The 280,415-nt window shown below is 39.0% G+C and overlaps 8 protein-coding genes across 14 annotated transcripts; 6 read left to right on the forward strand and 2 right to left on the reverse strand.

The window, feature by feature from the left end:
• Window positions 1–22,157: 22,157 nt before the first annotated feature.
• Window positions 22,158–36,823, forward strand: LOC121647154 (1-phosphatidylinositol 4,5-bisphosphate phosphodiesterase zeta-1-like). 2 transcript variants are annotated; one of them, XM_041996342.1, is made up of 12 exons: window positions 22,158–22,245; window positions 23,111–23,306; window positions 26,114–26,315; window positions 28,355–28,499; window positions 28,793–28,942; window positions 30,527–30,721; window positions 30,856–31,018; window positions 31,653–31,769; window positions 32,874–33,046; window positions 35,016–35,142; window positions 36,305–36,454; window positions 36,689–36,823. In XM_041996342.1, the coding sequence occupies exons 2-12, from the start codon at window positions 23,117–23,119 to the stop codon at window positions 36,769–36,771; spliced, it is 1,695 nt and encodes a 564-aa protein (XP_041852276.1). In that variant the 5' UTR covers window positions 22,158–22,245; window positions 23,111–23,116; the 3' UTR covers window positions 36,772–36,823. The 2 variants fall into 2 exon arrangements, with proteins under 2 accessions (XP_041852276.1, XP_041852277.1); XM_041996343.1 differs by having other exon boundaries at window positions 30,859–31,018.
• Window positions 36,300–51,317, reverse strand: pik3c2g (phosphatidylinositol-4-phosphate 3-kinase catalytic subunit type 2 gamma). 3 transcript variants are annotated; one of them, XM_041996341.1, is made up of 34 exons: window positions 51,207–51,315; window positions 50,878–50,934; window positions 50,245–50,732; window positions 50,041–50,120; window positions 49,712–49,869; window positions 49,063–49,177; window positions 48,840–48,951; window positions 48,398–48,468; window positions 47,443–47,506; window positions 47,148–47,273; window positions 46,926–46,956; window positions 46,338–46,521; window positions 46,077–46,199; window positions 45,679–45,807; window positions 45,317–45,431; window positions 45,097–45,230; window positions 44,825–45,013; window positions 43,425–43,518; window positions 43,204–43,298; window positions 42,628–42,808; window positions 42,425–42,532; window positions 42,229–42,321; window positions 41,951–42,080; window positions 41,747–41,883; window positions 41,502–41,671; window positions 41,248–41,404; window positions 41,060–41,169; window positions 40,796–40,964; window positions 40,150–40,268; window positions 39,925–40,021; window positions 39,768–39,831; window positions 39,619–39,698; window positions 39,364–39,489; window positions 36,300–38,453 (listed from the first exon to the last, which is right to left on the reverse strand). In XM_041996341.1, exons 3-34 carry the CDS (start codon window positions 50,653–50,655, stop codon window positions 38,292–38,294), a joined length of 4,134 nt encoding a protein of 1,377 aa, XP_041852275.1. In that variant the 5' UTR covers window positions 50,656–50,732; window positions 50,878–50,934; window positions 51,207–51,315; the 3' UTR covers window positions 36,300–38,291. The 3 variants fall into 3 exon arrangements, 2 of the variants coding, with proteins under 2 accessions (XP_041852275.1, XP_041852274.1); XM_041996340.1 differs by lacking the exon at window positions 50,878–50,934; XR_006011795.1 differs by lacking the exons at window positions 36,300–38,453; window positions 39,364–39,489; window positions 50,878–50,934 and having other exon boundaries at window positions 39,634–39,698; window positions 39,921–40,021; window positions 51,207–51,317.
• A 345-nt stretch (window positions 51,318–51,662) lies between these two features.
• Window positions 51,663–52,946, forward strand: LOC121647158 (small integral membrane protein 29-like). The gene is made up of 5 exons (XM_041996346.1): window positions 51,663–51,796; window positions 51,954–52,212; window positions 52,298–52,323; window positions 52,412–52,520; window positions 52,657–52,946. Exons 2-5 carry the CDS (start codon window positions 52,087–52,089, stop codon window positions 52,708–52,710), a joined length of 315 nt encoding a protein of 104 aa, XP_041852280.1. The 5' UTR covers window positions 51,663–51,796; window positions 51,954–52,086; the 3' UTR covers window positions 52,711–52,946.
• Window positions 52,947–52,989: 43 nt separating this feature from the next.
• On the forward strand, window positions 52,990–53,965 carry LOC121647155 (protein Bouncer-like). The gene is made up of 2 exons (XM_041996344.1): window positions 52,990–53,118; window positions 53,208–53,965. The coding sequence occupies exons 1-2, from the start codon at window positions 53,096–53,098 to the stop codon at window positions 53,683–53,685; spliced, it is 501 nt and encodes a 166-aa protein (XP_041852278.1). The 5' UTR covers window positions 52,990–53,095; the 3' UTR covers window positions 53,686–53,965.
• Window positions 53,966–54,022: 57 nt separating this feature from the next.
• Window positions 54,023–55,590, forward strand: bncr (bouncer). The gene is made up of 2 exons (XM_041996345.1): window positions 54,023–54,124; window positions 55,066–55,590. Exons 1-2 carry the CDS (start codon window positions 54,117–54,119, stop codon window positions 55,439–55,441), a joined length of 384 nt encoding a protein of 127 aa, XP_041852279.1. The 5' UTR covers window positions 54,023–54,116; the 3' UTR covers window positions 55,442–55,590.
• A 331-nt stretch (window positions 55,591–55,921) lies between these two features.
• On the reverse strand, window positions 55,922–170,651 carry reln (reelin). Of its 4 annotated transcripts, none has more exons than XM_041996335.1 (65): window positions 170,170–170,651; window positions 138,526–138,633; window positions 117,039–117,177; window positions 101,616–101,686; window positions 94,231–94,263; window positions 94,024–94,102; window positions 93,811–93,907; window positions 92,041–92,092; window positions 90,811–90,919; window positions 90,120–90,360; window positions 88,774–88,919; window positions 87,014–87,165; window positions 86,753–86,868; window positions 86,420–86,628; window positions 85,954–86,082; window positions 85,765–85,874; window positions 85,325–85,391; window positions 84,884–85,117; window positions 82,919–83,080; window positions 81,683–81,919; window positions 81,314–81,506; window positions 80,502–80,614; window positions 77,728–77,865; window positions 77,440–77,626; window positions 76,629–76,834; window positions 76,337–76,508; window positions 75,896–76,102; window positions 75,528–75,763; window positions 75,210–75,367; window positions 74,916–75,123; window positions 74,758–74,834; window positions 74,171–74,329; window positions 73,888–74,082; window positions 71,873–72,146; window positions 71,628–71,768; window positions 71,337–71,514; window positions 71,170–71,254; window positions 70,891–71,073; window positions 70,548–70,716; window positions 70,318–70,423; window positions 69,981–70,207; window positions 69,649–69,872; window positions 69,329–69,479; window positions 68,963–69,221; window positions 68,538–68,787; window positions 68,142–68,310; window positions 67,785–67,925; window positions 67,222–67,399; window positions 66,361–66,554; window positions 65,993–66,243; window positions 65,756–65,910; window positions 65,432–65,646; window positions 65,046–65,223; window positions 64,771–64,946; window positions 64,584–64,690; window positions 64,251–64,493; window positions 63,965–64,140; window positions 63,804–63,877; window positions 63,510–63,671; window positions 63,269–63,426; window positions 62,876–63,101; window positions 62,470–62,667; window positions 61,864–61,962; window positions 59,066–59,071; window positions 55,922–57,365 (listed from the first exon to the last, which is right to left on the reverse strand). In XM_041996335.1, exons 1-65 carry the CDS (start codon window positions 170,420–170,422, stop codon window positions 57,269–57,271), a joined length of 10,443 nt encoding a protein of 3,480 aa, XP_041852269.1. In that variant the 5' UTR covers window positions 170,423–170,651; the 3' UTR covers window positions 55,922–57,268. The 4 variants fall into 4 exon arrangements, with proteins under 4 accessions (XP_041852269.1, XP_041852270.1, XP_041852272.1 ...); XM_041996336.1 differs by having other exon boundaries at window positions 62,882–63,101; window positions 170,170–170,650; XM_041996338.1 differs by lacking the exon at window positions 59,066–59,071.
• Window positions 170,652–220,281: 49,630 nt separating this feature from the next.
• LOC121648213 (LHFPL tetraspan subfamily member 3 protein-like) lies at window positions 220,282–249,389 on the forward strand. Its single transcript, XM_041998217.1, has 4 exons — window positions 220,282–221,358; window positions 245,520–245,756; window positions 247,403–247,431; window positions 248,038–249,389. The coding sequence occupies exons 1-3, from the start codon at window positions 220,932–220,934 to the stop codon at window positions 247,417–247,419; spliced, it is 681 nt and encodes a 226-aa protein (XP_041854151.1). The 5' UTR covers window positions 220,282–220,931; the 3' UTR covers window positions 247,420–247,431; window positions 248,038–249,389.
• A 2,426-nt stretch (window positions 249,390–251,815) lies between these two features.
• On the forward strand, window positions 251,816–257,472 carry si:dkey-29p10.4 (tripartite motif-containing protein 14). Its single transcript, XM_041997364.1, has 7 exons — window positions 251,816–252,088; window positions 253,321–254,270; window positions 254,693–254,788; window positions 255,506–255,754; window positions 255,896–255,918; window positions 256,363–256,517; window positions 256,646–257,472. Exons 1-7 carry the CDS (start codon window positions 251,839–251,841, stop codon window positions 257,188–257,190), a joined length of 2,268 nt encoding a protein of 755 aa, XP_041853298.1. The 5' UTR covers window positions 251,816–251,838; the 3' UTR covers window positions 257,191–257,472.
• The last annotated feature ends 22,943 nt before the right edge of the window (window positions 257,473–280,415 follow it).

Below are 280,415 nucleotides of genomic sequence, written 5' to 3' on the forward strand. Positions count from 1 at the left end.
ACTGCAGTGGTAAAAGAAAAAAAGACTCCAGCAAATGAATTTTTACCCAGACGGACTGCATAAAGTAAAAACAGAGCTGGGCTTGTGTTCAGTATGTCAGTGTATTCATGCTTTAAGTACTGAAAAGGTTGACTGTGCTACTTTCTGCGAAGTCCCAGATTGAGGTTAACAGCCCCAAGCAGTAAAACGAACAGCAGAACCAGACAAAGATAAAATATCTTACATTTTTAAGCAACAGAAAGAGCTCCCCTTCTACATTCATGTCTTTCAAGTATTTTAAACCAATATAATGATCATATTATTACCTACATGTAGTCTTCGGGAATTATTGGTTCAGACAAGGACCTCTGTGTTTAGATATTGAAATTAATCTGCCTCCTTCCAACTCTCTTCATTCCATAAACTGCTATATTAATTGCTATCTGCATGTAGTATGCCGTACAAAAGTGTACTATAGATGACACTTAATCATCTGCACATAACAAGAGTGGAATCTGTGTTGATTGCAGATGGTGTCATTGCTTAAAAGATCCTGCTATGTCGTTTAAGTAATGGAGCATAATTTTAGTTAAGATAAAGGGCTACTTATTATTGATCAGGGGCCTAAGCTCCACTTAACTGTAATGCATAAATAACCTGATGTGTGTGATTCCCCCAACATGTAGTGGTCATTAAAGCCCATCACATGTGCTGACATCCCAACTTTTGATGTGCAGCATCTCCTGGTTTCATCTTTATGAGTGCACGCTTGTGCTTTCAAGCTGCAGTATATTTATGCTTAAGTAGCAGATTATAGATCAGATCATGAAGGGCTACTTCAGGCCAAGCACTGGTATAAATTGGTGTTTTAAGGACCTTATTATATATATGGTGCTGCGGAAATGAAGGAGGGAACATCTTAGACGTCTGAGGGGATGTAGTGTAATTCAGGATAGGACCAATCAAGACACTTGATTTTTAATTCTTTTAAAGTTATTTCTTTTAAACAGAGAGGCTAATGGGATATGTTCTGTATAAAATTGTAGCCACATTTGTTTGACTTTGCAGTATTCAGCTTGTGGTCTTCCCCTGTTGACATGCATATCCTGTGTCTGATGGGAAAGCAGAGCAGTGTGACAAACAGGTCATGAGCATCTTCTTGGGGCAGTGAGGGTCATGTGAGCGACATTGCAAAAGGCTGCAAGCCTGGAATAATTATTTAAGGCGGATGGCAAGAACTCCTTTAGGACTATTCTTACATTCCCAAATGACTTTAGACTTTTAGACAAAGAGTTGTTTTAACTAATGACTGAAAAAGTCTCATTTTTAATTGGGAAACTTCAGCATAAAATCTCTAAAACTAAAAAACCCAAAGATCTGTTTCATGCTGATCAGTAAAATCTCAGTTCCTTTTCTATTCCAGAAAAAGGAACTGAGATCTGTGGTTTAAAGAATCCATACTGTTTTCTTAATAGGTGGCCTTGAAATAAAAAGTAAACAAAATACAATATATACAGCACTCTTCACTTAAGATGGGATAACCTCCAAAGTACTTGATTATGTAAAAACAAAAAAAAGTCCAAATTAGATATTCCAGGAAAGGATGGAAACATATGATCTTGTCTTTGACATCACAGTACACAGCTATTTATGCATGAACATCTGCTCTACTTCAGGCTATTTTGGGCTTGAAGTTTTTAAAATTCAAGGTCATAAAAAATCTTTAACAACCACACAACTATTCTCATGATCAAAGTGTCATTGCTGCTTCAGTAACTTCCTTAATTGCTTTATATGAAAGGTTATTTAGTGGATGCACGCCTTTGCCCTTTGAATTTCTTCATCAGATTTGTGTTTGAGCAGGATCTGGAACAGGAAGCTGTTGTGAAATCCTGTATTTCTCCATAGAATTAGTCACTTCTATTAGTATGCTTAAATAGCTCCTTATTGTTGATTTTTGAGTGTGTGTGATTAATCATGCTCCTCAGTGTAGCAACACTATTAACAGTTAACTTACAGAGGAGCTTTTTTTAGGTGTTACATTAAAAACACTATGGCAAGTTGCATGTTTTCTGGTCCATCTGCTGTTTAAACAGCATAATATTATAACATAAAGTTTAAAACAATAAAATAAAATACAAAATGACCACAATTTATCCAGTAGTCTGAAGCATTCACTCAAAAAATTATTATTTTTTTTCTTTGTCTCCTGACAATTACAGAGTGGGACTGTACAGCTATGTAGCATGTGCTTTGAGGTTGAGATGAAATGAGAAGCTAGCACAAATTATGAGAAGTTATCTGGGGGACAACAGTGGCTAGCAGCTACTCCTCAGGTAAAATGAGGAAGCACTTGTCACCTCCAGGACTAGGTCTAGCTGACTGAGTGACTATTTGCTATTGCATGCTTGTACAGCTGGGGAAGTGGTTACTAGCCACCATTAGCCCATGCTAACTTCTCCTTATAGCTTGCACTAGCTTTTTATTTCATTATGCTGAGCTATTTAGATAGTATACCAATGCTGACCCTCTTGTCTTTGCTACCAATCAGACTAATCTTAGTTTTATCTTCATTTAATTGTAGAAAATTGTCCCTCATCCAGGTGTTTATTTGCTCCAGACACTGACACAGTCGGTCTATTGAGTGTCTAATGACAGAGACACATAAAGTTGTGTATCATCTGCATAACTGTGATAATACTAAAGTTCTATAATAACTGTGATCTAGAGTATCAAACACAGCCCTGAGATCCAACAGGACCAGTACTGATACTGACCAGAATCAGTATTTAACCTAATGTAATTTAACACTTTGACCAGAGCTGTTTCAGTGCTGTGATGAGGTCGGAAGCCAGATTGAAATTTATCAAGATTTCCACTTTCTTTTAAAAAGTCATTAAGCTGGTGAAATGCAACTTTCTCAGTATTCTTGGAAATAAAAGAGAGGTTAGAGACAGGTCTATAGTTGTTCATTATAGAGGCATCTAGAGTCCTTTTCTTTAGGAGTGGCTTAATTGCAGCAGTCTTTAGTGTCTTGGGAAAAAAATGCCTGATGCCTGTGAGCTGTTAACTTTATGTAGGAAATCACTTTCTACTGAGGTAAAAACTGCTTTTAAAAAGTCACTTGGTAAAATATCCATAGTGCATGTTTTTGATTTCAAATGCCAAACTATTTTTGTAGGATTTTTAAATCAACCATATTCTGATAAACATCAGAATTATTTCCAGGTTTTAGACACAGTGTAGTTTTCTTGTTTGACTGTGTGGTATTAATATTTTGTCTAATTGTTTGAATTTTTTTGGCTAAAATAGTTGTCAAATTGGTTGCATTTCTTAGTGGAGAGGAGTTCTGGGCTTATCTGTATAGGAGGATTTGTGAGTGTTTCAATCGTAGCGTGATTGTGAGAATTGTGTGAGAGTGTGGGAATTGTTGACGTTCTTGTTAGTCATTTCTGATAAATGCAGCTCTCTGGCCTTGCACAGCTCTTTGTGTACAAACAGAAGCCATTTGCAACTTAACCCAACAATGTGGAATGTGTAAGCATAATTTCTTTTCTTGATATTTGCAACTGGGTGTTTTCTGCCCCAGTTGGCATTTTACCACACTTCCAACACCTCCACCTATTAACACATGGGTTACAGAAGTGGTGGGGAACTGAAACACAATCCATAATGCTGTACAACTACAGGAACTGAGAATATTTACCAAACAGAGACTCCTGTAATCTTTGTTGTGGCAGTTCGTTGTGCTGCTCACCTTCATATTCAGGATCTGTTTCTGACATATACATATCACACTTGTTTGTTAAAAGTATTCCCATTTACAGGACTGGAGTAGTGCCTGTTGTCACCATCAATCCTTTGCTCAACCACATGACACATCTCTAGGAATGTGATGTTTAACCCAAACTGGGATTTTTTTTATTAGGATATTTCCCCTAGGAGAAAGTTCTTTCATTTCTGAAGTAAATACAACATATTTTGAGTTATAATGGATGCAAAGCTAATCTAAAAATAACCAAGATTAAGAGTTAAATGAGTGGAAATGATTGTGCCGGTTCACTTTAAATGTTATGCTCCCATATTCATCAGCTCTTAGTAGCATAAAGTTTGAGTGGGATTTGCACTCTTGTTTATGTGGTTACAATACCATCATCTGTAGTTACTTAATAAAAGAAAAAAGTGTCTTTGAAGATTTGCTGTAGCCTAATTGTTTCATCTTATGTTGGAAAGTACAATTAAAAAGGTCAGATTTCAACTGCAGATTTTATGACTGCAACCATGAACACTTTCTCTTTCCAACTGTGGCTTCACTGCTGCACATTGTACATCAACCCTGCTCATCAGACAGACCTGCAGCCCATCCAAATAACATCAAGGAGGGATTTATTTCATACATCTGTGAACTTATCATGTAATTGTCTAATGTTCGTGTGACTACAGAAGTCAGTGGAAATGACTGTGGTTCAAAGGAAGCCTTTAGTTTCTTAGAAAACAGCCCCTGGGATTGAAAGTACTAGTTACCAAAGGAAGAAACTATTGAAATTTGTGCAAGCCATCATCGTGTGTTGAAAGGCAGCACAAAAGGTTTATGTCCAATAAATGATCTGTCCTGAGAGATGTTATTAAACCAATAGTTTATAGTAAGTTCATAAAACAGCTCAAATTAGAAACTTTAAATCACGCTGCATCTGACGTCACGTGAAACTTCAACACAGAGTGTTGATTTAGTCTAATACAGAAGTAACATAAATAAATGGCTAAAATGTATGTAATATATAATGTTAGGTGTTATTTTCCAGCATCGGTTGTATTTAAATAATTTGGTATGTAAATTTTCCAACAAAACTGCAAGAATATTTCATGTCATGGTGTTCACGATTTGTTTCACTGTAATATTATCAGTGAAGCAAATATAAACTTACTTCTATTTCAGATCTTCTATTTCATTACATCAGCTATGGGTTAATATCTTTTATTTCTTCCTGGTTCATTGATTCTGCTTATGTGGTTGACTCTTGAAAATTGTTGAGTCAGCCTCCTCATCTACACCTGTTGAGATGTAGTGACATCTGTGTATTCCCCCTTTTGTGCTTAAAAAGAAACATAACTGCATATAGTTGAGGTATATGGTAAGATGACCAGTGTCAGCAACAGTAAAAGAGCTGGGACAGTAAACTGACCCACAATCAATGAGCGGGAGTGTTGTTAGGGGTGGGGAAGATCTGAGCTCATTTCCTCCCTGGTTAAGGTCCAGAAAGCTTAAGGATAGTCCATCAACATTAAGACATTTACTGCACATCACACAGAGATGGGAAGAATGGTTTACACTCACTCACTTTAATGAGAAAAGTGACAGTAGTAAAACGGTATTCTCTGATTAACCAGAATATCACAATATTATTTAAACTCATCACATTTTATTATTCTTTGGCATCACTTTCCATGACAGTGCCACAGTATGTGTGTGTGTGTGTGTGTGTGTCTGCATGAGAATCTAAATTTGTCAGTCTGTTGGAGAGGCAGCAGAACACAGCTGAGTCTTGCTGAGAGGTTGTGTCTGGGCCACTAAACACATCTAGTGTACTGGGCACCATTGAGTAAGGACCATCTGCCTCCTATAGCAAAGTGCTCAGGCAAAGCCAGAGGGAAAAGGAAGAAATTCTTGTGTCAGCTCCCCCAATCAATAAATATTGATCTTCACTTATCTCAAATACAGGCAAGCTGATGAGATGTCACACATCTGACCTCCTGTAGAGAGCGCAGAGCCAGAGACATCAGCTTGGAAAGAGCTGTGCTGTTTAGCAAGCACTGCATTTACAGGCACACATTCAAAACACCTGCATACCTGTACTTTTTTGGAGGCAAACACAGAGGCATACAGATATACACAGAACAGGTATGCATGTATGTAGATTAACTCAAATGTTTATATATTTACAGTGGGAGGCATTCAATTATCATGTAGCCACTCTTTTCAATTGGACTTGTTCAAAGCATGCATAGAGAGTTAGTCTGTCCATCTCTAAGCCTCCTCCCCCTGCACCTCTCACGCTCTCATTGCAGGCAGACAATTAATCAGCACTTTGTCTGCTGGATGGTTCACAATCACTGCAGCTGCTGTGCTCAGCAGAAAGCTAAAATAAATAAAGAGCAAGCATACCATCTGAAGTGACAGTCACATAGATGGATAGATGGATGACAGTGGTGACCTCTAACTATATTCTTTATGTCAGAGCACTCTTAAGTCCCACACAGAAAGAAGCAGTCTTGTCGGCATAAATACTGTAGTAGAATAGTAATAACGGTGGAAGCATAATATATTTTCTGACAGTGGCAGTAAAGTAGCAGAAATTTCACATGAAGCATGCAGAAACATTCAAATGCTCTTTGGCTTACAGATCAAAGAGCTCAGTCAGGAGATTTTATAATGCATTTTCAAAGGTTGTGTAGTACGACCATAGAAAACTCAAGAATGTGGCACAAATTTTTACATATTTACACATTTTTGACCTGTTTTATTTCCTGCCTTACCTAAATTCTCTGTGCTCCATCTATCCTTGTATTATATCATGATGTAAGAGTTCTTTTGTGGTTTGTATAATCACCTCTACAGAGTTAAATAGGAAAAAAACTTAAAGAAAATCCATCCATCTATCCACCCACTCAGTGCAAGGTCATGAGGAGGCTGCAGCCTATTCCAGTGGGTATCACACTGTTTTATGAAATGATGGGCATATGATCTTCAGTTTGTCATCAAATTAAAGAAGAAACCTATCAAAATGTTTAAAAATAATGTTCCTAAAAGGAATGCGACAGGGATTAGCATATTTCGTTCTCTGTATTGCATAATATCAATTAAATTTTTCATGGAATTTGAAGGAATTTTTGTGCTCAAAGAGCAAAATCACCAGCAGAAGTTGAACAACTATAATCTCCAATGTCTCAGCTGTGCATCAAGTCTTTCATCAATATTTGATATAATCACATGAGCATAAGGAAATTTTTGTAAAGCAACACATTATGGATTCACATTTAGAAATGCATCTTATAGCTTTACTGAGGAAAAAGGAAGCCTTTTATTAACCTTGTCCAGAAGTGGTGTTGACTTCTCTGGACTTGGAGGCATCTGGGATGGAGCATCACAAAGGGGAAATGTGTATTAGGTCAGACCAATCAGTATTGTATATCAGATGGGTTTGAATTTTTAGTTTAACTACATCCAAAGGGAGGCTGTTGGTGAAACTGAGAGTACTGATTGGACCAGTCTCAGTCCAGAAAGCCCATGCAAATCCTCTCAAATTTTCTGAAGCATGTTACTCAGCCGCTAAAATATATAATAATAATGTATGTATGTGTGGTGAAATCTATTTAATTATCAGTTATACTGTCTAATGCTGACAGACGACCATGGTTATCTTGTGTCTGGACATGTTAGGAATAATGCTGAGAGGTTCTTCGTTTCAGCTTTATTCATTTTTTGTTTCAAATAGAGATTATTAAATGGCTATGATTAATCCTAACCATGTCTCAGGTCTTGGACCTCTCTTGAACAATGAGCCACTGTCCTCACACCGAAAGACATAAATTTCTCATACATTTTCCTGCCTTTGCATGTGGAGAACTGAGCACATTGTTTTTAGAAACTGTTAATATTACATGTCAGACCAGCTGTATTAACCCCTGACAAATATGTATCTTCATTCTCAGCCTAATTTCCAGTCCCTGTTGATCCAGAGCAACTAAAGAACAAGAAGAGGGGCGCGTTTCCTCACAACTAACCAGACGTTCACTCACTGAGTAAAACTTCCTTTACACTGTGACTCTTGAGTTTGATGGTGAGAAAAAACAGAATCTGAATGCAGTTCTGTTAAATTATTAAATTTAAAGATACAGTTTTTCTCAACTTCCTCTGGCCTTCTTTGAACCTCAAGCACTTCATGGTTATTTGTGAATTTATGAACATAAAAAAAAACTTTTTGCATGATAGAATATAAAGAAGAAGACAGAAGAAGCATAAACTAGCAAAGAATCAGAACAGAGAGGGTTGTAATAATCGAATTTGTGGTTCAAGTACCATGCAGATACTTGTACAGCAAAATGAGCTCCCTGATTCCTAATTTGCAGATCATGACTGCTGTGAAATCTAATTAATGGATTCCTGATTTATTTAGTGAGCTATGACAAGTGAGTTCCTGGGACTGCGGTGTACACTGCATCTGAGGTAAACATCAAGTCCCCTGTCAGGATGTGAGGATGCTATGTTGTTGAGGATGTAAAAAGAGACAAAACAAGAGAAAAGCACAGTCAAAGAAATGTTAATGTAGATGTAGCTCCAATAAATTAAAAGATAAAATGCTCTAGATTCATTATTTAGGTATACCAGAACACAGAATATGGAATAAATACAAAACAAAGCCAGGGGTCACCTGATAGTACCAACACTGTGGCATCCTGATGTCTCCATTAGGTGAAAAAGCAACCTATAAGGAATCTGATGTTTAGAATAAGTCAAGCAGTGTGTCATGTAGAGGGCACACACTATATCTTTTTTTTTTCTTTTCTTTTGAAGAGGCTGATGCTAGATGAAAACTCTGAAACATGTAAGACAACAAAGCTAGACAACAATATTCCCTGATTGATTGCCATAGCCCTGCAGGTACACACAAGCTACTTGAGGATGTAGGGGGACAAGATGCAGCTTGGTAATAATTGGAGATGCCCTCTGAAAATCTCTTCTTTGTAGTTTGAATATGGTGCTTGTAATGAGGGGAAACTCCACAAATCCACAAAGCAATAGCCCATCTCTCCTGTATTAACAATTTTCCACATGCATTTGCTACATCTAGTGAGAAGCATGTTATTTAGTAAATAGAACTACAGTAGAAGCCTTCTCTCTGCGACTGAGTTCATTTAGTCGTTTGCTGAAATCTAGAGCAAGCCAAGCCTCTGTAAGTAGAAGCCCCAGTTAAATTAGCTGCCAGATATTTACACTGTGTGAGCGTTCTCAACTTCCACCCATTCCTGTCTCAGTGTAACAAGTGTTTAAACTGCTGTAAATCATGTCCTAGCCAGATGTTGCCAAGCAACTGATTAATTAGCAAACCTCCAGAGAGTGCATGAGTGGAGCCAGAATGGAAGAGCTCACTTAAGTCTCTCAGTGATCTAAGGAGTCTATCAGCTTTCTCACAAACGTAATGTAAAGAGCTGTCCACATCTCTCTGCAGAAATCTTTGAATAGAAAGTACAAATTCTCTTGGGAAAAACATAACAAAACACATCTTTTAGCTTTTTTTAACTGTATACATCTGTAGACCCAGAAGTGGTTAGCTTAGCTTAGCTTATTAACTTAGCTTAGCTTGGCTTAGCTTAGCTTAGCTTAGCTTAGCTTAGCTTATTAACTTAGCTTAGCTTAGCTTAGCTTAGTTTAGCTTAGCTTAGCTTAGCTTAGCTTAGAGATAAAACTGGAAGCGGAGAAGGCAGCTGCACATCTCAATTATAACTGTTTAACAAAAAAGTAGAAATATTGATATTTAAAAAAAAATAACAAAAAAGGACAAGGATGACTAATCAGGTTTAGCTGTGTCTTTAGACAGGTCAGTTCAGCGGTTTTAACTTGAGCATAAGCATCATTAGTGTGCTTGTATTGCTGAATTTACTTAATTGAACTGATATAAGTCAAATCTTTTCTACTAATTTAGCTCTGTCTTAGCCCCCTTTAGACTTTTAAGTATTCTTATTTAAAGTTACTCATTTTTTATACTATTGAGAGAAGCTGGATGTAAATTCCACACAGAAAAGCCCCAGCCACAGTTTGAACCAGGAGCCTTCTTGCTATGAGGTGATGGTGCTTAACACCCCTTCTCTATGCAATATATGGTACCAGTCAAAAGTTAAAGATAGATAGATAGATAGATAGATAGATAGATAGATAGATAGATAGATAGATAGATAGATAGATAGATAGATAGATAGATAGATAGATAGATAGATAGATAGATAGATAGATAGAATTTGTTAATTAGTCTTATTTGGAAGTACATGTTAATGATTTTAATGTTGTTCATTCCCATATCCGCACAGCATAGATGTTAAGATTTACAATTATCCCTGCTCACATTTTTATACTGTATTTGAAAGACACCGGAGGTTGGTGTTGATCTTTTAAAAAATGCTTCAAACCCTTTCCTAGAATTACTAAAACTACTTTAGACATCAGGGCAGATATTGCCTGTCATCATTTATGGTCTGTGGGTTGGTCACTGAGGTAAATTAACTACTGTACCTGTGTTGGACATCAGTTTCTTCCTTTAGGAAGCCAGTAAAACTGAACATCAGGCTCATTTCTGCAAACACAGGAGAAGATGAGTATTTTGCTTACAAATACACCTTTATGATTTGGTGTAGCAATGACATTATGAGAGAAGGAGATTACACATAGAAAAAATTCCCAACACATTAAAAAGAGGCGCAGTATAAAATTGCTCTCAGGACTGAACACACTGTACATCATTACTGATGAGAACGCTGCCTGTTGTCTTCCCTCTATATAATCTTTAAAGGAACTGCTCCCTAGATGATGAAATTGATCACTGTTATAAGTCTATTGAGATATTTCCACATAAACCACAGCTCCCATATTCTCTGTCAATAACTTTAGTGCAACAGTGCGACCACAACAGTGGAGCTATAATGAGTTTTATGCATTGTTGCTTTGGTTTGATGATTAACTTTTAAATTTGAATAAGATCCCATATTTGAATGATTTTTTTTCTTAGCTCTTATCAAGGGCAAACATGTAAGGTTTGGTTCTGCTTGTAGACTTTCTGAGAGGCTGTCAGGGTGCATAAATGCAAAGTCTCGTTTTTGTGACACCTTTTTGTTCTGTTGTCAACACTTTTTTCTGATTAGTGAAAGAAAGGGCATGACATCTATGGGCAGAAATGACATGATGACTGATTTAGGTGTGTAGTTTTGTCTTTTTGAAGATTTTCATTTGTATTGAAGGAGAGTCATAAAAATTTGGCAGCAAGAGCAACGTGAATATTTTAATTTAATTGCACTAACGATTTAGCTAATATTACTGGTATCATTTGAAGATATTAAAAGGTATTCTCATGTGTGTATTGGCCTGAGCATGGGAATCTGAATGTTTAGCATGGCCAACAGCTCATGAGAGGCTTTGAAATATTTTCGGGTTTTGGGCCAGATTAATTTATGGCAAAAGACTTATGGCATTTAGTTTCAACCTTCTGTGATGATTCTTGACATAGTTTTCATGTTGAGGCTCTCATTTAATAGTTGCAACCTAAATAAATAGAGCACAGATGCAAACCTTGTTCATCGCGGCGCTGACTTTGTGAAAACTGTGGACTGTGGAAGATACAAATCTTGTTAATGGATAAAGCAATAATGTTTGGTCCTGTCATTTTGGAAAGTAATGATTCACCAAAAAATAAAAAAAATGCAGCATGAGAAATATACATTACTCTGTCTCGTCATTTGATCTCTTTTTAAACCAGAACACAATGTGCTTGCACTACAATAGGGCCCACGACCGTAAAAAAAAACCTATTAAAGCCCCAGAGTCTTTGAAGAGGCTTCTATTTTATCCACACCAAAGCAGCATCTTAGAGTGTTTATTCCCAACAACAGGCTTTAGAAATTAAATTGGACTTAACATGTCATTGCATTTAGACTTGATGCAGTACGTAGGCGGGTTTTGCCACAGTCTAGCCTCAGTGAGTGGTTACTAAAGATCTCAATCTTTTAATAACATGATTATGTTAACTCAACTATGTAGTCCTTGTCAAAATCATACTAGTTTCTTTGCCAAAAATGACATTGCACACACACAACCACATGCAGAAAAATACAATGACTTACTTAAAATGGTCAGTTTTTTTCATGCTATAGTCATAATAGACAAATAATATTGCCTTACTCTACTGAGGCTCTACTGGGACTAATAAGGGATCAGTAAGATGTGGGGATGAAGAGGCCATATGAACCATGATAGAGGGCTAAATGGTCCAATTATCAGTGTCACGTGAACACCTTCCTCCAACATCACTCTTGGCAGCCAGTGAGGCTAACAGACACCAATTAATCTTCCCCAGCCATTATGGGGCAAGCTGGCACAGAAAGTGGAAGAGAGAGGACACAGCAAGCATGAGGGAGGGTGTGTAATTTGCTTGGGATCACTGTTCATTGACTGTTATTAAGCAGTCAACCAAAGTTTGACAGTTATTATATAATTTGTAATAGATGTAATTAATTAAAACTCATGGTGTAGTATTTTCTGCTGCTCTCTACAACAACCATAATGCAGCTCTGGCCAGTTATGTGCAGCTCTGTTTAAGTGGTTTTAAAGTTAGTTAGTTATGTTAGCTTTTAAATGTTTATCTCTGTCCTATGTTAGGGTTTTAATCTTATACAAGCATACAAAGGAGCCATATGGTTATATGGGAACTGTATAGCAACATCCCACAAAAATATTCATGTTAGACTGACACTGATCAGTATGAGCATGAGCATGGTGTGGCCGACTTGTCGCGACATGCAGGTTTGCATACAGTAACGTGTTTCATCAGGATTATACATTCCTGAGAATGGATTCAGATCAGTATCATTGTCTTCATTCTGAGCTGAATAACAGACTAACATCTCTGCTGCTCTGACTCACTGATCTCCCTTGTCTGGAGTGTTTCCTAATAACCAACTGCCAGCCTCACCCAGCACTGTCAGAGAACACAGACTCCGACATCTCAGCAACATTCAGGCTGCTGGATGTGCTTCTCTGCAACAGATGGCCATTTGCTCAGGGCCACAGTAAAATCTCTGGAGTGAAATAGAAGGAATACTAAGCAGCTTTGAATCTTGCGTTTTTTTTTTTTTTTGTTTTTTTTTTTGGTAACACTTTATTCCACTGCCTCTTATGGGGCGAGTGGAAGCAACACATTTCATTCTTGGTTCACAAATTATGAGCTCCTCTTTTGTGAAATAAAGAGATTTTAAATCATCCCATGCTTTTGTTTTCTGAATCATTTTCTGTTTATATTACAGTTAAGTGGAATATTGTTGACTGACTACTACTTAAAGTCTCCATGATATTACAGTCAGTGTCTCAGTTTTGGTTTTTGTTTTATTAGTATGTTGTATGTCCAATGCTGTACAGCACATATACAACAGTATCCAACCATAACACACAAACAAACAAACAAACAAAAAAAGAAATGTAAACTCAATATACATCCAAAGAGAGAATTTTTATTTCATGGTGGGCGGTACCTGCTCAGGCCAGTTCTGTGGTGGTTTACAGCACTGTCGTACTGCCCACAATTGAATGTCAACACACTGGCCTTTTTGACCTCCCACAAGACAGCATTCAGCAAATAAACACAAGAGGACTTTCTTGGAGAAAGTAAGGTAAAGAAAGGAAAAGTGATAGATCAAAAGTCAACATCAGACAGACTTTTACTGGTTGGTGAGAGCTCAGAAAAGACAGGATGCAATACAGATGCTATATTAGGCTATGTCCAAATAGCACTGAAGCTGGTTCAGGTGTGAAAACATTGTAAAAATGGTGGGGAAAACTAGAGAAAGGCTTCAGCGTCCCCACGACATCAATGTAGTATACTACAGACTGTGGGGGGTGCTAAAGAGTAACACTCCAGAGCTAGATCAAAACGATGCATGCGTAGATAAAGGCTCACTGCGTGTTGCAGGAAGTACACATCAGAAGCAGAGAAGAAAAGATAGCTGAGGATTCAATGCGAGGCAAAAAAAGAAACATATCTTTGGACTAATGAGGAAGTCGACCTTCTTCTTCAAAAAACACTGAACTACAAAGCATAAAAAACCTGAGGAAGGGTGGATTGGAAATTGGTGCGTGTTCGTCTCATTGATGTCATATCCTCTAGTGGTGCGTTTACGCTGTCCACACAGTACCGCAGACGGTAGAGGACTCAAATCTATCCACTTTGGTACCTAGCTTCAGACATGGTCAGTTTCATGGAAGCTAATCCCTGGCTTCGTGGGGATGAAAGGGTGGTTTGTTAAAATACTTTTGCAGTTTAACGGCAGTCCGATGTCGTCGGGATGGCCCCTTAGGTTTTGTTAGGGGGTGACCAAAGTGTGAAAATCTGCCAAAGTTCAGTAGTGCCACTTTAAAGTGTTAGCATTGTATCTACTATACTCATTAATATTACTTCACTTAAACCCCTCACAAAAACACACAGGTCCTTCAGTTTAACCAGTAAAACACAAGTCACATCTGGAACAACAGCAACCAATTCACACATTTCCACTTACATGGAAAGAGACATAGAAATGTCTGGACAAAGTCTTTTAACAATTTAGTGACTTGCAGCCGCACTGTAAACGTAATGTGATGAAAGATTTAGCAATTAATTTTCCATTTATATTCATTGTTAATTATTGCATTAGAAAACTCACACCAGACAGAGCTGCAAAATTTCTTAGGGTGTAAACAAAATGCTAAAAGTGAAATTTGGTTCATTTTTATATCATGGCAGACAAAACAACAGCAGCTGTTTTGTGGATCATCTGTATGGACCCTAAACCAAACACACTATGTCTTGTCTTTAGAACTAGATGCAAAATATGCAAGGCAGTCATGATAAACATAACTAGTGCATGTAATTAGAAAATATATTTTATACCATATCAGATGAGGGTCTAAAGTCATTTTTCAGACATTCTGCGTGGGCACTATAACAAACACTAAAACTTGAAAGACCACAACAGTGAAGGATAATGGCACCTCTGTCGAACACACATCAATATCTTGATGATAACTACTTACAACGTCCGTGGGTTAAATCATCCCATCAAAAGGAAAAAGAAATATACACTCAGTTAAAGAAATTGCTATGCTCAATCACTCTACTGGAGGAAACCCACTTATCTGAAATAGAGCACACAAAATTAAAGAGTGAATGGGTGGATCGAGCATACAGTGCTTCATTTGGGAAAGGAGTAGCAATCCTAAACAACAAACAACAAAGTTACCCAGGAAAATTTTGGGAGATACAATTTCATAGTTGGCACCATAGGAGAGGTGCAGATATCCATTTTAAGTTTTATACTTTAAATGAATATGAACAAACTTTCTTTTTAGAAAAAGGAAATTGATTTACTGACAATGCTGTGATCATAGTTTGGGAAGACGTTAATCGTGTGCAAAATGCGAAATTAGACATAACACCTGCAGAAAGAGGTCCTAAAAGTAAAAAAAACTAAAACGCAGAGTTAGGACTGGTGGACCCTTGGAGAAATAAATAAAAGATAAAGACTTTTGTTGTTTCTCTAATGTACATAACAGCTACTCAGAAATTGATTTCTTTTGCCTCCCCCAACAATATACATATAAAGTGAACAGAGGTAGCCAATTGTTAGCATTCTAGCTCCGTAAAACCCAGACTAATCGTCTAGTTTCTAAGGTTAACCATCCTTAACATTATAAAACTCTTATGTTCAAAATAAATAAATGCTTTAGCATCATTCTATAAAAGCCTGTACACTGAACCAAAGACACAAACCAATCCATGTTTTCTTGCCAGCCTACATCTGCCTTTTACACCTACACCTTAGCCCAAGATGAATCCCTCTAGATGACAGCAGACATTTCAGAAACAGAAGTTAGTGAAGGCATAAAAAATAACAGAATAAAAAAAGAAAAAAAATTTCCAGGACCAGATGGGCTCCCCGGCAAAATGTATAAATGTGCCATAGAAAAACTAATACCAATACTAACCTGGGTTTTGAGTTCTGTTCTAACAGGAACTTGCCAGTTTCGTGGTCAGAGGATGTAATTTCAGTGATCCATAAAGAGGGCAAAGCCCCAACTCTCTGTGAAAGTAACAGGCCAGTTAGTTTACTTTATTACAACTTGAAATTACTATTATTTGGGCAAAAAGGGTGCAAACAGTTATTAAAAAAACAAAAACTAATGAACCCAGATCAGACAGGTTTTATTCCCGGCAGACATGGAGATGTATAAGGATAATGTTTGTTATAACCAGTGCCAAAAGAAAAAACACTATATTAATAAGTTTTAATGCTCAGAAGGCCTTTCAACACAGTAATTGGCATTTTCTACAATATTAAGGGCTTGAAAGATGAATACCAGACAGAACATAAAGTTTCTCTGTATGCTGACGACCTCTGAACATATTGTCAAGGTGCGGCGGCGATGAGGACCCAAATGCAGGACAGAGAGGCAGGAGGCAGACAGAATGCAGGAAAAAGGGATAAATCCATGAACCCAAAAATCTCAGGTAATGACATGACAGGGAAACTCGACAGGGAAACTCAACAGGGAAACGGGACAGATGATGTGACAAAGGAAACCTGAAACCAAGGGGCATAAATACACAGAGGAATTAATAGGGAACAGGTGAAGTGCATTTGCAATTAAACCAGGTGAGCTAACAAAGCACAATACACAAGGGGAATGAACTGCAAAATAAAACAGGAAACCAGATAAGACAATGAGCCCCCAAGGAGTAAAACTAAACCACAAACACACACAGACCATGACACATATATCAGTGACCCACTTCCCTGCATCCTTGCAGTAACAAAAAGCTTAAAAGAAATTGGAGAACTGTCAAGTCATCAAATTAATCAAAGTCTGAGGCTATGATGATAATTGGGCCTGAAAAGCTAACTGAAACATTTAAATTCTGCTTCTCTTCCCATGGCTTCAGATATCTTGGAATTACCAATAAATCTGAAACATAACGGCTGTTCAAACTTAACTACAGTATACTACTGGACAAAATTAAAATGATATCATGAGACGGGAAATTTATCCTCTGTCGTTGATAGAGAGAGTGGAGTTCCAACCAATAGAAGCCTCCATGTCCACCTTTAAAAGAATTAACAAATGGCTCTCCAAATTTATATGAGCCAATAAAAAATTGTTTAAGAATTAAATTTAAAATACTTTTAAATACAAAAGGCCTAGACTCACCTAAGTTGAGAAAATATTATTAAGCAGCTCTGCTTAGATCAATAGTAGCCTTGATAACTGAGGATAATAATTCCTTACTGAGGAATGTCTACCAAAATATGTAGTTAGAGACAGCCCCATGTTTAAGTCAGGATACCTAGAAACAGAACAAAATCAGCAACTTAAGGGTTAAAAACACCTTAAAAATATGGTCACAAGTGAGAAATTACCTCAAACTCTCACTATCATTATCTAGAGCAGTGAGAATTGCACACAATGATTTTCTACCATGTAAACTAGATACAGAGGCAGGTATGAACATTCTTGGACAGTTGTTTAATGGAGAAACCTTAATGTCTTATGAACAGCTTTGACAAACTTCCAGCTTATGACTTGTTCGGGTACCTACAGCTCAGACACTATTTAGCGAATCACAAGGAATGGGATAAATGATGTGCACTACCATCGAAATTAAAATACTTTCTTATGCTGGCAATTAAATGAACTCTCAATTTCATTATCAACTTATTTCACACATATACAAAATCCACAAATATATAATAGCTTAGATATCAAAGCAAAAAGGTAATTAGAGATGAATGTCATTGTTTTAGACAAAGACTAGAATCAGTCATGTAGGAAGGGAAATAAAATAACAAATAGTCGCATATGAAAAGACTATGAATGGAAAGTAAAATTTATATTCTTTAAGACCCCATTTGTGGCCTATAAATTCAGTAACACCTCAGTTCTGTATTTGAGGGGCTGTGGCCCAGTGAGAGATGACACACACATTTGGGAACCTTAGAAATATCTGATTTTATACTTGGAATCTTACCAAAAGATATTTAAAATGTAAAAGTAGCTTTGCTTTAAAATGTCCTCCTTTTGATTGCTGAAAAAATGTCACTTGGCTCAGGACCTACATGATAACGCTATGGATCAAAGAGTTAAAGACATGTGTACTATGGAATTAAACATGGCAAACTAAACTTAAAAACTGAAGCCATTTTGGATTATTGTTCACCAGTAAATTCATACTTTTCTAATTAATATAAAAATATATGAGAGATGTGGATGGATGGATGTACGTAGACATGTATATATGTTGGTATATGCAGTATGTACATGTATGTTTGCAGTTAGTATGTCTTTTATCTATCTAGATGAATAGATGAACATAAATTATTCTACATTTAGTACTCTGTAAGTAGTCATACTCCATGAGCTCAATAATTAGGACAACATGTCTTTTCAGTGTGCTGGAATGTTATATGGACACTATGTGGATGATGAGGTCTATCAAGGCCCAAAACAAAATAAAAATAAAACAAATTTTTAAAAAAAGTTATATATTCTCACTTTTAATCTTTCATACCGAACCTTTGATCGTATTTTCCTGACACCTCCTAACGCGCTGCGTTCAGGTCTGTAAGGTGAAGAGGTAAAGTCACCAGTTGACAACAGACATGACTGCTATGGCTGAGCTGCAATTTTTAAAGATAAAACATAAAAAACACCATGTGATTTTCTAAGTATTCCTGAACTACATTGAACCACGAATAGTACAGCCAGTGGTTGTTTAGCCTTGCTGTACGTTTAGTTTCTTACCTGCTGCTTCAGCTTTGGATGTCTTGGTTGGACACATTTATGGACATTATCAGATTTTCCTCAGTGCATTAAACTCCGTATATATTGAGCTCCCACAGTGAAACTACATAAAACATAAGCTATTTTGCTTTTAGCTAACAATTTCAGTGAGGGATGAGTGTTTTAGCTGCTAATGAAATAAAATAATTTTTGCTGATGCGTTTTTTTCACCTATACTGGCTATGGGCTTAATTCTCCACAAGGACATAACTGAACTGTGTATCTATGAAAATACACTTAAGAGCAGTCAGTCTCTTATTGATTTGAGCATGTTAAATCTGCTTTTAGGCTGTTAAAATGGTTCAATTTTTCCTGCTTCAGCCAGCTTTCACTTTGTTCACCATCCCTGATACATGCACATACTGTATGCCAGAGCTCTGCTTGTTTCACACACTGGCAGCTCCTCACCTCTTTAGTTATCCCTTGACGAGAGGCATTACCGCTGACATTCTGCTGCCTGACTCAAAGCTTCAATGGGCCAATAAATACCAAATGAGCCAGAGGAATTGAACAGTGTCAAAAGGAAACATAGTACACCCTCCTCACCTGCCCCACCTTGTAATCAACTACACTTCATGAAGGTGCACAGGCCTCAGCTGCTTTCTTGTGCTGATCTGTCTACCCTGTCACATTATTTAACTTGAGCTCTGGGTTAAGATAAAACCATGATTGATGCGCATCATAATATATGAAGCAAAGTGCTCAGATTTTCTCAAAATGGGTGCACACGGAGTTCAGCAGTCTCCTGCTGCATCTGATCTCTACATGTGTAGTACTCCATTGCCACACATACATACAGTCTCAAGCACACATACCTACAGCTGATCCATTATTCACCATTCAATATGCACAGATGCACACAAGCGCAGAAACGAAAACTGACAGCTGCATAAGCACACTCTGCCTCTAAATGAACCCCAGCTGACTGACTGGGGAGAAGGAGGGGCAGCGATGCAGAGACAGACGCCATGCACAAGGCTTCATGCTCACTACCCAGGAATTATCACATCAAACTTGCACACCCAATGGTTCTGACACACCCTAGACCTAACCACTAAAGCCCAGTGTGGACAGAAATGACTGTGATGGCTTTGACGAAGCAGTGACTATTGTTGTGCACCAGTGACTCACACCACACCATTAGCATTGAGATTTATTCAGACAACCAGAGAGGAAGCTCTTAGCACACGTGGTAAAACAACAGAATTAGTGAATATGTTCTTCAAGCTACATTGTCATACATAGATCAGTTGTTATGTGTTCACTCTTTCATGCACTGCGACTTTTACAGTCTTGAGAATATTCCATGACATGAATATTGCTGAAATCAGTCTCTTGTACTCTACAGACTATGAGCAGTCATTTGCATTATGTATTCATACAGCAGCTAAGGGAACCCTGTAGCACCTGTAGCAACCACTGGAGAAATTGTAAGCAAGAAGCAATTTAGCCCCAGTTAGACCTTGAAAAAAGAACATATCATCCAAGGTCACGCAGTCACACCTTTATCATATTCCCCCAGATTTCTGCAGGATCACTGAGTGCATGTGTACTGTTATCAAGGTGTTTAGTTTATTTCTGGCAAGCCACACTAATCAGGAAAGTTATTCTTTAGTTTATTTAAAACCTTCTATGAAGAAGTAAATGTAGGTTGATTTCCAAATGTGCTCAAATTAAAGTTGACTTATTTATTAAATATTTGAGACAAGATTAGGATAATTCTCTAACATACATATTTGAAATAATGATTATAAAGTGCCTCAATACCTTTAAACCCCTTTTTCGGCTCTTGTTTGGAGGATTGTTGCTGAATTTTAAGGCTTCGCCTTTTGGTGGATAGTATGGTGAGATGGTTAAGCCGTCTTTCTAGTGGTGCTCGTTGAGGTCTGTGCACAGATTCTAGATTATGTTTTGGTAGGGCATTATAATGACCATGGGAAAATTTATAGTCACACAACTTTATCCCCCCACTTTCAGTTGCAATTATTTTCCTTTGATGTTTTTACATAGTTTTTTTGGTTTACTTTCTACTTGATTAAGATGACTGAATTTAGCAGATTCTTTAATTTGGCAGATTTGGCCCTTTTAAAGATGGCTAATTCAACCTCAATCTTACTTCCCATCTCTTCTCTGAGCTTTTATTACCCAGGAAAAGTATCTGATTTTGACTTTTGCCATCACTTTCTCTCTTTTTTTTCTCACTTTCTCCACTGTTCTCTTGTGTTTTATTAATGATTCGGCCCCAGTGCACTTGCAAAATGGCCAGTGTGTGTTGATATCCAATTGACATGGTGGCATAAAGTGAAATGCAGCTGTAAAACAATGCAGTGTCCTAAAGAAAAAAAAGACTCTGCTATGGCAAAATGTATGAGTGATATAAAGGATATAAAACTAATCCTGCCAACAACGCCAAAATATGGCAAGAGGGAATGGGTGAGAGTCTAAACTAACAACTGACAATGGCAACCGGAGGGAGTTTCACCCCCACTAAATTTAAGGAAGGCCAGAGGTTCAAACAATGCACCTGGAAAACAGATGGACTTTCTTAAAAAATAGATATTTATTGACCAAAGCCTTAAAATACAATACAAAACCCAGAACACCCCACTGTGGCACTGCTGGAACGAGCCCAGCCATGCACAAGGTTGCCACAGAGACGAAAGCCTCACCAACCCTCCTCAATCTTATTAAAAACCTTCCCAGATGCTGTAGAAGTCAGACACGGGTTATAATTTGCCTTTCTAGAGATCCAGTGAACAGTTCTCTGGAAAGTTATTTCGGTCTTACATCACTAACTTTATCTCCATTGTTTTAGTAACAGCTGTTGTTAATGGCATTACACTGTGTGGAAACAGCTTCCTGAAGGTGTTTTGCTTTACTTTCTCTTGCCTTGTAGGCAGTTATTTGATTTTAAGAGCCAGGCAACCCATCACTACTGGTTGTAGGGACAAAGTGTGAGGAGTTCATCAAGCTTGGATATTTATATCTCTTGTAATGATGACAAAAAACAAATAGGTGAATTCTAGTAAAGTTGACCAGTGAGTCTAAATTTTATGGGCTGTCCAAACTTATGCAGGATTAAACACAAACATAATACCTTAATCTTGTTTGAAACAAAAGGTTTCTTTGCAATTCCATGCATTCTGGAGATCAGTAAAAAATAAAACTAAAGCATTCACAGTAACACATATATTGACCAGAGGTGCCCAAATCTTTGCACGCAACTGCTTGTTGAAAAGTGTAACACAAATAAAATCTCATGGCAGACAATTTTCTAGAGATGGACACTTCAAATCCAGTGAAATTAAAGGCATTTCACTCCCCACTGTCAGTTTTCCTCATTAACTGTATCCCGTCTGTTTTACCACCATTGCTGCTCATGGGTGAAAAAACTTATATACAAACACAGAGGGGGGTTTCAATCTCTTCCTGTGACACTTCAGAGTGCATTTATGATATTCAGATTTCTTTTTTTTCCCCACACATCATGTTTTTGAAATTGGAATGTTTTGTTACCATGACAACAAGTTTGTGTACCTGCCAAGAAACTTGCTAAATAAAAAAAAAAATTTCTTTTTAAAAAGCTAGCGAGTTTCCATTTATATCATCACTTGGGGCCAGAGACATCCATATCTGAGGTAGGCTGTTGTTTTTATGAGATTTCATTGTGTTTTCAGGAAAAAAACTTCAGAATGAAACATTTCAGTCCCACTAGATTTGTGCACAAGCCAGTGTTGTTGTGACAGAGACTTACTGGCTGTAAAATGTTTGTGAATGTCTTATGAAAGATTAATGACTGTCCTCAGTCATTTATTAATCACTGAAATCTGTTTAAGTTACTGCAAAAGCATAAAAGGTTAATGAAGGCAGAACTGGTTTCTTTGTAGAGACAGATGAGATGGGAGACAAACCCATTGCAGGGCATCCAAAAACAACATTGGCATACAGGCATATATCTGAACTGTGAAGGGCTGTAGTATAAAGGCATGAAAGTTACAGAGGCAAAGTGACACACACAAAGCCAGAGAACTTGTGTCTCCCTTCCTGAGAGGTATGACAGGGAGCCGATAGGGACTAACATGAGAAAGTTACAGAGATTTAGTCTGTGGAGAGTGAGGGTGAAGGCTTTTTTGAGCGCAAACATCCTGACTACTCTTTTATTCTCACTCATGCAGAGTTTGAAAAAATAGTATTTCAACCATTCACACAGGTAAACACTGAAATAGAGCTCAAGGTTTACATTTTTATTCACTGTTTCCTGAATATTTTTAGCAAACATGCGATGTGTTGTGCCCTTGAAAGAGGAGCAATTCAAATATCATCAAGATGACAGCAAAGAGGAAGTATTGAGCCTCAAATATGCCTAGATTTGACACTATACCTCCCTCAAACACATACCATGATGGAATTCCAGTCTTGTAAAATCATAACTCTTCCTCAGGTGAGGTTTCATAACCTTCATAAATAACAAGGAGGATTAATGACCTATTTTATTGTATGCAGGCCAAGATGAAGAAAAGCAAGGCCCCGTCTTCCAGGAGAGCTGAAGTCCTCCATCTATACCAGAGCTATGCTGCAGGTCTCCCTACTTTGCCTGCCTGTGCCTTCCTCAAGTTCCTCCACAGGGAGCAGATGGAGCTCACAGCAAATAAAGAGACGGCAGAGAGTCTGATTGACAGATATGAGATTGAAGAGACGGGTGAGTGAAGGGAGAGCTGTGTGTGCTGCCAGACTACATGCTGCAAATCACTGGGGCTAAAAAAAAAAAAAAAAAAAAAAAAAGAAAAATCCTGTTTTATAAGGACTGAGGTGTGGTCACCAAATCATAATAATTTAATTTTAACAGGAAAAAAAGGCCAGAACTCCTCTGGTGTGTGGGTCAAGATAACGCTGTAAGCCCAAAAGCTGGAGCTTGAAATGACAAAATTAGAAAATGGCCCACTGGATAAGTAGACCAGATGCTGCCTAAGGCTCAGTGCTCTGTGGATTTATTTTCACCATCACAAAAGTGCAAAATAGACCAAAAAAGAAAAAACTTTATAATCTCAAAATTTCAAATGAGTGGAAAGAAAGTTCATCTTTGTTTATCAGTCCATTGAATAAAACGTGCTATATAAATAAAATCTGATTGAATGATCATTTCCACTTATAAGGTTTGTTAGATAATTTATTTTTAACATGTAATAAGCAACAAATAATCATACATTAATTAAATAATTAATCAGACATAAATAATAATAATAAAATAGATCAAATAAAAAAGCAGACATAACTGAAACTACATATTCTATTTACATATCTGAAAAGGAATGGAAAGTATAAACTTATATTATACCACCCCATTTTTAATATATCAATAATATTAATTATGAGATTATGATATAATGAAATCTGGTTGGTAAAATCAGATAAATTCAAATGAATAACACTACATTACATATCATACTATGTTATGATTTAAACTCATAAACCAGCTTATCAGGACAACAGTTTCATTCCAACTGTCAAGCAAAGTGTTAAAGAGGTGATAATTTAAGTTTGCCTGCTTTATTTTTTATGCAGCCACAGTACCTGCAATGACTGAGTCAGATTTTAACTTTTATACACACACACACACACACACACACACACACACACACACACATATATATACATATATATATGCATGTATATATATATATATATATATAAATAAGAATTTTTTTCAGGTGTAAAAATGCTGGTATGCTGTGTAACCACAGAATGCAATTAAAGTAGTACACTTAAAAAAATATATAGATATGAAATGTTGTAAAGAGAAATATTTATTGCTTTTAAAATGACTGACTTTGACTTTTATGTCAGAGACACATTCATGCAGTTGGAACGGAGTCATGTTTACCACCATGTTACGTCACCTCTGTTAAAAACAGAGTGTTTGGGAACTAAATAAAGCAGTTGTTGTACTTTTGAAAGAGAAATATGTTCCCATTTTTGCCATTTATAGAACTTCAGCATAAAGTGGTTTGACGCTGTCTTGCTGAAATAAGCAAAACCGTTCCTGAGAGTCTGACTGACAAAAATCCTTCCAAAACCTGCATATTGTTCAAGATTAATGAAACCTCTACGGACATTCAAGATGCTAATACTTCATGTAATGAAACCATTACCAATACCAAGTTTTCCAACTCACCTCAGATCATCTAAAAAACAGAAAAGAAGGTTTCTTTTTTATTTTTTCTTTGATAGGAGTAAAATGAGAAGTGTTCCTCAGTCCTTTAGGTAATTTTACTACAGGTTCATGTCTGATTTTAGGCGGCACTTCCTGATCTAAGTGCTGATTCTCAGTGTTATCCACTGTGGGTGTTCATTGATGTTCATTTTATGTTGAGAGAATGGCTTATTTTACTATTGAACTGTTTATTTCCCACAGAGAGGTGAACACCCCCTCATTTGTTTCTCTGAATGACTAAGCTTTATTAAAAAGATTGCCTCATCCCAGCTTTTTTTCTTTTAGACAAACTGCTAGCATAAACTCATGATGAGCTGATGCTTTTTTTTTTCACAAAACAATGAAATGTCTCAATTTCAACATCAGTGTTTCACTAATTGATATTATACGTCTTTGCAGTATTTTGTATTTCATGCAGAGTTTAAAACATTTTAACTTTACTTGTCTTTTTCACGGAGTCTTTTTTGAGAAGTGGGCTTGCACGCAGAGAAGATGATGAATTAAACAACACAGTAGCAGCTAAATTTAAATCAGAGGTAGAATTGATGTAAACTTCTGATTATTAAAGCAAGTTCAAAAGGTATGAACCATTAGCAACGTGGCCATTGAAATTAAACCTTTTTTTTTTTTTTTTTTACGGAAAATGTCTGATTAGTGATGGCATGGAAGTCACTGGTCAGAATTGTTTTTATTCAACTGATGATCCAGGTCCAACATTCCTGTTTTAGACATGACAATGAGCTAGAGAGCATACTACCAATACCTTTGTATCTAGTTTTAAAGCAGTTCTACAGACTAGTAGGAGATAACATTGAATGTTTGGCCCAAACATAGCTAACATCTGTTGTCTGCTCAGGCTACCATTAGACCTTGACTGATGGCACTGATTCAGGGTGCATGCTGGATGCTTCAACTCAGCTGCATATCTGCAAAACACAGCCTACATTTGCAGTTTCTTTGAACCTTTGGGCCAAGCCTGGTCTTAACAGAACTTACTGTTGACTATGTCAAAGCTGGTTCACATGAGCCAGTCAGGTTATGACCCTTGCAAATGACTCTACCGTAAGTGTCAAGATGTTGCCTAAGTGGTTTTGCTATTTGTATTCATGGTTAAATTTCACAGCACTAATGGGATGCATATGAAATTTAAAAATTTCAATCAGGTGTTTATGGTTAAGAGGATGAAATTTAAACATTACACATTGCTACAATAGGAGCAGTATTTCTACTTGAAGTGGCTCAGCTTTCTTGTCTCTCTTTGACAGTTTTCTGTCTGCTGCTTTCTTCTCTTCCAGCTATACAGAGCAGGTCTATGACGTTTGAAGGCTTCCTCAGATACATGGAGTCCAAAGACTGCTGTGTGTTCAACCAGGCTCACACATCAGTATACCAAGACATGGACAAGCCTCTCTCTAGTTACTTAATTTCTTCATCACACAACACCTACCTGACCGGAGATCAATTTGTAGGAAAGAGCAACCTGGATGCCTATGTTAGGTAGGCAGTACATACTGTGCAGCTTGTGTTTTCTCACATTCTTTTTTTTTCAACCAATTTGCTGTGGAGAGGTTGTGAGGCCCTAATGGTAAAGTGAGATGTTTAGTCCTTTCAGACCTGCATGCTTGTTATCTGGATACTGAATGCTCCCCTTCTCATTTCACTGACATGATCATGTGCTGAGGCAGACAGCATATCTGCTGTGGTGCCTTTATGGGACAATGGGAGTGATTATAAAAGAAGCTGATGGCAGCAGAAGTTCAGTATTTATGGCACCAGTGAATGTGCCCTGGTCAGCTGGTAGAGTGTAACCCTCCAACCTAACAGCCTGGAAACTCTGGTTTACTCCATTAATGAAATTGATTTGGAGAAAAAAAAGCAAAACATCAGTGGCTGGTGCATGCACCTTAGAAATTCCAACTCTAACAATAATTTTTTTATATAACTACATCAAACTAATTGTGACACCAAATTGAAAATAACATCATAGGACTTTGAAAAGTTTGGATCAGACTCTTAAACCTTGAACAAATCCTTTACACATTCCTTCAAGGTTTTATTTATTTATTTTTTAAATTGCAAACCTAAATTTTGTGATTTTGATAGCGGATTTCTGATGGGCAAGCTAAGCTAACTGCTACTAGACAGGATGAAAGAGCATTTTTGCCACCTACATCAACTGAAACTTCATGAACTTACATTGGTTCAAGCAAATATAATGCAGAGGGGTAACATGTGCATCACGTTGTTATTTCCTCTGCCACAATATTTTCTCAAAAGTAGAGTTGGTTGTGCACAGACACTGTAAAAGCCATCATTTGGCTCATGTCTTCACCAAAAAAAAAGTAAGGATATGATTACTATTGAGCCTGGGAGTTGCCAGCGATGGAAAATAATTATAAAGAAGCCACATTATACCATAATAAGCACACAGTTTGTTTGGAGAACAGCTCTTCATCTCAATGCCACAGTGGGGCGCTCAAAGAGGCTTCACTTTTCTCTAACATGAGCTTGAGAGAGACAGTTCTGTAGATCATGGACCTATATTCTTATCCTGTTGGCACAAATCAACAAAATAAAATAAATAATTGTGCTTACTGTCATGTGCTAAATTAAATAAATCAGGCCGTCTAAATCAGCATGTGTCAACCTTTTTGAGTAACAACCCCCCTCCTGAATAATCAGGCTGCTGCCCCTCACCTTGACCCCCAAGTTAGGAATGAATGTTTTTTTTTTTAAATATCTGGGCATTTTGAGTCTCTGGGTAGTTTAACCCACTCACTAAACCATCAAAGCATTGAAACATTTTCAAATGTGTGAATCATGTGTGGTCGTCTTTCCTGAAGCATCTTCAGCTTTCACGCTCTTTGATTTCCATGAACTACATATAGCTGCTCATCCAGGGCAGCTGTATTTCCTTAAGTACAGTTTATATGTTACTATTTAATGTCCCACCATGTAGCATTAATGTAAATTCCAGTCTCCGTCTCCTCTAACTCTATCAAAAGAAAGCAAAAGCTGGGATTTTTTTAAAAGTGTTTTCATAACAGATGATACTAACACAACTAACAGAGGACTCATGCAGCAGTTATAAAGCTTGATGTAGAATAAAACAATTATAGTGACATTTTGTGAAAAAGGGAAGAACCAAACTGAGCATCAGAATGCAAAACTATGTGCAAACACACTTGGACTGCAGCTGCCTCACAAACACACAGATGTGTCATTGCTGCTGCTGCAATTTACATATAAAACAGCAAGAAACTGGCAGAGAAGCAGAACCATTCCCTGTGGAGAATCTCTGGAGAAAAAAAAATAACTTTGCATCAGGGTTGCTTGAAAATGCATCACTTACTACTGTATATTCTTTATGCTGCTTAATATGTGTATAACTTTTATGGTGCAGTATAATGTGTGCATGGTAAAAAAATATCTTAGTCTTTGTTTTAACTTTTTCTTTATAATTTATAACAGCATGCTGTGTTTGTCAGAGCCTTTCCATAGTTCAGTGGGTGTGTGTGTGTGTGTTTGCTGCACAGTGCTCTGAGGAAAGGCTGCCGCTGTCTAGAGATCGACTGTTGGGATGGTTCAGATATGGAGCCTGTAGTCTGCCATGGCTACACCTTCACCACCAAGATACGTTTTAAGGACGTCATCTCCACTGTGGCACAACATGCCTTTGAGGTAACAGCTTACAGTTTATAACATGTTCCATGTGATGCATTTCCTCTTGAAGAGTGGCACCCAAAGCATTTAACTCGCTCAAACCTTTGTAGCTGCCAGGAGTCCCCACTGAGATACATTTGAAAACGGTCTTTGATGTAACACTTCTGGTTATTCTCTCAGATGAGCCTGAATTCTTTAGACCCCACAGGGAGAGCAGTCAGGTGCATCCAGGTTAATGTTAATTACTGAAAATGGAGAGTAAATAGTTTGTCTTGTCTTGCTCTTTTTCTGGCGGGATTATTTCCTGACAGGTGTCTGCTTACCCAGTGATCTTGTCTTTGGAAAACCACTGTTGCCAGGAGCAGCAGGAGGTCATGGCCCAGTACCTCATCTCCATCCTGGGGGATATGCTGCTGACAGCACCCTTGCATCATCTAACTGGAGACCTCCCCAGCCCAAATGTAAGACTATAAAACTGTGAGAGTTGTGCGACATATGTAGTAAACAAAGAAAAAAATCTGACTGTGATGCAGAAAAACATAAATATGGGCTGTCATAGCAAAGCACAACAAGGAGAAAATGAGACCTTGTCGTCATGGATGGTCTCATTAGTCTCTGTCGAAGGCTCCCTGTGCTTTTTGCCTTTTCTATCTCACAACTGTTAATGGAGGTCTACATTTGAAGCTTCTTTCAGAAAGTTACAACATCTGATGTGATGTAGCTGTTTGTGAGACATGTGTATCACTTTGAGCATGTTGAGGCGCTAAAGCCAATCACTTAGATACCCTGTTGGGGTTCTGATGTCTCCTCTAGAGGGTTCTGTCTCAACTCATTACGAAGACACAAAAATGTAAGACACTGACAGAGACAATTCAGCTTCTTGAATATGATGAGGAAGATGAAGGTTTTTTTCTATGAGCGTGTACTGTCTGAGCAGAGGCTTTTTGCTGCCTCTGAATTCTGCTGCTATAGAATTTCCTGAAGATAAAATAAGAAGAGTTATGATTTCTCCTCACAGTGCATGTTCCCCTTGTCATTTTTTTATCTTTATGACTTGGGAAATGGGGACTTCCACTGGAGCTTCAGCTTCATTGTTGCAGTGTGACTATTAACCCTTGGAATATGAATCACTGAATCTGTTTCCATATTTTAAAATGATACAGTTTAAAACTGTACTTTCTATAATACAGTGCATATTTTCCATATATATTCTCTTTTACAGTAATTAAAACAGTTAATTATGTGTACATGTTTTAAAATTGCTTACCAAGTTGTCAAAGCTATGGGAAATATTAAAAATCCTGTTGTCTCTTGACTCTATTTTTCAGTTATCTAGCGTCACTGCAGGATTAGAAATGATAAATGTTTCATAATTAGCATGCTTTTACACCACTTTAGTCTAATTTTACTGCCAAAATGAGGCAAAACTTCCCTTTAAGAACCACATGCGATATCCTAAATTGGATAACTATAAGCAAAGCCTCTATTTTAGTGCTGCAGGCTGTATAATTTTGTGTAAGAGAGATAAAATTTGAAAAAGTACAGTGAACCCATGCCAAGTGAAGCTAGGAGGCTTGTAATTGTTATAATATGTGGTGTCTTACATGTTGTTTATGTTGGCATATCTATAATTATTATGCATATTTTGTTTGTGCATGTGGTACACAACACAGGCTTCCTGTTGCATGGTCAGAGCTGCCTCCAGCCCTCAAGGTTTTTCTTTTCCCTTTTTTAAAAACATATATAATGACAAAGAAAGCCTTATAAAAGCACTGACAGCTTTGGACAGATACAGCTGCTTCTTCTTCTCTCTCCTTTTTTCCTTCTTATCGCTCCAAACTGTGTGCACTAATGTTGATGCAACACTTTGAAGAAAAGCATCTTTGTGACTAATCATAGCTGGGATGGTTTGTCCAAGAGGAGTGTTTGTCTTGGGAATTTCTGTGATCCAAATGTGCGATTGTTTTTCAAAGAGTAGCATACAGCAATTAGGGTATGTGTGCATGCTTTCACATGTGACTTCATACTTTGTGTGGGAATGTCAGGACCTGAAGTATAAGATCCTCATCAAGAATAAAACGCTAGCGCCTCAGATTAAGAAGGATGACACAGCAGGTGCAGAAGAGAGTGCAAGTGAGGGCGAGTATGATGATGATGAAAAGGAGGAGAATAAGGAAGATGAGAATCGTCAAACCAAAGGAATGTTCTGGTGTACCAGAAAGGCAGGGACAAAAAAGAAAGTAAGTCAGATAGATTTTTTTTTTTCAGAAGCAGGTTATGTCAAAATAATTGTGAGTGAGGACAAAAGAGTAGAATTTTCAGCCTGGTGTTCTTTGAATTTTGTTTCTTGTTCTTTGACATAAAATATATTGAGCAGAAGAAGGAGAAGGTGGTAGTAGCTAAGACTTTATCTGACCTGGTCATATACACGAGGTCTGTCAAGTTCATCAGCTTCAGTCACTCAAAGGACAATCAGCACTGCTATGAGAACACATCCATTGAAGAGAATAAGGCTCGCAAGCTGGTCAAAAACTCAGGTAAAAAGTTATTTATTGATCTGAATTCATGCACATTTCCCTTGATTCATCCGAATGCATCCTCTTTGCTCTTTGGATGTTGTTACACATTTAATGTTCAGTATGTTCAACGTAACATTTGGAGCACGAGAGAAGTATTTTTTAGGGGCACAAGAGCACAAGGTGAGAAATGTGCCCTGCACTCATACTAACGACAACCCACAGGTTTAAATTAATAAATTATTATTTAACCTGAAAACAGCAGTATACACAACCTGAAGCTTTGCGCCAATGTTTTTGTCCTCAATGCAAGAATAAGTATGCATGCATCGAAAGCTAATCTGGAAAATATTTTCTCTCTTTTTTATGTTAAACTAAAATCACTATTAACAAAAAGTAAAATTTGTAATGCCAAGAACTTTGATCTGTCTGGTATCAAAATGAAAAATCCATTTTTAATTGATTAAGAAGTAAGCATGTCAGTGCAGATAATCCTCAGTGCTTTCACCAGATCGCTGCATCTTATACCCAGCATGACTCAGTCAGACAGATTAAAATGTGCACAGAAATGACATCTGTGAAGTTAACACTGATAAATTAATGTGCATCAGAGGAAAGATTTGGCCTTCACTGCATGGCTTGTCTTGTCTTTCAGGGTCAGATTTTGTTCAGCACAACCAGAGGTTCCTTAGCAGGATTTACCCAGCAGGCACCAGGCCGTTTTCCTCCAACTACAACCCTCAGGAGTTTTGGAACGTTGGCTCGCAGCTTGGTGAGAAGGAAGAGCAGAATCCAATACCTGTCCAGCAGAAAAAAAGACCTCATGATTACACACATGCATACATCTAATACACATACAAAAAAAAAAAAAACATCAAAGTTTAATTAACAATTTAAATAGTTGATCAAATTTCTAATTGGTTGTTATTTCAATAAGGAATAAAATTAATAAGTAAAACATGCTTGTGCTTGAAAAAAGCATTTTTGTTCTTATGTCAGTATTTTCAGTAGAACTCTAAATAACCAATGGAATCCATTTCAAGCTAATAAGGAGAGAAGTGCAATCTGAAACTCAAGTTGTCAAACTTCACAGGGAACAACCTAAAATTATTTCACTTCTGGACACACCCTGAACTCATCATCAGTGTTTTTCCTGGAGCAAATCATACCCTGTCCCCTCTGTTTGATTTGCACTCGCAGGAATATTTATTTATCAACTGTATCATGGTCAGAACAACCATTCAGAATGAATGATTAACCCATGATTTATTCTGTCTCGGCCCACTCACCTGTCACTCTGTCTGTCTTTACACATACTCTTCCTCCATCTTCATCACTCACTCAGTCAGTGTGTGTGAGGAGGCACTGCAGAGCACACGGTGTGCATGCATTTGGGGCAGCTATGCAGCTGGTGATTTGTATTTTTCACAGTTGCAGGACACTGCAGAACAAAGCAGTAGCCTAGATGGATCAATAACAGTTAGATGAGCAGAACATTTTTTGGGAGCTTTTGTGACACACACAACAAAAGATGAGGCATTTTTTTTTTGCAATTTTCATCTGCATAATCCTCTTCTAGGCTCAGTATTGATTTCTGTCCTAACAAACAGATGTGTGGTTTAAATCTGCTGTTAGAAATACATTTGCTTGCCTGTTTTTCCAGCACTCTATTCACAAATATGTAGTCAGAGATGACACTTAGAACATGGTGTATGCAGTGGATATGCTAAAAGAGAGATTTGCAGCACAGAAAACTCCACTATACAGTCACCGCACACCTCACTGATGTATCTCTCTTTCTCTTCTACTCTTTTTAATGTGCTGCTGCTTTGCGGCTCCTCATTTGTTCAAACATTGTCCCATGGTGTTTTTGCAGTGGCTCTCAATTTTCAATCACCGGGCTTGCCAATGGACCTTTATGATGGCCGTTTCCAAGACAACGGGGGTTGTGGATACGTCCTGAAGCCTGCAGTGTTCATGTCCAGGGAGAAGAGCTTTGATCCCAGCTGCAGCCAGCAATGTCTCACACCCACACACCTGCTGCTCAAGGTACAGCTACGGAGCTCTGCACGCTGAATAAGCCCCCCATGGTGGATTTATGGATTAAGGTGTAATGTTGCAGGACTGTCTGCAGCTGTCTGTTCTTACTGTGCATGTATTCATAAGTCTGCGCCTTAGAATCTAGAGCATTGTGTAGCAGAGATCATCCCACTCTTAGCCTCAAGATAAATGCTCTCCTGCCGGATGCAGTGAACTAACAATGATGTAAAACTCCCAGAGTGTCTGCTTAATTAGATTATCTCTCTCTAAAATTCAAAGGAAAAGAAAGAAACTGGTTATCTAATGTAATTAGACCCATAGCCCAATTAATAGATTATCTTATTTTATTATTTCAAGCATCTTGGTGGATGAGAATAGCATCAATTACAATATATAATATCTAACAACTTTGCAGCATTGAATGAAAGAAGCTGAGGAGCTGCTGAAAACAAGGGCATGATTTTGCTGATCCCATAAGGACAACAATCACACAGTAACTCCTCAATGTCAATTTACAGAGACGTGCTTATGTGTAGGTGAAGCTTTGCACTGTTCAGTGTCTGAAGGTTTACATGCATGTATGTGTCAGACACTGAAAACTATTTTGTGTGAAAGCTGCGTACAGGTGGTTGGTCATTATATCCTGCTACTTAGCACTGCTACTCTCCCTTTTTCCATTGTCCATCATTCAGTGTTCTCAACTACTAATTTCTTCTCAGGAATGTCGTCTGGTACTGCCCACACAGCAGTTTTAGTCAAGACTGTTCTCATTCGTGGGTTCCACAATGTTGGAACAAGTTACCAAACATTATTAGAGCAAGGGTGTCCTTCTCTGCCTCTAAGAGTCTCTGAATATTCAGAGACCATCAAACACCCTAAGGCACCTAACTGCACTTATTTATCCAAATTTAGCTGTTTTAGCTGTACTGTTTTCACTGCAAGTCACTTTGGATAAAAGCATCAACGAAATTAGGGAATGTAAATAGGACGTAACTCTGGTTCTCCAGGGAACACCAACACACCTCATTTAAATGATTAACAACAAACTAAATGCAATCCAATGAAATCGCCATCAGTTTCTGCTTTACAGCAGCATCTAAGTGTTAGCATTGTGAGCATGTTAGCATGCTAACTGTAGCATTAAGTTCAGATGAACAAACTCAGAGGACAGTTAGCTTTATGTTGGTTGGTCAGTCAAGTTTTTCTTTTTTAAAGTTTTGCTTATTCTGATTCTTTTTACATGAAATATGTTGCTTTACATTTTACCATTCAGTATTCAGACACAAAAGGAAGTTTAGATCATGATTAAACAAAAGCGCACACACACAAAAGCACAAATCTCCAGCATAAAATATATATGTGGTGTGCTTGAGGAAGAATCTCTACTTTTATTTATTCCCATCATCACTCTGAATTACTTGATAACTTCAGAGAAAATCTTGCATCTTGACTCAGCTCAACCCACTGAATGAGATTCATGAGCAGCACTGAGGGTTGTAATGCAGGTAAGGTGAGGTTAATCTTTCAACATTAAATTATTCATCTGTTCAGGAAAACAATACTTGTCCTTGAGCTTTCTTGAATACATTTGGAGTTAAGCTGTCAACATGCAGCGGTCTGTTTCTCTGTAACAAAGCTTTGTCACAAGTGTGAACCATTGTGGCTGTGAATGAGCAAAATGCGGAGTGTTTTTCAGCCTGACTTTAGAAGAAGAAAAAGGACAATTATTTTAGGTCAGACACCGTAAAGCTCCATCAATACTAAGCGGGACATGTCATGGTAAGTGCATGCAGGTTTGTCTTCATTCAGGGCCAAAAAAGACAGGGGGCTCAGTGTGAGAGGACGGCAGACAAGCCTTATTTTCTCCAGACTAGTGTAATTACAGTCCTTTCTGTTTCTAGATAGCTATTGATTTCTATTCTCACTATTATTTACTGTTTATCCATGGTTTAAACTACTCCTGCTTCTCTGTCAACAGGTGATTAGTGGATCCAACCTACCTAACTCCAGGACTGGTAAAGCTCTGGACCCCTTCGTCAGAGTGGAGATCCATGGGATTCCATCAGATTACTGTCAAAAATACACTCATACTGTCAAAAGCAATTGTAAGTATGTCAAAGCAAACTATACAAAGACTTCCTTGGGACATCTTAGGTCACAAAATAGCTGGTTCAGCTCCACTTTATTTAGTCAGAATTCATTTGCAGCAGTTGCTACTTGGCTGCAACAATTTCTTTAAAGTAAGAATGACAGATTTCTTTCAAATCTGGCTTCTGTGATAGGTTTTTAAATGAAATCCAAGTTCGGGAGTGCAACATCATATTTAAAAATGCTGAAATAGGACAGGAGGAAAAAGCAGCCTAAGAGCCAGTGCTTGGAGCTCTAGACTGTGCTTGGACCAAGAAGATTTTTTTTTTTTTCTTTTATATGTTAACATCAACACACTAACATGATGACAGTGATCAGCCTAACTGATATAATCTTTATCATTTTGACACTAGTGCATTATTAGATGGACTGGACGAAACCATCTGTGAATTTTGACTTCATATCAGTGTTGGAGACACATCTGTAACATTTCATATCTGCATCAGACATAGTGATACTATGCTCTTGATAAAGAGAGACAGAGTTGGTAAATTAATGAAAACTAATTATGTTTGTGTAGTTATTTATTTTTCCTTGTAGATGTTTCCAACCCATCTTGTTTGCTGACAAATGAACAAACACAGAATCCTCCTTGCAGTTGCAGCTGGTACTTCTGGTGTCAGCCTATGTTTACTGCTGTGAATTTTGCAATTTTAGATGTAAAACTGTGAAACATTTGTGCGTTGGGGTAACAAATGACAGTAAAAAAAAAAAAAAAGTCAAATACAATCACAGATTACCATTTGGCAACGTTTCCAGATCTCCTGATAAATGTGAATCCTCATTATTATTGGGTGACCGACCTCCAGCCGACCATAAGTCCACTATTTAAATAAAAGTTGTTGTGTTCTTAAATACAAATCAAAGCCACAGAACCCTCCATCAATATTGTATCAGAATCTGTCTCTCAGTTTAAATGTTTTAAAATTGTAACATGTAAATTTTTAGCCTTTGTGAGAATTTTGTGTGCATTTCATGTAACTATCATTTGTTTGTGTGTGTTGTTGTTTGTTCTTTTGCCATTTGTCAGTTATTCTTAAGAGGGATTTTTACACTCAGACTTTAACGGGTTAAACAGAATAATGACTTGTAATGGTGTCTGTCTTGTTATTGCTACAGCTCTGAGTCCTCATTGGGATGCTGACATGAACTTCAGTATCAGTGTCCCTGAGCTCTGCCTCATCCACTTCTGTGTCCGAGATCAGACCAACCTCCTCAAAAGCGAGTTTGTGGGCCAGTACACGCTGCCCTTCACCAGCCTGAAGAAAGGTGAGCCACAAGCCAGAAAGGGTGACATGAGGTGGAAATGAGGCCAGGGGGGAGATAATATCAGATAACAATGTAGACTGCCACTGTATTTCCTCTACTTTCACAGTGTCAGCATTATTGAAGGTTATTCTCTGCTTTGTGAATGTTTACTTTTTCATGGAAATTATGCTCATGCATTTAACAGCTATACATGCAAATATTGATTTTACATCCCTCTTTCTTCTCCACCTCTAGGCTATCGCTGGGTTCCTCTTAGGGGCCGAGACAAATGCAGCCTGGATCCAGCTTCACTGTTTGTCTTTGTCTCGTATTCCTAAAAACAGCTCTCCATATCACACTCCCTCACACACAGACACAAACACCTTGCCAACATTATACAGAAGCATGGCTGATCCAGGAACAACAGTAACAAAAATAAGAATAAATAAGCCATAACAGTCTCTGTCCTCAGATATAAATACCGGTTTATATATATAAATGTTTATATATGTATATATATATATATATATATATTTACATGCCTGCACTGTTGCTAAAGAGGAAAAGATCCAAAGGTTCATGGGGCTGAAAAGACAAACAAATGAGAATTCTGTCTCTCAAGAAATCTTTCAAGAAATTGAAAAATTCCTTGAGTAACATATTACAGGAGGAATAATTGGTGCAATTATTGACACAGTAATTGAGGTGAAGTTGGTTATTCAAATGCTCTTACACAACTTTCAGAACATTTTTTTTAAAAGTAAAATCCAAAATGATAGACTGGGTTCATATATATTGAGTAAAACTAAAACTGGTGACTGACACAGATTTAAATTAATACTCCAGGAGTACAATTATCAAAGAATAGCAACCAGCATTTTTTCTATTTCCTTGAGGGAGACACATCAGGGAATAATATAAATAGCCTCTAAAGAGGTATACATTATTGAGCCAAATCCAGTTCAGGTAAGTCTATTTCTATCCTCGTTCATCACTAAGTCCTTTGAATGAGTAAAAGGAAAGTACGGGTCAGCAGGCCTGTCAGGACGGGGATGGTATTAAGATAACGTGAAGACCTGCTCAGCCTAGGAAGAGTGGACGTGCATGTGTGGAGGTGTGTTGCAGGGGCATTTGTTTGCCCTGTGACTGCCTTTGCATGTTTGTGCATGTATGTGCCTAACTGTGCTTAAATGCCACTGATGGATAAGGCAGCGGATGGAGTGAGGGAGAGAGTGTTAACTCAGCCCTTCAGGCCAGAGAGGCCGACTTGTTATCCTGCTCACATACTCTCCTCACCCACCTCCTCAATTCCACTGGTCAAGGACATCCACTTAACACAGCCTGAAGGGACAAACACACTCAATCTGGGCAGGTAACAAGCATGCAACTCTAAACATCACCTCCTCCTTAATCTGTCACATCAACAGCCTCAGCAAATTAACATGCAATGTTTTGACATAGAGTAAAAAAAAAAACTAAACTAAAAAACAAATTAAAGTGCAAGTATGGTAAGCAGTACACTCTTCCCTTCATCTATCACCATGGGAGCATTCATGTGATTTACATTTAAATAATAAAACAATATTAATCCAAAAATTCTTTACACAGTAAACAGTTGTGCACAGTTCTAAGAATGGTTGCACCACATCCACTTCCAGAGTATGTAACTCTGGAGTTAAGTTACATGTCACAGTAAGCTGTAAATGACACTTTGTTCAGCATACATTACATTGTTCCTTCTAAGGCAAATTCATCTCTCTTTAGAGATTGAAAACAATGAAAAATCTTTGGATAAATTTAATCTCTCTGTGCTGTTGCACCCCCTGCTGGCAGCAGGCCTAGAGCACAGGTCTCACAGTCAGATTACATAGTTACAGAGAGGAAACCACATCTCCTTGTCAAGTAGCTCGTCCTCCAGTTTAATGTTTGTCGCAGCCACGAAAGTCTTCTTACTCTTCTTGCTCTTCACAGTCACTTCCAGCACCATCCCATACAGTAGGGGGACATGATTATACTCCAGCTGTAAAGATGAGGTAGAACATTCAGAAGCCATATCTGCTGAACTGCACATGACATCTATCACATTTATGTCCAAATTCAGGGTTCATCTAAATAAGGAGTCATATATTTCCCAATCTGTAAGTGTCACTGTACTGCACATATGTTGAAAAAGCATTTCTTCACTGACCTAATTCACTTTTAGTTGAATTAAAATTGTACTGCTGTTTCACTTTACAGAACCTTAATTTGTACAGAACCATGTGCAAATGTGTAAATGGGGAATGCCTGAGGCAGGGAGAGCAGTGGAGAGGACCCGAATGCACTAATGATGATGAAACACTTATTTCTGCTCTATTTTTCAGAGCTTGTGTGCTAGTCGACTAGTCTGACCAAAGCAATGCTCTGCTATTTTACTGTAACCCCAAGTTGAGCAGGGTCTATCTGAACAGGCTTTTTTCATTTGCTACATGGTGTGGAAAGGAGCATCAGTGCTGCCATGAGCATAGAAAGACATTTAATTTAACTCTTGCAGCCAACAATGGATCATTTACTGCATTTTGTTCATGGCTGACACATTACAGAGATAGAGCTAGCTTAACGTTCTTTTTTAAACCAGTAAATAGCTAAATAGAGGCAACTGCTTATTCTTCATTTGAGTGTGTGGAAAAAGCAGCTGCTAGGCAGGCATTTTGTAGACGTATGTTGATGTATATAACTAAAGGTCAAATAACCTGGATAATGAGGCGTTACAGACGATTCAGGGGCAATGTTTCCTGAGGGAGAATAAGTACTTTTGGAGTTGTTACATGCACAAGAATGTTCTTTTAGCACGTCAAAGACAGGGGGGAAAAATCCCCACAAACCATATCAACAATGATGTAATTGTATACCAATGGATGCAGACAGAGGATTTGAAGGTAGGACGTTACCAGCTCATTGAAGGAGGGGCTGTCATTATTGCGGACCACCTTTGTCTTCCTCTTGGAGGTCTGCTGAGGATCTGGTCTCAGACGTGTGACCACATATGCATCAGGATTGGACCCATTTGCATGTTTCTATCAAAGTCAAAGAAAAAAGTACAATCGGAGCTCATTTGTGAGCTCACATTTTGGTTCCACAGAAAAAAAAACAACAACTCTTCTTTCTTCTTGTTAAACACGATAATAAGAATGAGGGAAACTCACAATGTTCTTGATGTGTTTGACCAACACCGAGAGTTTGTGGTCAGAGTGAGAGATGTACAGCTGGATCTGAGGACAGGCTCCTGCAACATGTCACTGCATCAGTACCAGAACATCAGAGAAGAACTATCAACTAATTGTGGCACAATTACCTGTTGCCAAAGTTTCATGTCCTTTCTTGGGGCCATCAAGAAACACGCTGCAAACATATTCATCCTGCACGATACACAACAAGGCATCTCAACATAAGAGTCTGTCATCAGACATCATTATGAGAAATAAACCAGTATGACCAAAGATAATACCTACTCCCTTGCACGGTCCTGCAAAAAGCTCTCTGAGATAATTATTCAGCTGAGACATCCTCTTGCCTGGGGTGAATGACATCTGATACCAGCTAGGAAACCTAAGGAGGGAGCAAAGGTGAGTACGCTATCAAGTCATTGTAATTATTGAAAAAAAATTATGACTACAAAAACCACAATGTGATGTAATCAGCGTGTTTTCTTCTTTTTTTTTTTTCCTTTTACTCACGGAGGCAACTTAGATTCAATAAAATATTTCTGCAGATGTTTATGGATCAGTTCAAACTGCCCAAATGTCTTCTCACTGGTCAGAAAACCATCATCAATAGTTATTTTCAGGTCGTAGAACTGCAGTTCAGACAAAACAAACAACAGATATTAGGATGCAAAATAATAAAAAGGAGAAATAGTTGAAACTGTGACTTGGTGACTGATGAAAGACAGGTCAACAGTATTAATTATCTATGTGTTAGCTGAAAGTTCTGCTCTTATAAAAATCCTTCATGTGAAAACCTGAATCTTTTATACACAATCTAAGTAACAGGGCAAATCTCTGAGCTCCACAGTGCCTCTAAATGTCTAAACCCGACATGAGGAAATCTCCTCTGATCAAAGAGCAGTGAAATGCCAGTGAACACCACTATCACACCACTGACTCTGGGGAGAGAAGCTTACACTTTCTAAATGCAGCACTGCTGCCTGGGAGGCCGTTAAGTGAACCTGCTGTCAGCTCAGGGTCTTTTATCTGCCCCCCTGACACAAAGCTCTGTGGCGCATCAGGCAAAATCTCTCTGTGACATTTTTGTAACTAAAGTGCACAATGAGGTCAATGTTTTCTGAATCATCCCAACACAGAGAGCAACATGCAGCCTCACCACATCTTTTCCCTTGACAGAGTAGCCCTGAATGACAGCTTCCTGGATGTTGGTGCTGGGGGCAGGGATGGTGTTTCGGGGGAGTGTCTCTTGTTTCTTCCCCTGAGCCATGGTATGTGTAAAGAAGTTAAACTTGACTGCAACACAGTCCATGCTCTCCTTGATTTTCCTAAATCAGGGTAAACACAAGCAGCAGATTAATACCAATGCAGAAATAAAATGCCAGTTATTTGTAAGGAGGACAGACTGTGTAATTGTGTGTACTTTGTAAAGTAGGAGGTGGCCTCTAGCTCTGTGTCATGAGGTCTGAGGTTGTTCTGGACATACTGCAGGTCATTATGGTCCTTCAGTTCTGGCATTCCTGCACGAAGCATCTGGAAATTCATGTCAGGAATCATAGATTTTTACATGATATTTCTCACAGTTTAGGGGATATTTGACTAATTTCTTACCAGCTCCAACAGGCTGAGGATCAGTGCAGAGCGCGCTCTGATTATGTTGTAAGCTTCACAGCAGAGCTCCACAAAGCGATGCAAGCGCTGAGGCTTCTTCCCCCCTCCTGTAATGAAGTGCTGCATCTCAGACGTAAAGATGAAGGGCGATCGGTCCCTATTATTAAATGGGAAAAAGTTCTTGTCAATTCAGGCTGTTGTCTCTGACTTTAACTTTCACATCCATCACATATTTAGCTTTCTTCTCAACTTGCCTTTTAAAACTTCCAAACTTCTGTGCATTGCCCATGATTTTCCCAAAGTCGATGTGAAACATGTGTCCACTGTGTTTCAACATGATGTTGTCATTGTGGCGGTCACAGATCCCCAGGATGAAGGTGGCCACACACCACCCTGCACATGAGTGGATGAAATTCATCACCGCCTGCACAGACAACAGAAGGAAGTCACAAAATGCAACGAAAACACAGAGCAGAAAATTGTAGGGTTGTGATTTAACCTTCTCATAATCCTCCTTAGTTTTGTTCAACATGTGGAACCATTTCTCCAGTGTGTCCTCTCGAAGTGTTCCACTCAGACCCCACTCCTGATGAATCTTTCCTAGGGTCACTGCTTCTGGCACCACCTCCACCAAGCCTGACAGCCATGAAGAATTAAGTATTCACAGAAAACATGAAAACATGAACAACTTTTTCACCCTTACCTTGATCTCTGCCTGTAGAGAGACACTTGTAGGTGATCATTTGCAGGTCCAGCCCCTCCTGGAGCCACACTGAGTCCATCACACGGACTATCTGAAGAACCAGCATGTCCTGACGCAGGTTATCTCCTGTCTAAAAAAAAAAAAGAGAGTTTGTGTGCTCAAAGTCGCCTAAACATGTAGATGCAAGTTGTTCTGAAGGTGTTTTTATTTAGATTTTCCTTCAAAACGAAGAAGCAGAAATACAGCACACATCAGTGAAAATTCCCATTATTACTCACCTTACAGATGACACTGATGTTTTTAGCCAAAGGGTCATTACAGATGAATGAGACTCCTAGAGGAGCAGCATTGGAGTTGTAGAACTTACAGGCCTGGAAGTAAATTAATCAGAATGAATAGACTAGTTAGCTCAAAGCGATGATGTGCAGGTTTATACTGTGTGCTCATATAATGTGTTACATATAATGTTCTTACATCCAGGTTTACTGCCTTCACACGGACTGCAGGATCTAGTGGTAGACAACAGCTGATCCCACCTTTGAAGAACTCATCAATCTTATTTTTTTCAGTGTTTAATACATTCTGCAGACACAGAAAGCATGTAAAGACCCAGTCTGTACCGAGTTGCAGGTTAACGAGAATTTCATTTAATGGCTACAGGAGACCTTTTTACTGACCTTACGTCGAGCTTTGTCAGCAGCGTGAACTTTTTCAGCCACCTGTACAAGCACATGCAACAGGCGAGTTTCGTGCTCCAGCTCCTGCCTCAGTGCCCGGCCACAGCAGTGGCGCAGGGCAGCTTGGACTTTATTGAACCAGCTCTGGTAGTAAGGGTCAGTAAGGGAATCCTCCAGCAGCCTGCCAGTGTATTAAATGTACATATATACATATAATGTATTTTAACATAGAGTTCTAAAAAACAGGGTTCTAAAAAAGCCTTCTTCTTATTAGAAAATGTCACAGGGGCATGAGGAAAGCACAGCCGTGCATACTGTTCAGCTTCTTGCAGAAAGGAGTAGTAATCACATATGAGTTGCTTCCAATATCCAGATAACTAGAACCACATGAATGAGTTCAGGAATATTTTTTCAGTTGAAGAAAACAATGTACTAAAGACTAAACTGTTGGGATGCTTGTGTATATGTGTAATAATGGTCAAATAGACAGGAAATAAAAAAGTGGTGGTAGGGTCCAGTGCATAAAACAACGACTTTGACAACAATGTACACTCACCAGTGTGATTTGAGACTCACCAGTAAAGCTGCTGTGCAATTCGTATGCTCTTCAGAGATCTCTCCAGCAGCAGCATCACCAGAGGTCCATCCAGTTTCCGCTCACCCTTCAGAGCCTGCAGAACAGAGGCATCGTTCAAAAACTGCTAAAAGATCCACCTGCTCTTAAACTCAAACTCTGATTACTCTAAAACATCCTTTATCTTATGGGAAGAGTTACAGACGTGTGTTAGTTTACTTACCTGGACCAGCTGTGGAAGAAACACCTCTAGCTCTCCATCAGGAATCTGTTCAAAGTACTGAACTGCAGCCTTTCGAACAGTCTGATCAGGAAAACTGGAAAAGATGTTTTGAGGAAACAAATAAGACGGAGTGAAACTGCAACCACATGTCAAAATACCCATTCTGCAATAAAGACCTGTGTGTATACAGACATAACACACACGCTTAATTTCAACTCAACAAATTGCACTTGAGTGATTAACCAATTCAAACCTGAAACAAAATATGTTTTAACACTTAAGGCTGAATGTGATGTGAGGCATCAGCATTTGCAACATTTAGAAATATTGATAGGGATACGTGCATCAGCAGGTTTCTTGTCTCTCTTTTTCACACACACACACACACTCTATACATCATAGTGTAGGTTTGTCTACTTATCAGTCTTTTTACAGCCCCTCCCTTCCACTCATACAGGTCTTATAGGAGCTCATTATACCAACCAGTTGCACAGCAGCTGCGTCTTTCAGACATTTTCCATCATGGCTGCTCCCATCATTCTTGTCTTAGCCAATAAATACTGTATATCTGAGTGGGCAGTAGCTACTTTGGCTTCCAACAAAATTTCTTCAGAAATATTTTAGTTTCTACTTTCTTCATGCCTCTAATGATAAAATTGCCATCAGAGACATTCTGCTGCCTTCAGGCCAAAGCTGCTATAGGCTGAGCACGGCTGACATCTGCTATACCATTTGCCACTTCTTTATGTTTAGGTTGAGTTTACATGTTGACGTTTGTGGTTTTGCTACCTTTATATTTCCAGCCTGATAGTCAGAATGTGTTGAAATATAGTGTTTTCCATTACCCTGTAACAAAATGTAAATATCTTCTAGTAACTATGACTGTAATTAAATAAAAACACATTAGATAATAACAATAAGAATAATAAAAATTGCATGAGGACTTTGCGTCCCTCAGGCTGGAGATATAGAACCACAATTCTTAAAACTAACAGATTAAAAAAACTCCTCTGCTCCCCGTGCAAAAGCATTTTTAAATAGCTACAGGTGATCTTATTTCTTATTTATTTTTTAGGATTTTCCTTTAGCTAATGTGGTATTTATAATTAGTCAAGGATCATTTTGGGTATGTTTTTTTATTTAATTTTAGTGGCTTTTATTTCTTTAGTGGTTTCCCATGGTGATTTTATCAGATCGTTCTGTTTGGTGGATGTAAGTGGATTTACTGTTGGATGTTGTAAAGTCTTGAGGACCTGTCTGCAGACAAAGCTTCTCTTTGAGGACAATAAAATTACTTGAAGACTAAGAAAACAGGCCTTTCTCCTTGTTTCATATGTTTATATTGATCTATGCAGCTTTACACCATGACTATGTCACCATGTGAACTCAGCTCCACTTACCTGTCGGTGAGGATGAAGAGGGCCTCTTCAGGCAGGTGGATGAGCCAGTTGTCTAGAACAGTATAGATTTCTGTCAGGTCTTCAGGCTGCCACTGGGGGACTCCACCGAGCACCAGGTGGAGGAAAGTGTTCCCTTTGTCACTGAAGTAACGTTTAGTCCACAGGAAAGCCCTCTCATTTTTTGTCAGACTGGTGAAAGAGAGACCTTTTTAAAACTTTTTTAGTAAATAACCATTATTGCAGTTGGTGTTTCATGTAAAAACTTTACTCACAAACAGAGACAATGCTTCTTAGAAACATCTATCATTTTCTTTTGTACGTCCTCACACGGCTGATTGAAGAGCATCGATCCGGGAAGAGCGATGGGCCTCTGATACACCCACTCAAAGTCGTTTGGAAACTCAAGCTAGGGTAAGAGAGGAAGTAGGGTGTATGTTTGTTCACATGTTTATAGCACTTGGTCTATATGTAGCAGAGATGTTTCATACCGACCTGCAGTATAACCCCCATAGCCTGACTGTGGCTGTCAAAGAGGGCAGGGGAGGGAGGAGAGGGCAGCTCAGGTAGAGAGGACATACTGAGCAGGACGGTTCCTTTTACAAGACTCCTAAACAGACAGTATATACAACAAATGTCACTCATTTTTACATGAATAAATATCTGAAACTGTTACTTGAACAACTCTTTAGACAATTAATTATTTATCTTATCCTGATTTGCAGGCATGTTGGAGATCTCTACTCATTTTTTATGTGGAGTCTTAGTGGTTCAAACAGGCACGGAAGTTGTTATAAATACATGTTTTTTTTAAATGAGTCCAAAAGTGTACAAAAACAAAAATGTGTGGAATCTACCTGTCGCTGTATAAAGGAAGTACAGCCCAGCTTAAAAGCTCTAGGGTTTTTCCTCGCTTTGAGCCTTTGAGGTAAAATGTCAGCATGCACTCATACGGCAGCTGGTTTACTGGAACAGGGAACACCATCCTGAAAATTGCAAACACACATAAAGGTCTGAATGTTACTTTGTCTCTGCTGCTTCATACCATATTTTATCACTTAAATTTTTGCTCCAAATGTTTCAAAGTTTGTGGACAAACATGTAGATTTAAAGCAGTGATATCTGCCTGCATCAAATGATTATTTAGAGCAGAGGACACATTTAGTTTCTCTTTAATTCAGTCTCTTATATGAACAAGGAAGGAAGAAGTAGGACGTCAGAAGATATACATTTACTGTAAAGAACACTCTCTTACATGCGGTTACACTGAATCTTGTTTCCATGTGACAAGGCAGTGCTGATATTCTCAGAAATGCCAGTGTCACAGATCTTTGTTTCTCCATATGACAAGTCACAGTGGACCGAAAAACTCTCATAACTACAAGAATGCAGAAAGAGAGAGCAAAACATATATCATTTCTATATGATCAGCATTTGTTTTTGCATGCACAGGTGAGTGTCTATATGTGTGTGCATGAACTCAAAAGAAAGTGTTTCATTTTAAACGTTTACATACATGGTCAACCAGGTGGGCTGTAGCTTGTAGAAAGCTGCAATATTAAATTGCAAGATTTCACGGTTGTCTTCAACCTCCTGGGCTTGAGGGCGCTCGATTATTCTTTGGCTTCTGAAGTCTGTCAGGAAGTTGTCAAAATACATCTGCAGCACTTTCTGCAGCGCTCCATGGAGTATCACCATGGCTGCAATACACACGCAGAACAGACAATCAAAGTGCCTCTCTAATCACTAAATATCTGTAAAAGCAAACCTCTAAAACTCACTGTGACTGCAGGATAACCCAAAAATCTTATAGATTTAGATAGTGAAATTAACATGCTGTGATATTAAAACTGTCAAAAATTGAAAGTGAAAAATGTCTCCTTGATCAGGCCACTGGAGCTGACCAATCAGAGCACACCAAGCTTCCGTGGGCGGGACGAAGCCTCCCTAACTTCTCTAGTTGCAGGAAATGTGTAAATATTTAGGTGAATACAACACTTGGCTTGTCTTTTCTTGGAGACTCCAGGTTATGGTTAGTAATTTCTTTAAAGTGACACAACTTAATCACACAGAAACATGCAGCAGTGTTGTTATACATACTTACCAGCTTCACAATTAAACATTTCATCACAACTCTGTAAAATAAACACAAACATGCTACTTGTATTATTGAGCACATGACAGTATATTTTTTATTCATTCTATTTTTAGTAATTAAACAGATTACTACATAAATATGGTAAACTGCTAGTAAATATAGCTGAATTCAACAGTGATACGGTGACAAAAAAACCCCCAAAAAACAAAGTTGGATGTGTTATGATACCAAAGCTGCAGGGTTGATTCTGTTTAGGCTGCCAATGGCATCGTCTAAGTCTTGACACGAGAGCTCGAACAGAAGATTGCTGATGGTGCGAACCCTGCTCACGATCTCTTTAATATTCATCCCAGACTGCAGACATGAGGACAAATCATAATGGGAGGCATTATAAGTCTAATAAGTGATGGGAAATATCAGAAAACCAGTCTAAAATACTGATGTGGTGAGAAACCAATTTAAAATCTTAAACGTCATGAACCAAGACTATAAATTTATCGCTGATCCTTTTATGTCCACTCACCTTGTTATTCATGAGCACCATTACCTCTCTGTTGTAGCTGTTGAGCACATCTTGCAGGCTCAGCCTGTCAGAGGAGAAGAAGTTAAACACACAGACAACAGCATCAACAGTTTTCTACTAACACTGAAATGTTGTCACTATTCCACAATGATGGATAAAATGCACCTGATGGGAACCACCAGAAAAGGTTTTTGTGTTTGAGGCGTAAAACTGGGCTGGTAGAGGAACACAGGCAGTGTATAAATATAATTTTATTTAAATCAGTATAAAGATATGTACTTACTTCGGGAATATGGAGGAGAATTAGTCATCATAAGCTGATGATTGGTGCTCAACATATAATAATAAAAGCTGAATATTTCTATTGAGATTATTGTTATCACATGATTACTGGTATTGTTCCTCCTCCTCCTACTACTATTAGTATTACTTCTACTACTACTTTACAGCCCTTTTATAATATCACGTGTTGTTTAGGAAGGAATTAAGTGGTATTAGTCTATTGTTACTATTGTTATTGTTAATATTAATACTGCATAACTCCACCATTGCAATTAATTGCTGTAAGCTTATAGATTATGTAAACACCATCCATGTTGTCATTATTACTGGTATTGTTGTTAGAACAATGATTATTACTATATAGCTCCATTACAAACATGTATTCTTCCAGGAGATATTGATTTATATACTGAGTATTGTTATTATCACCCATGTTTTCTTATAAGATGATGTAATGAGTAGTGGTTGTTATCAAAAATGAATGTGACTCTGGTATAATGACTGAAAAAGTTACTGGAGTGGGATTAAATAAATTTATGCCACCCAATCCTTTTGAACTTTGGTGTTTTTTTTTCTCAGGGGGTATTTTCTTTTTGTTTTTATATTTTGTCGTTATGTTCAAATCAACTTTTTCAGTCAATCTTATCAATTGATCAATGACTTGCCAACTTACCTGCAAGTGTTGTAAATGCCAACTGGACGCAGGTATTGATATAGATGACATACAGTTCTGTCGTCCTCGGCCTTAAAACACAGATCAAAATATTGGATGAATTTTAGCTGTTTTCCATTAATACACGAGGATGAACATATAGCAAATATAAAGCATTATAGCAAATGCAAAGCATATCAAACCAACAAATTACAGTGAAATCTGATTTTCTGTTTCGTATTTGGCCACATTAAGTTAGTGTTTAATCTGATTCTTTCTTGCTGTTAATCGCCAGCAGCCATGATGTTGTGTGTAAACAGAGCAAAGTCAAAACCCAGGGGTGGAGGGTTTTACAGCCAGGTGCCAAACACAGGAGCATTTTGACACTGAAGATAAGGCAAACCCTGTCTGGCAAATATTCCGTACTATAAAAGGGATCAGAGAAGGAAGTTGAACTCCGTACCTCTCTGGCCAGATGACGTCTGAGGGTGTTCACGCGGAGCAGACGAAGGTTCATCACCACTTTCAATTTGCTGTAGATTTGAACCGTCTCGTGCACGCCAAGCAGTTCATCGCTGCACAGACACAGAGGAGTGTAAAGGTACACAAATTCAACAGCTTAACACAAACAAAGCCACACTGGATTTCTAGATTAGTGACATGAAAAAAAACGGTGGCAGACTCACTTTCTGAGATATTCTTCTGAGTCACAAAGTTTTAAAACATAATCCCCACTTGTGTCATGAGCGAGGTCGAGCAGCTGGAGGATTTCATCTATCAGACTCTTCACCTTCTTGTTCACTGAACAAAAAAGAGTTCAGAGTCACCACGCTTTTGCCAACAAGAGTTTTGAAACATACTTTAATTTACAATGAAAACAATGGATCAAAGGGTGTATTACTAACAGCAAACTCCACCACTGAACTGTGGAGCAACTTTCTGTTTCCACATTACTAAAGAGTCCATATATTCTTTAAGCCAGTGGTCTGAACAGATGCAATCATTAGTTTGCATGTTCTCGTTAACTAAAACTGTCCATTTCCTTTCCATAAAAATGCATGTAATGAATTACTTTGTTGGAGTTTGGGTCATTGACTCCTCATCTAGCCTCACCAGTTCATGTCATTTAAAAACTAAAAAATAGACACAAATGTTTGATAATGTTCCCTCAGAGTTTCTCTCACCAACCCCTCATTTTTCACAGGACTGGGATAAAATTGGTACTAAACATTAAAAGCAAATTATAAGTTATTATTTTCAAAGAAATCATGAGGTGAGAGGTTTAGGTTAGATGGGATGTGACATGAGGGCTAAGTAAGCACATCTGAATCTTACCTGAGGTGGGGATGGGAAGCTGGTGGTTGTCTGTTTCCGTGGACAGACTGATTTCCACCTCCGCCTGTTGCAGCAGGGCAGGGTGGATTTGTATGACACGTCCCCAGACAATGCCAGGGTTATGAACACTGTCTGCGTGCTTGTACTGTGACATCAGCCTGTCAGAGACAGGAAAGAAAAGCAGGTAGACAATGTCAACAATGTGAAAGAAAGTATGATGAACATGCAACTGTTATTTTAAGTTAAACCCTCATTCATTTACCATATAGGGCATTTTATATATGTTTCATTCATGTGCCAGCAACTTAACTCTTTAATGTTCGTCTCACCTTAATGTTGCAGCTGAAAAAGAAGACAGTGTCTTGGTGCTGCCCTCTGGAGAGTCTATAAGTTGGATGGCCCATGGGTCCTAAAGGTGGGGAAATAAATGATTAATTGGACAGTTTATGGTTTTCCCTTTATAAATAATAATAATAAAAAAAAAAATATATATATATAGTCCTTACTGAGGGAAAATGAGTCAGGATACTCACTTGATTTTCTACCTGCGTCTTGGAACGAGAAAATTTATGAACAGGCTCAACTGGATCGCAGGAAAACTGCTTTTTGCTCATGTTCAGGGGTAGCCCTGTCCTTGGGGGAAGAGGAGGAGGTACACGGTTTGAGTTAGTGGGCAAACTAGGAAGCCTGTATCTGAGTGGAAGTGGTGGAAGACCGCTGGTGCTCTGATGGATAGCATTTCCAGTTTCTTCAACTTTTGGTTGGGGTTCAGTTGGGGATAAGAGCCCAGCCAAGGTTGTTTCATACAAAGCTCCTTCATTTTCAGGAAGGATTTCATAGTAAAGTGGTGGCTCCTGTGAAGTGTCTCTCAGAGGCATTGGGATGTCAGTGACACTTGCATCCTGTCTCTGGATTGGTCCTTTTCTTCTTTCAGGAGGATCCATTAGATTTTAGAGATTTGTACTTTCCTTTCTGGCTGCACTCTGCAGATCCTCACTTCATAGCAGGACAAAATGAAGAGCTGTGAGATGGTAAAATAAGAAGAAATTAAGACAAAAGTTTGATTTAGGCACATATTGCAGGCAAGACAAGAAAGGGCTTTGGTAAGTGGAGTTCAGCTGAACCTGAGGGTTTATGTTGGTCTAATTATTAACAAGTTTTCAAACCTTAACAGGAAGTCTACCGGAGCGCGCCACTGAGTTGAGGTCTTTCACAGATTATTTCTGTGAGATACAACAGACACGTTCAATCTATCATCTACTATCATCTATCAGTAAACATGTAACTTGAATCTCTGCTCTTACCTGTTCTGAAACTGCACAAACTGGAAATATAACTGAGACTAGTCAAAACAATTGTAATAAACTGAGAAGATCTAAAAGTGGATCTCACATTTATATCACAGCTTGAATAGGCGCACTTCTCTATTTAACATCAGTTTTCCTAAAAATCTGTTTTTTTTACACCATAATGAGGATTTGTCTCAAAGGCTTACCATCAAATTTCAGCAAACTTGAGTCCCATCCTGTGTCGAGGTGAATTCTTTACTGAGGCCATGCAGAGCAAGTTAGACCTGTACTGTCAAACTTCTGGAAAGGTTTCCCTCTGTTTCCTCAACCCTCCCACAGTCCCTCCCACTTCTCCCAATCCTGCAGCTGACAACAGCCTTCCCTCTGCTGGAAAAAACTGAACATTACATCCATTTACTAAACCTGCTTCACTCTGGAGACGAACATGTTTGCTTTATATTAAACAAAGAGTTACTACAGCTCACAGAGAATAATGTGAAGCTGCTGCTGAAGATTGTAAAGAAGTATTTTGTTTCTTAACTCAGTTTTTGAAAAAAAAAACAAACAAATAAACAAACAAAACAACTATTTTTAACTTCAGTGCTTTCAGCTTTTACACAGGACTGTGCAGGTGAATTAAATTTCTGGGCAGTTCAACCACAGACAGACAACAGAAATCCACTCCTCACTCAGGAATGCCATGCAGCAGGTTGAGCTATGAGAGTTTTGTTTCTGTTAGTCTGGCTCAAGGGACAGTGAAATGCATGTCCACGCTCTCTGCAGTTTAACACCCAAGGTACGTTTGTATTTCTTTTTATCCGGGGAATGTGAGAGGGCACCCTGTCCGGTCACCTAGATCTTTGTTAGTTCTTTTGCACCACATTAAAGACATCTATGTGGACTCTCAGATTAAACATCTGATGGTAAATTAGGTTCTGCTTGACTCTTTGTAGCTGCACCTATGTCCTGGGGTTAAGAAAACTCTTTCAGCAAGGAGGACAGCGACAGCTCTCCACTGAATGTGTCACACAGGCGTCAGGTTAGGGGCACACACCATATGCTTCAAGTAAAAGAAGACTGAGCACAATGGAAATGAATTTAAACCACACAACTCCATATACATCACCACCAAACAACAAGCCTGGATTTCCAGGTTACTATGCCCTCATCCCGTTTGTTCTCTTGACACTAACTGGTCTGATAGTTGCAGCGGTAAGAATCCACTTTTCATCTTTTGTAAACTTTAACTGCACACTGATTTTGGCATTAAAGGTTTTACATCATTTTTATATTTCAGGTATTTTATATTAGAAGAAGATCAAGGTATGGTGGTCTTTCTCATTTTCTGGTTTAAACGCCATCTTTTATAACTGTCTCAATTTGATTTCCTTTTATTTTCTTCCTTTTTCAGGTTAGATGAGCTGCGTCACCGACTGATTCCTCTTTACAGCTACGACCCTGCAGAGGTTGAGGAAGAGTGGGGGGACACAGACAGGGTGGAAGATGAGGCAGAGCTGACTGTAAGCAAAGCACATAAACTCTAATGACTCAGATAGTGGGGAATATAATGAGCACATCTAATGCAGTCCAATACAACAGAAAAACTAAAAATCTGCTGCACAGAATAATTTATGTATAATTTGATTTTCTTTACAGGAACCTTTGTACAAGAAGACTCAGCTCTCCATTACCTCTGGCAAAAGAAAATGAGCTGGAAATCAAGAATAAAGAGTAATTATGTAATGACATATTATTGCACAGCACAGGTTTAAATTAAGACTGTTTAGTGATGTTTAAAAACACTTTTGTGTGCGTTTCAGACACTAGATGGCACTGCAGTAATGTGTTTGGCCTCAACAAAGAAGTTCTTTATTTACACCCACAGAATGATTTCAAGGAGCTGCCAACATGTAATTTTTAAGCAATAAATGTGAAGATAAAATCTAGTTTTAAAGCTGTTTTTTTTTCTTTTTTTTGTTTTTTTATTTTTGTGCATTTATCTAATTATGCATACAACTGCTTTAAAAACACACCTGTATCTAATTAGTAATCAGTGGGTTTTGTGTGGATACATCCTCACATCTTTGGAGGGAAGATGGCATCACAAAGAGAGACCAGGTGAACAACACACACAGAAAGCCAAAAACCCAAATGATTTTTAAAGTCTATTTCATTCCTCTTTAACTGTCTGTGTGGATTTACATTAGTGTGGACATCCATCTGTCGGGGCCACGCTGGTTCCGCCTGACCTCCATCCTTCTGGTCTCTGCTCTGGTCCTCCCAACTCTATCTCTGCAGAGCTTGCTGTGTTACTTCTGTCCATTGCAGGACAAAAGCGTCTCCTGCTCAAATAGTACCAGCCAGTGTCTACCTAACCAGCACTGCTCCAGCTCCAGAGGCTACTACGGCTCCGTTCACATGCTGTCTGCTCAGGGCTGCGTGGATGCTGACCTCTGTGACTCTCATGAAATTATCTCTTTTCGAGGAGTTGAATACAACGTCAGTCGTGCTTGCTGCTGCAAAGACAAATGTAACACTGCCCCAAAACCTGACAGCATTTGGAAGAAGCTACTAGGAATGATCAAGGCAAAAATGGATAACACCACTAATATTGTAGTAGAGGAGGCTTCAGATTCTTGTGCAAACTACACGTTAACAGCTGCATTTCCTACCATAAAAACATAGGAGTATTTATAGTTGTAAAGATTTGAGGGAGTCCTGTTAACCAGGGGGACTTACTGTTCCTAAATCTCTTAAAGGTGACTAACATTTAGTCAAATGTTTGTACTTAATTTTATTGTTGAATTAATACGTAGCTGTGAGTGAACAAATGCATCATAAAATCATCTGATTATTTATATGTTCCTGAAATAAGAGGGTGAGCTGGTCAATCATCCTCCTGGTATACTGAAGCATTATTTCTGTACAGATGAATGTCAGAATAAAAGCAACACAATTAATCTCACACTTGAAGTTGCTGTGTTTTACGAGCAGGTGTGCTGGAAGGCGTGGCCTGTTTAAAAAAATATCTTGAGTCAATGAGACTAGAGTTCATCAGGAGAAGCTGAAAAGAAACATTTTCAGATTTTGACTGAGTGGATTTTAAAATCTCTAACATGAACAGGTAAGTGCACACAAAAGTGAATTCACTTGTGCTCTCTAATTTCACAAACTTAAACATTTTGATCGGACAATCAGTAAAAATGACCAACACCTGGGCAAGAGATCCAGAAGCAAAGCTTGAAGTTTTCTTAGTTTATGATGAGGAAAAACTTGCCAAAGTGAACATGTTAGCCACAGGAAGAGCTGCAGAGCTAATGAGAACCATTTAAAGTTTAGGATTTTTGAAGATCATCGGCATGTCTGAAACGGGACGTGAGCTTTATTTTGCAAGTATCACAGATATGCAGCAATCCAGGCAGGTTAAATGTGAAAATGAGCTGTATATTGAGAGCAGGAATCTAAATGCAAATGTTATGGGTGTAGGGGTACAGAAGGGCTACTTTACCATGATCTCAGCAGACAACTGCAATAAGAACCCAAACACCAAATGAGCTGTGACGTGTTTGCAGTAGTGAAACTAACACAGGTTAACTTTGCCAAACATGTTGTTTAATGGAAACCATTTTAGCATGATTTTTAAACTAACATCTCAATATCAAAGCTGGTTTGAAAATAATTTAGCCCACCAAAGTGAAATTTGTCACAAGCCACTGTTACTCTCGGATCTTCATCTTCAATATTATGTGGATACCATATTGCAGCTGCAACAAATTGCGGGACAGAACCGTTTTCTTTCTCAGAGGATGACCCTGTGATCCTCATCCTTCAGGAGATAATAAAAGCCCTGAACCTGAACTCTCAAATTGGAAAATTCAATTAGCTTTTTTTTCTTTTTTATCTGGAATCTCCCTTAAACTAAAAATACCCTGAAAGTTTTTTCCTTTAGTTTTTTTTTTTTTTTTTTACTTAAGACATTAACTCAAACTAAGTGATTTTTAAACTAAATCTTCCAACTTCCACTAAGTGACCGTGGTGTATTTTTTAACTTTTTTAATCTTGCAGGCTGAACATGTTGCAGCTCCTGCGTGTTTCTGCGTTGTGCTTCTACCTTCTCCCTTCTCTGCTCTGTGAAAACTTGCTTTGCTACTACAGCCCTATACTGGAAAACAACAGGAAGTTTGAACTTATTGTGACAGAGTGTCCTCCTGATGAGGTGTGCTTCAAGGCAGCAGGTCACTACGGCAACTACACTGCACTGTCCGCCAGGGGCTGCATGACGGAAGAGGGCTGCAGTCGGGTGCACAGCATCCGCATCAAAGGGACGGTCTACACGATGAGCTACAGATGCTGTGACCGGTGGTACTGTAACTCGTGTGTCACGGTGAAGCCTCTGTACGCCGCTTTGACACTTGTTGCTGTGATGGCCTGCAGCTTGTAAATGGAAATGCAGCCTCAGCCTTGATCAAGGCTGAGGGCCTGTGAAGGTGTGAATGTCCAGTCTGAAAATACTGAGATGTACACCAAAATGATGGCTGAGAATGCTTTTTTATATTAATTTATCTTTAGAAATGTATTTATGTTTTTACTCTAAGAGCTGTAAATAAATGTTTAAGTATTTGTATGTTGGTATTTTTTAACACTGATGCATACACACACCAGACAAGCTTAGTCATATCTGCTCTTTTTCTTAGCCAAAATGTTCTCCATCAAAATTCATGTTGCTGGCTAACATGTTTCCACATCATTGTTGGTTTGGAAACAGTTTAAATTAAATCTGCTCCACAATTTGACCTGTATTTGAGGAGTAATTAAATATTTTAATCTTTTATCATGTGAAGCTCTTGGAGTTTATAGCCATATATGTTGGCCAGACTTATCTTTTAAAAACGGAAGAGGAGGTGACACAATGTGTACAGTATGAGGTTTGAACAGTTCTTTATTTCCCTTTTATAAGGCTGCTGGGTCTCCCCATAGTGGATATACATATATATACAGGAGATTGCTATACTGGAGTTACACTGAGGGCAGAGGGTCCATATTACACAGACTTCAAAAAACAACACTAATAGAGCCTCACCTCCAGGTATTGGAAATCAGTAGAGAGAGTGGAAAGAAAGGGGAGGGTGGGGGACAGCACAAGAGAAGAGGGAAGTGAAGGAAGAGGGGGGATGATGCAGTCTGACAGCCTGACTCGACTGTCTAATAACTTAACACTAAAAAATAACATACAGATTTCACGCACAGTGCATCTTTAAATAGGTTACGTGAAGAACCATTTGCCATAAATATCTGTATTTTCGGGAACCAACATATATAAAAAAATTATAAAAAAAAAAAAAATCATTTATGTTTTACTTTTTTTTTTTTTCTTTTTTGTATATTTTCTCCTTTCCCTTGTCGTGCAAATCTCTCTCTTGCTCCTCCTTGCAGTAAAGCCTGGGCTTTTTACACCCTGCCCACACCTGATCCAACAGACGAGGAAAAGGAAACAGAACCCAGCACCCCCACCCCCTTTCCCTCCCCCCTTCAAAGCATATGAATTAGTAGAAAACGAACAAACAAACAGAACACCACAGTCAACTCATCACAAAATGAACCCACAGACACACGGAACACCAAGAACAAAGTACTTTTTTTTTTTTTTTTTATAGTTTTTTCTTTTTGAGCTTCTTCATCACTGTTATTCCTCATGGTCAGTATCATCATTGTGTGTCCTTCTCATGGCGTACTGGTTTGGCGGCAGTGGAGCGGTCCTCCCCATCCCTTGGTGGCTCAGTGGAGCTGGGAGGCTACTCTCCGATCAGCTGGTCAGTTCAGCAGTGATATATTATCTCTCAATTTCACAGTGTGGTAGGAAAAGAAGGGAGAGGGTGAGGGTGGTGGCCTGAAGGAGGGATATCGCAGGTAGGAATAGGAAACAGAGGAACAACAGCAACAATTACAAAACAAGTTGAAACCCCGACCATCCTTTGTGGAAAAAAAAAAACAAAACAAAACAAAATGGCCACTTCAATCCCTCCTTTATTATGAGTTTCATTCCCGCCGATCTGTGTGGTTGGGAAGGCCGTGCTTGGCTGGAGCGAAAAGTGAATGGATGATGTGCGATTCTGACAGGGATGAAAATTAAGCAGAAATGGGGAAAGAAAGTCTAAGACTGATCCATCGGTGGATGGGTCTCAGCGTGGTGATATGTCGTCAGGACAATAAAGATGTGCGAGGCAGGTCGATGTATGATTGGCAGGTCAGAGATCCCTACTTGTTGGGTTCAGGCACGCTGCTGCAGTGCCCGCCTCTTGCGGCTGTAGTAGTGACGCATGCCGGTCTGTCTGGCAAAGTTCATCATGTAGTTTTGTTTACGTGTGCTGTGGGAATACAAAGACAGTAGAACAGGGAGGGGAAGAGGAGTGTAAACATTAGTAACAAAGGAAAGCGCAATAAAAGTTCACACATTCCCATGCACACACTCTAAACTATGCACACAAACACACAAATGGCCGAATGCGACTTCAACAAACTCTCACAACAAAGTTCATGCTTGCATTTTCAATCAACCATAACCTCAAACACTCGACAGCTGCATAGATCTCATGGCTTGGAGAATGGGTGGCACTACTTTACTCACTTGGTTTTGTTTACATTTTGCACAAATGGAAGGCAACTACATGGTGAACATGGAGGTACGTCTAACTACATGTATTTAGTGGTGGACCAAAAGTCACAAGACAAGACAGGACACAGGGAGTCTACAAATGGTCTAACACAAATACTAGACTAAACTCTGACACTGAGTGTTTGAGGTCAGAGTTAACAGAAAAAAAAATAAGGGTCATAAAAGTGCAGGATCCTGAGCAGGGAAGGGTTTTAAACTAAGTCACAGGAAAAAAAAAGCTGCAGAAGATCACTCTTGCTTAGCCTGTTTATTGCCTCTTCCATCCAGCAGAGCGGTGCCAGTGAGCCAGGAGTGCAGCCAGGACAGGCAGGGGTCTCTGTGAAGCGGGTGGTTGGGCAGGAAGAGCGGGGGGAGGGAGGAGATGATGTGTGTCTGTGTGCCTGTGAGCGTGATGGCTGATGTAGAAGGTGGATGGGAGGAATGGCTGGTAAACTGCATGTGTTAAAGAGGATATGCATGTGTGCATCGATGCGACCTTTGGTCAGAAACCAAAGAAAAATGTGAGGAGGAAACTCCTGGCCCAGCGACATGTTGTTGTTGTCCTCAGACAAACAGACAAACATCCATGAGTGAGAAAAGGATGGAGCGCTGTTACAACAGCTGATCCTTAAAGCCATGCAAGGGCGGAGAAAGTTGGAAGTTGAAAAAAAGTCTAATGAAACTCAATGGTCAAATGTGAATTAATTTAGAAATAACGGTGTTGGATGCCCTGCATTGCAACTAAGCTGGCATATGAATGGAAAGGAGATATTCAATAGTTTGGTTTGAGAGAGAGAAATACTGGATGGGCAAACATTATTTAGCTCAAAGTAGAATCACTTCATGGCACTAATTTTAAAACCAGTCTGCAGTTAAAATTCTATCAGGAACAAAACAAACAGATAAAGATATAGTGATGGATTACATCACACATAAACACACACAAACACAGCAGCATTGACATCTGTGCAGGAAAAATATCCCATTAAAAAGGCCTTAATGATTGTGCAAACTGTATATAGTTATATATAGTATGTATCCAAACCATTGATCAAGAAAGTATTTTGATCTCAGCGAATGCATGTCAACCATTTCCAGGCACTGTTCAAGATTCTATTACTCAGTTTATTCCTCCATCCACTGTGTTGTTGTGGATATTGTTCTACTGTGTGCATTGGATCATTATGTCAGCGAGCCTCCACCTGAACACTGTGAGCAGCTGGCCTGCCCTTTGACCTGCCTCAGATGTAAATTTAGGTGGGAGCATGAAAATGACCAATGGTAGCGATGAGGAGGGCTTGATGCGCATGTGAAAATAAAAAAAAAGGGTGTCTGCTGTGTAAGAAGGAGAAGAAAGGTTCTGAAGGGAGGGTGTGGGAGGAGGCTGCATTCAAGAAAAGACGGAGAACTTACCTGACACTACAGCCATGCCAGAGGGAGCAGAATACAGAAGAGAGCAGAGGTTAGAGCGCAAGAGGGGGGAGGCAGGAGGAGGGGACTGCTGTCTCGTAGAAAGGTCTGGGGGGGTAGGAGCCCCAGCCTGGGGAGGCAGTGGGGGAGACGGGAGGAGAGAGGAAGGCAGAGAGATAGTCAGAAGAACAAGGAAGATGTGAAATGTGAGTGGGAAAGACAGAAAGAGTGGGGAAGGGACATATAGGAAGGAGAGTTGGTGGGAAACAAGTGAAGAGATATGTAGCCAAGATGAAAGAGATAAACAAAAGTAAAAAAAAGGAAGAGAAAGAGCAGATATACAGAAGTAATCCATCCATTGTGTGTCAGAATGATAAGAAAAAGAGGCAAGTAAGAAGGAAGGAGTTTGGAGTAAAGAAAGCAGGAAAGAAAGGGCAGGGAGGAGGAGGAGGAGGAAGACGAGGGGATGAAGGAAGGTAGGAAAATATGCCGCACAAGCAGAGGAGCGAGCACGAACATGTGATCAACGGTGACATTAAGCAGCAGGAAGCAAAGGGAGGTGGAGCAACAGAAAAGATTGAGGAGGAAGAGTGAGAGGAAAAATGTGTTAAGGAGTGGTGAACAGAGAGAAATAAACAACAGAGCAAAGTGTGAGGGTCACGGTCATTCTTTTCAGCAGACACTGTTGAAAACTGAGCAAATGCAAGGGAAGGAGTGGGACAGGTCACGGCCACGTAGACCAGGGACAGCTCAGGTTAGGCAGCAAGTGTGTTCCAGCATCTTTGTGTGGAACTTTGCACAATCTGAACTTGACTTGTTTTATGCAGAATTTGAAATGATGTGGTTACACATCTGTATGAGGGCTTATTCCTCTGAAACTCACAGCAACATTTCTAAATATTCTATGATGTTACTGCTAGTAAGACCTGCGTTTTGTACCATCTTAATATTTTCAGTGTCATGTAGAATCTCCATTTCTGTGTAATGCGTTTAAAAATTGTAATTGGCTTCAACTTGGAGAACTTTTCCTGGTACAAGTAATAAAGCGGAATACAACACAAATGTGGAAATGGGGAAAAGGAAAGAAAACATAATCAATGAATAAGAGTTGCAAAATGAGTGTCTGTCTGTTCCACTTGATTAAATTTAAGAAGATTTTAGTCCACAAAGACAGAAATACAGTAATGGCTTTTTAAAATTAAATTAATTCAATATGGAAACAAAAATAGAGAAGTCAGACATCCCTCTTCTCTGCTGTTTACTGCACACAGACATTCACCTAATATCATTTTCAGTGTTTTCATCATTTGTTTGCACCTGTGGTTAGTCCTATATCTATGTACAGACAGCATATGTCACTCTTTCCTTAATCAGCACAAACACACAAATCACACAGAAACTAAAGAGAGACGTTGAGAGAGAACAAAGAATGCTTCAATGCTGCAGAGGTGATAGCTTCATAACAACTCAGAAAATAAAAGGTGTTTAAAGGAATTTCTAAAAACAATAATTCATGGGTATTGCTGTGCAATACACAACAGACTGATTTATCCTACAGACATAAAACAAAATAAATTAAAAGATCTCCACAGATAACAAAACAAAATAACATGATTAAACTTGGCAGAGGTGGTCTAAGTTTTCTCTCGGGTTTTCTGTGGGATCTTCAAATAAAAACTGTCTTCACTGGAGGCTGGTATAATTTGAAGATTTGTAATTAATCAAAGGCGTGTATCAACGAGCCAGTAGCACATTGTTTAAGGTGCATCGGGGAATTTAAGTTTACACTGAATATCTATTGCATGGTATTGTTTGCAGCTGAGGTGTGATAATGAATCAGAGGACGATGTCATAATGTGATAAGTGTGTACATCAATGGTGACTCACCATACCGATGTAAAAGAAGGCCTGGGCTGAGGGGAACAATCCTACTTTTTAGCTTATAAATAGCATTTTAAATCACTGATCATCATCAGATTGTTTGGCTTTTGATTAACAGAATTTGTGTGAATTTAAGTGTGGTATACAACATACCAAATATTATATAAGTACCTAAAGAATAACAACAAATTGTATTGAACACCTATTAAATTATAAAAGTGTTGAATGAAAGAAAGTGCAAACAATTTTATTCTGCAGTTGGAAGTCAGCTGTGAACTAAGTGCAATTTTGAGAATTGATTCTGTTTTTACTGAAAACAAACCCCAAATACCAAAACATTTTTGAGTGTTGGTTATAAGAAGAAATTTCTTTGTAACAATGTTAGTGAATCACCAGGAGAAGATGAGCGACTAAAAATGAGTGAATACTGTAAATCATGACTACAGATGTGAATGCAAGGTTCATATCCAATAAGTAAATTTGTAGAATGCAAATTGGTAAAATGTATAACTTTAACTGTGTCCAACTATTTGTAAGGATTAAGACTTGATAAGGTTTGACAATAAAAATGGATGGACAAAACATTTAAAATACGATGACATGACAGCAAGAGTTGATCTGCTGTGAACAAAGCGGCGATCAACAGCCAGCACCCTTCACAGCAAACCACGGTGGAGTAAATACTTTACTCGGCTGACACCAGAGGCGATGATAAGCATGTAAAAAGAGACATCTCAGAGGTTTGTTGTAGGTGATAAACAGCAAACATGTAAATCTGCTTTTATCTGCATCACTGTGTCAGTGTGGAGTGGAAGGAACGTTTGTACTGAGGTCAGGAAGAGGTAGAGACAGGGGTTTGCTCAGGGCTCTGTTGAGGCCAGTCGGGGGAGCCAGGGGCCAGCTGGAAATTGGGTACTCACAGAACTACTTCAACATGGTCCAACGCCCACTGGTCATGTCCTGCGCCATCGTGTCGTGGCTGCCACCACCGAAGCATCACCCCTTTAACCCTCGCCTCACTGGGGAGATGTTGAAAACATAAGAGAGTTCGTTTTTAAATTGGCTTTGAATTAGACTAATGGTAGACACCACTGGTTTACAGTACAATTTACAACAACCTTATAAGATTGTCTCTTAAAAATTAACAGTTGCCTTTATTTACAAATAATCTGCTTATATTTCAAGGATCAGTTATAAACTAAGAATAAAATAAACTGTAGGTTTCCTAATGGGGGAAAAAAGAACATATCTGAATTATCCAAAAAACAGTTTTTCAGATTGAGGTTCCTTAAAAAATAAAAATCAGAAAATTTCTTTCCCCCCTTTTTTTTTAATGAACATTGTACTTTACATTAGCAATAAATGATATGGATGATCTGTAAAGACTTTAAAACACCAAAAACAATGACCTTTTATTGTTGATTAAAACTTATACTGTGTTAACTACCCAATAAATGCCCTAAATAAAATAATGGTTCATTCAGATTAAGTATGTAGCTGCATGTGTCTGGATATGAAGCACTCACAGTGGGATGTTGTAGGAAACTCTCTGGGCCTTTATGAAATCTTTGGGCTGGTGTTGGGCGATGACATGCCAGCTGACTCCGTTGTTGACGCTGTACTGCAGCAGGACAGCCCGGTCGACTGTGTCCGCCTGATCCAGAGCTATGTTACAGCTATCAGTCTGTGCCACACTGCCAATCTGCAGCACAAACATGATCTTGCTGTAAGGAGACAAAGAATCAAGGAAAAACACATAAGATTAGAGAAAAGAAGTATCAAAGGTAGATGAAAGTAATTGTGATCACAGATGAGTAATCTGCTTTAGCAATAATATAAGGGACCCATTATATCTAATAGGTAAGCGTGTCCAAACTTTTTGGCTCATAGTGTATATAGTTAAATAATTAGTTTATATATGTTTGGTACTACCTGTACCTGGCTCTAGTGAGGTCCAGTGGTTTAGTTACAGCCTGCCTCATCTTACAGTCATTGAAGTATAGTGAGTCTCCATGAGCATGTGGTGACAGCTGCCCACAGCCGCTGCCCACTCCACCACCCTGGATCAGCTGCCAACTCTCCTGAGACACACTGCCAGACTCAAAGTTGTCTTTGATGGAGCTGGGCAGGTCAGTGCTCGAGAGGGAGCAGTCGTCTCCTGTTGATAAGAGTGATAAATGTTAGAAAATAAAGTCTTGTGTAAGGCGTTCCTTCAGCAGAGCTGCTTCATAAGATTTTTTTCAGTTTTGTTGCAAACGTCAAGAAGGAAACACCACCTCAAAATAACAGTACATTGTATTTAATATAAGACTGTTGGCAGCCCACCATGGTGTCCTTCATCACAAATGCAGACTACTCCACTCGTGCAGTATCCATGGCCACTGCAGAGCCCCGGACAGGCCTCGCCAATGTAAACATGGTCCACTCCCCAGCTCTGCCGCTCTCCTGTCCCCTCCTTTTGAATCCAGCGGAACTGGGTAGCCCTGGATATGTGCAGCAAATTACAAAAGGCTTACGCTGCTGCAATATCAAAATGTTGATGTTTCACGATGCATACACTCCTTACCCTGAGGAGACATGGTCTGGCAGCTGAACAGTGACCCTTGTCCATGTTGAGCTGTTAACTGGACTGTAGATGGTGGATTCGTGGAACTGGAAGGGAGAGCAGCCCACGTTGTTTACGGAGGAGGGCAGGCATTCTGACTGCACCAGCTGCCACGAGTCAGACCTGATGGGAGAAATGAAGAGCTGAAAACAACCCATGTAAAGTTTATCTACTACTATAAAATCAAAATGCTTCAATACTGGATTCCTTGTGGCTTGCTGCACCTTATTAGCGCTCTCTTTGGTTTTTTCTTACCTTGCATCCTTCCTGTACTGCAGCAGAACAGAATGATGATCCTCACATGTATCTGCCTCACATCCAACAACAATCTGCAGGGATGAGAGACGTAAGGGTCTGAAGTTGCACTTCACAAGATAAAGGACAGATGCTATTATAACAATGAGTCACTTCTTTACCTTGAACTGTAAAATATATCCAGGCTGAACTATAAGCTCCCGAGTGGCAAGGATGTTGCGTGTCTTATCTTGGTTCTTGTTTGGCCAGTACAAGTGAAATGAGGGGTTTCCACAGAAACCAGCTGTACGCACAGCATTTGGGTAGAAGCTCCAGCTTTCCTCATGGGAAACACCCTCTAATGAAAGACATGTTGCAAGAGAAAAATGAAAAAAATCAAGGTGATTATTCAGGTATTATTTTAATTTATTTGAATGAAGTCAGGTTCTGATTACATAACAAACACACCATCATCAAAGGTGTCAAGCAGGGTGGATGGGTTGATGTCTGACCCGCCCACCAAAATATTGTCTATAGCCCACTGGGCTCTTTCCAAGCTTGGAGTGGCCAGGCCTGAGGAAATAGTAAAAGGCTGCCACCATCTCAAGCGAGTAGCATTGGTTAGAGCTCCCTCTGGCAGAACAATATAGTCTCTCCTCACTGACACATACTTCAGATAGTCCATCTCGTGCAACAGCGTCCAGGAAACACCTGAGTATTTACAGAATGAGAAAATTAAAGGAACAGGAAAAAACGATGGAATACACACAATACAATTTTTCATGCAGGCTTTTAGCCAACCTCCATCAGTAGAGTAGTCGAGCAGCACCCCCTCTCTACGACAAGTTGGACGGTGGCATGAAGTCATATTATCTTCACTACCAATCCTAGCCCAGTATTCTACAAACCTATCAAGAGAAGCATACAGTTAATAAAAGTGGCACACCAAACACAAATCATCTCACTGTCATGGTGTATGAGTACTGACTTTGCCCCGCGCAGATCCAGATCAGCAGTGACAGCCTGTCTGGCATCGGCCCCTCCAAAATACAGGGCTGTTCCCTCGACCAGCACACCGCAGTCTGTACAGGGTTTACCGCCCTCAAGTACCTCCCATTGAGGGCCTGCTGACCCCTCCCAGTCAAAGCGCTCCTTCAGAGAGGCCTAAAAATATAAATATAAACTAAAGACCATCTGAAAGCATAAAGCTCTTCTTTCACTCACTGGAAAGAATAAAATCAATAAAAATTAACTGAAAGCTACCTTAAGAGCAGTACTGGCGTAGCAATTTGGTCCAGTAAAACCTGGGTCACAGAGGCAGCGCTGATCCAAACAGTCACCATGCCCACCGCAGTGGCTGTCACATGCTGGCCCAATGTAAAAGTTCTCCACACCCCACTGGATATCTGAGTGCTGCTGGTAAAACCTGAACCGCACCGAACTGAGGAAAGACAAGACAGATTAGTCAAGTCAACTTTTTCATTTTAGTGATTTGCAATAACAAGGACAATCATCCACTTGGAATGTATTGGCCCACAGCATCACCTTCTGTACCCAATTAATAAAGTACAAGATGGCAGCACAGATAAATATCAAACAGCTGTGTGTGTTTGGTCAAAAGTACAAAAAGTAAATGTAGAACAACTTACGTGTCAGCCAGGCTGTCAGGCAGAGGAAACACAGCTCTCTTCCAGCCATCAGCAGGGAAGAAGACTGATGGCTGGGAGACCTGACCACCACAGCGAGGGTCAGCAGGCAGGCACTGAGGAACCAGGTACTTCCAGGTGACTCCAAAATCTACTGAATACTGTACATGGACCTGTCGGTCTGCGTGACGCTCTGGAACAATGCAACCTACAGCAACCTGTGTGAACCAGGTATGGACATGTTTGGCTTTCTGTGGTGTTTTTTAACATATAAACCAGTACATACTATACATGCAATCTATAAATCAATTTATAATTATTCATTACCTTGAATTGCATGACCCAACCCTTGTCTGGAACAATGTCATGTGTGACAGCATACACCTCTCTTCCATCATTATTTCCACACACCATTACACCATCAGGGGAGTTACAAAAGCGCTGCACCGAGCAGTCCTCTGAGAACAGCCAATGATCACTCACTGAGAAAGCAAGAGAGGTATCAGTGAGGTACCTATAAGACACAAATTTGTATAGTGATAAAAGGGATCAACTATTAGATACCTATGGGTGTTTCTTCCTGCTCATTTAGTTGACTTGTCCTTCCTGAAGTCTCATCTGCAGGAGCTCTCTCATGATTAGGCAATGCGACGCCTCCAAATGTGTCAGAGATCTGTGCTCGTGGATCAGAGCCTGCAATGAGGACGTTATCTAGAGCCCAATCACTGTGGTCAGCACCATCATGCTGTGGCTGCCACCAGCGCACACGGACCCCTTCCTGACGAGCAGCAGGGGGCAGCAACACATTGACAAATCTGAGGAGACAAAATCATAAAAAGAGATTCTCATGTATCCTGCTTCACTCATTGCATCTTAAGTGGTTATGCTCCTGGGTTGCAATGAAAAAAAAAACCCCAAAAAAAACAACTTACCCAGGCTTGGTGTACAGATCATAGAAGATTTCTGTCAGTAAATGCCAGTTGATTCCCCCATTCATGCTGTACTCCAGAAGGACACCTTGGTTGCGATTACTAGGTGGGATCATGCAGCCGTACATGAAATAGAACTGGATGAACTCTGCATTGGTCAGATTCAGGTCCACTGTCACCAGCTGACGGCTACAACTCTGTGCAAAAATATATAGAGACACGCTGTTTGAAAAAATACTTAAAAAACAAATCTAAAAATAATGTTTTGCCTCTATAATTACAAAACATTGCCAGGACATAACTGTAACAATACAAAGAGTTGTTATTTATGTTGATCCAGTGTAATACTAGACAAACAGCTCCAAGGCATATCCTCTGGCAATAAGTAATTTTACATTAAATTTAGCCTATCAAGAGATGTCCACTTACAGCACTGCATTAAATGTCTTGGGAAAACTTAATCTGTACAAACTGTAAAAGCTGAAAGCTACTTTGTGGTCTTTCATTAATCTGACTGATGTATGAAGGAAACTTTTTCAGTGTCTTGATAAACTATCTCTCATCTGTTTGTTCCATTTACTGGCACATTGATTTAGTAGATTTTATTGCATGACTTTGTTGCCAAATCAGAAAATGAGCCAAACTGAAAAAGCATGTGGGGAAAGCTGCACTAAACATTTTAATCTCCAAAAACCAGAAAGAGCTGCTAACAACCCCGGGGATGTGTGAAAATGTCTTAGATGTATACATTTAATACATTAGAAAAAAGAAAAGAACAAGTCAGAAGTAGTCAAAAAGTCAAAAGTCTAAAAAAAAGAACTTACTAAAATACATTTAATGTAAACAAAAAAGTAAAAGACATACCCCACTGAAGTGCAGTGCGGCTCCAGAGGCCACAGCTCCACACACAGTGCTGAGCTTCCCACCGGTGAGTATGTGCCAGTGACTGAGGGAGGGGGCTCGACTGAAGCTGTCTTTCAGCTGGGACGGAAGAGGAACCACAGGCTCGTCACAGTACTCCCCACCCCACTCTGGGTCACACCTGAAAAAGATGGTGCATGCATAAATGATAAGATTAAAAGAAAACATCAAGTTAGAGTAACCTGCTAGTTCAATTCTAAAACACAAACATTAAACACAGCTTGAAGAATGTTCTCACTAAGATGCAAAAAAGACAAAACAAACAAACAAAAACACAACAATAAACAAACCCCCTTGGACAGTCGTACTAAGCATTTCACTGCATTTTGTACTGTGTATAATTTGTGCGTGACGAATAAAATTTGAATTTGAATTTGAATTTGAAATACCAAATAAGGCATGTCTTTAAAGTTTGCACCTCACTGTTTATTATTACTATCAGCCATCAGCCCAGACATATTTAAAGAAAAACATTGATATTCATTTGTGAAACAGTCGTTACTTACACACAGGAGCTCTGCTGGCAGCGTCCATGTCCAGAACACATATCTGGGCAGCCGTCCCCAATGTAGAGGTTATCCAGAGCCCAGGTCTGCTGCTTGTCAAAGGGAGCCTGCTGGAACCATCTGAACCTTGTGGCTGGAGACCTGAATATGTAAATAAAGAAAAAGATTAATGCCACAGACTAAGTGAAAGTAAATTATACAGCAAGGAATGAACTGTAACTCCTGGCGTGATGATCCTGACAAATGACTTGCATCAGATAACATTGTAGTATCAGATACAATACAGTCAGATATGGACTTTTGTTTTTTTTTAATGCTGCTTTCCATGTTTGTAAAAATGGACAGGGCTTCTCTGACCTGGCATATGAGGGGATAGGCAAGGTAACGCGGCCCCACTTGTTGTAGGTGTCAGACACCAGAAGCCGCTGCAGAGTGTAAGAAGAGCAGTCAGGGCTTGTAGGCAGACAGTCTCTGACCACAGGCTGCCACGTCAGACCCAGATCCAGCGAATACTCCAACTCTACAGCTGCAGAGAACCAGCAGAGTGTCTTTAAAACTTCATCCAACATCTTTGTTACATCATGTCTCTACAGAATGCTGCTTTAATTCCAAACATTGTTAAAACATTTTGTTTTCTAGAGAATATTTCTTAATAAACAACTCTTTACTGTTCTGTAGTATAACTTTTCTATTTAAACATTGAAGTTTCATCTTATACCAATAACATCTTCATGAGTGATGTGTATTGCTTACAGTAGCAGGAGTTTGTGACAGAGCAGGATGCAGAAAAGTCAAACTGGATAAATGCATCTTGACCCAAACTGATGTCAGTGGTAACAGCATAACGTGTGTTGGATTTCTCAATGAATGCAAACGCAGGTCCATCAGAACCACAAACAGGCATTCGGGTCCCCCCAGGGTGGAGAAGCCATGAGCGTCCATCGATTGAGGAGAAATCATCCTCTAGTGGTCCCCAGCCACTGGCACTGCCGCCCACCACCACCTGTGGAATAAAGAATAAATGTCTCAGGTCATGCAGAGAAGACAGAGAAAGCAGAATCTAAACTCAAGGAACTGAAAGGAAGAAAAAGTCTGGATGGATAACAGCCAAGATGTTCCAGCTATGACTGAATGAAAATGACTGGACTTATTGGTATATGGATGGTCATGTAATATACCTGATCAATGACCCATGGGCTGTAAAAGTGTCCATTTTCTGAGGGCTGCCACCAGCGGAGGCGAGTAGATGGTGTGCGGGCCCGCAGTGGGATCTCCAGGGCCACCAGACGAGCCTGATTACTGCTGTTGCTAAAGAGAAACTCTTGCAGAAGTCCCCAAGTTAGACCTCCATCCACAGAAAACTGCAGCAAAACAGGCTGAGAACGAGGGTCCGGAGCCGCTTTTCCACATCCCAGACGAAGGAAGAACTGAACAAACCTGCAGAGAGCAGCCACAAACATATAAGTGCAGATTCAAAAGTATCTCAAAGAGTAAGATTTATTTGTTTGTTAAAAGTTTGATTTCTGCTGCTGATGTGGATATACCTGGCATTTGACAGGTCCATGTCATTGGTGACCAACATGCGTAAACCATCCTCACTGAAGAACAGGTGGTTCCCACTTGACATAATGCCACATTTTCTGGATGGTTTACCCCCACTCAAGAGGCTGAAACGCTCAGCATCCACAGCTCCCCCTTTACACACAGAAATGGAGAATGACCACATGGTCAGTTTCAGCTCCTATTAAAAAGGCAGAGTTTCTGCTTTCACCCAAAGAACAAATGCAGTTAAATTAATTAAGCAACAAACAACCACAACAAATGATCCAGTTCCTTGTGGGGTTAACCTGTGTTTCATTTGTACCTTCAAAGTCCTCCTTGAGGAAGTCAGGGTTGGGGGTGTCAGGCACAGAGCAGTCAGGCCCAGAATAGCCAGGGTCACATACGCAGTGGGTGCCACCCACACAAGCCCCATGACCATTACACATGTCCTGACACTGTGGGCCAACGTACACGTTGTCAAGGGCCCAGGTTGGAGGAGCAGAACCAGTCGTGAAGAAACCTTGATACCAGCGGAACCTTATTGACCTGTGTTTCAGTGAGAAATTTCAAGCATTGGTGAGGCAGAGACCCAGACAGCAATGCACATGTTAAATGTTGTAAGGATAACAAAATAAAGATATCCACAGTCCTTACCCACACAGACGAAGTTTGCCAAAGTGAATGACCTCTCTCCTCCAGCCCTGAGTAGTACCAGAGAAATAGATTGTGGCAGGATGAAGTTCTGTGGAGCAAAGTGAGGAGGGCTGAGGTCCACCTGAGCACAGGGGTACCAACAGGTGCCACGTGGCACCAAAGTCTCTTGAAAACTCAAGACGCACAGGGTAAGCAGAAGAGCTTTCAGCTGTGCAGCCCACATTAATCTACAAAAACAAATATACATGAGAAAAGTGGAAATAAGTCCTTCTTTATGAGATTTGTTTAATTTGTTTTTTTTTTTATTTATGTTGTTTTGGAAAAGAAGTTTCTGTACCTCAAACTGGATAATAGTGTTCTCATTTACGTCAATGTCCCTGGTAGTAATGGAGTGTTCACCAAGCTCACTGGAAATAAACACCATAGCTGACTCATCGTCCTCACTGCATCAATCACACACACAAACAGAAAGATTAGTCAAGGGTAAAAAAAACATCTTTTTCTGGTCTTATTATTAATGATTATATGAAGACAGAAACAGCAACAGCATGGCCACTTGTTTCTTACAGGCCGGTCTTCTGGTAGGGGCAGTAGAGACCAGTGTTTCCTCCAGGAAAAAACAGCCAGTTTGACTCATTGGGGCCTTCTTCAAAACTGTCGATCACCACTGGCGGGTTGTGTAAGGAACTGCCATCAATGATGAGATCATCTATCACCCACACCTCCTCCTTTTTACCTAAAGGGCAAAATATTACCAAGGTAATTACACAATAACTCAAGGAATCAAGCCTGAGATGGCTGTGAATGGATGAAAAATATGTGAATTTATTGGTGTTGTGAGAGAAATGGAAAGCAAAATGAAATGGGATAAAACGTGTAAACAGGAAATGTGAAGGGTTTTCTCTCTCACCACTGTTGTAAGGCTGCCACAATCTGAAACGGGTGGCGTTGGTCTGAGCGCTGGCTGGCAGTGGCAGGTGAAGGAACAGAGTATCTGTGGAAGCTGGGAAGTAAAACTCATCCAACAGCAGCCAGCTTATTCCCCCGTTCACCGAGTACTGCAGTAGCACCGAGTGAGAACGCTCTGGCACACCTTGGACAGCCACAGGATAAACTATTTAATTAATATTTGAGAATAAAAGACATTCAAAATGTGGCTAAACCATAAAGATACCAGCGGTGTATTTACCTTTAGTGATGAATTTGAAGGAAAACTGGATGTAGAGAGTGTTTGTGCAGTCCAGGTCCCGTGACACTATCATTCTCAAACCATCCTGCAGAAAAAGAAAAGTATTTGTGTCATTGTGGTTAAACTAACTCTTCTGAATGCTCTCCGCATGTGTTTAAGACCCCTACCCCTTTGAAAATAAGGGCAGTGCCAGATTTGAGAGGCTCTCCGCTCAGAGTTCCCCTCTCCGCTCCGTACACCTCCGGCCAGGTCTCCTGCTGCAAGTTCTCATTAAAGTCCTCCCTCAGCACAGATGGCAGTGGAGCCAAAGGCACACAATGTGCTCCCCCATAACCTTTATCACACCTGTGTAGGTAAGAGAGAAAATGCAAGAGTAGAAAATATTTACAAGAGTAATGAAAATCAGTGTGAAATGACTGAAGTGTAAAATGCAGTGCAGAAAAGACAGTTTTACTTACACACAGCGTCCATTGTCACACAGACCATGTCCAGAGCACATCCATGGACACCCAGGGGCAAGTAACACATTATCCAGGGCCCATCCCTCTGCTCCTGGGGTGAAATGGGTCTGGATCCAACGGAACCGAGTTCTAGGGGAACTGAGGGATTAAACAGCATGTAGTTAAGGATTAGAAATACAAACACTTTAACCTGCATCAAATACAAGAACTCTCATCTTTTATTTTAGCACAAGAACACATACTTAGCAGCACTGGGCAGGTAGACAGTGATCCTCCTCCAGTGTTTGTATTGGGTTGATGTATAGATGGAACTTTGGGTGTAACCAGCACAGCCGATGGCTGGGGGCACACACTCTGGAGTGATGAGAGACCAGTGACGTCCACAGTCTGTGGAGTACTCCAGTCGCACGCCATGCGAGAAGGAAGTAGACTTACTGCAGCCCATACTCAGCTCAAACTGCAGGAACGATGAGCCTGTCACTTCAAAGTCCCAACTTTCTGCATATCTTGGTTTCTCTGTGAACGCAGTAAAATACAATGAGATTTTTCTGCATCCATGGTAACCTGATGCCATAAAAACATTATGCATCATTTTATTCATGTATGCTGTATAAATAAATGTCTAAAAAGTAAAACTGGGGACTATCAGATAAACTTGCAAATCACTACAAGCAACTTCTATTACCTTGTTATTGTATCTTAGTCTATATACATATTTTTTGTATCTTATATATTATTTATTGTTTATCATTATATCTTAAGTATGAAATTAAAATTTCCTCAGAAACTGAAAGGCAATCTCAAATATTCCCTTAAAAATAATAAATGCTGTAGTTATGGCAGTGTGTTTTAGTGCTTACGAGAACCACTGAGTCTAACAATCAGTCTTTCATATGTTACACTGGAGTCCAGTTTTTACAGATGTGCTGCCAAATTGCTCTTGCTGTGCACTTTTAATGAATGGCTCCATTGTGATGTACAATTTGCACAAAGTTAATCCACTCGCAGCTTGATGCAAGCATAAATAACAGGCAGGATGTTCAATAAGGTTTGCTCTCATTAATAATGCAGGAGCCATGACAGCACAGTAAACGGGTGATTTAATTTCAGTCTGTTGTTTACAGTGTAGTGCTGTCATGTCCTGTATAGCCACTTGTTTGGCTTGTTTTGTGCATTTATGAGTGTTGATATGTAGTACACATCCATGGTACTCTATTTGTGCTTAAGTCTTTATACACATGTACTGAAGACAGAATATTATTATTGTTACCTCAGCCAAGGTGGGTATTTGGTACATTTGTGAATGGTAAATTGTACACACCACAAACAATATTAAGTATCACAAGCTGTGTGAAAGTAGCCATGATTTCTTTTAATCTCTCACTCTTCCTCCATGTTTCTTTCCACTAAATTAGGTCTGACTTATTCAGAAATGTTTATATTTCCAGAGGTGGCACATGATCCAAGATGTGGGGGAAAAGCATGAGATGTTCGGGTCTATGTGTTCTCTCTTTATTGTGGCCTTGATCTTCAACTTTCTGTCTTCTCTGTTTATGCTTTACTTCTTCATTAATGCTTTCCTTGTGGGCTGTGTTAAATTTTGCTTCTCTATTTTCTTTGACACCAGGTTTCTGTTTAGTTAAAAGACACACAAGATGTTCATTTGCCTCAGAGTATATACACCACCCAGTTTTCTTAGGTCCTTTCCAAATTACTGTATACTGTATGTATGTCAAATCACTGAGTTCTCATTCAGACACATGTTCCTGTAGTCCACTCTGCCAGGCTGTTTGTTTCTGTTTTCACTTCTGTTGTTTTTGGACTTTGCAGATTTTCTGCTCCAGCAGGGCTCTTGGTTTAAGTCTTTCCTACTAAGTGATTTAAGACTTTTTGTCCATTACCCTGCTTGCAAGTTTCCCTTTGGGTCCTCCAGTAAATTTATAAACTACAAGCTGTAGCAGAAAGGCTTTTTTTCTTTGTCCGTACACATTGTTTATACATGTGTTCCCAAACTGCTTTGTATTTTGCTTCTTTATTTAAACTCACTAACACTGTGCTGCACACTGCATCAGCTTTGTGAATATTACTTAAAAAACTACTTGGAATTCACTCTTAAGAGACCAATGAGTTGCATTTTCTTTTTCTGTACACATTTTTTACACAGTTTGGGAATCACAAATGCCAACCCCATAGCCAGAACTCCAGGTGTACTAGTTATAACGGCATGTGCATCTTAACAGTAACTTCTGTGACTCACTGTCAATGGCCTCAGAGTTGAAGGTAAGTGCTGTGTCTAGAGACAAACAGTCCACTGTCACCTCCCCACCCTGAATTCGATACCAGTTGTGTCTCAGAGGGGTCGTTCCATCAAATTTGTCGTGGAAACCTGTTCTGGAGCTGTCGTTCATACCAATCAGAACATCATCCAGAGCCCACTGGGCAGAATGTTTCCCTAAAAGGACAAAGAGGCAAGATTAAAAAGACGGCCTAATCATGAGGTAGTTTAATTGTAGTGTTTAATGTATTACAGCAGCACTGACCTTGCTGTGGTTGCCACCACCGAAATACTGTGTAGGGGGTTTTCGCTGGAGGTGGCAGCTCAATGGTAACAACCTGTGGCTCCAAGAAGGAACTAAAGTCCAGTTCCCTTAGGAACTGCCACTGGACACCATTGTTGGTAGAAAACTGGACAATGACACCTGAAACCACAATAAAAATGTATATCCTCATCAGATATAGTACATTATATTGAAGTCAACAAACTTTAATATAACTAGAAAAAGGATAAATTATGTCAAAGGATCCTTAAATATGACTTAAAGGTATTTGGGAATATAACACTGCTCTATTTGATGTTGCAGAAACGACTAGGCAAAGCTTTGACCACTGCTACAGGTTAAACATCCACAATGTGCTGACTGGTGAACAGAAATGAGCAGACGATGTGGATCAGACCTTTCACTAAGTCCTAAAAAGCTTGAAGAAACAGTAACATGGAGACAAGTCAGTCGTTAACTGATCAAATGAGACTGAATTTCTCTCTGTGGACTTCACTCTTCAGTAAAAGCCACATGAATCCAGCAGAGGGCTTCCACACACTAGGCTCTGTTTATGGTCCAAACATTACCTTCATTGCGGGAACGTGGCCTGGTACAGGTGGGTCCTAAACTCTTGCTGCCAATCCGGATGTAGAACTGAACCAGCCTGTGTGCAAACAATAATGAAACTGAGATAAATGCTACATATATTTGACTTCAAATACTTCAAAGGAAGAATTTCTCTCACCTTGTGTTGGTAGTATCTAAAGGCACTGTGCGTGCTTCTCTCCGCCCATGGCTGCTGAAGTAAAGAGCTTTGCCCTCACCAATGATGCCACAGCCACCTCCAATTTGTCCCCCACTAATGCTCTGCCACAGCGGACTCAGCTTTCCCTCAAATCCCTCAGTAAGCTCCGTGGGACTGGCTACAGATGGGACACAACTATCTTGCTCCACTATGAAAACAACAGAAAAATCATAGATTGAAATATAAAGACATTTAATTTATTTATTGTTTTTTTTTATTTTGCCATCTCTGTACCTGTGTATCCCATGTCACAGAAGCAGACTCCAGAGATGCAATCACCATGTCCCCCACAGTGGTTTGGACAGGGTTCAGAGATGTAGACCCCATCTAGAGCAAATGCTGGGGCATCGCGGTATACGCTGCTCTCTTGGAACCAGCGGAACCTAGTTTTACTGGGAAAAGACAAGGTAAAATGGTTTTTAAAAATCTTAAAAATCAACAAAAAAGATGCAACAAAGAAGCAATAAAAGATTTTCACAGAATTAAAAAAAAAAAAGCAGAAAAATTAAGACATCTTGGCAGAGGCAGTTGCATGTCTGTTACCATAGCTACCTGGCTGCAACATTTCGAGGTATGACGACAGTGACCCTGGTCCACTGTTCATAGTCTCCAGTATTGTAGATAGTGGGTTCTCTCAGCTCACGGCCACTGCCCTCACAAATCCCTGCCCCCGGGGTTCCTGGGTAACAGCCCTCTCTGACCAGAGCCCAGGTGCGTCCTGCATCATGGGAGTACTGCAGCAGGACCGGGGCGGACGAGCTGAACTCTGATTCACAGCCTATGTTTAACTAAAACAATAAGGGAAGTAGGTAGGTGATGAAGACAGGTCACAAAACTTGGGAATAATGTAATTAAAACAAACAAGCAACAAAAAACAATCATGTGTTGCATGTTTAGCTGTTATTCAAAATTTCACCTACCTTAAACTGCAGGGTGTAACCTGGGCGCAGGGCCAGGTCCCTGGTGACAGCCACCCTGTCCCCATCAGAACGTCCAAACACCATTGCAGAAGGAGTCGGTGCACAGAAGCTGTTGTTGTTATCCCTCTCCATGCCTTCATTACCCAGCATCAGCCAAACACTCATCTGGTTCAGTGGGTAGTCGAAGGCTGGCTTCTCATAAAAGTTCTGTACAGACAACGGAGCAGCAGAGTTATGTTGCTATGTCAACAGTGCATACTTTTCTCATCTTAAGTAGATATTTTTCTAAAGCGTTATTTCAGATTCCCAAACTTTATCTCACTTCCTGTTATTTTTTGTCAACAAATCACCTACTATCTAAAAAGAAAGAGGAAATATATTTCACGAGGTAAAAGCACAAATTATAAGAGACAGGAAATGTTACTCAAACTGATTATTGACCTGTGGTAAGGTAGGATTGGCCATGGGAATGATGTGTTTCTCTCTCTCAGACAAAATTATGACATCATCAATTGCCCACTGGTCATAGCCCTCCCCAGAGTGAAGAGGCTGCCACCACCGAAACCTTGTTGAGGGTGTCTTTGAAGCCAAGGGAAGCTCATAATGGACAAAGCTGCAAAATAGAGGAGGCGTGTCACATACATTTCTCCTTCACAGGACAAAAAAAGCTAAATCAAAACAGCAAAAGCAGATCTTGTACTCCAGTCAAATTTTCTCCTTTTTGGTTTCTCACCGAGGCTTGGTGAAGTCTGTGAAGTACATCTCAGCAATGAGGCCCCAGCTAATGCCTCCATCATTACTGTACTGCAGGAGAACTCCCTCCTCCCTGCTGTCTGCTTGGTTACACTCTGCCCAGTCTCCACCCACCCGCAGGTAGAACTGCACAAACTCCGCCCATTCGGTATCCAGGTCCCAGCTTACAAGCTGCCTCAGCCCAGCCTGCCAAACACATCCACATGCAATCACACTGTTAAATAAGAGCTAATCAAAAGAGCTGAGAAATTGTGCTATGACCATGACCACTGGTATTTTCTGATGCAGTGGAATTGCAGCTGTGAATACTGATTTGAAGGCTGAAACAAATGTGACAACAGATGTGCAGCTGCCTGGAAATTCTGCACATCGTCAATCCAATCAGAATCATGAACTCTAGAGAGCTGTTGTAAGAAACTTTTAGGGTAGAGGTAATTCAGAGTTCAGAGGGTAGCCATTTTTGGCAGCCAACAGTAGACGTAATCAGACAACGCCTGCCTTTGCCAATTTTTCACAATCCTCTAAAGTGTTTATTTTAATAATACAAATTAACCACGTGTTTAATCTGGATAGATAAAAAAAAAAAAAAAAAAAAAAAAAAACAGGGACAGCAGCAACATTTATGCAGTACACTGTTTGCAATATTTAAAATAATAAAAACAAAATTGTTGAAAATGATTATGTATCTCCCACATCCAACCATGATCTCAATTATTTTAACAAAACAAAACAAAGTGAACAAAAAAATGATAAAATATTTGCTGAAGAAGTAATTTCTGTTGTTGTTCTACCTTGCTGAAGTACAATGATGATCCAGATGAAACCACCCCGCAGCCCATGTCAGGTGTAACCACCTCTCCACCAATAACTTCTTGCCATGTGGCTAGAAGAGCATCCTGGGACTCAAAGTCAGACAGAATGCTAGAAGAAAGGGGGGAAGAAGGCTGGCAGTCCGTACCAGAGAAACCATCATCACACCTGTAAGACAAGAGAATGTCTTTTATTTACCTGTGATTTCATACAGTATCACACAGACACCTGCGAATGAGAAGTTAAAGGCTGAAGTGTAAAGGAATGACCTGCAATGTCCATGGTCACACCACCCATGGCCGTGGCACATGTTAGGACACTGCTGACCGATGTAGATGTCATCCAAGGCCCACTCGTCTTGCTCTCCATAGTAGTTCTGGATCCATCTGAACCGCGTAGCACTGGACCTTAACACAGAAGGTACAAAAACACAAGTTAATGCCACTCATTAAGTGAGCTTACATATTAATAAAAACAAACAACTGTGAATTAAACAAGAAAATAGGGAAGTATCACATGAGCAAATTTTAGCTCCAAATTAATTTATTGTTAAAATTCAAAAGATCAAAGCTGATAAACTAAATGACTGATAACAGCTGTTGGTATATCATGAGCATGTTACAGTCATTTACTTTTTATTGGAGATAGATCATTGCAGATTTAATATGCTGGCATATAAAGATTAGCTTTAGCACATATATGTGCAGTGAAAGAATGTCAGATGGAGGAAAATGTCATTGTTACATTATCTATGTTTAAAACAGGAAATGGATGTTAATGTGTGTACAGTACGGACAGATATTGTGTGGGTTCCTCATGTTTATTAGGTGTGCAGAAATGATGATAGCAGCAGAAACTGGTGCAGACAAGTACATTATTTACCACAGAGGTCTCTGGGATAAATACTGGTTTGCTACTTTGGTGACCCATTTTAACGCTGACCACCTCATAATCATCCGACCTGTTCACGGCTGTTTTATTATCATTAACGGTCATGAACCTTTGACCCCTCTCACAATCTGCAGGAGATTGAAACACTTTCATTTAGGAACTGGGGGAGTGGAATGAAATGGAGGTCACAGGGCTCAGTGTATAAGGTTTATGGGATTATTTGAGCTGATATATGTGCTGAGGCTATAACAGTTCATGCATTTAGAATGTAAGGTACAGGTGGACTGGCTTGGTATGTTATTCTGTTCAATCCTTAACCACAATAAATCTAACACTAATAAATCTTTTAAGATAAATGCAATACCTAATGCCACTGCAATACAATGACTTTTTTTGTAAGAAACACAGAAAACAAAAATCTGATAGACCGATGCCTGCTGTATCATTAGATCAGTGTGTATATGCAGAAGCATGATGGCCAGATTAGAACAGATTAAACAGCTGGTAAAACTGATACGGTAAATGGTAAAGACTGACATATAGCCCTGAATATTCATTAGATAACTTGTTTAGGATACTTTTCCAGAATATCATAGCAACAAAAGGGAATAGGTAAAAAGCAGTAAAACAGGTGATGGCTGTAAATGTGTCTGACAATAACAGATGTGCAGACTCTTCTCTGCAAGGTGAGAATTCATGACTGTGGTAGCAGCACTTTAATCAGCTGGAATAAACAATGATCCAGACCGTTAAATTACTTCATGTGTGAAACTGTTTGCAGTGAATGTGGATTAATACAATCACACTAGTTTGTGTTTAGTTTTAGATTGCACTTTAGATGTAAACAGTCCAGCAGCTTAGTTTGGAAACTAGCATTTGTAAGTGTACAAAGCCTCCCGATAAATATACCACTATTTTTATGAAAATACCACAACAAAAAAATGAGACAATACAGGTAATTGTATTGTGAAGGTTGACGTGTTTGCGTTTTTAATTTCTTTTATTGCTGTGTATAAAATAGTATACATATGTAAATATGTAAAATTATATATATATATAATATATATTGGCAACCGTAGTTGTGAACGTAGTTGTGTGGAGTGTTAAACAATTAATTTTTAAAATATAAACTAAATACATTGAGAACTTAATGTAACTTTTAAAGTTAAGTTATATTTTAAAAATAACAGTTTTCTCTGAACAACATTTTTTTTATTAACTGTTAATCCATTAGTCTGACCTTTTCTTTAAATGGACATAGATATAATATTTATAATGGCTACTACTACTGTATATTAAATAAATGATCATTCATTCGACTTTAAAAACTCATCCTCCTAAATTCCAAATATGGATCAATCATGACATGATGTCTCACACCGGATCAGTCTCAGGAGATGGTTGGGGGATGAAGAACTGGGACACTGAGGCTCTAGTCTTCTGTGTTCCTACATACGTCCAGTGTTGCTCTCCTCATGCATGATGTTTGATGTCAGACAGTCCACCGCGCACTACTGAAAACACGCCGACATGTTTTACAATGTGTCTTGTAAACATCTCCAAAGTATTTTTGCTTTTGAGGACGTGGTGGAGTATCAGGTGCAGTGGACATTTTAAAAAGGCGCAGGTGTTGTGAGCAGCGCCGGTGGCGTCTGTCTCTAGGCAACTGTGACCGCAGCACACTGGCAAAGACAATGAGCAACCTTTAGAACAAGGGACAAGAGACATCCCGTATGGGAAAATCCAATTTAGATCAAAATACAGGACATCCCGGCTAATACGGGACAGTTGGCAACCCTATGAACAACACAATACTGAAAGTTAATTGTTATTCAGATCTCATCAGCTATCTTTCCTTCATGTTGGATGTGGAATCGACGGTGCACATGTACATGTACACCTGTAAAAGAATGGGTATGTGTGATAGCTGTGTTTTTATATGTGGCCATGCTACAAATATTAATAATAAGTGCAGAAGCACATTCTCATTTTCTGCTTTATATTCTGGATCTAAATGCTTTTTAAGCACATTTTGTTCTTTAACTGCAAAAATCAGCATAAAACTAAGATCAAAGAACATTTGATCCCACAGGGCCACTTGTGAGCCTTTCTTTTGTATCTGTTGTACACTGTATGTGCATGTGCTACTCACCATGTCTTCTGAGGCAAAGACAGCGTAATACGTCTCCAGTCTTTGAACTCTGATGGGTGGTAGACACTGGGAGCTGTAAACTCAGAGCAGCTAGGCATGCCAGGTAGACAGGCCTAGGTAAAAAATAAATAAATATGGGGTTTCTTTAAAATATAATTTTTTTTTCATTTTTACAATGAATATTTGATTGTTGGCTGTGTTTTGTTGTTAAATGTCGAAAAACCTCATACTGCAGATACAACCTCATCAACTGCACAATTTGTGCATATCAAAGGCTAATGAAGGATTAGAGTATATCTGACCTTGAACAGTGAAAGACCAGCGAGGATTAACACTACAGAACATTTAGTGAGTTTAAATCTGCACTTGCCAGATGACTGTCTTTTTGTGCACTTGTGAGAATAAAAAAAAAAAAAGATCACTGATGGAGGAGTCATTATGGTCTATTTAATTTAAAAAGCAATAAAAAATCTTGGCAGATACTTTGGGGCTTTGTGAAAATTTATGAGGCCAGTTACCATCACATGAAAATCTTTCTTAAAAATTGAGAAGATAATCTGCTTGCAAATTCAAATACAGTCATGTATTTGCTGATTGCCGAGTGATTAAAACCCATTCTGGTAATTTATCATTTTAAACATTTTAAACAAAGAGACAATTATTTACATATTACCACTAAGACTATAATTGGCAAATCAATATTTATGATCATGAATAAATGATACATTTCCTGGTCTCTCTTTATGGGATGACTGTATAATGATCCGATCATAAAAAAATGTGCGTGCATGTTGTTAAAACCATGTCCTTACCTCTTTAACCAGGTGCCAGGTGAGGCCGTGATTAGTGGAGAACTCCAGACGAACCTGAGTGTCGATGTGAGGGGAGGGCTCACGGCCACAGCCCATAACCAGTGAGAACTGCAGACTATAGGATGCTCCGATTTGCATCGACTGAGTTTCCACATAACGAATGCTGGAGCCAGGACTGGGCTCACCAGAGAAACTGTTATATAACAAAAGAAAGGGGGAAAAAGGGAGGATGTCACATGATTTATGGAAAAATCTTAAAGCTGATTCCTAAAATAGGCTAAAATGCAGAAGGCATACTTCGATTAAATTGTTATTTTCAATGTGATTACCAAAGAATAAAAACAGTAATGATGTCAGAACATTTGGTACCTTAGAGTCCAGTCATGTTGGCAGTAGGGCTGAACATGACCAAGATAGAAGCCAAGACTCTGGGTGACATCCAGCACATTGCTGAAATCAAGACTAATGGTGTTGAAGAGCACAGAGGTCATGCTGATTTCATCCAGGGCCCACACATCGTGACCACGTCCCGAGTGGTATGGCTGCCACCAGCGGAATTGCACACCAAACTTACGAGCACCAGAGGGGAGTTCAACTGATACAATCCTGATTATGGGGGGGACATTGATTAGAACAAACCTCATTCAGTACACTAAATGACAATATGAACTACTTAAGGCAAATATTTATAGATATTTAGTTAATCTGACAGAAAGAAAACAGTTGGAACTGACTAAACTGTTTAAGTCTGAGCGAACTCATAGTATAATTATCAGAAAAGGAGATTATATTCAATAAGGAGATGCCTGGGCATTGTTACAAGGCCCAAACATTTTTTTAGAGTTCAACAATCATAGTGACAGGGACAAAATGTAAATAAAAAAATAATGATGGGATTTTTATTCAAAGAAAATAAGGAGACTTTGTTATGGCTATTAGGAATTGATTCACCTCCTTTAATATTGTGATATGGATCAATGTATATATTTGCTTTACTCCTCTTTTGAACTCTTGTTAGACACTTTGTGGCATATTTTACAGTGAAACAAGTGTAAAAACACTAAAGCGTGGCTGGCAGAGCAGTGACTCAGACTATGATTAAAATCCTACACAAACACTTTCTGCTCTTTGTAAGTAATGTACATTTAAACAAGATTTCTTGAAATGATGTAACGCATTACGCAGTACAAGCAGGATTTTTAAATACAGCATTTCATATCAATGCTGTCATAGTCCACTCTTTGGCCCCTATGCCACCATTTGTATGATGGTGTTTTTGTGCAAACATACATGTGTGCACAAAAATAATAACACATGTGTGACGGTAAGACACTGTACTGATAAGTGCCACAACACACTACTCCCTGCTGAATTTTCTAGTGTTAATGAAAAGACCTGAAACATAAACAAGCTGGAACCACATCCACCTTATCTTCATTATACACACAGATGTCACTAACTGGCTCAGTTGCATTCCTGCAGCTTGTTCCTCTAGTAAGCCATTAGAAGCACACATAAGTGATTTTATAGTTATAGTGTCCACACTACATAATAACCATACAACGTTGTGTACACAGACACACATAAACACAGGTATGAAGGTACCTTGGCTCATGAAAGCCTTGGTATGCATAGTGCCGTAGCAGAGTCCAGGTGATCCCATTGTCTGAGGAGTAATGCAGCAGGACGCCCTCTCCTGGCTGATCAGGAGCAGGACATGAACTCAGGATGCTACGACTGCCCAGCCGAAGAGTGAATTGTAGGTACCTGAATACGATCAAAGCAAGAGAATAAAAAATAAATAAAGCAAATAAGTTGTAGGGCCGCTATTACACCTGTTATTGAGTGCTGCAGACAGGAGTTAAGTCTGTGTTAGGCCTGTCAAGTTATGTCTGTCTGAGTTCTGTCTGAATAAAGTCTTTTTTTGAACACGTGTTTTGTCATGGATTAAAACCGTGTGTACCAAAAAGGAAGTGGTACAGACAGACAGACAGAAAAAGGAAAGCTGATAAATAAAATGGTGAAAACTAAGGTAATCAAGTGCATGTTCGAAATGGGAAGCACAGTATAAGAGATGGAGGTTGAAAGGGTAGAAACACCGACAGTCATGCAGAGCAAAGAGATGGATGATGGATGAGACAATTAAAGGAACAAGGACAAAATTAGATGGAAAGAGTAAGATATAAAAAGTAATAGAAACTAATAGTGTCAAGGAAAGTCAAAGTTCTCATCCATGTATTCATGCCTACTTTTTAACATTTCCAACACAATGTTTTAATCTTCTTATGTTCATCCATATTTCTGCAAATAAATCATCATCTATGCAATCTAATATTTGATATCATTTTCATCATCTGCCCTAAGCTCCCAGTCACCCCCACCCCCAGTTCTCTGTCCTTGGTTTGCTGTATTGCCATTAACAGAACAATTTTCATCAATCCGTCAGCTGTTCACTCCGTCAGCCAAGAAACTGGCTTTAAATATGGTCATCAGGTGGCTCACACAGAGTCATAATCAATCTAACCAATCTAACACAGATAACATGTCTAACAACATTGTTTTTACTCTATCTGTCACATTTTTTTAACCCCCATTTTAATGTATTCCTTCATCTGCGGTCTTCACTATGTTAACAATCAAGCTCCAAGCATGGGAGTAGAGTACAAGAGATACAGGAGGACAAAGGGATGGCTGACACATTGGTAATGTGTCGGGTGTACAGACAGGCTTGCTTTAGAAAGAAGCTTTTTTGTTTAAGTTGTCCTGTCCAGCATGGTGGCAGGCAGAATGATGGTCTGGCTGCTGTGTTGTGCCGAACAAATTTGCTTTGCCAAGGGGAGCTTTATGGTTATAAGGCTCCTCTTGATAATTTATATATATATATATATATATATATATATATATATATATACATATATATACACACACAAAAACCTAAACAAAAGTAGCTTTTAGTGTTTAAACCCTCTAGACAACTCAGTGACTGTGTCAGCATGCAGAGTATAAGGAATGAGGAGTGATCAGAGTGTGATTGTACAAATATAACCATGCCTCTAGGGAGGCAAGAGGCAGACTAGGACGACCCAGAGACCTGGGCTATCAGCAGCAACTCTGGAGCACAAACCTAAGCCACCCCATCATGAAGACAACCCCGGACCCGCTCAGAAAGTGGCAGGCAGAGCCCCCTGATGCCACATAGCACAGACCTTGGCGGGACAAAATCTACAACTGCTGTCCACGCCAGGCACTGGCCATCCAGGGCAGCCAGAGTGAAGGGCCCAGGGCCCCAAGAGCCCAAAGATGCCCCTCCCCCACTCAGCATCATGACAGCAGATCGATGGTCTGACTGCCATATTGTGCTGAATAAATTTACTCTGCCAATAGAAGCATTTTGGATATATAAAACAAAGAGTAAAGAACAAACCACAGCAACCGCAATCAAAGCTCAACAGAGAAACTAAACAGCTGCTACAATTGTAAAGAAACAGTAACCATCCCAAAAGTTTGTAAATATGTAAAACAAGTTAGCTTTTGCACTTTTATACCGCTCAATGTTAAAACTAACATTACCTGGCCTGGGAACTGTCTAGTGGAGCAGTGATCAAGTGTCTCCTGCTGTCTCTGTTGAAAACCAGAGCCTTGCCACTGGCAAGCACACCGCAGCCAAAGCTGACTTCAGCCCCACGAAGTGAGGAAAAGCTGTGGTAGGAGGAGAGCCGTGGGCTGGAGAAACCCTCAGACAGGAAAGCTGGGAAGGTCTGGGAGGCAAGCTCACAAGCTGGACCACTGAAACCTGGGTCACATCTGGGTGGTAGAAAGACAGGGCAGAAGAGAGGACAAAAAGACAGAGTGAAAGATATAAATGAGAAAAAATAAGACAGAGATAATGAAAATTCATTAATAAATCATGGAGATATTACAATTTTGATTAACTCTGAATGATGTAAGCCATTAAGTGGAGGAGCAGACTCATTTTGGATTTATTTGGTGTAATAAAAAGTGGATCATTACTTGCAGCCTGTGCGGGAACAATGTCCTCTCCCAGAGCAGAAACGAAGACAAGCTGGCCCAATATACACTGACGAGAAATAAAGATGGAGGTAAGAAGCGATTTGTGTATTAAGAGTATACATGTGAACTAAGTTACAATAACATATTAGTGACTCTGAGAGTATTATGCGTTGACTTGTGAGAATAAGCAATAGGGATTTTGTTGACGACAGAAATTACTGTTTAACACGACACCTAAGGGCAGTTAAATAAGGCATGTCCCATTCAGTTATGTTTACTCATATTATAAATATCCTTGAATCGATTTTACTGGCATTGCTTCGGCTTATTGTGTAATTTATTTGACTTCTGCCAGAAGGCATTTCACTTTCTTTTTGAAACATATAATTAAAGAAATCTGTAGTGTTCCTATAATAAAATTAATCTAAAAAAACCATTACCATTGTCTATGGCCCACATGTTGCCTGTTCCTGTACCAGACTGCTTCCAACGAAACCGGGTAGTCTCTGTCAGAGCGGTGTTGGGCAGAGGAATAGAGATTCTGGTCCAGCTGAAGATACAAAAAACAGTATGTTAGTAGAAACAAGAAGCAAAGCTATGCAAACACAGTGGTGAGCGTGGATATGCACCCGCTGTAGTTGTCAGAGGAGTAGATGGTGCTGTGAGGTAGATGAGGTCCAGCACAGAGTTCTGGCAGACACTCGGTGTGGAGGAGAGACCAGGACCGACCAAGGTTGGTAGAAAACTCCAGACTCACACTAATGGGGAAAAAAAAGTCTGATTAAATGATCAATTGATCAGATTAATTTTAAACACTGCTGTGAACTCAATCCCCTAAGCTTGTATGTATGAAATTTGACTCCACAGTTTAATACATCTGCAGCCATAAATACTCAGAAATAATCTAGCATAATCATAGTCGAGTTCAGCTTTCTCTAGGTTCGGCTCTATAGAGGTGTTGAAGCATTGTCTTTAGGCTTGATGTGTGCAGCATTTTACATGTGTTACATGTGTTGACTTGTATGTAAAGAGCTTCCTTTGTGGCTTCCCAATTTAATTAATCTGACTGAAAAAGCAGTTTAAAAAACATCAGACCTGTTGGCAGGCTGGTAGGAGCCACAACCAAGGTTGATAGAGAACTGAGCAACATGTGTGTGGGTGCCAGGCAGCACAGGGAGCAGCTGCATGAAGTCCACAGCCCACACGTGATGGTTTGCACCACCGTGTGACCGCTGTTCCAGGCAGAACTGGGTGACTGGTGTTTGTAGTTCAGAAGATAATGCTACAGACACCACTGCAGGAGTCTGAGAGGGGAAAACAAAGCAAGATTCAGTCAATACATCAGTCAACAAACTCTTGTTTGTCAGAAAATACTATCAAACATCACTAAAAGATAGATTAATTTACTGATGGAGTGATGCATCTCACCCTGTAAGCAGAGTATGGAAGAGTGTCGAGCACCACACGCTCCCTCCTGCCCTCTGATCTTCCAAACAGAATCACATCATTCTCGTGTGACTCTCCTGGATCACAGTCACCACCACCTGCACAAAAACACACCAAACTATATTTCTACACATGCCAAAAAACTAGCAAAGGCATTAAAAAGAACAAGGCTATCACAGAGTGATGTATGAAATAAAAATACAGTCGCTTTGCACTAAATAAATGGCTAAGTATGATAGATACCCATGGTAAAGTGGAAGCGAAGGTTTCCATATGATGTAGTGTCAAGGTAAGGAGTACACACTCTTCGCCGACCTTCCCTCTCAAACACTAGTGCTGCTCCCGACTCAATTTCTCCACACCTGGTCCCATAGACCGCTCCCTCTATGTCCCAACTGGGTGAAGAAACAGAGACAATGTGGGCTAGATTTATATAAAATTACATTTTTAAGTAAGACTATCAAAATTCAATGTAGAATTTTAAGAAAATCAATGAATTTAAAAACCAAAGCATGGCCTAAACATTTAGAGAACTAACTTTTTTGTTATAGGCACATGGTTAATAACCTTTTAAAGGAAAATTACATGTCCAATATTTACTTATTTTTAACAGATAGTTTAAATAAGAAAAGTATGCCTGGAAATTACAGGATGAATACAAATAGAAATGTAAAAAAAAATGAGGAAACATTTGTATTTTTATTAATCCAAAATTAGACATTAGTGTTCTAATGGCACTTAAATGGATATTAAAACATTTTAGCATGAAAACCTGTGTTATTATAATTTGCCTCTTCATACAACACCTCCCTGTGGAGTCTTACTTAAGTGAGGAAACAGTTGTTATAATTCCTGCCTTGCTGGTAAACAAATATGCACTGCCAGGACTGAAGCATGAATCACCTGGAAGGAAATTTACACTGGACACACGCATGCAGACACATATTTCTGCACAGTCGACAGAGGATTCTCATTAGCCCTGACAGAAGTTAGCTCAGTGTGGCAGCCTCTCCTGAGTTCCTCTATCTCCCCTCCTGGTTTCTGTTTCTCTCCCCTTCTTTTCCTACCGTTATGCTCCATTTTTTGTGTCTCTGTCACAGCCAGTGTTGGGTTAAATGACACGGTGAAGTGTACCGTTACCACAAAAAGTCTCCCTGCCTACTCATATTTGTGTCAGTCCATGATGCCTGATGGGTGATAGCAAGCATGCAGTGTAGCATGTTGGCATGCAACAGGAAGGTGTGAGGGCATGGGGCAGCTGAAGAAACCTGCTTCTGTTTGAGTCCCATCTCATTAATGGAAAAGCATACTGACAGACCTGGTGCATGAAGCCTGTTAATTACTCTCTGGCAGTAACACTATCTATCATCTATCCCCTTTTGTGTGGACACCACCTGCAGTGCATCTCACAGTGCTTCTTTGCTTTCTGCTGTCCAGTGTAGGTTTGAGCATATGAGTGTGTGTATACGCTAACAGATGGGCAGCCATTTCTCTAACAGTTAGAGGTTTGGCGTTCACCTGTGTCAGCCCCACGCTTGACTTATGCAACACTGCATGTTTCATCACATCACATGTGACAAGTGACAGGTGTCACTTTTCTGATTATTTACAACCTAATAAAACCCTGCTTCTCTTAAAACTGTACTACTTCCCAACTAAAATCTTTGATATCCTTAAATCAAATTCACCATCAAAACAGAACACACATTTATTGAGTATAATATTTTACCATGGATAAAATACTTTTGATCTGAGTTTAGAAAGCTTTTAAAACATTTTACAGCCTGTAAGGTGAAGCTATGTTTTATGTTCTCAACTTATAACATCACAAAAGACTGTGGTTTGGCAGCCAAGTTCAGTCTTAATGCCTACCTGCAGAAGATAAGACACATTTTAATAATCTGTATAGAGAAGCATCCTAATAAAAATGACTACAGGGTCTGTTTGTGGTTTTGGTTTATCTGGTTTTATTTAGAAGAAGTCAGAGGTTAACTTTGACTTACTTCAAGGGTGGGCTCTCAAAGTCTTCCTCCCAGTAGCTCCTTCCCTCCTCTCGATGAAGATCGATGTCTCTTGTGGAGGCAAAGCTGTGGCCTGTTTCCTCACCACCGTGAAAATACAGGGCATTGCCCTCAGACTGACAGGCATGCTGACCAAACACAACACATAAGAACATTTCTCTGTTAACTGTACATTTTAAATTATTATTCTTATAATGTGCAAATGGTGATAATTTTAACTGTGGTTTCATTATCATCATTTAAGCTGTATGGTTATATTGTTGAAATAAATTTTTCTCCTTAAACTTGTTTCCAAAAAAAAAACTATGATGTGGTATGAAATAGAAATATGAATCTAGAGAGCAAATATTTGCTTTTCATTTTGTCCCTACAGCATGTCAAATGTTAAACCTGAAAACTTTGTTTAAAAAAAAAAAAAAAAAAACATATGCTGATTATGAATTCCATGCAACCAGCTTGTTTCAGAGAGGTTTGACCAGGAGGAGTTTACCACTATGTTGCATCACTTCTTCTTTTGACAAAAACTTTGTGCTTTTGGGAGCTGAAGCAAAATATTTTCCCATTGTTGGTTGGTATAGATACTCAACAGTTTAAGACTTCATTTGTCATGAACAGTGATGTTCAGAAGAGTCCCACTGACCGTGCAATGATTTCTAGTACAGTACCATTTTTCTTATTAATGCAATGCTGCCTGAGGGCCTGAACATCACATATTCGAACAGGTTGTCAGCCCTGTCTCTGGCGCATATATTTATCTGGATTCTCTGAATATTTTGTTCCTATATTTATGATATTATGTACCGTACATGATGAAATACCAGCATTATTTGCCATTTTCCTTGGCTGAAAAACATCATTGTTGAAAGGCGTTCTCTCAGACTCAGCTTTGCTAAGAAGCTGATTTTATACTTTCTTGTGTTACTGACTTGTTGCCCATTAAGAGTACTAGTTGTAGGATGCTCCACCAGATAATTTTTTAGTTTTTTGTTACTCCCACATTGTTGCATATTAATGCTGAGCTCAAACTTAAAATGAACATTTATTAAACATATATTTTTCTTTAAAAAAAAAAAAAAAAAGATTATTTTTTGTTTCAACACTTGGGCTTTTATCATTTTTTTTTAATTAAAATATAGAGTTTAAATAATTTATTAATGGATTACGGTTGCATTAATATTTACTGAAACATTTCCCCAGTTTTTGGGGGAAATTGGCTTGGAAAATAACTGGACACTGGATTTTCCAATATGAAGTAAACACATTTATAAAAACAATTAAAGCATTAATGTACAAAAATCAAACTAATTTATTCTGGTTTATTGGTGTACCTTTACAGTAGCTCCAGGGAAGAAGAGCCAGTTAGCAGTGTTTGGAGGATCTAAGTTGTCCTCCATCAGGGAGCCTCTGTGGGCAGCATTGACCAGCAGAACGTTGTCCAGCCCCCAGCAAGACTCATAGCCTTCAGAGCCATGAGGAGTCTCCTGAGACCAGCGGAGACGAACTGCATCAGCTTTGGAGGAATGTGGAAGGGGAAGCAGGTGGATGACAGTGCTGCTGTTGGTAGGAGCACTGAAGGAGAGAAAAATAAAATCAGGGTGAAAGTAAATAGGAGGTGCAGTTTTATAATTAGGTGTTAGGTATGCAAGTAAGATATACTGTATGTCAGTTATTTCTGATACAGCCACAAATGAAGAGACACTCGATGCATTTCACACAGTGAAAATGTATGAAACCAGATAAATGAACAAGCCATGTTTACACTAAAGCACTACATTTCTATATTGCTGATCTGTATTAGAGTTAGAAAATAATTATACTGATTTTGTTTGAAAGTGAACCAAACACAGACAGGCCAGAGAAAAGTATTAAAGAGCAGGTGGATTATTGAGACAAACAGAAAAGAAATGACTAATTAAGAGGGGGAGGTGTGAAGGAGAAAAAAGGGATGGCTGGTGTTTATGACAGATGGAAGGACTGTGGGATGGATGAGGCCAAAGGAAGCAGAAGAGAGAGAGAGACCTGATCTTCTCCAGTGTGATCCAGTCATCTGAGGTGTTAGCGTTACCACTTAGGCTGTATGACACAGTGATGCTGGGGTCTGAGTAACTGAACCGACAGGAGCCTGAGCCTAGGAAACAAGAACACAAAAAGGACAGATGTATTTCAAGTGCAAATCACTTAGTTTCCTGTTTTATCAGTTGAATTTTATCAGTGGTCAATGGTATCCTTTATACCCAGAGAGAAAGCCAGACTCAGCATGGTGACGCCTTACAACTGATTACTCACATGTTGTCTCCTCCAAGTAGGAAATTAATTGTAAAAGTGTGTTATGATGTTATTATAAGTAACAACACTTAAAGGATCAAGACTCTAAATGGACTCAGACACATCAAGAATCTGTGTAATAAAGCTGAACAGATGCAGCGGCAGTAGAAGTGACCGTGAACAGCCAACTACAGCTGGAAACTATCTGTATGTGTACACCCATACTCTGCATTTTGGTGAGTGTGGGATCAGACGTTTTTAAAATGTGCTGTTGTGTGGGTGCTGTGGGAGGAGATGGGGGTTAAAGGCTGCTAATGGAGGAAGAAAGTAACCCCCTACATTCACATTTGCACCTTCCCTTTTCCCACAACATGTGACAGGGTGTAGGGTCCATCCCCACTGAGTACAGCATGCATTAATTTAGTGCCACTTTAATACATCAATCTACTAAACTGTTCCATACATAAAATACTGCAACATAACACAAACTCATTTTAATGACCTTCAAACAAGAGTGCAGCCAGACAGAAGGGGTTGAGGGTGGGGGGTGGAGGGATTGCTCTACATTATGTACTCTTATTTCCTTTGTGCCTTGTTCCCATGAGAACTGGCAGATGCATGTAATGGACATGAAAAATACAACATCTCTAAAACCTGTGCCACGGCCTTCTCAGTGTCTCTCAAGCATATTGTAAATCATTCATTATTGTGACAGCAAGAGAGAGAGAGAGAGAGAGAGAGAGGGGATAGTGAGACAGAGAAAGAAGCATAAATATTGTGTATTGGTATACTGACATATAATGGAGCAAAATATGACTATTTTCTTAAGATGAAAGAGGGACCAACTGTACTGCCTATGACAGGGGGATACAGGGCTATTGACTAAAATTTAAGACTTACAAAAATCTCACACATAAAGTTGTTACACAGAAATTGTATTAATGTAGAGTCTGTTTGCAAAGCCTCTAGAGATTTAATACTCACCCAGGGCGAACTGCAGCACAGAGGCAGTGCTGGTGTTGAGAGGTACAGTGGTCTGGAGAGGATACACAAGACAGCAGGAGTTATTCTAAACAGTAATGCCAAGTGTTTCCCTTCTAACAAATTGCATTCAGTGAAAATCTAGTGTGTTAACATGTCAGTATGGTGTTTTTTATGTGCTGGAAGACATCATGAGAGAAATGAGCATACACGGCTGAACATTTACACCTAGAAACTGGTCTGCACCAGCGACAAAGACATGGCTTTAAAACAACCTTTGTTTCATAGGTAAAAAAACAAACAAACAAACCAATCCTTCAAAATTGCAGGTTACAGCTGGTGATCTAGAGCTAGGTCCACCTAAGATTGGCAACAAATCATTTCAATTGACCACATCAGCTGTTTATTGACATAGTAAATTTAAAGACTTGAGCGCACTTCAGCAGAACCAAGAGATGACCAGCTGCAGCCAGTTAGTGAAAAAGATCAAGGTGGAGCTATTTTTCTTGTTCAGAATGATGCACATCAAATGAGCTAAAGATTTTGTTGCATCTTACACCAGAGGTATTTTAGTGGAAAAACTAAATATTCAGACTAATGAACATACAGTAGATTAGTGTTTATAAGTTAAAACATGTCTGAAGTTGTAGTTAAAGACATTTCAGTATCACTGCTGCAAGGTAACAACATAAACAAAAGTGGTATCTGGAGCGTTTAAATAGTAGGTAGAGAATGTTGTTCCCTTACATCATGAAAATATCCAAGTAATAAAATATGTAAAATGCAAATAGCTCTGCTCTATGGCTTGAATGCATATTTTTGAATAAGTGTAAGTGCATCTGCTTCTGCTGGGTTGGACTTGACAGATGAACTGCCAGGAAGTGGAATCAAACATCTGGAACAGCGACAGACAAACCAACTGCTTATCGGGGAAGCTGTTGCTTTGTCTCACTGCATCATGAAAAACTAAACCCTTCTTTGCTGTGGACTGGCTTTAATCTCTTGGGCTGAAATAAAAAAAAAAACAAAAAACAAAAAACTAAATCAACTTTGAAGAAAAAAAAGAGGACAAGACAAATAGCCTACAGACGAAAAACTGTGTGACTTTACTGTACAATATTATGTCTGTCATAAGGTTAAAGTATGTCTGAAATTTAAATGCAACATTATGCCTGTTGCTAACAAATGCTTGCTTCCTGCAGAAGTTTATTCTGGCAAAAGATCAGAAAGGCATAATAGCCAAACAGATGCAGCAACATGGTGAATAAGCAGTTGGCAGATGATTAAAGTATAACGTATTTTAACATGTTTTCACATATAATAAAAGCATATATTTGTTTTATTTGCTTTGTTTTCCTACTTTGTTTAGCCTCACAAAGGCCTGCAAACAGACCAAATATTTCTCTAAGCTGGCTTTCATTCATTGGCATTTAACATAAAGAGAGATTTTGCCTTATCTACCGATAGCATACATAATAAAAACATAACAAATTGCAAAATATTGATCAAAATCCACTTCCATCTTGTAAAACAAGGCCATACACATTTCCATACTGTTAACTGGATAAAACATCTCCTACTGAGTTAAATAAGACTTTGCATAAAGTGCTACAGCACTGAAATACATGACTATGACATTCTACAGTTGTTACAGCTATGATGCTGTAATTCATTGTGGATGTGGTTGTGGCCGCTAAGTGGTTGGTTTAGATGTATGGCCAATGGGCCATATAAATGTACAGTGGTTGCAGTGTGGTCAAACATGGCAGTTACCAGCTCTCGCTCTCCAAAGGGCTCACAGAATGTTACTGCTCTGCCATGCATCAGCACACCACACTGCTCTCCAACATCACAGTTACTGAACTCAGACCTGTGGGGAGGAGAAGCAAGAAGAGAAACAAGGTAAAAAAAGAAGGGGTGAGCTGCAGTTGCAGTGACCGTGGATGCATCTCAAGACTACAAGACATTAATAACATCTTCACCTACCATATGCTGGGGTCTAATTCTCCTTGGAGGTTGGAGTCAAAGTCGTCACGGAGCACAGCATGTTTCCCATGGAGCTCCACTACACACATAAACCAAATGCTCAGAGTTAAATACAATCTGATACCTGGTCCTTTATGGGGTAATCACCTGTGTAACCGTAATAGTGAAAGAAAATGAATTTCAGAATGCAATATAAGGCAGACTCACCAAGATTAGGTCTCAAAGGGGACTCAGTTGGAGCTGAAACAAATAGAACCGAAAATTAATCTGTGTATCTACAGATCAAATTCAGGGTCATTTCTGGACCTGAGCTGCACAAAGTCACAGTTTATGGTCAAATGAAAAGCTGGAGGAGCTCATGTGCAAACCTACATGTTTACATGTGAATAGAAGTAAATGTCAAGACCACACATACAGTACATAATTCAGCAGTTTTGCTATATGAACAAATTTTTCCAGTGTCTGTTACTTAGTGAGAACTTAGAAAAGGGTTCAGTATCACATAGTAGAGTAAAACAAACTTTCTCAGTGTCCTGGTTGTCCAAGGCTGCGGTCTCCTGCCTACTGATGGTAATTTTTTAGTAATGAAAGAGCCCACTGCTATGATTAATGGTTCAATGGCAATTAACCACCATCCTCCCTAGAGGCGTCTGTGTGCTGTAATCTGTGGCCACTGCCTAACAAACACACGCAACCATCAATCTCTCCCAGGGGAAAGACAGCCCTGAGAAGAGGGAGGTGATTGGAGGGGAGGGTTGAGTGTTAGATCTTAATAAATCAACTGTGTGTAAAAAAGGTCTAAATTCATTAAAGCAGTTTGTAGAAACTAGTCTACATGCTCATTTTGGAAAAATACCAGAAGGTTGCATTTGGGTGTAAACAGCGGATACGTTGTAGTGATGTTTAAAGTCTAATAAATCCAACTGAGGACATTTGATAGCTTCGTTGGGTGGACAATATGTTTTGTTAGTGGATATACACAGAAAAAGTAAAGGTGTGAGCAATGAGAGAGAATTCATTAACTAAATTCAGATGAACAAAAAGGACAGAACCAGGTGGTAGTCAACCTCAGGAACTTCCAAAGCATAAATTTAGGATTAAGATGACGATAAGTTTATGGTTTGTGTTATCTGAACAATATAGCCATATTTTATGTGATATCTATGCAATACTTACTAATTCTAAATCTCTGCCAGGTCCAGCTTTAGTGAACAAATTATTATTTCTCTCCTGTTGCACCTAAAACACTGCACCTTGCAGAGCTGGGATGTTTTAAGACAGCCTAACTTTAGAATGAAGGGAAGGATAATCTACCACAGTTTTCTACATCCAGGATGAGCCTGTTCACCTGATAACACAAGCAAAGATAACACAGGGCGGACTCATTTCAAAGTTTAGCTCTAAGTTACTTAAGACACCTTTTCAAACATTTGAGAAAGTCTAGCTAAGGCCCTTTATAAACAAAAGAACCTCAATCAAATGAGGAAGGATTAACTAAAAAAGGACTCTTCCTCTTATCATAATGGTTCTGCAAATGTCTTCACTTTAAGCTCAAGCCTCACTTTCATTAGCTGGCCTACCTTTTTTTTTTTTTAGCACTGGATCCAAATTCTTCTAAGAATGGATTTATGCACTGGTTTTAAATCCTCATGCTGACTGTAGAAGTTGGAGTTTTAGCAGCTTGTCTGGCACTGCTAGCTGGTTGAGTGGCCTGTGAGGCTGCTTCTGTTGCTGCTGCTCTACTGGCCCCTGAAGCTCAGCTCGATTGCTGGAGCTCTGGCTTGGTGATGAAGCCCATTAAAAGCAGATCAAAGGGCCTTGCCTCTCCGTCTCCCTTCCTTCCCCTCTAATCCTTCAGTGTTTGCTGATTCAAAATATGTGAGGAGGGGCCATCAATCTCAGCTTGTAACTAACGTTTATTGTTCATAAATAACATTGTCACTTAGCCGTGATGCTATGATGAAACCTACAGTTTATATAGATGTGTGTTTAGTTCAGTGATTGCTCATTTAACAAGTTCAACCTGAAAAAAGCATAAAAGTCAGTTCCTGATAATCCATCTTCACAAATTTATATACAGTTTAATTCTTGCTTGGCTGGTAATTTTCCTTCTACAGTCTTCTCTGTCTCTGTATTAAACAAGGCTTTCTAAATCACTTTCAGTCATTCTAGGGAGGCCATTTGGCTGGAGAAGGGTCCAGAAGATTTTTTTTGGGTGGATAATCCCTTCAAGCTTCCAAAAAAATCCTCATTTACAGTTTTCTTTCTCTATGCTTCATCACACCCTCCTGCTGTCTCTTGCATTCCTTCTATTGCACCCATTCTGTCTCTCTCTGTCTCACCCTCTGTGCATCAAGAGCAGACAGTGGTGCTCATTTTGCTTGGATTAATCCCCTCTCACTTTCTTAAAGACTTCAATTACTGCCTCCTCTATTAGGAGCTCATCTCTGCTAATGCCTGTATCTCCCTGGCCAGGGCTTAAACACACAAGCATGCTAGGACACACACACACAGAAATACACACATTCTCCAACAGCTTTGCCTTCTACAGCTGACCCAGTCTTCTATGCACATGCATGCATGTGCGCACAAATAAAAAAAATATGACGGACTTTTCAGTAAACTAAATGAAGACCCGAATCGGATGGGTGCTGATGAACAGGATTGGGTGCGACGAGTGCGGACAAATGAGCCTAAGCTTTGGCAGACTCAGACATCTTGGCACAAAGAGTTTAGGGCACAAGTCATCTTAAATCTTCTTCCCCTCTTCCTGCTCTAATCTCTTCTCTCTCCCCTTTTCTCTCCACCCTGTAAACCAAACTCCCACTCTTCCACTCCCTTGTTCTCTTCTTGTTTGCTCTTTTCCCCTTCGCCTGACTCACACCCTTCGCATTTGAAGTCGAGTTGCTCTTGTCTAACTGGTGGTTGCAATTACTGACTCACCAGGGCGCAGGATGTTGTTTTTTGTTCTACAGTGGCTTGAAAGAGATGGTTCTCTGAGGTAAGACTGTCAAGACTCAGCAAAAACATGGCCTTTGAGCTTTGACTGGAGTCATTACAATAATCCTGGGTGAATGAAAGCAAGCAAGGAAGGAATCACTGCTATTTTTTATTTTCATGCTCCTTTTTCTAGATGTGTTTTGAAGCAAAGGTAGAATCCATTGTAAAACTACATTTTTCTACGCAAACCTGCAAAGCAACCTGTGTTTCCCTAGTCTGAAGAAAGCCTTATTTAAAATTAAATAATTTATATTTGTGAAAACTTCATGCCAAAACATCTCCTGGCTTGATGGTGTTAGAAATGGGGCTAACAACAACAAATATTTTCCCACTTACGTCTTTAACCCTTGTTTATTAAAACAAAATTAATCCCAACTACAACTATAAAAACAAATGAAAAAATATGAAATTTCTTAACGGGAGAAGAGCAGAGGACCAGCAAGGGAGTTGAAAGATAGACAAGAAATGGTAGCTGGAGGAGAGAGTAAGGACTCAAGAGAGGAAGACAACCAAGGTCTCAAGATTTCTTGCTAGTGAGCAATGAGGGATGGCATTCAGCCAGGCAAGCAGGCTGGCTGGCAGACTGGGTGGGTGGTGAGGAGGTGGGAGAGGCTGGGCCACTTGTCCCTCCTGTGCTGCGCTGTGATCGGGTATCCCTCAGGGAGCAGTGGCCTCTTTGAGTTATATGTGCCTTTAATAATCCATCTGGGGTGCAGTGCACTTGGTCAGGCCCATAAAGATCTGATTTATTTTCTGCTGGAAATGAGAAGACTTGGGATGTTGGGCAGAAAGCGGGGAGTGCTGGCCCTGCTGTCAGAAGATGGAGCTGATGGACGGTCTACAGCACTTTTCACCATCAATGACTCCAGCCCAGAACACCCTTTCCTTACCTACCGCTGTTTCGAAATCCTCTATACTCCTCCCAGTTTTACTTTTGGTCTTTTCATGGTCATTTAGTATAAGAAGAAAAATGCTTATGTTCCACCATTCAACTTGTCTGTTTGAGGCTCTCTGTTATTTAAAACTGTAGCAGTAATTTGTATTTTGCCATGTCATGATATAAAGTACCTCTCGGAGCCTGTGCTGACTAGTGTCACAAACTATTCTGTTGCACCGTGCATTTTATTTAGTTGCAGGACTGTTTGTCAGACTCTCATTTTTTATAGCTTCTAAATCCACAAGTAAAGACAAAATGTGGAGGATTTATAGAGTAAGTTTTGGGGTGTAGATCAAAGCAAACTTAGAGGGATGGTGGAGAAAGGAATTGGAGGCAGATTGAAGGGATGGGGTGAAGAAGTGTGCTGGCACAGCAGAAAAGAGCTCTGAGCACGGAGGGAGCTGTGTGTCTGGGACCAGGCATCCCCTAACATTGCTAGACAGATTATTTTACACACATGTACGTACATACAGACACACACACACAAATCCAGCCCCTGCTCAAGCATTTGAAAGCTTTTGGAGGCTTTATGTTGCTGAGAAGCAAAGTGTTGCATGTCACACGTTCCACTGTGAGTTAAAGGCTTATAGCTCTCCTCTCTTTATCCTTAAATCTTGTATTTACATTGGAGTTTATTTGAATGTTGCTTTATCTTCTTATCATGATAAACCAAATCACACCTTCTTACTTTTGCTCCTTGACTATTTTGCCTTCAACTCTACTAATTGTTCTTCAAGTCTTCACCCTAACTGATCAGTCCTGATTACATGTCAGCTGCGTCCTTACCTCAGTCCTTCCACTCCCTGTTTAACCCTCCCTCCCTTTCCTCCATGGATCATAACCCAGCTTTAGATAGTGTTCAGTTCTTTAGTTCTTCAAAGCTTGAGTCTTAAGCATATGAACTTCAGTAGTGGCTTGAGCTGGCCTCCATATCTGTAAGCTCACTTTGAATGCTAATGCCCAGATTTGAAGTACCTAGTAAGGGCAGCCTGAACCCTCTTTGCTACTATGCAGCTGATTTTGGAAAGAAAAGAAAGAAGGAAGGAAGCGTTTACAGCTCCATGTCTCACCCCCGCACTATTAAGTCCAACTTTGTTGAGAAAACTCAGACAGCAATTATGATTTATGTAAACTATATATCAATCTATCAGATCATTTAACTGTTTTTTTCAAATGTAAATTTGTATTCTGAATGCAAAAGATTTTACATCAATACACATTATTGTCATCCATTTCCTTGTAGCACTTTTTCATTAGTTTTCAATAAAACATTGAACAAATATTTATTGGTATTCCTTTTCAGTCTATGGCCTCAGCCCCAAATATAAAATGTCAAAAGAGATGGGAGTTATAATCTTCAGTATTCCCCCATTATTGTTCATATCAGTATCTTCACAAGAAATTCAACACTGCTGAATTAATGGGGCAAAACCAAAACACATGGAAAGGATTTGCAATCAGATCACCATGAGATCTCCAGCACATTTTTTGTGTGGAAATTTGTTTTGAGCAGGTGTTGTAAAAAATATTATTTTTTACGATGTTAACAACTGCACTCACAATTGTCCCTCTTTTTCCTATTAGGGATGTAACAATGGGGCAAAATCACAGTTCAGTATGTACCTTGGTTTTAAGATCACAGTTTGGTTAGTTTTTGGTACAGTAAGGGAACAAATGCAAAACATAAAACTGTTTAACTGTAAACAGGAAGATGTTTAAAGACATTTAAAATTAAACAAAAAATCATGAATCCCGGTTGGGAAATTCAGCTCTGCAGTTAACCCATCTCTAGATGTGCATGAGAGCAGCGGGCTGCCATGTTTCAGTGACTGATCCTGACATAAACAATGAAAGTTATGCCCTCCATACAACCCTTAGAATTTTCATGGTTTCATTAATTTAATTTAATTTAATTTAATTTAATTTAATTTAATTTAATTTAATTTAATTTAATTTAATTTAATTTAATTTAATTTAAATTAATTTTCTTTGTTTGAAAATCTGCACAACTGTTTTGAAATTGACCATTTGTGCTTGTAAAGAGAAAGATGAACTCTGTGGTGGGTCAGATCAGCAGGGTAGAGTGAAATGATGCTTCTCTCTTTTAAGACATCAAATGTAACTTGATTTCGTATTTGTGACTCAGATGTGCTTCCATTTTAAGTAATTTGGCATCATGAAGGCTGACAGCTTATTTGCTGTCTCAATGCCTAAATAAAATTGCATCCACTTTTCTTCTGTTTATTTTTGTTAGACAATTAATCCAAAACAACCCAACATTCAAATCACTTGCAGTTTATGACCTTCAAGCTGCTCATCAGCACCATCTTTTCACCACACAATATTTGTCCTTCTGTCCTTCTGCACCAATGGGATAAAACTGTCATTAGTGACTACTATAATTTATAGCTCTGCCTTCCCCAGCTACCTGCTCAGTGCTTCCTTATTGTTGTCCTATCTCACTCTACACCCATCATAACTGTAGATTACATTACTTCACTGCTTCCTCTGTGCTCTCCCATTTACAATTTGTCTCCTCCAAGGCCTTGTAAGGTCTAAATCTTTGCTTTCCAGCTTGTCTGCTGTGAGCAGCTGTGTGTTTGTGTGATACTGTGGGGCCTTGGCACTTTACAACTAAATGACTGTTGTTGGCTGCAGATATTTCATGTGCAGGGGGAGTAGACTGGGGCAGTGTGTCAGGGGTGGTGAGAGGATGAGCTCTCAGGCAAGGAGACAAAGGAAAGAAGGCTTGTTGTCACTCTGCCTCTCTGTCGCTCTTCCAGAGCTAACTGGGCTCTGTGCCCCATCTTTTCCAAAAGGGAAGAAGACATGATTTTGAGCACTCTCTGCTTGGTATCTGCTACATCCCAAATACTCTGCAATGACTTATGAGTGTGCTTATTAAAGTCCTCAGAGGCTAATCACAGTGATAAATAAATAATTAACTAAATAAACTCTTTGGGATCAACAAAATAGTATTAATTTCTTTTTAATTCTACTTTACACCAAGGTTTACAATAATATGTTACATTTTCTTCAGCTCCAACTCTGCTATTATGATCCCAAAACAAACACAACAGCATTTAAACTACTTTTCTACTTTAAGCATTAAAGTCTAATTTTAATCTAAAGGGAGGAGTTCTGGAGTGAGAAAGAGAGAGGCTTCTCTCCTGTAAACAAGCAGTTATACAGACTCAGCATGCAGAGTGGGACTGCACTGTCTGTCAATAGCTACTTAAGGCTGTCACAGAAAGTAGATGTAAGAAGTGTCGGCAAAAAAGTGTAATCTCTGGCAGAGAGAGAGAGAGGGGGGAAAGAGCTGAGTTTAGCATAAGCTGAAATTAAGCTGGCAACATAGGACATAGAATATCTCTAACTCTGGCTGCATCATTAGGCAGAAAGAAACCCAGGAGGTGCTGCAATGGCACAGTCATGAAGAAGCATGTCAGCTTCTTTTTGACATCCATATTCCCAAAGTAAATACATACATATGGCAGAGAGAAAGAGGAGGTTGTGGGGGTAGTGTAGCATGTATGTCTGTGTTTGCATTAACATGCAGGTATGAATATATCTACCTGGGAGTGCATTATAAGCATCCATTATGCATATGTCATGTCTGAGGAAGACGAGTATCACTGTTGTTCCTGTTACCTACCTCCTTGCTCACAGAGCTGCTGGGCCAGAGCATCCTTGAAAATAATCTGTCCTCGATGTGTTGCTGTGGCTCTGGAAGAAAGAATGAGAGCAGAAAAAGTGGAGAGTAAGCTCATTAAAACAAACACCACCAAGGGGAACATTAACCTGTTGTCCTTATTATATAGTTTGAAGATCAATCTGGCATCATTTCCCACAAAACCAAAATGTGTTCAAGTGTTTCACAGATAAGATGGGGTTTTCGGAAAAAGCATAACACTGATGCACTGTTGATCTTAATGCCAGAAATGTCAAAAAGTCTAGAGACAGTTGTGAACAAGGCTAACTCTGCTCAGATGATTGTAATAATAATACAACAATGATAGTATAACATATAATGCAAGTTATCAAATATCCTCCATCACCCTTCTGTGCGCTACCACCTTGCATTCTTCAACGTCGGTATAAATCTAATTGTATGTTGCATGCTATATGTACAGAATGGGATATGGATTTCTTTCCTCTGGCCATGAAATGCATTATTCATCTGAAAGTGGAGAGATCTTTTAAAAGAGGGAGAAGTGGTTTGGAGCACTGCAGGATCTTTTACAGGGATACTGAGACTGTACTGCGGCTATGTAGAAAGAGATCGTTTGTGAAAGCAGAATGACAGTGATACAGACATGCAGTGAAGAAAATGTTTTCTATGCTACTGCTCTTTCCATCAGTACAAATAACAGTAAACATGAATAATAAGTGTAATGGAAAAAGAAAGGATAAAGCTGATATAATGTAAAGTGAAAAAACAAGAGTGACTAAAGAAGACGTTTTCAGTCGTTTTCAGAGTGGCCATGAAGTGCATTGTTGGAAAAATGTAAGTTAAGAACTTTTTGTAGCTTGTTTCCCTTAGTGGCAGCAGCAAAACGGTCTGCTTAGAGGTCCAAGTAAGGAAACTTTTTTTGTGACAATAACACTTTAGTTTGCCAGTAAAAATAACCGACTGAGGGAAAACAACTGCAGAGGAGCCGAGGTCAAAAACATAAAGAGGAAAAATACAACAGCTGTGATGTGTTTTCTCACTGACTGCCTGCACCCTCACTGTTTACTCATCAAGGGGAGTAGAGTAGCTGTCTCATCTGGCACACAAACTTTTTTCAAATGTTGCAATTAAAGTTTGACATTAATTATTAACATCATCTCTGGCTTGTAAATCTGAACAACCTCTTACTAAATAGATACAGACCCACAGCTAAGTGTACCACCCACATGTAGCGAGTGGAGCTCTTTTAAGGAGCACTAAAGGAAATAAGAGGTCTCATTTTTAGTCTCATTCCAGCACACACACACACACGTTCTTCACACTGGTGTCTCTGTTTTTAAAGCATTTCCAGGATCCATAAACATTACACAAGATTTTAGTTATCAAAACGATCAGTGATGTGATCACAAGGAGATGGTTCTATACACACGAGAATACATCTAGAAAGTACCGTGGATGCACAAAGATCTAATCAACAGACCGTATTTGGTTGGTGTTGGAGACATACTGTATAGCCACATTGCTTCATCATTTAGAAGGTTGGAGTTATTTTGTTATGACTGGCAGCTATGCATCTGAGCGAGAAGCTATGACTTGTGTAATCCCACAGGGGTCAGTTCTTGGGCCACTTCTGTTCAGATTGTAAATGCTCCCTTTGGGTCAAATATAACAGAAGTTTAACAATAATAATCTCAGTTAAGTAAACATTATGTTTACATATACATATAACATAAAAATGGCTCATAATGGCATGTTAACAGACTCAGATCTGACTTTAAACAGCCACATCAAAGCTTTCACTAAGGCAGCTTTTTACCAGCTCCAAAACATCAGCAGAATTAAAAGCTTTGTCTCCCCAGAACGACCAGGAAAAACTCATCAATACATCCACCTCCTGTAGACCTGGTTACTGTAATGGTCTTTTCATGGGACTTCCCAAAAAGAGCATTACATATCGGCAACTCATCCAGAACGCTGCTGCTAGAGTTTTAACTAGAACTAAGAGATCTGAATATATCACACCATTTTTAAAATCTTAATATTTGCTTCCAGTCAGTCACAGAATAGATTTTATTACCCAGCGGATAGTTTACAAATCCCAGAATGGTTTAGGCCCAGAATACATCTGTGTTATGTTCAGAGAATATAAACTTAGCAGAGCGCTTAGATCCAAAGACTTGGGTTAGCTAGTCCAGACCAGAGTCCAGACTAAACATGAAGAAGCAGCATTTAGTTGTTATGCTGCAAATAACTGGAACATTTTTACCAAATGTGAACACTTTTAAATTCAGGTTGAATAAAATTCTTCAAGTGTCTATGCTTGAAATCTGCACTGTATCTTTAAATTTATCTAAACTGTTGCTTGCTTTTAATAGTTTTGATTTAATTTGACTATTTTACATGATTTGAAGATAATTTTATCATGATTTTTGTACACCCTTTTAATAATTTCTTAATATAATTTTTTCTCTTCATATTCTTTTATGTACTTTTTAATGCTGCACCCCACTGTAATGCAGTGATGTTCAATGTAGTAAGTAGTAAGAATTTTTAGTGGGTCCCTGGAAAATTCCCCAATTAAAAAAATTCCCCAATTATTTCTTATATTCTTCTATTTCTTCAATTGTAGTGTTAAACTCATTTGATGATTGTTTGGTATGGCGTTATAGTTAATGGACGTATATTAAATTAAATAAATAAAATTCCAAATCTGAAAAGGTCACATATCAATAAAAAATACCAGAGGAACTGAAGTTTTATTATTAACACAGATCAATCATGCCACATACCACTTCTAAATATTACTCTTCCTGTAACTGATGCCAATGTTTCTTTTTATTATTAACACAAACTAATCAAACAACAGAATAACAACAAATTATGATTCACAAATATGTAGATCTATTAAGTAAATGTGTCCGTGACACAATTTGCATTCTGGCTGGTAGCATTTTATTTTATTTCATTGTCTCCTCGCCTCCCCTGCTCCACCACTTTACTCTTGCTTCCTCTTTGTCATGTTGTTCTGCACCTTTTTTTTTTTTTTTTTTAATCAGAAGCTGGTCTAATGTGGTCTATGTCCCCAAGAATTAAGTGGAATCACCCTTTACACATATGGCATATCAGCATTGTTTATTTACATGTGTTGACACTTTAGAGAAGTTCTTTCTGACATTAGCTCTGTTGTCAATGAAAAGGGGGCCCTGCAGAAAAAGCCTTAATGCAACTGTGTTCTGATACATAGATGAACCGCTTACACAACTGACATACTGTATCTCCTGCTGATGGGAAGTGTGAAATATTTGTAGTGTTTGCATACATAGAAAGGACAAGAGATTCAATCACAAGTGATCATTTGAAACACATGCAGAGACATATTCTGGCCAAGTGTACACTGACATACTTTGACCTGTTCACTTGGGATCACATCTGTATTAAACTCTACAGATGCTATCAAAGCAGTTTTATGTGTGCTGTGCCACACCCAGTCTCCATATGTCCATGAGAGAAGATTAAGTATGTGCAGACAACATGGTGGGGGCTTGCGTCAGTGAAGCAAAAAGACTCTTCTCCTTATTCATCATTTCTCTCCCCTTCTCTGCTGCCCCGTGTGAATTTCGCCTCTCAGCTCCCAAACTCTACCCACCCTGCAGACTCAGGCCTTTTATGGGTGCCAAGGCATTTACACGTTCATCTCAGCTCATGAATAATGAATAGGACCCTCATTAATTAATAAAGACCTCTTGTGCCTGTGCAAAGCTGGAGAGAAAACATACTTAATTACACTCATATTTCAGAATTGGTGAAAACTAATTTGAGTTTGGTATTTATGAATAAAAGATGGCGCGTAACGAACAACGGGTGGAGATGTAGGAACAAGGCCCTTAAATATTTACTAAACAGCTCAAACTCACTTAACAGATTTGCTAGGTGCCAGGGGATAGATGGCTCTATCAAAAACCACACGACTTACACAGATATTTAACACACACACATGCTCATATTTAGCAACTGTTTGAATGAAAGGAACATAAAATCTAAAAGTAGAGTAAGAATAAGTCATATCCTGTACTCAAGTCAAAGTAGCCATTCTGCTATTTAAAAAATAAATCAAAATACAAAACACTGACAGATCCAGAGGCAACACAATGTTAATATTTTCTTTCCTCTAAGTAGATGAAAAGGCAAGACAAATAACAGAAGAGATATTCAAAGGAAAAGGGAATCTTTTCTTTAAAGTGTGTAAGTGCATGACTGCTTTTTTGACTTAATAGCATGTTTGCCATTAAAAGAAAAGGGCATTTAGTCTGAGCAGAAGAGTGTGTGATCAGTGCAGCACGACATCAGTTTCTGTCTGTTGTCACTCTCCAGTGGTTCCTCAGAGTGTGCCTCTCATTAACGTCCACACACCACAAACACACAGAGAGCAGGACAGACTCAGGCAAAATATTTACCCAACAGCTAAATGTTGATTTGACTTTCTCTGACGAGTGAGGTGTGGGGCAGTTCAGGGCCTTAAAATTTGACTGATATTTTTCTTATATCTCCCTCCTCGATACAAATCAGAGCTTATTCATCTTCTAAAAAACTGTCATCCTCTCCCTTCTCATTAGTCAGTTAAAAAAAAGACTAAGAGACTGAAGGGATGAAGAAAAGGATGAGATTTAAGAGTGAATGGTAGATAAACAGGAAGGGAGGGGATCAGGGTTGGGAAGTCAGAGGAAATAGAGGTGGAGGGTTACACGGCCTTGTCTTTCAAATACCACAATCGGCTGTCAGCCAGCTAGAAAAGCAGGTAAGGTGGACACGCATGCGGTCTCTAAGCCATATATGAGCTTTAACATGTATGCAAATGGAAAGGCTGTCACTCAAATGGCTCCCAAAAGGGCCGGGAGTGGGTAATTACCAAGCATGTCCTCCATGTTAGATTACATGTTGCTGTTGGCCATAAGTATCCCCCAGGAACCAGCTTGACAGATCCCTGCTAACCACTCACACACACATAAATATATATTTATATACTCACACACAGTAGGCCAGACAGCCAATTTACCCTATAGCAATATAAATGTTAAATAAGGCTACTGCTACTTAAAAACAGGAGCAAATACACAGTCCAGCCCAAGCAACGTTTGTTAAACAAGACTGATTATATTCTCTTCTAACAGAAAATTACTTCGGAGGGAAAACAAAAAAACAAAATGGCTCACTATACATATCTCATCAGAAAAAACTCCTACTAGTCGCCTCAAATTTTGAATTATAAGTTTGTTTTCTGTTCCAGCTCACAAAGCTTGTTTAGTAATAGTGATTATAATGAGAGGTTTAAGAGATTCAGTTCTTGTCACCAGCACTGATTTGGTAGATTTGTACCTTGATCTTAAAATATTGCATCTGAATTATCTGATTTACCTTCCTTGTTTGAAGACCAGCTTTGATTATGGCACTGCAAACAGAAGAGAAGGCTGAAGAGTTAAAGATGAGGCAATGAAACTGGCAAAATTATGTTTTTTTCAAGCAAAATAACTGTTCACAAGCTTAGGAGAAAGGATTTGAGCAGTTATCTTGATTTTTGACTGAAAAGGTGTGACTGACTGGATTTGCATTACTCCCTACCCCTCCCTCTGCCCCCACATTCATTAATTGAAAAGGGTTCTTGGAAAACATGCAAATTTAATGAAGCTCCTCAGAGGAGGGATTTGGGAGTTGTTCAGCAAATTACCTGCTTGTTAGCAAAGGGTCATTGAGAGTTATGGCTCCAAATACAGCCAGAAGAAGCATAGTTATTATTCTGAATACAGCTTAAAGAGAAAAGCAATTGACCTTGAGCACCATTAGTGGATAATAATTAAAAAGATTAGGAAAACAACAGTAGATACTTAGGAGTAAATGTGTTTGGAAGTAAAAGAGCAGCCTCAACAACAGTGTTTGATTGTCAGGAAATCTAAGTAAAACCGCTTTTTTAAAAGCCATGCTCTGCATTTTAGTGAGGGTCAGACTAGGACAATACATTTGTGGCAGCTCCCTTAGTGACGGCTCATTATGCTGCATTTGAATTCAAGTACTTTTTTTTTTTAACTTTCATGCTCTATTTCATCTCAAACTGTTAAAGTGGTCAATGCCCCTGCAGGTGGGACAGTGACCTTCTGATAATGAGACTATGTGATGTTGGTGATGTGGACAATGTGGCAATATTGATCAAAGCACTGATGTGTAGCAGCTATATATATGTGTGCACAAAGTCTGTGCACAAAGGGATATGCACATAATTATACGAGTCACGGGCCGTCCCATGGGAAATAAAGCAATATCAATCAAGACAGCACATTTATGGTAAAGAGCAACAGGGGTCTAGTTTCATTAGAAAAATGTCACAGATTTACTGATTATTTTAAAAAAGCTGACAATTTGAAAAATTTGAGAAAGGCTGAACATGTGATATGACATGTGAGTGAAATGAGTGCTGATACATGTGTGAATGTGTGATATATGAAAACTGGAACTTTATGGAAGGAATGCATCAGATATGTAGCTAAGGTGACATTATTGACAAAAAAACAGTTCTTCAAATTTATGAGTACTATCACCTCTCAGATTTTCTCCCCATATTTCAGCAAAGTACAATGCCAAAATCCAATTTCTTTGAACCAATCATTCATATAACCCGGCTGAATGTCTACAGTTAATCTGTCACACAACTACAGGCCAGTGTGAGGTTTTAGTGCGCCCTAAAATGTGTTTTTGAGCGGTAAACAACATAGTATTACCTAAATATGATGAAAACCAACTATACTGTTGAGAACGTTTAGCAATTTTTAATTTCTTTAAAAAACAGGATTTTGTGGGTCAAAAATGGCTCAAAACGTCCACTACAAGGTAAAACCATGTTTTGTTTTTTGTGATGTAGAGCCGTACTGATGCTTCTCTTAGTCATAAGAAAATTCTAAAAAACAGATGTGACCTTATCTGGTACAGATTTGCTAGTTTCAGACTTCTATTCTTTCACAGTTTCTGATGAAATATTCCTCCAATGGGACGGATTTGAGTTTTTGAGGGAAGTAAAAGTAACACTGGACTTTTACTTATTCTTCACCTGTTGATCCTCATCTGGTGACAAACAGCAGCTCAAATGTAGCAGCAGCAACTTACAGCAGCACTTCCTGCAGCTGCCAAAACCTGCCACGAGTCTCCACAGCTTACCAGAGCTGTTGGAGCTGCTGACAGGCCAGCGTAACAGCACTAACGCCTCAGACTGACATGTTTCAGGACCACATTGTTCATGTGTAATTGAGGAGATTCAGGAGGCGAATAGTCTTCCACCTCAAAGACAGCTATGTGGCGTAGCTGCTTTGTGAATCTCGCTTTCCATCTACCTAGTGGCTGCTGAGCTGTTGCCTATCATTCTATCATTTCCTGACCCGCCCAGTTTCCACCCACTGATCTAACCCCCCCCCCCCCCCAACCCTTGCTGTTTCTGGCATTTTTTTAAATATGGCAGTGGGTGGAGTTATGCAAAAAATAGGGGATGTAGTTACACTTCAATAAAGAAGAAGAAACCTCATTAACCACTAAAATGATGTTCAAACTGATTGACTTAAACAGTAACAAATCAATGAAGTGGATTAATACCAGGAGAAATTAGGAGCTGTGTGAGACAGGTCAGCTCTGAGTTTGATGTTTGAACTCTGACCTCTTAGCTGGTTATAACTGGTTATGCTAAAATCAATGACATGATATAATTACAAGTCAAAGACATCTGGCCACATCATTTTGTGACTGAGTTGCTAAATTACACAAATTAATGAATTCACCTGAACATTTTCTCAAGAGCATAAATGTTTAGCAACATGCAAATAAGCAGCAATACATCTGTAGTTCACTATATAAAAGTGCTATGACCATTTTTATTATAGCACATGGCTAAGATAGTTGAGCTCTAAAATATTACATTACATTGAACAGCTGAATACAAACAATATGCAAATGCTTCGGAAAATTCATGTTCACAAACACCTGGCTACTGTAACAAGTGGCAATATGAGAAACATAAAAACACAGATTATTTAAACAAAGAAAAAACTGGTTTTCTATTACAGCTGCAAAGGCAATGTTTACAATATACCAGAGGATACATGGAATCTTTCTCTTTGAGTAATTACATTTCTCTTCCCAAAAATTATCCAACTGTCAAAACTCCATATACGAACAACAGGTAACAAATGCAAAGACATACACGTTTTCATACAAATGAATTTATTCACATATGCATGTAAACACAACATTTTCAAGACAGTGAAGAATAGTGGGCCATTAAATTTGCAGACATCCTCCTCCTCAGGGAAACACTTTGGAAAGAGGGCTCACATGCAATAATTGAAGCAATCTGTCCGAATCCCACAGGAAGTTACTGCCAAATCTATGCACATACACTGACACATAAGGATATGTTCAGGCAGGGCTGTATGTGAGCATGCATATGTACACTCATAGAAAATACACAATTTCCAGAGTTACACGCGACACTATGCCTGCTGTATTTGTTTCTTACAAGCTACCTTTTGTGGCACATTGCTGAAAGACACACATCTACGCTATCTGCCTCCAGGGTGTAAATGAAACAAAGGAAAAGTGAAAGTGAGGAAGCAACATATCAGTGATTCTTCACTTTCACTACAAGAAGTTATTAAACATTATCACCTCTGCTGAGTACAGCAAAGCTTTCAATATATTATGTAGTGGTGTGAACTGTCTAATCTAAGATGAACATAAATCGGGCCCTATGTTGTTTTATGCAGTTACTAATGGGCTACTTTATTTGCATTTTGTGCCCATCAAAGTTTTACTTTTGACCTTGTGGTAGAAAAATTAATTACCAAGAGTCTGGATGAGTGAAGTTTAACAAAGTATGTTATAGAAAAGAAAACTAAAGACTTGTACAAGGACAGCATCACATCTGACTCGCAAGTGGTCGAAGGAGGCTCTGAAGAGCAAAAAACAAAGGAAAGTTGTTGTTGTTAGGGGAGCCAAAATGACCAGATAAGACAGTTTGCTTCTTTCTCATAACAACTGGTCTTATCCTGTAAATGTCCTGTCTTCATACAACCCAGTTTCTCCTACACTGCTCCCAGTCAATAGTCAGAGTCTCTCAAGGCATCACTAGTACTCTGATAAATTCATACTTATATCCCCAGAAAAAGATAATGCATAAAGATGGATAAAAATGGTTAAAGACTATAGTGATTATAATGAAAAATGTGTAAGAAATGTAATGAAGATTAATGAAGTGAATAATAAAAAGATGATTAAGGAATAATCAAGAATAAGGAAATTTCTTCTACAACCTACTGTACACTTTTTCAATAGCTGGAGATTTTCAGCCACCATTCTCTCATCCATGCAAATGTGTTTTTATACTACTGCTAGATTTTAATGACCTGTCACACTAAAACAACCCAATGAGACAATTTTTTCCTCCAAGTGTCCGTGAAGGATGGTAACAGCCAAACAGGAATTAAACTTTTTAATAGATTTAGGAAATTTGGTTTTAGTCTAAGTGGGCTGCTTAATGGTGGTTCTCTTGTATAATTACTCAGTAATAATTGCTTAGCATTTATTTATGTGCAGTTTCATGCACTTAAAGACACTTGACAGTGGCTAAAGATAATGAACAGCTGAAAATGTACATTTCATTTATTTATCACAATTTCTAAAGAGTATCAATCATTTCGTCTGGGTCATGCCAACACTTTCAGGAAAAACAATGCATTTTTTTAGTGAGGTGTAAGGTTGCTGTGACTTTTGTCCATGTCTGAATGTGTAATGTGTATGTGTCACCCAAATCCTCGGCTTCCTCTTCTCCTTCTCTACTCCAAGGCCTCTCCTTCTCTTTAGGTGGCAATTTACAGCCATCCAGAAAATGAGTTCTTCTGGATGCCCACGTCACCACACTCTATCACACTCCTCCAAGTGATGTGTTACCAGGGACACTCCTACAATATTGCCCATAAAACTGCTCAGAGGACGTATATTAATGTAGCAGCAGACTGGCTCCAGTCCTCTGAAGGACAGAGGACGTCTGTGCCCTTAAATTAAACACCCATGGACAACACTTGGAGGAAAAAAGTCCTTGTATCAATCAGAACAGGAGTGCCATGGCAAGAAGGTGCATTATTCACATTTTGCACAGTCAATACAGGTGTGTTTCAGTTACACCAGAATTTTTATGACTTTGACTTAGGATTGGAGAATTTGTGTCAAAGCCACATTTTTCGGAAATGCCTATTCATACAAACCAAGATGGTAAACTAAAGGTGACAGAAAAGAGACACAGTTTCACAACCAAATTTTAACCTCAAGATGGGCTCAGCTTAGATAAGAAAGCCCATTCCTGTTGAATTCCTCCACTAAACTCTGAGAGAAGTTCTCAGGAAGATGATGTTTGCACCGTTTCAGTCCTGTACAGCTCTCTTTATGTCTAAAATTCTAGAGAAAATAGTTTCAACATAACTATGTGCCCGTTTGAGCAGAAACAATCTGTTTGAATCATTTCAGTCGGGATTTAGAGCTCATCATAGCACAGAGACAGCACTGGTGAAAGTTACCAATGATCTTCTCATTACCACAGATAAAGGACTCCTCGCTGTACTTGTTAGAGCTCAGTGCTGAAACTGATCACAACATTCTGTTACAGAGGCTTGAACATCTTATTGGGATTAAAGAAACTGCTTTCGGTTGGTTTAAGTCAAATTTATCTGATATATTTCAGTTTGTTAATGTAAATGATGAGTCTTCCTCATGCATCAGAGTAAGTCATGGAGGTTCTCAGGGTTCTGTACTTGGACCAAAACCTTTCACATTATAAATGCTTCCCATAGGTAATATCATTAGACAGCATGGCATAAACTTTCATTGCTATGCAGATGATACTCAGATCTACTTATCCATAAAGCCTGATGAAACCAATCACTTTGTTAGATTTCAACGATGCCTTAAGGACATAAAGACCTGGATGACTCAGACTTTTCCTCTTCTAAATTCAGACAAGACTGAGTTTGTTGTCTTTGGACCTGGAAAAAATTAGGGCAAAATGGTCTAGGCATTAATTTGGCTTCCACTACTACAGCGAGGAAACTTTGGAGTTATTTTTGACCAGGAATTGTCCTTTGGCTCGCATTTAAAACAGATTTCTATTTCTTCCTCGCATGTAATATTGCAAAAATCAGGGGCATCTTATCTCAGAGTGATGCAGAAAAACTTTTTCATGCTTCTGTTACTTCAAGATTGGACTACTGCAAATCATTATTAATGGGCTTTCCCAAATATGCCCTGAAAAGTCCAAAATGCTGCAGCGAGGGATCTGATGATAACTAGTAGAAGAGGTCATATTTCTCCAGTTCTCCAGTTTTAGCATCTAAATGACCAGGCTCCAATCTATATCAAATATCTCATAGTTCCATATGTTACCAACAGAGGCAAGGCAAGTTTATTTATGTAGCACAATTCAACAACAGGGTGGTTTAAAGTGCTTTACAGAAAACAAGAAGCATAATTTAACAATAAAAACAAAAGAAAAGGGAAAAAGAAAGAACATTGGATAAAAACAATATTAAAACATCAAGTTTAAAAATTAAAGTTTAAAAGAAACAGATGCAGATTTGGACTTTTAAAAATAAAAACTACTGAAACGCAGCAGAGAACAGGTGGGTCTTTAACTTGCATAGAAATTAATTAGATTAGATCTAATTAATTAATTAGAGTGTTTTAGCTGATCTGAGGCTTTCTGGGAGTTTCTTCCAGACATGTTGAGCATAGATGATAAACTGAATGCAGCTTCTCCATGTTAGCCTCTGACTCTGGGAACTGATAAGATACTGGAACCAGGTGACCTGAGGGGTCTGGTAGGTTCATACTAGGTCAAGAGGTCACTGATGTATTTTGGTCCTAAACTATTCAGAGCTTTACAGACCAGAAACAGAACTTTAAAGTCTATACTCTGATGAACAGGCAGCCAGTGTAAAGATCTCAGAGTTGGGCTGATATGATCCACTTTCTTGGTCTTAGTGAAGACACGAGCAGCAAAGTTCTGAATAAACTGCAAATGTCTAAATCATTTTTAAAACACTGTTACAATAATCAAGCCGACTAAAGATGAAAGCATGGACTAGTTTTTCCAGGTCCTACTAAGACATCACATCTTTAACCCTTGATGTATTCTTAAGGTGATAGTAGGCTGATTTTGTGATTCCCTTAATGTGTTTTTCAAAGTTCAGACTGCAGGTTTACTTGTGGTTCCCAGAGTCTCTAAGAGTACAATAGGAGGCAGAGCCTTAGGCTATCAGGCCCCTCTCTTATGGTACCAGCTCTCAGTTTGGGTTCAGGAGGCAGACACCCTCTCTATATTTAAGATCAGCCTTAAAACCTTCCTTTTTGATAAATCTTATAGATAAGGGTGGTTAGACATCCCTTAGTTATGCTGGCATAGGTTTACACTGCTAAAAGATGTTCCATGATGCACTGAGCACTTCCTTTTCATCTCTTTGCTCCTCATCTTCCATGTATAAGCAAATGACAGTACTGGCATCATGACCATATTTCTCTTCTCTCAGCAGGTCTTCATGGCTAAAAGGTGCATTGTCTGTTGGTCTCTCTTTCCTGTCCTCTCCACCCCAGCTGGTCGAGGAAGATGGCTGCCGTCCGTGAGCCGGGTTCTGTCGGAGGTTTTTCCTTCTTGTTAAAAGGGAGTTGTTCCTCTCCACTGTCGCCCCTTGCATGCTCAGAATGAGGGATTGGATTGAAGTCAAGATTCGATGCAATCTGTTGGTTTTCCTTTATCAGACTATTATTTATTATGAATTGGCTTGAACTGATTTGTCAGTAAAGTGCTCTGAGATTAAATTGTTGTGAAATGGTACTATACAAGTAAAGCTGAACTGAACTGAAATGATGGAGATGTGAGTTGTGAACTGCAACAGGGCCCAGTGAGCATGTTTGCATAAGTGTCTATATGCTTTTTGTGAGGAGCACTCCTCAACCAGCTAGAGCGTGACTGGCTGACTTTGATAAGGTCAGCCTCAGGGGCCCTTATTGTCATACAATTGTGGCCTCCTGCCACCGCCACTGTCATAAGCACTGGCACACTACAGCTCTGTGGTTTTACACTTACACACAACAAACACATGTACACAAACACAAATACTAAGGAAAAACACAATCCTTGTAAGCTGACACACACTCAACAGTAAATGTGTTTGCTGGCAGACAAAAAAAGCCAGTAAATCTGTTTGCTGAAGTGGATATTGTCTAACTGGCAGCTCCACTTCAGCAAAATCTCCCTGCTGAATTTATTTCTGTCTCTTTCTGTCCATAAAAGTCTGCCTGAAAGACTTTTGTGTCCTCCCAAGAATTCATTAAGGGATGTTTGTATGTACTGCCAAAATGTATAATTTTGTCATGGCTTTATAAAACAATCACATTTAATTTGCAACTTCTTCAAAGTTTTGAAAGATTACATGAGAGAAATATTTAGTTCATATAATTTTCAAATCAATCTGATCAGACATTCCAGCTGGCATGCTTACATGGACGCTAGATAAAGTGATCCTTGTATTTACATGATGGACAGATTTGGTAAATGGTATATGGCCTATACTTATATAGCGCTTTTACCCAAAGCCATCCTCTACAAGTACGTCACATTCACACACTGATGGCGGAAGCTGCCATGCAAGGCGCTCAACTACGACCCATCAGGAGCAATTAGGGGTTTGGTGTCTTGCGCAGGGACACTTCGACATGAGCTCTCTGGGCCACCTTGGGCTATAGGGCGACCACCCTACTCACCGAGCCATGACGCTCCACAGAGTTAATATGATCACAATGCTTTTCCAATGCGCAATACCCACTATTTCAGAAGTATTTTCGTTTTTTATTTTGAGCCTTTTGACTGTCAAAATGCTCAATAATCCTCAACTCTTTCAATTTCTAATAAAAATGTTTTAGCCGCCACAGTCCTGTTCTGTTTTACAGCAGCCATTTTTTAAGTCTTGCCTGAAACTCATTACATCGCGTAACCCCCGTGTGGTTCAAGCATGCGCTGAGACAACACACATCACAAAACGATCGGAATGAACGTGTACGTGGTTATTTTTTCCTGCTGATCTGATCGTGAAAAGGTTTAAATCCTCCCATCTTGATCGTATTGAAAAATCTTTCTGATCAAGGCTGATCGGTTTACATGACACATTTTGATTCTGATTGGACGTTCGATTGGATCAATATTACACCATGTAAACGCAGCTAGTTTTGTTTACAAGTTTTGTTTGTTTTTAATAACATTTAACCATTCCTCATGAATAAGAGTATGAAATATCATTAATAAATTCACAAAAGGTAAATTTCTCAAAACCTTATGTATTGTGGAGCTGTGTTGCTGACTTTGTATACGGTAGAGCTACACCAAGCCTCCCTTGTCCACCGCCACTGGTCCTCACCAATAGTGGCCAATTGCATTTTGACTGACTATCAGCTTGTAGCTGTAAATCTCTAGCCAAGATAAGTAGAAGGAAAGACAGCTAAGTTACATGGTGTTTTCAGCAGTGTGAGATGGAGAAACTGATGAAGAAAGAGCCAGAAAAAAAAAGATGAGTGCTGGCTTCAAACACATGAAGCTTGATCTCATTATATTTCTAACAAAGAGTAAAATTTTGAGAAGCACAGCAGAAAAAGAAGAAGAAAAAAAAACTACAAAATCATCCATTTTTACACTATTGTAGTTTTTTTTTTAAAATGCCTTGAAAAGCTATTTACTCTTCTAAATGTCTATTATTGTGGAAACAACACAGTGTCTTACTATTGTCTCTATATAATATCATATCAAAAAAGGAAAAACATTCTGTCTTGTTCAGAATGTGTATATATCTTTATCACACCCACCCTCGGGGGAAGGGTGGATCTGACCAATCGCTCACACATTTTCCAGTGAGAGGATGAAGCACTGAACGAGAGGATGGAGACATTTCCTTTAATTCTCAACAGGCTAAACACACTCACATTCACACCTACAGGCCATGTTGAGCAAGGCAATTATGATATAAACACACACACTAAGTCTGTTCCCAGTTTAACCTCTGGATGACAGGATGGACCTTAGACATCCTCTCCTGGGCTTAGACGGGGAGAACACCGCCCATGATGTCAGCTGATAAGCCTCTCTTAAGCTTTCTGGTTCAATATGGAACAACATTACTAGATAAGTTTATGACTTCTATGTCTGGGGTAGACACGTGGCAGCTTTAAAAGGTTGCAGCCAGTATCACAAGGCCATCAAGCTGCAGTTTTTCTTTCTTGCTCTTTTTACTTTGCTCTTTACTGTCCTGCACAACTTACATGCACGCACATATGACTTACAGGAAATTGACGCAGCCAGTGCCGGGTGGTGGGGCGATCCAGACAAAACTAAAGCTGTTGGAGGGCTGGGGACTGACGTGAGACGCCACCACGCTGCAGACAAATTGGGTTCCTGCAAACTGACGATTTGGCATCACACCTGCAGAACAGAGAGGGAGATAATAAGTAAAAGTTTAAAAAGAACATCTGAGAGATTAATGAGAGAGAGTTTAATGCTGTTAGCTTTATTATACCGGCAAAGACATTACTAACAAAGTCAACATTTTACAGTATATTGCTTGCACCTTCATATATATATATATATATATATATATATATATATATAAGAGGTCAGTGTACTGTCAGGGGCCTCCCATTAAACATTCATGATCTATACTGTCAGGAAACCACACCCCAAGACAAGCAATTACAAAAACTCACATGTGGTTTAAAGATTCAAGCCATGGGCTTCTATAGACGTACTGTTTTCCAGCTGGTCTTTCAAAAAAAAAAAAAAAAAGAAAAAAAAAAAAAACAAAACAAAACAAAAAAAAAAAACACAAACAAACACAAAATTGTAAGATTGGGTTTTCACTTGCAGCTCCCGTGGGTAATGTCTAGAAATATTTCACAGCTATATGCATATGCCTTAAGTGCTGGTGTTACCAAAGCACATAAAATTGATTAAATTCACTGTGATGGCTTGCCAATATGACCTAAATGATGTGTGTTCAAGCCAATTTACACCATTTTACCATGAAATAAAATAGTATAAAATTCAGGATAAAACAAAAAAATGTGCCTTAGCAAAGACGATTTTTAGCACAGTCAGAACAACCCACACGTATAAAATCAAAATAGTACAATAATACTGAGTCAGACAGGGTTTACATATAAGATTAAAGTTTTTTCTCACCTTGTTTAATATAATGCCATTCTGGTACTTTATAAGCATACTTTAGTTTACTTTCTCATTTCTCATTTACTGACGTCCATCCTCCCTCTCCTCTGTTCTTTGTGTCTTTCTTTCTTTAATACTATATGGTTTTCTCAATGCTCTCCATCTTTACTTCATGTGAGCTGACATTTCATAACACTGCTTTTATTAACGAGCACCTGTGTGGTTGTATCTTTGGAATGACATCATGTCACAATTTTTCCTTTATATCCCAGAGGGCAAGGGCAGGACATCACCGGACCCATAGTCACTCCAAACATCCAGAACCATTTAATAATTTACTGTACCTGTAAATGACTTTGTTGTGTCAGTAAAGAGGCATCCAAGCTGTGCAATGACTATCACAAGCATGAGTACAATCAGGGTATGCATTTCTCGAACAGATAAGTATTTGTCACAAATCTACAACCGTAAATCAACATACTGTGGTCCAGTGCAGACAGAGCAAACACAGTGAGCCAGGGAACTGTTTCAGATATCGTGTGTCCCCCCCCTTCTTAATAAAAATGCTCTTCACTGAAAATATGATCTCAAGTGATTAATAACACTGAAACTTTAAAAATGAATATATTTAATATTTCAGAATAAGGAATGTACAACTCACATGCAGTGTTTGTCCCAGTGTGTGTGTGTGTGCCTAAAAAGCAATTATTTAAAAGAAATAATTCCACCCACTTTTCACCGTAATAAATCTGACCTCCCAGATTACATCTATAAATATGCACAATGTTTCTGCATGTGGTTTCCGTTTGACTAAGCCAGCTGTATTTGAAAGTGTGTGTATTTGTACTTGTGTTCATTTGTGTCATTGCTTTAAATTGATGGTTGTTTGTGTGCCAGGATACAAACAAGCCTAGTGATCATTGCTATTGGGTAAACAAGCTTGCTTTTACATTAAGCACCAGTCATTGAATGAAGGTCTTCTTTAATACAGGAATTGTGCATTATTTTCATGGAGTATAGAAACATCAAATCCTTTGACTGAAAATTGAAGTGAAAAATCACCAAGGCTACATTGTTTGTGGTATTTTCACATATGCACATGCGGTGTGTGGTCCCATGGGTCAGATTTATGAGGTGTCGAGAAAAGAAGCCTTTAACCATGCTAATGAGGTGCTGGTTTGCAATAACAGAATGGGATGTAATCACCCACTAATAGTGCCTGTGCTCCAATCACCTTGTCTACAACCTTTCTGCATAATGGCTACGATTTATCCTAGGCACAACCAAACATATAAACATTCATACAAGGATAAGTGGCAGCAGCTGAATGATCACTGAAGTAAACATTGAAAAAAAAAAAAAAAAAAACACACAGACACACACACAAAGTGTGCTATTTTGTGCATATGCCACACAGATGCTTATATCAAATAATCTTTATTTACAGCAGTTTCATCTCTAGGGTTCATTGCGACAAATGCTAAAACATTGTCAGAGTAACAGGCCTTTGTCTGTTGAAGAAAATGATGCTATGCTTCATCCACAATTTCAGGATCTAAAACTTTGTGCTCAACTCATGAATAATAAAAACTAACAGTCAGATGCTAAAAATCGTTCTTTATTATTTAAGTAAAATGAAGTGAAACTTACCTCAGAAATATACTGTATATGATCAAGAAGTACACACATTTTTCCACATCATGTTCCTCTTACAGAAGGGATCTCAAACTCTGGTTCTTAAGTCCTGCAGGTTTATATATTTCACTATTTTACCACACCTGACTGAAACTGGATCATTGTGTAGAACTTCACACGAAGCTGTTGGACACTTTTAACTTGAGAATGGTGTGTTGAAGAATGGAAACACTTAAAGCCTGCAGGACAGTTTCAGTTTGAGATCCTTGTCTTAAAGCAATACTATTGTACTTTCACAGATTTTCATATTGTGGAGTGAAGGCTCCACAATATGAAAGGCTAGTGAAGGCTAATTTGGCAATCCATCTTGCATCTTGTCTCTTCTCTAAACTCTCTTCGTCTCTTCTCTAAACTCTCTTCAGCCAGTAAAAGTCAGTGCCATGTTGCCTCTTATCTTATCTCTTGCTCTGCCACTTTCTCTTTTTCTTTTTTTAGTTTTCTTGGATAAAGTCCAATTGCATTTCTTTGCTTAATCAGCCACGGTGCACATTCAAAATGGCCTTAGATGCTGGCATGTGCCATGAAGCAAAATAGAGATGTCATGTGATGGATGGGGAAAAAAGTGTGGTTTCTCAGCCTTGGGACACTACACAGCAATGATGGCTTCATGAGTGTGCATAATAAATGTCAGTGAGCCATCAAAACCAGTCAGAGGCACGAGGTTATGAGGTTGGAAAGTTATGTAGTGCTGCTGTAAAATTATTCATTAATATCCACATTTTTCTTTATTTAATAAAAGAGTTTTATATTTGTTTTTAATCTTTGTCACCATTTATAAATTACGAGGGCTAAATTGTTGGCAATTTCTTCTTGCTAGATGCTTACAATATGTAATCATTATCAAAATATCAGTCAGTGATAAAATGATTTTTCATTTCATGATTTTCTAGACAAAACTTTTCTTTGCTGGTGAACGCTTTAGATAACCCCAGCTGGTTCAATCTTCTAACAGCAAGCTCCATGTGTTGTTCCTGCTTATTTAAATAACTATATCAACTCAATCTGTGCTGAGCCAAGGTAACATTCAAAGAAAAATATGTTAACATTTGTATATGTTTTTTTTTGTCTTTTTATCCCTCCTCTGACACACACAAGTGGCGTTTCCCAAAAAGTTAACTTACATATTTACTGCTTCCGTTATAACAATCAAGCCAACCACTTTGGCACGTATTGTATAATTTTGTGGCAGAAAGGAGAAGAAGCTCCATTAATATTTCTCACTACATTTCCATGACACCATTTGAGAATTCCTGCAGATATGCATTATACAAGCGTAGCTCTGAAAGGCACTATAAAAACAAACTGGAAAACAGAAAGAACAGAGGTGATGAAACTGAGCAGAAACCCATGCAGAGGTGATGGAAAAAGGAGAAAGTGTTATGAGGAACAGCAAAACAAACAAAAAAAAAAAAAAACAAAAAAAAAAAAACTAATGAAAAATGTTCTGATGTCTTCTGTTGAGTAATCGTTGTACTATTTAATAGTTATTCTTTAAACAATCAGCAGCAGACACCTGAACATCCTATTATGATCACTTCAATAGTCATTTTACCAGCTTTCAAGGCACGCTAGACTAGCTGCAGTTTCCATCCTAAGCATCAGGCATCGCTAGGGGTACTTATAGCTCCAGAGGAAGCGCAGTCGTCTTCCAACCGTCGGTGGATCGATTCCAGGCTTTCCCTGACTACATGTCGAAGTGTCCTTGGGCAAGACACTTAACCCCAAGTTGCCTCCCGATGTGCCTATCAGGATATGAGTGTGTGTGTGAATGGGTGAATGTGATGTATAGCGTAAAGCGCTTTGAATGGTCAAACTAACTGGAAAAGCGCGATATAAGTATATAAGTCTATTAGTGAGAAAGTGACAAGTCCTCAATGCAGAAAAAACAAAAGAAGAAACCTTACAGGAAGTACATACACAACGGTAACTACAGCCAGGTGAGGGATGTGGACATCTTAGTGGTTTTGCTATGGAAGCATGTGACTCCAACTTAACTTCTACTTAATTCTAATTTGCCTACCAGATAATTGTTCTTTCGTGGAGGCTGTGTGTGAGGTTAAAGCTATCACATGCATGGTGCAGCAGCAAAATGTGAAGGTGTCTGTTTGTATATGTGCAACAAACAATTGACCCAGTGATTACATACTTAATGAGAAACTTGGTCCTTGGCAGTTGTGCATGCATCGGTGTCCGTGTCTTTATATAGCACATGTTGTATTCATTTTCATACTTTCTCACCACCTCGATCAGATGTTAAAGTTATCCGTTCAGAAATGTTGCAGTGACAACTTTCCGCTTCATGCTTTTCCGTTACCACAAGTGTCCAACTAATAGAGCTGTGCTTCTTCACTGGTCTCACAATTAGATTACAATGAGCTTGTCTACAATTCGATTCAATGATTCAGTTCAATTCAGCAATGCATCACTATGTGTTGCATCCTCATTTTTCTTTATCACTGCACATTGCTACTTTCTTCATCAGTGACATAAACCAGTCAGATAATTACAAACTCTCTGTTATATTTTTTCAGAAGTCAATCTGAATGTCCTGATATTGACAAACATGTACACAATGATGTTAGTGTCAACTTCATTATTCAGCCAAACTGTTCCGTTGCCAAAAAAATGAAGAAACATCATTACTATACAGTGACATTTTGTTATCAAAAGTGGTTGAGCAGCCCTGTAGTGGTGAGATATCTTGCAGTAAAACAATGTTTTGTCCCTTCAGTCTTTCCATAAGTTCAGACAGAATATGGAAGTTAAGAAGATGTTTTTCATGTTCTCCTTTATAACCAGAAAATATTTGCCCGTAAGTATTCTAGTCAATTTGTAATTGAACACAGAGAATACTGATGAGGTAAACATTTCTTGGACAAATTTGTCTTAATCCTTCCATTTGTGCATGCTAACAGCTAGCTTGTCAATTGTATTTTCCATAAGCATCAGCTAACTTATTTTGTTTTTTACATTTTCGTGTGTAATGTTACGTGATATCACTGAGACAATGTATTTTTAGTGAGATACTCAATGTATTTTATGTATGTTTGCTTTGTTTATAGTTTTCCTAAGTGAAGGTTTCAGAATCTGCCGAGCTGTTGCAGCCAAAATCGTGCCACACACCCAAGCGACAGCAGAATACATACACTGGGAGCCTTGTATCAAAAAGGCTCCTTTTGGCAAAGCAAATTTGTACGGCACAACACGGTCATCATTCTGCTGTCATTCTGATGCTGGGCAGAACAGGCTAATAAATAAATAAATAATAATTAAAAAAATTAATAAAAAAAAAAAAACAGAAGAAGAGTTATAGAGGGGTAAAAAGCCAAAGGTATGGTTAAAGGAAAGCAGAAAGCAGATGGGCTAGGGTGAAGATGAAAAGGCTGCCTGATGCACTCCAGGACACAGCAGCACTGGGACTTGACACTGCTCACTGAATTTCTATTCCCACTTGAAAAATACACTCAGGCATAAAAATGCAAATAACAATCCCGTATTCCTTTCATGTCTGGGTGTGGAGAGAGGAAGAAAAAAATCAGTATTATTCAATGTGATCCAAATCCCAAATGTTCCAGTAAAGCAACAAGCTTTAGTGAACCTGGACAGAGAGAAAAGCTCCAACATTCCTGGTTCTGTCAAGGGAACAGGCAGAGAAATAGAAAGATAGGCTGTTTTGTCACCGTGAAATTAAAATATGTAGCAAAGCCCTTCCTACAGTCTGTCATTCAGCCGCTGGGTCACACTAAGTGCAAAAGTTGCTCTGCCTTTCATTCAGTTAACCTTCAAGTTTTAGGTTTAGTGAGAGTACAACATGTGCTTATACTGACAAGTGTTTGTTTTTTTGTCAGTATTTTGTGCTTTGCTCATCTCTTATCACTCTTGATTCAGTCATGTTAATCAAAAGCACAGAACTTTACTGATAATTTATCTATGAAGTAAAACAATCTAAAATGTATGGTCAAAAACAGTCTGAAGCAATGAAATTAAAACTTAACTTACAGGACTTCAAGCCACTTGAAGAGCCCTGTGTCTCAGAAAAGCCAGAGCTGTGTCGACTCTGGTCCTAACACCTATTGTTGAGTGAATATTTTTAGCAGAAGGACTCACAAACATGCCAGCCTGGCTGCTACTACATACAACAGAGAATCCCAGATTACAGTAACAGGATAAGAGAAACATTATTTTTCTGGTAAGTTACTATTACTTTACTAAATTTGTACATGGGAAAAGTTGTTTGATGCTATAATAATGAAAACTATTGTACATTTAACCTCGTCTATATTTTTGAAAATCAACAGAATGCTTTTAGATTTTTGTGGAAACATTTGCTACCCATGTCAGGACCTGCTATCACACAACGAACTGAATGCAAAACTCGACTAATGAGTTGCCAATAACAGACGTTGTAGCTGCAGTACAATTGCCACCAGTGATGCATTCATGCTGCATTTTAGTTAACCATCAGCAGAGGCCACTTCTAATTCAATAAGCAGCCACAGGGGATCTAACCATAGTCAAATACACACATGCAAATACATGCACGCTCACACATGCAAACACATGCAGATCTTTCACATGCAGATTGGGCACTTATGAGCTGTCGGCAGTGATTAATGGGAAGGGAAGATGACCTGCTAACTCCCACGGTATGACTGGGCAAAGCTTGTATCATAAATATGAACCCCACACACATACATGCCCACACACAAACCCAGGAGATACACAGAAATGAAGGAAATGGGTGTGTCTGGATTTTAAGGGTCATATGTTGGTTGTCACAGTGTCACTCTGACATCAATCTCTGATGGTAATTGGAGGAAATTTTAAAGTGTCCAATAAAAGAGAACTGGGAAGTAGACTGCCTCTTATTCCTTTATAATCAGGGTAGCAATGTCCCCTGTAACAAAGACATTTTCCCATTCTAACTGGTCTGTCTCGCTTTCGTTCACATTACCTTTGACAAGGGGTTTGTTGTTGTTTTGGTTTGTTTCTTTACTGGCGTCTCTGTTATCAGTATTCATAAAAAAAAGTTATACCATTTTTCCAGAGGTTGGGATGGGCCAAACTTTGAAGCAAGTTAGTAGGTGACTGCAAGATTTTTTTCAGTGTCTGCAAATATATTCTTTTAATTTTTTTTACCTGTTTAAAACCTTTTAATATCTTACTTTGCAAGTTACTTAATAAGCTTTCCATAGCCAAGCTCTAAACAAGTCAAATCGATGGAGTGAAAATTCTCCCCGATAGAGCAGATGGGCATTCTGTGGCTCAGTCTGGCAGTAAGTTAACACCATAGGACAAGTAGGAGCTCCTCTAACTGGCAGTTCAGTTTTATGGCAATGCTGCAAAAATTCCAAAGGTGGCATTCAATCTGATGTGCCCATTTACCAAACCCATCCACACCATTTGACATCTGGTCAGCAGCAAATAGCTTCTGTAGTTTGTACTCATTTGACAACTGTCCTTCAGCTGCATCTGGCTTGAGGAGCAATGGGAACCTATTAGTTTGAGTGGCCCGTCTGTTTGGTTGGACTATATCCATGCATGCAAAATGATTTTAAAGATAATTTCAAGATAATTTCACAACAAATCTTTATTGTCTCCTGGAAAACGACAGGAAAGTACCTCGGAAAAATCATCATTGCTTGGAGGAAAAATGAAAAATTAATCTGAAATATTTTTTAATTTGTTGCTTTCAACCAAATGTAAATTATGGAAAGTCAGTCTGCATAACTTTACACAAGCAACCCTGCTAATAAATTCATAAACAACTTGATTGTAGCAGCAGAAAGTATGCAGAATTTAGTCAACACACTAAAATATGTCCCCATATACACATGAAACAGCGAGTACAAATAAAATGTAAGTGTTTACAAGGCAGTTTGCTTGGAATAATGAAAACTCCACAATGTATTGTGTGTCATAAAGAGATTATATATTCAGATTTTTGTTCAGAGATTTCATATTTGTGGGTTATTACTACATACTTTTTTATTTAGAAGAAAAAAAGTAGTTCTCAATTAAGAAGGAGAGATTAATGTTTATGAAGCACTTCTTTTGTCCCAAGGCTGTTGTGTACGTTAGTGAATGTACACACCTAGACAAATAATAGTCCTCTAACCAGCCATTATTCTCCCTCTGGTTCAGAGATCAAATGCATACTATCCTAAATAATCTGGAATACAAGCCCATTAGAAGGTCATAACTCATGCTGTAATTCTTAATACCTTTCATAAACCTACTGGAGCATTAACATGCGTTATTAAAAGCCAGTGAATGTATGGGAATCTGTCATAATTCAGAATAATGGCTCCGTCAACATGCTTCAAGAAAAGGCCACACAATAGTGACATAAATGATACATCACAACAGTTCTGACAGCCTGAATAGGGACCCCATACACTTTGTGCTGCTGAATGATCTCATGCAAAGTGTGTTGTTGTGTCCCTCCACTGAGCTGCATTTACCCCTTCTTTGCAGTACCATCCTCAGCTGGTCTGCTGGGCCACGGCAGGGACTCATAGTGCATGACAACACTACTCTGATCTGCCATTGGCTGAAATAAGGACCGATCTCAGCACCTGCCAATCACACTACCATGGAGACGGGTTGGCAACATAGTGGTGATGGCAGGGGTCTGGCACATGGTTCCAGGAGGAAGCTGTGTGTTAATATGGGTGGTGAATGATGCCAGTGGCCAGAGGGAAAGGGAATAAGAGACTCTGTCGGAAAATGAGAGAAGATTCACTCCACTAACAAAAGAGAATTAAACTGCCACTAAATGACACCTGGAAGTCTGCTGAGCTGTTTGTGTATGTAGATAAAGATGCAAACAAGTGTGTTTGGGAGACTTTGTTTTCATATCTTCATGTAAAGATTTCTTGCTTGTGTTGGTCTTACTCTTACATGTAAATCGCTCTGGAGAAAAGCATCTGTTAAATGACTGTAGAATAAAATAGTAGAAAGATTAATGACCCCATGCACACACAGTTCATTCAGTTAATAGTTCTTTCTTTAAGTAATACCATCTATACATAGATTAAATCTATGTGATCAGATCTACAGAACATGCTTGAAACACTTTACCAGTTTACCAGCTAACAAGGGCTGAAAGGGGAAACGGAAAAGATCTGTTAATAGGTACGCCGCCCCTGCTGCTGCTGCCTCAGTCTGCCTGATCAGACGGGTTATACTGGAAGACATTTTGTTGTACTTGTGTATCGCACTTGTATAATGACAATAAAGTCAAGTCTAAGTCTAAGTCTAACTGTAAGAGTGGCTCCAGTAGATTCCAGAAAGAACATCAGAGATGTCTGTCCAGAGGAATATATTCTACTGCATAAGTCTGGTAAAGAACCTGAGAACTAAACTAAAACTAAACTAAACTAAACTAAACTAAACTAAACTGTCTATTTTGCATGTACTGCTTCCTTTCTCTAATCTACAAAATATACAAGCATGAATAACAAATGAGGTACAGGAACACTTGCAAAATTCACCATCCCATCCAAAACTAAGGTGCCATAATTGAAATGAATGTTGTTGTGAAACAGTCAAGTGGTGTGTGTTTTGGACCTTTACTCTGTATGATAAATGAGACATCTGCTACTTTGCACAGACCTACGATCAATCTCAAAATGTACATTTATATTGTCTCAAACACGCTTATTTAAAAAAATCAATTGTTTATTCATTAATTCAATAATTCATTCCTCCGTTTATAAGTGATGTCCTAGAACATACACTTTTTAAGTACGTTGAAGGTATTGAAAAGCTTTTTTTTAATGATTTTAGAACAAATTTTTACAATGTTGTGACAATGCTATATTCTGCTGTGAAAACTTGCATCCTGGCATTTAAAGTGGGGGTTACTTTGCCAACTACATAACATTTCTATAGACCAGTCCTCCTCCCATATGGCAACAATAGCCTGTAGCAGGAGAGCAATGGGCCTGCCAAACCTGCCTAGGAATGGCTCCAAAAGAAACACCATGTTTGTATACCTGCTTTATCCAATTCAGTGTCACAGGGGGCCGGAGCCAATTCTAGCTGCTATAAGGCGAGATGCTGGGTTCATGCTGAATGGGTTGCGTCCTTTCACATGAAGAACCAACCACACACACTCACAACTAGGGTGTACAGAGAATCACCAATTCAGCAAACATGTACAAGGAGGAGTACATGTTAGGCTCATGTACTGTAGAGAACCCACACATGCATGGGAACAACATGCTAACACCAGACATAAAAGAGCCCAGCTGAGGTTTGAACCAAGAGCTTAATTGCTATGAGGTGCTGTTGCTAATTACTGGACCATGCAGTCAAGCTGCAAATTCTCCAGGTACCAGATTCCCATGTGTGATGGTCCATGGGCACAAAGAAGAAATTCTCATCAAGCCATTGCTGTGCAGTCCACATAAACCACACTCCACAACTCATGGGGTGCACAGCAATTACTGCTAAGGTCAAGGTCCCAGATGTGGCAGAACACCCTCAGATTTTTATAGTTGACACTGACTTTTGAGTAAATGGACTTGAAACAATCATTTTATCACTAAATGCCTGGATACATAATACAGAATACATCAATACAAAAAAGATCCATATCAACTAATAGAAATATTTTAGAAACAAGCAGTCTTTTTTTACTGGTGTTGCACCTTATCACAGCACAAAAAAAAAACAAAAAAACTTTGGGGTACCAGATTGGTTCGAGCAGAGTTAAGTTCCTCCACACAGATGAATGCGATTCATTTCCCAACCCATGGCCCTTCACTTCATTTTCCCCTTCTGTTTCTGATCCATTTGGTCAAACTGTTTTCAAATAAAACCAGCTAGTTCCAAAACACACCCTGTTCAGCTACTGCTGCTTCCCTTTGGTAATTTTACGTAAACCAAGCAGAGGGAACTTACTGACAAATCAGTGGACACAAGTCAGAAACACAGAATCAACTATCTGACAGCAGCATTGGTTCTTACAGCAGCATGCTCTTTAGTGCTGGCTTTCACCTACACAAAGACCATTTCAGCCATGTTAGGGAATAATTTCAGCCTCCCTTGCTGATAAATCACCAGCACAGCAATTTCAACCATACCATTCTACCAACTTACTTAAAAACACGGGACCCCAATGTGTAGCAAAGGCACATAGGTCCTGGATGTAACACTATAAAAGTGCTACTGTATGGGGAAGCCTTGCATTGCATAAAATCTGGAAGGCGTAGTGATCTGAAAATTCAGTCCTCTGCTACAGCTTTGTCATGTCTTGCAATTTCAAAGAGAACGATCCAAATCTGCACAAAAGAAAATGGATATGCTCTTCTTTAAGCTATGCTCATTTCTCCTTTAATTTTTTTCTTCCAGTAAAGTTTGACTAACCTGTGGAGTTAGTGGGTGTTTTAAACTTGTGTAAAGCTTATTGGAATATTTAACTTTTATCTCTCTAGGCTGCACTCTTCAGAGGCCTGATGAAGTCCCTGAAGAGGAGCGCCTGTCTGGCTCAAGACATGCGTGTGTGTGTGTGTGTGTGTGTTGTGTAAACCATCAAGGTGAAGTTCTGCTGAAAGGCCTAATGCTAATGACAAAGCTAAGCCAATGAGTACAAGTGGTGTGAGGCCTGTGGAGTGCCAACCATCAGAGGGAAGCCAGCTTTATGCCCCAGGAGAATCTTCCCACATTGGGTGGCCAAGTCACTAATGCTAACCAACCCCCCCCCCCCCCCTCATCTATTCCCTGAGCAACAGTTTCTTCCACCAACTCGCCATCCATTTTTACATCCATGAGCAAAGCCCATGAGCAGCTGCCTCCTGTGGGTGTGTGTCATTGTAGCTTGGCAGGCACACACCACAGCTTTACCGGCAGGCGCCAAGGCTAATTTGATTTTTAATTCAAAACGACTCCTCAGCTAATAGTTTGAGTTGGGGATTAATTAATCTGATTTGACTTGTGCTAATTTCTTCCACCCGCGACCCTACTTGCCACCCGTCAATGTAACAAACAAACAAACTGAAGATGCCGAGGCCTTGCAGGCCCTGTCCTGACACACATGTTGAGTATGAGAGATAAAGACCTGGGGGGACAGGTGAGGAGCCAGTGGAATGCCTTGGGAAAGCATTGCATGATGCCTCTGAAGCGTGGGTATATTAAGTATGTGTGTGTATGTAAATGTGTTTATGGAGGAGATTGGAGCTGAGTCTGGTCTGACAGAGTAGTGCTGGGAGGCAGTGAACAAACACAGCAACAGACTGGCTCTCGTAAGGAGGGCAAAACAAAGAGAAGGTCAGCAACTACTTTCTCTGCCAAAATATGGGTCAGAGGGGATCTGGGTGAGTTGCTTACACATGACTTGCAGATATCATACAAAAAATGGGCCAGGCAGCAGAGCGTTCCCGTTCATCACTAAGGCTTTTAAAGGGAGGTCCAGTCAGGGCTCCAGAGGGAGAAAACACTTCAAAACACTATGCTTCCTTGGCTCAGAGCCAGAAGGAGCACTTCCACAGTTTCTAATAGTCTTTGTGAGGGAACTTTAAAAATGAATAGACCTAAGAGTGCAGCTCAGTTGGGATGCACTTTGTGGAAAAGACTTTGTAAAATCACACTCTCTCAGTTTCCACACCAAACCACAAATAACCATGCACATGCAAGGTGCATGTGGAGGTATGGAATTTGAGGAGTTTTACATCACAAAACAACAAAGATAGATTTCAAAGTCAGTTTGCCTCTGTGTTGAAATGATGCAAACCCACTGGCATTTACAGAAATGTGTCAATCTAAGCAGCGTTTGAGTCAAGCTTTCACTGTCTTTCTTCTATCTTTATTTCTCTCTCATTCTCTCTGGCACATAACCACCCTCTCTGCATGGTAGAAAATAACATTTCTCTTCTCAAGAGAGACCACACATGGGAGAAACAACCTACGCCTGCTGTTCTCTCCTGCAGGATAAAAAATAAATAAAAATAAAACTGCCCAACAGTTCACACACTGCTTTGAAATCTCTATCACAGTGAGTCCAGCTCCTGCCTTCCACTGTTTCTGCTTTTTCAGTTATTCTGAACCCTTTTACCACATATTTAGATGCAAACAAATACAGCAAAGAAAGGGAAAAGCTCAGCATGTGCATACAAATACATGTGTGGTTACACGCAAAGGAAGAAAGAACACGCATGCATTGACACACAAGTAGTTGCCACTGACTGAACACTGCACTACACATATGAATATTAGCGCACCTAGTGAAACCCCAGGAATTCAAAGCAAGGATTCTGCTTTTTAAGAGAACTCTTTTTCACCAGTAAAATCCCAGCAGCCTGTGCCCCTGAAGATCAACTGCACCATTAGATGTGAAACACAAGAGCTACACTAAGAGGACGTATGGCTGGGACTTGTAGCCACTGCTGTAGATCTACCTTAAATAAATAATAAATTATGCTGTACTTTGAAATTCTTTGAAGGCTGGCATGCTTTATGTCTCCAAGGAGGCTCTGTGCATAGATAGAATCTACTTTAGACTTGCACTGCATAATTACCAGAGCAGTCCTCTGGACTCTGAGAGCACAAATGTTTAGCCACCTGTTAGCAGCCTGCAGGCCTTGGGAAGGGGGTGCTAAGCAACGGAAGGGACAGAACAGCGGCTCAGTCTGGGCAAGAGGGCTGGGGAAATCCTGTGCCAGCAAAGCAGGGAAATTTATGACAAGCCGACCCAGCCGATCTTAGGGCTGATCTAACACTGTGCTGCAGAGAACACAAATCACCTCCCATACATAACCCTGCCCCTGACAACTCATTTCATCTTCTGTGCTAATGAATTCATCATCAGGAAGGATCTGCCTTTGGTGCTTCATCCCTTAGCAGAGAAGGAGTAATGGCTTAGATAAGTCATCATCATCATTAACCATCAGAATGGCTGCGGGCATCACCTTGCCACTGTTTGGCCCACAGTTCAACAGCAACAGTTTGGGGACTGTGCAGTGTGCTTGACAGGGTTGCGACAGGAGAACTTTGGCAATGTTCAAGGTTATTATGAGGATGGATTTCAGAGGCAATGTGTCACAGGTTTGCATCCTATGTATGAGAGTCAGCATGAGTATGTGTATGTCAGTGGAATTTGAATGTGTTGGGGTATGAATGGATAAAGCAGTGAGTGTGAGAGCTCTTATGGTCACAGGAAAGAGTATATGTGTGTATCTATGTGCGTGTACGAAGGAGTTTAAGCGGCACAGTCAGGGAGCTGTCAGCAGAGAGCCAGGGTGCAGGCTGATCACAGAGCTGCTGTGCGTTTGATGTCTCCTAGGGACTGACAGCTTCTCTCCCCATGGGAGCCCGTTTTCTAACCCTTTCTTTGCTCTCTGCACCATCTTTTCTCTATATCGTTCCTCTTTATCCTCCATCTTCCCATACACAGTATCTCTTCAGTTCATCTCCTTATCTTACTGATTGGGAGGGGGTGTGTGGAAGCACACTTGGGCTCATCTGGGACTGTTTTAGAAAACACAGAATATTTCAAAACAAGGCTTTGTTCAATAGGAAACACACCTGTGAGCGTGTCTCTGTAAATACTGACATGATGAGCTGCCATCTCTCATAGTGTGACATTTTGCCTGACATTAAATCTAGCTTGGTGGCAAGAGGGTGACGACAGATAACCTTCAGCTTTGAGATGGATGACACTATAGAAATCTAGATCTGAATGCATAATTGGAAGCGGTAACAACCATGCATGACTGATTTATATATATATATATATATATATATATGTTTCTATAACTACCGAGTCCTTTTAACTCGGTAATGTTTGGGCCTTTTACCAAAACTGTTAAATATGATGGGTCAGTGGAAACCTTACATAAGATATTCACCATGCACCACTCTGCAATTTTGTGGTTGGATGGACAGATGTAGGTTTAATAACATCTATCAGCTTTTGGAATCTGAAGCATCTCTCTACACATTGCACAAGATCTGACCACCAACATTTTCCAAGCGAGTGTGTGTTTCTAAGAGCTTCTGGCTTCTCAAGTTTAAATTTTGGTGTGGAAAATACTTGCAAATTTTTAGGAGCAGGTTCAAGGAAGATGAAAATGCTATTTGAAAATTCATCACACACTACTCACAAAAAGTAAGGGATATACAGCTTTTTGTATGATGAAAGAACTGTAAAGTTGAACTTGATTTGACGTTCTCTAAACTTTTGAATGCACATGTACAACTATTCAATGTTTAAGTATATATTGGACAATACGCTGTTCTCTAACAAGATGCTGCATAAACAAAAACAAAAAGCAAGTGTCTGAACCATGAATGGATCAGTGAATGTTCTGCTTCCATGATAGCTTGTATGTAAACAGTCTTCTTCGTCATCCTTTTCATATTTGATGACACTTAATGCAGGGCAAGTTATTGACACACTGTCATTTTATGTTGTGGTATACCCACCATTGTTGTTAGCTTTTGTGTCAATAAATAGTTTTGAATGAAGGAATTACTAAGTGCATGATTCTACTTAAAGGTCCTACATTCATTATATAATATCAGTGTAGTGTCAACATTTTACATTTTCTGTATATTTCAAGTAAAAGTTGAGTGCCCCTAATTTTTTGTGAGTAGTATGCAAAACATTTACTTTTATGCCCCAGATCTAAAGTTATTTTTTTGACTGACAAATAAAGTAATTTGTCCACATCAGCAGCCTTCAGTAGATCTTTATTAAGAGGCATGTTGACTTAAAACTTTCTAAAACCACAGTAAAAGCTGCTCTCCATTAAATCTGAAAGTTGGATTATATGCATTGCCATAAACAGCTAAAAGTCACCAAGATCTGGACATCAGACATTTTCCAAAGAGTAATAACAACATCTGAGGTTAAATTTTAGAGTGAATCTTTTCTTTAAACACTATGTATTGCAGGGCTACTCAATTCGGTCCTACGAGGGCCGCAATCCAGCAGGTTTTCCATGTATTCCTGTACCAACACACCTGAGTCAAATGAATGAGTTATTGTGTAGAACCTGATTGGCTGTTAGAGCCACCTAATTTGACTCAGGTGTGTTGGTGCAGGGATACATGGAAAAACTGCTGGATTGCGGCCCTTGTAGGACAGAATTGAGTAGCCCTGATGTATTGCATGCAATAATTCCAGGAGTATGAAGTTAAGAATTTCATTTAAAAACAGGGAGAATGAATAATAATGGGTCTAATATAGTCCTGGGTGTGATGGTAATGACTCAAGGAATGCTTTTAAAAAAGTACATCTGTAAAGATATGATTATGGTTTTGGCTGCAGACCCAGTCTAGCCCCTCCTCCACAGGTCAAGGTGCAGCAGGATTTCATCTGTAATCGGCCAGTGTGTTAGCATGAGCCCATCCGTCATGGTAGCGGAGTGTCTGCTGGATGTCCCTGTCACTAAGCTGTCCATTTTGTCAGACAGCCAAATTCATCATATCAAGATGGGGACAGATCCTTACTAGCAGAAGCCAACTGCCCCTCAAATACATACAAATATGCAAATTAATGACAAAATAAACACCAGCCTGCAAACGAGTTATCCATCAATGACCAGTTTCTCAGCAGCTCAGCATTGGCAAGGCAACAGTAATCAGCCACTCTATCTCCAGGAGTGATGGAACGCCATCCCCTCATCTTCTTCCTCTCCTTTCCCCTCTCTATATCATTCACATACTGTCTTCCTTTCATTGGTCCCTATTTGCCATTTTTCATACACTCTTTCTCCAATTCCCTCCCCTCACTCTGCACTTGCACTCATTCCTTTAATCTCCAACACTTTGTCAGCCCAATGTTGGTTTTTTGCATATGCATTTCTTTCATATTTTTAAAGCTTTCTTCTCTTTTTAAGTGCCTGTTCATCACTGTAATTATAAGTTAGAAGGAGACATTTAAAATGAATGCTTGTTCTGTCTTTGTGTTTGAATGGATAATGATGTGATGGGAAACATTTAGCCATTAGGGGAGCCATACAAATCAGATCACATGTGACAATTCTTTCCACTCAGGCTTTGGTCTGTGAGTTGCAGTACATCACTTAATAATTGCCATGTGACATATACCATAAAACCTTCTGTTTTGATATCCAGACTAATCATAACTGTGTACATAAGACATTGTTTTCATCATGAACTCTTAGACGTGAGTTTGAAAGCTGTGTGAGTTCTTTTCATAAAGCCAAGACACTGGACTGGAAAGAAAGCTCCCTTAATGGAATAAGTTGGAATTCTCCAGCAGCTGAGTCAGTCCAGACTCATATTGCTTTTCTGGCACGGTGCATAGACATCCCTTTTGAGCAAGTTACACATATTCTTATAAAGTCTAGAAGTTGTACTTTAAACAAATCTTGTAAAGGTCTGTATTGAGTAACGTAACTAGCAAAATTTATTACCCAGTAGACTCAAATGAAACTAAACACACAACTTCATCCAGTAATTGTGTGTCGTGATAACATGAATTCCAAAGAACAAAACTTTGAGTCTCTCCTGCCAGTGCCTGGCACCTTGAAATAGAAAAGTTGCTGCAGCACGCCTCAGCCAGACTGGTTTCTCTGCTCCCTTTGGGAACATTTATAAAAGCCACAGTCAATTTACAGTCTTGTGTTCTACTTCTCTCAAGTGGGCATGACTCCAGAACCTAACATCCTAGCTCCAGTTTGTCTACACTACCCATAACAGAACAATTACAGCATCATAAAGGTCTGTGGTTAGCCGCCCGGCAGCAAGTGCGGGATCCCTTGCCTGTAGGCAGAGGATGAGTGAGACTTGGGCAACTGCACCCACAGCTCAACTCAGAAGCTGAAAACAAAGCATTGCTGAGACTACCTTAATTACCATAAAAATTTCTTTGTCACTATTCAACAACGAGTGGGTGTTGAGTTGAGACGATGCAGTAACAGTCATTCCCTCAAAGTAAAACAATTTTATTACAAATGTAGAGAGTGTGTTATAATTCAAGGCAGTGGAAGACAATAAAATGCTCACTTTTGTCTCCATGTCATGGTATTTATGAGTGACTTCTTATGGGTGTGTCTGCAGTTATGATTATGACAGGCAAAAGGAAAAAAAAGTATAAAAATGCATTTCACTAATTTTTATTTAGAAGTCCAGATCTGCTTTTGGTTCTTTTACGCTGGAATCTTAACTTTATTTCTTTATCTGAGCTTTTTCTTGCTGTGTTTATGTAATCAATTTTATCTTTTTAAATCTTTGTTTGTCTAATGCACTTGTATTTTTTTCTTCCCCTGCACCTTGCTGTTTTTATGTTTTATGTAAAGCACTTTGAATTGTCTTGTACATGTTATGTGCTATACAAATAAATTTGCCTTGCCTTACCTAAAAACAAGAAGACACAAAAATGAAGTAATACATGGATAGTGTGTCTGTTTGCATGTAATGTGGTCATGGTCATGTGCTTTTAATGAGTGGTCAAGGTTGAGGGGAATTCTCTCTTTGAAGGCCACTGTGCAGTCATCCTGTCTGTTTGCTGTCACAGCATTGACCACATCAGCTTGTGGACATCCCCACACAGAGAGTAGAAACACTAATCCTGTCTCTGAAGCTCACTGCCTTCCACTACCTGTACTTGTTCTATCCTGTAGAGGGTCTCATGGAGCTGGAGTCTTTCTTTGTTGACTGTGACATGGCACAACCTGGACAATTACCAATGCTTTAATCCATTTATTCATTCTTAATTTTTCCCTTTTTCAAAATGATTTGTTCTCTGCATTTCGTCAGACTCTTTCTATTAACACCAAACCAGCAAATATAAACAGACTCTTCTCTTCATAGGCTTATGCTTATCATTAAGCTGTGATTTCAAACCTCAAAAACCTTCAGCCATCTGAAATTACCACTGATCTTCTGCCAGTATGTGTGATCCGGGATGGCAGCGTGGTTTAATTCTTTTAGTGCTAAAGTTCATATTGGTTCCCACATTGATACATCTGTCAACCACATGTTCTCCCAGCCAAAAACCACGTCAAGAACTAGAAGCACATTGGGTGTGTATGTGTGGTTGAGTGAGAGTGAGTGTCTATTCATATTTCTAATTCCATGTGTGTATGCATGTTGCTGTGCATATGTTAATCATGTCTCCATTCAGGGAGACTAGAGCCACACCCTGTCTTAATTGCTTTACACTAAACAGCATGCTCATAAATCTTCCTTGTGGAATTGCGTGACCCTCTTGTCTTCACAGGTCCCTTTGTATTTGTCACAACAATAGGCATCAAGCAGCTTCTAATTTTTTTATTTGCTCCACTTTATTATCCTTCAAAGCATTTGGCTTCAACATTGGGTCTCTTGTACACAGCAATATCATAAGGTTTCCATGAGCTCATTGATGAGGCATATTCTCTTTGGGAACATCCTCCTTCAGCCCTCCCAAGGCTGAAGAATCTTCAGTCTCCAGATGTGTTACTATGGTCTGCAGACCAGAAAGGCTGCTACATAACATTAAGAGTTTCTCATTAAATTCCCATGAAGAATTAACAATTATTCTACATGTGCTTGTTGCTTCACAGATGCCTGAAGTCCACACTATAAAATATGAACAGAGACTAAGCGTGTAGATCTTCTAACTCCAGGTTTGAGTGACTGACTCTGTGGGACCTGCACAGCCTCAGTGACTCTTACACATGTTGTAATGGATGGATTTGCAGAATTTAAACACAGACCATGCGGAAAGTCACGGTTGAGCATAGTGTGGTATGCAGCACTCTTAAAAATGTTCAAGTAATTAGAGTGAAGCAAAGGTGATGCAATCCTTGCTTGGATGCCTCCCCAGTAAATAGAACTGCCAAGATTGAGGAGCTGCCCAGGCCAGAGTGAAGTCAGCGTCTGAAGAACAGTAGAGTTAGTCAGGATAAGTGAACACACTTGGCATCAGTTCTGGGACAGTGGCCCTGTTCTCTGAGGAGTTCTTTATGGTCCCTTCATTACCGCAAGAGAGCCTCCATACAAGCATTCAGAGGCTCCATCAATTCTGCCTCCTTAACTATGTATTTAGCAAAGAGTTAATCATTTCATGTATGAATTTTTAAATAAACAGTGCTACATGTTTTTTCACATGCTATACTTGACCTCTAGACATATAAAGTGATGTTGATTTATTTCTTAAAAATATTTAATTCTTTTTGTCTAATTTATTTACATCTATTCTTTAAAAATATTCAGAAAATAATATTTTTTAGAATATAGATATTCTATAAAACATAGCTATATCAATTTCTTTTCCGGTTTATTGCTGAGGCAAATGTGGTAATTACAATGTTTCTATACATTTATCTGTTCATCGTACAGTGTGTGTAGGATATTTGATGACTCACTGACGTCTACTGAATCCTTAAACATGTATATGCAAATAACAGCTTATAAATAGGTGTCCACTGTATCAGACTGAAAGGATTAATGTAGACATAGCTATGTATTAGTAGCCAGCTGCACTGCAAAGGTGCAGAAAATGTTGTGCAAACCAGAAATTTAGTCTTGTAAAAGCACCCATTAATATATTTATATACTTTGTAAAACAAATAAATAATAGCTAAACAGGATGTCAGCTCATCACAAAACCTTTTCTGAAACATTTAAGCAGCTTACCCAAAAACTTTTTTTTTTATTGAATCTACATTGTTAGGCTGTTTTATTCAAGTGTATAATTATCTTTGTTTTCTTTTTTTAATTTTCAAATATCAGTGAAAACACATCTGGCCAAACCTGAGGCCACATTTTACCACAACCTCTTTCCATCATGGCCAGTCAAAAAAGTAGAGAAGTTGTTTTACCCTCATTGTGGGAGTAGATGTAAATGATTGTTCAGGATCATCCTCATTGTGAAACTCCACTGTCCCAGCACACAGGTTGTATTTAGTGTATCAGAGGTTTTCTCACAGCTATTAAATGCAAGTAAAGACTTACCAAAACCAAAAGCAGCTGGGGCTGGAATGGGAGCCGACTGTACTGGTGTGGAAGTGTAGAGGCCAGTCACTAGCAGACCATCAAACGACACACTGGTGGTGATGGTTACTGAAGAGACAGATGAAAGACAGATGTTTAAAACTGCTGTAACTATTTTAATAAAGAAAAGACAAGACACTCAACCCCACGTTGCCCCCCGATGTGCCTATCAGGGTATGAGTGTGCGTGTGAATGGCTGAATGTGATATGTGATGTAAAGCGCTTTGAGTGATCAAGCTGACTGGAAATGCGCTATCTAAGTACAGTCCATTTACCATATGAAATTCTCCTTTCTCGGTTTAGCATCTCCTGTCCAGGAGGACAGAGAGATGAACTGCTGATTAGTTATCAACAATCACACATTTATTTTTTTATTTGCAAACCACACTGAAAATTAGGCAGCATGATGTATATGCACATAGACATACACATACAGCACAATTAAATAATATCATGCTGCTATTGAACACAATGAGCACAGCTTGGGTATCAATAAATACAGAAATATAAGGTAGTGAAGAACTGTAAGCCACTGAGCTCAAACAAGCTGTACAAGTCTGCAGAATATGTTAAAGTAAAATATACACAAACATAGGACAGCAATAAAAATAAAATTTATAGTGAGCTAATTCTTAATGGGAGATTGAGTAACTTGTAAAGTTTAAAAGCAAGAAAACATCCTTGCATTAAAAACTTCCTCATCAACAACCTGAACAAATCGCAGTCCCTTAAACAAGTTCTGCCCCCATTGACAATTGTGTTAGAGGAGACTGATGAGCTAATTGACTGGAACCCTGATAGCATTGTTAAGACTTTGTTCATCACAGACAGCATCAGATCTAAAAACTGCCAAAGGTCCATAATCAAGTGAAGCCCATCTACTGCTTAGTGTATCCAGCAGCAGGTTAACTATTGATCTACTCACAAAACAAAGGTCCTGAGTGACAGGCCCACAGTCGGCTCTAACACTGGAGGAAGAGAGCTCTACCACTGGACTGTTTCCAGCCAGACAGATCAGAACACAGGGGAACAGTCTGCAGCTCAAAGAAAAACACGTTACCCACACAAAAAAAAAAAAGGTTCTATACACCAAAGGATAACATGCTTTGCAGCAATGAAAAACTGTGGGTTTGTTTTTTTCCTGACCTTGGAATCCCCCTATTTATGGGGAAAAAATATTGAATTGGGAAAGGAGGAGACACTTGCAGCATTAATGTGTTTTTAGTAAGAATAGAAGTGTAGCCGGTTTGGTCTCGGGGCGTTTATCCTTCTGGGTGCGTTTTGTGGTGGGAATCTGGGCAAAGCAGACTCCTGTGTGGCCCTGTCTGCCTGCCTGTCTGACTTGGCGACTCCATTAACATGTCCTCACACAAGGCTTCCAGCATTTGAGTGTGTGTGTCTGAATATGTGTGTTCTCCATGCGTCTGTGTACATTGGATGTGTTACACCCTGTCTTAAGAGCGCAGTTGAGGCCATCTCTTTCCTCCCAAGCTCTCTTCCGTATCAAATCCTCAATAATTCATCCCATAACTCTCTTTATTGTATCCAGACATTTCTTCCTAAGCTTTTCTGTCACAACCTTTACTGGCATATTAGTGTGGAGCTGTGTTGAAAGAAAAAAAAAAAAACAAACATAAACCATGCATGCTTCTTTAAAATATAAAATAAAGTAATAAAAAGAAAAAAATTACTGTAGATGGATTCCCCCCTGGAAAATAATAGTAATAAATGAAATGTAAATCAACAGCTCTGAGGAGTTTCATATTGGTATCATTAGCATAAAACAAAACAACAAAACAAAACAAAACAATAGAAAAAAGGAATAAAAATAGCTTTAATAAGACAAATTCTATCTTGAAGGGCTTATGAGAAGCTGTATTGTGAAGAAGGTTTGGCAAGAGAAGGATCATTTTATTCAATCCATGTTGCTCAGAGCACGTCCAACACTGCCACATCCACATAATACAAGGAAAATATCTAATTTAAACAAGTAATTATCATGTTTATACTTTGTGTACATATGCTTCTCATTTATGCTACCTTTGCTTCCGAGCTACATTACCTATTCAACAAATTCATTCCACATTGTATTGACATTTTTACTTGTAATTACATGATGTTGGTTGATCCAAGGACACAGCATGTTGCAGTATTAAATGGAGTAACGCACCGAGTTGGATCAGCCTTAGTACACTCAAAACACTAATTTCTACACTTCCCCTGACCTGCATTACCAAGGTTACACACACTCTATTACTCCCTACAGACGCCCTCGTACATGCTACACAAATACACACAAACAAAAGATGATTTTTTTCTGCCTCCACCACGCCATTTCTTTCTTTAGCCAATGCTCACATCTTTCTTCTTGTTTTATTGCTATTTAAAGAACCAATAAAAACACTCTTTCCTGCCTTTTCAAAATCGACTCCATGTTATGCTCCCTCACAGCAATGGATCTGCTCGTTGTTTGATGTGCAGGTTGAGGAGTGGAGTTGGGGGAGGGAAGGTAGAGCTAAGGGCACAAGGTTACAATCTCAAAACAAGAACGGGGTGAAAAGGGATGGAGGGAGACGAGGTAGTAGAGTGGCCCGTGATCAATACAAATCCAAGCTCTAAATTATTTAGGAAAGCCTCCAACGCCTCCTCCTTTCACTCGCCTGTGGAAGGCATCAGACAGATGAACCAATCAAATGAGATCAGATCAGATCCAATCACCTGTGGGGGTACTTTGCACTCACACTCTCTCACACACACACATACACACAAATCTAGAGGAAGGCCTTTGATGGTAGCCGTTAACATTCTTGTCCATACCTCATTTCTGAGCACTGTTCACTTGGCCAAGGGGGATGAGAAGCCATGAGGCGGGAATAGGGGTGAAATTTATTACAGTCTCATTCACACAGAGTTAATGGGTTCTCTGTTTTTGAGTGTTTAGTTTTGCACAATGTGCATGTTATGTTTAACTGTAAACCATGAATGTGTCAGGGTAGCACTGGTCATACAAACATCTGAACCACTGAAGACTTTTCTTATATATCACATATATAAGTGATAATTAAACTGATCTGTACATACTCACACAAGTGGTTTTCTTGTCCATCCAGGATCTGTAATGTGTATCTTGTAAAATATTGCGTTTATATTGGTGCTGTTCGGAATGTGAGAAAAGGTTAAACTTCCTTTTATGTACTTTTGGTCCTAATTAATACACTGATTACGTAATTGTCATTGTGTTTGGGAAGAAAGTGGAAAAGGGAGGTGATGTAGTCAGGACTGCTACAATAAGTTTATAATTATCAATGAGGTCTTGTCTGCAACTGGCACTAACTTAGGTAATGCAAAGTGCTCAGTACACTATATGTATAACATGCATACACACAGATGTATAAATGTACAGATGCTTATACTTCATACTTGAACACACCATAGAGCACATCTTGGCCCACAGCCAGCATGTAATATTGATGAAGCGATGTGGTACGCCTCATTATAGACACACACAACTGTGCTACTACTCAACTATTGATGGGCCTGGGGCTTTCTTCACTTCTCTGGATGCACCATGAGTAATGTTAGGGCACAAAGTACCAGCACACCACAACAAAACAGCAAAATACACTTTCACAAACACAACACTTGTTTCTCTGGCAAATTTCTCAGAGCTCCAACAGACACACACACACACACACACACACACACACATACAGCAAAACACTAATAAGACACAGAATAATGACTAATTAGAAATGGAAAATTAATCTTCCGTGATAATCAATACTGCAAAAAATAAAAAGATTATTTAAAAGTAAATCACAAAGCCAATTTTCAATAAGTTTATGCATGTGCAAAACATTATGTCAATTTTTGGTTTGAATTAGTTAAATAAATATTTCAGTCAGGATTCCCCCAGAGTTGTCATAGCCACCTGGAAATCAAGAACAACAGGATTGCATTAACTTTTTCCTGAATGATTTAAAGCATCCTCAACACTGGAACAACAAGGTACTGTACTGGGAGAAGACTATGAATAGGTGTTTAAATTTTGATAAGATACCAGAGTCCTGTTTTACACCGGTCCCAAAGAGGTCATCCTTCAATGAGCATGTGTCTACACAAGACAGGAAATCATGTGTTTTCCGGTTGGCAATGCCTAATAACATGAGCTTATTCTTAGCTCATAACAAGGGATAAGGCCAGGATGGACACAAACTCTAAGAACTCTCACTCAAGACCAGATTTTCATAACAGACAAGTAACTTGCATTACATTTCATTGCATCTGTGGCTGGTATGGTCTGACCGGCTTCATTCTCTGGTTCTCTAATTCACTTGGACAATTCTCATGAAAACACTCAGCAAAAGACGAAGAGATAGTGTCAACGTGTTATACTGTAGGTAAACAGTTTAACTGTAGGCTGAACATAATTAAGAGTATTAAGAGTCTGGTTGTAGAAAGCGTTATTTATGCATGACATAACAGCAATAGTGGACATCATCAATGAAATTCCTTTTTTTCCCCCTAGAGACCCAGGAGGATGTCTGTCATGTTTCCAAACTGATAGGTTTTCCTGGCATCAATCTAGATAAAGATAACTGACCATCTGACCCATATCCCACTGGCAGACACACACGTGCCCCAGAGAAGACCAGGAAATGGAGGCCAGACCATAGGGAAGCTATAATTCCATCTGTTTCCATAGCCATGCCAGTGTCGACGTGCCACTTCACTCTGAGCTTCCTGAATGGTTGAAACTGTCAGTCACCTAAACATGACACAGTGAAGGATAAGCCAGCTTTCCCAGTGGATGCAGAGGGAGGGAAACAGTCCATTAAACTGACAAGTTCAAGAATATGCAGATGATCATAGTTCCTGAGTTCTGGATGTCTCAATGCAGTTTCAGAAGAATGTGTGGGAAGTGTGCTTCTGCACATATTTGTGTCATGTGGCGTTCAGTCAGGTCTTAGAAGCATCATTCCATTGCGTAACCTTCTGGCACAATCCTGGCCTGCTGGCACTGCCATCTGCTGCTGTGAAACACTAGATCACAGACGACCTATCACGCTCTGAGCTTCTACAGGTCTGCTAAACCTTAGTATCTACAACATTTCGTTTTTTAAGACCGAATCAAAGCAATATATCTTCCAGGACCAGTTTATGGGTTCTTTCATTATGACTGCCTGTTCTTAATCAAGGTCCTACCTTTTTCTACCAAATAGAGGAGCTGAAGCTTCATTGCCTTCTGAACTTGGCTTCCTACATGCAAAAAGCTGTGGAGGAAAAAAAGCTGTGAAATTCTGCCACAAGCATTCTGTTCCACATAACACATAATCTGCCCCAAAATTACACTTCGTTTAGCTAAATTCATAAGATTGATACAAAGTTTAACTTGCTTAGACCCAGACATTAAAATCCACACAATTCTAAATGAATGATCTCCATAAATTTGTTTGACTTTTAAGTCAAACTAATTTCTCCTACTGCAAGTTTGATTTTTTTCATCCATCCCCATCAAACACATACCACTCCATGTGGGCTAAGGAAACAAAAGGAAACTGCAGCTTCACTGTAAACTCTTGTTGAATAATGATAATATTTTAACAGTCCCTAAAATTAATCAAGCTAACAATGACTCATTAAAGAAGTGGAGATGTGCCACCATCTCACTTTTAAAATTTGACAAACTAGCAGTAGCTGCAAACCTGTTGGGAGGGTTACACCAAAGAGCCACAGCCTGGCACATGGGTTCTAACAAAAACAGGAATGGATGCCAAAAGTCAAAGATGGACGAGTGAGCATGGGGAGTACAAGTTCTGTTGTCAACCCATTTTCTGTCCATGAATGAGGAAGGCGTGGCTCGGGAAGTAGAGCAGTTTCTATCAACTGAAATGTCTATTGTTTGATCACATGCTCTATAAGGCCAAGTTTTCTTCTAAGGTATAACACTCAACCTAAAGTTGCCTTGCACATGCTCTCTGCATATAAGTTGCTCTGGATAAAAGTGTCTGCTAAATGAAAAAAATGGATATTACTGTGTGCACTCATAACAGATGAATGTTGCATCAGAAGAATTGTTCTCCACTCAAAGGCACCGTTCTGAATATTCATTTTACATGCATCTGGAGCCTCATTTATCAATCCTTGTAGAAACTGTCCTAAATTCCAGCCTACGAATGAAATTTACAATGGGCATAAAAATAAAAAGTCTAGATTTACCAACCGTACGAAGACCAGTTGGAGGTACGTTAGTAAGTAATCAGCTGTTGATAAATCCCACATTGTTTTGTTCTGAATCACCTGCTTGTGCCCGTTTATGGTAATTTCCCCTCAGAAATGCCCTCATTTAACCACATATAGAAACAACACATTCCTCTAGAAGTCAAGCGGAAATCGCTTGTGTTTCTCCTTAGAGTGATGGAGAGAAAGAAAGACAACATTTCTTTTGAGTTTGAAGCCAACCAAACATCTCTGTATAGTTCACTCATTCAAGTTCAGTTAACATTTATTCGAGAGATAAATATTATTTAACAATCCTCTGAAACAATATACCGTGTAGAAAAGTTCAACTAAAAAATAAATAAACACTGCAGAGAGAAAGGAGAGCGGTAATATCAAACTATGAAAACAATTCAAGAAAAAAAAAATGAAAGGATCACAGCACACAGACAAGACATATATCTGCAGCTGGAGGAGGACAGTTTATCTCTATCTTATGTTTTGCCTTTGTTCCTTTACTGTACCGAAAAAGAACCGAACTGTAATCTTAAAACCGAGGTGCATACTGAACCACGATTTTGGAGTACTGTTACACCCCTATTGTATTTTTATCCTGAGAAGCTCTTTGTTTAAACTTGGTTGGTGTTGTTTTGTAGAGATGAAGGAGACTTGATGTGATGATTTGACGTTACTTAAACAAACATTACCAGCATCACTGTGGTCCTCTCCTTTGATCTGATTTTGAATTATTCAAGAGAAATAAATGTGTTTTAAACTGGAGAAACGATGCATTCAGCACGGATTTTGTAATGCAGCTCAGTGATGACCAAACCACTTGGATATTCACTGGAAAAATAGGTAATACAACTTTGCAACACAGATCCCAAATGTTATGTGTTATGTTATGTTGAAGTAGGACCCTCGCCGGGGGGTGCAGCGGCATGCTGTTTGCAATGCCTTGTGTTGCTTATGTTAATACAAGCGGCGTTAGTAAAAACATGTTGTGATTAATGTGACATAGTGTCAGAAGTGGCGACTGAACGTTTCACGGACATGGCTAAATTTGGACCACCGGAGCCAAGCCCGGACTTTGGGAGGGGCTTACCAGGGCTCCAGCCCGGGGCCCCGGTGCTTCGAGGGCCCCAAATGCTGTTTTGTATTTTTGTGAATGAATGGTGTGAAGATTCCTTAATTTTATCAGAGAGGAATTTGACGTTGTTCTCATTTGCTTTGGCAAACGTCAATCAATAATGCTTTATTGTCCGGAGCAGTTTGACTTTTCTCAGCCAGCAGAGTGACTGGTTTGGTGCTACCGATTCGACCAGTTTAGAACAGCTTCAAAGCTTGATCAGGAGCCCAGTGTGGTGAACTCCCTGCTATACGCAATGGGTAAAGACTCTGAGCTGATATAGGAATCCTTTGGATGCGATGGTAAGGACCAAAGTTTGTTTGATTATGAGGCTGTCATTGCAAAGTTCGACAAGCACAACATGATTGATGACCGAGCGTGCTCCCACAAACGAGCCCAGCGGCCAGGGGAGTCGTTCGAGGCCTCTGTGAGGAGCCTGTACGAGCCCAACACTGTGAGTTTGGCATAGCTAAGGATGAACACATAAGAAGGATTGTCATTGGCATATTGGACAGTGATGTCTCTCAAAAACTTCAACTGGCGCCCGACCTCACACTAGAGACAGCCATTCAGATCGCAAGTCAGTGCAAACAGATTAAGCAACAAAACGTCACCATGAGGGACGTCCTCTCAGTGGATGCAGTGAGACATAACATGCAGAAAAATGCCAGGAGGAGCAGGGACATGTACCAAACCAGGCCTAATAATAGTGAGTCACGCCCAAACGCATGTTCCAAGTATAATAGAAAGCATGAGAAAAATTATGCCTGTCCTGCTCGTAACAAGAGATGTCGCAATTGCAATAAATTGGGACAATTTGGGGCAGTAGGCAAAACCAAAATGCTGAATGAGTTGGCAGCATTTGGTCCCGCTGACAGTGCTGATTCATTTTCCTCTGGGCTGTGTTGGACTCTGATGGTACAGCAATAGACCAGCCTGGATCAGACGAGGAGTGGCGTGTGACTTTGCCAATAAATGGCAGCCCAGTTAAGTTTATTAAGTTTGATACTGGGGCTGACATCACCGTTATGTCCCAGAGTACATTCAACAGACTCCAACAGCAGCCCCGTCTTGTTAAGACTAGACCGAAGGCGTCCAGTCCTGGCGGTGAAGTGAAGTGCATCGGAAAATTTCTTGCAGTCATGCACTACAAGAGGAAGAAGTATTCATTCTGGTTGATAGTCACCTTTTCCTCAAAACCTGCTGGGGAGAATGGGCTTGCTTGCGAGGGTTGGAGCGATCAACACAGGAGAATTTAGTGATGTGTTTGGTGACATAGGACTAATGAACTGTGATTCTGTGAAAATAGAACTCAGGACTGATGCTGAGCCATATGACCATGTAACACCACGCAGGATCCCATTTCCCCTCCTCTTCAAAGTGGAAGCTGAGCTAAAGAGGATGCTAGCCATGGATATCATTGAGCAAGTTACAGAGCCGCCCGACTGGTGCGTGCCCGTGGTGCCTGCAGCTAAAAAGAATAAAGAGAGGGTGTGTGTGGACCTCAAGCACTTGAATAAAGCAGTCAAGCGTCAGAGATACATGATTCCAACACTGGAAGACATCACGCCCAGGTAGCCGGAGCTAAAGTCTTCTCAATACTAGATGCATCAAGTGGCTTCTGGCAAATCCCTCTTGACCCCTGCAGCAGGAAGCTGACAACACTCATTACGCCAATGGGCCGATTCTGCTTCCGCCGCCTGCCATTCGGGATCTCCTCAGCCCCAGAGATTTTTCAGCAACTGATGACCAACCTGCTCAAGAGTCATGAGGGCATTGTTGTTGTGATGGATGATATGCTGGTGATTGGACTGAGTGTGGAGAAACATGATCAACGCTTGGAGGCAGTTCTGCACACTATCAAGCAGTCTGGGCTGAAGTTGAACAAAGCTAAATGCCAGTTTTGCAAAACGGAGTTGTGCTACTTTGGCCACATTATTAGTGCAGAGGGGGTAAAGCCTAAAATGAGCAAAGTCAGGGCTATTACAGAGATGCCCAGCCCAACTAATGTCGGAGAGCTGCCCCAAATCCTGGGCCTAATCAACTACATGGGGAAGTTCCTGCCAGGCCTCTCCACCATGCTGCACCCAGTTAATGCACTACTCAAGTCAGAGAGTGAGTGGTTATGGGGAGAGGCACAAGAAAAAGCATTGGGGGATGCCAAAGAAATGCTCTTATCAGCACCCACACTTGCATTCTACGACCCCAATTGCCAGACTGTCGTCAGTGCTGACGCCAGTAGTAGTGGTTTGGGAGCTGTTCTCCTGCAGGACCACAACAAAGAGCTGAGACCTGTTGGCTTCTGCTAACGCACGCTAACTGAAGCTGAAAAGCGCTACTCCCAAATTGAAAAAGAGTGTCTGGCGGCGGTTTGGGCGTGTGAGCGGTTCACACGCTACATTCAAGGCATGGACAGTTTCATCCTCCAGACGGACCACAAACCACTAGTACCACTGATCAACACTAATGACCTAGACAAAGCACCACTGTGGTGCCAGAGGCTGTCAATGCGGCTTACAAGGTTCAGTGTCACTGCTGTGCACGTTCCGGGAAAACAGCTGATCATAGCTGACACATTATCCAGAAGCCCCTTAAAACACCAAACAGGCCCAGATACAGAGAGCAGGATGTTGAAGTTCATGTCAGAGCCATGTTGACAAACAAACCCATCTCACACGACAGGCTCAGTGAGATAAGAAAACAAACACAGAATGATCCAGACTTCCAAGTGGTCATTAAATGCATCTGGGAAGGCTGGCTGTACAGGATGGCCACATTCCCTTCCAACCACGTTTTTTTACAGTGCAAGAAATCACCTCTCTGAGACAGATGGACTGTTTCTCTATGACGACTGGATAGTTATCCAAGCACTGCTTAGAGCTGACATCTTAAACCGGATCCACGAGGGTCACCGGGGATTGACAAAGTGCCGTGAACAAGCCGGGATGTCATTGTGGTAGCCTGGAATCAGCAATGACATAAAACAGGCTGTGTAGCAATGCAGTTTCTGCCAGGAGCACAAACCAACACAACGGCATGAACCCCACATCACCACACCCTTACCAGAAGGCCACACCCTTACCAGAAGGACCCTGGCAGAAGGTTGCAGCAGACCTTTGTGAACTGAAGGGGAAAAATTACTTGGTAGTGGTTGACTATTCACGCTACATTGAAATGACGCATCTGCCTTCCACAATAAGCTTGCAAGTCATCAGTGGACTGTTCGCCAGATGGGGGATACCACTGGAGTTGGTCAATGACAATGCCATGCAGTTTGTATCAGCAGAGATCAGAGACTTTAGCAAAGACTATGATTTTGCACACACAACCTCCAGTTCTCACTACCCCCAAGCGAATGGAGCTGCAGAGAGAGCTGTCCAAACTGCAAAAAGGATTCTGAAGCAGCCAGATGCATCCAGAGTTCTGATGAGCTTCGGTGCGACACCTATCACAGCCACTGGAGCCAGTGCAACACAGCCGATGTTGGGACGACAAATTCGCACCACAGTTCCCATGCTGGAGGAGAAGCTGTATACTGACCCCGTCAGCCGTGACCTGGTTCAGTTAAAAGACTCCAGAACCAAACAAACATACAGACACTTTTACAACCACAGACACTCAATGCGTCAGCTACCAACACTACATCGAGGACAAAGTGTGAGGGTGAAGCTGGATGCCAAAAAGGAATGGTGATGGTGAACCCCTGCTAAGGTGATCGACAGACCTGATGGGGCTACAATCATATCTAATTCAGACAGGAGATGGGGCTGTGCTATGGCATAACAGGAGACATCGTCAAGCTGTTCCAGAAAACACAGACTCTTTCCCAGTGGAGGCGACAGATCTGCAAGAGAGGAGTCTCGTCCAGTCTGCAAGCAGCCCTTTAACACCAGCTACCACGGAGGTTGACTCATCCCCAGCCCAACCACCCTCAGAGACTGCACCAGAGACTCCTTTGCAAGATTCTCCTCCTTCACAGAGTGTGACCAAGCCGACCTCTAGAGGACGTGAGGTCAGGCTGCCCCTTAGGTACAGAGACCACTTGGATATAGAGACCTAGCTGAATAAGGGACTTTAGCAGTAGGGGTTCAGCCATCACTGTTAGCATTAGACTTTGTTTAAACTCACTTAATGCTACCCTGTTGGAGCTAAGAGTTTCACCATGCAATTCTATGTGTGTAGGAATTTTGAGTTTTGAGTTCAACCAATAAGTATCTACTGGGCTTAAATTCAGATTGCAAATGTTGCCTGATTTTGTAATGTGAGGTAGGGTCAAATTAACTAAACTTTGTGTTCCTCTGTTAATTAAAAGGGGAGATATTATGTGAACTGTTAAATATAAGGACTACAGTGTCGCTAAGTGATGACGTCATATGACGTGCGACAGTTGAAGTAGGACCCCCGCCTGAGAGTGCGGCGGCATGCGGTTTGCAGTGCCTTGTGTTGCTTATGTTAATAAAAGCGCCGTTAATACAAACGTGTTGTGATTAACATGACACCAAATATAAATATAAAGTTAAAGTGAAATATAAAGTTTTAAAACCAATTAAGCTACACGTCTTTTTTTTTTCTCTAAAAGTTAACTAATTGAGTAATTATTATTTTGACCTGATAAAGAATGCAGGTGCTGAAATTGCTGTGACACTTGCAAAAACAATGCAGTTTCTCTGTTCTACCATTTGGTGTTATGTGTATGCATAGTAAAAAATTGTGCTTAAATTTACACATTTTCCTACACAGTAAAAGTTAATAAATCCCACACTTTCTGTAGGTACGTTTGTATGCAAACATTTCCCATGCTTCTGTGTGTACACACGGTTGATAAATGAGGCCCCTGGTTCTTAAATGGGCAGGTTTGAAACTACACTGCCTGGCCGAAGAAAAAGTTGCCTGGATTTAACTAAGCAAATAGGTAGTAGCCTCCTATTGGATAATTACTGCATGGGCAATTAACTTTAAGCTGGCAACAATTAGTTAACCCCAATTGATGCAATGAGTAGATTCTTATTTCTTAAACAACTATGTCAAAACACACAACCCTTGGTCGTGGAAAAGATTTTAGTCTTTATAAGAAGGGTCAAATCATTGTCATGCATCAAACAAAGAAAACATCTAAAGAGATTGCAGAAACTACTAAAATAGCTTAAAAACTGTCCAACACATTGTTAAAAATTGGAAGGATAGTGGGAAACTATCATGTTCCAGAAAGAAATGTGGTCAGAAAATCCTGTCTGATGGTGATCGGTGATCACTTAAACATTTGGTAAAATCAAATTAAAGACGAACACCAGCAGATCTCAAGGCTATGTTTAATGTTTAATAATCATGAGATCATTTCCACATAACGAAAATATGAAGAGAACTCAAGGGATTGGGAGTGAACTGTTGTGTAGCTATAAGAAAACCACTAATCAATGAGGCTAACTGAAGAAAAAGGCTTCAATTTTAATGTCATGTGGTCTGGTGAGTCCAGATTTACCCTGTTCGAGAGTGACAGGATCATCATGGAAGAGAGGCAGATTAAGTGATACACCCATCATGCCTAGCGCCTACTGTACAAGCCTGTGGGGGCAGTCTATGATCTGGGGTTGTTGGTTGGTCAGGTCTAGGTTCAGCAACATTATGTGCCCAAAGAATGAGGTAAGCGACTACCTGAATACACTGAATGACCAGCTTATTCCCTCAGTGGATTTTATATTCCATAAGGACACAGACATATTCCAAGATGACAATGCCAGGATTCATGGGGCTCAAATTCGGAAAAAATGGTTCAGGGAGCACGAGACATCACTTTCACACATGGACTGGTCACCACAGAGTCCAGACCTGAACCCCATAGAGAATCTTTGCTGGAGATGGCTTTGCACAGTGCTCAGACTATCCCATCATCAATACAAGATCTTGATGAAAAATGAATGAAACACTGGATGGAAATAAATCTTGTGACATTTCAGCTTATTAAAACAATGCCACAGCAAATGCTGTCGTGATTAAAGCTAAAGGCAGTCAGGCAGTGTAAATAAATGCCATTTCACACTTCTTAACTAAACAGTGCAAGTTCAGAAGGAGCACATGATGTTGATAGCTGTATATAGTAGTATATTGGGTACAGTTTTGGGGCAGAAGTTGCATAATAGACAATTGCTATAAAGGGTTATGTTGTTATAAGGTTCAGCAAAGCAATGATTCTTTCCTTCTGTCACTTGCTGACTGCCAGGACTGGAGAGCGAGTTGTCCCTATGATCAACACCATGTGTTCTGCAGACAGAGAAAAGGTTTTAGTTATTCAGTCCTGACAGGCAAACCATCTTCCTTCTCTCATTAAAACCACCCTGAGCATGTTAAAGCACCATCAAAGCAAGGGTGTTTAAATTAAGAATCGTAAAACAAAAAAAGATAAACAGTCATATCTGCTAAATTCAAGTTATAGAGCAAAGCTGCCAGTTTGTGTGCATTCCTGGGAGAAAAGGAATGTAGAAAAACACTGAAAGCCTTGCAAGCCTCAAATACTGTGCAAAACCTAAGACCAGCTCCTCATACAGAGTAGAGCAAACACAACTGAGGAGTGTAACACTACATTTGAATATATGTATGCCTGTTTACCAAAAAAGGAAAAAAAAATCTCAGGCCAAATATTCTTGCACATCAACAAACTAAACTTAGATAAGTAAACCAGCTTAGAAATACTCATGTAAAGAAATTGGACGAAGCCAACATTGTTGCATACTCCCCTTCTGTCTCACCTGCTTCCCTGGGAGTTGGCCTAATAGGAAACAGGGCAGGGGTAATGAGGGCCAAGCTGTCAGCTACACCCTATACGTATAACCTCACTTCCTGTTTTGTTGTGTTTGTCTGAGACGCCCAGCTGTTTAAGTAATATCCATCCTTTCCCCACAACTGAGCAAGCCCTGACTGGATGGCATATGTCAAAGCAAAGCATTGAGACTTCAGACCATGAAAGAGAAGAAATTTGGGGAGACATTTAGGAGGACAAAGGCTCGTTTTAATAAAAGTTTAACCCTGTCTTGTCAGAACCACAGAGCCATAGGAATATTATATTTTAGGGCAGGGACATCCAGCCCCGGTTCTCAAGGGCTGCTATCCTGCAGGTTTTAAATGTTTCCCTGCTCCGATTTTGGACAGCCCTGTTTAAGGGCTTTGTTTTATTTATTTATTTATTTTCACTAAAATTTAAGCTAAAACTTATTTTCAGATTTTTCTTTGAATAAAACCTACAATAACATCTAAGGATATAAGAATGTAATGTTATGAAACAAACACTTTAACCCACTGATCCTCAAATGGTGCATATACTCCTGTAACAAAAACTCTTAGTCTTTTCTTGCTTGAACACCTCACTGATGATCAGTGGACGTGATTACTTGTCCAAACTCTGAAAATATACCTGACTAAAATCAACAGACACTGAAGCACTGAAGATAACATCCTCATTGGATCTAATGGCAAACGCTTGGTTGGTCCAGGCCAGTGGTTTTCAGGTTTTAGATGTTTCCCTGCTGCTGGCTAACAAGGATGTTGTCTTTCATTTACTACACAACTTTCCAAGGTGCTTTTTAGAACAGGGATGAGTACAAAAAGGCAGGAGACATTTAAACAAGGTTTAAACTTTTAGGAACAGAGGCAGTGGCCATGTTTACAGAGTTTTAATTTCCCTTTAATTCAGAATAAAAATTAAATCCTCTTTGAATTGACCTTGTAAAACACTTAATTCCAAATTAAAAATGGCCATTCCAAATTAAACTTTAATCATAAGTGGCTGGTTTATTCTAATATTAAATCCAAACTGTTTCAAAACTAAAATCAAATTGAAAGAATTAAAATCAAAGCGAAATGGTTCTTATTTTGTGGTCTTCCATGTTATAGACGAAAACATAAAGAAGAAGGAACTTGAGTTTGTTTTCTTCCGGTAAATGTAAATACGTCACATCCGCCCCCTATCCATTCAAACCCCTTCACAAACCCCCAGATCTAAAGCGGAACTGAATAAACATGATTAAATGTGTTTTCCATGTAAACTTCAATTCAGAATTACTATTTCCATGTAAATACAAAGGAGGATCATTTAATCCCAAAGGATTTAACTCTGAATAATTAATTCTGATTTAAAAATCATCATGTAATCGTGGCCAGTGTTCATTGTCTTACAGCAAGTGTGAACACTATACTGTAACGATATACTGACAATGCCAGTAATAATATCAGGTAGCTGCTACTTTTGTACCTGTCCCAAAGGCATAAATATAATCTGTTGTAAGTACCAAATCATCTCTGTTCAATGTGGGAAAAAATCAAGGCAACTGAACAGACCCAAGCTAAGAAGATAAAACTGGTAATACTTTGACTTAAAAGTGTCTCAATTTTCATCATTAAAATGAACAAAAATAGTCTCGTATTAATATTTTAGTTGCACTGAAAATCTCATAAAGACAGTCAAGGTGCCTTCCCTACAAACAGTGTATTATCTGCCACTGCATGGGAAATTAATGCAGCTACACATGCCTGCATGCTGAGAATAAAACCACAGTTTAATCGTACAATACAGGATAACACTGCCTACTAGTACAAGAGTCAAAAAGAGAGTAGTCCATCACTGTGTGAGTTGAGAGATGGGCTCCTAGACCTTACCCCACTTTAAGGAGAGTAATCGACCAAACTTAATAAATGTCAGTGTCTCGGGGCCACTCAGTCATGTTTCATTAAAACAACAAAACACACAGCTTCATCATATGTAAAATGTATTATATTTTTAAAAAATATCCTGCTGTTTGGTCTTTTGCTGAATCCTCGTCCTTGTGCTTCCAACACTACATATTCCAGACTCCCTAAGCCTCGTGAGATAAAAGAGAATAAGTTAGCAGTCCTCCACTTGCCCTCCTCCTAGTCATCCTCATGGCCTGACATTTCAAACTGCAGTTTCTATCCGATCATCAACCTGGACCAACTGCCTTCAACTGCCTTATGAACAGTACAAAGACAAGATGCTCACTTTTTGTTGGACTGGAATTGTTCATGCTTAGCTTACCTACAGCATGGATTTTTATTTAATTAGAGAGCTTTTAGATTTTATAGTTTCTTAGCACCTTTAGGTGATACATTAAGAAATTGACAACAATTTAATTAAGCAATTTTAACTATTTTACCAAAATGAGTCTCACAGAGTCCATCTGTGCCTGTAGTAAAGAAACCTTTATCCAGTGCTGTCAAACATCTGGTTTCATGTCTTCACAAAGCCAGACAGCAGTTTTGCCTGTTAGCACATACTGGTGCATGCATATGCCTGTGCACACAGAAATGTGCTCACACATGTTCAAGATGCCTGAAGCATTCACAGCTGACATTGGTCCAAACCAAGATTCCACAGTTTCAGAATTCATAATGCTAATACAAATAACTAAACTGTCACTTTATATAGAGGTTAAATTCACACTGAGAGTCTGTATGTAACTCTCAGTCTCCTTACAATCTCCCCTCCTTCTCCTCTTTGCTAAAATACTTGTTGCATTCGTTTTGATCTACATAAAGATAAAAATGTGACTGTAGACAGTGTTGAAAATAAAGACAAAACCAGGTAAATTTTGCTTGCAGTGTCTAAATACAAAGTCAAAAGCCAGATGGCTGGCTGAGTAGCAGCATTGTCTTTTATATGTGTTGAATTGGACTGAGCAGCTTACTGCTACTAGACATGATTTATTCTGCAATGGCATCAGTGTTTAGGACAATATAAAAATCAGTTTAAATGTAACAATGTCATTCAACGATTGAGTTTACTGAAGGAGTTCAGAAGAAACTTGTATATGATGTTATCTACTTGTAATTATCTCTTCAATGATGATTTGACAAAATTCTGATCTTTCTTGATCTCAAGATACACTTGGATGCAGATGCAGGTGACTTTGTTTTGATCCAATGACAGAACATAACAGAGTTTGGGGTTTACACTAAAGTACAGATAGCTGATAGCTGTTATGTCTTTACATTGTGTTCAATTGTAGAAAACACCCAATAAGAAGAATATCGAGTATAGTAAACATTTGTAACTAACATTATTCTGGTGGGTGATAGGATGAAAAATGAAAAAAGACAAAGTTCAGAAGCGAGTGATTAAAAAGCAACATAGATTTGAAACCAGGGTCTGAAGTGTGTATTAGGATGAGTTTGCACCCTTACTGTCAGCACAGTGTGACAAATTGGACGTATTTAATCCAAGATACTGCTGAACATGCACCTGCCGTTATCCTGAGCATGTTTTATTTGCACCCAGTGGTTGTAGAGAACTCGGTTTTACCAGCCGTCGGTGATCACAATCCCACAGTATAATCTGCTCACAACACAAACTGTGCACTCTACAGTCACACTAAAGCCAAGGTTATAGAGTAAAGCTACCTTTGATGACATGTCATGTGATTAGTGAACATGTCAAAACATGTGATAGTTCTTTTTTTTTAATAAATAATTTTTTTGTTTAAATTTAATTTCATTTGTGGATTTTACTCATACACAGTATTTACATTTTTGAGGTCGACGCTGTACTGAAAATATTTTTTTTTCCATATTAAAGACAGTTTGTGCAATAATATGATGCATCAGTGCATCATATAGTTAAAAGAGAATTATATAATTAAATCAAATCATGAGGTCAGCAAAGATTCACTCCTCTGAAAGGTTGTTTTTACTAAATAAACTCAATAAAAATTAATTTGAAAATTGTTTCATAGAGCTTGACGCTAAAATTCAGAAGAATACAAAAGTGCATTATCATATAATTTGTCAGTGAAATAGGTTTAGGCAAATTATTGGATGTGATTTAAAAAGGATCAAAAACATTTTAATTAATGGGTCTCATTTACATTTGGTCTACTTTATTTTTCCACAGAAAGAACAGGTGTCCTGCAAATTGTACAAATAATTGTACAAACAGTAAAAAAAAAAAAAAATGCAGAACTGTTATTTAGCTTAAACTGAATCCAATTTGGCAATTTTTAAGAAAACAAGGATGTCCAGGGAGCTAGAGAGGAAGGGCCTCCCTTCTTCCTGTATTTTCTTGGCGTGAAAGTTACAGATTATGGCCAGCTAAGTTGAAGAGCACTGAAATCAGTCAAAGTCTGCATTCCTCTGTAGCTTTTGGGTATGACTATAGTAGCACGGTGATAGGGAGCTATGCTGCATAGAGCAGAGAGGAGAGATTGATTTCTAATTAACAAGCTAGTTGCCATAATGAAAGACTACATGGTCTCTACTGGCAGTGGATCAATGGGGACTGCTTCATGTTGCATCCAGTCTTAATCAAACCAGCATGGCTTGGTAAAAACGCACTTTTTGCTGTAATTAATATTGTCACACAACATCTTTTTCCCCTTTCTAATTCACACCTCTTTCTCACCATGCCTCTACTTCAGACCTCTTCTTTACTAAATTGCAGGGGTCAATCAATTCCGCTATCAGACTGTACCACTTTCAAACCACAGTAATGAGTAAATCAGCAAATGTGTTGCATCTCTGATTGACAATGTGATATTTGCATTTAAACAAAATTATCTGTGCTTACTTATATGGGTATATAGTTATCTGATAAGTGCAACCAGGTCTATATTTAATAATTATCACTGCATTTTGCAAATATACTATACAGACTCGCGCCCACTGTTACTTCCTAGTATTTCCATCTGGCACAGATGCTTCTCAAAAAATTTATGACTATACAGGCGTTTTATTAACTTTTATTCCAACTCACATGCAGCAAATATTCTAAACACTGTATTGTTGTAAATATATGGAAAGGTTGACTGGGATACAATAAATAATAAAAATGACCACCATATTAATTACCATAGCAGAGCTGTGGTAATTGCTGAGGTGTGATTAAGTCCCATGTTTCCACTTGCACATTTTTTTAAAAAAAGGACAAAGAGAAAGAACAGCCAGAGACAATACAGTGAGTCAGGATGGTGAATGTCTCACTTATCCTTTGTAGTACATTTCTGGCTATTTAAATTTTAGATGCAAATTACTGATTCCCAGAAAGGCAACATATAATCAAACACCTAATCCACTAAAGTCCAAGACTCACTGCTCCACTAAGAACTACCTATTTGTAAAATATCTTTTCCTGCAGAGAAAATAAAATGTCACAGGAGGTTTCTGGAGGCCTGTATTTGAAGACAATTGATTTTGAAGGATTATAATTTTTGTAATAACATAATTTGACAGTCACATTTTAAAATATTACCCGTTTTCCTCTTGAATCTGATCAATAGACCAATCTGTCCAACACTTTTGAGCAACAATGCAGATAGAAATGGGTTTTCAACTGAAGCACATCTGCATTTGAGAGGGAACACTTAGGCTAAGTGCTACAACCAGCACAAACGTCAAGGTCACGTTTCTACTCACCATGGGCCTTGTTTACCAATATCTTTTTAAATTTATTTTTAAGTTGTACATTAGAATTTTTTTTTTAAATCCTTCATCACATTAATAACGATATTGTTTGTATCTTTCCTCTTAGACTGGTAAACACCAATCTCTTGGTGAATATCAATCTCTCCTGAAATAAAAGATGGACCAGCTGACCCTACTCTGAATAGATAAATGCCCAAAAAATGGCTATAAAAGGTCATGATTTACAGGCCATGTGCAAACAGACAGCGGCGAGACAAATGAGGAAAAATTACAAACAGAGTGACAAAATAATGAACGACAACAGAAATAATAATGAAGATTTGATACGAATCCTGATTTTTGTCATTTTTCAAGTGTTTACTTGATCATAAATAATCACATGGTGAGCTACAAATAAAATAAAAACAGCTAAATTTACAAAAGGGAACATGGACAGCAGCCTGCAGTCTGGTCCCATGAGCGGATCAAGATGCATATCCTCGTGGTAGCTAAAAGGGACAGTGGTACACTGCAGGATAAAATTTTATTACATAGCTTACCTTATTCAGTTTGTAAAGCAAATTTCCACCTGCTGTGGCATCATTTTAAGATGTGGTTCACCTACAGAACGAATGGTGCATCTGATGAATCCTCCAGGTGAGTCTGATAGGTGTTATTAACCAAAGTAATTATTATAATTAAAATACACTGTGATAGTACATTTTAATTATTAAAGACCACACTCAGCAGGTATATCTGGAAGTCACATTTATGGACATTTATGGAGTGATATTCTTGTGGTTGAGACGTCTGGCTTGTGTGGTTTTTTGCACCGATGGTGTTTGGAAGACCAGTAATAGAATTAAACCTGTTTTAACTGCAACTTGTTCTTGAATGGATGAAATGAATGAAAAATAATGTTTAGATCTGCAATATTGGTATTTATTTTAAATTACAAAATGCTTTGTACTTCACCAAAAGTTATTTCAAATTCTGACAAAAATATTATTGTAGTTTTATTAGAAAAGCAACACAAATGCTGATTTTCCTCTAATGTGTTTGTACATGCTTGTAAGCATACTCTGAGTGTTTGTAGGATGTTTATTTAGCTGAGAACAAATCCAAAACATGATATTTGGTAAATGCCACAATTTTCATAAAAGTTTCATAAGTAGGATTTAACAACAAATTTGTTTGTAAAATAAAGTTGGTGAATGAGGCCCCAAAATGGTCACAATTTTTTTCTTTTTTTATTTTACAGAACTGTCAATGTTGTTTTTAAATAATTATACTTTTTCTGGGATGCAGTATGACCACAGAAAGCTGATACCAGTCCAGCTTTTAGGCTCATTCTTGTTGTGGTCAATGAACTGGCCCCACCTTAGTAAATTACTGAACTACAGGTAGGAACGCTCTCTTACTGGCCCCATAAACCAAAAATTTCATAGTTGGTTAATTCTTCTGTGTTTGTTATCCATTTATTTATTTAAAAATACTTTATAGTGTACCTAACAATAAAGGGAAAATAAATTATAACTTAGGATTGGGTATTGATAATTAGCCAAAAATTATTTTGGTACTCATGGGAATTTGCCCTTAAAAATGAAGCAAACAGCAATCCTGAATCTCTTCTAAGGTTTGGCAAATGCAGAATTGAACTAAAAACTGAGAAGAGATGAAGATGAAAGGGTTAGATGGAAATAGTAGTGGTGTACTTTTCTCCGCTAATCTGAACAGATCACTAGACAGCCCAAAACAAAGTTCTTGAGTTTGTAGTGATTTTAGTTACACAAATGTACGATTTGAAACTTTTTCATATGTCCCTTTTAAACAAATAAAATTCATTATATATTAAAGACCAATAGATAAGCTTGGTTTATCTTGAAGGTGTAAGATTGCGCATATGAGATTGTCACAGGAAAATTAGAATTATCAGGGAAAGTATATGCATAAGCTTGTATATGAATGTGTAATCTGCCTCTACCAGCCTGCTGTCTCTTTCTAGGCAGAAAGGGCCTGCTTGTTTGTGGAAGGCTGGTGCTGAATGGGGGGTAGGGCTGAAGCTAATCCGCCTGTGCCATGCACTGTGTGCCTAGCACCCAGCCAGTTGCACCATGTCGCCTCCTCTGTAGTGGGTCCACTGGGGCACTACAAGTCCCTCTGAATGCTATCAGCACAGACGACACACTGCCCCCCAAGCAGGGATTACAGTTCTCTCAATGAAGCTGCCAGGAGGAGGATCTAGAACAGGAGGAGAAATAAGAGGAGGAGGTACACTCTCCTCCAACAGGAGCTCTATTCTTTGCAAGGAAGAGACCACTGGAAAGCTGACATTAACTAGCCACTGTTGGGAAATGAGCCCAAAAAGGACAGAAATATGCATCACTTTCAAAATCTAGCTTAGAACCACTTGGTTGTCCTCAAGGAGAATGAACACTCGTAAATTGTTAGGATATAGACTGGTGTGAGGACATTAACATAAGTTTAGACAGACACATAGAACTTATGTCAATAACAGGCATGTTATGACAAAAAACTCCTTTTCACTGCATTTACAATCTGTCTGTAACCTAAAAATAAATATTAAAAAATTGTAATGAGTCAATAAAAACAACGAAAAACTAGAAGTACTCGGAGAGAGCAGACTTTAGCCAAGCCATTGTATTTTTTTTACCAATGACTGTGGGCATTATTTTTTAGTTAAAAGCTCTAATGGCAAAATAATCTATCTCCCTGTAGTAAATAACCCTTTAAAAAATTCCTGGATCCACACAGTGATCCGGTTCATCCACAAAATCTAATCACTTGTTACTTTACTTCATTTCTGAGATTTCCTAAAATTTTTACCAAAATCCATCAATACATTTTCCAGTTGTGTTGCTAACAGGCAGACAGGCAAACCAATTGCGCCAAATTCATGACCTCTGCCTTGGTGGGGGGAAAAAACCCCCCACAGCAAACTACACTCACTCAGTGCCACTCAAACCAGTTTGTGTCGGTCACATGCACACAACAAACGGAGGGAGATGCCACCACCAAGAGGGCCTGTCCACCAACAAGGTAATAAGCTCAGTTGCAATTTAAAAGAAAAGTTAACTAGAAGCAATCAAAGAGCACAAACCTCTGCCGAGCCATAGCTCATAGATCACTCACCCGAGAAAAACCCCAAAAGGCGACACAGTACCCCCTGTATTTTGAACCTTGTGGTCCACAAGAGCCAGAATATCAACATAACCCGGGTGAAACAATGGCAGATTATAACTACCATGATGTCATGATTTCCCACACCATGAAAACAGTGGACTCAAAGTATTGTTAGCTTTGGCTAAGAGGAGATATTCGGATGACTGTGTGCAGTATGAAAGATCCCTCCAGACTAGGAATATAACGTCTATCTTCCTTTACTGAAGATGGCAGGACTTTATGATCTGCAGGACAATTAAAGATTGTTGAATGCTCTACCACCAGTTCAGATAAACTTTTATGTTCACACCAGAGCCAGCGAGCGATCATTCAACAACGTAAACTTTTCCCCCGGAACAACCAGCAACCCCTTACAAAGCTCCACTTACCAGGTAAAGCTGCATTAAACCAGTGGTTTTTCTGTACTATTTCAATATAACTGACAAACCAAATAACTTAGCAATTTGAGCACATAAACATTGCCTGTACTAGTTCCGAACTAGTTGCCTGTACTGTTCTAAAAATTTGTTAGATAAATGCATTGAAATGACATAAAGTAACAAAATGTCAAAGAAAAAACATTTTTAAAAGCAAGATGTTTTTTTATCCCATCATTTCTAAACTTTTGCATCATGAAACAACAGCAACGTGACACATTATGAAACTTTTTAACAATATATGGACCCCCAATAGAGGCTCAAGACATTTATAGTGTTTTAGTATTTATTTTGCTGTCTTTTACCACTGAATATTGGGCATATCTAAATGCTGTAACAGCTAGTTCCCACCATTTCATCCACATAGAGGCATCAGTGGATATTGACAGTGACATTTGTTGCCTCCATGGAACCAACTAGCTTCTCTATTGAACTGAACATTTTAATCTTCTCTCAACAAGATGTGCATCATTAACCTGCAGATCCATTCTGTCAATTGACCTTTTTTTCTTTTTGGCAAATCTTTAATATTTACATCTACTCTTCTCTGTAAACAAGACTTTGACTTTCCATCCACACTTTTTTTTGGACTCAAATATCTCCTAAATCTAATCTGTCTTGTAAAAAATCTAATCCTAGTAGTTTTTCTTCAAGTTTCCATTTATGCTTCCCAAAGCATCAACAGAAATGTGGACATGGTGTATACTCCATACATGTTAATCTACCTTACTGTTGTCATGGCTATTGACATTTCTAATTATGCTGCATGGACACCATGCAGAGTAAACAATAAAAAATAAAGTTTACGCAGTATTATAAAATGTGAGTGTTGGTGTTGTAGTAGGTGATGTGGTGGTTAGCACCGCAGCCTCACAGCAAGAAGGTCGCCGGTTCGAATCTCGGCTGGGGAGAGGCTCGAACCTTGAGGGCAGCCTTTCTGTAAGGAGTTTGCATGTTCTCCCCGTGTATGTGTGGGTTCTCTCCGGGTACTCCGGCCTCCTTCCACTGTCCAAAGACCACTGTTAGGTTAATTGATAACTCTAAATTCTCCTTAGGAGTGAGAGTGTGTGTGTGAATGGTTGTTTGTTCACTATGTGTTGGCCCTGCGATGGACTGGTGACCTGTCCAGGGAGTACCCTGCCTCTCACCTGTTAATGCTGGGATAGGCTCCAGCTTACCTGTGACCTGTTAATAGACTAAGCGGTTCAGAAAATGAATGAATGCTGAATTCACACTGTGACCCTAAAATCTGAATATGTATCTAACAGTAACCGCTTAAAGTCATCAACATGACAAATAAGAAAAAGTATGTTACCTATGTCTAAAACATAAACCTACACGCAATAGAAAGTGACAGAAGGAAAACAGAGCAAGTAATGTACAGCAGGGAACCCAGTTCCTGAACATCACGGTTTGTATCAGCCACAAAGAGGCACTCCAAATCAGACAAGCCCCTAACAGACAAGCACACACTCAAACATCCTGAAAATACTTACTGCCACTTGTCTGCCCACTCATTAAAGTTACTGAAACCACAGCTCATATTTGAGCTTTTTTGTTGTGGTTGGAAAATTAATCTATTGAGGAAAGTGAAAAAAGGGAGAAAATAAAAAGAAAATAAATCCTCCAGCTTATTGCTGATTGCCAGATAAAACTGGCACAGGCTCAGACCTCTACCTGGCAGCAATCCACTCACTGTCTACATTTTTAGTTCTTTCTACCACACCTGGCACCATGCTGGCAACCACAACCAGGCCAGGGCTAACAATGTGACTGTTATCTAAAGACAATCTCCATGCTTTGATGTCATAAATCAATTTTCCAGAAAGATTTTACCTAAGGTGGCATCTGAAATCTCACCTATAAGATCATGAGATTCTCTGCTACTGAGCTGCTTCAACTGCCTGATTTTTTTGCTTAACAAAGACAAAGACAAAAGTTTGTCAGTGCAGATTTGTAATACAATCAGATATAAAGTCATATATTTGTACAGTATGATAACGATAGCTCAAGCACGTTAATGAGGAAAAAATCTTGACAGAGGTTTTTAGCTCCTGACATGAGGAAAGTATAAACCTTGACTTTATGTTATCATGTCAGACTCCGTTCTTACACTGACACAAAGAGTTGCAACAGTCCGCTGATCAGGACATTTGTGTTTAGCCAGCGGAACATCTGACCTGTCTCTATGTCATGATGGATCACCCACTAAGAGCTAAGTGCTGTGCACATGGCCAGGCGTGCATGTGTGACAAAGGGAAGATTCCCAATGAATATCCATTCTCATTTCTCGCCCATCTGCTCCTTGATAGAAAGGAAACTGGCATATTTCTGAGAATACAATGGTCTTTAAATGGTTCATCATTCATTGTCCACAAAGACAGAACACCCAAACACACCAAGCAAGCCCATACAAACAGTAATACACTTGACACACTTTTCTCTATTCTCTGGAGTGACCTATTCAGACAAAGCAGCAGGAGACAGAGAGGCAGAGAAACTGGGAAGCTGATAAATGCAAAGGTTTGGACCACTAGAAAGTGCTGGTAATGCCTGCATGTTGCTTTGCTTTTTAACTCACAAGAGAGGCATGTTAAACCATATGCCCCTTCAATTCCTTTCTCTGTCTCTACTATGTTTCCAGTGTCCCAGCTCCCTTAAACTAGATGTTTCCATGAAAACTAGGAAACTCTTGTTCACGAACCAACTCTTCCTGCAATTTAAAAGTTTTCCACACAGCCACAGTGGATGAAAAGAGATGCAAGTTAGGCTGAAAAAATAGGTACCCCAACCAAATCTGATCTCCTCAGTAACAGAGCTCTATACAAAGTAGGTCTGACAAGTAATGGTCAGAGGTCAGACAGCAGATACTCAACAGTTTCCTCAGAGGTTAAGTGGTGCATAGGGTGATGATGACATCTGAATAGTTGCTGTAGTCACAAAAGATTTATTTAATTATGGCTTTCAGTCTCATCTCATCAAGTGCAGACTAAAAAGTTTCCAGGATTTTTTTATGTGTCCTGGCGAACGATAAGATAATACCTGCCTCTACAGATGTAGTCTTCAGCAGACGTAATTTGAAAATATGACTGGCTTGCTCCTCTACAGACATTAACAGAGACTGCTGGTGACATGATTACAAGAAGAAAAAAGAAAATTGTTGGCCACAAGATGTCATCTCGTGGCCATGCATTACTGAGCTGTGGTCACAGATTACTAAAGCCAAGGAAACAAGATAATAATTTGTTACTTGATAATTATTTTATTAATGCATGACCATGACTTAATAATATGTGACCACAGGATAACATCGTGTGGCCATGGATTAGTAATGTGTGGCTATTACTTTTTTTTCTATCAGTGTCAGTAAACAGGTTCAGTAGACATCTGTCAACAGAATCCTTACTAAAAACCAATTAAAAAAAAAAAAAGATTAATTTTTATGGATAATGACCTCTCACTTTGCCAGATACACTGGACTGCCTCTGCTGGCTATTGAATTAAAAATATTTAATTTGGTAGATTTTCATGAGAGGAGTTGAAGGTGTTTGGTAATAACTCAAATACCCAAATCTCCTTGAAAAGTTGTTTCTTTTGAATAATTTGCCCTTGTAAAGGTCAGTGGAGCAGTTGCCTCTGTAGAAACCACTGACACATTAATCCCAATGGCTATTTTTGCAATAATGTGGAGCACACTGTCCATCTGTGCCTGGATGAACTATCAGCAGCTTGTGTGAATGGCTCTTTAAGTGCTCTGAAATGTCCCCAATCACCCTACATACAAAAACCTGCACAACATGCAAATACACATGCATATACAATTATTGTTTTGTGCTGTTGTCCAAGAAAAAATCTGAAGGCAAAGCAAAAAAAATCTTCAGCCTGATCCATTTTTCAATGCCAGACTATTAGGACGCCGAATTTAAGACAATGGCATACCCCCCCCAAAACCAAGGACATGTCCCCCAAAAAAACTCTAACCCCAATATTTGCAGAAAAACAACAAACCAGCAAAGCTCAAAGGGAGCAACCCTGCTATGCCGAACAGGAGAAAATAGTTTCAGCTCCAGCATAATTCATACCACCATTCACCTTAAACTGATTTACCACCACACATGATGCTGAACACCAGAACTCAACTTTCCAAGGTGCTGATATCCACCAGTTATACTAAGTGAGAAAGAAAGGAGGTCCAGAACAGCAACTCCTTGGTCACCTACATACGAACTGATACTTGTAGGTTTTCTAAAAAATGTATTTAGAAATCAATTTGACCAACATAAATTCCAAAGGGAATAAAAGCTGAAAAACAACTATTATAAGTTTGGAGCGAAAAGGGGTACCATCTCTGAACCCATCAGAAAGTGGCTGGGGAATGCTTCAATACTGAGAACACCAGGCACAATATAAAAAGATTCAACCACTTCTGGGCATCTGCAACACTAAACACAAGAGAGACAGAGACAAAGAGCCAGCCCAGCTAACAACCAGGGCTGGGGTTGTTACAAGGTTTAGAAGTTCAAAAATACATGGTGTGGTTTTGGAAACAATACATGTAACAAATCACACAGTTTGTTGCTCATTATTCACAGTTCCTGTCTAATCACACAGCGCTACCCAGCACAAAACAACGACCTAATGTAATGATATTTCAGTTTTAGCTTGGATTGTGAAACTAACATGCACTGCACATGAGGACAACTGTTCCCAATAAAAAAAAAAATCTACTGAGCCTGGGTTGGCACAGTCTATGATGCATTTAGCTGTCTAACAAAAGAAACAGAAAAATATGTGAATTAGATCAGCATTGCTGGAAATTCAGCCATGCTAATCAAACACATAGGCTTACTGTTTTTACCAAAAGATGCAAAAATAAGGAATTTTGAAGCATATCCTGTGTTTCAGCCCATTTGACTCTAGCTGAGTGAATACATACAGGAGGGATTGGATCCCCATCCACATTATCTGAGTGTGTTAGTCTGGATTTGAGTACTTATTACTAATTATTTGTTAAGGTGTAATGTAAAGGTACTGACTCTCTCAGGGTTTTAGCTTCCATAAACATACAGGCCAACTCATTGACTCAAACAAAACAGTGTTCAATATAAACAGGTGGTGGCAAATGAAGATTAAAAACAAATGCACAATCACTGTTGCAAACCAGGATGAAATCAGCAGAAAAATAAATCCTACAAAATCCTAAATATAGGAAGGTGCCCAACTGATCTTTCTGGCCCCATTTGTGCATCATACACCTCTATTTTCAGATAATTATGTGCTGACTTTGAGAGGACGCCACAATGCCATCCCATTTCCCTACAAATCTTTCCCTTTGTAGTTGTTATCACATAATTAAACCTTAAATTGGTACTGACGCTAATATTGTGCTTTAACTGGAAGGCCATGTTTGGACTATTTGGAGGACTTTTGCCTTCTCTTGTTCTCCCACTGATGTGTCACCATCCCTTTGTATTGCTGTTGTTCATATGTGAAAAATTATAACATTTAAAAATGAACAGTGAACATTTCCAAAGCAAAGGAACAAGAGACAACAGAAATGACAAACAGTGCTCTACGATTATGTTTAGACTCAGGGCTCTGGGTTTTGTATCCTGATGCTGCTTCTTATAAACATGCAGTCGCTGTAGGGAGGCCATCTCGCATTCCCACAACAGTGTTAAAAGAGGTCAGACACTCAATAAAAAAATGTTTTTTGAACATTACTCAGATAAAGAGCTGCTTCCTGAGTGTAGCAACAGTGTTTGCCTTTCCTCTAAAAGAGAGGTGGGCAGTAGGTGCATGAGTGACACTTGTTTTTTATTTTTTTGATATACAGTCTGACCTTAGACTCAGAAAGCAAGCACAAAATTCTCAAAAAATCCTTTAATTTCTCCTCCGTATGTTTCCAAGCGGTTCACAATGTCCACAGTATTTTTATTTCCATTTTGTCCACTGCGACCCTGCCAATACACCCACCTTCTCAAATATTTCACAGTGAGTAACACAACCTCTCTTGGTCATTTCAATCTGATAGCTAAACACAGTAAGCTTCTCGACAACACATGCGCACACACACACACACACATACACACAGTGTACACTGCCCACAGTCTTATCAGTCAAAAGAAACAGAGAAGCAAGAGGCAGTGAGGTCAGGTCAGAAACTCAATTACTGTACGGCCGCACAAAATCTTCCTCCTGCGCTACACCGAATGATGAGGTGGTTCTTTAAAATGCGAACATCCTGTCTTTTAATACGGGGTCATTCGTTACTTTCCGCTTTCTGACTTTCTTGCTTTCCTTCCAATAGTATTTCTCCTTCACGGTCTTGCTTTAGTTTTCTCTTTTACAGCCCTCCAACAACCACACGACAGGATCTCAGATGTTTTCCACCCCCATTTCCACATGCAGCTCTTTCAGTGATTATATCACACTCTTAGAAGATTAAACCAAATGTAATCCATAAGTAAGGTTCACAGAGCACATAAAACAATTGAGATCAACTTAAACAAAAAGGGTATTAAAATGCAAAAGGTCATTTGCAAAATGGGCAGTTGTACAAATGCTTCCAGTTTTCTCACATGACCAACATATAAAATATTTTTTTTTTCTTTTCTGTATTTTATTTTTTTAGAAAACTGTTCATCCTCAGTCTACATTCTGTACGCGTAGTCCCCAAAATACTCAATTCCTGACAAAAGAACAGGCATGGGTGTATATAATCATAAAGCCTTGATGGGACAAAACAGGTATAAATAAAAAAAAAAAAAACAGCTCTAGCATTTCACTTGCTCTTGTGTTGTTTATCCTTCCATCTCCACGTGAACTTGGTCAGAATCTTAGAAATTTTAACAATGACCTACTGTCATGTGACACAACATGAGCCAAAGGAAAAGTGAGCAGCTTGGAAAGCTGTCATTTTTCTGTACGAGCCCGGCTGCTGGTATCTTATCTCCTCAATCCTCTCATCGTCATTTAAATCTCCCCCTACGCCGTTCGATCCCAGCCGTGGCCTTATTTAAATCTCTCCCTCCTCCCAGTCTACCACATTTCTAATGCTAATTATCTAAACCTCTCTGTGCATTTTATCCCTCCCATGCACCAGCTAGTTACTCAAATCTTCCCCCCGCCCGTTCTCCTTACAAGTCTGACCTCAGTTAAAAGGTGTTTGACTGAAGGGATCCTGACTGTTTTTTTTTTTAGAATAATAGTGCTTTTTCCAGATCACTCTCTTTTCCTGTTCTGTTTTCCCGTCCTTTTCTTATCCTTTCCATATACAATTACAAGTTTATTTGCAGTTCATTATACATTAAACAAAAAAAAGCAATTTAATCATCTGTTTGCTGGATGAAATTAGGCACTGCAACAGCAAAAAGGGAAAAATATGTATAATGTAAACAGAATTAACATATATTTGGATAGTTAGATATTATTTGTAATATAATAAGAGTATACATCACACTTGAAGGATAGCTGCACAGGAATGTGACCTTAGCCTGTGGTGGCCTGTTAGGGTCACTGTCTCCAGTGTTAAGAGAGTGATGAGAGCAACAGAGCACAGTTTGGGAGGAACAGAGGCGATCTCTTTTCCTGGACCAGGTGTCAATGTGGGAAAGGCAACAATTATCTACTGGCTAATCATTGTTCACTAATTTGGTATTACTTCTATCAGTGAGGACATTGCTTTCTGTTGCGCTCCACTGGTCTATTTGCATGCTTAGCTTTTACACTCGTGTAGTTGGGGGGATTGCGCTGTTTGTCCTGTGAAAAAGCCACCTACACATGGAGCAGCAGAATCAGAGTCCCACTAAGCATCACTACTTAATATGATTGCATAGATGCTGGTTTCCAACGCCCGGCGCACAATAGAAACAGCATTCATCACAGACTCAACTCGTGTGAAACCAAACACCTGCATGAATGTGCACAGTTCTTTATGAACTTAGTTTGATGTTCAATGTTAAATCCATTTTAAGGGGGAGAAAAAAGACAAAAAAATATCCAGAAATTTTCCTTTGTCAAAATTATCTACAAAATTATAAAAATATAAATAATGCTAAATTATTCAGTTTCACAACTAACAGAATTCAGACTGATAAAATATACTTCTTTCTTAACATGTTATTCAGTAGTAACATAATTTGCTTTCAATACATCCCATTCTTTTATTCATTTATTCATGCAGCAAAAAAAAAAAAAAAAAAAAAAAAAAGTGGACACCAGAGGAGGTGTGCTCACCTTGGTACTCTTGTCCAGGGCTGTAGGTGGTGGGGTTGCCTGTAATCTGGAGGGTGAGTAACACCTCTCCCCCACCTTCTGCCACCCCAGCTCCCTCCAGCTCCCCATGGTGGGTGCACAGGAAGAAGAAGGGGTTGAAACGGGGGTAGAAGCTTGCAGGGGGGGCCCCAAAATCCACATTGCTATTCCCCAGAACTAGGGAAAGCAGTGCATAGCCAAAAATCCCCCCAAGAGAAGCCCATGCCATGGCCATCTGCCCTCACCAAGCGGGGGTCTGAGGGAGTGGAGGTAAAGGTGAAGAGAGTGATGAGTGGAAGCAAGGAAGGCACAGGTAGAGCTCCAGAGGACTGCTTGTGGAGTCCACAGATGAGTCCAAGTCCAAAAGTGGATGCGTGAGAGTGTGTTCGTCTGTAGTGTGTGAGTGTGTGGGCTTTTCCGTCAGGAAAATTGTTCTTCTGCTTCCTCTCCCTGTCCTACCTCCACTCTCGGGGAGTTCAGAGCTTCGCCTGTGCTGTCCTGCTCCGGCGTTTAAATACCTCACCCCCTCCCTCTATTTCCCTCTCTCCTCCCACCCTCCCTCCCTTCCTCTCTCTGTCTCACTTTCGCTCTAACGCCAGCTCAACGCGTGTGCTGTATACGCCGTACGAGACGGCCTCCCTCCTCACTCATTCAGCTCTTTTCTCCTCCCTCTTCTCTGCCAGTCTATCATTCTGCCTTTTCCTTAATCTCATACTCCCTCATTCTTATCTCATTCTCTTTACCTTTCCCTAGAAAATTGTGTTACTCCACGTTGCACACATGTATCGCTCTCCTAAGACCCTGGCTATCTTATCTCTGTGCATTTATGACTTTCTTCATCCCTAACCAGCCCTTTAATAGATCCCTTTCACTCTTCTCTCTTTCCTTTGTCTTTATGCCCATCCACCAGACTGTCTCCTCCTCTCCCACCCACTATCACACCTCCTTTCTCCCTCCCTGTAAAGCTCTCTTTAACTCAGTGTTCTTCCTTTTCTCTGTGTTGCTTCCACTTGGTCCCCCTCTCCGCTTTCGATCTTCCTTTTTCCAACCTCGTATGCCACTGTCTCGCTTTTCATCTTTAGAAGTGCTCAAATTTGTTTTTCTTTTTCTCCTCTGTTGCCTTTTCATGGGTTTTCCATCAGGATATTCCTTTCCACAAGATTCTCCAACTTTTATCCCCCTGACAGAACAGCATGTGCCACCACTCTGCTCTACATAAATCCACCACCACGGCGCAGACACTAACCATAATGCTGCTTTCTCTCCAGCTCACTACATGATAGATAAGTATTTGTGTAACACATCCCCATCCAGCTCTTTCCTTTTTCTACCACAGCTCTCACTCTGCTTATCTATCTCTTGCTCTGTGTGTAAGTGATACACTTTGCCCCCACCCAACCCCACCTCCGACTAATATTCTTTCCACAGACCTTGTGCATACAAAAAGGATTTTCCATGGTATCACAAAAAGAAAAAAATGATCCCAGTGGCTATAAAACTTCAATTGTACAAAACCACAAAGAAAAAAAAAACACATACATTAAATAAATTATCACAGCAAAAAGGATAACTTAAAGAACATGCTGTTAATATTATTGAGTATCTCCTCTGGGGCTTCTCTTTAGTTACCTGCTGGGTTTGTGTGGTTAACTGTCTATTACAGACATAAAAAATCCCAAGCCAGCAAGCTGCACACAACCACTCACAGCCGCTTCACGTCCAAATAGCCTGACTGACCCACAGCAGGAACACATGGCCAAGCCTGCATGGACAGATGCTTCCACTGCCTAAACTCCGAATCAAACGAACACACATCCATAGCCATATGCACACTGTCAAACAAATACACTGTTATAGATGGAAGCAAAATGTTGGTAGTAAGAAAGATTTCAACTTGGCTCAGGCAAGATAATTCACCTGCCAGGGCAGCTGCTGCTCCCAGCTCCAAAAAGCCTGTTTATCCACATAACAGACCAGACTTCCAAAAGACCTGGACAAAAAGGAAAATGTTCTGAAAGTTAAAATGGAAGCTTTACTTTTCTGATTTATATTGTGGTGACCATTACACAATACTGTCTTATATGAATCTGTAAGTAAATGTCAGAAAAGCCAAAAAAGTAACACAGACATTCAAGAAAATTACTTAAAGTTTGATTAAAAAGAATAAAATTGTTCAACAGTTTTAAAGCAAAAAAGAACTGAACTGTAACTGTTCTGTCAAGCATTTAAAAAAGCACCCTTCTCTCATAAATCCAGTGCTCTCCTCAAGTCTCTCAATTCATTCTCTACTAACTATATTTTATGCCAGATGACATGTGCTTTAGATTTACTTTCTTTTTCTCTCATTTTCATGCAAGCGCTAAACATAAAGCTGCAATTCTCTCCCAAAGCCATCAAAACTCCTAAAGAATTAAGTCATCAGAAGCACAGGGACAAAGCAATTATTTTTGTAGTATAAGGTTAAAGATAATCCTGTGACCAGACCATGGCTGATTCTGTTCACGGAACTTACCAAAGCACAACACATCATTACATGACAAAATAAAGTGATAAGCAGCACGAGACAGGAACAGGTATGTTTTAATGTACATGCGTGTCATTTTAGGACCTTTTGTCAAGCATGTGCTCAAAAAGCACAAATGCATCAGAAACGCAAGTACACCACGAAACAGTGTGTGAACTGACTGTAGCTACTTTTCAGAAACAGTGTGCGCCCTCCCCAAACGCTTTCAGAGGTCAGCTAGGTGGACCAGCCTGCTGAGACCAAAGAATGAGGTCTGAGGTTATCAAAGTCCTCCTCTGCTGTTCCACAGCAACCCTTCAGCTCCATGTTTGCTTAATTAAACATTTTTTAATTAAACTAAATGCATTAAATTACAGGTGAGATTTCTTAAACAGCTTAAGTTTTTGTGTGTAGCCTTGATAGTGTTCCACTCTAAATATTAAGTTAGTGTATTTGCAGCCTTAAACCCACAATGACAAAAATGTGTAGTAATGCTAAACTTTAACACTTAAATTCAGAAATAAATAATAATAAATAATTTTTTCAAGTCAGGTTTGGGGTACAGTAAAAGCCACGCCTTGTAAAGGACCTTTTATTGAGATGCATTGTCACAGTTACATGGCAGAAAGAAATAATCTTCTGAGGGTACAAGTTCTTGAGGTGGGCTTACGAAGATATTAAAGTTACAATTCTCCTAGCTACAAGCTAAATGTTTACAAGCTACAAGCTTGTAAATAAATAAACTCCTTAGGTATTGATTAAGAAGCATTTGGCCTCAAAGAATGAAGAGTTCTGCCCAGAAAACTACATAAACAGACTACTGTGATGTTCCATGAGTATGACCTCTTTATTTGGTTTATATACAAATGTGTTTATACCCTGGATGGACAATGTAACAAATAATGATGTGGGTGGCCACGCTTTCAGCAGGATAGTTTACATGACCGATACACCAACAACCCACACAGCTCATTATTTTTAATTAGACCCACTTATTTAGACAAAAGCTCTGTGTAGAAGCCACTTCATTCATTTCACTCTGATCACTGCTCTAACATTAACGGTTTGATGATGCAAAGAAGTACAAATTCAGGATTTCTAGCAGGAAAAAACGGAACTAATCTCATCTTCCTCTGAATCAACAGTTTAATATTATTTCATATTAAACGCATGATGATTAAATTAGGTTTTCAAAACATGTGGAAACCTAATAAATCAACCTGATTAAACCCTTTCCATTGCTAGTAGTTTTGTGTTTACCCTCAATGCCTAAGGGCTACAATTACCAGTCCAGTAATCCTCTACCTCTCAAAAGACAGGCATGTTACTACGACAATATGAAGGGATGGGGTTATACTGCAGGCTGTGCTGAATTACAGTTTTAATTGTGACATAGATAATTAGGCTAGTTTACTTCTTTTTTTTTATATATCTACTGAGGATGTGAGCCACACACTGCTAAACAGAGTACGACTGTCAGTTCTTCTGATAACAGGACAAAGTTGATCAATTTCTTTTGTTTTTGCTGTTGCCGATTAAGAGCCTCCTTGTGTAGCATTTGTGTCAGTAAATATGTGTTCTGTAAAGAAAATGTGAGCTATGACCAGTTCAAATTCAAATTCAAATTCAAATCCTTTATTGTCCCCAGAGGGAAACTGATTTTGCAGCCAGAACACACGCATAGGACAGACATCACATCAAAACATCAAAAAACAAAATCAGAACCAATGGCATATGTCACACAATTCAAAACAATAAATGAGCATAAAATAAGTTAAATAAAATCACAGGTAAAAACAAAAAGAACAGCTCTGTCACTTTATGCCATTACTGTTAAGTAGATGAACAGCAGTAGGGACAAACAACACTTTAAGTCTCTTTGTCCTCCCAAAAGAGGCCTTGAAGCGACGGCCCAAAGGTAATAAAATAAACTCATTCTGGAGAGGGTGGTTTGGGCAGTTTAATATAGAATGAGCTTTCCTCATCACATTTTTGTTAAAAATGGCCAAAAGGCCCTCCTGCTGGGATCCAGAAACTTTGCCAGCAGCTTTCACTAAACGACCCAAGAGGTTTTTATTTGCCAAACTTAGGCTCCCGAACCAAGCAATGATACAAAAAGATAAAACCGATTCAATTACACTTTTATATAAAAGAGACACCATTTTAGTGCAAACATTAAAAGACCTCATCTTTCTTAAAAAGAATAACCTCTTATGAACCTTTTTTGAGGTTAAGTCAGTGTGAGACTCAAAACATAATTTATTGTCAAGAACCCCACCCAAATATTTATAACTGTCTACCTCCTCGATGGCAGCTGCTTTAATAGAAGTAGACAGGGGGTTTGACGGAGACTTTCTAAAATCAATAACCATATCTTTGGTTTTGGACATATTTATATTGAGGAAGGAATTGTCACACCAGCTCACAAAATCATCCACAACCTGCCCATGTGCTGTCTCACCATCCTCAAGAAGGCTAACGATGGCTGTGTCATCAGCAAATTTTATAATATATCTGTTATTGACATTACTGTGACACTCGTCAGTGTACAAAATGTATAGAAGTGAAGAGAGACAACAACCATGTGGAGAACCTGCGGAAGATGGGAGCACATTAGAAAACGTGCCCTTCACCTTCACACAATGGGACCTATTAGTAAGAAAATCCAGAATCAGCCAGTCAAATTAGGGTGAATCTTAAAGTCAATAAGCCTTTCAACCAATAAATAGGGTTGCATAGTGTTAAATGCAGATGAAAAATCCACAAACAAAACTCTGGCATGAGTTTTGGTGCCTTCCAGGTGTTTTAACAATAAATGTAAAAGAGTAACCACAGCATCCTCCATACCTCTACCCATCCTATATGCTGAAGCCCTGACCAAAGCATCCTTGGTGTGCTGCGTTTTTGTTAAGGCTATGCCAAGCTAGAGCTGATACAAACTTGTGACTGTTGCAGAGTCATTTGATGTGGGACTTGATACAGATTAATCATTTCCCCATTGCACTCAAAGGCTAGGTGTTTTTGACTAGTGTCCATTACTTGACCATAACCTGGTTTTCCTTTTCTCTTTAAAAGGCAAAGCAGCAGCTGGTGATATCCTGAAATTTTAGTGCACAGTCAATCAGCAGCCATAAGCCTCTGTCTTGCCCATATTCCTTTTGAGTGCAAAATTGACCCACAAGGTGCATCTAAGTCGCAGGCAGGTCCATAAGTTCCTCGTTGACAGCCTAGTTGAGGTCCCTGTCCAAAAGAGGTTAGTGTATATCCCTAGGTAAAGATCTTGTCCATTGTTCAGTGGCACTGGTGAGATCAGTGTCCAGACTTGGCTAGAGGAATAACATCCGTTATGCACAGCCATATACTTCCCCCTACTGATATGGCCAATCAGCCTTGTAGGTTTATGATCACTTGATTGGAGATGCACATAAAGAAATTAAATATCAGCCACAACAGGGGGAGATGACCCTGACTGCATTATTGACAACTCCTTACCCAATATAGCTGTACCATTTCTTTTATATCCATCAAAGAAGCATTTTATGCAAGAACGCAACAGGGAGGTGAATTTTTGAGAGAGTTCTCACATGCACAGTTCATTGGTTCTGGACACAGGCCTGTCAAGAAAAACACATTCCCGACGCTGCTAAATTACTTCATGATCAGTTTGTAGTGTGTGGGGATGGGAAATTGAGCAGAAAGCTCAAACCAATAACTCGTGAACACCCCGATTATGACCTTCATGCTATTCGTGATGAAGCCATTAGGTGGAAGCAGGACAGCAGGTCAGGAGGAGAGCGACGTAGACCCAGGAATTATTCTTTATGCATTATGCTAGTTTGCATCATGCAAGACTGTCCAGGGTTCCAATGGACACTGTAGTAACAGACTTAGCAGAGCTTAAGGAAATGTTGAGGTAGCACAAGAACATAGATCAAGTTGCACTTCAGCCAAGACTAGGACCTTTCAGAAGAGAGGACAGCTTTTATACAGACAGTGTTAAAATCCAGGACATTTCACCAAAGACTGCAATAATAGCTGCCTCTGAACCCAAGCTTTCCAGCCAGAGTTCAGCCACCCAATTCTCCCAACTCCAGCAGTCGAAAAACTAGTTCCCACTGGTTTAATGAGCCACATTTCAGATGGGCCCAAATATTTTTCAAAATCCTGAAACTACATCCATTTTCGTAGGTCCTTGTCCTAAGGTTACCATTAGTATGGGGGTGGATATTGCTTGCTATTAGACACTGACTTAATGGTCACCGCAATTACTCAATGTTTCTTTACCAAACAATTTGAGACTGGGGGTCTTCAAAAATTAAAAGCATGTCATTGGATACGGTTATGTGCAGCTAATGGACCAAAGACCTCTTATATTGGGTATTTGGAACTTGATTTTCAGGTGTTAGGCAAGAAAATCCCCAACTGTGGTGTCTTATGGGCTCAACACATGAGGGGCAACAAACAACGGTGATAGGCGAAATTCGTCAGCATCCAGGTGAAACCCAACACACTGGACAAGACAAACAGCAGTGAAGGTGGCAGCATCACACATCATGCTCTTGGATTGCTTGTCCCCAAAGAATATGATTGGTTATGATATTGGAAGGAATTTTGACATTTTCAAAGCACTCCGTGACAGACAAGCCATCAAGGGTGAATAGTTAAGAATATTATCATTTGATGTGGACCTCAAGAGTGATCCAGATAAATCCAGGGACGTTCAGTCAAATTCACCCTGGCATCAACAAGTTCCCATGCAGCTGCCTTTTTATTTACATTTCTACAATCTTTGCAAGAAGTATCATAAAGTATGGGAAAGTCAGACTTAGTTAAAATGATGTGTTCCTCCATGGTGAAAGGGACTGCAGACTGGACTGTCTAGTCTGCTCTCAGCTTAGCGGTCAGTCAATGAAACCCTCGCTGATTGATTGTAGTACCATGCAACAGCAACAAAAGTTGAACATTTTTCAACTTTCTTGGGTCGCGTCGCAAACCCCCATGTGCATGTCTATGTGAACTTGTGCAAAATTTCACATGCACAAGTGTCACCAGTCGCTTGGCTAGAGGAGGGCAGTGATTTTTGCCTCATCATACATGTTCCATAGGAAATGAAGGGAGAAGGAGTGATGCCCCCTCCCGTTTTTGAGCCCATAAGTCATTAGAGACACACCTAATGCCAGCCCTAACCCAGAAATTTGTGGAGTCCTTGGCATGAATGCTACAAGGAGCTGTTTTTGGAACACAGCCCTTCTTTTTTTTACCTTCCCTCACTGAACCAGAATCCCTAGCAGAAGGCTTCGCAGTTCTGTTAAAGACCCCAGCTCCAGTCTAACCCACGTCCAGTTAGAATTAAGGGTCAGAAGAGGATCCATTTTCCAGGGTAGGGGACACTATGAAACTGGTGCCTGCCACCTGCAGGAAAGAATCTCAAGTCCATACAGGTTCAGCCCTCGTTGCACCACTAAGCACAGTTTTGCAAAATGGTCTCCTTGCTTCTCCAGCATTGATCAAGGTGTTTAATGGTACTGCATTCATCCCTTTTACACCGAGGTTATTTTACCATCTCCACCCCCGAATCTAAATTAGCACACTTTGCCAGGTAGGAGGTCTCATAGAAATTACCAATGAACCACCTCTGGAAAAAGGAACTACTATGGAAACTATGGAAGAGTATGCATAATAATTCACTGTTGGCTCTTGGTTTAGCTTTGGACTTTACACTTATGGAACCCTCTGCTGATGAAAAATGTGCTGATTTAAACAAATGTTTTTTTCAAAGTATACCCAGGCTAGGATACTGGTCCATGATTGGTTCTACCATTTTGGGGTCTGTGCTAGGATCCATTCAGACCAAGAAAGAAGCTTTGAAGGGGTGTGATTCAGCAATTCTGTCACCCCCCCTCAAGGTAACAAGCAATGCAAGCCCTTTAGTAGAACTTTGCATAAACTTTTGAGAAATTGGCCCCTGAAAAGAAAAGAAACTGGCCCGCATATCTGCAACAGCTCACATTTGTCTACAACACCCATGTTCATCAAACCACCGGTAGGCAGCCCTACTCATTTCTAGCCAGGAGGCCCAGCTGCCCATTGTCTTCCTGTTGGGAAGAGTGGTTAGAGCCAGTGCAAGGCTCTGTTCACAGCTCTGTACAAGAACACCAACCACCTTAAAGGTCCTTTGGAGGAAGCCAAGAAGAGAATGGCAGCACATAAACATCCAAATCCTGATAATGCACCAGTCTCTGAGCCATTACAATTACACCAGCTAGTGTACCTCAGAGACCATAACATAAGGGGCAGGAATAAAATCCAAGTTAACTAGAGCTCCACATCCTACTGTACCTTTAAGTTCCCTTATAGTGCTGGCCCAGTGTATACTGCGGCACCCCCTAAATCACCCTGAAACGGTAATACTTGTTAACAGACAATCTATCAAGCTTGTGCTTTTGAAAAAAATTACAAGGGGATTTAGAGGAGCACTAACTCTACCCATCCAGCAAAAGCCCCATCAATGGCGGAGGAGGATGGAGATCTCTGACTGGCAACAAAGTGAATCTCCAGCAGACCACCAAATGTTGAATCACAGCCAATACCAGCATGAACACTGAATTGGAAATAGTTTTAGCTATTTATTATAGTTAAATAAAAAATGTTGTTCTTAAACTTAGTTTTTCTCTTTTCTCTGGTCTTCAAGTACCAAAATCTTATATATTTTTTAAAGTAAATATTTTAATGGTGAACTGAATGTATATCTTCCTCTCTCCTTGAACTTATAAAGTTGTACTGTGTCAGCACATGAAATGAAGGCCTGTAATGACCCTTGGGTTTACTTAAACATTGCATTGGTTTTAAATACTGTGTATGATCAAGTGATGCCTGAATGTAAATATGACATGTAGCATAAAAGCACTTTTTAGTGGTCAACATATGACTAGAAAAGAAGTATAAGAGCACTGTCCATTTACCATATTTAATTGAAAGCAACGTGCACAATCACTTTATAAACGTGCTTGTGGATCCATATCTAGCACATGGATGGGAATCCATGTGCTAGAACATGGAATATGTGGCACAGACTCTTCAGAGAACAGGGAGTGTGCCATTATGTCCAAGACTTTAGTACTGATGCAGCGATGTTCATACTTACAGATAAGGACTTTCTCTGACCTATCAAAGGTCTGCTGTGTTTTAATCACTGTTACGTACTCGTTCAGCTCTATGGAACCTTGATTGAAATAATACCGAAAAATACATCAGGTATTAAATACAGCATTTAACCAAAAAATGAAGATGGGTCAAGTTGAGACAAACCATGACACACGATGTGATGGAAAGTGCGATATAATACCAAAATAACACCAAAATGACACTGATAAAAATAATTAATTTTTGCTTTATTTATCCCTATTGGGAATTCAGCTTTGCATTTGATCCAGTCCTAGATGTACTAGAGAGCAGTAGGCTGCCATGTTTCGCAGCCCGGGAAGGGGTTAAGGGCCTTGCTCAAGGGCCGACTGTGATTTACCTCTCTATTGGCACACCAGAGACTCGAACCAGGGTTCACCAGACCAGACCAGACCAGACCCCCCCCCCAAACCTACAAGGTTGATGACCTCAGCCTTGTCTCCATGTAGGTCTTGTCCTACATCCATCCACATTACACCATGGCCATTCTGCTGCCCCTTCATCTAGACATACTAATACACATTTAAACACACCAACACACATTGTGTGCGACTAGGGGCTATCATTCTCCATTATGAAAACTAGGTCGGGGAGTGGTGGGCGAATGGAGAGGGGCAATAATTATTTTTATCATTATTAATTTCCACTTCAAGGTTGCACCAGGGCTTTTTTGTCTGCTTCAATCTTCATTTCAGGCCCCCTACATCCATGCATACACACAGCACAACCATCACTACCACTGTCTTTGAAAAGCCTGCGTGCCAAACAAGTCAGAAGAGAGGGTGGGGGCACAAAAGAAAGAGCTCAAAGGGATAGGATGTGTATGACGGAAAGAGAGAGGGGACAGACAATAAGAGACAGCAGAGGCAGAAGGGTTGGATGTGTCGCTTCATCACTCACTGGACCCTAATTTACACTAACAGGTTGTTTACTTGATATGGTAAAAGATAATAAAAGCCTGTTGTTGGAGGAGGAAGGAAGGAAAGAGAAAAAAAGGAGATGCCCCACGGGAGCACTTCAGCTGTAATGGCTTGCACACTCCAATTAGTCCTATGAAAAGCTTGTCCCCCTCTTAAAAGAGTTAAAGAAGGGGTGTGCCAGCCACAATCACCCCAAAACCGCTCACTGAGCCATCACACAAGGAGTAACGTTGTTGGTGTCTAAGCATTCATACAAAGGTATTCAAGTGTTTTCATAAGTGATGCATGTTTTTACAGTAAAAATTTATTAAGATACTGATATTAAACTTGTTTCTTTTCAAAATGCAAATGACTACGGTGGTCCTAAAGTGTCACAGCAATACAAAAGCCACAACACAAATACATCTTAAAAATAACGAAAAGTTAATAATAAAGCCATCATTTTGTACACATTTCTTTCAGGTTGTAGTCTGCAAAGTTAACAGTGTCCATGGGAGGTCTCTTAACATATAAAGCAGCTGAAAAAGAATAAAATCAGCAGAAGTTGTTTGAAGCCACACATCAACATCATTTATCCCCTGGTTGGAACATTATCTAAGTTTATCAGCACACCGACTGATTTGTTTGTTTCATCCATGTGTTTAAAAGGGGTGTTCTCGCTAAACAAGCAGTCAGATCTGAGCGAGTCATCTGGCTGATTGGCCAGTTTAAATGGAGTGAAAACTCCGCTCACCTGGCTCACCTGGGCGATAAATGGTGAGGACCCACCACCTCAAACCAGCAATAACTCTTTTTTTACACATTACAGTTAACAGAATTTATAATAGGACATACTGAAATTATTAAACATTATTTATGATTAGTGTTTTGTTCCCTTCTCAAGCTTATTCCAAAAATATCTTGCTTTTCATCCATTGTGTGCAGTGTAAATTCTGGAAAAAAACAAAACACAAAAATAAAAACATAACTCCCGTTGCAGCTTTTGTGTTGTGTTGTTGCTAACTGTGTAGTGTCGTGGCTTTTGTATTTGTGTTGTTGCTTTGGTATTGCTGTGACACATTAGGGGCCACCATAAATGGCGAGCTTTAGGGAAAGATCAAAATCCCCTCAGGGGTCTTAACACTTTCTACCACAGGTATATGCAAGAAGACCCAAGAAAAGTAGGATATCTTTTCTGCACAAACAAGATACCCATTAGTTTACATCAAGATTTTTCTTCTGTAAACAAGCCCCCAGCCATTGGACCGTTCTGTTTAAATACGTACTGCTGCCACTAAAGAAGTAAGTTAATAATTTAATTCATGCAATTATTTTAGCAGACATTTTTTAGCTCCTGAGTTTTGGAAGGAAAGAGGACATTATATGAGTTAGGAGCAGCTTGGTGTAATAAAGGAAATCATGGAATTTTAAGGAAACTACCACAACTAGGAAACTACTAGCACAGCCTGCTTAAGTTGGAAAAGTATGGTAAAAAGTGTGGTAAGGGGCCACAGAACTCATGCGCTGAATTAATTCAAACCGTCAGCTCCAGCGATGTCTGGAGCTGTGATTCTAAGCCAAAGAAAGGCCAGAGTCTCTGAAAACATAGTGGAGGGAATGAAGTGCAATGGTGAATCCAGTGCTGTCAAAAGCACTAGTTGGAAAATTACATTAAAACTAATGCATAAAGTACATGTTTAGGAATAACTTGTATTAATTCCTGTGAATGTGAAATCTTAATCAGCATATATTTAAAATAAATCAGTGAGGTTATTCACACACTCCCACTCAAGTGTGAATGATGGGGGAGGTGAGTCAACCCTATCTACAGAAGGTGTTGATTTTCTTTCTTTATGTTAGACCGTATGAGATAAACAGCTATATCAATGTCAAGAACAAGTGCTCAAATACATTTTTGCTCTTACTAAAAGTAATTAAACATTTACAAGAGAAAATTATAGAAAAACATTTTTGTAATATTTACTGTTCTGATTCAAAGAAGCCGTTTTATTCCTGGAAGCAAAGCATTGCTAAACATTAGACCTATGAGAAGCTAAAATTCTTGTCTTCTCCTCCTCTCCAGTAGGACAAGTGCATCTCCAAGCAGCTACTTTGACCAGCCCCTATCATTTAACACATTTACATGACACTGAAATAAAACAAATGACTGACCAAACTGAGCTTTTAAAAATGCAAGTAAACATATTTAAATCAATATGGTACAAAATCAAAGATCTCAAAACTGGATTAGCAGTTTTCTTGTTATTTTAGTACTCAGTAAAGTTAAAGTCGCTTAGCAATCAGAGTAAAATCTAGTTATTACTTTTGCAACTGGCCTAAAGTGCCTCAAAGTCATATTTTTCTTTGAGAAAACAATTCAGAGTCATAAGTTCACAAGTTTATCTAGATCATTTACTACCATAGAGAGAAATGTTCCAATTTGCCTGGCGCAGAGCGTCTTCTTTTCTTTGCATGACTAAACACATCTCAAACTTAGAGTTGTTGCTTTGAAACAGTTCAAATGTGCTGTATGATGACCGTGAATCTAACATAACCTTCAACTTTTTACAGCCAAAGATTTTGTGGAAACATCTGTCGTGGCAGATCAAGATTTCACATGACCTTTGCAACACCGAGCCCTTTTCTTGAGTGACACTTTTAGTATGCATGACTATAGAGATTAATCAAGCTTATGTTGCATGGCTTCATGCCTTACTTTTTAGCACGCCACCATCTATAAATAGCTTTGAATTTATTTTTAATACACCATAGATATAATTTTACAAAAAAAAAAAAAAAAAAAAGTGGGGTGTGGATTTTTACATCTAAATGACTATCTTAAAATATTATGTCTTGTGGGTACACAGTATTACACAAGTATTACAATTACAGTGACATAAAAACAAATTACAACAATGGACTTCTTTGCTTAAAAAATGCTATTTCATAAGTGAAACGTAAAACTATTATTTTAATCAATGTGTGTGCTACAAGTAAGTCTGTATACACAACGGTAAAATTCTCCACCTGTTTGTATTTTTCTGAAACATTACAAATCAGAAATTGTACATGCTGTAAAAGTGTCATTTATCCTAAACAACGTAACATAAGACCTTTTGTCTTATAAGGTTCTTCTGGCCTTTAAATCTGTCTTGAAATGTCACTTTTGCTTCTGGCAAATTTCCCCTTTTCTGGATTTGTTATAAAGTGGTTCATTTTGTGGTTTTGGTTTCCCCTTATGGCATGTTTTATTGGTAAAACTTGGTTTTATTTTGAATTTAGTTGCAGGCTTTATTTGAGGTTTAGTGTCATTTCATTTTTGCTGTTCCACCTGTGACCATGATTGCAGTATTGACTGCAGGTTTAAGGCTATTAAATGATGGCTCAGATAGCCAATGGCTCAAGAGGTTTGGGTGGTGAGCCAATGTGCAGCAGGCAGAGGTGGGGCTTATGTTTACCCCACAGATTTATGGTGGCAGGGTGAAGGATTTGGAGTATGTTTTTTGGACTGGCATGGAACAGACAGTGGTGATCCGAGGGCCGCATCTGACCCAAAGGCAGAGGTTGACGTGGCCTGGTGCAGAAGAGGGCAGCAACAGCAGCGAAGGAAGGGTGTGACGCGCTGTGTACAGGCAGGGTGGGGACCCTTCCTGGTCACAACCATCTCAAGAAGGAAGTGTAATGGTATCAGCTGAGGCGCCAGTGCCAGACGAGCCAGTTGATTTTCCAGGGTCGTCAGTGACGACACGCCGACTGAGGACTGTCTTGATGGGTCTAGCCACTGTGGGACCTTTTGCGTTATCCTTTTAGTACTTTAGAAGGATTTGTTTTGCATGGGGTAATTTTCTTAAAGGGAAATTCTTTTGCACCAATAAAATTTGGTCAAACTATTTTTGCTTTCTCTTGGTGCCACAGTGTTTTCCACTTCGTCCTTTTTAACCTATTGTTGTTTGTTTAATTTTAAAGGTGGTGTGACTCAGCCAAGGGTTACAGGTTTACTCCTATTTCATTCTTTTTATCAGAATTATCTTCTTGTACTTAAAATTTGTGAAAAGCAGCTCCTCTTTGGCAATATAGTGTGCCACATTTATGGCTGCTCAACCAGCCATAAACATCCATTTTTTTTTTTTTTTTTTTTTTTTTTTAGTACACGACAGCCTCTACAATTGGTAGTTTTGCCGACAACCGCCTACGTATGTTTTGTTCTGCGGATGTTCTATAGGACAGCCTCCAGTTGCAGCTTAAACACATGGGGTAATGGAGTTTGCTGAAAGAAAGAATTTCCTTTGGCTTTTAAAGGAAAACAAAGCTGACAATCATCGGGAGCTCCTTAAAAAAAAAAAAAAGTATGATCTTGTAAAATGCAACCACACCACTATGTAGGCTAGAGGCAGAATAGGGCTCCCCAGAGACCCGGGCAATTAGCAGTAACCCTGGAGCTCGAGCCAGAGCACCCACAGTCTGATACTGACCCACTCTATGGGCAGGCTTGATTTCCACATTTTTGCTGTCCAGCCTCATTTTACTCTGCAACATGTCCCTGATTTTCTTTTCTGACACTTCCAGGATCAGACATCTGTCTTCTGAAGCCCCATTTCATTTAATTTAATTTCAAAGTTTATTTCAAACATGTTCTTTCATTTACAATTTGACATCTTCACATTTCATGTCTTAAAAGGAGTAGGCAGAAGTATAAACCTATATAGCCCTACCCCATTTCTACAATACACTGTAACATTCCAAATCCAACTTCACAATAAAAAAATTAATCATCAATTAAGAAGTTATTTCAAGTCCAACTTCATGAACATTTTGTCCGGGTCCTCCTTGGATTGAATTATTTCCATCTGAAGCTTACTTGTCATTTTATCAACTTTATCTTGGGTAAATTCAAGTCTTAGTTTTTTACCCTGAACATCTTTAATGACCTTGTCCGGTCCTTTGTTAGTGCTGTCTATGACAAGCTGCACAAAAGACCTGTCCTGTTGTCTTTGTAACTTCTCCTTATAAAAGTCTCTATACTGCTCAAGCATTTGAGTTAGCATTCCGGTGGTTACAAGCAACTCATACTTTACAGATGTTGCTTTTGGTTGTTTGGGGGGCATGGTGTTCCTTACCCCCCGTGTGCACCTGGGCCTTCGATGTACAACCAGGAAAATCCTGGGTGGCTTAATGCCTGCAGCCTACTCAGGTCCTCACTCCAAACTAACTAAATGTGGAGGGTAGTCCAGCACTTTTACTAAATTTTCTCCAGCAGGATCTGCTTGAAAAGTCTTCTTATTTCAGTTGGTGGTAAAAAATGTGAGATAAAGTAGAGGATTTCAGGGATATTTGATGGATTTAACACAAGGACTCTCCCCAGTTCACAAGCAAGCAGCCATCTTGTCAGCAAGTGATCTTTATTTAACTCACTGAGTTTATCGATGTCATCTAGTCCCTGTGTTTAATGCTGTAGACATAACTAAGGATCGACTAGCCGCTATGTCAGGCTGATATTTGTGCTTTTTCACTTGTATCAGCATTGGCCGAGTAAGTCAGGTGTCCACAGACAGCTGTGTGTTATTTTTTTTTTTTTTTTTTTATTTAACCTTTATTTAACCAGGTAAAAAATGTTTGAGAACCAGTTCTCATTTGCAAACATGACCTGTTGTTGGAGAAACTGCAGTAAAGCAGGGCATGCATTACTCCTCTACTAGTGAAGTGCTAGTGAAAAAGCCTACTGCTTCAAAATAATGGTAACTTTTACACTTTCAAATAATATTTTCACTGTTTAACTTAGTGGAAATATTCTTAAAAAACATCAGTCACAGGATTAACACTAGAACTCCTAGAGTAATTAAATCTTTCATAAGGCTTAAGTCCCCTGGGCTCCCTGCAGTGTCAATTTACATCTTATCAACTGTGTGTTCTCATGTTGGCCAAATTATGCTATGAACGTTTTCCTGGAAGAACTACGTTCCTCTTCAGTTCTAACTTTCAGCTCAGGTCTCTGTTGTAGGTCTTACTGAGTGCAATGAAGGAATTATATTTGTTAAGAAATATAATCTTGTATGCCATCAGCATTTGCAGATTTCTGACAGCAGAATGATTTCACACAGCAGCTGATCGATCAGCGTGATCAGCTGATATTACAGACAGAAAACAGTTACCTTCCACTGATTTGTAAAGTCAAATAAAAGAGCTTCAGTAGAGTAAAAACTTAAGAATTTTAATCCATTATGTTTTATCTTATTAAGTCTAGAAGTGGGCTTCAGCAGAAAGCTGGGAAAAAAAGAGACACCGGCAGCATGTGAGGCAAAGCTGGGCAACGGGAGACGAGACCTGATCTGCTTTGGCTGTGACTTCTAAATAGTTGTTGTTTTTTTTGGGGGGGGGGGATTCTAAGGGCCCATGTTTGGCAGGAGCTCAGAAGGGCCCTCATTTAAATTTTAATATTAACAAAATATTCTGATACTCAATGATAAACTTTCAGAGCAAGGTGGGTCAGTTAGTTTGTTTAATGGAAAGCTGTAGAACATCAGCTTGTTGTGTCTTCTAAACTTTGTTCATATAAGCTAGCTCTCTTTGCTCCCCATATTAGCTCATATTTCTGAGGAAAACTCTGGATTTTATTCATGTCACTGTTGTTTTAGTCAAATAATCATCGCAGGCAAATGGTTAGCAAGCTGCTCTGCCGAAAAAAAATTCATGCATGTTCCGAACAGTCACAAGAGCAGCCGAAAGCAGAAATTATAGGAAAAAATGTATTTTATTTATTTTATATTTATTTTATGAAAGGCTGTGGTGAGCGCCTTGCATGGCAGCTCCAGAAGTTGAAAATAACATCATTGTTTACATGTTTACGATGTTTGTCAATATCATAACATTCAGATTGATTTAGTAAATCATTTTAAATAGAGTTCATTGTTGTCTGACTGCTTGTATATACTGATGAAGTAGCAATGTGCAGTGATAAAGAAAACTAAGGATGCAACACATAGTGATGCATTGTGATGCATCGCTGTATCGAATTAAATCGAATTGTGAGACCAGTGAAGATGCACGGCCCTATTATTCATGTTATTTCATAGGAACTCCTTGTCACATGGACCAACTCTTGAGGAGACTGATAAGGAGGAGGCGCAGTTCGTACAGCTGGATCATTACATACAGGAGTCAGTAGAGTTTTGTTTTTATTATTTTTACTTGTCTTGTCCAGCATTGTAGCAAGATGGTCTGGCTAGTAGATGGTCTGGCTGCTGTGTATTGCCAGTACAGGCTGATGGAAGAAAATGCAGAGCTTCTCTGTTTCCTCCATTATAACTTGCAGCTCCTAAATGGGGAAGATTAAAGTGTAACTGCAAGGGTTGGAGTGTGAGATATGGAGTGATCAGGGGGTGGGAGAGAAGGCGGATCGGGAATACACAGGCAGAAATGATTGAATGACAGACAGCAGCCCAGCAGCCACTAGATAGATGGAAAGTGAGATCCACAAAGCATCTACAAAACAGAGCGGTCTTTGAGGTGGAAGACTTTTCAGAATCTCCTCAGTTACACAAAATCAAGGTGGTCCTGAACCGTATCAGTCTGAGGCGTTAGCGCTGTGGTGCTGGCCTGGCAACAGATCCAACAGGCTCTGGAAAGCTGTGGCGACTCGCTGCAGATTGTGTCAGAACTGCCGCTGTAACTTGCTGCTGCTACTATTTGTGCTGCTGTATGTCACCAGATGAGGATCAGCAGGTAAAGTACAAAGTTTGGTGTTACTTTTACACCCCTCAAAAATCCGTCCCATTGCAGGAATATTTCATCATAAAATTCTGTGAAAGAATAAAAGTCTGAAACTAACAAATCTACACCATATAAGTTCACATCCATTCATATGCATTGTGGGTGCTGTTTTCTATGCCTGCAAGGCGAGGCCCCACCTATTTGCATCCAGAGGGAGGGGGCTGTGAGGTTTTCAAAACTTCCTCCAGCACCAAGTACCGTTCAAGTATAGTGCTTCTCTACATACAGTACAGGCTACTGTTAGGTAAATTTGATTGCAGATTGTGCAATCTAAACAACATTACATTACAGTCATTTATCAGACACTCTTATCCAAAGCCACCTTCAGTGGGTAAGCAGTAGCATTAACAGTCTTGTATAAGGACTCAACTGGAAGGTGTTGACATTCATCCCATGGGGGAATCAAACTCTGGTCTCCTGCATTGGAGATGGATGCTCTGCCAACTGAACTATCCAATATTTAATAGTAGGTTACTATTAAGGTATTACACAAGCCATATGTTATCCTTCTAGCCAGAGTTTAAAAAAGAAGTTACATTTTGAGACCCTACAAACAAACTACTCTGTCCATCCATCTATTTTCCAAAGCCAGAGTCACGTGCATGGTAGAGCATATTCCAGCTGCCATTAGGCCAGAGGTGTTGAACACCCTAGACAGATAGCCAGTCCATCGGATGATGACACTGAATCCAAACAGTAAAGTTGTAAGCCTGACAGCTGAGAGATGCAATATTGCGGTATTTTTTTTTTTCAATAATTATTTTTTCATTTAAAGTTTTTGGCATTTTCTGAAGGCTCTGCTCCACAGACCAACAACAACACCAACAACAAAGTTAACTTACTTACTGTACTGTCCATGCTAAGCAAAGCAAGTTTATCTAGCACATTTCACTTACAAGACTTCTTGCTTTACATAAAACAAGCATTACATCTGGTGCAAAGAAAGCCTTGAGAACTAGTAAAAGGCAGCAAAAAATAGCAAAAATCTCAATAAAATCATAATAAAATCATAAATTGTAAATGTGCTGTGTATGCCTTTTTAATGCATACATTACTTCTCAAAGGCATCAAAGTCTGTTGTGGGTTCAGAAGATGTGAGTCTTAACACATCTTTAAGTTTAAATGGTAGGGGCACCTGGTTTGACACCATTTAAATGTGATCAATTTTTTAATAGATACAAGTCATTTTGTCTCAAGTTCTTAAAAAGCAAAACATGTTGCTGAGGGCTGCCTGTGTCGACAAACAGATAGCCTCAAACATTTTTTGCATTTTCTAAAGACAAAATTTCTTCTCCAAACTCATCCTTTTCAGTTCATCTACCAGTTCACAGTCATTTCAGCTCCCCCTCCCATTCTGCAGTCATGGTAACGGAGCTGTGAAAGAACAAGCTGAAGAATATGAGACATGGGAGATGACAGACACATGGCCACATTGTGATAGAGACAGACGGAGTGAGTTGAGTGGTTTGACACCACAGACAGTGATTTCCCATCCTAACATCCAGCATGCAAGCAATTAAGAAGGACAGGAGGCAGAAGTTATGTGGGACAAAATGGAGTTTGAAAAAAAAATGTAATTCTTTTGTTTGAATGAGCAAAGTGAGAGGGAGAAATCGCTGAGACCAGGTTTTAATGTTAGAGGTGCATATAAGTGTTAGTTTTTATTTCTGGAGTTCATACAGAAACATGACTTGTCCTCTATACAATAGATGATCAAAACTACTGTCATGAGCTTTTCATGTTCTAACTTTGTAATAGAATAAGCCACTGCTGCTGATCACTTCAATAAACAATAAAGATTCCAACATCTAAATCCGTTATAGACGCCAACACAAACTCTTCAATTGTGATACAAATGGATAAAGTATTGATTTTATTATGGTTGGTGAAAATGTTAATGGCTTCTTGAAAAACAACAGGAAAACAAAACAGCCCCTGTCTTCACTCCACTGGATAATCTCAGCTGCTTTCAGGCATTGTATTCATCAGCAACCAAGGAAAGGTTGTTTTTATAGTGTGTACAATAGATCCACAGCATGTCTGGCACACACATAAAAACGATCTTTCCCAAAAGATATAAATCCCAAAACCAGCTCACTTTTACTAGAAGCCTGCTTCACCACAAAAGCAGAGATACAGTAGCAGGGACACAGCTGAGATGCACAAACTCTTACAAAGTACTAAAACCCATACCTATTCGAAAAAAGCTTGGCAGTTGTAGTAGATGTGTAAATGTGCATGCACATATACACATATTTGCACTTGCGGATATACTCATATTAGAAACAGAGGGGGGGGGGGGGGTTGTAGGGGCCACTGAGGCCACATTACATACAACAAAAAGCAAGCAGACAGCCTTGAGCTATAGGCTCAGCTAAATAAATAAATAAGAGAAAATCTCATTTTAAAACAGCAGCTTCCCATCCCCTCTTGGAACCTTCTCCTCCTCCCAGCTTTTTCCTCATTTTCCGCCTCCTCCTTCCCATATCCCAGATCAGGGTTTTGTTCTGGAGAAGCACAGATACTGGCTGCCCAGCATCTCAACTCTTTCCATCCCACCTATCGCAGGGCAGCAGAAATACAGCTACAGAAAGCTGCTCTGACTAAATTTTTTTTGTTTTTTTCTTTAGATGAATTCTTGCTGTACCAGAAGACACCTGAATCTGGCAAATGACAGTTAACGTGCATGGGTATGGAGAGTTGTTAAACCACTGTATATCTTTTTGTGATATCCATATAACAAATTCAACCTTCTGTATATCCTGGTCATCTGTTCACTAAGTTGGGCTTTGTGCCAGGTAGAACGAAGCCAGAGAGGGAAAGGTATGCTGCCACATCGCAACTGTGACCAACATTTAGCCCACTAGATCCACAGGTGACACACAGCAACCTTCCACCTCATTTGAGCCAAGCTGTTCCTAAAACTATATTGTTCAATGCAGCGTAAACAAGCAGTCAAAACAGAAATAGTTGCTGTGGGCAGCATGTGAATCTGCTATTGTGGACACTAAAGTTACACAACAGATCGTGGCTGTTTTGGCATGTAACCTCACACAGATGGATGAATATCCTGCCCAGGGATAGTTAAAGGGATTGGGGCAAATATGGCACACATATCTCTTTAGCAGTGTGCACACGTAAACTGTCAGCGATAACAAAAAACAGAGGCGAAAGAGGCAATGACAAGGATGGTGGGAACGGTTGTGACAAATGATAGAGATAATAAAGCGACCTTCACCTTTGTGGCAATGAACTGAGGGAGAGACACCTTTGGCCTTGATTATATGGGTCAGCACACCAGGAGCTGGTGGTCCCATATTGAAGGGATCAACAAGTCAAACAAATGTGCAGACACATACAAGCAGATATTGGATTTAAAAGGAGTCAAAAAAATTTCTAATAATACAACATAGTATACTTGAAAACACAAATAGCAGAAAGAATAAAGCCCTTCAATGGAATTTCCTCACTTTACGATCGTTATAAAAATGATGCTGTGCACTCACATGTTCAATCATAACAACCAAGGACAATAGCTTTTTCGCTACAGTAAACCAATGGCAAAGAGAACAGTGCTTCATGCACACCTGCACCACAAATATGATGGCTAGATACTGTAATTAACTTTGAGGTGTGGACAGACATTACTGTGAGCCTGCAAACACACACAGCCACAACACAACATTCAATCGCTCACTGAATCCTTCACTGTAGGTTTTTCAGCACAGTGCTCCACACGCTCATTGATCCAATTACAGGTCAGAGGCCGCAAGAAGGTCCCATCCTACCACAATATAGAAAAGGACCTCCCCCACTCACTTCTCCCCATCCTCCCAGCATATCGCTCATTCATTTATCCTCCTCTCTTCACACCCCTCTGCTCAGCTGTCATCTCTCACTTCGTCTCCACTAAATGGCTATTGACTGTGTTCACAGAGCTTTCCTTCTTTGTCTGTCCCCATCACAAATGTGTCTGCCAATCACAGGCTTATCTTCTTTGCATATTCACCACCCCGGTTTGACCAGTCATATATTAAAGAAGAATAGCCTACTCAGTAATATGGAAAGAATAGCGTGATATATTTTTTATTGCCTAAAACCTGTTTGAGTTAACTTACCCTCAGCATCAGGCAGTCCACATATCTTAAAGTGTGGTTGCTGTGTTGTTTCTCAACTCAGCTATTTTTCTCTGTGACTGCCCTTTCCTCAATGATTGCCCTCTCTCCCAGCTTTCTCTCCTACGCTCTTTTACTGTTACTCACTTAGACTTTCTTTTTCATTCTTTCCTTGTTCTCTCTGCCCGTCACATCTTAAGTCTCTCACCCTGAGGGAAGCGCTCCCTTTCAACTCACTGGACCCAAAGAAAAGATAAATCCATTCTTCTCTCTGTGTCACTACATTATGTTTGTTTCTGGTAACTAGCTGGAGAGTGTGTAGCAGTCACTGTGTTACTGTGTCAACACACAGCAGGATTTGTGGTGCAGCATAATATGCTATGCTATAAAAAAATCCTTTTAATATATTATATTAAAATGATTTTTCACAACTTTATTTATATAATTCAATGTCTTATTTTGAAGTACTTATTACAGAATACAAACAAGTGATAGAGGCTACAGATTCAAGGATCGGAAACACCACCTTCTTCAGGTTCACTTGTAACACAAAAATCCCCAATTACGACATTATATTGTAAATTTCCTCTGGGGATTGATTCAATTTTTTGTGATTTTGTTTAATAAATAAATATAATATACCAATAAGAACAAGACTATTCAAGCCCATGCCTCATTATTCTATCTTTCCAACCCCACCTCCACCCCCAAACACCAACATGCTTCTCCTTCATGATGCACTTGCTACTTGTCCTGCACGTGCAACTCAAATTTATAATCACTCTGCTCACAGATGGGGGTTTAGTTGATATGGGGGGGCCGATGAAACTAACAGAAATGACAGCAGAGATTTAGCCACTCCTTTCCCTCAGCCCCTCAAGTTGATGAGTTTTACTCTCTTGGTATTAGTCTAGATTGAGCACAAAACTCATCACCTCTTTTGGCAACAGCAAAGGTAATTATGACTAATGAAGTGCAGATTTTTATGGCCAAACATGGGCTTAACTGCATTTAGTCCCCATAATGGCATACATAGAGAGAAGCACCCTCTGCTTCACTGGTATAAACATTATGCAGAAAATGAATCAAGGTCACCTCAGCAGATTAGCTCAGCTTGTAAATGAGTTCAATTAAACAAGTTGCTAATGACTGTCAGCTAATGACCAAGTTATACCCTGAAAGCGCAGTGACATCCTATACAATGAAAAGGTCCTATGCATCCTCTAAATTTAAAAAAAATTATGTAGAAATGTCTAAGTATCTACTAATATAATTACATGAATAAGTTACTTGACATGCTTAGCAGCCCATTGTTAGCACTTTAGAAATTACTAACAGGAGATCTTATTAAACAAACATTAAGTAAAATCAGTAACTGGAGTGGCTATTGATACTTGAAATGCAAAACAAGGTAATTTTACTTTAGGCAATGAAAGGAAAAGCATATATTTGATTAGCTAAAAATCTACTAACACTAATTTAACAGAAGTAATGAGCTCCACCATAATTAACCTGCACTCTTATCTCTTAAGATGAAGATCAAGACAACTCCAGAGACAAAGAGATATGAAGAGCTGGAGCAATGATGAGATCAAACCAATTTGCTTGGACCAGGATGGAAACTTTCCATGCAATTAAGAGGCAATAACAATCATGAATTGGGAAAGGAGATCTCATCAGCAGAAACCGATGGATTACAGTCCTGAGCCTGAGTGTGCTGTCACATAGTCAGACTAGGCTCATTCACCCTAACTGCCATTCAGCTCGCCATCATTTACGCCAGGCTTTTTAACAAGCAATTATTGCATGTCATTACTTTAAACATCATAGCAGGAAGTTTGACCTGGAACAGCACATGGATACAGGAGATCAGAAAGAGCAATTTAAGAATCATCATCATCTGTGTCGGCCTCTGAAACACAAAATAAAAATATTAAAGTAGCCTTCAAGACAAGGGAAAGTTTTGTTTTAGGAGTGAAAACAATATGATCAGCAAAGGCTTGCGGAATCAGAGACTGTGAAGTTGGGCGTGGATAATTGACAACCATCAAACTCCAAGCTGCTCCAAGAGCTAACCGAGCTAACCCCAAGCAACAGTAGCTAACCAGCTAACGGAGGTAGGCGGGCTAAAGCTGAAGGGGTGCTGTTAGCCGGCTAAAAACCGCGGTTGTGCTGCACTCTCCCTTCTTTCCACGGATATTGGATACCTGTCAATCAAAAGGATACGCCCTTAATAAATGCCGAATTTTAAGATTAAATAATATCCAAACGGATGAGTTAGAAAAAAGTTCACCCCCTTCACAGTTGTCATGAAGGTAAACTTGACCTAAAATGGATTTTTGTACCAGGCTTTAAACATGTTTATTTCTGCTGTGAAGTTGGCCTTTTTAACATGGGAGTCTATGGGGATTTCCTCTGTTTTGGAGCCAGCTCCAAGCAGGTGAGGGGTGAACTGCAAATTTTTTGCACTTCCGCTTAAGCTTCACATTATACCGGCAGAGATTGCCGCTTGGTCGGGATGCACAGGCAGAAATGATTAACAAAAAGCAGCTCAGCACAGTAGTAAGATGGTAAGTGAGTTTCACAAGCACCTACGCCACACAACAGCCTTTGAGGTGGAAGACTTTTACCCTCCAGAATCTCCTCAGCCACACAAGAACATGTTGCTCCTGAACCATTTCAGTCTGAACTGTTAGCGCAGTTTGTGTTGGCCTGTCAGCAGCTCCAGCAGCTCTGGAAAACTGTGAGGACCCGCAGCAGGTTGTGGCAGCTGCAGGAAGTACTGCTGTAAGTTGCTGCTGCTACGATTTGAGCTGCCGTCTGTCACCAGATGAGGATCAGAAGGTAAGGAATAAAGTCTAGAGTCACATTTACACCCCTCAAAAGCACAAATCCGTCCCATTGCAGGAATATTTCATCAGAAACTCTGTGAAAGAATAGAAGTCTGAAACTAGCAAATCATACACCATATAAGTTCACATCCCTTCAAATGTGTTGGTGGGTGCGGTTTTCTATGCCCGCAAGGCGAGGACCTGCCTAACTGCATCTGGAGGGAGAGGGCTGTGGGGTTTTTAAAAATTTCTTGTGACATTGAGACGGCTCAATATCATGAAAAACATAACCTGGTTTTACCCTGTAGAGGGCATTGTGAGCCATTATTTATGAACAAGATCTCTTTTTTAAATAAATTTTATCATTTTCTCAACAGTATAGGTGTTTTTCGTAATACTGTGTTGTTTACAGCTAAAAAAAAAAAAAAAAAAAACACACATTTTTGGGTGCACTACCCCTTTAAAAGAAGATCAAAACGATATAGAGATCAAACCAACGTATTATTCCTAAAGTCAAAATTGCTTAAATTAATGGACTTAATGGCTTTTCAATCTGTCCAAATAATATTCTAAGCAAAAAATAATTCTCTACCAGATAACATTAAATAATTATTCAGTGTAGAGGGGGCTGTATTTTAATTGGTAAACTTAACTTCAAATCTTTGTATGTCTGCATAACAAGGAGAATATTTTCTGTTTTAGTTTGTGGAATTAAACTGTAGAATAGTTTAAATGTGGAGTTAAAAACATAACAAAAAAAAACATAACCTTTTAAAAATATACAAAGCAATGGTTTATCAAAAACATGCAAGTATGCAATGTCATTGAGGATCACCAGCTATTGATTGGTATTGTATCTTGTTTGTACATGTTGTTTACATCTTTACTCTTTTGGTTGTGAAGTGAGGAGTTGACTGGGCTTCTGGAAGGTGGGTTTTGTTGATGTGGAAGGGGTGTGGGAATAAATAGTTTCGACTTCTTCCCTTTCCTTTTCGAACATGGAAAGAAATTACCGCGGTGATCTTTTGTTTTTGAATGTGGCAGACTGCCCACCTGTGTGTTTTTTTTTTTTATTCTTGTTTTGCTTTGTTATGTTTTGTTTTATTGACATGTTTGAAATAAGCTAATTTCTAATTCTGAACACCATAACTTTTACCAACTATTCAGATAAAAAAATAAACCTGTACACTGAACTTTCAAGTCTTTCTGAATATGCAGTTCACTCATACAAACAGGTAGTTTTATCATAAAATGTCATATGAAGCAAATAAACATGTTGGTTTTGCTTTGTTTCAAATAAAATGGAGGTGGATGTAAAAGTTGAAAGTTATACATAGTAAGATAGAGAGCAGAAGTTGCAGTTCAAGTGGTGTTAAACACCTTTTTCATCATTTTGTTCAGGCATTATGAAGAAAAAAGAGGGTGTAGCATGTCAAAATAAAAACTGTGGAGAAAGAACGCTGTCTAAACAAGGTAATTCCTTATATAACAATGTGATCTGATGGGTCTGAATCTGATACGTTAAAACTCTGTCCGTTAATGTGACTGTGACAGCTTAAACTTGATCTGTGTTGAAAGTGATGCACCCTTAATAAGTCCAACTCATATTGTCATTGCAACCTGTTACTGATATGCTCAAGGGGGTAATTTAGACAACACCAACAGTGAGTAGAAAATATCTAAAATGGGCTAAACAGATAAATGTAACTTCTAAAATGTAATAATAATAATTCAAAACAAGCTGCCTGCATCTCAACAGAATGTCTAAGTGACTGTCAAACCCAGCCTTAGAAAATGATGGCGAGTATTTAGCAATCCTGTCTGCACTGTAACAGAAAACAAGCTCATGTATACAGTTTTAGCTTCACAACTGCAGTGGAGCCAGGTTTCATGAAAATACCACTTCAGGAAGATAAAAAGTAGACCAGTGGCTCAGTAGGGAGACTATGGAGTGTTGGCTCTAATCCAACACTACATCCCTGCTTAAAGTTTCCCTTAAAAAATCTCTTTCCATCTATAACGTCCTCAAATGGGATAATTTTTTCTGGGCATACAAAAAAGTATATTTTTAATCAATTATAATTATGTTATTTAATTTTTTGTAAACTTTAAAAGAGTAAAGAAAGACTGATTGGATTTGGAGTAACAGGAAGCATCACCCTGTGTTCTTGTCCTCCACGCTTCCTTCCTGGGTTGCTTATTGAGGCCAAGCCAGGGTTGTTGTACACTGGCCCAGCAGCAGGCCTCTCACAAGGAGCAGTAAAACTAACCACCAGTGGGAGGTTAAGCTACTCCAGTGTCACTCTGACAACCCACAGTGATGCCGACACACTTCCTCTGCCAAGGACAAAAATGTTTCTCAGCTCGTCCACTGGGGTCTGAGTCTCACGCCATGGATGAACAAGCTGAATAAATCATACATGTATGACTGAGGGTGTGTACAGCCAGAAAGCCTGAAGGAAGAACAGAGTGGGTTCTGAGCTTCTTTCGTATTAGCAGACTGCTGGCCGCATGGCTGGGGGAACTGAGCCTTCTGAAGCTCAGGCTGTTGTGAGAGAAACACTGAATTATGCATCTTGAGAAGGGAGGGGAGATTGGCTGCTGGCTCTGAAATCACCCCCTCCTCCTTTACCTCCTTTCCTATTCACTGACAGATAGACGAGGGCATTTGGATGAAGTTTCACAGGGGGTCAGCTCTTCACACTCAGGGTTGATAGAGACTGGGGGGCGTGTTCCTCTTTCCTGTTTTCTGCACCATTTCACAGAATTTGAAGACATGTCTCTCTCCGCCCCCTCATCCCACAGGGGGGCAGGTGGGGAAGGTCCTGTCACAGCTGACAAAGATGTATGCTCTATGACACACTGATGACACACTGAAATCAGTCGCGGGTGGTTATGAACCATGCAGCATCGATTTGCAGGAATGAGGACTATCTCCTGCCACACCTACAATGAGCAATGGGGTCAGAGGGTCACCCTTTTAATTCTTCTCCATCTGCCCCAAAAAATCAATTCCTTATTAGAACTTCATCGCCATCAGAGAAGGAATGAAATAGCATTAAAATGAAGACAGAAGACAGTCGCCCTTGACAGATATGATTATGGATGTCTCTGGTTTCTCTACTGTTGTTATCAAGGAATTTCGGTGGTTCACTCCCTCTTTCATTTACTGGGTCTGTATTACTCCTCCTCTTCATTTGAACCTCTTGCCCCTCGTCTCTTGACACCTCATTGCCAGGCTGTTGGTTCTATTTCTGTCCATTGCCGAAGGCTATACATTCTGCATATTGTGTGTGTAAGGATAGCCACATATGAAACACCTGCTTTCTACACACTGTAAAATATCAAAGCATGAGAGATTTTTCAACAGTAATTTCCTATATAGTTTCTTGACTTTGAGAGAACGACTATCCTCTAAGACCTGATGTATAATTGTGGAGGTAAAGTGACCTGCAGGAGCAGCTGAAAGACAGTGATTTCTCTCTAACTTTGCTGTTTAAACCATTGTTTGTACACCCAAGTGACTCGTAACCCATGGTGTACAACACGCTCCTTAAATTCTTCAATGCAATTGCTGTTTACTCCTTTGGTTAAAAGGGGGCTCACAGCAAGACACTGTCATAGATTAGGGCAGGTCTCTTAATGGATCCTCCAAGGCCTGTGGCAAGAACTGCCATCAGTTTTACTCTGGAAACTAGAGCAGTGAGCCCCTCCCTGTCCTTGTCCTCTAGACTACCTCATTCTCCCCAGATGGATGGCTGGCAGCACCGATAAGCTGTCCAAGGCAAGAGATTGTACATATGAAATAAAAGCAACATTAGAAAAAACAATAACAACAACAGTGATGCTAATAGGTGTTCAATGTAATAAGTGCCCGGGACCCACAGGTGGCAATTTGAGTGGGTCCCTGAGAAATTCAATGTTTCCCTAATTAAATTTCTATTTCTTATATTCTTCTATTTCTTAAATCGTAATGTCAAACTCCTCTGATGGTGGTATAATATGATTATAATACATAGTCGTGTATATATATGAAATTAAAGAAATCTAATTCCAAATCTGAAAAGGTCACATACCAATAAAAAATAAAAAAAAAATTATGTTTTATTATTAACACAGATCAATCGTGCCATATACCAATTCTGGATATCACTCTTCCTGTAACTGATGCCAATGTTTCTTTTTATTATTAATACAAACCAATCAAATAACAAAACAACAACAAATTATGATTCACAAATATGTAGATCTATTAGGTAAACGTGTCTGTGACACGATTTGCCTTCTCGCTGTTAGCATTTTATTTTATTTCATTGTCTCATATGCCACTCGCCTCCCCTGCTCCTCTACTTGACTCTCTTGCTTCCTCTACCTCACCTGTGTCACATTGTTCTGCACCTAAGCCTTGGGCTACTCCTACCTGTCAAGTCCAGATTTGGATCTTGGTAGTTTTTTTTTTTTGTTTGTTTGTTTGGTTTTTTTTTTTAATCAGGAGCTGGTCTAATGTGGTCTAGGTTCCCAAAATTCTGTGGAATTGCCCTTTACACATGTCACATCTTAGCGTTGTTAATTTACATGTGTTGACAGTACTTTAGAAAAGTTCTTTCTGACATCAGCTCTGCTGTCAGCTGGAAACCAACCAATCAAAGGATAAGACATGTCAGGCACAGTGTCCTCCTCCGGAGTCTCAAAACTCCGGCACTTGAGCGAGCAAGGACTGTTTATCTGAGCACACAGTGACAGAGTTGAGAATGTGCTACTCGCTACTAGGACATTAGTCCACATTTGTGAATATAGTGGATTGATGGGCTCTCACAAGGGTAAGTCTCTGCTTACAAATACTGTGTTATTCCCTCGAAGTGCAGAAACGGCTCCTCTCGATGTATGTTTTCACTCACGGGTACTAATTCATGCACTCGTATCATGTACACGCCATGGCGTACTTGAAAACAAGTTTTTAAGCGCGTCTCTTTTGGAAGTAAAGAAACCATAGAATTCTCTATGAAGGAAACACTATAGCCCTCTGCATGCTGTGTTCACGTACAGAGTAGATGTCTGACAGCAGAGTAGCCTACCACTGCTGCGCTTCTGGAAGTGGTAATGGAGGTCCTATTTAAAAAATTTCGACGTTCATGTGAAACGACTTAATTCTCTGCATTTTGAAGGTGTGGGGCTAACAATATAGCCATGGCAACTCTCCACGGCTGAGTCAATGTAGGGGAAAAATTGAAGTTTCTGTGACTTTAAACATTTGTTGTTCACAATGCATCGTTTTTCATGCGAAAAATTAGGTCTCATTTATTGCATCCTTTCAGATTTTAATGCACCAGGGACACAGGACACGTACCTGGCAACATCAATGCAACAATTTAAAACACTCTATAAAGGAGCACAATTTTATACATTCACTAAAACCACAAAAAAAAAAAAAAAAAAATAGAGTTCAAGATCAAGGTACCACTGATCAATTTTACTCATGTCTCACTGATAATTCCATATATATATTTGTTCATGAGACTGCATTAACCTCACACTTGAAATTATTTAAGGCTGAATGGAGGGCTTTAGAGTTCAAGTTCAAGTTTATTTATTACATAATACTGGAATAAAAAGTAAAAGCAAGCAAATACTAGGCTCACTTATGTTCAAAAACCAGAGCAAAATAAGCAAGGACTTAAAACCAGAAACAGACTGGGAAGCTCTAATGTATGGTGGAAAACTGTTCCACATCTTTGGAGCAGCAATCAAAAAAGCTTCGTTAACCCATGGATTTGAGCCTAGAAGAAGGGACCTTCAGGAGGAGCTGGGTAGAAGACAGAGCCCTGGCTGAAGCATGTTGATGCAGCAGCTCTGACAAGTACAAGGGAGCCATACTCTTTAAGGCTTTAACATGAAGCAATAAAATTTTGTATCCGAATCTTAGTCCTAAAACTGGGAAACCAACGCAACGTAGCAATCACAAGGGTAATGTGACCAAGTTGTCTAGAGGACTATATACCATCAATTGTACATTACAACAAAGCATATTTGCAAACTACAAGCTGCTGCCAATCTGCACACCCCACCCCCCCACCCCCACCCATCTGAGTGTGGTTGTTATTGGAGACAATGGGGAGAACTGGTAGCCCACCACTTTCACATCTTCTGGGGTTCCCCTGCCATTCAACCATATTGGAGTGAAATTGTAGAAGAAATTATTCATGTGATGAATATTCAATTGAAATACAATTTCTGTACTGTTGACTTGAGAAATATTCCTACAACCATTTCCGCCAGTGACCAATACTTGGTTAATATAATGTTGGCAGCTTGTTAAAAAGCTGCTGGAAAAAAAACCAGTAAAAAAGGAATGGAAGGAAAATCTGAGATCAATCAGAGATTCCAGCTGACATGTTGCATGGACACTAGATAGAGTGATCAGATCAGTTTTGTGTTTACATAATCAAAAGATATAATACGATCGTAATGCTTTTGACATGCAATGCTTACTAATTTGGAAGAAGTTTTTAATTATTTTGAACCTTTTGACTGCCGAAATGCTCAGTAATCTTTTTCAGCTTCTAACAAAAAATGTTGTATACGCCAGAGCCTTCTTCTGTTTTGCTGCTGCCATTTTCCCGCAAATCTTCCTGGCACATGTCTTTTGTTTTACTGTTAAAGCCAACAGCTGTAACAGTGACATCAGTAGAATGCTACTAATCAGGACCAGTTTTGATTGTAACAGTCTCACCTGCAACATGACTTTTGTAGAAACATCAAACCTGCTGCCACTAGTGCTGTGGACACAGTCTGCGAAATTTACAGTAAAACATAAACAGAAAGTGAGCTAGTTCCAAAATATGAGAAAGTATTCAGGGGAGCGAATATGTAAGCATAATTCTTCTAAATATCAAATAGGAATAGCTCAGCTGTAAGTAGGAACTTATGAGGCTAACTGACTGGGACTTGGTAGAGCACATTGTTCCTCTATTGTTCCTCTAAACACCTATATTGTCTATCGTGGGGTGGCGATCTGTCGTTGTGTCCTTGGGCAAGACTCTTCACCCTCCTTGCATCCAGTGTCGGCATCGCTTATGTATGAATGAGTATGAGTCTTCGGTGGTGGTCGGAGAGGCCGTAGGCATGTATTGGCTGCCACGTTTCCGTCAGTCTGCTCAAGGGCAGCTGTGGCTACACTTGTAGCTTCACCAGGTATGAATGAGTGAATGAATTATGGAAACAATGGAAAGCGCTTCGGGTGCCTTGAAAAGCGTTATATAAATCTAATCTATTAATATTATTATCTATGAAAGCCTGAGAATTGTTTCACTGTAGTTTATGTAAGGGTAGGTGACCTTTAAACAGCCAATGTGAAAATGCTCCCAGGAATTTACCCTGCTGACACAGACTTGTTGAACAAAGAGGACTTTATTTTCATCAGGCCAGCATCAAAATTACAGCCTTATGCACTTGAGGCTGGAGAGATCCTAACCCAGGATGGAAGAATCTCTGCTCTTGGTTAGGACCCAGCCTCTCTTACAGGGCTGTTCAGTAATCTACATGCACGTTAACCTTCTGCACCTGTCCCAGAGCTCAAGATCAGAAGCTGAAAGAACCAATTTTAGACATGCAACACTACTCCTCAGACTTTTTGACAACAGTCTGTGGCCCTATATGGCAAATGTGCATACACAAATGGATTGAAACCACTGTTAACATGAAACTTAAGCTCAATTAAACAAATTCTTATCAAATCGTGGTATTTCTATCCCTCTAAGAATCACCATTAACTCCAGACACTACATCACTCTGAACCCAGTGATGGAATGACTAGGGAGCTAAGAGGAGCTTGGATCCCCTGAGAAGCAGATCAGCTCCCCTGAAAAGACTCCCCCGAGACGCTAAGGGGGAGCTCTAAAAATACACCACTTTAAAAAGGTTGTATTCAGTTTTATTTTCCATTAAGTTCTTCATGTTTCTTAAATTAAAAGTATAGTATTAATTCATAAATAATAATTTAATTTCCCGAACTGCACAGGTGATTTGTTCGGTTTATTTAATCACTATGAACAACAGTTTGTTGTGTGCTGTGAGCCACCTAAACAGCCACCACTTAATTAGTCGCTCTCTGTGGTTGTTAAAAGAACTTTCTGCAGACAGAAGTAGCTGAATGTTTTTAGGAGAAACCCTGTTTTTGACGTCGCTTTCATGCATTAATATATGCGTGTGCTCATAACTTGTGAAGTCAGGATATATGAAGTTGAAAATAAGGCTCACCAAAAACCCCTGTGAAATTCAAGGACTGCGGGTACCTCAAACACCAACACATCCTTCATCATCTCAGACTCCACCATGTAGTCACCACATTTTTCTTCAACATACCAAACTCTATATCCTCTAACCCAGGGATCACCAACTCCAGACCGCTTGGAGGAGTGCCCTGCAGGTTCTTGACATTTCCAGATATGACACACCTAGTTCAAATTAAATGGTTTGTTCTGTTCCAGTCCATGTATATTTAAGTGCCTAAAAACGTGAAATCATTCATCCTTATCCCACATTCTGATTTACCCACAGACTGATAGATATCACAGTACTCTATTACTTAAAGGCTACTATAATCATATGATGCAAGTTACTGTAATATGAAAAGACACTTGACTCATACACTTAATCTAAAACACAACTATCATCTCAGAGGGGAAATGCGAAATATCTTCATTTAACAACCTTCAGGATAAAAGATCAACAATACAGTCTCACTATTTAACTACATACAGTAAACTGACATTACCATTCTCTCTATTTTCTAGGTGGAAATCCCCACATCAAAACAACCTGGAGTGCAGCCACTCCGAGTCAAGTTTCGCTTTGGTGCTGTTTACACTCACGTCTTTTCAAAATGCAGATGAAAAGTAAAAACATGTCACTTTAGTTATTTGGCAAAGAAAATAAATTAAAAACAGCACAATTTTGTGTTGTACCACATTTTTACCTACCTACCTATTGGGGTTCTGAAATGTTCTAAGAGATATTCATGAGCCAAGATATATGAGAATGCAAATGTCTGCAACATTTACTAAAGACCTTCTGCAGCAATTTTACAACCCAAGGCCTGAGTAAACTCTCCAGAACATCAGCAGGTGAGTCAGTGTATGAATGTGTCAGCAAATTTACTGAGATTTGCTGTTTCTATAGATGCGAGTGTGTGGGCTGATGAGTTTGTTCTTTCTGTATGCTGCTTTCCGCTTGCTTCCTACTCTTGTGGATACATGCAGAACTTATGTTAACACAATCAGGAGCCTTATTTGGTTTTCTCAATGTGTCATAAAGACAAAACAATGATTTCCACAACCTAATCTCTTCATCATGTAATGCTTCCTGCTCATTTTAAACAGTCATTCTACCCACTTTTCCCCTCATATTTCCAGAAAAAGAGCATATCTCCAGCACAAAGTCTCCCATTGTATTGTACTAGTGTGAACAGAAGCTGTAGAAAGAGAATCGATCAAAATGTCACAACTTGTCACAACTCCACCCACCTTATGTCACTCACATAACCATCTAGTGTCAGTTTGTGTTTCACATGCACATACAAAACTCTAAGGGCCTGATTTACTAAGGTTCTTGATAAAGAGTGCAAAATTGCATGCGCACACAAACAGATATGCATATGCATATTTTTTATGATTTGCTGGTGATCAACTAAGAATGTTGGTGCAGCTGATAACAGGTGTAAAAAGCAGTGTGAGGAATTAGTGTGCACTATAGTTTCACCATGGCCATGGAGAGTTTAGAAGGAGAGCAGGAAGACTGCAAACGCAAAATGAAATTTGACCTGATGGAAATACAGATACTAGTGGAAGAGGCAAATAAAAATATTGCTGAGCTCTAGCAAAGAAATCTGAATGTCACCAGAGGGACTGCTATATGGAATAGTACTTGGGAAAAAGTAAATGAAGTAAAAAAAAACAAGAAGAACGCCAGATGAGGTTAAGAAGATGTAGCAAGATTAGACAAATAACCAAAAAAAAATTGCAAATAATAAAACTTCAGCAAATAAGATGAGTGGCGGGTCAACAGAAGAGGTGTCTCTGTATTGAGCAACAGGTGCAGCTTCCTTACTGTGAGAAGTAGATAACTGGCACACCGGTCTATGACACACAAGAGTCGATTCCAGAACAAGGTACAGTATGTGTGCAAAAAAAAACTAAAAAAAAAAACATTTTCTTAATTACAGAGAATCTTTTGTTGACAAAATAAAAAAAATTAATTAGCCTCCTGTGGCAGCTTTTGTCAACAATAGCTGTGATTCAAGATTCAAACAATATCCATTTTTACAATTCGCCTCCCTAGTCCTTAAATCAGGGCCAGGTCGGTATCCCTGCAGACCCTCGCAAATCAGCCAGATTATGAGGACATTGATAAGGAGTTGCTGCTGGAAAAAATTAAACCTGCAACCCTTAAAGATAGTCTGACATCTGTTGCGCACAAGGTGCACGCTGTGTCTTCTGTGACACAAACGCTAAGGTGGGATACTCAGCCCATTGCAGCACACACTTGGCAGCCGGTCAGCGCTGTACCTGGGCTGGCGATGGCCATTAATGCTCTGGCAAGAGAAATCCAAGATGGGGTACATGCGTTGTTGAGGGGTCTCAATGCCAGCAGCCCTAGAGTGCAGCGTCCAAGGCCTGGAGAAAGTATAACGGCAGTACAGGAGGAGAGGAATGCACTGCACATAACCTCCACAAAATAGGCATCCAAGTAAAAAATGTGGCATTGGCAAAAATGTCAGATTTAACTACCATTAAGCTACAGTGGCTGTGAATTTTCTGTTTGTCTAGAATAAACTTGCATTGAATCGTCATGCTTGATGTGTTTGTTGTTGAATTCCCTACTAAATAAATTATATCAAATCATGTGTGTCTGCAGTCCTGCAGCATTGGTATGTTGTCCCCCGTGGGGCTCGTGATTGTGGTCATTCTCCTCTTCTTTCATGTCCATGATATCATGCTCCATCCCATGACATTGTGCAGTGTTGTGCAACATGCAGCAAACAACAATGATCTGGGCCATCCTGCCTGGACTATACATAAGTGCTGCCCCAGTGTGGTCCAAACACTGGAGCTGACTTTTCAGGACGCCAAAGGTGCGCTCCACAATGTTTCTCATGTGTATATGGGACACATATCGGTGTTCACCTGGAGTGGTTGGGTTGAGTACAGGTATCAAGTGGAAGGGATAAAGTAGGTTTGCACCATCACCTTAAAACAGAATATGAACTAGGGCTGCACAAATGTATATATATATATATATATATATATATATATATATATATATATATATATATATATATAATTAAACCTTCATCGCAATATAAGCCTTTGCAATTTAAATATTGCAAGAACTGCATAAACTGTGATTAAAAAGTCGTCTCTATTTGCATATTTTAAGAAAGTGATGTAATGCAGTTCCAAACGCTGCTGAACGTTTATGCTCTATGTGCGTCAATGGCGAATCGTATGGACTCTTTACTGTCCTGGATACCTGCTCTTTTTAGATGCTAATGGTTGCAGCACTAGAGCACATGGAATGAGCATTTTGATGGTGGAAGGTAACAAGAGGAATGAGGAAAATGTGGATGCAAAACATTTCAAACATACTAAATATAGATGCAAAAACAGCCAATGCAATAAATTTGACGTTTGGTAAATCACAGTGCATGTGCTATGTTGATCTCTTTGCATATACTCCTCTCAATATTTTGTGCTTTCTGGCATATTCATCCAGGACAAACGTGCTAAATGGATTGTGCGCATTATTTTGTCCAATCCTCTGTGCACCATGTTTTTAAGCTTGCTATCAAGTTTTTTACAAACACAAACTTTAGTAAATCAGGCCCTAAGTATAATAGTACTGTAGCTATTTTGGTCATGTTGGAGCTGAAAGTCACCTTATTCTAACAAGTAAAGCAGAATTGCACTTGATAGTTCTTACAAATTCACTTCTTGTCTGACAGCGATATGAAAGAACCTTAATGTGTGGCATGTTAAGAGGACTCAAAAAGCAAGTTAGCAAAGAAAAATCAGCTAAAATGAAAAAGTACAAAAATTGTGTTTCTACTTAAACTTCATCTCCTTTTTTTCATTAAAAACTCATAAAAAAACAAAAAAATTGTCATTCAGAGTGTTGTATAGAAAAAATAACTGAAAACATCAAAAGAAAATAACTGAATTCTGAATGAGTTTTTGGTGACAGTCAGCCACATGGCTTTTTCGGCCCTTCTCCATCCCTGTCTAGCGTCATCTCATGAATTAGCGTGTTGTATCCTACTAAAAGTTTACCAGCTCGTATCGTAGAGAAATGACTGATGTTACATTTTTTATGTAGGACATTAAAAATTCAAAAGATCTGTTCTCCTTCTTTATTCTGAGACTCAAGGAAAAAAAACAAGTCTCAATAATGGATGAGAGAAAGGTTTGCTAAGAAAAGAGAGCCAGTGTGGTGTGATTGAGCTGAGGGAAAAGAGAGAGAGTGAGATGGAATATGATGTGTGGACGGAAATATTAGAAAAGATGGAGCTGCTGCCCAGTAATTTTACTAGACAGTGAAAGGAAGTCCAAGTATGTAGGTAACCTGACCTGCTGTGGAGAAACCTCTCCGTTCGACATCCAGCTTTTGTTCATAGGTGCACACAGCTGGCTGCTCCTGATTCTCTCCTGTTGGTTAGGCACATACAGCAAATTCAATCTGGCCTGTCGCACAATGCAAGAGATAAAATAACAACGTATGTACAAACACAAAGTCTCAAATATTCACAAGAAACAAACAGCGCTCTCATCATTGCATCACTACAGGGAATATGTGTCACTACAAGAGCTTGTTTATCACATAAAAAGTCCCCTTTTAACATTCCTGAAATCTCAACTGTGCTTTAATAAAGCTTTGTCGGATAGCTTTTAGCAGGCAGACATTATCTACACAATGTTGAGGACTCACAAATAAAGCTATTTTGTAGAATTTAATCTCTGGGGAAACACATTTAAAGATCTAAAGCTATAAACTCACTTAATCCTGATTAAAAATGCTAATAACAAAACTGATTCTCTTTTAGGGAGTTGTGTCAACAAGCAAAATCTTTACAGTAACATCCCCTAACACGATTATGAATTAAAAAGATGACAAACTCCCAACCATTTTTGCATATTGCATCCCAAAATATATATATATATATATATATAAAGAAGAGAAAAGTGACATTAAATTGCTAATTTAAACGGACATGTAATGTCCTAAACTGGGTGGGAAGCTTTAAAAACAAAACACACACATCTTTAGAGAAGATTGATATTTTCTAACACTCATGTAGTCTACTAAAGTAAAAAACTGTGCCATTGGGGTTAGCAAGGCTTTTCTAAGGTTGCCATCTAGAGGTAAATCTTGGGACATACACTTGCTGACTTTAAAGATGTGTTTTATTTTTTTTTCCGTCTTCTTTCCCCAGATATTACAAGAAAAGGAGAGAAGAGAGGAGAATTATCTTTGTGTTCTCATGTGCTTTATGATGATGCACTTGTATGGCACTTGAAAGCTATGATAATAAACTCTTGTATCATTTCAGTTAACTAAGAACAGATAAATTCCAGGTCAATGTGCATACTCATATGTTTACAACAAGGACCCAGCACTGAATCAAGGCAGGTTTAAACTTATCAGCCAGTAAGCAGAGAAACTATAACATTGATAACACCCCTTTGTCTATGTTCCTTTTTCTTGTTTCGTTTTCAAGTTAATAGTTTCAATGAGGATAAAAGATTTATTTTCTGCTCAACCATGTCATATATTTACAGATATATCCATGTGCCCACACATATACCTTGGACATGGCTCATTGGGATGATGTAGGGGGTTATCAGTCTAAAGAGAGCACTGTAAATATTTTGGTGAGAAAAAATGTCCAGACATAAAGACTCCTGGCACCACCCCAACAACCTCAATCCCACAAAATCCAGATAACAGACCTTTTAACACTTAACTCCCTGTGCAGTTGTACATGCTGTGTTATCACCATATTTTACATATTAAAAGTATGTGCATATCATTTTACTGTCAACAAATCCAGAAGACTGAAACCAAAAATTCATCAGTACCTCTGTCACATCCCTGTCCTGTTTGTGGCCCTAACATTTATTCACTGTGAATAGAGGCAGTTGTTTAAAGTTTGAGTAGCAAATATACTTTATTTTTTAAAAGGGTTGGCCATTTAAAAGTAAAAAAAAAAAAAAAAAAAAAAAATGTAGAGGTAATTCTTCAAAACCACAGCAGACTTTAACGTTAGACACAAACACAAGCGCACACATTCCCTTCCAGTAATCATCTCATTCCAACACGAGCCAGCATCAGACAACACTCACCCCCACACCACTACTATTCAACAAAACTCTCTCATTGTGTTGATTTTGCTCCCTCGCCAGCTTTTATTTGGGTGTTTTATCTTTTGTTGACTGGTGGGATTTATTCTCAGTGGCTCTGGGAGGCAAAGTGTTGGCAGCGTTTCAGTTTGATCTGCAATGTGGATGAAAAGCACCAGTGGGGAAAAACAAGGGCACTACGGAAATACAAAACCATTGCCATGTAATCACAATACAAATACATAAATATGAGTCCTCCTGACAGTGAGGGAAAGTGGCAGTGTCAGCATTGTGATGATAATCAGACTGCGAGGGAGTGTTTGTGTGACACAGTAGGGGTCACCTCCACAACTGTGAAAGTAAAAAAAGTCTGGAAACTTCCTAAGAATTCAATCAGCCCTTTCAGCCATTGAAACTGTGGGTTTGCACTCAGCAGGCTGGGGATCATTTTGCACTGACAGCGCTAAGATAATTCTGATGTTGACAGAACAGAAAAAAACAACAACAAAGCACAGATGGTAAGGATTTGCCAAAGTGTATCTGCTAATACTGTATGTACGAAAACAATAACGGTTTAATTATTATAAGAAAAAATATGCCAATCACTGTTTTGTGTGTGTGTCAGTCACTGTCTGTGGATCCTATAGTCACAAATAATGTAAAAAAAACATCATTTTTTGTAATTTTTTATATTATTTGCCTGTTTAAAAAAAATGATTAATGGATGATCTAAGCAATTATGTATTGCTATTATTAAATAAATTATTAAAATCTTTTTAATCATTTTACTGGTTGTTTTAGATGTCCTCAGTTTAAATTATACTATATCAAACATTTAACAACCAATTTATTTAAAATTATGGCATAAGTTTAAATTAAATTCGCTATTCTGGAAATTTACCATCTGGAGTCCAACAAGTGACTTGATAGCAGTGCAATCGTTACATGGTTAAACCCACATGCTCATCCAACATTACAGAGTTCAAATTTGATCTCATTACGTGATATCTTTATGTAATGCTTTTGGCTTCACTAGGGATTAGAGGAAGGCAAGAAGACAGCATAACACGGCATGTTCCTAGAATGATGATGATAAGAAACCCTTCCACTGTATGAAATAAATAAAGTAAATAAACCAACAACAGTAGGGAAACTTTCAAACAATCTTATTCTGAGAAGCTGGAAACAGTGAGACAGGAAGGGGGATGCTAATAAAATATGACGCTATTTAGATCAGCACTTTAGAAATGTTTGCAGTACCAAATAACTACTCAACAACAATTGGCAAACATCGTGTGCACATATAACGACAATCATTTATAAAAACACACACAGGCCCATGTACACAGCGTGCTCTGAAAACAACAACCGCCCAACGACCCAGGCTTATCTCAATACACCCAGGCTTTCTCTCTTTGGCATTCATTCACTCTGTCTCTCAAACATGCAAATACACAAAAGCCCATCTTTTATCCCAAATTGAAGAAGGCAAATCTCTCTCATCCTCTACCAATCATTCTTTTTCGTCAACCCTCAAAGGGACCGTTCCCTTTTCAGTCCCAGCATCAAAATTCTCTCCAGTTTTTAAGCAAAAATTAACCCGTTTTCTTGCTGGAATTCTTCCCTTTCGCTAACTTTCTTTTTCTAATAAGATGGCCAAGTTTATCCTCAGAAGCCCTGAGCAACCTTGACGCTGTCAAGTCTCAGCTTATACAAGTCTGCTGTTACACTTTATTTCTTCTGTATAGATGACCAGTGCATAACACACCAAAAATCTGGCTCCAAATAAATTCTATATATGAATCTTAATGCTTTCTGCAAGCCCTGCTCAGAGTGACTCATGGACAAGAGGGCAAAGAGCATAAGAGGCACAGCTTTTAAATCTGTGTCAAAAGACTCAGTAGAATCAAATTATAGATTACATGACATTAGTGACATTAATCATCTTCAAGAGCAGTTTGGTTTTTTTCATCTTATTTTGTACAACAAAAATGATTAGAAAAAGTATTTGAATAAATGAGATAAGGGAGCGTTTTTAAATCATTATATTAATAGCAGATCTAAATATTCACAGATTTGATCTTTTACTGGTCCTTTTATGGAAGAGTGCGTGATATCATCTAGTTTGTCTATGCTGCTTTCTAACGTTAGATTATACTGAACCTTGGTGGTCAAATGAGGTACTACATTACATTAAATTAATTTTTTGGTTTTGCTTTTTTTTAATGTAGAACACATAAAGTCTTAGAGCAAAACACTAGATAAACTATAAGGAACTATAAGGATCATAAAATATTAAAACCACAAATGGTTAGACTGAATGTAAGGCAAGGCTGGTCACAAAACTGTAACATAGCATCTTTTAAAGTCAAAAGTATATTTTATACAAAACCAAAAGCAGAAAGATCATTCAATATGCTCCACCATTTTATTCTCTATTCTACATTTCTGTGACTTAAATACCTTCACATGTCACCTAACCTGCACTGCTGCTGCAAACCTTTACAAAGCTGTTCTGATTTAACCTTCATCCTATAAAGAAGCATTTGGGAGTGGTCCTCTCCAAGATAACAAAGCCCCCATCCAAAGTCACCTCAAGGTTTAGTATGAAAATTATTTGCATCATAAGCTGTGTTCTCTGAAGCAACAAAACCTAAACCAAGTGAGCACCTGTTGAAGAATTTTAACAGCTGTTTTCTCAGTCATCCTCAAAACATCCAATAATCTTAATGATTCAACTTTAATGCTATTAGTCTAGAAATAAAAAGGTGCCTTTTTTTTCTTTTTTCTAATGACGGCAAGAAACCACCGCTATAATTAAGTCGTCATGCAGTTGAGGAACACAGCTGTCTTCTATGTTAATTACTAATTTACTTAACAGCTTACATCTGTTACATTCACTGGACCAGCTTTGGTTAAGTAAGCAACCTATGCCACTGTTATAACAAATAGCCCCTAAATTTCATGTTTTAAACAAAAAGCGGCGTTTAATGACCACCAAAAACGTCATATTTTTCGGCGTTTACCAAAGCTTTAAGGAACGGCATATTTTACGCCGTTTTTGCCACATAAAACGGCACTTTTAACACCATTTTTTACCACAAAACGGCGTATTTAACATTTTGGCCATCTCACCTGAGATGATTCGCCTTCCACGCTGTTTTAAGATTATTGGAGGGCTCTACCAGGCACGGGTCCAGGGGCCCAAGTACTCAAAGAGATCTTAGCTTAAGCTGAATGTTAACAAATCCTGAGTTAATGAATCAAGCACTGACAAGTAATAAGTGGTCAACTTATGGTCAAGTAGACACAAAATAATGAGAAAGTCCCAAACAGATGCAAACTCACATAAAGATACTGTAATATCCACAGCAAATAAAGTAAACATGACCACGGAGTCAAGGTGAGCACAAAATAACACAGAGATGCAAAATACCAAACTATGTCTAATGACCTCAAAGAGGTGAACATGACAGCAAAGGTGTCAATTAGTTTTAATGAAAATGTGCAATATGACAACACAGAGACATTAAATGACCACAAAAGTTAGAAGTCACAACCTAAGGATTTGAAAAATTACAAATCCAAATTGAACAGAAAGTGTTGTGTTTATTTGTATTTATTCATTTGTTTTTTCATTCTTATTTATTCTTTTGTGTGTGTGTGTGTGTGTGTGTGTGTGTATGTGTGTGTGTGTGTGTATGTGTGTGTGTTATTCTGTTTTTATTCTTGTAGTTTTTTAATTGCACTATGTGTTTGAACTATGTTGCCCAGGAGTTCACTTGCTGTCTTGTTCTCTGGACAAAGTTTTGATGTTTGAAATGTGCTTTGTGAATAAAGTTGAGGTGAGATGTAAACTAAATTATTTCAATTTGATCTCAAAGAAATGACGAACGATCATAATTAAAATACCTAACAATAGGAAAGGCACAATATTGTAGCATAACCACAATCAGCAATTGTAGCATAACCACAATCAGCAATGGGAAAACTGGAAAAATGGTTTATTGTGGGCCACAGTTATGTTGTTCTGCACAGACATGCATGTGAGCAGGCAAAGCTCTCGATTTACCGGTCAATCTACGTTCCTACCCTCACCTATGGCCACGAGCTGTGGGTAGTGACCGAAAGAACAAGATTGCGAATACAAGCGGTCAAAATGATTTTTTTCCACAGGATGGCCGGGCTCTCCCTTAGAGATAGGGTGAGAAGCTCGGTGATCTGGGAGGGGCTCAGAGTAGAGCCGCTGCTCCTCCAAATCGAGAGGAACCAGATGAGATGGCTCGGGCATCAGGTTAGGATGCCTCCTGGACGCCTCCCTGGCGAGGTGTTCCAGGCACGTCCCACCGGAAAGAGGCCCCGGGGAAGACCAAGCACACGCTGGACGGACTACATCTCTCGGCTGGCCTGGGAACGCCTCGGGATCCCTCCGAATGAGCTGGTGAATGTAGCCAGGGAGAGGGAAGTCTGGGTTTTCCTGCTTAGGCAACTGCCCCTGCAACCCGACTCCGGATAAGCGGAAGAAAATGGATGGATGGATGGATGGATGGATGGATGGATGGATGGATGGATTGATAGATGGATGGATGGATAGATGGACAGACAGTGTTTTCAGATACATATAGCAGAGTGTGAAATCAAATGGGTTATTATTATTATTATTATTATTATTATTATTATTATTATTATTATTATTGAGTCAATATCACCATAAGGTTCCTTTTGGGGTCCTCATCACAGTCACACAATTATCATGGAAATATAGTACAGTAATCAAACTCTGGGGTTTTATTACCAACAGTCAAACATTTACACGCATATTAGCACAATGAAAAGTCTCTTAAAACATTTTTCCTTCATTTTATGCAGTTTTCTTTAATTGCATGTACAGTATTTCGGCACGTCCCACTCATTGCTTTTTTTTTTAACTGGTGTGTGTTTAATAAGTAGTAAAATTATACTAAATCAAACATTCTTTTTACATGTCTTCATTGTCCACAACAACTTTCTTCATAAAACATTTTTTTTATCAAATATGTTCTATTTTCACAATTATATTAAACATTTTGTTTGTGTCCCTGAAAGTCCTGTCCACCCTGTCATTACCGGAGAACCGGCCCTTTAAGAAACCTTCTCATGTCTTTAGTGACATAACTGCCAGTATTTTGTCTTTCTTCAGTGGTGGCTGATACAGTGGATAGTTGCAAAGTAAGTATTTACACTTATATTTTGTATTTTTCATCACATTGCATATATAACTGGGTGTTGTCAAGCTTAACATGTCAACTCTGTCATCGTGAAATATCGATGAATAAAAGAAACTTCTAGAAATTTGAAATATATTTGTTAAACTGCACACAGTCAGTTTGCTAACTGAATCATGCGGCTAAATAAATGTCTACCATGTGCTCATTAAATGCTAATATTAGCCAAAAATGTCCACCCTGTCATTGTCAACACTGTCAGCGAGCCTGTCATGACAGGGTGGACATGATTAAATAAAGTAAGAACATGCACACAGCTTAGGCCATTTTCTACTAATTTTATACTTTACAACAGCTACTACTCACATTTTAAAAGAATATATGTTACACAGAGATAAGAGAGGACAAAATAAACTTTTTTTGTTGATTTGGTATCAGCAAGCCTAGTTTGAAATGGCAGGCCTAATGTACATGTGCCTTCGATCAAAATGTTTAAGAGAACATTTTGAATTGTGTTTTTCAAGGAATGAGATCAAAAGTAGCTGAGATAGCAGAAAGATATCAAGAACGTTTTGATGCAGACCCAGAGAGAAGAAGAGAAAAATGGAAAAAAAAGAGTCTGGGAAGAAGAAGGGTGTCAATGAGCTTAGTGAGAGAGAGAAGAGAGCACAAAGGAAGAAACTGAGAGAAAAAAATAAATAAATAAAAAATAGCTAGAGCCAGAAACAGGGTCAGTGCTTTGCTGCAGAGACACCACCCAGCTCCACCAGCAGCTGCTGAAACTCCTAAACATCAGTCTGAGGCAGGCTGAATGTATAGCTGATGGCTTATTAGATAGTTTCAATTTATTTGAAGAAAATTATCAACTTTTTATGTCCCCACAAATTAACATATTGATAACTAAGTTGATTAAGATTCTCACTAAATGTTTGTGTTTTAGGAGACGGCTTCAAAGGGAAAGCATTCGGAGGAGTTTAATGAGAACATACATACATACATTCCATACATAAAAGTGTGATCATTCTGAAGAGGTACAAGCTTCAGATTGTACTCCGGCTTGAAGTTTTTTTTTTTTTTTTTTTCAAAACGATTCCCTTAGATTTTCTGCATTTATCAAATGAAGTTCCACAATGTGTCCACACTGTCATGTCCAAGGTCCACCCTGTTATATCATTGTCCACCCTGTCGTTTTCATGTTTTTTAAAAATAAACAAATTACTTTTACAGGTTAGCTAAACCTTTTCTGTGATTTCTGTATAAACAGATGAAAGCCAAAGAGCTTTGCTGGAAAGTTTGACCAGGTATCATTGTTGTTTGTTTTATTTAGAAAAGAAAGATCCACTTCAACAGATTTTAGAGAAAAACCAAAAAATCGACATGATTTATTAATCAAATAATTTACCATTAACTGAAATATATTGTTAAAATAAGGACAAAAAAGGGCCCTAAAAATTTACATTTTATAATCAGTAAGTAATTACAATGTATTTAGTCTACTATGAATGTGTCCCTGACAGGGTGGACATATTCTGCTTGTTACTCGCTCTTTGTTTGCTCACAGTACATTTATAAAAAGAGTGGTAGCTTGACCAACACTCATTTCTAACAGCCTAACATCTACTTAATACAATAAATATGAAGTTCACTGAAAAATCTCAGCTTTTTTGTGGGGGAATGTCAAGTCTCAAAAGGCACCTTATAGTAATAATGACTCTATTATTATTATTATTATTGTTGTTGTTGTTGTTGTTGTTGTTGTTGTTGTTGTGCTGATAAACACAACTTTAAACAGGAATTACGCCAAGTTCACCTGGTCCTTGACCCCTGCCGTATCTCATGAATTATTCACAAGCCATACATCAGGAGGGAGGACTACCAGAGATACTTCTTAATAATATATAATTCAGAACAAAACAAGACCTACTTTTAGTTGAGTCAACATATCTTTGGTGCAAAGTTAGTGAGCACAAGTTTAATCTGAATTTTATATTAGATCATACGTTTTTGTTTTCTTTTTTTTCAGTTTATCTGTAAAGATATTCTGTAAAAGTATCTTGATGCTTTATCTTTCTTCATACAAACTGAGTAAATCCCTGGGCTACTCTGAAGAGAGATTTTTAATCTTTTTTGTTGAAATGTCCTTCAACCTATAAGTCTTTTTTTTTTTCTCTGGCACTCATACAATGACCAAGATTAGGCTCATACATGTATGCCATACATTATTTAGATAGATACGCTCATTGTTTTTTATTCACTCTTGTTTGAAATATTCTAAAAGTTTTATTTATTTATTTATTTGGAAATTATCCAAAAACAACACTCTGCTTTTTTTCAGTGTCACAACATATTGCATGACTCAGCGTTCTACAGTATTTGTACCCAGTGAACTCAAATCTATCTGTGCATCAGCATCAAACAGTAAATCCTCAGAGAATTAATCCATGCATAACTGGTATTATGCAGTATGGCCACCAAGGGAGCAAGTAAATCAGGACAATGCATTTCATACAGAAACAAGCCCATTTCAAAGAACGGTTTACAGCTAAAGAGCAGCATTATGACTCATGATGGGAGCGTGAAGCAGAATGCACTGAAATTAAATGAGAATATTTTTTTTGTTTTTGTTTTTTTTAAACTATGTGGTCATTTTGAATTTGATGTTAGTGATATACTTGAAAAATTGGAAAAACATTTTGTTATGACATTTGTTCTTTGAACATTTTAAATATGTGGGAAGTAAGAAGACCATTTAAAGATTTGATAGTGAAATGTTTTCCTTTTCCAGCTTGATGGATGTGTGACACACAAATTTTTTTTTCAACGAAAGTCAGCACTGCAGACAAGACAGTTAAGTATCTAGAGTTTTCAGCCAAGGGGCTATGCTGTCATAACAAATGCAGCGTGGTTTGGCATTCTCTCTCTAACACAGTGGTCCCCAAACTTTTTCTGTGGGGCCCCCTTTTATCATACCATACCATACCATACATACCATACCATCTTTATTTATAAAGCACTTTAAAAACAACAGCGTGGCTGCTTTACAATAAAATAAGATAGAATAAAATAGAACAATAAAAACATTAAACCCCTTGACTGAAATTAAAAACAAATCTATAAAAAAGAAACAGACACAGGGACACTCTTAAAGCAGCAAATAATAATAAAGAAGCACCATTAAATATCTCAATGGCGACTGTCACCTCTAAGTTTCCTTTGATGCCTTGGAACTACTAACAGAGTCTGATCCACTGACCTGTGAGAGCGAGATGGCTCGTATGGCTGCAGCAGGTCAGACAAATAAGAAGCAGGATGGGAATTAAGAGATTAAAGAACAAATAAAAAAATTTTAAATTAATTTACAAGTGCACAGGAAGCCAGTGAAGGGTCACTAGAACTGGAGCGATGGGCTCTCATTGCTTTGGACCTGTTAAAAACCACCCCACCAACCCCAGCCCCATCCCACTTTCACATGCAACCCAATGCTTACAAAAAAAAAAAAAACAAATGAAGAAATGTGCAACGAAATAGTCTTTAGTTTCTTGGTTGCTACTTCACTGATTATAATGACAACCATGTCCGTGGCAGAAGGACTCATCAGTTCCTCTGCTATAGTGTGAGGATTAAACCAGGAAACTGCAAATGACTTCATGTGAGTTGAGCTTTTGATGAGATGGATGCTGCTTTAATGAAAACAACTTTGCTATATACGACAGCTGAGCAGTTTATTTCTAAAGTAATCAACAGGTTTTTCTTTGTGTTCAGGATGAGAAGTCCCCAAGTGCCATTATAACTTGTTTGGCTTCACATGCTGATATGTTGAGACACACAACACACTGTGGCCTCTCCTCATTACCCACCATTGGCCATTACCATTACTGCTATACCTGGTCAAGCTGGAGGCAAGATATGCCTTCTATCATCTGTTTTTTTTTTTTTTTTTTTTTTTTTTTTTTTTTTTTTTGTAGTTGAAAAGCCTGTTGATAATTTATCATCATTTGTCCATTGGTACTTTCACGTATTCGTCCTAATCTGTTATCTTTTCTGCACCAGACAGACAGTTTTTAATTTAGTTATAGTTATATATAATGACAAATCAATCTGATTCTGTTTAGTACAAAGCCAGATTAACAAAAATATAGATTAACCACACTTGATGTTCAAAAATATTGAATTGTGAAAGAAAAAAAAAATGACTTATGCCACTGCAGCTCATTGGCTGGTCATGTCTTGAGTTGATGTCTTTCCTAAGTTGTAGCAGTCTTTGTTTATGGCAAGAAGACTGACTAAAGATAAACAAGTTTCTAAAAATCCTGTGCACACTTGTGCATTTACTATGGAGCAAATGACTTTCAGTCCCTTTCCACCTTGATATGCAATATGACTGTAGATACATATTTTTTTTCTACATTTCATTGAACCTGCACTAAAATGTTTGGGCATCATCTCTTTCTCTGTTTGCACATTTCTAATTCATCATGAATAGTACTTGTATAACATCACCCACAGTCACGACTGCTTCTCTGCACTGTCACCTTGTTTTCTGCTGTTAATGATCATTTGGTTTGGCCTTTAAACAAGATTCTTCAGCTGGTTTCTACACATCTGTCTCAAACTCTGTTTCCAGTTTCTATTCATTTGTTTTATTTGGCTGTTTCTATTTTCAAGAATTGCTTTGAATATTAAGTCTTCCTTGGTCAAATCTATGTTTCTCATGAGCAACCTTCTTGTTTTGTTTGTATCCGCTCCGCCACCAAATCACATAGTTGCTTCATAAATGTTTTGTCTTCTGATTTTTTTTTGTTAAACAACATTGCAACAGAAAATGCAGGCAGAAATTTCCTCATTTGCTCCGTCTATTTATTAACTGGTTTAATTTAGCCTATGGCCATTTGCCTCTGTATATTTTACAAGCCAATCGCCCAATTTTCTGTAGCCTAATCAGGGCGTCCTTCGCAGCTCTGTGGTGTGTTATATAACTTCTTGGTATCAGAGCAGCAGCACAGATAAAGCCGAGTGTTCCTTCGTGCCCGGGATGTTAAAGCTGAAATAAGCAAACGTTCATGTAATGGCACGCAAACCCCTTAATCTTTCGCACTGATATTTCGTCAGTTCACTGGAAGTTTAAAAAACCCAGAAGGTGTTTAACTGTTTGCACGGACGGACGCGCGCACCGCGAGCTCGGACTGCCTCTGCGTCCACCATCTGTGCGCCCCGCCCCTCCTTCTCCTCCTCCCGTGACTGACTACCAGCATCACTGGCAGCACCGCGATGCTGTCATAAAGAATAAATTCCCGTTTGACGATCCTGATAGGGGGCTGTCGTATTTTCTGAATGAGTAATTGCGGCAGGCGGCATTTATTCGTAAGTGTAAGCTTGTTATGCGTTCCTGAACGCGACCCATTTTGGAGACAAATAGAAGCTGCTTGTTAAAGGCTGTTGCTTTTTTTCTTTTGGGCTGTGAAAGATACCCATGCATCATATGCCGTAGACTGTAGCTGGTGGATGTGAATACATTTCTTTCTCAGTCGGAATTTTCCAAGGACACCAAATTGCGGCAGCGATGAGCACGTCTGCCGGCTAGACGGAGCATGTCACAGAGGGGCTGTTTCTCTCAGAGCTGGTCATTTAGTTTTTAGAGTTATCCGTCATTTCCAGGGTTCAAGCTCATCATTTGATTCACTGCCTGGTTTTTGGGATGCCACGTCATGAGGTGATCGCCTCTGACAGATGTGTTACAGCTGCACAGGCATAGGCTAGATTCCCCGATTCCGCTTGTTGATGTGATACATGTTCAATCCTCGCTTTGGGTACGAGCGGATCGCATCATTCATTTAATCTTCGGGATTGCATAAGATGATACCTGGATCTGCCGCATCAATGCTACCATCTGCAGAAGCTGCGAAATTGTACCAGACCAATTACGTCCGCAATTCCCGTGTTATCGGACTTCTGTGGGCCATTTTCACTATCCTGTTCGGTATTGTTAACGTGACCATCTTCTCGCAGCCCTATTGGATTGGGGATGGCATGGACACGCCGAAGGCCGGCTACTTCGGCCTTTTTCACTATTGCATCGGGGACGGACACTCCAGGAACCTGGCCTGCCAGGGCAGCTTCACTGAGTTCTCCGCCATCCCCTCCGGTGCGTTCAAGGCCGCCTCCTTTTTCATTGGGATGTCCATGATGCTTGTGGTCACCTGCATCGGCTGCTTCAGTCTCTTCTTCCTCCTCAGCACCTCCACCGTGTATAAGATCTGTGGCTGGATGCAAGCAGCATCAGGTAGGCTAAGCGCCTTTTCAGCAGCTAGTTTTTAGTGCCTGTTCGCTCAGAGCTAAAGGATGCTCATGTCTAAATATAAGAACTTTCTGCTAAGAAGAAATAGTTGAATTGATGTTTTGGGCTCAGCACAAGGCCTTATCAGATTATCTTTTATGGGGTTACAACTTATTTTTTTTTCTTTTCTGTTGACCTATAAACTTAAAAAATGGATAGGTCTAAATTTGGTTAGTATACAAATTGTTGAGAGTTGCTAGAATAGGCCAACTACTGTCATTGTAACATGAAAACTTTCAGCTTGGGGAATAATTAATGCCAACATGCATCTTACATTATAAAACAAACTTAATTCAATTGTTTAATTGTCATGCACACATGTTTGACTTATTGGAGCCTTGGAACTCATCTGTTACTAATACTAAATTTGTGATACAGCAAATAAAACAGAATCCTGCTCATGTTCACAATAAAACTATAAGAACAGTGCTGTCCGTGGTGCTGAAATGTTGTAAACCTGCATCTACAGGCTCTTCAATTCACTTTTACTCTTTTCAATTCATCAATTAAAAAAAAAAAAATTTATTAACCTGCATTATGTCACAACTAAGGAAAGCAATGAGCGTATTTTTATTTTTGCATTCAAAAACTAACCAACCTCCATCAGATTTTGTTGGAATTGCAGGTTCAGTTTGACAGAGAAGGAATTTGTCCGATCATTAGTGAAACTATGTGTGTGGCTGCAAGTCTTTAACTGATTACAACATGGCAAGGCAAGGCAAATTTACGTTACACATGTTATACATAATGCAACCCAAAGTGCTGTTGGGTTTCTTTATACATGTGTAAATGTGCAGATGTACAAAGCCTCTGGGAATAAGCTTGGTTTATTTCCAGTTATAACCAAACTAAAGATCTAGAGCAATCTGCACTTGCTGCTTTTGCTGCCTCTGTAAATCACTGTAAATATTCACATAACATACCATGTACATACTTAATTTATTATATCTGCACTTGCTGTTAGATGTTAAACTGCATTTTGTTGTCATGTACCTGTGCATGTGTGATGACAATAAAGTTGAATCTAATCTAATCTAATCCAATCTAGAGAATGATTAGAAAATAATATGCAAGTATATTGCATATCCTGTCAAATTTCTGTTAAAAGTATGTTCAAACTATTAATAAAAGATTTTAGACTCATTACTCACTTCACAATTTAAGTTGCTTATATAACACATCATATGTATGTAGTGGAAACCAATCTGAACTATCGTTACCAGGAGATTACTATATAATCTTCAGTCTATCTATCTATCTATCTATCTATCTATCTATCTATCTATCTATATATATATATATATATATATCTATATATATATATATATATATCTGTGTGTGTGTGTGTGTGTGTGTGTGTGTGTGTCTAAGCTGATGTTTGAAATTTATAGAAGTCAATGGTTTAGCTGCTGGCAACATTTTGGCAGTCAGTGTGACTGCGGACGAATGTCATCTGTTGTAAGTGGATGCCTCGATGATCTGAAGAGCCCAGACGTTGCCAAACATCAGTCCTCTCAGCTGTACCAGTGGTCAAAGCAGTCAGCATCCTGTTCGCAGCAAATACAAATTATTTGGAACAGCTCCAGCTGAGTGTGTTATGTTGGTCTGAATTAACGCAATAAGCCTGTCTAATGAGGAGACCACTGGGCTTTGTGCTTCTGCTGCTAAGAGATGAAAGAGAAAGCCAAGAGGAGAGACCCTGGCCACGGCAATCTGGCACGGAGATGCTTAATGAGCAAGCCTGGCTGATTAGCACTGTCAAACTTTATTACTTTTAGCCGGCTGTTAAGCTCACGCTGCCTTCACTGACTAGCCCTGTGGAAGACAGGTGGCCCGGTGACATCCACAGACTGTTGGCTGATGTTTTAATACAGGTACAAATCATCAGTATGATAAGGATAAATGGCATGTCAGTATGAGCGTGTGCAAATGTAAAGAAAAATTCTTTGGTCCATTTTTTTTTTCTATGGTGTTTTTTCCCCCCTTGAAACATTTAGCAATACAGTACATAGTTCATGTCAAGTCTCATGCAATAAACGCAATATGAAATAAAAATCGACTGTGCGCCAGCTGTAGCTTGTTGTCACCCATCCTGCTGCTAGATTGGTCAGAGAACAAACATGACACTGTATTCAGAGAAGCTTTCTCTGCTCCATTGCATCAATCTATCTTTCTGTTTTAACAAACACATCTTGGTTCTTTTTGCCCCCTTCTTTTTCATTTTCATTTAGATATGTAGAGAGTTTATCCAGACCCATTTTACCTCAGCCCAAAACTGGCATCTATCAGAAATCATATCAGATATAGATGCCAGTTTTGCATCAGTTTTCATAAAGTCTATTGGGCTGAGGTCAGATGGCTCTGAATAGACTGTAAACATGTAAAAAAAAATTCAGGCTGTTGCACAGAATTATTCTCCAGTGAAAGAGTAAGAGCTGGCACACCTTCCAGGAAGCTCAGGTAAAACGGTGAATGTTTAATAATGTGGCCAACCTCCCGGACACTTTAGAGGTCTTAAAATGTCAATGGCAGCCAAACTAATTTAAGTGCATAAAGTGCACACGCGTCCATCCTGCTCTAGATGGACTTGCATCTATCTTTAAGAGCTATTTCTTTTCATGTCATGCAGGTTTAAGAGAACGTTTTACTTCACTGGGCTGAGCACAGCAAGATATACCATGCATACTTATCTCTACCTTATTTCTCTCCTGTGTGCATCTCACCTCATTTCACTTGTTCTTTATATCTTTGCAGCTCTGTGCATTGTACATTTAGTATTTTTTTTTCCTCCCTCCCTCTTTTCCGTCCTGAAACTGCAGTTCTTCTGGAGTCTGCACACCAATTAACTATGAGTACAGTGAGGTCAGTTATAATTACTCTTACTCTGTTTGCAAACCTTGTGTGCATGCAGTGCTTTATCATGGCAGCTGTCGGCCTTTTTCTATATTTTGTCAGACTGTTCACTCTCAAAAACAGATGTGAGTCATACATGTGAAATAGGACTTCTTGTAAAGTCAGCAGAACAAATGTGCAGACTGAGGGTGGCCTATTTGGAAAGATACAAAGTAGGCTGTTTTGGATGTCAGGTTTCTATTTTAACTCTTTTTGCTGTATTTATCACTTGTCATTTGCTTAGTTATGTTGGTTTGAGTTTGTCTGTATGTGCTTACGTGTCAATGTCCCAACATAATTAAGAAAGAAAAGATTTGCTTTAGACTTTATAGGCAAGCAAAATGCCAGAATTGCCCCCAGGAACATCCTCTGCTTCTCCTTTGATGTGTTTTGTAGTTAATATGCTGGGAAAACTGAAGTGTGAGTTGTCCTGCATAGTAACGATTTTGCACAGTCCAGTGCTTTGTGCAGCATCTGCATGGTTTCCTTTGATGATGAGCTGAACTGAAAGTGTCAAACTTGATGTGAGATCTTATCCCACATATTTTTTCCTGCAAATACAAATAGAAACCAAAGGTTTGTCAAGAAACTGAGAGATTGCCCTAATACAAAGTTTCAGAAACTGTCCCCCACCATAGAGGACATTTTGCTGGATCACCTCATAAATATGGCTTCATGAATGATTACAGTTCATCCAGCAACAGTGTTTTCTTACTGCTGTTATTGAGCTCACCAGCTCATTTGGATGTAAAAGGGCAATTGTTGCTGGTTATAGTAACAGTTGTTTTCTCTCATAAAAAGCCACCACAGCTATACCACAGTTAGTGAGATACATTTATCTTTATATTGACCGAATTGTACATTGTTCAAATCCTGTGTTTTCTTAGTGATTTCTCTTTGCACAGATGGAGATACAGCTCATTTGTTGCAAAGTCGCTACATCATCATTACCTAAAGATGCATGCATCGTAAGTTCTTCTTTGGCATTAAATGTATATTCATATGATATTTCATTGCATCTTCATGTCAGTGTTTCTACTTTTTAACTACTGTTTTGAATAAATACATAGAAGGAGGGATAGCAGATTGGGCCAGTCTGTGAACTTGTGAAAGTCACTATAAGACCCATTTGACATAAAGCATTTTACTAGCTGAATTTTTATTTTACTGTCACTTGTGAATGGTTAAGAGCTGAGACTTCATAATAAGTGTAAAAATCATATATCTAAGTAATCCCTTATTACAGTAATGCATGACTCATGATTTCATGTAAAAATTAATGCAGGATATTTCATGAGTTTCTTTTGCCCATGATGAATTAATGTAAAAGTTACTCTGTGATTACTTCAGACTTGATAGATCATCACTTAACAAATGTTAATTCACAGATCCAGCATGTCATATAGTAACTGATGTAACCAAATTAGCTGTCATGCTGGAGCATTGGCATTTTTGCCAGTTTCTGGTATTCCTAGTGCTCCTTTGGTAGGCATATCACATGCAAATCCTTCTGCAAGTCAGTACTGGCCATCCATTCAATGAGGTTCGGGAACTTTTTATACTCAGAACATCTATGCATGAGATTCCAATACCAAACCAAAATATACATTTTAGTTATATACTTTTGAGAAACTCTATAAGAGAAACACACATGCTGTTTTATGAATCTAACATCAGAAGTAGTGCAGGCCCATGGACACGATGAGACGCATAAAGGGTTAATTATTTTTCATCTTTACAAATAAATTCATTGACTAATCATTTCACCTTAAAACTAATAAGCAACATCACCTTATTTTATTTTAGTATGTAATATATCTCTAGAAGAGCCTAACAACATCTTCATCCACTTTTTAATAAAGTTACTATGTATTTACTTCTTTGATAAGATTAAACCAGGTGTGCAGGACTATTTTTTTATGGCATGTACAAGAGTAAAAATGTAAAATAAGCAAACTGGCAAGCGACAGGAACAAGTGAAGCCAAGATGGCAATAATGAGAACAAAGATATAACATATGAGAGAGAAGCAAGAGGTGTGGAGGAAAACAAGAGGACAGCAGAAAGCAAGTCAGATAACAGAGCTTGGAGAAGACAGAGTGAACCTTTAGGTCAGGTCTTTCAGCAAACCATTATCTCTGCTTCTCTGTGGCTGATTTTCATTCCCATGATCCATTAGCTCAGATGAGAGGCTTTTTTTTGAAAGGAGCTTTAAAGCCTTGTTGAATTTAGAGGTGGAGAGTATTGGAGCTTGAGAGTAGCTGTCACAGAGCAGCACTTGTCACTGCAGCAGGACCACAGTTACTCTAGATTTGCAGAATTAAATGCTGTAAATGAACAGTGCTGTGCAGACACCTATCAGACCTTTAAAAGCAGATTAGTGTCTGAGGATGAGGTTGATTCTGGTGGTTTTTGCGGTTTCAGGTTTTCTTTGTGCTCCTTTGGTAGGCATAGTGCATGCACAACCAAGCCACTCAATGCTGCAGCAAATGTGTACATATAGCAATACAGTCCATATTTCTTAGCATAAATAAAGAGCTGACTGTAATGTGATAAAGTGCAACTGAATTTAACCTACAATTGCATTTGTTTAGTAAACGTAATCAAAGAAAATAATTAACCAAGTGTTTCTGCTTACTACCTTTTATCTCAGTTTCTTCCTGCTTCTTAACTGCATATTGTATTGAGTTGATGTGTGTATGTCAGGAATTTAGCTGTTTTCAGTTTGGTTGACATGGTGTTCTAATCAGTGATTAAAAATATTACTCTTTTTGTGTCACTGAGAGTCAGTAGTTCTTGATGTGGTGACACTTAATCCTCTTTTTTAATGGGGGTTTACAATAGAATCCTGATGTATGTGTGTCTGTTTACTTTGCTGTTAAAATATGTGGCATCATCAAACGAAATAGCCTCAAAGAATGAGCCACTTGTTGCCCCTGAGTTCATTTTCATCAATTTAACAAGCTCAGAAAGGAGTATAAAATTTGGAATTTGAACTTGACGTTGATCCTATAACATTTAATTTAACAAGCTGCTCAGATGATGGGTAAAATAATTATACTTAACAATTGGCCAAATCAAAGCTCAGAGTTGATCCCATCAAAATGTTGTATAGGACATTCAAAACGGTCTGTAATAGAAAACACACAGGAATCGTGCTCTGTGTGTAGGAGTGAAAATTCATTCTATAAACCTGATCTCAAATTGAAAATGCAACCTCTACAAGAAGTTATTTCTGACAGATGATATACTTTGTTTAAAGCATTCCTGCAGAAAAAAATGAATGTATGTGGAAGAAAACTAATTTACAAGCACACAAATTACACTTAAAGGATTTTTTTGTTGTCCTTTAAAGATGCACTACTTAACTTTTGCCCTTTTTTCAGTGACGTGCACCCTATTGAAGGTTAATTTGGCATCCATCTTGCATCCTACCTGAACTGGGAGCTTTCTCTAGACAATAAAAAGCAGTCTTATGTTGACTCTTGTCTTATCTCTTCCTGTGTCTCTGGCTCTATTTTGTTTCCTCCCTTCTTCTGATAATATCTTCTAACTTTTCTTTGTTAAATCAGCCACGGTGGGAATTGAAAATGGCCAATTTGTTTACATCTGTTAGCTAGCATGTGATGTGTGTGCAAAGCAAAACTCAGCTGCAATGTCACGCAGCCTCCCAGACGAAAACGTTGCATAGTGCGGTTTCCCAGCCGTTGGACGCTGTTGGGCAGCGATGGCTTCAGAAATGTACATAATAGATGTCACAGTGCCATTAAACAAGCCTGGAATTATGGCCAAAAAGTTTCAGAGTGGGCCTTTGTTAACTCAGTTAAGAAAGCAAAAGCTACATATTTTTCTAACCTGGTTTCAAAGAGCAGAGGTAACACAAAGTTGTTATTCCACATCATTAATAACATCATTACTCATGCTACACTGCTGCTTCCATATCTTCAAATGAGGACTGACAATGTTTTCTTTCCTTTTTTGTTGATCAGATTAGAAACATAATAAATAATATCTCTTCCTCAACATCTGTTTATGGTTCCCACTCCACTCAGAGAGTATCTGGTGTCAACTCCAAAGCTCTAGCCCCAGCACAGCCTTTTTATTGAGCAGATTATGCAAATCACATGAACCAGTAAAGCAAGTCAGTCAGAATGGAAAAACACAGCATTCATCATTTCATAACCTTTATCATGAAGAGCAGTTGTAGCCACATCCTGTTGTCTGCAGAGCAGGCAAAACTTAAAGAGGAACTTTAAGATGTCAACACTGCTTACTTTAACAATCACATTCTGCTTGATAGGCTAAAATGCTGGGTTGGTCCATTAGGATCTGCCTTGGACTGGTTCTCTTCGTAGCTATCTGACAGATTGTTTTTTTGTAGCTACTTCTAAATACAGATCTTCCCCTACCCCCCTTGGGTACATTCTGTCAAAATTTAAAGACATCTCGTATCACTGCTATGCAGATGATATTCAGCTTTACATCTTGTTTCACCCAAATGAAATATCTGAACTGCACTGTTTGTTAAAGTGTACAGATTTTGTTAAATGGTGGATGGCAGACAATTAAATCAAGACAAAACTGAAAGAATTACCTTAGCATGAGAAAAGTGCATGTCTGGGATTAAGGAGACAATTGGACCTCTTGGTTCTTTGGAAAAATTCTTTGTTAAGAACCTTGGCATAACCTTCTACTTTACTTTGGAAGCACATGTCAAGTCTTGTTTTTTTTTTATCATCTAAGAAAAATGTGCCAAACTAAGCTCTATTGTGTCATGTCATGAAGTGGAAATCATTATCCATGCTATTGTTTAATCATAATTGGATTATTGCAATGCACCATTGCAAGTTGTTCAAAATGCTGCTGCTAGGGTTCTGACAAAATCCTCCAGGTTTTCATGTGACTCCAATCTTGATGCAACTGCACTGGCTTCCAGTTTATTCAAAGTGCAAATTAAGACTCTTTTACTGACTTGGAGATCTCTTCGTGGACAGGCACCGGATTATGTCAGAGGGCAGGTCCCTGATATCCTATGACCAGGGCCTGCTGATGGTGCCCCATACTAAACTGAAAACCAAAGGTACGGAAGACCAGGAGGGTCTTTGAAATGGCAATACAGCATTTTGATAATGAGTAATTATTTTTTAAATAAAAATATAGATTGCTAAATATAAATTCAAATTCAATAATTAGTTCATAACTAAAGACATAAAATTACAAAGTTTTGTAAGAGAAATTGCATATTGAAATATTGATTCTGCTATGATTTGTAAATGTATTTTGAATTTCTATTTCTAAAAGAAGTAAATGACACAATCATTAATTTGGTTATATAAAGTGTTGGTGATACTTTGTGGCAATGAAAACCAAGTTAAATCAATCACAGCTGCTCCTCGAATGTAACCAGCTTTCTCACTGGTTAGACAGCCACCTGCATCTCTCCAATTTGGTGAATTAACAGCTAACAGCTAGCTAACTACATTGACAGTACAGATGTCGATAATGTAAGTACTTTAAGGAGATCTTGAAGCATCCATTTGGCATTCAGAATATGAGTTTCTCACAGCTCGATGAGCTGTTACTTCTCATTGGTAAGACTTGGTTAAAAGCCAGACTGACGTCTTTCACAGGAGGTTATTTTTCCTTGGACTTCTCTCAGTTATTAAACAACAATCTGTGACAGTTAAGGGAATCCTCGTTAATTTCATAATATAAACACACTTATTATTAGAAACAGTCTGATGAATGAAGTCACTTATGATGTTAGTGATATGTACAGATCAGGGAGTCCTGTCTCTTTGCAATACATCAAGTCAGATAATCTCTGGGGCAGATTTATGTAACAGAAAAAAACAACACAACAGCAATGTCTCCTGTTATTTCAGTAAAAGACATTAATGCTTGTAATAATAAAACACTACTAAGAAGGAAGCATTTTTCCATCTTTGCTTCCAGAAAATGAGATGGTGGGCTCACATTGACTTAAAAGATAAAGCAAACAAGAGAATATAAGAAATGAGAGATTTTGGGACAGAAATGTGTTTCTACTTCAGCTTCAATGAGCTTTGTACAAAATGTCATATAAAAATGTATGTTTGAATGGGCTTGTGGCCTGGATAGAGAGATGATCTTTTGTCAGCTTCATAGAATGGATGCATACCACTGATTTATCTGCCTATTCACACAGGGCACCTTTAGAGCAGACAGCATAACAGCTAAACCCAAGATAAGAGTAATCTTAACAGTACAAACACACTGGCTTGTTTTTTTTTTTTTTTTTTTGTTTTGTTTTGTTTTGTTTTGTTTTGTTTTTTCTTCTTCTCTTTTTCTTTTTAGCTTGTCTCTTATATTTTTTTATTCACATCTTTTCTGGTCATTTTTCCAAATCACTTCTCTATCAAAACTTCCCCATCTTACATTTAGAAGCACACACAGCTAAGCCATGTAATTACAAATATTATCCATGCAACTCACAGTCTTGCTGATGGTGGGCAGGAGGAAAGGATAAATGAAGGATATCTGCACCATGGCATGTAATGTGCATGCAAACAGAGCAATGGATATGGACGTATTGTACATATGTTGTTTTATTTTCTCTGTTTTCTGTACATGCTAGGGCAAGTTTCTTTCAGCACAGGAACAGCTGCAGATTTGTTCATTTTATTTTGTTTTGGTTGTGATTTTGGAGCAGTTAGCTAATTTGAAAACTCTGAGATGATTTTTTTGGGCATCAAATCAAAAGGATCAATACTAATTAAGTTGCCCACACTTCACTAATTTGAATGTACCACTGCAGAATACAAAATCTGAATGTCAGCCGAGTCACCGCCATATGTTAAGTGTTGCTGAGGCCTTGCACAGTGCAGAGCATAGATTTACCAAAGATAATCTCTGTGTTTCTTGAGCTAGGGTGGGAGTGCAGGGATGAGGTGGGACAGCAAGGACACTGTGACCCATGAAAATACTTTCCATGCTGTTATGACTCATATGTAGTGCACAGGTGACGTGTGTGCTGTGCATGCACAGCGGTGGAAAGCACACTTCCCTAAGGGCCATTCTTAAGCACAATTTTGAAGCAATTGAAGCTGAATATTTCCATGATGAGCTACAGTTCTGGTTACAGTAGATCAGGAAGCAGTTTGAGATAAATGAGACCATGTAGCACATTTTGGAGCTTTTAAATGTAGTTGCATATTAATCAGCTGCAACATTAAACTACCATACATCAATAATAATGATTGAATAAACACTCATCTTCCACTTTATTAGGTATACTTCTGAAATTACTGGCTATTATAAATAGCTAATCAGCCAATAACAGGGCAGCAGATCAATGCATTTAGACATATAGACATGGTCACGATGACTTACTGTAAGTTCAAACACAACATCAGAATGAAAAAAGAGGATTCAAGTCACTTTGAACGTGGCGTGGTTGTTGGTGCAAGACAGTCTGGTCTGTGTATTTCAGAAACTGCTGATCTACTGGGATTTCACAACCACAGCTAACGTTTGTAGAGACTGGAAAAGAGAAAAAAATCCAATGAGCGGCTGTTGTCTGGAACAACTTATGTATAGAAAATACCATCTCTGAATGAATAATCAGTGAGTTTTTGTGCTATTCTGGTTGTTAAGTTGCCATGACATAGCATGATCTCTTGGAGAAACAGTCTCCATTTATTTGCTGAGGATAACAAAGAAAAATCCATTTTATTGTTTTTTTTAATGGCAAAAATTTTTTTTTTGTATTTTTGTTTAACTTATTGAGATATTAATTTGTTATTTGAGCCATTTTTCTATTTTTTTTTTTTTTTATCTTAATTTAAAGTCCCATTGAGACACACAGTCTCATTTACAAGAGACAGCTGTTTACCTAGCTTGTCTTTGGATGGTGGTAGGAAGCCAGCGTACCTGGACAGAACCCAAGCATACTCAGAGAGAACATGTAATTTCCACACAGAAACCCCTCCCCACCCAAGGCTCAAACCAGTAACCTTCTTGCTGTGAGGCCGCAGTGCTGACCACCAAACAACCGTGCACCCCTGCCATTTTGCTTTTGGCAATTTTGGTCATCCATACCTGAGTATTGCTGGTGGCTAATCTACCCTTTATGACCACAGTGTGCCCACCTTCTGATGGTTGCTTCCATCAGAATAATGCACCATGCTGTAAAGCTCAAATCATCTCAAACTGTTTTTTTTAACATGACATTGAGTTCACTGTACTCCAGTGGCCTCCACAGTCACCTTTGGGATGTGGTGGAACAGGAGATTTTCATCATGGATGTGCAGCTGACAAATCTGCAGCGACTGTGTGATGCTATCATGTCAATATGGAGCAAAATCTCTGATGAATGTTTCTAATACTAAGTTGAATCTTTGCCATGGGATATTAAACAGTTCTGAAGGCAAAAAGGTGTCCAATCCAGCAAAGTGTACAATATAAGTCATTTTTTTTAAACAGATTACATGTTACAGTGATTATGGCTATTTTATAATAATGATGTAATGGAAGTGTTGCATATTCAAGGCAACATTTACATTACTAGATCATGTCTCACCAAAAGCACTTAAGTGGTTTAATATTTAAAAGCCATAATATAACTAGAACTAGATAATCATTTGAGTGGCACTGTGCTAAAGCCATTCAGCATGTGATGGCTTATTGCTTTTAGACATGAGGCTTATCAAAGTTAAACACGTAAACAGTAATATCTATGTGATATGTGATGTGTCCGATGAGTCTAAATGAGTTAACTAAACCTTTCACTGAGAGAGCACAGTCCTGCCTAACTTGTTTGTGTCCAGGGTGTCAAAACTATATATATATTTCCCTGAGGGCTCTCTGAAGGGATTAATAAAGTATTTCTATTCTATTCTATTCTATATACTGGACAAATATATATATATATATATATATATATATTTATTTATTTATTTTTACTAAAACTCAAAGGTCTTTTTGATCCCCATTGCCCTTGCCAGTCCTTATCCTCTGTAGAGGTAGAGGCTGCATCTGGACCTGTTACATAAGCCCTCCACCCCAGCCTGACTCCATCCTGCTCTGCTCACTGCAGTTTTATGTTGAGCACCCTCCTCTCTCTGCACCCTTTACCTCCGCATCCCCAGCTCTGCTTTGACCTTAAGTGCCATATTTGATATAAAGGCACATGTCTCACACCTGATGTGTCAGGCTCGCAGTATATTGCTTCAGTGCAGCTACTTGGTAATTTCAGAGCCTATCGTCTGTCATTACTTAATGTGCTGCTCCCTGCGAGGCATTTGCAGCCCGCTCTACTTTCTAATACCAACTTCAGTCAGTGTGTGGTAATGAGGCGACAGCCAGATGGTGCATGTGGACATGAGTCGAAAGACATGCTCTGTCAGAATTTACAACAAAGATGGCAAAATTGAAAACCTATTAAGCCCAAAAAGTCAATAGAATAAAATAGTAGAAATGTAAGATCTTAACAGGATAAATTGATGAACTTTTGAACAGATGAAGCAGCAGTGTGAAGAAATAACTTAACCACTTTTTAAGAAAAACATCTCACAAAGTTTCACAGGCTGTAACAGATCCAGTATGATGTTTTTAGGGTTTTTTTTTAACCTTTTTTGTTGATTAAATCCCTTTGCAATCTATTTTTTTAATCATTATGCCAGTGCTGAAGCTGAGTGAGTTTTTTTTCTCCCTACAGTACAGGTCAGAGCACTCCCTGCAGTTGACACCATGCTATGCAATACACCTCGCTGGAACATTACTTGCAAAAGTACAAGATGCTTAAGAAGTTTATTCAGGAGTTGTTTCAGCACAGCACAGGGGTGATCTGATTAAATAAGCCATCTCTTGCTTCCTCTAATCCTTTGAAATTGAATTGATAGGTAAGCTCTGGACAGTATGTGCTTGTTGTGCAGAAAACGATTGAAGATGTTTACAGTGGAATACAGAAGATGCCTGAAAGTTTTTTGCTTCCCTCAAGCAATCGTTAAGTTTTGCCAGCAACTGAAGCAGAAATAGATTTGGACCGTAGACAGCTCATCTCAAAAAGCATCCTCATCTTTCAGGGGATACGCTCAGAGATAGTTTTAAAAGTTTTGCTTGCTCCAATTTTCCTGTATCCTTGACACTTTGCAGCTACACTTACAGAGAACTGTCTCAAATTTGTGTCTTTCCAGCTGTCTGAAAGAATTTTCATCTCCTGACCGCTGGGTAATTAATCCCACAGATTTCCAATCTAATTTTCTCAAGTAGTCATTAGATTTCTCTTTTTTAAAAGCTCTTTTAAAATATTTATGGGCATGCTTCTTTTTTCACTTTCTACCTCATAAACCTGGACCATGGAACCGGCTTATGCAGTGACACATTTTCACACCCCATTTAGTCTCAGTACATGGATAATGCACTTTTAATTGTTCCATTTATCTGCATGTAATTATGACACATTATTGTCATGGTTTCAGGCCATCTTTCTGAGTACTCATCCTCTTATCAATGGAGTCAGAGAGGAGTCTTAATTGTCAAGTGTGAAGAGGGGGTTGATGCTGCCTGCTGGCCATGGGAAAAACGGGATAAATTAGTCTCATTTTGCACTCATTGTTTATCTTTAAAGCTCTTAGAACTGGACAACTGTAGGTGGAGATGGAGCCAGATTTTCTTTGGAGTTGAATTTTGGCGGATTTCGACAAACACTTGAAAACTCTTGGTTGTCTGTTGAAAAAAGAAAGATTAGCAGACAAGAAAATAAACTCAACTGTGTGGTTTAGGAAGGACCACTGTACCATTCTCTCCCTTCTACAATTTGGTGTTCAGCCCTGAGCATCTTGTCTCCATGCTCGACAATGTGAGTCATTCAAGCACCCAGCTGTACTGTCACTTTTTGCCTCAGAGTCTCATTTTGCCTGGAGCTTAATGCTCAAAACAGCAATGTAGATCAGTGTCTCCCAATCCTTGTCCCCAGGACCCACTGCCCTGCATGTTAGGTTTGCCTGCTCCTACACTCACGGCACTAATAAGGTGATCCAGCCATTTCAGTCAAGTGCACTAAAGCAGGGGCACATCTAAAACATACAAGGCATTGGATCCAGGATCATAACACCCAATCCTGAATGACAAGGATTGCGACAGGATTAAAGTGTTTGTCTTGTCTTTGTGTATCACACACATTGCAGCCCCATTAGTTGTTGTCTGGGAACCCTTTGAATTAAAGCAGTAAGATTTTGCTGACATCCAGATCACCATTTCACCAGTGGGAGTGTTGTAGGGATTTTGTGTTGTAACATATTATTATTTATATAATTATTAATTTCAATAATCATTATGAAATATTAATTATGACTATCAATCATTCTAAACCTTGAGGCACCATATTACTATTTAATAACCATGAAAGCAAGGAAATCATTAAAATCTTAAATCAATTAATTAAATAAATCAATAAATCAAATCAGTCTCTCAAGATGCTAATTACATACGTTTTTATCCAAAGGGGCCAAAAACCACAATTTAAGAAAAAATCACAAACATCTAGTTAGATAAATGTAAATATTTATTAACTAGACTACAGACTACACAATATCAAAGGTGAATATTTACAAAAAGAAAATGAATGCATATATTAAATAAACATGGGGAGGAAATATGTGTGTGTGATATTCAGACCAGACTCTTAAAGCAGTGTAAAATGTGGAAGAAAAATTAAAACAAATGAATTCAGCTGTGATGTTAATTAATTAATGTTTAAAGATGATGCTGAAAGGATTTCTAAAGCCTAGGAAAACTAAGCTAGATAGTCTAAGACATAAGGCTTCATTTTAATCCCTGAACAGGCCCCCCTCCCCTCCATACTCACAGCTGACACCTCCATACATTAAAACTCCCAGAACCTGTCACACCATCACACACTTCTGTTAACTTTATATTCTCTCCCTGCTTTATATTATTTATTTATTTATTTCACCACAGCACCATCACCTGTCCTTTGCACGACACACTTTATATTTATATTTCTACATATATAAACAGTGAGGCCTTTTTTTATACGCTGTATATGTGCAGTTTTCTATATGCTTATAGTCCTGTAAATACTGTTTATGCTCTGTCTGTTTTTGTTTTGTGTTCTTTTTTTTCTGTTTCAAATTCCTTGTATGTGCAAACTTACTTGGCAATCAAGTCCCTTTCTGATTCTGATTACCACCCAAAGCAAATCCCAGAAGGCCTGTACTGATTTTCTTCTTTGAGCTGACCTTAAATCCTGCTTTGCCAGGAACAAGCTCACGCACCAGAATCTGTTATCAGTAAACATGGTCTTCTATAAACCACTACAGTATGAGAAGGGACTAACGATGTTACAGCTACCATGTCCATTTTACATAAAGAGGGGCATGCAGTTTTACTGTTATGTTTATTTTCTCCTTCACTTTTAAATAAATGTGTCCCTGCTTATTTAATGCGTTTGTTTATCATGTTTGCTGCACACCTGTTTTGAATCAGGTGATGCCCCACTGTTCCTGCCATCTACACCTGGTTGTAATCAGTCATTTCTCCCTCTGTATATACCCCCTGGCCACTTGATTAATTTCACCTGGTCAGTTGATTGTTAACACAAATAACTAATCAGCCAATCACATTGCAGCAACTCAATACATTTAGGGTATGTAGACATGACCAAGAAGAGCGTCAGATTATGAAATAAATTTAAGTGATTTTGAATGTGGTTTGGTTGTTAGCGCCACATGGGTTGGCCTCAGTATTTCAGAAATGTATGATCTCCTGGAATTTTCACACACAACAATCACTAGGGTTTTGTAATGGAAAATTTATACACATACCCTTATATTCTGTAGACTACACTTTGCATTGTTAAAGCTTGGCTTATGTTTGACTGAGGGAGGAGAATGACTGTGTACCCAGATAAGGATTTAGTGAGCTCCCCTTCCCCCTTTTTACTTTTCTTCTTTGTACCAGGCTGTGAGGAATTTACAACAATGACCTGCTGTGATGTTATCAGTTCATGCCTAGTATATTAACCAAGCTCACTTGTATCTCCCCAGACTCACGCAGACAAACTCCTTTGACTGTGGGACTCTCATTGCTGATCAGCTCTTAATAAATAATACTTTGTTCGATTCTCACCTAGTGTGTGATCTTTGATAACTAAAATTCCACAACAGTTTACAGAAAATAGTCCTAAAAAGACACAATACCCAGTCAGCGACTGGATAAAAATACCTCGATGATGTCAGAGGTCAGAGGGGGCAGATGGGTTGGAGATGATAGAAAGGCAACATTAACTCAAATAACCACTACAAACGAGGTATGCTGGTTACCATCTCTAAATACATCCAACCTTGAAGCAGATGGGCTACAGCAGAAATTTACATCAGGTGCCATGCCTGTCAGCTCAGAACAGGAAATTGAGGCGCTTGCCTGCACGGTTTTCTTCTGGATGTTTTGAAACTTGCGCTCCATTTCTATTTTTGTCTCTGTCAAACTAGAGTATGTTTCATGAACTGATATCCTGTGCCTGACCCCTGCCTCATTCAGTCAAACTTGCCTTTTGGATTTAATCCATCTGTGCCCCGTGTTCAAGTTCTCCATCCTTTCATTCTGTCACAGTACACAGTTGAACTAAATTCATATGCAGTGTAAGATACTTCCGTTTAGGATGTGTGTGTGCATAATCAAGTTGGTCACAGCTTTTCAAATGAGGAAAGGAGAAAAATATGATCATAAAGGAATGTGGGAGCCGAAAAATGTGATTGTGTTTTCATGGCTTCTTAGATGTGTGAGTGACGGATGTGATGCCAGCAAGTGTTTTCTTTTGCATAACATGAAGCCTCATCTACGACAAGCCGAAACACATTCAGACATGCCGCTGCACTGTCACAGCAAAACAGATTACAGGGCCATTTTTCTTTGTTGGCGAACCAGACACACAAATCCAATCAAGCTGCTGCTTTAGAGGTCATGCTAGACCTCTGCTCACCTCCAGTGTTTGCAAATGGCACACAAAGATTACAGAGCACAATAAAACTCTTTTGGTTAAAATGGGATTTTTAGTCTATTTTGTAAGATACACCTATGGTGCTTCTAAAGACAAAATTAATAAATAAATAAATAAAATCCTCTGCCATTTTGCTGTTCTGTGCCATCTGCTGGTCTGCCGTCAGACTTTCCTGCAGCGCTGTTTGCACCTCATCTGTCCTACCTACAGTCTCTTACATAAGCTGCTGTTAGCCAGCATGCGTTTCTCACTCCAGTTTTCCAATTGCATTATCCCAGTGTTCTCAGGAAGAGGGAGAGACACAAAGAGGAAGGTGTGTGCTTGTGTTGAAACTATAAATGCTGAAAATAGCTCTGCTGGGGGGGCTCCAGCATATGGTGCTTATGACGTTAGTGTGGTGTTGAGTGTTTGCTGGCAGTCTCACACAGGACTGGAGCATGGCTCAGGCCCAGTCTCCTACCAACCAACCACACGCACACACCCTGTACCGCTGTGTGTCTCTACCTCGTCTTACCTCATAATCAGGCTCTCCTTTCTCTGATCCCATCCATCGCTTTTCTCCAGCTCTCCTAGAGAGAGCAGGAAGGAGATGGAGAGAAGGGCAAAGCTGAAAGGGTAGGATAATGTCATCAGTTAATGTCTCGTCTGAGCTCCAACTGACATCTGCATTCTGTCAGGTATGCTGTTTCTGCAGAGAGAATATGGAGTGCATTGGTTATTACTGTAGCATGAAGCTAAGCTTCAGTAAATGAAGTCAGCAGATACACATGAGATGTAATTTGCGAGCTCTTTGCACACAGAGAAATAGGGATTTAGTTCGATACCCAGAGGTACGCTTTTTTTTAAAACTGGAATACAATGACAGCAACAATGCACACTTAACATATTGGAACTTTTATCACCTTGATTACTTTGTGTAGTTCCTTTTTAATTATTAATAAGTATTTATGTAATCTGTTAGCTCCATATGCACCCATAGTTTCCCAAGGTGACCAAAAACATTTCATTTACAGTGAAAGAGAACATTAGAGAAGCTGAAACTAATTAATATATTAATGTTTGGCATTTCTGTTTTTACTTTACTTAAGCAATTAACAATTCATCCACACATTATGTTAGGTAACCATCACTTACCTCTTACCTCAAAATGTCATCCATGTAGAGGATGTAGTTAGACTGCTGAGCAAGCCATCAACTCTCTGATCCACCTTACCGGAATATACTGTAAGGTCACTGGAATTTTTGTATTCAACTGGATAAATGTGGGCAAATCAAATCAATGAGAGGTAAGATAATCATAGCTGAAGGTGCTGAACTACCAGAGGGCAACATAGCAGATGTTCAGGACAACTACCTTGGAATACCAAAGGCTAATGACAGCCACAGAGAGGCTACAAGTCAACCACAACCAAGTACGTACAAAGAGTAAAGCAGCTGCTGAAGAGAAAGTTTAATGGGAAGAACAAAATCCATGCCAAAATCCAAACACATATGCCCTAGCAGTCATCACATACCCCACTGGTATAATAGTCTGGCTAATGGAGATGGTGGAAGCCACTGATAGCAAAACATGAAACCTCCTTACAATGCATGGAGGGTTTCACTCCAGGTCCAACACTTCGGGACTCTGCACTGAGTAGAAGGATAGAGGACAGTGGCTAGTGAGTGTCAGAGTCATTATCCAGACTGAATCAAAGATCCAGGAATACATCTGGAAAATGGCCTCAGTGATGAACAGCTAAATGAAAGCTTCTAATAAGCTGAAGAGGTGGAGTCGTCATGGAAGGATAAACCCCTACATGTCACGAACCTCTAACAGATCAAAGTGGCAGACTTTGAGAAGTCCAATCAGTGGTTAAAGAAGGTTGGTCTGACAGACCGCCCAGAGGCACTGACCATGGCCATACCACACCAGCCTGTCCTAGATGCAGGTTGTGCAAAGAGGCCTCTGAGACAGCCTGGCACATATCAGGGTAAAAGATGCAGACAGGTGTAGCATGCATAATGATATATAGCCAGGTGACTTGAACAGAAACATCTGTACCCAGTTTGGGCTGGAAGGATGGCAGAAAATGGACAGAGCCAAGATCCTGTGGGACTTCCAGAACCACACTGATAAACTGGGGATGGCTAACTAGTTGGATGTCATGAAGCTAGTAGAAGGTAGTTACACTGAATGATACCAACATCAAAAAGAGGGAATAGGATGTGTGTTAAATGCATTTTTAGTCTGCAAGGAAACTGGTCCATCACTGTTGCTGATAAAAGCCAGTTACAGTGTTTCTTTTTCTTTTCTTTTTCATATTTTAATTTAATTTTACTTAAAATTAACAACGTATTTTCTATTATAAGTCACCACAAAGTTGGAAAACAATGACGAAAGCTCTGTGACCAAGTAAATATGAATTTCAAGTACAGCTGAAGCAGTTATTAGGTGGTGAATCTGCCCCTTATTGCATTTCCCAGTTTCACCACATTTGATTCCTGAGTCTTCTCCTCATATAATCCCTCCAATGGATGTGAGCAGAGGAGGAAAAGACAACATTGAGAAAGGTGGTTAAGCCAAATGAAACATCCTTAAATCAGAACTGTCATTTACATCAATTTAATATGGCATCTAGCACAGCTGCAAAATCAAACTGTTTTGATGTACATAAGTATAATTACAATGCTCAACTTATAGCTCATCAGGCTAGAGTCCTCACTTCTCAATCCTCTCTCCTCCTGGCACATTTTAGGAACTTAGATATCCTTCACAATATTCGACTGTGAACCATTTCCAGGTCGCAAGTAGGAGAATGGAAGAGAAAGCAGATGCAGACGCACAATTTACGCAGAAAGAGGAACCTACTGTGCCACTAATCAGCCACCATGGCTTTCCTTCTTAATGATCCCACAGACAGTGTGCTGCTTGCACAATCAAGCTTAGGAAAATAATAATGAGGCAAATGAAGAGGAATATATCAGCATGAGGACGACCCAAGGGAAGCTGCTAAAATTACACAAGACGTGCTACAAACAAAGGAAAAAATGGAATATTGGACAAGGATAGATTCACTTTTGTTTTGTCAGTGTGGTATGCTTGCACAGGAATGCTCTGCTGGTTTTCCCACATTGTTATATTTTACTGAAGCCTTCGGAAGAAAGTATTGAGCCCGCTCTGTTCTCTGTCTGTTCTTGATATTAGAATTATGCCATTATTATTTATTTTAATTTTAATTTTTTAACAAATGTCTCATTGTGTAAGTTGTGATATGCTAAAATGGATTTGCTTGTTTTGCATTGACTAATGACAGATTAGTGGACTTCCTGTTACAGTGTGGAGAGGACATGTGCGCTTCCTCTCAGCACAAGCTGTTTCTGGAAACAAGAGAGACATATGTGACACCCTCTGTTGGTATAATCTTGGCCACTGCATCCCTCAGAGATGTTTATCTGCAGAAACCAGCTTTGGAGGGGATAGTGTTCAGTAGTGACTGTGACAGATAACTCACCGCTCATGTACCTCTTGTTTTCTTTTCGTGCCTTTCCCCTGATGAAGTCAGAGTTTGTCTTTTTCCTGCAGCTTCCTTCTTTTTTCAGCTTTGAGAGCCTCTTCTCTCTTCTCCTAAGTCTCAATGTAATATTCATGATTGGATTCAACTGAGCTGAAGGCATGCGGGAGACACCCAGAAGGATCTGGAAAAGCTTGTGTTACCTTAGTAAATGCATCATGAATGAGAGTGAGCAGAGATGCGCTGTGACTCTAAATATCAAACATTACTTGGTCTCTATAAAGAGAAGCTTTACATAAAAACCCATAAAACACAGAGTATCTATGTGTTGTGTAAAAACTCATGTGAAAAGAATAGTTCTTGGTCCAAGGAAAAGAAAAGTTGATACTAATGTCATTTTATCAATACTGATGTTTGTTTATTGCTCAAATTACCAACACAAGAACAACCAAACACACACCAGATGATAAGATAGTTAGTTAAACATTTTTCTTTCCATCTCATCATGGACATCAGTCGTTTTATCATGAATCTATGTGGAGGCATATTATCTGTGCCTACAGTTTGTCTGTTTCTTAACAGGATTACAGAATAATACAAATATAGAATAAGAATGGAGTAGGAATAAACATGTTTGATCTGTCCAGGTTTTACTCCAAATAAAACTTCAAATTTGTGCTTTCTTAAAACAACATCAGTGACTGAAACAAATGTTTTTATCAAGCCATCTGATAATATGATTACTGTTTAATTTATTCTGATTAAATTATCTGGATACTGACACAAGGTAAGAAATTTAACTCAGTACTTATTTCCAGCATTGTCACAAATTGTGTTAATAAAGGCTGTTGCAACAGTATCTAGTCAAAATAACTGCCCATGTCTCTCAGAAAATAACCCTAAATCATTTATCTTTTGAACCTTGAACAATATGTCATCATTATTGGATCCACACTTGGACTAATATTCTTCAGAAAATAAATTTAAGTTATCTTCTAACTCATGCTGAGGTGCTGGTCTCCAAATGCCTGGCAGTTATGAGATCAATTTATCTGTGGTAATTGCCATTTAATGCAAAGAAAAGAATCAAATCAAGGAAGAAAAGCTGTGTCCATATGATTTCTTTTAAATACATGAACCACTTCATAAAAAATGAAAATCATCTATAAAGTTTCTGAGTTTAAATATCTAGGTCCAATGTTAGATTAAACAAATACAATGCTTTATTTCTTTTAATGTGTTGCCAGGAAAACAATGTACAATGATTAATAAACGTGAGCAACTACGGGTGCCAATACAGTACAAAAGGCAAAAGCACAGTTTGTGTAATTTCCTGTGACCACCTTTATTCTTCAACACAGCCTGAACCATCTAAGGAAAGGTTTCCTGTAATTCTTTTTTTTTTAGGTATTATATTCTTTGGGAATGGTTCTCCAGACTTTTTAAAGAGCATTCAAAGCTTATCTTTGGATGTTGTCTGCCTTTTGTTCTGTTCTCTGTCAAAATGATCTCACACTTAATAATGTTGATGTCTGGGCTCTGGAAAAATCCATCATAGTTAAGAGCTGTACTTTTTATCATGGGCTCAAATGAGAACGACATACCCTCCATCACTGGCACAGCACTTTACTATAACACTTCTCATTTCCTGGTTGGGTTTAGGCAAAATGTTAAAACCATTAAACCACTGATGGACTAGAGATTAGTCCCGGGTGTACCCTGCTTCTTGCCTAGTAGGTGTTATGACAGGCTCCACTGACCCCCACAACCATGCATTAAAATAAGCAGGTCTAGATGGATGGATGGATGGATGGATGGATGGATGGATGGATGGATGGATGGATGGATGGATGGATGGAGGTCGATCTGTCAGTGATGAACATGATGGACTTTTGCACACTACTGTAGTTTGTAGCAATACTTCTCAATTTCTCAGGGCCAATATTCTCTAGTTTCTGTAGTCAAAGGTAGAAGTGAACCACTTCCTTATCTGCTGTACTTAACAGTCCTCTCTTTAGTCATAATGTACATGCCAGCCTCAGTGACAGACACTCTGTTGATGATTCATAAACCAGACTCCTGAGGCATGTTTGACAGACAGTGATGCTCCAACATATAGTGCTTGGGTGGGATGAGTGGCACAGGTCCTCCTGAGCTCCTGTCATGACCTGTCAAGGCCAAGTTGAGTCTTGTCATGTGATTCAGTGGGGCTGCCTGGAGACATCAAAAGCCAAGCAGACTGTTCATTCATAAAACCAACTCTTAGAGCAACTCTTATGCTACTCCAGTAGGGCAAGATTTTTGACACTGATTTTTCTCTTACTTAATCCTACAGTAGTTTAATCGTGTAGTTTGTTTCAGCTCTCCAACTCTCAGCTGTATGAAGGACTTGGTGCTAATGAATTAGGCATGATACTTTGATTCTAGGGGTTAGATAGATGAGCAGTCTACATTAGGTGTTATCAGTTCACTGAGATCTGCTTCATGTCAGTAGTATGCTTAGTATGGCCCTATAATTTCTGCCTTACTCACTTTCTCCCACTGAAACGTCTTTTAATTATTCATGTATTTCAGGAGTATTAAAGACTGCAGTATTACTAACAAACTGCAGTGCTTGTGCCCTGTGAGGCATACGCGAGGGCAGTTTGTGAGAAAGAGAGCATGATGTTCTCACTTTAATTGTAAAAGGAACCTGACAGGGGCTGCAAATAGGCATGACACATGAATTTTTATTTAAATATGCATACCGCATCCAGATTACATGGGTAGCAAACTAGAATAATGTTAAACAGCCAAAACTGTAACATGAAAACAAACAAAACTCATGATGGAAACACTGAAAGCAACTCAGTGTTTGGGGGATAAAGAAGCAGGGGTCTGTTTTATTATTCATGTGCAATGCGCTGCACATAAATGTGCAGTCAGCTTCTTTTCCGGGTCTTGTGCTGTTCTGCTGCAGCACCACCTCAGAGAAGAACCTCATCCAAATTAAAGATAGGAGGAAATTTTACCCTTTGGGCAAAAACCAAGAGAGAAGCGTGAAGGCTCTTGATTCTCTCGCGCTGCAGTATCGCCTCAAAGAGAAACTTATTTTAAATTGAGGATGAGCAGGAACCATGCTGAAATTGAGAAATTTTGTGCTAACACTGAGAACGGGGAGCTGCATGTTAAAGGATAATATTATCATTATTTTAAATCAGAAAGGGAGAGAAGTCACAAAAAGTCCACAAAGTAGAGTTGTAAAACTATTGAACTAAATTCAATAAATTTCTGGGCTGCCTTTGAGGCTGTTTAATGTTATCAGAGACATTAGTTTACTATTTCATACTGCACATGTATTTGGGTGTGACTGATGCTGTTTTTTTTTTTTGTTTGTTTTTTTTGTTATTTTCCACTGGCACACATTGCCTCTGCCTGCCAAAGAATGAGGATGAAAATTAGTGTAATGAATGCAATACATTCATTTCACTGAACACAGCAAAACCTACCAAGAAGAACATTAAAGATTTTTTAAAAGCATTTCTAGATGATCATTTCTCCCCTTCAGCTCTCAGATTCCCACCAATTACTCTTGCCTTCATTAGTTACACTATCCTCAAATCCCATATTCTTGCTTAGCTTATATAGGATTTTCTCCTTCTTTCTTATTTACTCTCTTTACTCCCCTGATGAAACCACATATCGTTAACTAATTTTCCCTGTCTCTGCCTCCCACTTTAGGCGTTTGTCTGGTGCTGGGTTGTATGATCTACCCTGATGGTTGGGATAGCGACGAGGTCCGGCAGATGTGTGGACAGCAAACAGACAAATACAGCCTGGGGGCCTGCTCGGTGCGCTGGGCTTACATTTTGGCAATCATGGGGATCCTGGACGCTCTCATCCTCTCCTTCCTGGCCTTCGTCCTGGGGAACCGGCAGGATGGACTCATGACAGAGGAGCTGCTGGCTGAAAGCAAGGGTGAGGATGTGCCAACTAATCTGATAAAATGTGATATTTATCTCTTACGGGAATCTTAGAGACAGCTTTAGAGCAACAAAACAACATTTAATCAGAGCAGTTGCTCTTCGGCCTAATTAGTTTTATTAGGACATTTATAGCTTTTAACTCTAATAGGTAACATTTCTGTCATAAAATACATAGTGCTATTTAATAGTTTCTGAGCTGAGTACAAGATGAGCTGGATAGATTGTGAGCAATTTTACAGTCTGGAAACCCTCTGAGTTGTTAGGGAACATCATATGTTTGCTAGCAAATCACTATTCTGCTTAACAGCAACAGACATATTTACTAGCATATATTTCACTGTGTTGACAAACCTCCACATATATAAGAGTCAGAATACTTTTCCTGCACTGGTGCCAAAGAAATTTCAATATCAGATGTATGTAAATAAATGTTTAAAGTCTGATATATTTTAAAAATAAGTCCCATGGTAAAGCAGAGGTGGGACTTTTTTATCTACAATAAGCAGATGAAGAGCAGGTTTAGAGAAAAGAGGGCAGAGGATGTCACTAAGGAGGAAAACCTGCTGCACTGTTAATTAAGCAGTGGATTGGTCATAAATCCACCACTTAAAGGCTGTAAATCTCAATTATTATTGTAGGTTTGTTTTTTTTCCTTCTGGCTCAAATAACCAGGTGAAATGCACTTTTAATCCAACTTGTGTCATAGGCAGATGGCTAAAATACATACTTTCAATAGATAGAAATATTTTCAAGCTTGCTTCAAAAATAGCTTCTTGGTTTATTACAACCTCATGGGACTTTCATAAAACCAAAAATAGAAGGTCCATAGTCATCAAGAAGGCGATTAAAGTCTGGCAAAAAGATTCAATGAGCTACACCCACAAAACATTTGGTGCGCTCGTGTTATTATGACTAATAAAGTTTTTTATATAGCCTCTGAAAAAAATCTAAGCTAAATTTAGAGAGCATCGAATGTAACATTTGGACCATAATGAAGCAACGACGTTAGCTTTGTTTTAGATAATTAGTAAAATAGGAAATTAACATTAATTGTAAGTGAGCAATCATTGTTTGACCATTTTCTTTATACTGCTACAAAAGAAAATACTCACTGTCTTATCAAGAAGCTTCTATGAACTCAGTAAATTTGTTTATTTATGGAAATGGTCCGATCTGCATGCTGTATGTAAGTCGGCATCATTATATGGTCCAGTGTAAAAAGGTCTGGTTCCAGGTATGTCTCCCAGTGGGAAAATGGGATTAGTGTGCTCATAGCCTGCAGTGAGTGATGGAACCACACAGGTATGGGCAACTAATAAGCTGCTAAAGAAAGGAGAAGAAAAAGAATGAGAAGGAATAAATTAAAGCAAAGAGAACCCAGGAGAAATAGTTTCTATTCTCTCATCTAAAATCCTGCTGAATAATAGGCTGGAAAACTTGAATGGGAAAATCAACACCTTCACAAATATATAAATAGCTTAACTGCTTTATCAGGACAATCTTTCATTTATAAGCAGCTCATTAAGAGTCTTTAAATGAATTTGCTCATCCCTGTGGTGCCACCTGCTGGTGTTTCATGTGCAGTGAACACAAGAGGCATGTTTTTAATCATTTTCTCTGCATTTGTGTTTTTTGCAGAGGGAGGGAATGCCTAACCAAATCTTTAGGTAAGTCCAAGGACACACACATTTTAAAATATATTCCCCACCGTATGCCAAAGCCATATTTCTGTAGTAACCCACTCGCTCTATGTAGTTGTACTTAAATACCTTTGATTTATCATTTGTAAGGTTTAGGCCATAAAAGGAACTGGGAAGATTTAGACATTTAAATAACTGAGTGAGGTTTAAGAAAGTATAATTCTTGGCTTGTAGAAGACATTTTTATTGGCGCCTTTTTTCCTTTACTTGACCCACAAACATAAAAAGGAAAAAGAAAGCCTAGCGCAGACACAAAACAAGCACACACCTGAAATAAATCTCTTTGACACTTGATTTTTGTGACAATTTCTGACTCTTTAGAAGAAACTTTGCAGCATGCTGGTATAGACTGCATGGACAGTTTTGGACTTTCCCCTGACCCTTATCAGTTAGTTTTGCTTTGTGGACTTTTTATCTGTGTTTGACCAAGGCTGTGTTGACTGTTGGTATTTGTATTGTGTATTACTGTGTCATGCATTTTGGTTCTTCTCATGTACCCATCAAAGTGTAAAGAAAAAGTTTACACATGATTAATGTTGTTATTAAGCAAAAATCTTTCTTTCTTTCTTACAGATTCTTTAATTTAGATGTGTTCACTTTCATGAAGAACCAGTCCCTCAAAATCAAGTTACTGGAGGAGGCCAGTCTGGGTGTGGGGGAGGAAGAGTGATATTATTGAACCAGTCAGCCTGCCTTCCACATCAACCTGCCAAAAACCCAATATAACCTACCTTTGAAGCCTGCCCATCCACCTCACAGTCTCTACATCATCATCATCAGCACTTATACAGAGCCCAGTATCCAAATGTGACACTGGCTTCACAGAACTATCCCTCGCACAGCATTGCGTAGACCACGGCAGGGGCAGAGACTGTTGTTATGTTGAGAAGGACATTTTATGGACACCCACTACCTATGAAAAGACACAGGGTTGACATTAGACACTTGCAGTGCAAGCACAGTGAAACACACACATACACAATCATTAACACAACTGTACACAAACAGCTCCTTCATATTAAATATTAAATGATGTAATTACAAGTATTTAACTATGTTAACACTTAGATGTGTGTGTCACAGTCAGAATGCATATCATGTTTTGTGAAAAGAAGAAAAAGAACTGCTTTTAGATAATATCTGGTTAATGTAAATCTGTTGTGTTTAGGTTTGACAAAGAAATCAAAGTTTTAGTTCATTCTCTTGCTCATATGCCACTTTGTTCTCCCTACTGTACTACTAGAAAAAAAAAAAGATATTTAAGACTTTTATAAAATATCATCTAACAGAAACAACTTGTATTACAGAGTATGTACAGTGAATATTTAAAATAATTTAGGAATTTTAACTGAATCCCTTCAATGATCTGCTAGCTAACTTTGCACAATGCTTCATTTTGAGAGGAAACCTGATGTTTTCTAGGTTGTGTATCTACACTGTGATGGTGGCTATCAGGACTGACCGCTGCAGGATTCTTAGCTACTGCGTGAGTGTGATTCTGTATGAGTGTGTTTGAGTGAGAGCATGCATACAGTAAACGTTGGTGTGAGCGCGATTTGTGTCATAGTTTGCTGGGTTAGTGAAGCAACATGCCAGCCTCACACTCAATTGTCCTGTTGTGTAGCTAAAGCTGTGTCTCTGTGTCTGCTGTCGGATCTTTCTGTTTCTCTCTCTTTGATTATATTCCTGTCTATGTTTAGTTGGGACACACAGGGTAACATAGAGGAGTGGGAGCATGATGCGGAGTGACTACTGAACTCTACTAATGATGAGCTAGGCCTGTCCCAGCCTCACTTGTGGATATTTTCCCTGTTTAAAAAGAGATATGTTGTAGATATTAATAATAATATGGGGAAAGGGGTTAACTTAGAGCAATTAAAGAGGTTCCTTTAAGAATATGTGAACACTTAATAAAGCTTTTCACTGTAAAACTGTTGTTTTTATGTTTGCTGAGCTTGCCTGGCAGAATTTAGTCATTTCTACAGACAGGTTCAGACTTAACAGTTCAGTTTTGACTTTTAATTCCCCACCGAAAATGAAAAAATTTCATCAAAGACTTTTTTTAAAACCAAGGTCCAATATTAACTTTGAACTGCAGGTTGCATGGGGTTGTGGTGATTAGCACTGCTGTCTGGCAGCTAGAAAGATCCTGTTTGGAGCCCCCAGCTGTGGGCTTTCTGTTTGGAGTTGATTTCTGGGTGCTCTTGCATCCTCCCACAGTCCAAAGAAATGTATGTTAGATTAATGAGTATAGCTCTTTTCTCTTAAGTGCATGAAAATAACTATTTTCTGAAATGCATCCAGTTGTTATATCCTCAATCAACACAACAAAGTCTGGAATGATGAAGAAAAAACTGATTTTGGATTCTTACAGTTAATTTATTTTGAAATAGCACATCAGTGTATATAAGTCTATATAAGTATTCACTTTTAAGTACCTTCAGCAACCATGGCATTTTTTCTTTTAAAGGTTTTTCACATTATTCTTTACAGAAACATTTAAAGGTACTGTGTGTAAGAATTACTGGAACATCGTGGTGAAGATATGTACCTAAATTACTTTAAATGCATAGTTGTGAATATTAATGTAAAAATTTCTCCAGATATTAACATTTTTTCATCTGCAAGTGGATCCAGTGGTGCCTCAGGATGACTGCACTACAGGTAACTCCTTCTAAATTGTGTACATGTGTACCAACTTCTTGCATTTGCCTTTAAAGGCATTATTTCATCCAGAAACATCCTAGTAAAAATGGTGGTACAAATATGCAGCAGTGATGTATGTAGACACACAGCAAGTAATTATCACATGCTGCACCTTTAAGCTTTGGTGAGAGCGCTCTCTCCACATATTCAATGTTGAGTTCTGGTCCAGATGCCACCTTATAATAACAATGCTGATGTCATTACTGTTTTTCTTTTAGACAGTAGGCATCGGGTCTTCTATATGGAATGTAAACTGTTATCATCTGTACTATAAAACTTTTTCACTCAAATTTGCTCTTAGTTATTCTGTACTCATCTTTCCCCTTTGTCTTAACTAGTCTTATAGCATTACATTTAATGAAATAGTCTGTAACATGAATATCTTTCTTTTCTATAACAGATCGGGATCTCCATTCCCGGGTGGCACCGAGATTGGTTCAAACCCCCAAAAGTAGAGACACCATGTCACGATTACTGGGGGATGAAAATGTCCCAAGCTTATACAGCAGATGAAGGTCAGACAGACCAGCACAATGTAAATCAAAATGGTTCATTTGAAAGTTTATCAGTCATACAAAAACAAAATGAGAGAAAATATTTTTCCCTTAAATTTAGAGAATAATAATAATAGTATTAGTACAGGCAACTTTTCAGATCACAACATTCAATTCAGATTTCAAGCAGCCCAAGTAACTTGAGAAAGATTAGGAAAGATTAACCTCTCACTCACAAGTCTGAATAGCCTTGTGTTAGCCATGTCACATGTCTAGACCACCATAAAGTAAAGAATGTTGTGGGGAGACAGACTACAAAGTTAAAAATTTGTTCACATTTGGTGCCTTAAGGAGAAAAACAAGAATCCTTATAGCTTAGCTTCATTGCACTCAGCAGTGTGCCATCTTTTCAAATTATGTCTGTGTAATTAAATGCCTCACTGGAGTTCTTTAGGGTGTCTAGGGGATGAGATGTGGAATATTTTCATTTCCTTTTAACTACATTTTTTTATATTAATGAGGGATTCATAAATTACTAATGTATCCCTTGTGCTTTCATTTACAGATTAAATTACAATTATTGATCCTTTAAAATGTTTTGTTCTTCTGTTTTGAATAACAAGTTGTTAATACAAAATAAGGTTCTACTAGGTGAGAGGGGAGCCCAATACAAATATTGACATAACCTATTAAAGTTGAAACTAAGAAAAAAACAAAAGAAGACGTTTCTTTCCTTTTTGCCACCCCTTTGGATAATAATAAGATGCAGCGTTTTTTGTGTGTTTGTTTTTTTCTTACAGTTGTTTGAGATGACAGCTAATAATGTTGAAACAGGAGAAGTGTCAAAATTTGAAAGAATAATGGGATAATAAACATTTACTTTTTGGCATTACATAAGTGGTAGAGATGGCTCAGGCATAGACTATTTTCACAAATATTAAAATGTATTGTGATCACTGAGAAATTTGCTATAGAACAGGCTGTGAAATGCTTCAATACAGGCGATATATTCTTTTTGTTCCTTAATTTATTCAAATGCTTCGACATATTATGTAACTTACTACTTCTCATGGATGTATAACGTTCGCTGTGGTGCGTGAAAATTCAAATTCTTGGCTCCGCCTCTGCCTCGCTGTCATTGCGGAAACTGAGACTAAACATTAACCAAAACAAAATGGGGGCAGCGTTGGACACACCAGCCAGGTGTCCTCTCTGTAACGAGATGACCCGGGACCCCGTCACCCTGAAATGTAACCACCGTTTCTGCCGACGATGCATTGGAGATTTGTGGAGCGTTCATCCGAACGGGCCATACCACTGTCCTGAGTGGAAATGTAAAACAGTGTACCCGACTCTGCCGTTTGATAGCAATTTCATACGGCTACAGACCCCCAGTCGACCAGGGCCGTCTCGCAGTAATACAGGTACAGTTAACGCAGTTTAATACTGGACATTTTAACATGACGGTTACAATTAAACTTAATGAAGTGGTTAAATACAACAGTCACGGTTTGACGGAGTTTAGTTAGCTAACGTCAGGTCTCCCGCTCGCACGGTACCGTGGATGGAAGTGACGTATGTGATTGAAGAACAAATTGCAGCAGCAAGTTAGTGCGTTAGTACTAGTTTATACGGTTAACTAACCAGGTTAACTACGACTCTGTCCATCACTGAACTCCCTTACCGGAGGATACAACAAATCTAACCAATATAAAATTATCATGTTTAAACACTGCAGACTTCCTCCATCATACGCTGTAGTGTTATCGTCACTGTGACTGAATATTGTGTTTTATACAACCAGATCGCTCATCCGAGTCTAAATCTGTAGGCAGCATTTACAATCAAACTTCTGGTGGGTCGTTATTTAATCTGGTTATCTTAATCTGGAAGGTAACCGGTAGCTCTTCCCCACAAAGAAATGCTTCTTCTCTTCTTCCATACCCAACAGTGATGCCTTAATCTTGACATTTAACTTCATGACTACATTTAACAACTTGTCTGTTTTTACATACTATAGTTAATAAGATTAACAACTGTAAGGATGCTTTCTTTTACAGTTTATTTTATTTAATTTGTGTTAGTTCATATATCTATTTATGTCAGAATAAGTAAACTGCAGACATATTGCAGAATAGATTGTTTCGGGTAATCAGAAACAGTTGAAACACAGTAATAAAAAGATGTTTATAGTTATAAAGCTTTTTTTTCTATTTTTTTTTTTTTTACTATTATCACATTATTGTCATTATCTGAGTCAAAGAGAAAAGAAACAACATGAAAGTGACTATGCATCAAACACCCTGCTCTAAATATGCCAACAGTTCATACTTTTCATCCACAACCAAAACGAGTCCTGTAAGAATCTCATCAATCAGTATTTGAAGTGGAGCCAGTGTATGCATCAGCCAACTTCATTTCAGTAGACATTTTATGTAAAAAAAAAAAAACTGAAACACCACCATCTACTTTTTTAAGCCAAATTGAAAAAGGGAGTCCAATCACTTTAAAAAAAAACTATTTGTCAGATTTGCAGCAAGGTGGCAGCAACATCTCTAATCTAAACTAACAGTTTAATTCAATGAAGCCTCTAGATGTCAATTTAAGGTATTTAGTTAACATTCTTTCTGACCAGTGTTGTTTGGATTTTGTAAAGGTGCATCCAGCAACTATGAAAACATCTCAACGCAAAGGAGGCCCTCACTCACCAGCCGACTCCTTGGAAAGAGAAAAGCTAACACACCCGTTTCAGAGGAACCTGCCACAAAGCGATCAACTGCAGAGTCTCCTGGTGGGACGTCTACCGACAATGAGACTCCCATCATTGTCTTGTCAGATGAACCAGGGCAGTCAACTGATGTGGGGGCATCCAAAAATGCTGCAAACTCAGCATCTATACAGGCTCAGCAAGGTGATGGCCCCGTCCAGAGTGAAAACTCTGGCAGCACAGTAGCTGTACCCACAAGCAGTGAGCCACAAGTTATTCCAGTCAAGCAAAACCAGAATAATTCAGTGTTAGTGGATGACTCCGACAGCTCCAGTGAAGTAGATCTATGTGACTCACCTCTTGCTGCTACCCCTGAGAAAGGTAGACCTATGACAAGAATTCAGGTTTCACCAAAGAAACTTGCCTCACCTGCCAACTCTGATAGCCATCCTGGGGTCTCAGTTCCAGTTAGAGAGTCATCACCAGCACAGCAAGCCAGCAAGACACAGTTCATACTCAATAAGAGTGCTGCAGCTGCCTCAGAATCCACAAGCCGCGTTGGTGTCTTCTTAAAGCCTGACAACAAAAACACTGGCCCTGTCCCCTGTCATTATTGCCCTAAAACTGGTTATCAGTCAGCGGTGAAGACCTGTCTGGTGTGCGGGGCCTCCATGTGTAAAGAACACCTGCGGCCCCACCTGGATTCCCCTGTCTTCCAGAATCACACACTGGTTCCTCCCATGGAGGACATTTCACTGTGGAGGTGCCATGAGCACCAGGAGATCAACCGCATCTACTGTCGACAGTGTGGAGTGTGTGTGTGCACTGTGTGTAGGGTCATAGGCTCCCACCAAAACCACATCTGCATCAGCATCAGGGAGGCAGAGCAAGAGCTCAGGGTGAGTTCTGGCTCCATAGCAGCATCATACATTCAGTTGTATTTGCATCGTTTAACCTGGTGTTTCCTATGGATTAATTTGTTGTACATAGTAATTATTTGGCATATTCCAAAATGTGCTTTTCTGTCACCCAAAGGTAAAAAGATGCAACAAATTTTATGTTAACCTGACAAACCAAATCAAATGTTGCCATCCAGATACATTTTTGGTCACTAAATGTTGACAAAACCTGAAAATAATGTGTACGTATATCATTTTAGATTAGATTCTGCACAAATAAAGTGCCTGAGTAATAAAAAAAAGTACTAAACTCGAGATATTTGTCATCTGTAGACTGTGGATTAAAGTATAATTGTGATTAAAGATGAATGACAGAAGTAAAGTCTTGATTTCTTTTGAATCTTTGTGGATGTTTCTTCCAGGCAAACCTGAAAGAAGACATCAAACAGCTGCAGGAGACTGAGCAGCAAGTGAAGAACAGAGTGAATGAGCTCACACAGAAGAAAGAGACATTCAGAGTAAGAAAAAACCCTTCTCACTAACATAAAACATCATAAAATGACTCATAAATGTAGAGTATGCACAGTAATCTGCATGCTTTGAGGATTAAAAAGTTAGAACACATACATAGTTGTGCCTGAAAGTCAGCAAAACTATTATATTATGTACTGGATACCACGACCGTGTTGCTAAAGGACATTTTACATTTTAGAAAATGTAAACTGATGCAGAAGTGATGTTGTGCAAACATCTTCAGTATAGCTCTCTGAGGGGGGATGGGTAGCTTTATTATCCTTTGGTAGCTTTATTCTTCTAGCTTTTCTTGCCCATAGAGAATGCTTTTGTTTTTCCAAACTAAGAACACTGACTTCTGTCTACTGCAGGTAAGACACTGACTACTAAGTATGTCATACAATCCCAGTTAAAAATGTTGCACAGCATTAATACTGTGAGTAGTGATGCTGCTCTTTGTATTTTTTCTGAAAACCAGGGGAGAGAAAACATCCTGGTGCTAACTCTATTGCTTGTGCAGAGTCAGGTGCATTAGGTGGTCTCAAAATTCATCCCTAAGATGGATTGCATTCAGATTATGTTCAGTACTGTGGACAGAAGTGACCTAATTCAGTCACGAGTGCATCCACATCTGTGATCAGTGCTGTCCACTTATGATCGCAGCACCTTTTTACGCATATTGCAACCAGGTCCAGAGCTTTAGATTGTGTTTGTTTGTCCAGGGGGTTTTAATTGAAGCACATGCAGGAGTGAAGCAGCAGTACGGAGCCATCAGAGAGGCCTTGGAGCAGGAGGAGCAATCAGCTCTTCAGTGTGTGACGAAGGAGGAGAACAGGGTCCTGGGAGGACTAGAGGAGAAACTCGGCCATTTACGGAGCTCCCTGCAGTCCATCCAGAGCAGTCTCCACACTCTAGAGGGTCTTGCTGATGCCAAGGGAGACAGACAAGTTCAGGACCAGGCTTTCATTATGGTGAGTTTGATGCTTGGAGAATTACTTTTATAAGAATATATGTAATTATTACTGCTATTATTAGTAAAAAAAAAAAAAAAACATGATTTTTTGCTTAATGAATATTTGTTAAACAAGCTCTTTTCTTGTATTTGACTGCAGGAATACAGCAGGATTTCTCAACTGTGAGTGGTTTATCTTCTACTTTGTTGTGTGAAAAGTAGCAGATTGCTCGCTAACTGTAGCATGAGTAGACAATGAGTGTCTGAAATCATTTCACCCTCCTCAGAGAAAAAACTTATATTAACATATCCGTTCAGATTCAGTCTCTTTTTCTCTGGATAATTTACTGAATCTGAACATCTTTACTTGGTCTACTTTCATTTGTAAAAATGTCCCACAGCAAAAACGTTGGTTGTTCAAAAGGAAATGATCATTTCCCTGTAAGCAGAAATCAAATTGCATCCCTCAGAAACTCACTATTTGGGGCATTCATGTAAAACGCCAGTATTCAGAGACTACAGCGTATTTTATTTTTGCTGATGTCTGCTAAGTACCTTTTAACTAAACATATTTTATTTACATGTTTAATGCTTTCTGTCTTCTCTCCACTGACTCTTCCCCGTTAGTACTAGTGGCATGGGCAACTATGTGGAGCAGTTTAAGGCTCCAGAGGAAGTGGACCATGCCCGACTGAATTACCTGCAGAGGTGGACAGAGAAACGGTTGGACACAGTCGTCATCCTTGTACCCGGCAAAGACAGAGACCTTTACAGGCTACTGTGTAAGACAAATGCTGCTTAAGTGTCTCTAAGTGATAAATCACAATTACTTAAAGCAGGATATTTTGTGTGCCCTGTAGGCCCAAATATGGCATGTTTAGTCACACTGAATTTTTTTTCCTGCATGCAGATGGCACCATTCCCCTCTTGGACGCTGATACAGCCCATCCAAAGTTGCAACTGTCTGATGACAACAAAAGGGTAACCTACGGTGAGGCCCAGCAGGCCTACACAGAGCATGAAGCTCGCTTCAGCTCCTTCCCACAGGTCCTAGCGTCCCAAGCCCTGAAGGGGGGCCGCTGGTACTGGGAGGTGGACTTATCTGTGGATGATGGCCGCTGGAAGGTGGGGGTGTGCCAGGGTCAGATTGAAAGGAAAGGCCAAAAGGACAGCTCTCGTCTGGGGTTCAACTCTTACTCTTGGTGCCTGGCCTGTGACAAAAAGAAGGTGGAAGCTATTCATAACAAGGAGTCGGTTCCTGTGAAGGCAAATGGGCTACAAAGAGTGGGACTCTTTCTTGATTTTGAAGAGGGTAGTTTATCATTCTTTAATGTGACAGCAGGGGGCAGTCTTGCTTTACTGCATTCTTATAAGCACCAATTTTCTGACCCTCTATACCCAGCCTTCTCTGTGTCTAAAACACACCTGGCCATCTGCGATCTGTTCCAGCCATAAAACCACACAGTGGTGGCATCTCAAGTCTGCTGAAAATTTTTGTAACATGTGAAAGCTTGTGACTTCAGATACGTATGGCATAATTGCTTAAATGTGATTTTAATACCTTTGGTAGCTCTGGATTTTAACCACTATAGACATACTGTTTACTACTGGCTATACATTCATAATCACGTCAAACATACATAACATATTTGATATTTTTTTTACTTTTCAATAACCAAATCATTTTTATATTTTTAATGGAAGGCAAGCACCAGCATTATTTAGTCTAAGCTTTGCTTGGATTCTATTTTCATTGTAAATATGTGATTAATTGTTAAATTTTTCCAACTTTACATCTTTGACATATCTGTACTGCTGTTATGGCCTATTGAAATAAAAATATATACTCTCAAAAACTGTAAAGTCTCCATTACTGCTTGCAGGGATTCCTCCCACGTTAGTTCAGATAGAAACACAGGTGTGGGTGATGTGTTGCTCCTGAACTGGTTCTAACTTTAAAAGTCTCAGCCCTAGAACTTCAATGACAACAAACGTTGCCTTTGGCTCAAACTCAGTCATGGAGGTAAGCAGATGCTAAATAGTCCTTTTCCTCGTGAAGTCTGAGGCTCATTTATCCTGACTGGTGGTTTGTGGGGTTGACGTCACTGAGAGGGATCAAAGTGGTGTTTACCATAACTCCTCCTGAATGACTGGTAGAGACTCATTGGTAGACAGCTGTCTGGATCCCAGCAAATTCAATCTTTTTACAGTAGTAAATGTAGCAAAGCCAAAAAGGAATTAAAAGTCTCGCACAAGATCTCTCAAGGGACAAGAGCTTGTTAACTAAACAGCAATAACTAATATCTTAAAAATATCTGCTTCCTCCTCTAACAGACTTTAATCTGGCATAATTCAAACACTTTGAAACTCACATCGACACAGGTGCACCATTCAGCCATGGCAACAATTTCACACTCGGAGCCACATGATCCAAAGGTAATTGCAAACCTTTTGCTTTCTTCTTCCCTCTCCCCCAGCTGGCACATGAAGGCAAGAGGCGAGACATGTCTGAGTGGCAGTGAGAGGAGGAGGCTTTCAGAGACAGTTAATTCAATTCTACTCTTCCTTCTCATCTTGTGGCTCTTGAACAGGCTCTTGTAAGCTTTTTTGATTATAGTAAAGTATGTTGGGTAAGAACAATGTGTCAGGTATTTGGGTTTAAGAAGGAATGGAAACAAATTGCTAGATTACTCACTGGAAGCTGAAAAGCCACGAATGGTGCTAAGCTGAAAGAAACAGTTAGAAACCCAGGCAATGGATATTAGCATTTAATATCAATATTTAATCAAAATACATCAACATAATGAAAGTATTAGGAATAGTCTTTTTTTTAACCTTTCTCCATGGAGGAACTCTTTGATTATCAAGCTTTCCATAACAGTGTTGACCCTTTGATTGCATGCTTTTTTCTTTTAAACTTTTCATTATTGCTGGGAAAGAAAGTAGAATAGCATGAAATTGCAGAGGTCAGAAAGTCAGCAAAAGTGCTTCCACTTGAACTGTCTTTCTAATGCCACAAAGCATTTCTCCTCCTTCCCTCTGTTCATGCCATGGTGGTGGCACTGTGTCGGATTGCTCTGAGGTTAAACTGTTTCAGGTTCACTTTGAAGGTTTCACATTTGTCACAGTTTGATGTAGGCTCAGTCAAATTTGTTTGTTATGGAACTGGAAGTAATAATGCAGCACAAATAGCTTTTTTTTTTTTTTTTTTTTCTGAGGCGGGACTAGTAGCCGCAGCAGTTTGCAATCTTTCGTGGGAAAATTGTCTCAAGACCAGTCAAGCAAACTGATAAGACTGATGTAAAATCCACTCAGTATGTTAAATGTTGTATTTGCTGCTACTAAGCTGTATAAGCTTGTTTCCTTCTGCAGTTTTATTAAGTTTTATTTGTGGGGAAAATATGATGAGATAAAATAGTTTTACATGAGAAGAACAAGCAGGTATTACACAGACATATGTTATAAAACACCAGGGTTAACAGAAAAGTCCTCCTATGTCTATTTTGACTGATCACACAACAATGAACTCATTAATGATCTTGCTAATCCCCTTTGAGAGATGCAGTAGTATTACAAACTCTATCAATAACTGATTGTATGCTTCATCCACAGACTCTTCTCTAATGAAAATGATACATGGCAAAGCTTAGGAGCTTTAGTTGTTCCTTTTCTATGTAAGGACATTAATATTTCACGTCTTTATTTCTATCACCAAAGGCTTTGAAAGGAAAATGTCAGCTTTGCCATTAGGGTAGCAGAGTGTGTTTTTTTTATCTTAATAAGAACATCATAATCAACCAAACTTTATTAAACACAGCTGAAATACATTCAATTGCAGAAGTGGCTTTACAAGTATAATTTATCCTTTAGGCCTAAATGGGCCAACGTTCAGAATAACAAGACATAATACGGGTTGAATATAATTTAAATCAGTTATCTGATATCTTTATGTTGCAAGATTGAAAATATTTTCACTTAAAAAAAAAAAAAATAAAACCTTGTTTTCACCATTCATTTAAACTGTTAGAATTTGATGACAAATTTCAAGGATTCAAGGATTCTTTATTGCCATCACATGTTAAAAACATGAGGTAGAACAAAATGTGTTACTCTGGTCCCAGAACTTCAAATATAAACAATAAAAAGAAATATGAAAAGAAATAGAAGATAATACGCAAAATAATATATAAAAACTAACAGTATAAAATACAGCACGGTTTTCTTGGTGGCTACACAAGATGACCTATATCGACTTAGAGCTACCAAAGCTTGCCCAAAATAGCTTTGGGTGGCGCCAAAATTCACACAAGATAGGACAGATACCGACGGACCAACTGTGACAGTTTGCTTCTGCATATTTTCCACTGACTGTTTGTTGCGATAAAGACACTGTTAGATCAAGACCTTTTCTTGTATGCAAGTGTGGCCAGGGGCTGGCACAATCTGCGCACACACCAGTGCAGACACATCTTCAGTTGGCATGGCAACAGTTGGTGAGCTCAGGTGAGCTAGAAGTCTCACATATCTCATCCAGTCACCTGCCAGGCTTGGCATGGTCCGTGGAAATCTGAGACACAAGAATTGATGGGCCTATTGTTGGTTGACATGCTTATTATTCTCCTTCACCTTTCCCCAGGCAAATCGATTCACTGTCATTTCTGTATCAGTCAGGGTTGAAGTGATAAAACACAACTGGGTGAAAATCAAAGAGGAGATAGTCTTTGTGGGTGTTCAATATCAGGTGATTACATATTAAATATGTATATATACAGTAAATAAATAATGTGTGATATCCGGATGCCTACATCCAGGGTGGACAAAGTAACTCAGATTCCTACAGATTGCAGACATTTATATCATTTATATCTCCTGCTGTATGTCTAACCCAGCTCCTATTTTCTGATGTTACCCTTCAACCATGAACATGTCAGCATGTTATGAGAACATGGCAGTGGCATGGCTTTCACAATCTCTATTGTCAGCTTTGGTGCCTGTCTGTCTCCCCCTTCCCACACGCTGTCCCAGTCTCCCGATCTATCATCACTCAAAATATCAGCAGTATCTTTAGAATTATTTATTTATATGCCTGTCCTTGTGCTTTTCATTCAGCTCCTTTACAGGAAGGTCAGAGTGCAGGTCAGAGACAGACAGAGTCACAAGAGGTGACTCGGACTCAGGCTCTTGTTTAAGGTTTGTAACAAGGATTTAGGTTGTCATGAGCCTGAGACTCACATTCCCTATGGTATGGCTTTTCTCAGTCCACAGCCTGCTGCCTGTCACAGCAGCTAACTCTAAATTGTTTAGTTTTTATTTGCACAATCCGGCAATAAAATTAGTACAACAAACTTTTCTTCTAATTTTGTCTATTTATTTATTTATTTGCAAGACTATCTGTCATTGTAACCTAATGTTTCTAAACATTATACAACATTAATTGAAAACCCAGACAGTGGGTTTCAGTGTCTCACTGAAATATACTTTAACCTGCAGATTTGGGAATCAAACTAGCAAGATTCGGCTTTTCCTTTAAAGCTGTATAAAGTGTAATCCTTGTTATTTATGTATGAACAAATGTATTGCAGGCGCAAAAGTGGCCTTCAAATGCTTCCACCCCCATTGCTAGATGATAGATAGCCTACTTATATTGTGATGTAACAACAAAGTCTGGGGGTTTTTTCTAATCAGTTTTAATATATTATGCCTCTGTTGTCTCATTTTATTTCCCTTTATGAGCGGATTTGCTGGACAAAAGAGTTTCCATTTTATGCCAAGCCAAAACAGATCTGCAGCTGCAGGTTTTGCCAATTATTTTTTGTTTGAGTTTATTCCTCAGCGTGTTGGCATAACATGACCTAAGTAGCATTTCAAGAACTGTTTGGAGAGATAAAACTAAAGCAGCTCCTGGCTCTACACATCCTGCAACTTGTTTTTTCAGGTGAAAACACCTCTTCTTTATTCAGAGCTGCAGGCTGGTCATACATAAGACCAACAGAGAAACAGAGAATCCTTATATTTGTAATATTTTATCTTCACTGCATTGCAGTGATGGTTGAATGCTCTCTCTCTTCACAGTCTACCTAAGACTAGTGGATGGACAAACAAACGTACCTCAACTGAAAAACTACCAGTAAGCTATTACAATGACTTTAATTAACATAACATGCTGTTCGTGCTAGCATGCATTGTGTCAGCTTCTTCATGTCAATATAAATGAAAGCGGGGAAATGTTCTCATGCGGACACAAAGGACAGGACTGCAAAAGACAGCAAAGAGTATAACTGGGGGGAAATAATCTGAACGTTGAATTCTACTACAAGACTGCAGTCTGGCTGGAGTCAAAGAACAGAGTATAATGCACTGCAGTGAATAAGATCTTTCTACAGCTTCCAATGCATGACCTTCAGTCCTGCAATTAAGTAAGCACACATTCCCCACAAACAGAATAGATGTGGCACTCAAGGTGGAGCAACAGGTCAATCTGACACAGCACTTGTTATACAAGAAGAGGGAAAGAGCTTTGGAAAAGTTAATATGACACCTTTTCCCACATTATTAATCTTTTGTTTTTCTACTCCTCCCTCATTTTAAGTACAACATAATTCACGTCAGAAGGTTAATCTGATGTTCTGTTTCAAAGGCAATCAAATGTTTTCATATACAAACAGACAAAATAAGCCAGCATTTTTTTTAGTAATAATCTTTTTTACAACTTTTTTTCTAGAAGCAGACTGATTCAGTGGTCTTTTCTGCCTGTGGGAAGGCAGTTATTGAATTCAAGAGAATATTTTGGTAAACATGAAGTTGGATTCTTGTTTTAAAAGTGATAAAAGTCAACATTATTTACTAACACCTCTCTGTGTTCAACAGTAACATTCTGTTCACTCCAGTGGGCCTGATAGTGGGTTTTCTGTGTGTGTAAAACAACAGCTAACCTGGCAGGTAAAGAAACTCCTCGTTTTCTAGCTTGTTATGAATTGTAGTTTCCCCACTATGCTGAAGCTATAGCTTAGTCACAGTTATCAACAAGGGAAACCTTTTGTAGATCTATCAGAAGTTATATAATCTACCGATGACAGAGATAAGACAAAACATTGCCTAAATATGTGGATAAAAGCGTCTTTTCTGCACTGCATTTTCTACATGTTATACTACAAGCTGCTTTTCATGTGTATGAATCAGTAGTTATTTCAGTTTGCAGGTCTGTTATGCTTCATATCCCTGATACCTCTGCAAAAATTAGGGGCATTATTATGTCAAATTTGAAACAGTTTGACAGCTTCACAACAGCGTATCATTAAAAGACAGAACAGCTGGGCCTATTAGCAAACATTTCAGGTAATGATGTCCACAGTCTGCCATTAGCAGTTAACCACAGCTTAATATGAAAAGGGTTTAATAGGTGTACGTTCCAGAAAACCTCAGAGAACAACAAGCAGTGTTATGAACTATGATTCTTTTACTGCAAGTGATAAATTAATTGCTGCAAACCTAAACAATAACTCTGGTTTATTATGACAGCCTAAATCTTAATGGTTAATGTGGGGGCTGTGTCATCACCTTTATCTTACACCTACACCACCAAAATGTCAGACTGCAGCACTCCTGACACAAAGCAGATGCATTCCTCTCTCACAGCAGACCAACTACTACGAATAAAGAATCATTTGACATTTCCACACATAGCACCATTGTGACCGTATATAAAGCAACCAGACCTGTGTGCAGCCATCAAATCCACCCAGTGCAATCAGGCCTTTTTTGGTGTAGGAGTCCTGCAAGCTTAATGTAATCACCCAACATATTTTTTTCATCCTGTCCTCCTCCACAGCCCCACTCAAATCTGTCTGAAATGTTTTTCTATCACCAATGGAGATGAGACGTTTGCAGTTTTTCAGGCAATTGTTGCATTTCCTTGTGTGCCTTCAGAAGGAAATATTCTGTATGAATTATGACATTACTGAGCTTTTTATGAGCATCAATAACAGCGGTGCACATATTGCAGTCAGGGCATCTTGGGTCCAGGCATCACAAAAGCTTCTCTTCATTATTATGTGGTGGGCTTCTCACTGTCTTCGCAATAAGCATGGGCCATTATTTGTGGCAGGCATTATTTCTAAATGAGATATCTTGAGAACTGTTTTGTGCTATTTTCTGGGATCTCTAACCTCTCCAAACATAATGCTCAATAAAATGAAATCTTCACCCATCTAAAAATTCCCACTCCTCTTTTTTTTCCTGTTTTCAGGCACATTATCAATCGTCTCTGTTCACCCTCTCCTTCCTCTCACACTCTGTCATTTATCTCCTCTGAGCTTTTGCTGACTTGAATGATTTATTCACATCTCAAATTTAGTCTTGTGGTAAAATGTGAGTGGCGTCTCATTCCCTTGGGGCGGCTGGCTGGTCGCAGCTGAATACATTCTGAGCCCATGTTCCTCCATCTCTGCCTGCCGTTTGACAATGACTAAAAATGACCACAGTGGGTGCTCAACAAAGAAGAATAAGCAGGTCTAATCTAAAAGCCTCACACTTTGCACCTAGATTTAGATCATTTCACTTTTGTAGACATGTGGAACAAAATTTCTCTGTTTACTTCTTACCAAGTGGGTAGTGCACCATGAATGTGCATTAGGACATAGTTTTTCTGTAAAAATAATATACTGAGCTTACTGTAGTACTTCTAAAAGAGCACTCATACGTAATCACAAAAGAGCTCTGTGATAGTAGCGTATAAGAGAAGCTGTATATCTGTGCTCCTGTGATAGATATCCACTCTGACTGAACAGCCGAATAAAAACTGTCTAAATCCATTACGGATGGATCCCAGGAAGCAATGTTTGCATACCTACCCTCAGTGAAACATGAGTATGCCTTATGTCAACATTTTTTACTCGGGGACCGCCTTAATGCATATACTAAAATGCCACGGACCCCCTGCTCCACCCTGTGCTGAAACCATGTTTGGTTTTAGACAAGGCAAGGCAAATTTATTTGTATAGCACATTTCGTGTGCAAGACAATTCAAAGTGCTTTACATAAAACATTACAGCAGGGTGCAGACAGCAATACAAGTGCATAAAAAAACAAAGATTTAAAGAAATGCAATTAATGAAATAAAACAGAGGGAAGATGCTAAGATAAAATACAAGAAACAAAGTTCCAGTGTGGGGAAAGATTTCAGCTGATCTGAGGCTTTCTGTGAGTTTGTTCCAGACATGTGGAGCATAGAAGCTGAATGCAGCTTCTTCATGTCTGGTTCTGACTCTGGGAACTTATAAGAAACTGGAACCAGATGACCTGAGGGTTCTGGGAGGTTCATACTGGGTTAAGAGGTCACTGATGTATTTTGGTCCTAAACCATTCAGAGTTTATAGACCAGCAGCAGAACTTTAAAGTCTATTCTCTGACGGACCAACAGCCAGTGTAAAGACCTCAGAGCTGGACTGATGTGGTCCACTTTCTTGGTCTTAGTGAGGACTTGAGCAGGAGAGTTCTGAATAAGCTACAAATGTCTAATTGATTTTTTTAGGTAGACCTGTAAAAACACTGTTAAAATAATTTAAGCCAACTAAAGATGAAAGCATGGACTAGTTTTTCCAGGTCCTGCTGACACATCAGATCTTTATGATGGCAACCTTTAATAGTTTCTCTTTGGCTCCAAATACAATCACCTCAGTTTTGTTTTTGTTTAACTGAAGAAAGTTCAGACCCATCCAGTCATTAATCTCTTCAATGCATTTACCAAGAGCCTGTACGAGGCCTCGATCTGCTGGTGACATTGTAATAAATATCTGCGTGTCATCTGCGTAGCTATGGTAACTAATTTTGTTTTTCCTCATGACCTGTGCCAGTGGGAGCATGTAGATGTTAAACAGAAGAGGCCCCAGGTTGGAACCTTGGGGAACTCCACATTTTTGTCTGTGCAGATGTAAAGTTACCTATTGATACGAAGTACTTCTTGTTCTCTAAAAAGGATTTAAACCAACGTAGTGCAGTGCCAGAGAGGCCAACCCAGTTCTCCAGTCGTTCAAGCAATATATTGTGGCCGACTGTGTCAAATGCAGCACTGAGGTCCAGTCGACAAATTTTTCCATCGTCTGTATTCAAAAGTATGTCATTAATGACTTTGGTCAAAGTATCTCAGTACTGTGGGCCTGTCTAAAACCTGACTGGAAGACATTGTAGCAGTTGTTTTGTGTTAAAAAGTCGTTTAGTTGATGAAAAACAACTTTTTGTGATTATCTTACTTAGAAAAGGAAGATTTGAGATCGGCCTGTAGTTGCTCATTTGTGTCTTTTCTAGATTGTCCCTTTTTAGCAGAGGTTTGATTACAGCTGATTTAGAAGTTCTGGGAAGATGCCCGAAATTAAAGTTCGCAATCTATAACAGATCTGGCTCTGAAGTCTTTGAGACCTTCTTGAAGAAACCTGTGGGCAGGATGCCCAAACAGCAAGAGGAGGAGTTCAGCTGACATAAGATCTCTGATGTAATTGGGATTAAACTGTGTCATGGTGTTTAAACTGGTTTTCAATGGACACAGTATGTCTGTTGAACCTGCTGTTGATGAACAAACCCCGTCTGAAATTTCGGATTTTTTCAGTGAAAAATTTGGCAAACTCATTGCAGGCCTTGGTGGTATAAAGTTCAGGTGATACTGACACAGGAGGGTTTGTTAACCTATCAGCAACAGCGAATAAGACCCGAGCATTGTGACAGTTTTTGCTAATAATGTTGGAGAAATAGGACCTCCTTGCATTCCTCAGTTGTAGATTATAAGAGTGAAGTTTCTCTTTATACATGTTATTTATACCTGTAGATTTGTTTATCTCCATCTGCGCTCAGTTTTCCGACACTCTTTTTTCATTTTTCACCAGTGTGGAATTTATCCATGGAGACTTTTTCCTTCCCGGGACAACCTTCACCTTAATAGGAGCAATAACATCCACAGTATTTAACATTTTAGCATTAAAACTAGTGACAATCTCATTGGCTGAACCCCCAGATAGGGCAGGTGTCAAAGAGAAGGCCTCGCTAAACATCCCACTTGTGTTTTCAGTTGTACACAGTTTTGTGATCATCTCTATTGAGACATTTGTGTGAACAGGAACTGTACACTCAAAGAAAACAGTGATGATCAGACAGACCCATATCACACACAGTAACCTTGGAAACATCCAAACCCTTAGAAATCACTAAGTCTAGAGGGTGTCCTTTAATGTGTGTGGGCTCTGTTATATGCTGAGTCAGCCCAAAGTTCTCCAGACTGTTACCCAGATCTTTAGTCGCTTTGTCCTGAGGGTTGTCTACATGGATGTTAAAATCGCCAACAATAATTACACAGTCAAAATCTAAACCAGCAGCTACAATCTAGCCAGCAGTTCACTAAACTCATCATGAAACGCTGCTCAGTGCCCTGGTGGTCTATAGAAATTTAGACATATTATTTTATAATAGGCTTTCAACTGAAAAGCTACGTATTCAAAAGAAGTAAAATTATCAAGAGATAACTGCTTACACTGAAATGATTCATTAAATAAAACTGCTACTCCCACCCCCTCTCCTGTTCAGTCTGATCTCACTGATAAAACTAAAGTTGGGAGGGGTTGATTCTATAAGAGCAGCTGCGCTGTTATTTTGGTTAAACCAAGTTTCAGTTAAAAACATAAAATCGAGGTTGTGCTCAGTTATAAAATCAGTAATTAAAAACGTTTTCCTTGCTAATGACCTAACATTTAAAAAAGCTAACTTGATGGGTTTAGAATTGTTTTTTGTATATTTGACTAATGTGTAATTCATGATGAACTAATACATTAATTAATGCAGGGTCTATCAGGAACTCCTGATGCTCATCATGTACTAATTTCAGTCTCAATGTGGATTCATATGATTACTTAGAGTTTAATAGATCATCAACTGTTGAACATTAATTCACAGTTAAAAAACATATTTTTTAATATGTCAACTAATTTGCAAGTTTAGAGGAAAATATATAATTTAGTTCCATGCCACTGATCTTTTTTTTTTTTTAAGTAAGAAGCACTTAAAGAAGACATGAATTACTAATTACTTCATATTGAATTTCATGTGACTACTTAAGGGCACACATTTATCTTCAAGTGATCATTTGTAATAATGACTTTTAATGGCTATGGATTTTCACATGAGTATCATTGTGTGACTACTTTTAAGCGCATATGTCAGTAAATTAAACATAATGGTTCAGTAATGATGGAAAAGTGTATCATTTTGAGGCTGCATTTTTCAGTTTATTGGTTAGACCAATCACATAAGAAAAGAAAAATTTGCTTCTGATGGTAGATTCCTTTTTTGTTTTTTTTTGTTTTTTTAGAGCAGCTGTTATCGGTGCTTTTTATCAGACACACTCATTTTAGGATCATAATCCCTACTGATGAATTTAATATTGTTATAAATGCAATCCCTGATGGAGCAATGATGCTATTTAAAAGTTCAGCAGAATATACTACAAACATGAACGTGGCATTATCTCAGCAAGAGAAGCTGGTTTTGGACAGAAGCAACGCAGGCAACCTTTTATTGTGTATATATATGCAAAGATCTCGCCGATCATCTGTAAGTCACATGACAGTGGGATCACTGTTGTCATCGTAAAAGGAAAAGTATTAAAAGAAAAGAAAATGTATTAAAAGTAAATCTCTGAGTTTTATGAATGAGTGTGGATTAATTCAATTTGAATTCATTTAAATCAGTTCATTGATTTTTTTTTACCCAGCTCTACATTCACATATACAAATACATGCACAGACACACTCATTAAGTTCAGGCATTTAGAAGACTGGAAAAGCCGTCATTTTAGTTTTGAATGTAGACCACTGTAATTGACCTGGGGCTGTTTGTTTCACAGAGCAGGATCACAGCAGTCAAGAGCAGCATCAGCAGATTTCGATCTATTTCTGGGAACAGCTGAAAGACCTTCACCTGATGACCTGTGAGACCTGATAGTTATACCTGAAAATTATAGACTGTGAACAAGTCAGTGGTGTACTCTGGGACCAAACCACTAAGTCCTTCGTAGATTAGTAGGTTTACGTCATCATACCGATTGTTTGGATATTCCAGTAAATAGTGAGTTGAAGTAACCCATATGTATGGAGACACAAGTTTCTCTTGGTCAGTTTAAGTTATGAATTTTGTAAAAGCTCCAGGACTGACGGAAATGTGATTGTCAAACTTAAATCTAAAACAATGCCAGGGTATCTGACTCATTCACTGTGGTGCAGTGATGACAAGTATGAAGAGATCTTCCATTTCTGACTACACAGGCCAATATTTACCTCTTAATGCTTCTTTAATGCATGGCTTATGAAGATTTAATGCATGACCATGTCACAAATTTCTGTTGTTTATCATGACCTAAGAAGTCAGTGTTACTGTATGTGACTGGTTCATTTTCAAAAGATGGTATAGAATCTATATCATCTATTATATAGATAAGAGGTATTCAACTAAAATTTAAAGAGGTCCAGTTAGAAATAAACTATTGGAGCCAAAGTCAAAAGTCAAAAGCCAAAGGTGTGTTAAAGCAGGGATTCATGGAAAACCTGCTGGATTGTCGCTCTCGTAGGACCTAATTTAATAGCCCTGTTCTAAACCTTCCCACCTATTTAAATTCCAATACTCTGAGGCTCTTCTTCTTTCAGGTTCATGCTTATTATATAACATTCTTTTTGTCAGCATCCAAATGCTTTCAGATCTAACTGCTTAATCATAATGACCATTAGTGGGTTTATGTGCGTGCGTGTGTGTGTGTGTGTGTGTGTGTGTGTGTTGTGCATGTATAGACTGCTGATTCCTGTCCTGAGTAATTTGTTTACCTGTCTTGAGGGATGAGGCACTTGGCTTCTTCTCTCTAAATGGGTCTTTGGACACTTCACTGCACATTTTATATTGCTACTGACATGTTTGTGAATCTGGATCAACAAAATGTGTTCGAAGGTTTCAAAAACTCCTCTTTAACGAAACTGATGTTTTCATGCACAGAGCTAATAAAATCTGTTATCACCCATCTAGGTTAGGGAAGGAGGATTTAACATAAAATAAATATGCCCATATGTAAGGTGTAATAGGGCGTTTATTGTCCCGAGTGGCAGGTGGACTTCACACAAACACAATTAACAGGAGGGATGGGTGGGTGGTGCTACTCAAATCAAAGAAAGAAAATAGAAAGGACTATCTGGAAAGACACAAACTAAACTCAGTGATGTTCAACACAAAGAAACAAAAACCTGACTGACTGCACATTAACTACAAAAGGAAAAAGCAATAATAACTTAACAAAAACAAAAGACAAGAGTAGAAAGCTGGTGGCCAACCTAACTTGTCCAGTCTCCACACAACAAAAGGTCTACACATGTACAGCAAATACAAACACAGCCATAGAGGCACAAGTCCAGACCTTAGCAAAAGTAAGGGGTCAGATACAATCTAACACGTTTCAAATTACAACCTAACAAGCAGAGTTTCTAACAAGTGGGCGAGATGTCTAACAAAACAGATCCAGGCGCTGCTGACCAAAGGGATGCCGCGCCCTTTGATCCCTTGAATGATGCAGGAGCAACTGGTCCAGGAAACCAAGGAGCAGGAGAGGAAGGTGTGAAGGAGTGCAGCCAGTCCCAGCCAGGCCAGGGTACATGGCAATTTACATACAAAATGAGAGGGAAAATTAGACCTAGGGGTTACAGCCATGACAAAATCCATTAAAGAATTTTATTTCATTGCTCTTTATTTTCACTCAGGCAAACTAACAAACCACATCAAACAACCAGTTGTCCGGAGGCATGTGTAGGTTGGTAATTTCTTCTCTGTATATTAACCGTTTATTGTTCACATTAAGAAAAAGCAAGAGAAAATGTTCTGTTTTTTTTTTTTTTTTTTTTTTTTTATCTTGCTTTGGACAATAAGTTTTTAAACAAATGGTTCAGATAACAGTTAATATAGTAAGAAAGTGAAGTCTCAAAACTTTAGTCCAACTATTATACAATCAACTGGTAAAAATGGCTCAGGCAGGTTCATTTGCACAAAAGTTTGATTTTGATAGGCATCATCCTATAAAATTAAAAATTAGCTTTACTAAATAGAAGAGTTCAAATTCAAGGGTTAACAGGTTTACCACATTGGGAGAAAAAAGTTGTGTTTTAGTTGTCCAGCAGTTCTCTGTGAAGTGGTCTGCAAAGAGTTTTCAGCCACATCAAAAAAGAAACAATGAAGATATATGTAATAAAACTCTAACTGCAGTCTTCCGATAATTATTTTTTTTAAATATATCTCACATTAGTACACGTCAGCAGTCAAATACACAAATGGAAAATGTTCAGGTGTCGTCACCAAGTTTAGACTCTAGTTCAGGCGACTAAAATGTTTAAATCATGACCCGACCTGTTTCTTGATTAGAGTTTTTAATTTCAGAAACATCTAGAGCTAGTTCAGTAGGTGTGGTTTGAAGTTTATGTTATAACAACTTGAAAGTCGAGTTGGTTCATTTTAAAAGCCTCTCTTCAGACATAGTCATAATTATATACCAAGTATGGTTTCCATTAATTAGATGATCAGAGCATTTTCATTTTCTTACAAAGAAGAGGGCTGATGAGAAAATGGACTGAGAACAAAAAAGTATTAGAGAAGCTTTATGTCACTCTGTATCCATGGAGACCTGCAATATTTTCATCTGGCAGTATAGAGACTTCCAGAGTGTCCGTCTGGCTCTCATTTCACCTCCACTTAGAGAGGACAGAAACAGCACGCTCAGTCCTCTCCATCCTCATCAATCCTGTCAGGATATAGGACAAATCAATGTGTGTCTAACATAAGAATATCTTTGATCAGCAGCGATGGTCTGGAACCTGCTCAGCCTGATTTCATGGCATAAGACAGGCTGATTTATTATTTTCTTTCCAGTGCATTCATTAAAGTATACAAATTGCATGCAGAAGGGTGCAAACTTTACATGCAAATGCAAATGCAAATACAACTAAAGCACTAACTCTGGGGTTTTTGCTGCAGTGTGAACCCTGCCAACAAAACGACTGTGCTCATCCAGTCCCAGCCTCTGTTCTAAATTTGCAGCCTGTTAATTATTCAGCCTGTAACCTTAATGCCCCTCAGAGGTTTAGAGCTGGACTTCATGTTTCACATTCTGCTGCACACTTGCATTCCCTTTTAAATCACTGCTTCTGCTCTGGCTTGTTATCAAATAAATAAATAAAAAATAATAAATAAATAAATAATCTATCAACGCTACTAAATACTTCTTACAGATATTCGTGCTTCAAACCAACAAAAGCAACGACACATTTTTTTTCTTTCCTGCACACAGTTGATCTCTAATCCATTTTGCTTGACAGAGCAGTCTTTGCGCAGATAATAGCTGTTTGATGTTGAATTGATGTATTCATCTGTGTGTTTGCGTGTGCTAGACTGTGGCCAGGCTTTTGACTCTACAAAACTGTGTTAGGCTCTGGTGCTTTGAACTCTGTACTATGAGCGCTTAACAAGCTAATGACTATAATACTGATATGTAAAATGCAGTATGCAGTGAGCATATCTGGCCTATTTTGTAAGAATGTTAACTAGTTTAGTGGATCTAGTTTAGATTTTTTGTACACTGACATAATTGCACAAAGTTTCATCAGTTTTGTAGGAGTTAGAGATTTCCCAAAGTTGCAGCCCTCTCAACAGGCATTAAGACATTTCACTAAAAGAGAAAAACTACGTTAAACATGATGGTGCATGGTGAACCCCCTGACCACCAAAATCATTCCTCATCTAAGCTATATATTATATTATGGTCTTTAAATACTGCTGGAGACATTTGACTGCAGCTACAGCTTTCAATACATTGTGACACTCAAAGAAATTCAAAGAGATGCCTGCAGTCATGTAAAAATGTTTGTTTGTATGTGCTTTCTATTGTATTTAGAATATTTTTGGGTGAAAAAGGAGGATGAAGCACAGATTTATAATAAAATTGGAATTCAATAATAAGAAAAGTGTTTACAACCGATAAGTAACAGAAAATACTGCAAATACAAATATCAAATATCAAAATACAATATCAAATGCTAAACCTGTTGAATTTTATGGCACGAAGGACAGAGGCAGGTTTACCACTGTAACACTTAGATTGGAAAACTAAAGAGACTAATTACAGTCATTTTTTAAGTTTAATATACCGTCACTCCTTGTGTGACACAGGATTATCCCTGCTGAACACCACAGGGCTTCTTTTTTAGTGAGTGACACTGGACTCGGGCAGGCCACTGAGCTGTTCTATATGCAGAATATTGTTTGAAATCGTCTTACTGAAAAGATGAAAACCCTCCTTTAAAAAAAAAAAAATGTAATCTTGGCATTATATACTGCTGCAAAACCTGCAAAAAAACTTTGACTCAACTCACCAAATGTATCATCAGTTGTGGATCTTGTTAACATCTTTTTTCTTCACACATTTATGAATCCCAAACTGTAATAATCAGAAATGGTTTTCAGAAGTGTTCTTGACCACATGCAGCAATTTCTACCACAGAATCAACCGTAGATGCAGCTCTGCCTAATGATTTAAAGATCACTGCCATTCATGACAGGTTTTTGGCCTTGTTTCAGTTTGAATACAAGTGTTATCTTTAAATTGTTTAACTTTTCATGCCTAATCATTTAGCTATGAATGTGCCTTCATGTCTCCTATTCAAGCTTTTCTGTGGCTCATTTGCTGCTTTCATATTTATCTTCAATTAAATATGTGGTTCAAATGATGAGCTAATCTGTACTTTATGTTTTTTTTTGTTTTTTTTTTGTTTTTTTTTTTACCAATACCATGAACATGTGTTCCACTGTTTTGGGGGAATTTAATTTAGGACTATTGTCTCTATACATATTATTTTTTTATATGTTATTGCTTCCAGGTACTTTTGTGGATGCAGTGGTGAACTCTTAGTTATCTCCACTAAGGTGGTGTTGGTTTGTCTGTCTGTGTGACAACATAACTCAAAAAGTTATGAACAGATTTTGATTAAATGTTTCAGGAATTCTCAGAAATGGAACAAGTGATTAGATTTTGGAGGTGATCTGGATTACCGCCTGGATCCAGATATTTTTTTATAGGATTCTTCACTGTGTGGTGATAAGGATCATTTTGTCACTGGCAAAAATAAATTAATAAATAACATCTAATCTCTTGGTCTTTGCTCTCTGAGTTCTTCTAGTTAACAATGGACTGCAATCATTTTTACAGAGATTATAAAAATCATAGCCAATGCTCGGTTCTGGACCTTTTTTCTTGCATACACAAATTGGTTCTCTAAATCTTTTAATTAGGTGGAGAATGAACTCTCAAAATGTTTTTTTTTCACAAAGCTGAAGTACTTCACAGGGTTGCGAACCTCTCCGCATCTTCTTTTCTAAAGGACTCAGCCTCTGTGGGATGCTCCTTTTATCCCTAATCATGAAACTGGCGTGCAGCTAGTTAACTGTATTAAGTGTTCCACAATTTCACCCGTTTTTCTCTTTTCCATCATGCAATTTATCCAGTTATCCATGCCCCTAGCCAACATTTTGTGAAATATATTGCTGAGATCAAGCATTTTTGACTGCTTCCCAGTATTTTTTGGAAACTGTCATGTTTTTTTGTCTTGGCCTCACCCAAGTTTTTTTTTCTATAATTGTACCAGCATTTAGTGAGATACAAGACAAATCTGCCTTGTTCCAGTATAAAAATCAGTTTAGTTCATGAAGGACGGAGACCACAAATCTATGACATGGTTATTATTTTATACTGTGTAATTTGTTATCTGTAATAATAAGATATTATATACATCATACATGCAGCTCAGTGCAAGAAGACATATTTTCATAAAGAGGACCTTGAACCAGAGGGAGGTACTGCACTGCCTCATGTTGGTATCCAAACAGACGTGGGTGTTGCAGGAGTCGTTTTGATCAATTACACTTGCAATTATTGGTTTACAAGGTTCAAACACTGCTTTTTTTCAAGCTAGAGTCTTGTTTGTGCATCCATTGAGCTGATGGCACAGTCAGCTCCTCTTTCCATTTCAAACCAGAATGAATTAGAATTAATCTGTTTTTAATTAAGTTATTAGCATTTCTTATAGCTGAGACCTGTTGGCACCTGAAATTAAAGTGCCTTTTGCTTATAGGTTTTCATTTTCTTAATATAGGTCCCCTGGGATACTTTTAAGCTTGTAAAACAGTTGGGTTTCATATGTCTTGTAAAATCTGATTTGATTCATGCTTCCACCTGTAGTCAAAGCGGGGGGGTAAAATGTCCTCAGGTTGGCACTAATCCTGTGTTCAGATTAATAATTTTCTCTTGTTTGGAACAAATACAAGCCCAGTTCTCAAAATAGCTCTTGGCTGGAGCCAAGAGGAAATTTAATTACAGTTATAAGAGGGAACACTGTTTTCATAAGATGGGCAGCTTAGGTGCTAAATATGTATTATTCAAACTCTCAGAGACCCCCCCCCCCCCCACCACCACCACCACACACACACACACACTCTCACATGTTTAAAATACTTTTTTAATATGTAATCTTTTATATAGGCCTTCTCAATTCAGAAAGAAAAATACAGATTTTGCTAATGTACAATAATTATAATTTTCTTTTTAACTCATTTTTGTGGAGGTTATTTAGTAGAAGATATTTAATTTTTCCCTTGATCCCTGGTTTCTCTAATTCACTGCAAGATCACTGAGACTATTTGGATAAATGTGAAAGCAAAGGATGATCCAATTAAATTATTAACTGACTGCAGTTGTCCAAGCTCATGTAAGTCAGGTCAACTAGCGTTCATGCAGACAGAGCAGAGGGGAGAAGGGGAAGGCCTGACTCAAATCTGCTTCTGACTGATGACCATCTCTGTCCACTTTTGAGCAATGGTTGTGTCTCTTGGGAGATTGTCAGTGTTAAACAGCTAAATCAGATGCACAGCTGATTCCTGCTGTGAACACTCCACCCTTACTTGTGTTTACGTGTGACAGAAGCTGTGGCCGATAGAACAGCTGCACTCCACACAATAAACACAATAAACTTTATGAGCAATGTTTCCTGCAGAAGAAAACAAAAAGGTGAATGAATCTGTGTCAATAACCTCTTTTCCATCTGCTGAAAACTTCTTTCAGCGTTTCTTTCATCGTCTCCTTTCACCTGATAATATTGGCTGTGGACAGTATTGGCTGATTCTTGTTCTTTCTCAGAAAACATCTGCTTTCATTGATTTTTGACAGAGTTCCTGTTGGGATGTGCCGCCTCCACTGAAGTAAAAGAAATATCACATTTGTACTCTTATAGTAAATATATCCTGCCATCTCTAAAGCAGGGAAGGTATAAAGGGATGAGAATTTTGTTGGGGTCTTAGTGAATTTTAAGGCCATGTGATTACCATATGCAAAGGATATAGTGATACAGTATATAGGGCTTTCAAAGATATCCTGAAATCGCAGCATGTGGAGTGCATTGAATCACAGCTGGAGAAGGTAAGATGAAAGGCTGGGAGGCTGTTTAACATGATTAGTTGAGGAGGTAGGATGCCTGGAAGGAAGCTGATAACAAGACTTTGGTGTCTCTAAGGGCTACTAAGGTATTTAATATAGCTAATGACCTGAAACTCTTCTTAAAGGATTAGTACATGCTATGTTTTTATCTATTGTCACTTGTACTAGATTGTGCTCATTTTGGAGTGTGGGCAGCAAATTAAATTTTAAACAAGACCATGATTAAATGGAAATCATAGTCAGACTTTTGCTTTAGGATCAAGTGACATTTGGCAAGAACCCTGATTTTTTTCCAGATTATAATTGGTGACAACAGAAAGCAAAATACATTTTGAAGCTGCCTGTCTTCATCCAAAATCAACATACACCTTGTTCCAGACAGTTGCAGTTGGGAAAGAAGGGGAAGTAAATTGAGTTTTCCAAAACTGGAATCTGATTGGTTGCTGTATGATGGGGGTGGAAGAAGAGTGTTGTTTGTTTGACAGGTTTGAGTGTGGGTGCAGACAACGTGCATATGCCTCCTCCATATATACAAGCCCCTTTTCTTAAAGCCCTTTTTTCTTGTTCATTGCACACAGCACATGTGCACATTTCTGTGTCTCCAGGCTAAAGATGGAACACACAGCGGTTGCATTGCACACAATAAAAGAAAAAAAAATGGCCTGTCTTAAACCCTCATGTCTTTTTCAACCAAAACATATTCTCTCTCAATGTGTGCCTATATTTTTCTTCCTATCACACTGGCGTATACCCAGCCCGCTGTATTGCCCACAATTTCCTGCCTTTCCTATGTTTTATAAATGGACCAGACTGCCACTCACTTGTAACATTCACCTGCTGCCATCACTGCACCTTTTCAAATGTCACTGTTTCCCTTGAGTGGCCAATAACCTGACAAACATCCAGGAGAGGGATGTTATAATCATATACATAAGACAAATACCACTGAACATGACCACAGGCCTATTTTCAATTCATCAATCAAAATGGAATTAATTCAGTCAAATATTAGCATGGCTGACATTATCAATTATCAGGAGGACCCATTTGTTTTTTACAGTAAATATAGATGCTTAAATGTGAAATTATACCCTCAATTCCTTGCATTTCATTAATATTGAAGCCATGTTCTCCACTCAACTTTTAGGAAAATTTTGACATGCTCCACTAAATGTTTCCTTCATTACAACAAAAATAATAAAACTTGTAATGCATCTTATTGTCCTCTACTGAACACTGTTGGTACACATGTTTTATTTATCACGTGCGTTATTTATCCACTCAGCTGCTAATTAGAATAATTATTAATGCATTTTTTTGGGAGGACAGCCTCAATATATCACAACAAGAATGGGGACCTATAGAATAAATTACTTTTGGAATAAATAATGACACAGTGAAGGGTTGTCTTTTGTCCATGGAGTCAAAATATAATATATAAGAAAAAAAACAACATAAAAAAACCAAGCATTTGCCTAGTTTTACCTGCAGCTTAAAGCTACAGAAATGTGTGAATCGTTCTTCTCAGAGAGAATGTTGAATGTTGCCATAGAGCCTTTTTATTTCATCTTGTTGCCAACATGAAGCAAATCCTCAGTGGTATTTTGTCCAACACTAATTCAACACCTCTGTGCAAAGCCGAGGAGCTTGTTTTATTAGCACCTGGATGAGTGCTGCTGCTGCAGTTACAAAGGCAGAAGATTACAGACAAACAACCCTGCAGGTTCCCTCTCAGGCTCTGATTGGCTTCCTACAAGAGCTACTGAATCTATCTATGTCTATCTGATTATCTATCTGTCTGACTGTCAAGTGGTGTCTATTCACACATCACTTCTGTTTGACACATGTTGTAATATATAAACTGTTAATGGAAAAGTGGGTGTGCAGCACATTTCACAGTCATTTAGTTGGTAGTTCATTACAGTTTCAGACCTCGACTGCAAACTCCTTACAAAAGTAAAGGTCTGTCGGTGCAGCCAGAATGTTCCTGCTTCCCGTGATTTTCTCTCATATGGTTTATTATTTCACAGGTGTAACTTCACAGAAACCTGTACAATCAGTAGGGCTCTAAAAATCTTTGACAGGGAAAGCTAAAACTTGAACTTGCACCACCACCAATGAAGGAATATGTTAAACTAAAATCTAAAAACAGTGGAAGTATCACTAGAGCCACCACAAGAGGAGACTGTGAGGTCTGCCACAGACACACCACTTTTAAATAATAATAATTCCCAGCTCAAAAACTGGCTTATTAGCAAGCAAACCTGTTCTCACAGCTAGAGGGATGCTCTGCAGCCCACAGAGACATATGGATGTTGCTGTGCACTGTATACTGTATGTCTGCTTTGCTTTTGTATTTGAATATTTTATTCTTGTTATATCTTGTTATGTCTGGCACATTTTTAAATAAACAAATGCATACATGTGCTGCACTTATTTTATTTGTATACTTCTGTGTGACTGAATTGTAAGGGAATGTGTTTTTATTATGTTAAAGTGGTTGTGTTTTATCTTGTATTCTTAAAACTACACACCAACCTTATGTTTTTTAAATATATTACTCTAACTTTTGTACTTTAAATCATGCACTTTATACAATATATACTACAACCAGTTTGCTCTTTACTTTTTATGTTTGCTCCTTGGTGTTACTGCATATGTATTGTTGAATGTTTGGGACCTACCAAGGGACAACAGATGCAAATTAACAGACATGCTGACTCTGCACACATTTACATTTTGTATTTTTGTATTTGTGTTCATTAAAGTGCAATTGTCCCTTTTAGATAAATAAAAAAATCATTAATTAATGTAATAGCAACATTCCACTATTCAGTTTTCTTCTATGGGTTTTATCCAACTGCTTCAAGCATGTTCTTTATTCTCTTAACTGTAAGTACAGTTGTCACAGCTGCTGCACAGAACGTTCGCTGTGGCTCTGCAAAATGTAATAAAAAATAAAGTTATGTGATTAAAAAAAAAAAAAAAAAGTTTTTCTTTCCAGTTTGTTTACAGTTGATAATAGCAAAGTGTATATTACACACAGTCCTCTCCAATCATCCTCTTCCATTGTAATACAGGTCTTTTACTGTAAGATGACTACAGACATCACAAACAGTCCATGTCACAGATATCTATGGAACAGACCGTATGTCAAAATGTTTTGATGTTCAAATGAATAATTTTGTATTTGATGAATTGAACAATAAAAGAACATTTGGAAGCTGAGAGGAGAATAGCAATCTCACTGAGAATGCATTTAATCGTTCAAGTTGTTATTGTGCAAATTACAGACAGCTGAACTCACAGTTGTACACATTAATTTACTTAAATTAATAAAAAAAAAATAATATAAAAATTCTGAACTACTTATTCAGAGATAGCTGTTTTGGAAAAATACATTTTCTTCTGAGTTAAAGAATTAAACTGAAAAGAGTTAGAAAACAATGGTTCGTTTGTTTCCCTGCTACAATACATCTGATTTAAGTGAAATGGATCCAACAGCTTGTTGTTAAGTTCTGCAAAATGACCCATTAATTTGAGTCAAAAACAGAGAAACATTTAAAAACTGCAGGACAGTGGCCAGGGTTTGGACCATATTCACCGTAAAACATTGCTGGTAAGCTATATCTTATCTTTGTTTTCATTCTTACTCTCTATTTTTGTTACTTGAATTATCCAGATAAAAAAAAAACACCATAGTGAAGTGGAGTGCAGTGGTAATAATAATAATTCCAGACATGTTGGGGCACTGAATGTTTCCTCTCACTACTGCTTTTGGCTTAGCAAGGTGATTTTTTTCATATGACACAATCTACTGCGCATAATCAAAAGAAACAACCAGACAGGAGAAAACATAAAACGAGTAACATTTAATGCAAACTGATGTAAACAGGAGACACATCATCATAATTATTAATATATGTATTCAAGATATAGATTAAAAAGAAAACAGTGGCAAATAAGTTCAGCTTTATTTGTATTAGACCAATTCACAACACTGACCTTTAAATGCAGCTTTACAGACTTTATCAGTGAAAGACAATTCTTGTTTTAAACATGCTGTGGTCCAACCTCTTTTAAAAAAGCATAATTTAAGCATCAATGATTTTAACAACTTTAGACCAATCTCAAT

Source organism: Melanotaenia boesemani, chromosome 10 (genome assembly GCF_017639745.1).
Source record: "Melanotaenia boesemani isolate fMelBoe1 chromosome 10, fMelBoe1.pri, whole genome shotgun sequence".
In the NCBI taxonomy this organism is placed as follows: domain Eukaryota; kingdom Metazoa; phylum Chordata; class Actinopteri; order Atheriniformes; family Melanotaeniidae; genus Melanotaenia; species Melanotaenia boesemani.

Bases quoted from the DNA above. Each gene is read 5' to 3' on its own strand.
- reln (XM_041996335.1), bottom strand. From the start codon at position 170,422: ATGGCCATGGCATGGGCTTCTCTTGGGGGGATTTTTGGCTATGCACTG. The intron at 94,103-94,230 runs GTGAGTCTGCCT...TTATGTGTGTAG, and splicing joins CCCTTTGAGACCTAATCTTG to TGGAGCTCCATGGGAAACAT. The intron at 65,224-65,431 runs GTAAGTTGTTCT...GTCTTTCCTCAG, and splicing joins CCTGACAGCCTGGCTGACAC to TTCGGTGCGGTTCAGGTTTT.
- LOC121647154 (XM_041996342.1), top strand. From the start codon at position 23,117: ATGAAGAAAAGCAAGGCCCCGTCTTCCAGGAGAGCTGAAGTCCTCCAT. The intron at 28,500-28,792 runs GTAACAGCTTAC...ATTTCCTGACAG, and splicing joins TGGCACAACATGCCTTTGAG to GTGTCTGCTTACCCAGTGAT. The intron at 36,455-36,688 runs GTGAGCCACAAG...CTCCACCTCTAG, and splicing joins CTTCACCAGCCTGAAGAAAG to GCTATCGCTGGGTTCCTCTT.
- pik3c2g (XM_041996340.1), bottom strand. From the start codon at position 50,655: ATGGATCCTCCTGAAAGAAGAAAAGGACCAATCCAGAGACAGGATGCA. The intron at 43,299-43,424 runs GTAAGTAAACTA...TCTGTTCTGCAG, and splicing joins TTCTTCCACAGCTGGTCCAG to GCTCTGAAGGGTGAGCGGAA. The intron at 40,965-41,059 runs GTACACACAATT...ACCCTGATTTAG, and splicing joins GCCACCTCCTACTTTACAAA to GAAAATCAAGGAGAGCATGG.
- LOC121648213 (XM_041998217.1), top strand. From the start codon at position 220,932: ATGATACCTGGATCTGCCGCATCAATGCTACCATCTGCAGAAGCTGCG. The intron at 221,359-245,519 runs GTAGGCTAAGCG...CTCCCACTTTAG, and splicing joins CTGGATGCAAGCAGCATCAG to GCGTTTGTCTGGTGCTGGGT.
- LOC121647158 (XM_041996346.1), top strand. From the start codon at position 52,087: ATGGAAATGAATTTAAACCACACAACTCCATATACATCACCACCAAAC. The intron at 52,324-52,411 runs GTATGGTGGTCT...TTCCTTTTTCAG, and splicing joins TATATTAGAAGAAGATCAAG to GTTAGATGAGCTGCGTCACC. The intron at 52,521-52,656 runs GTAAGCAAAGCA...TTTTCTTTACAG, and splicing joins AAGATGAGGCAGAGCTGACT to GAACCTTTGTACAAGAAGAC.
- si:dkey-29p10.4 (XM_041997364.1), top strand. From the start codon at position 251,839: ATGGGGGCAGCGTTGGACACACCAGCCAGGTGTCCTCTCTGTAACGAG. The intron at 254,789-255,505 runs GTAAGAAAAAAC...TTGTTTGTCCAG, and splicing joins AGAAGAAAGAGACATTCAGA to GGGGTTTTAATTGAAGCACA. The intron at 256,518-256,645 runs GTAAGACAAATG...TCCTGCATGCAG, and splicing joins AGACCTTTACAGGCTACTGT to ATGGCACCATTCCCCTCTTG.
- LOC121647155 (XM_041996344.1), top strand. From the start codon at position 53,096: ATGGCATCACAAAGAGAGACCAG. The intron at 53,119-53,207 runs GTGAACAACACA...GATTTACATTAG, and splicing joins GCATCACAAAGAGAGACCAG to TGTGGACATCCATCTGTCGG.